Below are 239147 nucleotides of genomic sequence, written 5' to 3'. Positions count from 1 at the left end.
AAATGTGCGGGCGTGTCAATACGAATGTAAATATATTTACATACACAGCCCTGATTGGCGTATAGGATCTTCTAGACTCCAGAGCCTACCCCGCTTACCCCTTCAAAGTAGGAAGCATAGAGATCCTATTAAATGACTAATCCCTCAATGTTCCAGAAAGGCATGAAATGGCAGCCATTTTGGTCAGGGAGAAATCCAAACCAGTCTAATTGGAATTAATGGCAGTAAAGGCATAGGTGATGTATTTTCTGCTTTTCCTTATGCAGGAAAATAAAAGTAAGGCATGTGATATCATAAAAGTTGTTTAATAGAAATACTGCCATATACAGTACATCCAGTTGAAGTCGGAAGTTTACATACACTGAGGTTGGAGTCATTAAAAACTAGTTTTTCAACCACTCCACAAATTCCTTGTTAACAAACTATAGTTTATGCAAGTCGGTTAGGACATCTACTTTGTGCATGACACAAGTCATTTTTCCAACAATTGTTTACAGACAGATTATTTCACTTATAACTCGCTGTATCACAATTCCAGTGGGTCAGAAGTTTACATACACTAAATTGACTGTGGATGTATTTCAAGGCCTACCTTCAAACTCAGTGCCTCTTTGCTTGACATCATGGGAAAATCAAAAGAAATCAGCCAAGACCTCAGATTTTCTTTTTTGTAGACCTCCACAAATCTGGTTCATCCTTGGGAGCAATTTCTGAAGGTACCGCATTTATCTGTACAAACAGTAGTATGCAAGCATAAACACCATGGGATCACGCAGCCATCATACCGCTCAGGAAGGAGACGCGTTCGTTCTGTCTCCTAGAGATGAACGTACTTTGGTGCGAAAAGTGCAAATCAATCCCAGAACAACAAGCAAAGGTGCTGGAGGAAACGGTTACAAACGTATCTATATCCACAGTAAAACGAGTCATATATCGACATAACCTATAAGGCCGCTCAGCAAGGAAGAAGCCACTGCTCCAAAACCAGCATAAAAAAACAGACAACGGTTTGCAACTGCACATGGGGACAGAGATCATACTTTTTGGAGAAATGTCCTCTGGTCTGATGAAACAAAAATAGAACTGTTTGGCCATAATGACCATCGTTATGTTTGGAGGAAAGTGGGGAGGCTTGCAAGCCGAAGAACACCATCCCAACCGTGAAGCACGGGGGTGGCAGCATCATGTTGTGGGGGTGTTTTGCTACAGGAGGGACTGGTGCACTTCACAAAATAGATGGCATCATGACGGCGGAAAATTATGTGGATATATAGAAGCAACATCTCAAGACATCAGTCAGGAAGTTAAGGCTTGGTCGCAAATGAGTCTTCCAAATGGACAATGACCCCAAGCATACTTCCAAAGTTGTGGCAAAAGGGCTTAAGGACAACAAAGTCAAGGTATTGGAGTGGCCATCAAAAAGCCCTGACCTCAATCCTATCGAAAATATGTGGGCAGAACTGAAAAAACGTGTGCAAGCAAGGAGTTCTACAAACCTGACTCAGTTACACCAGCTCTGTCAGGAGGAATGGGCCAAAATTCACCCAACTTATTGTGGGAAGCTTGTAAAAGGCTACCCGAAATATTTGACCCAAGTTAAACAATTTAAAGGCAATGCTACCAAATACAAATTGAGTGTATGTAAACTTCTGACCCACTGGGAATTTGATGAAAGAAAGAAAAGCTGAAATAATTCACTCTCTACTATTATTCTGACATTTCACATTCTTAAAATAAAGTGGTGATCCTAACTGACCTAAGAACAGTGACTTTTTACTAGGGTTAAATGTCAGGAATTGTGAAAAACTGAGTTTAAATGTATTTGGCTAAGGTGTATGTAAACTTCCGACTTCAACTGTATACAGTGCCTTCGGAAAGTATTCAGACCCCTTGACTTTATCCACATTTTGTTAGGTTACAGCCTTGTTCTAAAATTGATTAAATTGTTTTTTTTTCATCATCAATCTACACACAATACCCCATAATGACAAAGCAAAAACTGGTTTGTAGACAATTTAGCTAATTTATTAAAAAATAAACTAAAATATCACCATTTCCATAAGTATTCAGACCCTTCACTCAGTACTTTGTTGAAGCACCTTTGGCAGCGATTACAGCCTCAAGTCTTCTTGGGTATTATGCTACAAGCTTAGCACACCTGTATTTGGGGAGTTTCTCCCATTTTTTTCTGCAGATCTTCTCAAGCTCTGCCAGGTTGGATGGGGAGCGTTGCTGCACAGCTATTTTCAGGTCTCTCCAGAGATGTTTGATCGGGTTCAAGTCTGGCCTCTGGCTGGGCCACTCAAGGTCATTCAAAGACTTGTCCCAAAGCCACACCTGCATTGTCTTGGCTGTGTGCTTAGGGTCATTGTCCTGTTGGAAGGTGAACCTTCGCCCCAGTCGGAGGTCCTGAGCGCTCTGGAGCAGGTTTTTATCAAGGATCTCTGTACTTTGCGCCGTTCATTTTGCCTCGACCTTGACATGTCCTTCCAGTCCCTGCCGCTGAAAAACATCCCCATGCTTCACCGTAGGGATGGTGCCAGGTTTCCTCAAAAAGTTCAATCTTGGTTTCATCAGGCCAAAGAATCTTGTTTCTTATGGTCTGACAGCCCCCAAGTGCTGCCCCCGTGCTGCAGAAATGGTTGTCCTTCTGGAAGGTTTTCCCATCTCCACAGAGGAACTCTGGAGCTCTGTCAGAGGGATCATCGGGTTCTTGGTCACCTCCCTGACCCAACCCATTTTAAAATATGGCTGTAACATATCAAAATGTGAAAAAATTCAAGGGGTCTGAAGGCACTGTATATTATATATATATATATATATATATATATATATATATATATGAGTGGAACCAACGTACCATATATATATAAATACAGTTTATACAGGTTTTATACCAATTTTCTGTATAAATAGCCTCTAAAATAGACCATCGAAATGTTTGTTTACTTGGAAAGCTGTGAGTGCTATTATATGATACAATATCAGTACTTGTTGAATTTACAACATAACTGATTTCAGCCAGTGTATGGCTGTGGATTGACTGCATTGTTTGAATGGCAAACTGACAGTTCATTTTTAAATTAATGTAATCATTCCTCTAAATCTGGCTGGCTAGCTAGCTAACAAACACACAGTGCATATACATTCTTCAAATTCCTTTTTTAATACCAAATCTTATCACAGCACTGGCAAACCATGGTTGACTGTGATGTCACGATATGGGCCAAAAACTAAAATATTTTTTTCCAAACAGTTTTTACAGTAAAAGGGCATTATGATAATCTTCACAATTTCAGTGTTATTTCGACCTCATTCAGTTTTTTTTTAATGACATTTTTAACTGCACTGCCCCTTTAAGTTAGTTGATCTTAATGTATGATCAGTCTCAAATAAGTCTCCAACTCTGTATTCATCGACATGCTCATTTTTTCCTCTCTCTTTTCACCATGGCATATGAGGCAGCCGTCAGGGGAAATAAGAAGTGCATATATCCTAATTAAGCAGGCAGAGAAAAGTCATCAGGAGTGGTTTATTATCCATCTGTAAGCCAAATTACCTGGCCCTAGGCCGCCTCCAAAGACAGCAGCACTAACAACACATCTTCTACAAAAACCCATCCAATCCCACTCTCCTTTTGGCTATGAAGCTGTCTGCTTCATCCAGACAGCCGAGGATCTGGGGGGAGAGGCATAAACACTGTAATGAAGGAGCAAGTGTCATCTACAGGCTGATATGTGACAACTTTGCCGTGTGCCAAAGTGTGACTGTGAGCGATGCAGGGAGAGGGGGAATAGAGAAAGAGGAATGGAGGTGGCACAACTCATAAAACACCACTGGGGTCGTAAAGCAGCTGTGTGTGCCTTCATATCTTGTCGTGTGCCCATCACAACGCCTCGGGCATCGGAAGTGATGTATGGCTGTTACGCAGGGCTCAGTTCTAACAGAACCTGGGGCTCCACCAGTGTAAAATCTCTTCTTCTTTCAGTAAATGTGACAGGCCGCATGATGTTGATTTGATTGCTGTCTTTTGTTTTCATCTACATAGGTGGGCCTGGTGAAGAATAGCATGAGTAGAATAGGGGCAGCCAGCCAATCATACAGTATCATGTGATCCATTTTATTTGAACACCACCACCACCACCTTTTTAGTGAGCGGTCTGAAGACCCCCCTCATATATTTGTCAGTGTCCATGAATAGCCTAACACCTTGAAGGTAGTATTGTTGTTGAACCACATCTCAACCAAAGGACGTCACTGTTAAAAGAGAGATGCGTCAAACCCCTTAGTTGACGTCATTCTATGGAGCCGTTCTCAAACAACTTTCCCTGTTCATTCCTTCTCTGCTTGTCCGTGTCTAAATGCAACAACTTTTGTAGCAAGCATACTTGAGATTTATACTGTTATTAGATATTCCAGACCCCATGTGTTTTGTCATAGGTGAGCTTTTTTTTTTTTTTTGCACTTGCTGTAACGTGATAAACTGAACATGTCATTGTGCCAATATGTTATAGTGCCATTTTGCTCTTTATTTGATGCTTTCATAGGTATTACCTTCTTACCACAATCCGTTGTGCTCTTACGGATAATGCCTTGTTACATCCAATGCATCTACACCCTAAACTTGGCTGTTGCGTTTGTGTGTGATTAAAGGCATCCGGTTAGGAGGATCACTGCACTGCATCACTGATCTGATCTTTATATTTTATGGATATGTAGATCAACCAACCTTAATGATATCAATATGCAGTATCTGCTTTAAGCTGATGCTTGTGACCAAGCAGGATGCCTTCTCCTAGTATGTGTCAGCGGTGTACTACTTGAACATGGGGTACTGTAATGCAGTACTGTATGAGGCAAGCTACTGTAGCTCATTAGCCAGATAAACTTATTTTCAATAAGAATCGAAGCAAGCAAACCAGCACATTACTTTCTCAGTATCCTTCTAATACAAAGAAACTCGATAGCAGTGGAATCCACACATGGTTTGACCAACATACAACTATCAACAGTTATCCAAGTTGTTTTCATCCATCTCTAGACCATTATAATACCAGTATATGGAGGTTTTGAATGCAGAATATGGTACAATATTATGGATAATTGAGGCAGTTTGGTTTAAGGTCATGTGTGCTGCTGTGGTAGTTTTCACTGGCTGTTATCTTGGATTGATAAAATGGTGCCAAGCTTCGGCAGTTAAGTTTCCAAATCCAGACCAGAGGTTGTACCAATACAGCTTTACAAAAAAATAATTGTAAAAAATTAACAAAGAGGCTATTTTTCTCTGGGTCACCAAGAAACAAATGAAAACTAAATTTAATGTAAATATGGATAGTTTATATTAAAGTCCTCATTAATTATTTCATGATGTATTGTACTTTTTAAATGTTCTGAACTGAACCATTTTCTATTGTATATATTTTGGTTTTATTTTGTACTGTTCATTGTATTTGCTTTAATTTAGGAACAATACGAATAAAGAACAATACTGTGGAAATGTCTCATCATCCCACCGCTATTTTTATTATACGAGCCACCTTGTACATACACTACAGTATCAAAAGTATGTGGACACCTGGTCGTCGAACATCTCATTCCAAAATCATGGGCATTAATATGAAGTTGGCCCCCCCTTTGCTGTAATAGCAGCCTCCACTCTTCTGGGAAGGCTTTCCACTAGATGTTGGAACATTGCTGCGGGGACTTGCTTCCATTTAGCCACGAGCATTAGTGAGGTTGGGGACTGATTTTAGGTGATTAGGCCTGGCTCGCAGTCAGCTTTCCAATTCATCCCAAAGGTGGGGTTGTGGCCTGGGCCCTGTGGAGGCCGGTCAAGATCTTCCACACTTATCTCGACAAACCATTTCTATATGGACCTCACTTTGTGCAAGGGGGCATTGTCATGCTGAAACAGGAAAGGGCCTTCCCCAAACTGTTGCCACAAAGTTGGAAGCACAGAATCGTCTAGAATTTCATTGTATGCTGTAGCGTTAAAATTTCCCTTCAGTGGAACTAAGGGACCTAGCCCGATCCATGTAAAACAGCCCCAGACCAATATTCCTCCTCCACAAAACTTTACAGTTGGCACTATGCATTGGGGCAGGTAGCGTTCTCCTGGCATCCACCAAACCCAGATTTGTCCGTCGAACTACCAGATGGTGAAGCATGATTCATCACTCCAGAGAAACATTTCCACTGCTCCAGAGTCCAAAAAGCTTTACACCACTCCAGCCGATGTTTGGCATTGTCGACGTTAGGCTTGTGTGTGGCTGCTCAGCCATGGAAACCCATTTCATGAAGCTTCCAACTAACAGTTATTGTGCGGACGTTGCTTCCAGAGGCCGTTTGGAACTCAGTAGTGAGTGTTGGAACTGAGGACAAAGCGCTTCAGCGGTCCCACTGTGAGCTTGTGTGGCCTACCACTTCGTGGCTGAGCCATTGTTGCTCCTAAACGTGTCCACTTCACAATAACAGCACTTACAGTTGACCAGGGCAGCTCTAGCAGGGCAGAAATTTGACAAGCTAACTTGTTGGAAAGGTGACATCATTTGACAGTGCCACATTGAATGTCACTGAGCTTTTCAGTAAGGCCCTTCTACTGCCAATGTTTGTCTACGGAGATTGCGTGGCTGTGTGCTTGATTTTATACACCTGTCAGCAACGGTTGTGTGGCTGAAATAGCCAAATCCACTAATTTGAAGGGGTGTCCACATACACTATATATACAAAAGTATCATCAAGTGGCACTACACATTGTGGGTACATGGGGTGAGTTAACCAAGCACCAGATGCTAAATAAATACTGTTTAAAGATTTAATTTGGAAGTTTATTTGCACGTTACACTGTAAAACTAGACATACCGTAAAGACAAAACACTACTGCAATAATGTTGAGGTAGCCTGACATTCTTTCATCCCAGTTATATTCTCTATTGTCAAATTAAAGGCTTTACAAGGTAGTTTTCTGAAGAAAAAAAGTTTACTTGGTCCTCTGTCTCTTAGCTGGCCTGTCATTGGTCTCCGGGTCTGACTTATTGTGAAGGCTGTTCTCTAGATTCACATCCTTCAGCAGGGGGAGCTGCAGCTGATTGGCTACCGCCCATGCCCACAAACACAGCTCCACCCTATGGGGGGTCCAGTCCCGCTCGCTGTCCACTGAGGAAGATGGAGGCGGGTCAACAAACAACGTCAGCATAGATTACGGCATGGGGTTTCCACATCCCGGGTATAGTTTCCCCCCCTTCTGTCTCTTACACACACACCAGGAGGAAGCCTAATGCACATGGAGCAAAACTACAATGTTGCAGATAGATAATATTTGGACCCACTAAATATGTATCCACAAATGTGCATTACACACACACACACACACACACACACACACACACACACACACACACACACACACACACACTTGCTATCTCACCTTTGTTAAGTGTTTGTGTGTGTGTAGCCATCTTGTTCAAGTAGAGAGCATAGTGCCTGGGTGTGTACTGGATGGGCCCCAGTCCAGGGATACTTTCAACGGCCTCGTCGGCCATGAACGCAACCTGCTCGGGAGCTCCTGCTGCCAATACAGCTGGAACACAAAGGCCAGTCAAAGATAGTCCAAGTTAAACTGTGCCCCTTACCAGATCGCTGTAGTTTCCTGAATATTAAGTATGCTTTAACAGAGTGTTGGGAACCTCCGTCCTGCATTGTGAGCTTTGTTCATGAGATTGATAGGCCTAAAATCAATTTATCCCATTAAGAAGGTGACTGAACCAACATTGTCTAGGTTACTTTTTTTCTACTCTTGAAAGGAAGAAAACATGTCAGCCTTCTCGGTCTTGTCAGTCTTAAAAATTGCCTAAAAAGTGTTTTCTCATCCTGCGAACCAGACTGACGGCCCCTGGGTGCTGCTGACCTGAGGCGGTGGCTGGGCCCAGGGCTTTGAGAGAGCTGAGTTCTGTGATGGCTGCCTGGACGTCAGGGAGGAGACTGAAGGCCTTTCTCGAGCACTTCTCCACCATCTCATCACTGTTTGAGGCCACGAGCTGCTGCAGCCGCGGACGGAACTTCCCCCTCTGCAGGTGATACAGTTAAGACATTTCACAACCAGAGCAGGGAGTTTAAAGAGATTTCTTTGGTCATGGACAGTAAGGAAAGTATAGTTACTAGAATTTTTATTTTAATTTCAAATTATTACCTGGAATATCAGAAACATTCACTTACTACTTAGTCAATAAAGCTATGCATCTATCTGCACTACTTACAGTGAGCTTCCACTCCATCAGTTTCACCAGCTCTGGTTGGGTGACGTATTTATAAGCACGCCCAGCGATGGCTACAGGCAGCTCCTCTTGAAACCTGGCCAGAGACGAGGCTCAGACTAAATATCCCGTGTTTACTTACATCAATCAAAAGGCATGCATAAATGTCATTGAAGGATTCCCCGTCCTGATAAATTGAAAGCTCAAATCTATGTGCGTTTATGTGAATTAATGTGACAGATTGACTGTAGTTGTGATGATAGTCTGCTCTTCATTGATACCTGGTAATGGGATCATATATGTGCCACACTTACCATTTATCCAAGGGAAGCAGTTTTCCAGACTTCTTGCCCTTCCCAAGGGACTTGGCCTCCACTACCTCCCAGTATTTCCCATATAACTTTCTCCAGACAGCTGGGTCTTCGCAGGTGAATAGTGCTCCACTCATTGCTTTATAAAGGGTTAATGGGCCAAAACCACCTCAGACCTGAGTGGACATTACAGAGGGGAATGTTGTTATTCCTCAAAACTCCTGAGGGAGGAGGGCCTTTTCCCCTGACACACTGCAGATGGCAGCTGCTATCTAAACCTTTATATACATTGGAGAACAGAAACCATAGTTGACAAGCCTCATTCTCAGTTCTCAGTTCAATAGGCCTACTCTCTGTTTTGATATTCATTCTGGCCCAAAATAGCCTATTCAATAGATATAGGTGCATGAACTGAAACTGTATGGGAAGAACAAGAAACATGCATTCAGCTGCGACTTCAAAGTCATGATGTCAGAATAATAAAATGTAGAAAAACACTTACCATCCACATGTGTAGAACAGTAATAAAATGTTACAAAACAAAGTATGAACGATGAATGAATTCCTTTCAGAACATGTACTTCCGTTTTGTTATGCTTGTTTTCGTTAGATTCATGGTAATAACAGTTACAACTTCCGGTTCTCCAGTGCAGTGAACAACATTTTTTTTTTCAAAAGCAAGGTCAGTCCTCCAAAATTAGCGCCAATTGTTGTGCACTGAAAACATTTATATTGGGAAATAACGGTACCTTTCTCGTCAACTAATATTTTGAACCTGCTAGTAAAATAATTAGCATCATGTCATAGACTGCTATGTTGCAACTAACGTTAAGTACTTTAGCAAGTTAACGTTAGCTAGCAAGCTTTATAGTCAGCTCCCAGGTGATTTCTGCTTGCAAATTAGAAGACAAATGTTCCTTATTGAAATGCATTCATTGGCTGTGTGTCTCAGTCTTGGTGTGAGGTCATATCGAGAACGTGAACGACACAATTAGTATAGCTAGGTACGTTAGCTACCCTAGCCAGATCCTAGCTAATATTTATAAATATTTCAAATGGCAGGTCGTAAACTTCCCTAAACATTGCAAAGTTCAGTGGTTACATTGTTTTAAGCAATGACTGGTCATCTTAGTTTTATGCGCCCCTCTGTTCTAATCATGCAGGAATCTGGAGAGCTGGGAGCATTAAGCAGTCCGCCATGCACTTCGGGCAAAGTGGAGTGAATATTCTCTTGAGCCATGTTATAGAAGACTATTGGGTTGTAGGTAAGTACTGTTTGTTGTAACTTGTGAATGTTTAATCTGGTTGCAGTAATTGTCTCAGCCTCAGTGACGTATCAGTGAAGCTACTCTTTAAAGATCATTTGATTTTGAAGAGTTGCAATGACAGTCAGGGTTTTTGCTCCAGCTTGGACCTCAGCACCTGAACAGGAAGGGACTTTGTCTAAGTAGATACTGGTTAGGCCTAGGTACTATCAGGTCGTGGCTGGCTGGTTGGAGCAAAAACCTACAGACCCACTACTGAATGGGTTCCCTTTCTCAGCTCTACAAGATTAACATATACGTGTGGATGATTGTTGAAGTGGAGGATAATGACACTTTTCTCTGGTGACCTCTGACAGGACTGTATGAGGAGGCCTCTGTGTTTCTCTAGAGGCAGAGAGGATCGCTGCTGCTGTTTGGAGTAAGTCCATTGAAATGAATTAGAGATTACAGGGTCTTATAAATATGTGACAGACCACTGCCAGCAGCACAGCTCAAGTACCAAACTGAGCTCTCTTCATAGTAGCAGTGCCATCTTCTGGCGAAACTATGGGCATTCTTTTGGAATTTCCCAATATAATTTCCCCAACCACCCTTCTTTGTCCCCCACCAGGCCATGGAGAAGATGTCGCGGGTAACCACAGCCCTGGGCGGCAGTGCCATCAGCGGACGCACCATGTTCTGCCACCTGGACGCGCCCGCCAACGCCATCAGTGTGTGCCGCGATGCCACACAGGTGGTGGTGGCCGGCCGCAATATCTTCAAGATCTACGGCCTGGAGGAGGAGCAGTTTGTGGAGAAGCTCAACCTGCGCGTGGGCCGCAAGCCCTCGCTCAACTTAAGCTGTGCCGATGTCATGTGGCACCAGATGGAGGAGAACCTGCTGGCCACGGCTGCCACCAACGGGGCGGTAGTCACCTGGAACCTGGGGAAGCCATCGCGCAACAAGCAGGACCAGCTGTTCACCGAGCACAAGCGCACGGTCAACAAGGTGTGCTTCCACCCCACCGAAGTCTACATGCTGCTCAGTGGCTCCCAGGATGGCTACATGAAGTGCTTCGACCTGCGCAAGAAGGAGTCAGTTAGCACCTTCTCAGGTATGTGTGTCTGTGGATAGTTCTTGCACTTTTGAGGTTGAACCCAGGAGTAACACCTTGGGTGGAGTGTAGAAATACCTACCTGGGCCTTGTTTCCCGATAGCGATTCATTTTAGGCTTACAAGTGTTTTAACGATGCATCATTCTTACAACGGCCGAAGATGTAACATGCGCTTCCCAAAACAGCACGCAGAAAGAACGTTCGCTGAGTGCGTTGTTGGAGCATGTATCAATACTGATAGGAAGAAAGGCAGCACTGCTCTTTGATCAGCTTTCTCCATTCAAATCTTGCCTTAACATAATAATTATTCCACAATACTGACGACAGATCAGCTCCTAGAGTTATCACCTTACGGCTGCAAAATATTGAGGTGGCTTATTCTAATGCTTACCCTATAATGCACTAAATTTCCGATTTAATTTGGCACATCATTGCGCACATGTTGTTACACATTAAATATATTGAGGCAAAATTACAGACAGTGTAGCATCGAATATAACTCAATTGACTGAACATGAAATTGATTCCCATATGATTTAAATGTATATGCCTATGTAGGATGCAGTTCTCAGTTTTCATTTAGAACATATTTTTCTCCGTCACTTGCAAAGACATTGGCAACTTTGTATTTATAGTCAACTTCTTTCCGAAGTTATCGGCGGTCACAGAGAGACAGATAAACAACTTCATTCTATGTTGAGCAGAGATCTTCTGTGTATAAAGTGACGCAGAAGGACAAAAAAAGCATCTAACGATGCACTTAGCTGTTCTATGAGTGGTCTGTGGCAGTTGGTAAATAACAATAGTTTTTGAAGTGCGACTTTACTAACGATGGTTTGGGAAACAGCTGGGTGATTTAACGATGCTCCTACGAAGGTTCTAATCATGAACTTAACCTTGAGATGCTTTTGGGAAACCAGGCCCTGCTCATGTCCAGGAATGCCTCTGGGATACAAAACAAACAGCATCTTATTATTTACTAAATAAACATAGTCGCACGACATGGTAATGTACCTGGCCTGAGAACATTCCTGTTTATCAATGTTGTTTTTTTCAGGTCAGTCGGAGAGTGTAAGAGATGTTCAGTTCAGCATGAAGGATTACTTTACTTTTGCTGCTTCCTTTGAGAACGGTAATGTCCAGCTGTGGGACATCCGGAGGCCTGACCGGTATGAGAGGATGTTCACAGCCCACACCGGCCCTGTGTTCTGCTGTGACTGGCACCCCGATGACAGGTAGGGAGAGGCTTTAAAGAAAGACATGTTGAAAAAACATTGATGTTTGCATTGGTTGACCATTCATCTAAAGTGAATTTTCTTTAGATACAATAATCATTCTTGCTTACAGTGTGGCTGTTGAATAAACCTGAATCAACAGTAGATTGATCAGCCAATTTTTATTTTATTTATTTATAATAATGACAATTACAACAATACTGAATGAACACTTATTTGAACTTAATATAATATATCAAAAAATCAATTTAGCCTCAGATAAATAATGAAACATGTTCAATTTGGTTTAAATAATGCAAAAACAAAGTGTTGGAGAAGAAAGTAAAAGTGCAATATGTGCCATGTAAAAAAGTTAACGTTTAAGTTCCTTGCTCAGAACATGAGAACATGGTGGTTCTTTTTAACACGAGTCTTCAATATTCCCAGGTAAGAAGTTTTAGGTTGTAGTTATTATAGGACTATTTCTTTATACCATTTGTATTTCATATACCTTTGACTATTGGATGTTCTTATAGGCACTTTAGTATTGCCAGTGTAACAGTATTGCTTCCGTCCCTCTCCTCGCCCCTACCTGGGCTCGAACCAGGAACACATCGACAACAGCCACCCTTGAAGCATCGTTACCCATCACTCCACAAAAGCCGCGGCCCTTGCAGAGCAAGGGGAACAACTACTCAAAGTCTCAGAGCGAGTTACTTTTGAAACGCTATTTGCGCTTTCCCCGTTAACTAGCTAGCCATTTCACATCGGTTACACCAGCCTAATATCGGGAGTTGATAGGCTTGAAGTCATAAATAGCTCAATGCTTGAAGCACAGCGAAGAGCTGCTGGCAAACACACAAAAGTGCTGTTTGAATGAGTGCTTATGAGCCTGCTGCTGCCTACCATCACTCAGTCAGACAGCTCTATCAAATATCAAATCATGGACTTAATTATAACATAATAACACACAGAAATACGAGCCTTTGGTCATTAATATGGTCGAATCCAGAAACTATCATTTCGAAAACAAAGTTTATTCTTTCAGTGAAATACGGAACCGTTCCGTATTTTATCTAACTGGTGGCATCCCTAAGTCTAAATAAGTCTAAATATTGCTGTTACATTGTACAACCTTCAATGTTATGTCACAATTATGTACAATTCTGGCAAATTAATTACGGTCTTTGTTAGGAATAAATGGACTTCACACAGTTCGCAACGAGCCAGGCGGCCCAACCTGCTGCATATACCCTACTCTGACTGCTTGCACGGAACGCAAGAGAAGTGACACAATTTCCCTAGTTGTAAAGAATTCATGTTAGCAGGCAATATTAACTAAATATACAGGTTTAAAAATATATACTTGTATTGATTTTAAAGAAAGGCGTTTATGGTTAGGTACACATTGGTGCAATGACAGTGCTCTTTTCGCGAATGCGCTTGTTAAATCATCACCCGTTTGGCGAAGTAGGCTGTGATTCTATGAGAAATTAACAGGCACCGCATTGATTATATGCAACGCAGGACACGCTAGATAAACTAGTAATATCATCAACCATGTGTAGTTAGCTAGTGATTATGTTAAGATTGATTGTATTTTATAAGATAAGTTTAATGCTAGCTAGCAACCTACCTTGGCTTCTTGCTGCCCTCGCGTAACAGGTAGTCAGCCTGCCATGCAGGCTCGTCTTGGAGTGCAATGTAAGGCAGGTTGGTTAGAGCGTTGGACTAGTAACGGAAATTTGCAAAAACGAATCCCCGAGCTGACAAGGTAAAAATCTGTCGTTCTGCCCCTGAACAAGACAGTTAACCCACCGTTCCTAGGCCGTCATTGAAAATAAGAATGTGTTCTTAACTGACTTGCCTAGTTAAATAAAGGTGTAAAAAACGGCCAAAAATACCAATTGTTATGAAAACTTGAAATCGGCCATTCCGATTAATCGATTGACCTCTAATCAACAGCCACTTTGCTAATGTATTGACCTCTGTCTGCAGGGGTTGGCTGGCCACTGGTGGCCGGGATAAGATGGTGAAGGTGTGGGACATGACCACCAACCGGGCCAAAGAGATCTACTGCGTCCAAACCATTGCCTCGGTGGCACGGGTCAAGTGGCGTCCTGAGAGGAAGTGGCACCTGGCCACCTGCTCCATGATGGTGGACCACAACATCTACGTGTGGGACGTCCGACGGCCCTTCATCCCCTTTGCCACCTTCGAGGAGCACAAGGACGTGACCACGGGCATCGTGTGGCGCCACCAGCATGACCCCTACTTCCTGCTGTCAGGCTCCAAGGACAGCACACTCTACCAGCACATGTTCAAGGACGCCAGCCGGCCCGTGGACCGGGCCAACCCCGAGGGGCTGTGCTTCGGCCTGTTTGGCGACCTTGCCTTCGCCGCCAAGGAGAGCCTCATCAGTGGCGACTCCAACAGGAAACCCTACCTGGGTGGCGACCGACGCTACCCAATCTTCTTCTTCAAGAAGCCCGATCTGACGGAGCAGTTTGCCCACGTGTCTAGCGCCCTCAGCGTGTTCGAGTCATCTCTGGAGAGCAAGCGCATGGACTGGTTTGTCAAGACGGCGCTCCTCTACCTCCTCGGTGGCAAACCCTTCGCCGAGCTGTGCGACCACAATGCCAAGGTGGCCAAGGAGCTCAACAGACCTCAGGTTGGTCAGTCTTCCCCTCAGAGATGAGCTGCATTCATTTACACATATCCAATTAAACATTGTTGTGGAACTAAGTAGAGTTTTAAGGATCACTAACAAACCTATTTCATATTTCCCCATTTGAAGGTTTCTACTACATGGACGATGCTTCGGCTCATGTTCTCAGATCCAGCGAACCTCTCGACACCTGGTCCAAATAACATCAGCAAACTGGGCAACCTTCCTTTAATGAACAGGTACTGACCACAGGCTTTACATAAAACCCATAAGCTGAAAAATAGTGTGGACAAACTAGAATCCTGTTTTTGTGTCTGCCCAAGTTTCAGTATGAAGGAGATGGGGACGGAGAGTAGGCTGGACCGTAGTAAAGGAGAGAGCAGACAGGACAACATTCACCTGGAGCCTGGGAACTCGCTCATCAACAGCAACAACGACGGTGAGAGTAAACTCTAAAAACATTTAAGCTGCTCCCACTTGACTGAAGAAATGAATCAACATATAGGTTGTTTTTGTGAACCACATTTTACTATGATGGATGCAATATATGAGTAAACAATACAGAGATTTGTCCCACTGCAGAGAATGAGGAGACCGAGGGGAGTGAGGGACAGGCGGAGTACATGTTTGGTGACGCTGAGCTGGATGACGATGACCTCTACTCTATGGAGCACGAAATCCAGGCCGGTGAGTCTGACCCCAACACAGGTCGTATACATTCAACACTGATGACTTGGACTCTCTTGATTTAAAAAAAACACATTTCCATTTCACACCTCACACTCGTACAGGTTACCCACTTGTACATGCAGTGAAACGGGATAAATATAAGCACCCCCTATTTGACCTTTGATGTAGCCAATAGCCTCCACTAACCTTATATGTCAAATGCCATTTCAATGAAGGTTACAGCCATGTTTCATAGCTAGTCTATGATCTAGGCCTAGTACTTTCTGAGCATTATTCTTCTCTCTCCGGTGTTTTCAGTGGAAGAACAGGAGTACACGCTCCCCCAGGAGGCCTTCCCGCTGCGCCACGAGATCATGGACAACCCGTCGGTCCCGGAGCACCTGCAGCAGGACAAGGCCGACTCGCCGCACGCCAGCGGCAACGAGGCAGAGGTCATGTGCCTGACGCCCATAGAGTCCCTCTCCCTGATCGCCATCTCGCAGCCGCTGTTCAGCCCCCACCTCCCTTCCCGCTTTTTCTGCCCCGTGGTCAGAGAGATGCTGAGCCACTACGCCGAGCAGGGCGACGTGCAGATGGCGGTCTCGGTGCTCATCGTCCTGGGAGACCGCATCCGCAAGGAGATCGACGACCTCACTCAGGTCAGAGCTAGGGATATAACAGTTGTCATGGTGAATAACTGAAGCTTTCTAATAGGAATAATGTTGAGAATATGTATGGTCGGTTCCTGAACCAGAATACAAATTCAATGATTGTGTTGCATAAAATGAATTTGGATGCTCTTGAGAATTCTGAATTCTGAACGATTTAACATAGCTGATTTGGTTTACAAATAACTGCTTGATTGACTAAATAATGATGGAAGTTAGAGTCTTGGTAATCTGCATGTGTTCCAAGCGGACTAATATTTTGTTTATTTCTGCATGTTCTAATAATAGCGGTGACCCTATTTCAGGAGCACTGGTACATGTCCTACATTGACTTGCTGCAGCGTTTCGAGCTGTGGAACGTGTCCAACGAGGTCATCAAGCTGAGCACTTGCAGCGCCATCACCTGTCTGAACCAGACATCCACCACGCTGCACGTCAACTGCAGCAACTGCAAACGGCCCATGAGCAACAGGGGCTGGATCTGTGACCGGTATAACTTTGACCTACCTAACACAGTAAATGGTTAAGTGAAGCGTTACTAACCTAATGAGAAACAGTGCAACTAAATGGCAAATTACATATTTCTAGATACTCTCAAATCAAATGTATTTATAAAGCTCTTTTTTACATCCGCAGATGTCACAAAGTGCTACACAGAAACCCAACCTAAAACCCCAAACAGCAAGCAATGCAGATGTAGAAGCACAGTGGCTAGGAAACACTCACTAGAAAGGCAGGAACCTAGGAAGAAACTTAGAGAGGAGCCAGGCAAGAGGACATTTGAAAAGTTGTGCAAATATAGCCACTCAACTTATTTTCCCGTTCCGCAGGTGCCACCAGTGTGCCAGTGTTTGTGCCGTGTGCCACCATGTGGTGAAGGGGCTGTTTGTGTGGTGCCAAGGCTGCAGTCATGGCGGGCACCTGGAGCACGTGATGAACTGGTTAAAGAGCAATTCTCACTGCCCGGCTGGCTGCGGACACCTGTGTGAGTACACCTGACCCTCAGCTCCACCCGCTCCCAGCCAGCTCTCTGTGAGAGGGGGAGCACCTCACCTGGCTCACGCTGGCCTGGGTCTCACACTCCACTGGCCTCTCCAAAGACTGGGGTCCACAGGGGGGTGGCCATGGTAGCAGGATGACTGTATTGGAAGATGGGTCGGTAAGACTGGAGTCCAATTCATTAAACCAGTCGGAGAGGAGAACGAGGGATCATGTACCTACCATATGGAGCACTGTTAAAAGTTTGAGATGGGCCCGCTGGCCTATTCAGTGCTCACTTTGACAATGACAGAAACTCAAAGTTAAGTGAACACACATACATTATTGTGTATGTGTGTGTGTGTATATATACAGTTGAAGTTGGAAGTTTACATACACCTTTCCTGACATTTAAACCTAGTACAAATTCCCTGTTTTAAATCAGCTAGGATTACCACTTTATTTTAAGAATGTGACATTTCAGAATAATAGTATAGAGAGATGATTTATTTCATCTGACCCAGTGGGAGAATGATTTATGTCAGCTTATATTTCTTTCATAACATTCCCAGTTGGTCAGAAGTTTACACACACTCAATTAGTGTATGGTAGCATTGCCTTTAAATTTCATAACTTGGGTCAAATGTTTTGGGTAGCCTTCCACAAGCTTCCCACAATAAGTTGGGTGAATTTTGGCCCATTCCTCCTGACAGAGCTGGTGTAACTGAGTCAGGTTTGTAGGCCTCCTTGCTCGCACACGCCTTTTCAGTTCTGCGCACAAATGTTCTATGGGATTGAGGTTAGGGCTTTGTGATGGACACTCCAATACCATGACTTTTTTGTTCTTAAGCCATTTTGCCACAACTTTGGAAGTATGTTTGGGGTCATTGTCCATTTGGAATACCCATTTGCGACCAAGCTTTAATTTCGTGACTGATGTCTTGAGATGTTGCTTCAATATATCCATTTAATTGTCCTTCCTCATGAAGCCATGTATTTTGTGAAGTGCACCAGTCCCTCCTGCAGCAAAGCCCCCACAACCCCCACAACATGATGCTGCTACCCCCGTGCTTCACGGTTGGGATGGTGTTCTTCAGCTTGCAAGAATTCCCCTTTTTCCTCCAAACATAATGATGGTCATTATGGCCAAAAAGTTATATTTTTGTTTCATCCGACCAGAGGACATTTCTCCAAAAAGTATGATCTTTGTCCCCATGTGCGGTTGCAAACCAGTCAGGCTTTTTTATGGCGGTTTTGAATCAGTGGCTTCTTCCTTGCTGACCGGCCTTTCAGGTTATGTCGATTATAGGACTTGTTTTACTGTGGATATAGATACTTTTGTACCTCTTTCCTCCAGCATCTTCAAAAGGTCCTTTGCTGCTGTTCTTTGATGGATTTGCACTTTTCGCACCAAAGTACGTTCATCTCTAGGAGACAGAACGTGGCTCCTTCCTGAGCGGTATGACGGCTGTGTGGTCCCATGGTGTTTATACTTGCGTACTATTGTTTGTACAGATGAACGTGGTACCTTCAGGCTTTTGGAATTTGCTCCCAGGGATGAACCAGACTTGTGGAGGTCTACACATTTTTTTCTGAGGTCTTGGCTGCTTTCTTTTGATTTTCCTGTGATGTCAAGCAAGGAGGCACAGAGTTTGAAAGTAGGCCTTGAAATACATCCACATGTACACCTCCAATTGACTCAAATGATGTCAATTAGCCTATCAGAAGCTTCAAAGCCATGACATCATTTTCTGGAATTTTCCAAGCTGTTTAAAGGCAGTGAACTCAGTGTATGTAAACCTCTGACCCACTGGAATTGTGATACAGTGAAATAATATGTCTGTAAACAATTGTTGGGAAAATGACTTGTCATGCACAAAGTAGATGTCCTAACCGACTTGCCAAAACAATAGTTTGTTATCAAGAAATTGGTGGAGTGGTTGAAAAACGACTGTTAATGACTCCAACCTCAGTGTATGTAAACTTTAGACTTCAACTGTGTGTGTGTATATGTATATGTGTGTGTGTACGTACATACACACTGTACTGTACCAGTCAAAAGTTTGGACACACATACTCATTCAAGGGGTTTTCTTTATTTTTTACTATTTTCTACATTGTAAAATAATAGTGAAGACAGCGAAACTATGAAATAACACATATAGAATCATGTAGTAACAAAAACAAATCAAAATATATTTTATATTCTAAAAAGTAGCCACCCTTTGCACTCTTGGCACACTCAACTAGCTTAACGAGGTAGTCACCTGGAATGCTTTTCCAACCATTTTTAAGGAGTTCCCTCATATGCTGAGCACTTGTTGGCTGCTTTTCCTTCACTCTGCGGTTCAACTCTTCCCAAACCATCTCAATTGGGTTGAGGTCGGGTGGTTGTGGAGGCCAGGTCATCTGATGCAGCACTCCATCACTCTCCTTGGTCAAATAGCCCTTACACAGCCAGGAAGTGTGTTTTGTGTCATTGTCCTGTTTGAAAAACAAATGATAGTACCACTAAGCGCAAACCAGATGGGATGGCATATCGCTGTAGAATGCTGTGGTAGCCATGCAGGTTAAGTGTGCATTGAATTCAAAATAAATCAGACAGTGTCTACAGCAAAGCACCATCACACCACCTCCATGCTTCACTGTGGGAACCACATATGCGGAGGTCATCTGTTGACCTACTCTGCGTCTCACAAAGACACGGCGGTTGGAACCCAAAATCTCACATTTTGACTCATCAGACCAAAGGACAGATTTCCACCGGTCTAATGTTCATTGCTTGTGTGTCTTGGCCCAAGCAAGTCTCTTATTATTGGTGTCCTTAGTGGTTTCTTTGCAGCAAATTGACCATGAAGGCCTGATTCACAGTCTCCTCTGAACAGTTGTTGATATGTGTATGTTACTTGAACTCTGTGAGGTGCTGAGATGCAGTTAATTTCAGACTTCTCTGGGTCTTCCTTTCCCGTGGCAGTCCTGATGAGAGCCAGTTTTACCAAAGCTCTTGGTTTTTACGACTGCACTTGAAAAAACGTCCAACGTTCTTGAAATTGTCCATAAGACCATGTCTTAAAGTAATTATGGACTGTCGTTTCTCTTTGCTTATTTGAGCTGTTCTTGCCCTAATATGGACTTGGTCTGTATCTTCTGCATACCACCCCTAACTTGTCATAACCCAACTGAAGGAAAGGAAAGGAAAGGAAAGAAATTCCACAAATTAACTTAAGGTACACCTGTTAATTGAAATGCATTCCAGGTGACTCCCTCATGAAGCTGGTTGAGAGAATGCCAAGAGTGTGCAAAGCTGTCATCAAGGCTAGCTACTTTGAAAAATCTAAAATATTTGTTTTAACACTTTTTGGGGTTACATGATTCCATGTGTTATTTCATAGTCTTCACTATTATTCTACAAAGTTGACAAGTAAAAATAAAGAAAAACCCTTGAATTTGTGGGCGTGCCCAAACTTTTGACTGGTACTGTATATTTGCGGAAATGTTAAATTATTTTTTATTCAGTGTATTGCTCAGCTGGGTGGAACAGTTTGCTCTTCTAAATGGATAATTTGTGTGTGTAAATAGCGATAAAGATGTCAGTCTTGATGATGTGGCCTTTATTCATCAGAAAGGAATCTCCAGCACTTTTCTATGGCAATAAAATATTTTGAAGCTCAGCTGTATCATAAACCAGTCAGTGATTGTACCTTTTTGAATGGGACATATTGCCATAATGCTTACGGAACTAGAATTTGAAAAGGAATAGATTACACAGACTAAATTGTGCTTACACCTTAATTAAACATGTAATTAATAATGAAAGTAAGACTGGTATACTACAATGTTGAAATTACCATTAAGATAAAATTGCCTGGAAAGTTAACCTAATAATGCACAGGTTTTAGACTGCCACGACAACATTTATTGCGCTTTTGATTACACACTACATTCACTGAAGTCATACTTAACATATGAACATGAACAAAATGGAAAGTTTGAAAAAAAATCCCACAAAACACAGGTAAACATTATAGAAGACAGTAACACAGGCGTGGTGAAAGATTAACAAGGGAGGTTACATTCAGCAGGATGACACTAACATGCAACAAAACATTTTTTTAAAAATCTAAAATGATCAATTCATGTACATTTATTCTCTTCATGTCAAAGATCAAGTTAGTTAGAAACATGAGTGATCTTTATTTTGTTTGGCTGCATCATTGATCACAGCATGCATGTGTCTCATACATATAGTATAGGATCTACAGCCAGACAGCTTTGCTGGTTTATCAGCTTTCCCCCGACTGCACCTCCTAATTCAACTGAGGCAGTCCACCATCACCAGCACAGGCATGTGAGGGACAGCTGCCCTTGCCCGTTTGTCATATCCCTGCAGTAGCTGCCAATGGCCTCTTCCATCTTTGGCCAGGCTAGAGGCCACAACCCCTGTCCCATTCGGGAGCGCCTGGGAACACTGGTCCTCATCCCACTGTATCCAGTCAGGCCAGCTGGTCTGGCCCACTCCCAGTCCATTGAGTGTGTTCAGGGTGGCATGTTCACCCTCCGTCAGCATTGTCAGGAAGCCTTTTGAAGACAGAATTGAGACCCAGAACTTCTTACTCATGTTGATTGGGTCCTAGCTACCTAAAGAATGGTTAGCCATTCATGTTGATGGTTTGCTTTAGCACCTAACGTCTATACCCACCAGTACTGCCTAAGGCTGTTCCCAGCTGTCTGTGACCTTCTCTGGGACACTCAGTCTTCTCAGGTTCTGCAGGACAGCCTGGAGGGTCTCCCCTGGCAGGATCAAACAACCAGACACACTCAGACAACAGTAGCTCTCATAACAATGGTTAGCATCCGAGCACTGGATAGATTTGAAAACCTGCGATAGTGTGTCCTACCTAGCTCCTCTTCATACGAATCCAGTGTTGTCATTAACTCAGAGATACTGGTGGACTTCAAGCCTTCTCCACCTGAGGGAAAGAACGAGAAGAGAAATAATAAGTTGCTTTCCAAAGGAGTGGCAGAAGGATATTTGGTTTTGTGCCCATGCAAATGACCCGTCATCCAACAATGCAGCTCACGGCCACCCACCTTTTCCACCAGTATCGCCTTTCAGTTTTCCGTCGCCGCGGTAAGGACTACCATTGCCGTCGGCACTGAGGCGAGACAGGAGCTCGCAGCGGCAGGCGCGGGCCTTTTCTAGCACGGCATTCATGTCCTGGGCCAGCCTGTGGTTGTCTACCAGCTCTGTGTGCACCTTCCTCCAGGCCATCTTGTACTCCATCAGGCATCCCTCCATCACTGTGCGCAATTCTTTCTCCTGAGACATCTGGCCCTGCAGGCCCTCCACCTCCTCACACCGCTACACCAGAGAGGAGAAAGAGGGGTTGGGCGAGGAGAGGATCGATGAAGTGGTTTAGAAATAAGGTTTTGGTTCGTTTTTGCTTCTTTATCATGTAAACACCTTATGTAGCTGAATGGCCATCTCCTGCATCTCAGCCTCCAGCTGGTCAGCGTAGGCCTGCTCCAGAGCATCACTAGGTGGCCGGGCACTACTGTGCCAACGTGCAATCGCTGAGGTCATCTTGCGCTTGGGTCCAAAAAGCCTGCAGTGGAGAAAACTAAGTAAATCAGAATGGAGAGATGTGCGATATTCTATAGTGCCTAGAGTAGGTCTGAGATGGACAGAAAGTCAGTAGACGATAGAATGTGGATATGTCACAGACACTACGAGTGAGGGCTTCGGAGCCAAAGCTAGGTACGTTAGAGACCACGGCGACTTACGTGATTCCCACTTCCTTAAGGTCATTCTCTGTGAGGGTGAGGAATATCCTTAGGTCAATGTCCTGTTCCTCCAACAGGGGGAGGTACTTGGAAAAGCCAATCTGCTCCAGGAACTCAGCCAGATCCTACAAGAGGGCAGGGGTCAAAGGTCAGGTATAGATCAGACACTGCTCGAGGGAAAAACACAAACTCACTGAACAGCATGAAATATTCATGAATGTGTAGTGATCCAACAACACTGACACGTGCCTTGGGACCTGCATAGTTGGGACGACCACCTACAGGCGAGCGCATCCCACAGTTCCCTGGGACACCGGGCTGCACCGTTTCACTGCTGCTACCATGGCGACCCTTGCCTTTACCGTGATGACCCTTGTTTGCGCGGCGGGAGCAGCTCTTTTTAGCCTGATCCGAGTCCTAAAAAGGACAAAGGTACATTGTGAATGGAGGACAAAAGGGCTCAATGGAATCACCATTGTGGTATGTGAATGCGTCAATGTGCAGTCACCGTGCCGTGTGTGGTTACCTCGTTACTCTCCAGCGAGCCCTCCCGGCTAAGTCCGATCACGCGGGGAAGTCCCTCGCTGCTGCTACTGCTGCTCCTCATGGTGGGCATGTCGTTATCAAAGAAGGGGCTCTCATCTATAGCGGAATCACAGCAGCTGGATTAGCAACATGGCGGAATGGGTAGAAGTGTAGACTGGTATTTCTGTGTAGAGGAAACGTGTAAAGTTGCTGCTGTTCTAGGACGATCTAGTGACAAATAAGTGAACGGTTAAGAGTGCTTAACTATGTAGCCATACCTCTGCTGCTGTTGCTCTGACCGTCCAGCTCGTTGATAGGTGAGGTGACGTCACGGAAACACATGCCCTCACTCTGCTCCCCGACATCACGGAATGCAATGTATCCCGGGGGTGCAACCGCTGGCTCTATAGGAATGTGAATAATAGCTATATCAAACAAGGTCCAACAGGACAGTATCTAGCAGCAGAGCAGTAATTGGATTCAGCACAACCATTTCAACTTCTTCTGTGGAATAGATACAGCTGTAATAGAGAAGTAACCTAAAGAACGCTACCTGAGTGTTTGCTGGGGCCTCCCACTCTGAATTTGGCGATGGCTTGAGGCCCATCGTGGATGCTGGGGCCCTTGGCTCGGCTGCGACTCAAGCGACTCAGTCTGGGGGGAGCACTGCTGTCAGAGTCCTCCGACGAGCTCAGGTCCTCAAAGTGTCCTGTGGGGGACAAATGTAGGTGCAATGAGAACCTAAACTGTTCCACCACAATTGTTCCAAAACTTGAGGTACAAAAAGGTATCAGATTTAAAGAGTAATCTTCTTAGTATGAAAGTCCTCCCCTGCACCTGCTTTGACTTTAGGAGAGCGCATGTCAATGAGGCTGGCGATCTTTGTGTGGCCGTACATCATAGCGAGGGCACGGGCGGTCTCTCCTTTGGCATTCCGCTCATCTACTTTGACACCCTGAGACCAGATTTATCATATACAAACTAGGTTTAGTACCCCTTCAACAGATTTGCATCAGGTACGTATTTGAGACTAACATACGAAAATGACAGTACTGTAAATACTAGCAAATGGAAACCTACTCACATGGTCAAGGAGGCATTGTACAATGATTTCATGTCCAGAAGCAGCAGCCTCCATCAGCGGAGTGAAGCCAGACCCTGGCTCTCTGCAGGTGAGAAACATGTCATTACACACCTCATGATTGAATAGTGGGACATAGATGGTTGTGGTTGTATTAATTTGACTGACGATACTCACCTCACATTGACATTGGCATTGCTATCCAACAGGAACTTGACCATCTGCTGGTGGCCAGTGCTGGTGCAGTGGTACAGGGCTGTCCAGCCTCGAGAGTCCTTCAGCTCCAATTCAGCACCTTGCTTTTGGGAGATAAAACAATTAGGAAATTGTTTCATAGTGTACAATAAAACCACCACCACCCATTACACTAAAATTAAACCTAAACTAAAGTTTATTTATGGTGAAAATTTGAACAATTGTTGATTCAGAAAAGTAAATCTGACCTGCATAAGGAAGTATGCAATGCTTTCATTCCCACAGCTCGCTGCCAGCATAAGGGGTGTCAGACCTTTGCCAGTGGTGGCATTAACGTTCACTCCAGCCTCCAGCAAAAGATTAGCAATGTTGTCATGCCCAATATATGAGGAATACATCAGAGGAGTCCAGCCACCAATGTTCTTGCTGTCCAAATTCACCTCCCCTCTAAAAAAGACATAGCAGGAAATTACTATCAATGAGTGTTGAGAAGCATCCAGTCTCTCTCTCACAAACACAATTGATGAGGTACTCACTTTTTAATACACTCTGATACCACATCATACTGGCCAATAGAGCAGGCGGTGTGGAGGTCGAGGGGAACATCCAATTCTTCAGGTCGTACTAAAGTGTTAATGTCCCCTAGCCACAGGGAGAGACTGACACCAAACTGCTCCGATTCACTCGCCTCGTCGCTCAACTCCGACATTCTCAACCCAGACCAGGCAAGCTCCCCCTGCACGGCTGTAATCTGCACACAAGATACCCAATTTAGAAAGGATGCCATGGAGGAATGTTTTCTAGCGAGCAATCTTTGGCCTGGTCTCATACTATATGTGTTGTAGCCAACTCTTCTGTCATTGTCATGTAGCTAGCTAAGCTAATTTGTAGCCCCTTTTTGGATGGTGCTAACAGCTAACTAGCTACGTTAACGTTAGCTAGCTTATCTAGCCATTTTAATATAGAATCACACGAATAAAGTCAAAAACTAACAAAGCTGTTGGACAGAAGGAACAACAGTTATATTAAGCAATAGTTTAAGCATTTAAACTTACCGTAAAAACGAGTTGAGTTTTTCTTCAGTTGCCTAGTCTTCAAGACTTCTCGTTTGCTTGTGTTACAATTACATTTGCTCGGGTGACTGCCCAAAGTTGTGCAGTCAATATTCCTGGTAGTTGTAGTCATTTTTCATTGAGAACTTAATGCCTAAAGTAAACATTTGGATGGGTAACTTCATTTCCCATGATTCCTAGCTCCAGAAACAGTCAGGGTTTTGTGGAAACCCTCCCCAGTCAAGACTTTTTGAACCTCATCATGTACATTATATTTACCCCAGTCCTACAGTATTTGATTGATAGAGATACACAAAATAAGTAGCAAGAGAAACTATGGCATGAAATAGTACACACTGAAGCTGCCCCATGGGCACATTTGTAACGTTGTTCTCCCTCCTGAACTCAAGACCATTGTTGCTGGATAATGCTAACCTTTCAGTTTCAATAAATGAAGAGATGGTCGTAGATTGATGTAACTTCAATGAATTCATGCGTGATGCAGATATTTACCCAAATAATACATTTTATTAATCAAAAGGTTTACAATACTTAATCAAACCACAACCAATAGCATTATAATCAACCGAAACCATTATTCAGATGGAGAGCATTCAAGCAAAGAACTTTAAAAATGGCTTCATTTGTATTCCTCTATAGAGTAAGACTGATTTCTTGAGCAAATACTTCCCCAGAGCGAATCAGAGGAAGTTAAAGCAGAACTCTTCATTAGCAGGAGTGAAGACAAAAGTTGAGTTTTCCTGGTTCAGCACACTTGTGTTTGGAGTCTGTGCCTGTAAATTCGCTTGTTGACTCTTTGCATTTAATTTTAAGGGTAGAGTCTCTGTTTTACCTTCCACTTTCCTGTGGAAAATAGACTTCTTAGCAGGGTCTGCCACTACTTTGACCTGAGCCGATGTCATTGCTGCAATATAAAAAGATAAATACTTAGTTACCACATATTTCTATCTATCATCATTTGCAGTATTTCTGGTCTGACTTTAGTGTAAGCTGCATGTTTATTTTTTTCACTTCAAGCCTGTTTAAATTTGAACTTCTATGTGTCTTGCTGTATCGTTAGATATTACTGCACTGTTGGTGCTAGGAACACAAGGATTTCAATACACCTGCAATAACATCTGCGAAATATGTGTATGTGACCAATAAAATGTGATTTGTACTAATATCTGACTTTCTCTCTCGCTCCACTCACCAGCATGAATCAATTTGAACTGCTTGTGCTTCTCCTCCTCCATCTTCTTCCTGTAGTCCCCAGACATGGCCCTCATCACCTGCCTCTTCTTTGCCAGGGGGGCTTTGGAGCTGCGCAGCGTCTTAAGGGCACGAGAGGCCTCCTCCTCTACAGACAGCAAAGACTCAAGATATAATCCCACACCAAATGTTTTATGCATCTCATAACAATCTACTGCTTCACTGTTTTTATGAACATCTCACATTTGAATATACTGTTTATCGTACACTTCAGAGATCAACTGGATTATAGAGTCTAAACTACACCCACTCTGTTTTTGCGTAGCCTTCAGAGTAGCCATGCCCAACTCCAGCTGCTCAATGCACCAGTCCAGCTCTCTTTTCAGCTGCTGTTCTGTAGTCTGAAAAATACAACCAAAAGTTGAACTGATAGACACCAGCCACACTGAATCAAATGTAAATATTAAATTCAAACAACACCATCACCCACCAGCATTGTGCCATCCTCCCCATGAGTCCCTTCTGTGTCTGTCAAGTTTGTCATCTGTTTTTGCTGTCCTTCGCTGGCAATTTTCTTATGACCAGATTTCTTATTTTTCTTGGCTTTAGAAGATGTGGTTGGCTCAGGTGCTTTAATTACTTGTTGAGCGTTCTGGCCCTGAGGCTTTTCCTCTTTGGGCTCTTTCAGGGCTACAGCCCCTGAGGGTACTGGTGTGCCAATTTCTTTCTCCATCTCCCCTGGTATACTAACAGGGATTTGGAAGTTGAATGCAAAACCAGAACCCTGTTCTGTAGAAGCGGTGGATGTTTTTGTCTGTAATCCTGCAAACTGGTGTTTCACATCTGAAAGGGCAGTTTCTGCCCCCTGTGCTGCTGGTGCACCATCAGGGAAGAAGTTGAAAGTGAAAGAGTTTTCACTGCGTACCCAGTGTTGTTTCTCTGTTCTGCTTTGTTGGTTCTGTTCGCCTTGGGCAGCGTCATTCACCCGGGGCTCAAAGTCTGCTCCAAAACAGTGACACAAATACAAGCACATGCAGAGACATATTATTAAAACATCCTACAATGCATAAGAATGTAAAGGAATTTATTGTAATGACTTGTGTCCTACCTATGACCAGTGTCTTATGCTCTGTCATGATTCACTCAGCACCAGCTATTTCCAGATGACAACTCTGAAGACACTCATATAACTTCTGTTTCTCTCAAATGATATGTAGATTGCTGCAGAAATATTATGCCAAAGTTGAACATGGCATCATGACATAGTTGAACATGACATAAAGTGTAACTAGCGGATGATCAAAGTATTGTTTTTGCACCCCTAAGGCCCTTTCTCACCAAGTCTGTTGCGTTTTTTGTACGAATTGTTGTTTATTACGATATAGGCTAATGATATAACACCAAGCTTAGCCTATAGCTCTAGGTCTATCTAGGTCTACCTCGCTACGGCTGCTGAGTGTAGGCAATGCTCGCTGGGAAGCAGTTTCCTGCGCTTACCTCAATGTGCTTGCGTTGCCATGTCTAGACACAATTGTATACCTAGAATCAGTTTGTCAAATGATGATGGGGTTTAAAAAAAATAAAACAAGCAAAACTTTACATGCTGTTTATCATATACTTCCCTGTGCTGAGACACGAACACGATCAGTCTGTCAGACAAGTTTACCTTTGTGATAAAGATCACGTGTCCCTGATAACAATCCCTATTGGTCAACATCTTTTTTTGGAAAGCGAAAATACGCAAAAATCAAACCTGTTTCGAATAAATAATGGCCGGATTGCAGCAGGACGATATTTCACAATTGGTGTGAATGGCGTCGTATTGATTTTTTTAACGGACCTGGTGAGAAAAGGCCTTTATGCTCACCTTTGAAAAGATTCACAACGCTATTTCAAGCAACCAAATAAAAATGTTTGGCAGACTTTCTTCGAAACGACAGGCATGCATCACTGAGCTGTATCAAATACATGTGTGACTAATCCTAACTGTGGCTATGTATGAACCGGGCATGTATCAAGCATTGTGTACACGTCCATCGTTATTCCGAACCGGCAAAGTTTCCAAATACTTTTGGTTCCGCTTTTCATATTTTTGTTGTTGCCAGATGCCACTTTCTAGATTGAAAATTAACTGAAGTGTTACGTTTAATTTGTTTACCGGTATGTTGTTTATCGTTAAACTAGTCTCACATTTCGCTTGGATAAACTTGTTAGAAATGTGATTCAATTTGTAAAGGAGACTGCGTCATTGTGGTTTGACCAATACAAAGCGTTTTGCTGATGTTTGTGGGCAGGTCTACAAATCAGACAAAAAAAGTATAAATAGAATGTGCCGTTTCCGCTTAACGAACAGTCACGGAAGCGGTTCAACAGTTAAACGTCTGTTTTGGTCACAGAGGTAGCTAGTGAAGATTTTATCTAAATTAATACGGTGTGTGGTTCATGTCAATGTTCGTTTTTATGTCAATGTTCGTTTTGATATTATGTAGGTAGCCAAAACTATCAAGCGAGGTTTTGTTGTTAGCTGGCCAACGTTGGCTAACGTTACTGTAAAACAGAGCTAGTTTGTCTCGACAGTTAACTATAGTACCTACCTAGCATAACGTGTTTAATGTTTACGATTTGCGACATACAAGCGACTCGTTTTGATTGTGCTGTGTGTTCTACGATTTTCGCTGAGTACGGTAATTTACCTCAACTAGGCCTTGAAGGCCATTGTGTGGCAATGGGAATATGATTCCTCGTTGTAGGCGCCATGTTACAAAATGGGCAGCTGCCTGGCATCTTTGAAGATAAACGAAACGTGTAGGTTACAAGCCGCGTAATGGTGGCTTGAATAGCAGATAAACAGTTGTTGGTGCGCACATTTCTGAACAAGCGTTCAGTTTGGTTAGCCCTTAACAATCTAGTAATGAGAAGTTAATTACTGATTTTGATGGTAGTTTTAGTACCACGCCGTGGGTAGTTAGCTATTCCAACTAGACATTTTACATAGCTAACGTTAGTTTCAATTGACCCGCCACTGGTTCAGATAGTTGGCGCCCTGCTTCCAGTGTGTTCAACCATGTCCTGTTCCTGGCTAGCCGACTTGCCAGTTATCAAGTGGATATCTAGTTATCGCATATTCCACACGATTACAATTCTATTTTCCACAGAACGTTATTATGAAACTACACAATGCCGATCTCAATTTGTCATTTTGGTGCTTTATTTTCTTCTATCATGGCTGTCGTTTCCTACTAGCTGCGGTAGCTAGCTTGGCGGCGTTAGTATAAGGCCCGTGTGAAGCTAATATTAGCCTATTGTCGGTATTGACTGTAGGTGCATGCCAATTGATACCTTTTTACTGCAATAATCTAGTGCACCCACACTAGCCAGTTCTCAACGGGTCAATTTGCTGGCCTTCAGTAACCTTGACTAAGGATCATAGTGCGCTTACTTTAATACTATTGCCACTCTGTTCCTTACACATTTGAATTTTATGTATTTTTCAGAAGTCAAGTGAGCCATGGCACGTACTAAGCAGACCGCCCGTAAATCCACTGGCGGAAAAGCGCCCAGGAAACAGCTGGCCACCAAGGCTGCAAGGAAAAGCGCACCATCTACTGGCGGTGTGAAGAAGCCTCACAGATACAGGTAACACTTCACCTGGACCTTCTTGATTTTCTGCAGTGTTGGACTTCTGGGCAAATGTTGACTGGCCTGCAGATACTTATTTTAAATGTGTTGTGTAGGCCGGGTACAGTGGCTCTGAGAGAAATCCGTAGGTACCAGAAATCCACTGAGCTTCTGATCAGGAAGCTGCCCTTCCAGCGTCTGGTCCGTGAAATTGCCCAGGACTTCAAGACTGACCTCCGCTTCCAGAGTGCAGCCATTGGCGCTCTGCAGGCAAGTAACTTTATGATTTGGATTGGGAACAGATTGAGTTTGTTAGGTTTAGTCACATGGGTGCTAATTTTAGAATTACCCATGTTAAATGTTGGACCAACCAAAGTGTTGAGCCAGAGGACTTGCTTGTTATGGTTTGCTGCTGCACTAAAAGGGATACTTCGGGAGTATGCTAGTAGGTACCATAGACTTCCAGTCATAGCACTAAGGCTAGTTAGCGTTAGCTCGCAAAACTTCCTTCATACTGGAAAAACAAATAGTCTACACAAATTAATCTGACTCGGGAATTAGAGAGCACATAACAATCCAAGTATCCCTTTAAATTAAGATGTAATTGTTACACTTCTGAGAAATGCTTGTTTTCTCCAAATACAGGAAGCCAGTGAAGCATACCTTGTTGGCCTGTTTGAGGACACCAACCTGTGTGCCATCCATGCCAAGAGGGTCACCATCATGCCCAAAGACATTCAGCTGGCCAGGCGAATCCGAGGCGAGCGTGCATAATATGAACACTTTTGAACTCCCTCTTTGGAGGGTAACTAGGTGGGCGGGCATGGTTGGGGCTGTGTTTTCTCTGAACTATGAATTAGTATGTACTAGTTTCAATTAATTTTCTAATGTCTCATTGGTAGGATAAAGGCTTGTGATTTATAGTACAGAAGTAGCAAGTGTCTTGCCAAACATTCCTAACCTCTCAGGTTTTGAAAGTGTATTTTAGAAATGGTTGATACTTTCAGGTCATCTTGTAATGTGCATGAGTCATGTGGAGTAGAACTGTTTTAATCTCATTTTGGCCATTTATTGTAAATAAACTTTCCACTACCTCATGTTTGGTTTATTACCCCCTCTATGGACATTCTGGGCTGATAATGTATACTTTCTTGGTATACCTTGAGTGAGGGATAGTAGTCATTGACCAGGCGTTGTAACGTTCATGTGCAACTTTACAGAATTAACAATTTCTTTGACATGGTGTGTTTTTTGTCTATAACATATAATCCCTCAGCAATTGCCTGGTTGCTGAAATTCACAATTTCTGTTTTGAAAAGTGTAGAGAATCATTTATTTTCTAAACCGCTGTGATATTTTCCATAACCAAAAATACTCTCATCTGGTATACTAAGCCGAAAGTAAAACATGCTAATACGGAACTTGCCGTGAAGACAATCTTGAACAGAACGGGTTAATTTGCTCTCAATTCATTCGGTTGGGCCAAAGACTTGCGACAAATGCGTTGAGTTAAACCACGTTGCTGTAAACCCCATGCGATATGCTACGTAAGTTACTACGTCGAATAGCATTGAGGTTAAAGGCAAAGGACTAAGTGCTCTACACGTGTGAAAATGAATGCCATGTTACATTATGCCTATAGCAAATGCATGCTTTTTGTTGGCGACATATTAAAAAAATATGCAGCTGTATAAAGGGCAGATACAAAATGGACGCCCCGTCTCTTCGGTAGAAAACGGATAGCCCTAGAAATGTAACCAGGCTCAGATTAAACAAAGCTACATTGTTTTAACCACGTTGAGGCTATACCGGACTTGTTTACATTTCAATGTTGATAAACAAGCTTAAGTTCTCATGGAGTCCCAACTAAGCTCGAGGCATAAAGAAGCAATAATTTAAGTACCAAATGTGTCCATTTGGCCTACGGAATTTATCTGCATGAATTTGAGCAATAAAAGCCTCATTCAATATGCTGGGATCCGCACTGTTCGGCTGTTGCAAGAGCGCTTTTGTCACTGGTATGAGGCAGTTCAGTGATCGAATTCAAACATGGGGTTTAAAGCCATATTTGAACCGCCAACCACAATCCGCAAATAGCTAAAGCAGAGTGCGGTCGTGTGCTAAGTAGATCAAGTGATATCGGTATCGCTTTAGGCTACACTTGTCATCCTTACCGCCAAACGTTTATTCAAATTGGATAATCTTTGGATGCCCGCAGCAGTCGCACCATCGGAAGATATACCTTGGGCTGTGTGTTAACATTTAGACTACGTTACCCAGCAGGCTATGCGGGATGCAGATGGTTAAGGATGGCTAAACATGGAGTTTTCTAGCTGAAGTATATGTTAAACGTAAAACCCACGCCCCGGTTTGTCATAAGGAACAAACAGCCTACAAATGCATATTCCTGCTCTTTTCCCGCGAACCAAACATTTAGTGTCAGACTCGCTCAGGTGCAACAAATTAAAATGTGCTTTTTCGATGCTGATTTAAATTTAATTGAGAAGTATTTTTGCAAACATCTTTTGAATTGGAAAGTAGTTCTCGAATCTAGTTTTTCAACAGTAATCTGAATACAATATTTTTGCTGGTAATGTAACGGATTAGTTGCGGGTTTTTGTAATCCCAACCCTGTCCATAGCCAACACTTTCCATTATTGTTGAAAATTGAAAAATGTGATGGAACCCCTAAACTTTTTGGTATGTGGAAGCTTGAACGCCAAAATGCTTTGTGCGCCACACCACACAGCATTTTACTCAAATCATTTTGGAAACCCCTCTGGTGGGGAAAATGGAGATTATAGAATAGTTGCACAAAACTGTCGCCAATTGGATGGAAATGTATACCTAAACTGGTAATTAGGACTAAATTGAGGCCATTTTAATTCAAGCAAAATTACTTATACAAAGCAAACATGCTCAGTTAAAGAACATTTAAAAACCAGAGGTTAAAACAAGTGGCTCTACTAAAGGCATTGCTTCAAATACATGAACTACAATTACATTTCAGCAAAACATAATTCAATATAACTGGGTAATTTCACTCAGATTTGCTTAGTGTACATGTCATTCTGCAGAGGCTTGGTAATGGCGCCTGCCATTGTATGTCAAGTATTAACTGCATCAATGTTACCTTCACACCATTCTGACAACTAAATGTTCATCATAGATAGTCTAATCTTGATGAACAATGTAATGACAATTGGATTTTGGACCATAACTATTGAGCCTCTGCACTTATGGACACAGGTGGACAATAGCCAGAACATTACAATACATCTTATGAACATTGCTCATCGGCCTGAAAGCATACACCAATTGTGCATGCCATAGACATGGCCTAATCTAGCTCAAATTAATAGCCTTAAATTATACATTTTTTTCATTGCACAATATTATCTAGATTTGCTTTGTTCTTCATCTGAGAGTAAGCCAGGTAACTGTTCATAGAGATTCTTCTCAAGCTGTTCATCAATAACCGTCTCGCCCCTCAGTGCGCACCACAGCAAGAAGCTCACCCCTAAGAGACTGATGGGGAGGACTTTCCACCACGGCCGCTGATACTTGCTTCCCAGGGACTGGTCTACATTCCAAGTCTTGTGACTGGCTTTACTGCTCGAGAACTTGATGGGTTGACTAAACTCCTCGTCATCCTCATCTGCTGGTTTCTTTGACTTAGCCAGGCAATGGGAGGTCAAGCAGAGGGTCCGTATATGGTTCAATCTCAAAAGAAAAAGGAAAGCAACCTTTTTAGAATCTACAAAAACACTTAAAAAGCCAAAGTGACAACTGTTACAAAATATCAAGAAATTGAATTCAATACAATAGTGCCACCTGTTGATGTATTTTGGAAGCTGGCCTGGGCTGTGAATTCTATCATCTTTTGGCTACAACACACAAGCTATTTAGCAATCATGTAATCTTTTCCCTTTTCATTTTTTAAAAAGCTTCAGATATGCAGCTACTCATGATCACAGATCTGACGCAGAAAATGTAGCTAACTAGCAATCCCTGTTAACTAATGCGTAAATCACTCCTAACTGATCAAATATGAGGTGCCGGAAGCTCCAATAGAACTCCCAAGTCAAATCGGAAGGTCAAATAACCAATGACAGTACATTGGGAACACTCATGCGAGTGATGATTTTAAAACCTGAACCAAATGTGTACTACTTTGCTAGCATGCCTCTGTCAGGTTTGACTCATTGTCATTGAACCACTCACTGTCCATTAAAGTGAACATAAATAGCTATCTGGCTATATTTCTCATATTGTACATACCTCAGCTTTGTCTTGGTACCATCAATCACAATCCTACGACACAGGGAATATTGTGACAAACTAGATAAAACACGTCCTATTCTCGACATTTTGTAGAATGGTCATGTCATGGCAAAATCCTCAATTCGAAGCAGGTCATGTAACATTTCGTTCCACATATAACAATGAGCCAGATATTTCACCGGATGTATAAATGTGAAGCATCCGGCTGACGTTTCCACACACGACCAAATATGGTGATGACAGGAAATCCCAGTAACCGGCAGTGGGCGAAGATGGAGCGAGAGTGAACTGCGTTTTGTAGACTTTACCCTTTGCAAAATAAAAAATAAAATAAAAGCCGTTGTCTAGGAGAGAAAGAGCAAAGAGGCCTTGAATTGTATACTATAATCCTAAATGCTAAAGATCACAAATGCAATATACTGTGCTTGCATAAAATGTTGGACAATATTGTCATCTACCGTCATCTATTGAAATTGCAAGAACATTCACCTTGAGACTACAAGTCCCAGCACACTTAGGAACATAACTAATCTCAAATCACCAATCACCGAACTGAAATGACTATTTGACCAATCACAACAAGCTAAGCGACAACACTTCCTGATTCACAAAACGCATGTTGGTGTTCATGCTGCTGAGGTCAACGCGAGTACAATTATTCTGTTACAGTAAGTTTATTCTTATTAGTAAGTTATTAACATCTTTTGAATGTAACCTGCTGTCATTTTTTCTAACATGAAGCAATAAAGCATGTCAAATATGCTGAAACTAAATGGCAAGCTTATAACGTTAGTGTGGTGTAATTAGCACTGTTGATAGCTAACGTTACAATAGCTAGCTAACTAGTCAGTGCAAGTGTCATAGTTAGTAATAATGAGCTAGTTTTCAAAGTAAAATTGTAGCTAAACGTCATATGAGAGTCATGACTTTTACCTTGACAGATATGTCAGTATGCCCATTGTCTGACACTGTACTGTGACGCTAACTAACTGTGCAATTATGTTTCAGGAACAAGTTGGCTATCATGGCAAAGAGTAAATTATGTGAATCAGATCCCAAAAGAAGTGGGTGCAAAAGGATGAAGTTGAATTCAAATGAGAGAGATGTCTGCATTGATGAAAGCAAAGTGAAAAAGAAAAGGAAAAATACTGACATTGAGGCAAGTATGGTAACAGTAATATGGGGATTTTACAATTTAAAAAAGATTGCATAGAGGCATATGTCATTTCTTGTAAGCTGAGCTCATCATGATGAGATATTAAAATAAGGTCTTGCACATTCCAAGGAGGCTCCTATACCAGTCCCCACATTGTCAAAGAACACTTCAGAGGACGTGGTGACAAATTCAAGGAAACACAAACAACAAGCAGATGATGCACAGAAGGAAAAGAAGCGGAAGAAGAAAAACAAAACTACTGGGGTAAACTGCTATATATTCCTGCTTTATTAATTTAATTTACAGAAACATTTTTGTATGGTGACACCACTAGATGGGGCCACACACACACACAGACAAAGCTTTCTACACATTTTTTCCCATGTAAGTGATCAGAATTATATATTTTTATAATTATGAGATTATCTGAACACTCTGTTTCTCATTTTGCTTATGTTGTAGGTTAGACCCTATTTTACATCATCTGAGGTATTTTTGTTGTGCTCGCCATCAGTTGAGACACAGCATGCCCTTCAATACAGGGTGGTGGGTGTCATGTTTTTGCTGATAAATGTTCTAAAATGGGAATACAAGTGAAACATTTTTACTTTCAAATGGTAGCACAAAGATGGTTGGAGGTCTACACATCAGAGAATGTTTATTTGAATGGGAATATCAGTTTTAAATTACACCTTCAATCTTCTCTAGGAAACCTGTTGGAATCATAGAAATAAAGATAATAGAATATACATTTCCATTTAAGTAGACATTTGACGATGGGTGGACAGGCACCCATTTTTGTGGTAGTAATTGGAAGTTCTAAATGTCAATTTATATTTAATTTCAATGATGTACTAGCTCAATTGTAGTGGTCTGAAGGGATATATATATCCATTCTATTTCTATGATTGAAATGACACCCACCCTTATATTCAAGAGTATGCTGTCTCAACCGATGGTGGAGATGATCTAAAATGGGTCTAAACTATAAAATATGCGACAATGAGGAAAATCAGAGTTTAAGCTTTTTTTTAGACGTTAAAGTTTAAAATGACAATAAATATATTTTTTTAAAGAAAATAGTTTGACAACCCTGTTTGTAAGCTTCCATTCAGCCACGAGCAGTAGTGAGTTCGGGCACTGAACTCAGGCCTGGTAAGCAGTTGGCATTCCAATTCATTCCAAAGGTGTTCGATTGGCTTGAGGTCAGGGCTCTGTGCAGGCCAGTCAAGTTCTTCCACACCGATCTCAACAAACCATTTCCGTATGGACCTTACTTTGACAATGCAGGGCGGCATTGTCATGCTGAAACAGGAAAGGTCCTTCCAGAAACAGTTGCCACAATGTTGGAAGCACAGAATCGTGCTGCTGCTCGGCCATGGAAACACACTTCATGCAGCTTCCGACGAACATTCCTTGTGCTGACTTTGTTTCCAGAGGCAGTTTGGAACTCGGTCGTGAGTGTTGCAACCGAGGACAGACGATTTTTACACGCTACGCACTGGTCCCATTCTGTGAGCTGTGAGCGGCTGAGCCGTTGTTGCTCCTAGACGTTTCCACTTCACAATAACAGCACGTACAGTTGACCGGGGCAGCTCTAGCAGGACAAACATTTGACCAACTGACTTGTTGGAAAGGTGGCATCCTATGACTGTGCCACATTGAAAGTCACTGAGCTCTTCAGTAAAGCTATTCTACTGCCAATGTTTGTCTGTGGAGATTGCGTGGCGGTGTGCCTGACTTTATAGACCTGTCAGCAACAGTGTGGCTGAAATAGCCGAATCCACTCATTTGAAGGGGTGTCCACATACATTATATATACACAAAACTATCTATGGAAAGATTTAAGTCAAAAGGAGTGAGGTCAGAAAGTGATTGAAATCAGACACACCACTTAGCTGTCCAGGGCACACGTATGTTGGTGAGTTTTGATTTGAAGGATGGATGGCTGGTTTGTAGAGGCAGCAGGAGCGTTGGAGAGGTTGTGTGGTGGGACTTGTACTTTTAAGTATGGGATGGGGGCAGGAGCTTGCAGTGGGTAGGCTAGAGGGGCTAGCTACTCCAGCAGCAGCTGTCTAACTTGGCCCAGCTGATGTTTTCCTTGATGAAGCTCCTTAGCTTGTCCTGGAAGGTCTCCCCCAGGAAGCTGTAGACCAGGGGGTTGAGACAGCTGTTGGAGAAGGCAGCCAGGTTGACCATGTGGGCCGTCAGAGGGTAGTCATGCCACAGCGTTCCATCCACATCGCCTCTAAGCAGGTGCACGCTGACAAACATGTTCTGCGGTAACCAGCAGGCAAAGAACACCAACACGGCCGCAGAAATCATCCTCAAAGCCTTCCGCTTCTGTGGCCGCCGCTGCAGCCCACTGTGCTCCCTTTGAGCGCTCACCAGAACCAGGGCAATCCTCCAGTAGCAGAGGCCCAGCACGCAGAAGGGCAGCAGGAAGCCCAGCGTAACCTCCAACCACTGGATCTGGGATACGTTCGCGAAGCAGAAGTGGAGCTCCCCAGCGTGCTGCACCTGGGCCACGGTGAAGGGCAGCAGGGTGAGCAGGGCGGAGGTCACCCAGATCAGGCAGCAGGTCAGACGGGCCCGGGGCATGCTTCTGCCCAGACTCATTGAGCCCGCCAGCACCACAAACCGGTCAAAGCTCATCCAGGTCAGGAAGAAGACGCTGCTGTACATGTTGACCTGCAGGAACAGGGCCATGAAGGTGCACAGGGCAGCTATGTCATAGTAGTGCTCGCTAAGGTTGAACACCTCGATCAGGGAGTCAGCCACCAGGACCAGGTCGGCAGCCGCCAGGTTGACAAAGTAAAGGTCGGGGGCGGTCATGCGGCCCCTGTGGCTCAGGTTGACGGCCAGGATGAGGACGTTCCCGATGAAGCCCACGGGGAAAAGGAAGATTGTGTAGAGGCAGGAGAGGAAGACGCTGATGGTGTAATGCTGGTAGGGGTCAGGTTCCTCTCCTGCCAGCCCAGAGGAAGTGGCTGAGGAGCCATTCAACTGCTCTGTGACGTTGCTATTAATCGCAACGGGATAGTCCATGTACGCGCGCACCTCCATGTCATTGTCTGTCTGTGTCAAAAGTTACAAGCTGTCATTTTGAGCCTGCAGTTGAACTCTAGCCCCAAGTTGTCATTTACGATGGGTTATCAAGGAGTTGTTGCCAGGTAAAAATCGCACATCAATAATAACCACTGCTAAGAGACTCTTTGTTTCTCACTCGAAGGTGTATTGGCGTTTGGACACATAGTCAAAAAGTGCTTTTTAGAAACGCACTCTCTTGGTTCAGGTTGAAGGGTTGATGGCTCACTCACGGTGCTAGGAAGGGGATAAATAATGAAATGTGTCAACTCAAATAAATCCAATTTTATTGGTCACATACACATATATTTATCAGATGTTATTGCGGGTGTAGCGAAATGCTTGTGCTCCTAGCTCCAAAAGTGCAGTAGTATCAGTGCCCTTCAGTTGGTTGAAGTAACAACAACAACAAATAATTACTTATTATTTATCTGAGAAGATTTGTCCTTCGTTCTTGCGGATGTGTGAACAACCATAAATGAACGCATGAAAATGATGCAGTAGTAAACATTTTGGAACAAAGGTAACTGGAACCGCACACTACCTGTACAGTGGCTGATGAGGACATTTCTATGGCAATATCTTTACCATATAAGAGAGAGCCAGTCTGAAGCACTTGCCCTTTAGAGGGCGAGGTAAGAGGAAAAGCAAACTTACATTGTTGACTTCCTGTGTTGTTTTCATTACCAGAATGCTCATGTCGAGATCTTTCTCACTCAGTGTAGAGGTTTAACAACAATCACCAATCAATTCTCATTAGCTTCCAACGACTGAGGCTGTGTAGACTTTCTTTACTTGCTCATCCCCCAAGTCATTTGACGTCACCCGCTCCTCAGCGTAAGATAGAGATGTATGCAAACAGTCCTCTCTCTCTCTCGTGTTGTCCTCAGCTATAGCCGGTCTTCTTTACTGTTTTCTGTTACTTGAGACGGATTTTTCACGGTTTTACTGTTTTCTGTTACTTGAGACTGATTCTTCATGATTTTTCACACAGTTTTACTGTTTTTTGCTCTATGGAAGGAATTTTTATTCAAGTATAATCATCCATGCACGAAGGGTGGATCATTATGTAGAATGTTCAAATATATAAATAAGGGAGTCACTGGGTATGGGTAACTTATGGGGAAACTCTGGAAACTGCCTCATATTTACACAAAACAAGATGGATGGCAGAACTGGTATGCTGTGGTGGAAAGTAGGGTATGTTGAGCCATTTTTTACATTCAACGTCAAGGGAAACAGTTATTTCTAACATATCTACATATATTTCAGGATGTTGTGTATCCCTGGAAATAATAAGATTTAATGTAAACATAACAGTTTTGATAACAGCTTGTCCAATAAGGGGTCTCTGTGTATGGGGTAAGGGCATAGGGACAGGGTAAGTTGAGCCACCTCGGGGTAAGTGGATGGCGGTTGTCTGTGATGGTAGTGGTAGGTCAAAGTTTAATTCATGGAATGGGGGTGTGGTATATTTTAGATCTATACCTGAATGTAGGCATACATTTATGTTCAATATCACTTACCCTTCCATTTCTTCACCAGTTGTCTGGGACATGGATTTTATTTCGATGTGCCAATTCATGGCCAAGTTCTCTGCATTTGACACAAATAAACCCATAAAACTGGTCAGTGAGATCAGATAAGACCCTGCTACTCTATCATATCCTCTTTCACGCAGGTGCATGTTCATTTTATTTTGTCAATGTTCCTCTTCAGTGTCATTCAGTTAGAAGTTGTATCCCTTTGCTGCTACTCGAATGTACTTTCTCCCCTTCTCTCACTTCCTGTCGCTGCTTTCTCAAGAACCACAAGGGGGGCTAGACTTTTGCTTGTTTTACGTTTTTATACCTAGTGCATGATGACGTCTGCTCTGTAACAATAAAAATGCAACATTTTTTTGTTGTTCATATTCATGACACATTGCAATAATAGTGTGCATAAAACGGACAAAATTGTGCATAAAACGGACAAAATTGTATCATTAGTACGGTGACCAACTTACCCCAAGACAAACATTTTTACTATATTAGTCCACACAGCTACACTTTCATGCTAGACTTAACCTCAATTTTTAAACATTTAACTAGGCAAGTCAGTTAAGAATTTCTTATTTACAATGACGGCCTAGGAACAGTGGGTTAACTGCCTTGTTCAGGGGCAGAACGACAGATTTTTACCTTGTCAGTTCGAGGATTTGATCTAGCAACCTTTCAATTACTGGCCCAATGCTCTAACCACTAGGCTACCTTGTAGCTTATAGAGACCCCAACTGATGTTATAAAACAATACAAGCATCATGAAACTCATAACACCAATTAATTTGAAAATTCATTTTGGACTAAACTTGCTTACCTCTCCATGTGGTTTCTTCCTTCAGACTCCATTTTGTTTATGGCTTCCTAGAAACAAGGCATGGCTCAATTAACTCTTTGGCTCAACTTAACCCACTCTCCCCTATATAAAGTTATGCCATCACCTACTCAACACAACTTAAGGACATGTTTTCACTGTTGGAAATGTTCTTGTGAGCTCTGTATTTAAATGTATCTGAGTTTGTCAATCCATTTTCAGGTGAGTCTCTGCCATCTATGAATAGGAAGCCCCTGGCTGCTAAGATTTGACATTTTCTTCATCACACTACTGATTACTACCTAAGGATGCATGAACTATATCCAGTCCAAAATAAACTTACACCAATGTTTTGGCAAGCTTCTCTTTAATATATTCCTTTAGTAAATACACTGCATTTGGAAAGTATTCAGACCCCTTGAGTTTTTCCACATTTTGTTATGTTACAGCCTTATTCTAAAATGTATTAAATTGTTTTTTCCCCTCATCAATCTACACACATTGCTCCATAATGACAAAGCAAAAACAGATTTGTATAATATTTTGCACATTTTATAAAAATTGAGAAATCACATTTACATAAGGTTTTCATCAAGGACCGCTCTGTACTTTGCTCTGTTCATCTTTCCCTTGATCCTGACTAGTCTCCCAGTCCCTGCCGCTGAAGAACATCCCCAAAGCATGATGCTGCCATCACCATACTTCACCGTAGGGATAGTGCCAGGTTTCCTCCAGATGTGACGCTTGGCATTCAGGCCAAAGAGTTCAATCTTGGTTTCATCAGACCAGAGAATCTAGTTTCTAATGGCCTGAGTCTTTTTTTGGTGCCTTTTGAGAAACTCCAAGCAGGCTGTCATGTACCTTTTACTGAGGAGTGGGCTCCGTCTGGCCACTCTACCATAAGGGCCTGATTTGTGGAGTTCTGCAGAGATGGTTGTCCTTCTGGAAGGTTCTCCCATATCCACAGAGGAACTCTGGAGCTCTGTCAGAGTGATCATCGGGTTCTTGGTCACTTCCCTGACCAAAGCCCTTCTCCCCCGATTGCTCAGTTTGGCCGGGTGGCCAGCTCTAGGAAGAGTCGTGGTTTAAGAATGATGGAGGCCACTGTGTTCTTGGGGACCTTCAATGTTGCAGAAATGTTTTGGTACCCTTCCCCAGATCTGTGCCTCGACACAATCCTGTCTCTGAGCTCTATGGACAATTCCTTTGACCTCATGGCTTGGTTTTCGCTTTGACATGCACTGTCAACTGTGGGACCTTCTATAGACAGGTGTGTGCCTTTGCAAATCATCATTTAATCTAATCGATTTAATTTACCACAGGTGGACTCCAAGTTGTAGAAACATCTCAAGGATGATCAATGGAAACAGGATGATGCAACTGAGCTCATTTTCGAGGCTTATACCAAAGGCTCAGAATACTTATGTAAATCAGCTATTTCAGTTTTTTTTATTTGTAATACATTTTCAAAATTGTCTAAAACCGTTTTTTGCTTTGTCATTATGGGGTTTTGTGTGTAGATTGATGACAAAAAATATATAATTGAATCAATTTTAGAATAAGTCTGTAACGTAACAAAATGTGGTAAAAGGGAAGGTCTGAATACTTTCCAAATGCACTGTATTTCCTATGTAAGGTGTTTTCCCACTATTCAGTCATCATATTGTGACATTGAGTTTGAATGGGTTTTTGTGTAAAACATGTTTATGCAAACACCGCCACTGTCTGTTTCTTGGAAGTGTTGTGTGTCAAATAGCAAGTCTTAAGTGCAGAAACAGTAGCACATGTATGTCAGTTGAATTAGTAGAAATAGTCTTTCCAATTATTGTTCATGGTTTATTTGTCATTGCACAACTTTGTTTTACTCTTCTTCGTTTGCAATTTCACTATCATCATATTGCAAAAGTCACCAATGAATTGTACAGACATCGTTCGATTTGCCGGGAAAAAAAGTTTTCATAAACAAAAGTCAGTTGGTTGGTGAAGTAACAGTACGCTGATCATACATGAAATAAGATTAGAATCATTACATTGAAAAGGTTACAAAAAGTACATTGGAAAACAAAACTGTCTGAGTAACACTATTTACAGTCTTCAAATTCAAGCCAAAATTAAATGTAAACGATCAGCAACTAAACTTTCAGATTGTATCCTTGCTTTTAAGTTTTCTGCTGTCAGCTTCTAATATATATGAATCAACGTTTATAAGGATAGATTTGACGGTCTTAAAAAAGGCATAATATTCCTGAATCCAGAATGTCTGAGATGGTTATTGACCTAAGGGTTATAGTCCTGAGTGTCAGCGATCTCAATATGGGGGGCCATGATGTGTCTGTGGGTCTGTCGGCCCCCCAGGCCCCGGCAGCAGTCGCGGAGTTGCCTGGTCACCTCCAGAAGGCTTTCCCTGCACGGCCTATGCAGCAGGAGCACTAACACTAGACACACACAACTCCCAGAGAACATCACAAACTCGGACACGTGCATGAATGCTCTCTCGCGATAGCTGAAATCACCAGCCTGCTGCATCCCTGCCCCCCTTACCAGCACAATGCCATGGAATAGCTGACATACAAATATCACCACAGCCACTGCCAGGAACACCGGACCTTCCTCTGATCCGGAGAGGAACCGGCTGCTGGATTTCCATTGGCGGACGCAGCCGCCTGTCAGGAGCCCCAGAAGGAGGAGGTAGGGAATTAGGCACCCCAGACAAAGCTTCGCCATGGCATAAGACCTTCCTGCCTCAGTTGGGTCTATAATACATATGCCCTCCAAATGCAGTTCCTTGGAGGGGCCTCTGAGTCTGGCCAGCACCAAGGAGCACAGGATAGAAACCAGAAGCACCAGAGCCACACAGACCCCAGGCCTCTTCAGCAGGGTGTGAGTTGGGGTGTCGAAGGTCAGTGCGTATCCCATGAACACGAGGAGCAACAGCCCGCAGAGGGATGCCATGTTGACGGTGAAGGCGAGCGCAGCACAGCCAATGTGTGTGGTCACCAGGTAGCTGGGCCGGTGTGCTACGGAAGAGAGGGAGAGGAGCAAGAGAAGGAGCTGGGAGCTGGAAAAGGCCCAGAGCAGGGAGTCCAGCCAGGCCAGGTACCTCTGGGCTCTGTAGGACCGAATTAAGGCGTAGAGTAGAATGCACGCCGAGGCCAAGCCCAGCACAGCACAGAGCGCATAGACGTAGTTGGCCCTGGATGTCAGGTCGTTGGCTGCGATTTTGGCAATGAAGTCTGAGGTGTTGAAGGGGCTGGATGTTGAGGTGGTGTTGAAGGGTTGCATGTCGGTGCTCATCTCAGTCTGGGGCAGAAAGTCTGTTTGATTTGCCTTGTGTCCAATGAGGGGGGAAAAAAGAACACATGGCAATTTAGAACAATAAGTGAGTACGCAATCCAATTTTCATTGATGAGATTACACAACACTGTTCCAGTTATAACATCACCATCTAATGTTCAGTCACTGAGCAAGTTACTTTGTTTCTGCAGTTACACACCAAAGACGACATTATAAACAATGCCAATACAGGCACACCAAATGAAGAGTTGCTGAAATTTATAGATATGAAGAAATATCAAAACCGGTGTCAGAAGCCATGTGTGCTTTCACAGGGTGTTACTGAATGCGTTTGGACTGGTATCCAGAGGAGTTATGAACTCAGCAAAAAAATAAATGTCCTCTCACTGTCAACTGTGTTTATTTTCAGCAAACTTAACGTGTAAATGATGAACATTGTATGAACATAAGATTCAGAAACTGAGAGACAAACTGAACAAGTTCCACAGACGTGACTAACAGAAATGGAATAATGTGTGCCTGAACAAAGGGGGGGGGGGGTCAAAATCAAAAGTAACAGTAACAGTCAGTGTCTGGTGTGGCCACCAGCTGCATTAAGTACCGCAGTGCATCTCCTCCTCCTGGACTGCACCAGATTTGCCAGTTTTTGCTGTGAGATGTTACCCCACTCTTCCACCAAGGCACCTGCAAGTTTCCGGGGGGAATGGCCGTAGCCCTCACCTTCCGATCCAACAGGTCCCAGACGTGCTCAATGGGATTGAGATCCAGGCTCTTCGCTGGCCATGACAGAACACTGACGTTCCTGTCTTGCAGGAAATCACGCACAGAGTGAGCAGTATGGCTGGTGGCATTGTCATGCTGGAGGGTCAGGATGAGCCTGCAGGAAGGGTACCACATGAGGGAGGAGGATGTCTTCCCTGTAACACACAGCGTTGAGATTGCCTGCAATGACAACAAGCTCAGTCCGATGATGCTGTGACACCGCCCCAGACCATGACGGACCCTCCACCTCCAAATCCTTCTCGCTTCAGAGTACAGGCCTCAGTGTAACGCTCATTCCTTCGGCGATAAACGCGAATCCGACCATCATCCCTGGTGAGACAAAACCGTGACTCGCCAGTGAAGAGCACATTTTTGCCAGTCTTGTCTGGTCCAGCGACGGTGGGTTTGTGCCCATAGGCGACGTTGTTGCCAGGACCTGCCTTACAACAGGCCTACCATCCCTCAGTCCAGCCTCTCTCAGCCTATTGCGGACAGTCTGAGCACTGATGGAGGGATTGTGCGTTCCTGGTGTAACTCGGCCAGTTGTTGCCATCCTGTACCTGTCCCGCAGGTGTGATGTTCGGATGTACCGATCCTGTGTGGGTGTTGTTACACGTGGTCTGCCACTGCAAGGACGATCAGCTGTCCGCCCTGTTTCCCGGTAGCGCTGTCTTAAGCGTCTCACAGAACGGACGTTGCAATTTATTGCCCTGGCCACATCTGCAGTCCTCATGCCTCCTTGCAGCATGCAGATGAGCAGGGACCCTGGGCATCTTTCTTTTGGTGTTTTTCAGAGTCAGTAGAAAGGCGTCTTTAGTGTCCTAAGTTTTTATAACTGTGACCTTAATTGCCTACCGTCTGTAAGCTGTTAGTGTCTTAACGGGTGTATTTTTGGGTGTATTTTCATTAATTGTTTCTGGTTCGTTGAAAAAGCATGGGAAACAGTGTTTAAACCCTTTACAATGAAGATCTGTGAAGTTATTAGGATTTTTTTTAACGAATTATCTTTGAAAGACAGTTTATTAAGTCGGTTCAATGCTTTAACCAGCTACAGTGCCTTCAGAAATTATTCATACCCCTGGACTTATTCAACATTTTGTTGTTACAGCCTATATATTCTATATAATTTTAGATTACTTAAGATTTGAGCAGCTTTTTTTTTTTTTTTTAATACCTCACAAATGATTGGAATGATCGAACAGCCTACTTTGACACTGACAAACTGAGAATCCGAGCTCAAGAAAAACAACCTTGTCTTGAATACATCAATAGCCTAGACCTAGGTGTGTAAAAACGATTTCCAGTTTCACCGACTCACCCAACGATGCGCATCTCACTCACCGTCGATGGCTGAAGCCTCTCTCGTTTTACTTTGTAAAACAATGCCGTTGAAATATTGCAAAAGGCCTGTTTTGTTTGAATGCTGCTCACTGACCGATTTGCCGCACGTTCCCAACTGTAGGCATGCCTTTTGATTGGGCTACGCACAATCCACAGCTAGGCAATAGATGATTATTATATATGATTATATAAATGATAGACTTACTCCTGGTGTAGTCTTCTGAAATATTTCATTTATTTCTGAACAAACCGCAGTAATTCTATATAACTTTGGCTAATGTATTTCAATTTATATGGGGTGTTATGTCACCTCTAGCATCGTTGCTATGGTTCTATAAGGAAATTATGAAATGCAACGCTGGAGAGAGCAGAGTTGCAGCCTCATGTCTTATCAGAGAGTGGGAGAGAGATCATATAAAGTTAATGTCGTTCTATTTCTGAGAGATACAGAGGCGCTTCTCTCTCACCACAGCAATGGCCACGCGTTGGTCTATAGGCTGCGATGTTGCATAAACCGAGGCCGGTCCAAGTTCATTCTGAAAATATCAGGCACGATTTCACATTTACGTTATTTAGGTAGTAGGAGATCTACAGAGGAGGTAACTTGAATTACCTCTGATTGCTTTAATTATAACTTTGACATTGCAAACTGTGAAAATGAATTTTTCATGGGAAGAAAGGTGCCGGATCCTTGCAAATGGGTTCCCGGAACAAAACAGTCCAAAACTGAGTGGTGCAGGATCGGCTCAAATTTAAACGCAGGTTGTGTTGAATTTTCCCCAAACATAACGCTTTGTATTCAGGACATAAAGTTAATTTCTTTGCCAGATTTTTGGCAGTTTTACTTTAGTGCCTTATTGTAAACAGGATGCATGTTTTGAAATATTTGTATTCTGTACAGGCTTCCTTGTTTTCACACAGTCATTTAGGTTAGTATTGTGGAGTAACTACAATGTTGTTGATCCACCATCAGCTTTCTCCTATCGCAGTCATTAAACTCTGTAACTGTTTTAAAGTCACCATTGGCCTTATGGTGAAATCCCTAAGTGGTTTCCTTCCTCTCCGGAAACTGAGTTAGGAAGGACACTTATATCTTTGTAGTGACTTGTTGTATTGATATACCAATAGGTGCCCTTCTTTGCAAGGCATTAGAAAACCTCCCTGGTCTTTGCTGTTAATTCTGTGTTTGGAATTCACTGCTCGACTGAGGGACCTTACAGATAATTGTATTTGTGGGGTACAAAGATGAGGTAGTCATTCAAAAATCATGTTAAACACAATTTTTGCACAGAGTCCATGTAACTTACATGACTTGTTGTGCACATTTTTACTCCTGAACTTATTTAATCTTGACATAACAAAGGGGTTGAATATTTATTAACTCAAGACATTTCAGCTTTTTATTTGTAATTCATTTATAAAAAGGACTAAAAACATAATTCCACTTTTACATTTATGGGCTATTGTGTGTTACTGGCCTACACACATCTCAATTTAATCCATTTTACTGCACCTGCAATTTTGTCCCCGAAAGAGCATCACACTAAGATGTTGCCATTTTCATTCAGTTTTGCAGAAATTGCTAATTTTACCAACATATAAAAACGACACACTGCCAGCTCTGTGTTGGCTCTCTCGGCAGTGTAGAGAACCTCCCAGTCCCTTATTTCTCATAGACAGTATCTAAGAAGACATTGGTTTGTGGACTATCACCACATAGACCTCCCCATACCCTGCTTTGAGTACTTCAAGTTGGGAGGAACTCACTGCACACAAAGCAACAAATGTTTCCGCTTACCATTTTCACTTTCGGCTGGCGTCTTCTGTTTATTTTCAGTAACTCAGTCTGCCAAGGCGATCTAAAGTCTCATTCTCTGAGATTGATGCATGTTGCGTGGATATAGGCGAACAGAGCAAGTCATTTAGGTTTCAGTGGAGAGGTTGTTGTATTTTTATTGGCTACACCCAGCCAGCATATTCTGAGAATGACGTGGTGGCCACGTGATCTAAAATCTTTTCCTCCCACACTTGTTTCTTGTGGGTTTCTATAGTCATAAAAAAGTATGGCCCTTGTTTGAGTTTGTCTGAGAAGGTGTCTGTGTGTTTCATATGAAAATACTCTTTTTGTTGTTGGAAGTAATAGGGTTTACTTTTCCAAGAAACTAAATCCATAATGCTACATCTTTTCAATTCATCAATCTTCTCTTGTACAAAGATACATGTACCCTTGTGTCGAGAGGCAAAGTTCCTCTTTTTCCTAAAGTGTTTCAGTGAAACGCAATGGTTTTGTTTTTAAATGAAGTCTGTGGAGAAGGTCAATTTACTTATTTTCACAGTGGAAAATGCTCTGAGCATCAATGGAACAATTTTCACTGGACTTATTTCAAACTGTGTACGTCAGATTCACCCCTGAAAATACACAGAAATGGAAAATGCCTGAAGGGTGTCTGTGGTCTCACTGTAGCTTGAATCGACACCCTGCTCTCTTACCTTCTCTTCTGCTCTCTCCCTATTTGCTCCTTTTAGTTCTAACAGCTTGAAATGTTCTTACTCCTTAGTCTTTTAAAGTGGCTGAATATACTTTCACACGGACTATGATCTTCATTTCAGTAATGAGACAGCTGAAGTTGCACGGACTCTTTAATTGAAAAGTAATGTGTTGGCAAACGATTGGTAAACGATTGGCATGTGATGGAAGGCTGTTTATTTTCACTTTGCTAGAGACAGGATGCGAGAAGGAGCTCTTCCGATTTAACCTGAGGTGCGGTTGACCATATTGAACTACAGAATGTGTCTCTCGCTGGCCTCACTTTGCTGTAGATACAGGAAATGGCCCTTGAACAGCCAAGGGACAGGAAGTAGCCTCAGCCCAGCTGGAGGCGAGGTTGAGAGGCAAGACACCACTCACTTATGTTTTACCTCCATCCCTTAGCAGAATGAGATATGTAATTAATCTGATATGTAGTTAAGTCCAATAAAAGTATTAAAAAAAAAATCTTATCCAGTACATTGTGGAGATAATAAATATGACCGTGTGGTTTAAAAAAAATCCCATTATGAAATAATTTTTATGAATAAAAAAAGACATCTCTGGTTTTGTTGAGCAGAGTCCCAAGCCAATCATAGTCCCAGCTGCAGCAGAAGATGAGGAGGAAGATAAAGTGATGGAGGGAGAGGAGGACTTGAGTCCAGAGGAGAGACGAGTCCTCGAGAGGAAAATGAAGAAGATTCTGAAAAAGGAGCAAAAGGATCAACTTAAAGCTGAAGGGAAGACAGAAGACAAAAATGAGGCCTCCAAACCCATTGCTCCCCAACAGGCGCTAGACTACCTTACCTGGTAAGTGAGGAGAGTGCACCATATGAATCACACCCACACACTGCAACTTCAAGTAAAACGGATATCTTCTGTTTATTGCACTCTTCACTGCTGATGTTGCTGTATGTTGGACATAAATGTCCCCAAACACATTCCAAATCGAGTACTACTGTGCAATCAAATTTGCTACAGTACTGGATGATCACAGTAAAATGTAGCTTATTTGCAACCTTAAATACAGCATGGTCTTTCTTGAAGGTGAGCTCTGGCTTATCTATTTTGTCTTTCTCCATCTTTGCAGTTGGGCTGAGAACCGTAAGGAGTGGAAGTTCCAGAAGACCAGGCAGACGTGGTTACTACAGCACATGTTTGACTCAGAGAAGGTAAACTGTCCTAAGACCTGAGTGGAAACCCTTTTCATCCATCTAATCAGATATTGATTGTGCTTTTTACAAACACTTTTCTTGCGTGTAATCAAACCTAAACCCCCAAAGAGCAATCTTAGGGCTCCCCCTGTTGGGAGAGGTTGCTTATCTGTGTTGAGTGTCTCCTTTCAACTGCCAATTAACAGACATGGCTTTCTGTGCAAATACCCTCCCTCCCTGTTATGACACCCTTACCTGTATTTCACCTGAAAAAGAACATATGGCCTTTATAATATACTAATTAGGTAGTTATTTATTAAAATAAAATCCTAAGAAGTCAATGAGGCCGTAACTTTTCTTACATAAGGACAAAATCACATTCTCTGTCTCCACAGATCCCAGATGAGAACTTCTCTGTGCTTCTGTCTTACCTGGACGGGCTGCGTGGGGGGGCCAGGGACACCACCGTGCAGAAGGCTGAGACATTGGTGCGGGAGGGGGAACAGGACACAGATGCCCAGCAGAGGATACAAAGAGCCAGGGAAATCATCCAGCTGCTTTCCTGACCAACCACTACCATTATTCTAGATGATCAATCAAATACCACCACAGCACCACCACCACCACCACACTCAAAGGGAATAGTCAGTTCACTAGATTCTTATCTGCTGGTTCCTCAATTAATGCAGTGTGGTATATTCACTGTGTATACAAAATTAAATGGCAACCAGCCATGGTTGCTGGAATGTTGATACCAATGAATTCCATATTATGTTCACACTTCTGTTAAGTATTGTGATGCTGTATGTTTTGTTATGACATGATGTAATATGAATATATCCATAGTTTCATGTAATCAAACTTGTCATTTGCCAGTAGATGAGCCATTTAAAGCTGCAATATGTAACTTTTTGGGCAACGCTACCAAATTCACATAGAAATGTGAGTTATAGATCTGTCATTCGTCTAAGAAGCAGTAGATCTGTTATGTGCTTGTGCTTAAGTTTTGGTTTTGTACAACAGCTGAAAATACAATATTTTTGGTTATTTCACAGCGGTTTAGATTGTACAATGATTCTCTACACTATACTTGCTTGTTTGGTCACATAAACTGAAATTAGGCTAATTTTAGTAACCAGGAACTTATGCATAGTGACTCTAACCATTCACAGTACTCCAGTCTAAAGCCGATTGTTAATCTTGCTGGGGATGATGAGCCTGTTTGTGCTGCATCTGTATCCTCTATGTTTGTTTGACCTGTCAGTGATGGAGCTGATGTTGCCTTTTTAACAGTTTGCCTGGCTATATACAGAATATATGTTGGAATCCCCCCCCCCCCCCAAATGCATATGAAGTAAAACAATTTTTCTGTTACAAGAGTAACACATTTTATTCAGTCTTGCACACTAGACTGCTATCAAGCCACTGTTTAACTGTTGCAGTACAACCAATACAACTTTTGGGACTACTTCAAGACTACTTCTTGAGTATGCAGTTTGCCCCTGCCTGTGTTTTGGCCAATGGCTAATAAATTCAGTTGTGACTGCGATCAATGCCGAGAGGAGACAAGGGCCCGGTCCAGCATCAATTGTACCAGTATAATAAGAAGCATAACAGTTCCACCTTTCCCTTTTAGAAGGTGGGTAGCATAAACGTTACCATAGATTTGCATCCATTTTGCATACCCCACCCTGCCATAGGACATCCATGTCTACATCACTGGAAAATATAAATGGTTGAGTTTGATATCACTTAAAAGCTTACAAACAGGGTTGTCAAACTATTTCCTAAAAAGTTGTTTAATGATATAAAAGCGTAAACTCAAATTTGTTTCATTGTCGCATATGTTGTAGCTTAGATCCTTCTGTGTATAAAGTTCACGTGGGAAGGCAAAAATGATCTAATGATGCACTTAGTTATTTAGAAAACTGCCTGAGACCAGCTATCATTTTCAAATGCAACTTTACTAACGAGTGCTCTGAGGCAGGCATTAGATTACAATGTTTGACCATCACTCCATGCCATCAGGTGAGTATGAATTAATTATCAGCAATTGTCTATATGGTGTAGATGGCTATAGCTGATCCTTCCCTCCACCAAATAATGGCAGAGATAGGAATTAGCCCTTGGCAGTCCCCATAATTGGAAACATTCCCTTTCATTGATTTTTTTTTATACCATTCCTCTTCCTTGCCGAAAGGGTTGTCCTGTGTCTGAACTAGTTTCATTTGGCTTGTTGTATAATAACATTTTTCCATCTTCATTCTCCACTCCATAGAGACGCTGGATGCATAGTTACAGTCCCTTACAATCCCTCACATGTTCAGTAGAGAAACACATCAGCCCATGGCCCAGTTCCCCAAAAGCATTTTAAGGCTAAGTTAATCGTCAGAACCTTCGTAGGAGCATCGTTAAAACTCAAATCAAAATTCGAATACAATTTTATTGGTCGCATACACGTGTTTAGCAGATGTTATTGAGGGTGTAGCGAAATGCTTGTGTTCCTAGCTCCAACAGTGCAGTAATATCTAAAAAAAATACACAAATCTAAAAGTAAATCATGGAATTAAGAAATACAGAAATATTAGGATGCGCAATGTCGGGGTCCAAAGTGTGTATATAGATGGTACACCAACTCATTCAAGAGTTTCTCTTTATTTTTACTATTTTCTACAATGTAGAATAATAGTGAAACAACGGGCAGCGCACAATTGGCCCAGCTTCATCCAGTTTAGGGGAGGGTTTGGTTGGGGAAGGCAGTCATTGTAAATAACACATGGAATCATGTAGTAACCAACATCTTTAAACAAATCAAAATATATTTAATATTTTAGATTCTTCAAAGTAGCCACCCTTTGCCTTGTTGACAGCTTTGCACATTCTTGGCATTCACCTGGAATGCTTTTCCAACAGTCTTGAAGGAGTTCCCACATATGCTGAGCACTTGTTGGCTGCTTTTCCTTCACTCTGCGGTCCAACTCATCCCAAACCATCTAAATTGGGTTGAGGTCAGGTGATTGTGGAGGCCAGGTCATCTGATGCAGCACTCCATCACTGTCCTTGGTCAAATAGCCCTTACACAGCCTGGAGGTGTGTTGGGTCATTGTCCTGTTGAAAAACGAATTATTGTCCCACTAAGCGCAAACCAGATGGGATGGCGTATCGCCAGTTAAACAATAAGAAAATATGTAAACTGCCTACAAGAAGAAGCCTGTTTAAGCACCTTTTTAATGTCATATGACAAAATAATTGGCATTTGGGGTCCCGAGTGGCACAGTAGTCTAAGGCACTGCATCTCAGTGCAAGAGGCATCACTACAGACCCTGGTTCGATCCCGGGCTGTATCACAACTGGCTGTGATCGGGAGTCCCATAGGGCTGCGCACAATTGGCCCAGCGTCATCCGGGTTAGGGGAGGGTTTGGCCGGGGAAGGCAGTCATTGTAAATAACAATTTGTTCTTACCTGACTTGCCTAGTTAAATAAAGGGTAAAGAAACAAAAAAAAATTGCTCAAGGCTGTTACTTTTCATTTTCTTAAAATGTATTTTCTGGATCAAACAATTTACATCTTCAGTGTACTTCCTTTGATAGCAGAGGTATGATTTCTGTCCAGACAGACAATGGAGTTGAAAAATAAATATTCTAAGAATCTAGCTATGCCATTGGGGAGTACAGGTACGCCTCACAGTCAAGAAAACATGGTTGTTTATCTAAAATTGTATTTAGAATTTTTACTTGAATTCTCTAATGTGGAACTGCCATGTTTATTGTGTGACATCTGCCTTCTCTGCTGTTCAGTTAGTGGTCTGCAATATTTTGTGTAAATGTCTGGAATCCTCAGAGTAGGTCTGCGATGAGGCCGTTGTCCCCTCTCAGGTGCCGATTTTGCACAGTCACACTCACTGGAATCTTCGCCTTAGCTGTCCGTAGAGGGAGGGAAGGGTGCAAACATGTTAACATTGTATGGGCCAATGCAATCATAACATGTTACTTACAAAGCGATTCATTTCCTACATCTATTCATGGAGAAGTATGGACTTGTACATGAATAATAATGCTCCGACTCACCTGCCTTTGACTCATGGGGAATGTTGTGTTGAGTGAGGAGAGCTTGCAATCTCTCAATCTCTTCCCTCTGTTTACGGACATCCTGTATAAAACAAGCATCCGTAGAAATGTAAACTAATACAACTTCTCAATGACATTTCATGTATATGGATAGCTAAACTAGAGCATTAGCTGAACGCTCTAAATGTCAGGGCTTCCATTACTACTCATGGTCGCGAATGGTTTTGGATTCTCTCCAGTGAACTTACCTCATTGCATTTCTGCAAGGAATCATGTGTCTTTGAGGTAGTTGTGATATCCGGCTTCTCCTTTACCTTTTGGCTCTTTAGGAAACCAGCATCCTCAAAAATATCCCTCAGTAGATTATTGTAGCCCTGTAATACACACATACACGTTAGAGGACTTCTTAAGCGCTTTCAAGACAAGAAGTGAAACTCCAGAGTGGATATCGCCCAAATAGACCTGATTCCTATTTTCTCCACTAAATTGGCTTTCAAGCATCCGCCGACCCCTCCGTCTGGATTGAATTCCGCCTCATTGAAACTGATTAGGCCATCCCGCCTGCCGCTTTGTCTGCGAACACCTTTAAACTCCTGTGTAGTCCTACACTCATATAAGTGCTATGAAAGGGCAAGGTCAATGCCTATGTTACTAAGTAAAGTCGTACCTGCTCAGTAATGAGGTTCTCATAGCGGGCCTGTTCGATTTCATCCCATTCCATCTGCAGCTTGTCACTCAGAGTTGGGTACACTTGATGAGAGGACACATGTTTGACTTAGAACGTAAACAAGCACCATCTTAAAACTTTAATATTAAAATATCTATATATTTTTTTAAAGAGTCCCTGCTTTTGCTCGTCTTACCTAAGAGAGAATGTGGGTGGCATACAAGTGGGGTCTCAAAGCTTAGAGAATACACACAGGTAGTGGGCTCTGACACTTGAGCCAACTTGCTACTTCCACCGCAGGTCAGAATGACCTAGTGAAACGAGAGAAAAAATTTTTTTTCACAAAGAACAGTAACCGCAACATTCAACTCTGCGATGTCTTTAAAGGCCTTTCACAATGCTCGCTGACCGGGTTTGCACGTTTTACTCACAAACGCTCGCCAATCCTGCTTTGTCAATTGGCCTCTGGGAGGAATGAGCACAAGCAATTTATTACCTTTGTTTGCCTATTTTTATTCCCACAGGCATCTCCCTCTCTCATCCACATGGCCAAAAAGGTGTTGTTCACAATCTCCCACTCCTGCCAGATTCTGTTGGAAAGACAAAGGGGGTGTAAACTGATGAATGGAAATAATGTATTCACAGGATAACATGCTTCAATGAATCTTATTCACTTGATAGGATGAGTGCAGTTTGAAATTGTGTTGTGGAGAATCCACTCACCCCAGTATGCCACTGTAAGCGTTCCACCTGAATGACTGCTCATGCTGGGTGATGTTGTGGAATGGACAGAATTCATATTTATACCTAAACAAAATAACAACACAATGATTTATTTTCTACACATGTCATCTTGCAGCCTTGACTAGCGGTGAATCAAACAATTGGAAAACTGGTACAGAAATCAAAGATGGGTCCTAAACAGTTTGATCGAAACTTTGCCATAATGTTCACTGCAGCAATTAGGTGTTGATTTTGTAGGCGCTCAGTTTCCCAGTACTTACGTGGACTCTATGTAACTGAAGCACTTTCCTGCTAGTCGGCGGAGATGTGCTGGTCCTATAAAGAAAGGATTAGAAATGTTATGAAAAGAGCACAAGTAAAAAACAGGGCTGTATGTATACTGTATACAGTGCTAGGTATGGTCATACTGAATGCATGCTAGGAATGGTCAGTTTAGACAGACAAGTAACTGCCAAAATAAAAGGAAACATTTGAGTAAATGAGGGATCTGAAGTATATTGAAAGAAGATGCTGCCACACAGATGTGGTTCCGGAGTTCATTGTTTAATTAACATCCCATCATGCTTAGGGTCATGTATAAATATGCACAGTTTCCCATTATTTTGGCTCCCATGGCTAGAAGAATAGATCTCAGTGACTTTGAAAGAGGGGTCACAAAGGAGCATAGGGGGTTTAAAGTGTGTGTGTGTGTGTGTGTGTGTGGTGCGTGTGTGTGTGTGTGTGTGTGTGTGTGTGTGTGTGTGTGTGTGTGTGTGTGTGTGTGTGTGTGTGTGTGTGTGTGTGTGTGTGTGTGTGTGTGTGTGTGTGAGAGAGTCATCAGATCTCAACCCAATTGAACACTTATGGGAGATTCTGGAATGGCGACAGACAGCGTTTTCCACCACCATCAACAAAACACAAAATTATGGAATTTCTTGTGGAATAATGGTGCGCATCCCCTCCAATAGAGTTCCCGACACTTGTAGAATCTATGCCAAGGTGCATTGAAACTGTTTTGGTGGCTCAACGCCCTATTAAGACACTATGTTGGCGTTTCTTTTATTTTGTCAGTTACCTGTATATTCTTGATTAATCACATGATCTACCAGTGTTGACAGAATTAGATCATTACTTTGCAAGCACCGTCTCCTTTGCTTTCACAAATGTAAACGAGTTGGTGACGTATTGTGATTTAATTTGACCTCTGTATTAGGCGATTCTTTTTCCACTTGTCCTTTGATTACTGAGGAACAATGAAAAGGGACCAGACTACTGCGGTACCACTGCTGGTGAAAGTATCAATCTGTACTGCAATACCTATATAATATCTTATTGCAGTCTGCAGACCATAAAGTACTTCACCCAGTAAGTAATACGTATTCTTATTACCTGACACTGGGCCTGGAGTCACCTTGGGCTGGAGTCTACTTCCTTGGGCCAAAAAGGGATTGTTGAGCCTAGAGAAATAGGAGAGAACCACATTACACTGACTAAATTAGTATGTTTTATACCTTCATACATTTAACTTTTGAAACATATCTAAATGCAATTATAGAATAACATATGACTTACCCAAATGTATTTGGTTCCTCAACAATCTTCATTTTACCAGCAAATGAATAGGGGCCTAAAATAGGAATTTTAACAAGAATAAACCATCTGCATCCACACTAAAATTAGAAACATTTGAATAAGACCGAAGAGAACTTAGAAGCTATTGTGCAATCCTTTAAAGCACACTTTTTGGGATGGTCCTCCCTCTTTAACATTCAGAGCAAGAATTGAAATAATAAAAAATGAGTTGCTCCTACAATCAATTACAAACTGAGCATGTTGCCTCAATCTACCGCAAGGATTTTAAAAAAGATCAATGAACTGATCACTAAATGTATATGGAATTCAAAGCAACCTAGCATTGCCCTTGAGAAACTAATGATGTCAAAATATAAAGGAGGCATGGCACTTCCAAATATTAAAAGATATTACATGTAACAAGATAAACCGTATACTGGCTCTACCCACCAAAAGAACCCCCTGTTGGTTAGCAATTGAAGAAATATCCCACCCCATGCCACTTGGATATTTGGGAAGCATTCCCTATGCAAAAAAGGCCATCCAAAAATATCTGCTTCTTGGAATGTTCTTAAAATTGTTGGAAATAAATACGCAGTTTCCATATGTACCTCTCTCCAAGCAACCATCTGGAGCAATCCACACATATTAATCACATATCAGTATTGTGGAGAGGTTAGCTACAGATGGGAGTTTGGATAGTGACAGATTTGTATAAAGATGGTAAAACTATGGATCTGAATGAACGGAAGGAAAAGGCCGGCTCTATCAACCATTTTAGAATCATTCAGATTGTTCAGGCAGTCAAGTCGGAATAAATAACCATTTAAATATAAACATGAGTTTAAAGTATTGGAAAGTTTCATAAAGGATGTCCATTCCAAAAACCACCTGGCATCAAGTGTATAAATTCTTAAACGAAAAACAAGGGCACTACACACTTCCCTTAAGAGAGAAATGGGGTAAAAATGTGAATATTCATATACAAGTAATTGAATGGGAAAGGGTATGGAAAAACTGTTTTAAACCGTGCAGAATCTAAAACACAAATGGTTCAGTATAATATAATTAATAGAACCTACTGGACTCAAACATACACATGGCAAAAATGACAACCGACAGCAAATGTTGAAGATGTATATCAGATGATGCTGGGCTTGCGCATATGTTGGTCAAGTGTCCTAAACTGGAAACATATTGGAAAATAATATTCTCTATTTCTAGGAGCAATAAAAAACAGACTACACACAAATGCAGCCCTTATCTTGCTGGGAAAATACCTTAAATGCTTCCATGCTTAGGCCACTAACTCTCAAAGTTAAAAGGGTCATTTTAAGGCATTGGAAAAAAGACGAGCCGCCCTCATTTGCAGAATGGCTCCAGCTGTCAATGAATAGCCAACTGTAACATTTTTGAAAACTATTGCAAATGGACATGGAAAGTCATATGAATATGAACAAATACGGGCTAAGTTTGAAGCTACTGTCTTGAAGTGATTGAAAAACTGTATGTCATTTATAATTAATACTAGTGTGTATTGATACCAATTGCTAATATGTAATTGGACACAAATCATGCTCATAATGTGAAATTGCTCAAATGCTAATAGTTTGCCTAATTTCAGTTTGTGTACAATTGTATTATCTAAACCGCTGTGAAATATATTTTCAATAACCAAAAATATTGTGTTTTCAGCAGTTTGAAGCTGGTGTACAAAACCAAAAGTAAAAGAAGCAAAAACTAAACTTCAGCACAGGAAGTACAGAAATGGCGCATTTAGAACATAACTACCGCTTCATATCTATTCTCAATGAGATTGACAGATCTATAACTCACATTGCTATGTTCATTTCACCAGGTCACCCAAAAAGTAGACATATTGCAGCTTTAATTAAAAAAGTTAAACATTTGGGCGACAATTTGTCAGCAGGGTTAATCATGAATATACAAGCATATACATGTACAATAAAATCTAGAGCCACATAATGTGAAAATATATACAGTACCAGTCAAAAGTTTGGACACACCTATTCATTCCTGGGTTTTTCTTTATTTGTACTATTTTCTACATTGTAGAATAATAGTGAAGACATCAAAACTATCAAATAACACATGTAGTAACCATGTAGTAAACAAAAAAAGTGTTAAACAAATAAAAATCTATTTGAGAGTCTTCAAAGTAGGCACCCTTTGCCTTGATGACAGCTTTGCAGTCTTGGCATTTTCTCAACCAGTTTCATGAGGAATGTTTTTCCCCAAAAGTCTTGAAGGAGTTCCCACATATGCTGAGAACTTGTTGGCTTCTTTTCCTTCACTCTGCGGTCCAACTCATCCCAAACCATCTCAATTGGGTTGAGGTCTGGTGATTGTGGAGGCCAGGTCATCAGATGCAACACTTCATCACTCATGATTACATGTGTTATTTCATAGTCTAACCTATTATTCTACAATGTAGAAAATAGTAAAAATAAAGAAAAACCCTTGAATGAGTAGGTGTGAGCAAACCTTTGACTGGTACTGTATATATTTAACTGCTCTATATTTTGGTTACAATGTTTGAGTTCGCAATACGCTCCTCTAAAACCTAACCCGGAATAAACGTTGAAACGACAGATGCTGTTTTGTTTGAGTACATGAATTAAGTGAAAAATACTTACTCAGCAGGGTAAGACAGAGCAGATACATCCATAGTAAATGTAGTATTCTAGTCGATGTATAATACATGATTAGTGGACTTTCATGTACTTCTTTACTAGCTATATAATCCGTGGCTATTTTTTGTTTGTTTTTCAGGTAGTGGCCACGTGACCATTAGGGAAACATGGGAAGAAGTCAGCTGACCATAATACACGGTCTGCGCGTGCGTGTTAGTGCTTCCTCGGTACAGCGTGAGCACATGAAAAGTGAACGAAGTTGTTGTTTATACTTTTATTTAGTCAACTAAAGCGATACAATATAATCTCAAAACAAGAGGAGCGGAGTACACATGTTTTCTATGTCATCTTGGTAGCTTGCTTGGATGTTTATTTCTGTAGGACCAGTTGATTCAAGTGCTACAAAGTCAGGTTAACGTTACATTTCTTTCTCAGACAATAAACAGTAGGTAGAGAGAGTCTGACAGTTCTGACATGGGGCGAAAGAAGCAGGGTAAATTTGAGCGCCCAGTGAACAAGGGGAAAGATAAACGACACAAGATGAAGGGGAAATCTCTTGAGTGTTTCACAGAAGAGATGCATGATGCATTGCAAGGTACAGTATGCCTCTTCCCGAAACAGTATGTGTCACAGCTAACCAGTCATGTTGTGTGTATGTGTGATCATATAACTTCAACCTGGTCTCAGAGCATGTCATATTATTCTGTATGTAAATCCGAGACTCCATTTAGAATGATATGTTACGTTTAGTATGGTATGTATTAATTTGTATGATCTGTTTTGTATGACATGTTACGAATTACAATTCGTATTATCTGTTACTAGGAGTTAGTGGTTAGGGTTAAATTTCGGAGATAGGGGAAGGGTTAGCTAAAAGGGTTAAGGTTAGGGGAAGGATTAGCTAACATGCTAAGTAGTTGCAAAATACTTAGTAGTAAGTAGTTGAAAAGAAGATACAATTTTAAAGTTGTCCGTGATAAGATTTGTTATATGCGTAGCCATCCACCGTGAGCAACCACCCTCCTTTCGTTTGTTGCCTTAAGTAACCATCTGTCTTATGTAACCACACCAAACGTTAGGTATCATACTAAATGAAGTCCCTCGGATTTACGTATAGAATAATACGAAATGCTCTGAGACCAGGTTGGTAACTTGGTTGGTTTTTCTCGGTTTCAGCCAGCCTGCATCCTGATGATGCAGGGGAGGCTGCCCAGGTGAAGTTGCCCTGCCCCCTGGCCATGTGGGAGCTGGGCCACTGCGACCCAAAGCGCTGCACAGGAAGAAAGCTGGTCCGCAAAGGCTTTGTTCACAACCTACGCCTCAACCAGAGGTTCCATGGACTCATTCTGAGCCCCATGGGCACCAAATACGTCTCACCAGCAGACAGGTGAGTGATGCTTTTGACATGGCCAAAACCCTAAGCACATCATTACCACTAATAGATCAAAGGGCTGGATATAATTTGACCATACCTTTACCCTTTCACTGTCTGTGAGATCAGAACATGTTTAACCGACCACAACCATCAATTTCTAATCAAGATTATTGGGGCATATCGCAATAGTATATGCAAGTATTTGTGCTGTTGAAGTCAGAGTCCTGTGTTTTCCTTATTTTTTTTTAGGGACATTGTGGCTCAGAATGGACTTGCTGTCATTGACTGCTCTTGGGCTAAACTTGAGGAGACGCCCTTCAATAAGATGATAGGTAGTCATCCTCGGTTGCTACCATACTTGGTCGCTGCCAACCCAGTGAACTATGGGAAGCCCTGCAAGCTGTCTTGTGTGGAGGCTTTTGCTGCCACCTTCTGCATTGTGGGTAAGACATGAGCTATTCTGCAGTTAATTCATAACCTGTGGTGTCGTATCGCATTAACCTGAATAGAAGATTTAACACAAATGCCCAGTGGTCAGATGACGCAGATGCTAAGCTACAGGACTGTTTTGCACAGACTGGAATATGTTCCGGGATTCTTCCAATGGCATTGAGGAGTACACCACATCAGTCACTGGCTTCATCATTAAGTGCATTGGTGACGTCGTCCCCACAGTGACCATACGTACATACCCCAACCAGAAGCTATGAATTACAGGCAACATCCGCACTGAGCTAAAGGGTAGAGCTGACGCTTTCAAGGAGCGGGAGTCTAAGATATCCCGCTATGCCCTCAGACGAACCATCAAACAGGCAAAGCATCAATACAGTACTAAGACTGAATCGTACTACACCGGCTCCGACACTCGTCGGATGTGGCAGGGCTTACAAACTATTACAGACTACAAAGTGGGGCACAGCCGCGAACTGCCCAATGACACGAGCCTAACAGACAAGCTAAATTACTTCTAGGATCGCTTCGAGGCAAGCAACACTGAAGCATGCATGCTAGCTGTGCCACTAGAGATTCTGGGGTCAAGTCCAGGCTATGTCGCAGGTGGCCGCAACCGGGAGACCCATGGGACGGCACACAATTGGCCCAGCGTCCCGGCAGGGATGTCCTTGTTCCATCGGGCACTAGCGACTCCTGTGGCAGGTCAGGCGCAGTGCACACTGACACGGCCGCCGGGTGTACGGTGTTTCCTCCGACATATTGGTGTGGCTGGGTTCAGTGGGCATGGTGTCAAGAAGCAGTGCGATTGTGTTTCGGAGGATGCACGGCTCTCGACCTTCATCTCTCCCGAGTCCGTACGGGAGTTGCAGCGATGGGACAAGACTGTTTTTGTGGGAAAAAAATTAATTTTTGGGGGAAAAAAATTAAATGCATGAGAGCATCAGCTGTTCCGGATGACTGTGTGATCATGCTCTCCACAGCCACTGTGAGTAAGACTTTTACACAGGTCAACATTCACAAGGCCGCAGAGACAGACGGATTACCAGGACGTGTACTCCGAGCATGCGCTGACCAACTGGCAAGTGTCTTTTCACTGACATTTTCAAACTGTGACTGACCGAGTCTGTAATACCAAAATGTTTCAAGCAGACCACCATAGTCCCTAAGGTAACCTGCCTAAATGACTACCGACCCGTAGCACTCACGTCTGTAGCCATGAAGTGCTTTGAAAGGCTGGTCATGGCTCACATCAACACCATTTTCCCAGAAACACTAGACCCACTCCAATTTGCATACCGCCTCAACAGATCCACAGATGATGGAATCTCTATTACACTCCACACTGCCCTTTCCCACCTGGACAAAAGGAACACCTACATGAGAATGCTATTCATTGACTACAGCTCAGCGTTCAACACCATAGGGCCCTCAACTCATCACTAATCTAAAGAATCTGGGATTAAACACTTCCCTCTGCAACTGGATCCTGGACTTCCTGACAGCCGCCCCCAGGTGGTAAGGCTAGGTAACAACACATCTGCCACGATGATCCTCAACACAGGGGCCCTCAGGGGAGTGTGCTCAGTCCCCTCCTGTTAATTTTTTAAATTTTTATTTAACCAGGTAGACTAGTTGAGAACAAGTTCTCATTTACAACTGCGACCTGGCCAAGATAAAGCATAGTAGTGTGAACAGACAACAACACTGAGTTACACATGGAGTCAACAATAAACAAGTCAATAACACAGTAGAAAAAATAAAAAAAAGAGTCTATATACATTGTGTGCAAAAGGCATGAGGAGGTAGGCGAATAATTACAATTTAGCAGATTAACACTGGAATGATAAATGATCAGATGGTCATGTACAGGTAGAGATATTGGTGTGCAAAAGAGCAGAAAAGTAAGTAGATAAATAAAAACAGTATGGGGATGAGGTAGGTAAATTGGGTGGGCTATTTACCGATGGACTATGTACAGCTGCAGCGATCGGTTAGCTGCTCAGATAGCAGATGTTTAAAGTTGGTGAGGGAGATAAGTCTCCAACTTCAACGATTTTTGCAATTCGTTCCAGTCACAGGCAGCAGAGAACTGGCAGGAAATGTTTTTTGCAAACTATTACTCCCTGTTCCATGACTGCATGCCCAGGCACGACTCCAACACCATCATCAAGTTTGCAGACGACACAACGGTGGTAGACCTGATCACCGACAACGATGAGACAGCCTATAAGCAGGAGGTCAGAATCCTGGCCGTGTGGTGCCAGGATAACAACCTCTTCCCTCAACGTGATCAAGACAAAAGAGATGATTGTGGGCTACAGGAAAAGGAGGGCCGAGCACGCCCCCATTCTCATCGACGGGGCTGTAGAGGAGCAGGTTGAGAGCTTCAAGTTCCTTGGTGTCCACATCCCCAACGAACTGTCATGGTCCAAACACACCAAGACAGTCGTGAAGAGGGCATGACAACACCTATTCCCCCTCAGGAGACTGAAAATATTTGGCATCGGTCCTCAGATCCTCAAAAGGTTCTACAGCTGCACCATTGAGAGTATCCTGACTGATTGCATCACTCTCTAGAATGGCAATTGCTCGGCCTCCGACCGCAAGGCACTACAGAGGGTAGTGTGTACGGTCCAGTACATCACTGTGGCTAAGCTTCCTGCCATCCAGGACCTCTATACCAGGCGGTGTCAGAGGATTGCCCTAAAAATGGTCAACGACTCCAGCCACCCTAGTCACAGACTGTTTACTCTGCTGCCGCACGACAAGCGGTACAGGGGTGCCAAGTCTAGGTCCAAAAGGCTTTTTAGCTTCTACCCCCAACAACTAATTAAAATTGCTACCCAGACTATTTGCATTGTCCCCCTCACCCCCTATTTTACGCTGCTGCTACTCTCTGGTTATTATCTATGCATAGTCACTTTAACTCTTACCTACATGTACATATTACCTCAATTACCTCAACTAACCTGTGCCCCTGCACATTGACTCTGTACCGGTACCCCCTGTATATAGCCTTGCTAGTTATTTATTTTTTTAACTTATTTTTCTTAACTGCATTGTTGGTTAAGGGCTTGTAAGTAAGCATTTCACTGTAAGGTGTTGTAACCTGTTGTATTTTGCGTATGTGACAAATAACATTTGATTTAATCTATACAAATGAATTGGTTTTACCATCAGATTACTTTAGTAGTGTTAAGTGTTGGCAGTGTCATGATCAATCATTAATTAACATGTCTTAAATGCAGGTTTTCAGGACCTGGCTGTGATTCTGCTAAGGAAGTTTAAGTGGGGGACTGTGTTTCTGGATCTGAACAAGACTCTGCTGGATCGCTATGCAGCTTGTCAGTCAGAGGAGGAGCTGCTGGCTGTGGAGAAAGAGTACCTTAACACCCCTCCTGAGAAAGAGGAGTTTGGTAAGGTACTTTTGGAGAAGTTTGGGATCAAATCCCAGGAAATATTTGGAGTTGAGTGAGGGGTGAATGTTTAGCCATACAAGAAGGTGTTAAGACCGGTATGCCTTCGGAGAGAGCACTATTGATGTCATACATAGAAAGCTTAGTCTTTAACATATTTTACTTTGAGTGTTTGTGTATTTCTTCAGAGACTGTCTTGAACCAAAAATGTCTAATCCATTGTCTTTGCAGATCCATTCGATGTTGACTCAGGGAGAGAATGCATGAATCTCAACAGACCCCCTCGGTAATAAAGACCCATTGCTTTGTATTGAATTGAAAATTCACATTTGTTATGCAAACTTTGTTGGTAAATGGTATTGCATTTCATCTTTGTTTAGTGTTGCTGAGGAAGAGGATGATACAGAGAGTGATGGTGAGGAAGCTGGAAGTTCTGGAACATCAGAAGATGACAACGGTGATGTCAAAGAGGAAGAGGACAATGGGGGAAAGGATAGAGAAACTGGAGATGAGGAGGAAGAGCCAGGAAAGTCATCAAAAGTGCAATGAAAAATGTGGATATACTGGGGACTTTGAGGAGAATGGCAAGACGTATTCACTACGTGAAATTGAGTCCCTTTGTTTACTAAACATTGTGTGGGTTTACGTGGACACTAATTCGACATTAAACGGATTATGGCAATTGGCCAAGTATGGCAATAGTCATGTAAACAGTTTACTCTGTTTATCTTAATCGTCATATGGTTACAATCGAAGTAAGCATATGTCGATTAAAACACCTGGTTTTCTGATCAATATTTTGAATTATTAGGACATATAAACTGCGTTATCCTCGTTCTAGTAGTGTATTTGATTTGCCAGCACCAGTAGGTCAAGCCTCACTCTTGAGGGAGTGAAGTGAGTTTGGAAAAACTGAAAGTAGGCTATACATTTGGAAATACTTTTCAAGTACAAACTATATGTCCGAACTCAGAATCAAGTAGGTTTCGCAAAAATAACATGTTCTACCACAGCGACCGTTTATTTTGATTGGTGATTTTTATGCATTTATTTCTCATCAGATAGCCTGATTCCAGATGTGTCCATGTAAACAGGATTATTAGGGAAATCGTTCATTTTGCAAAGCATGTTAACGTTTTAAACGAACTATTAAATTAATCTGACTTTCAACAATAATCGTATTATTGTGTGCATGTATCCTTAGACAGTGTCGATACATTCTTAATTCAGTCAAATTGAATTGACGAGTATTACATTGAATTGAATGTAACGCAATTACGCCTCTTAATACATGTTTATGTGTCAATTATGTGAGTTTAAAAAATAGGATATTGTAGCGAATTTAACCCAACACTTAGTGACCTCGTCAAGGTGTAACGGTTAAAGTCTTGGTTTTGACGGTCGCTGAACCTGGGATCGAGTCCCGGTCAGGGCTACACCCTGAATTCGCTACACTGGCGTCAGAAGTGTGGCAATCGGTGGTGTGTCTGTTATAGAGAATCGTGGGGACACGTTCTCACAAAGAAGGGGGTAATGTAGCCACCTCGACAAGAGATGCATAACAGTTAAGGTGTCAGGGCTATCCACCGAATTCCCTACAATATGAACAAGAAAAGTAGCAGAGATGGGTATTCAATGACATAGGCATCAACAGCAAAGAGAATATATTGAGTATGAAAAGTGTGTGGATGGTTGAAAATATATCTGAACATGGGTTGTACTTGGACATACTAAGTTTCAAACATTTGAAAGAAGACCATGACATGAAGCATCTGCAGTGTGAATACTATATACAGTAAAGGCCTATTATTATATAGCCGTAACGTATTTTGTATGCTGCTGGTTATTAGTTATGCAATACAAAGGCGATTTGAAATAGGCTTAAACTAGACGTTTTAGAATTTTTCCTGAAACGACTATCGCCGTCTTCATATTGACGAGGTTCAGTCGAAACGATGCGAAGGGGGCGGATACAGGGAAGTAGGCCTATCATCTTCTGTCTTTGCGGTAACATTGTTGTGGAACGACGTCACAGCTGGAAAAATGAAGGTGCAGAGGCAGCCATTAATGGAGGTTCTGTAATCATTTTTTCCCAAATAAATACTAACGGAAAACTTCCATGGCAAGAGCTACAAGTCAAATAGTGAGTATTGGCTCTTTCATCCGAATTTCAATTCGAAGCCGTTGCTCAAGATGTATTGTTTGGCGGCAGTTTGACAACCTTTTCGATGTGTTAGGCCCTCATTTAAAACAGCGCAGCAGTACGAGGACCTCTGACTAGCTAACCAAAACATTTCGACCAGTTACAAGGAATAGTCGAAACGACCATATGCCAATATATTTGCACCTTGGTGAACTTCTAGTGAAATGGTTTGAAAACGTGCTCCAATGTATGGATGGAAATGGTCGCTTTAACTGCTTTTTTCGTCCTTATTCTATCTACTTTAGCCAATCCATTTTCACGGATTCCAGTGCCAATGGGCTGCATTGGCTAACCTAGCATGAGGACGAAAATTGCCGTTTTAATGAAATACTGCTAACGTTAGCTAGCTTGATTAAATCTTCTCGATTTGACAAATTGTAGTGGGACAAATAGTAACTAACGGTACAATACGCGGTCCATCCCTTTGGGGTACCCAGCTAACGTTTCCAAACCTTTTTTTCCACTTCAAGTTCACGGAGCTTGTTTGACTAACAGTTAGCTTGATTACTATTACTATGTTGGTTTTGTTAGCAAATATAAACATTAACTTAACGTTATAGCTAGGTAATTTTACATTGTTTGAAATGTGGTAACGTTAACGACTACGTAGATACTTTCGGCTATTTTGGCTAAATTAGCTAGTTTGTCAATGAAGTTATCCTGCCAGCATGCTAGCTCGCTTTACTTTTAGCTAACGTAAGTGAGTTGAATTCCAGGTTGTTAGCCAGCCAGCCAACTTGGCGGTTGACTATCCAACACAGTAACTTTGCTAACCGTTGTTACCAAGCAAAGCAAAGGGATTGCGAACTAGTTCATGTTTTCAATATTTAGATTTTAAAATGGCTAACGTTAGCTATACCGCTAGTGGGCAAGGGCTAACGTTAGCTATTTGGAAAGTAACTTGATATCTAGATAGCTGTGTCAACTTACTACCACTAGTTAATTAGGTAGGACGCTAACTTGTTGATACTTGAAGCGTCAGCTCTAGAATTAGCCGATGCTAACAAACTAGTTGGGTTACGTTAGCAGACTGAGACCCATGTAATGTCGTATCCTAGCTGCATAACCGAATCAATACGATGTAACGTTAGGTAGTTCGCGGATGGATAAGGAACCAATCTGGCCACACCTTGTTGTGTGTCGCGGTCGACGAGCTACAGTAGCTGCTCGCTCGCGATTTCATTTGTCCGTGTTAGACTAATAATAATAATAATGTCTCCCCTTTGATAAACTGCCTAACTAGCTGAAAAAGCTAGCTAGCTTCTAATTTCCCAGCCTATACTGGGTAGCAAGCTAACGTTCGCATGTTAACTCGGGTTACAATTTTGTATTGGATATTTATAAAATCTAAAGCTTTTCATTTGGCCGGTGATAGGTCTTTAGATAGTGCGTGTATGTTTGCCATTTTAAAGATCCTGAACATTCGTGATGCTTGCTTACTAAAAGAAACAACCGTTGGGCGTCCTCGCTCACATTCGCAAACTGTTATCCAATGCTAATTTGTTTAAGATTAGCTAGCTAGTTAATGACAGGAGGATAGGCGGGATGCTAGTTAGCTATTTGCTTAGGAAAATGCACCACATGATAATTTGTTTTTTGAGCACCAGTCAATAAAAAAAATATATATTGTCATGAATTTAATCGTATAAGCATTTGGTGTCGACCATTTGACGTCTCTCACTGGAGGACGTAAGTGGGATTTTTCTTCCAGGGAAAGGGTTGGGTCAGGAGTGTATCTACTTCACATTGTCTTGTCAACTAGATAAATCTCCACCCCATGTGATTAAATTGCCCCATAGTGAGCATAAGGTATGAGGTCACTTACTGATCATGATAACCTAAATAGATAGATGATTCAAGAATGTCTACGTTATATTAATGTCATTTTTTGTTGCCTTGAAGTTTTGCCTCATCCTCAACTAAGCATGTCTTGAGTGGAACGAGCCCAAGGTTGTAAATAGAACCTGTGCTCAGACTTGGGCTTGGAGCCCTGCCAGGCTTGGAGCCCTGCCAGCTATCCTTATTTTCAAACACCTAGCCAACCTGTCTCCCAGACATGACAAAATGTATAGAAACAACACATGACTCAAAAGTGCAAAGGAAATACTGTCCCCTGACAGTGGGGATTATTATATATTTTTTTAACCTTTATTTAACTAGGAAAGTCAGTTAAGAACAAATTCTTATTTTCAATGAACAGTGGGTTAACTGCCTGTTCAGGGGCAGAACGGCAGGTTTGTACCTTGTTAGCTCGGGGATTTGAACTTGCAACCTTCCGGTTACTAGTCCAATGCTCTAACCACTAAGCTACCCTGCCGCCCCAAATTAACATGTCTTTATTAGATTCCCTCATGCACATGTCGACAGTTTAGTACAGTGTGCTTTCCTGCACATGTCTAGGTTGAGTTAGCCTGCCTCCTTATGGGGCCCTCAGACCCTCCAGAGAACAGAGATTGAGCTGTTTTTTCACACCTACACTCTTAAAGAACTGTAACTGAACATTGCATAGCGTAGCCCTTTACACTCCTACCCATATACAGTTTGAAAATGGCTGTGTGCCTAAATTGGCTGTACAGTAAGATATGCTATACAGGACTTCAGAGCTCAGGGTCTGCGCTTCACAGCGCTGTATGGGTTTTGACTGACAGCCGTTCTGAACTTGAGTGCTGCACACCGCAAGAAGTTGCCTCCATCCCCCCTGCTTATTGGAAACGGTTGTAATAGTTTTTTGTCTGAGAGAGGGAAATGCTGTTAATTAAGAGGAGTTTATGTATTTGGAATGATGAGAGGTTGAGGATAATAAGTACATTTGTCATACAAGCAAGCCAAACACCCTTGAGTCCAAATGTGCATTTCACATTTCTATATCATAAAACTCATGTAATATACAGTGTCAACGTTTATGATCACTACGTTTGATGTACTGTTAAAAGATGACATGGCTTTATACCTTGGGTCATTCTGAACAGAATGAGTCTGTTTGACCACGCATTTGAATGACCGAAAATTTGACCACGCATCTGAATGACCTCATGACTCCATTCTATGCGCACCACAATTACAATCTGCCTCTATGAATTGCCTTGTGACAGCCTAACAATGTAAGATCCTATTTTCTTAATGTTGGCGGTATTACTAGCTTTCAAATGATGCTCACCTTACCCAGATTGCGATTTCTACTGGACTGTTTTTGGATTGTGTTAACAACATTAATTGTGTGATGTAGGGGATACAGGGCTATGTTCCAAACAAAACAAGTGTGCATGCTCTAGTTCCTCAATGGCACAGCTATGATCGCATTATTCTTATCATGTTACTGAATGTATCCAGTAGAGGTTGACCGATTTAATCGGAATGGCCGATTTAATTAGGGCTGACTTCAAGTTTTCATAACAATCGGAAATTGGTATTTTTGGACACCGAATAGTCCGTTTTTAAATGTATTTAATTTAATTTAAATGTAAATTTTTTACACCTTTATTTCATCTTTATTTAACTAAGCAAGTCAGTTAAGAACACATTCTTATTTTCAATGATGGCCTAGGAATGGTGGGTTATCTACCTCGTTCAGGGGCAGAACGACAGATTTTTACCTTTTTACCTTGCAACCTTAGTTAACTAGTCCAACGCTCTAACCACCTGCCTCTCATTGCACTCCACGAGGAGACTGCCTGTTACGCGAATGCAGTAAGCCAAGGTAAGTTGCTAGCTAGCATTAAACTTATCTTATAAAAAACAATCATAATCACTAGTTAACTTCATCTTGTTTTCGAGAGGATAGTTTTCGGATTTGACCATATTAATGACCTAAGGCTCGTATTTCTGTGTGTTATTATGTGATAATTAAGTCTATAGAGCAGTCTGACTGAGCGATGGTAGGCACCAGCAGGCACGAAAGCATTCATTCAAACAGCACTTTTGTGCGTTTGCCAGCAGCTGTTTATGACTTCAAGCCTATCAACTCCCAAGATTAGGCTCGTGTAACCGATGTGAAATGGCTAGCAGCTGTTTATGACTTCAAGCCTATCAACTCCCAAGATTAGGCTCGTGTAACCGATGTGAAATGGCTAGCTAGTTAGTGGGGTGCGCGCTAATATCGTTTCAAACATCGCTCACTCTGAGACTTGGAGATGTTGTTCCACCTGCTTTTGTGGAGCGATGGGTAATGCTGCTTTGAGGGTGGCTGTTGTGTCGTTGTGTTCCTGGTTCGAGCCCAGGTAGGAGCGAGGTACTGAAGCTATACTGTTACACTGGCAATACTAAAGTGCCTATACGAACATCCATTAGTCAAATGTTAATGAAATACAAATGGTATAGAGAGAAATTGTCCTATAATAATTACAACCTAAAACTTCTTACCTGGGAATATTGAAGACTCATGTTAAAAAGAACCACCAGCTTTATATGTTCTCATGTTCTGAGCAAGGAACTTAAACATTAGCTTTTTTTACATGGCACATATTGCACTTTGTTTTTGCATTATTTAAACCAAATTGAACATGTTTCATTATTTATTTGAGGCAAAATTTATTTGATTGATATATTATATTAAAATAAGTGATAATTCAGTATTGTTGTAATTGTCATTATTACAAATACATTTTTAAAAATCGGCCGATTTGAATCGGTATCGGCTTTTTTGGTCCTCCAATAATCGGTATCGGCGTTGAAAAATCATAATCGGTCGACCTCTAGTATCCAGTGTATTTTCAGATTTCGTTATCAACAAATGTGGCAAAAAGTACAGTCATGTAAAATGCACATAAAATCAATTGTAATGTTTGGATTGAGTCTTATCAGGTGAACGGTTGTGTACTCATCACTATTAGTCACATTTTTTCCATAATCTCTAAACTGTTCCCATTTAATTGCTACCATGGTTATGCATCTGCTTTCAATATTTCTTCTGTTAGAAACATTTCAATTTAGCCCTATCCACATAACCCTTTACACTACACACATCGCACCAAATGTGGATTTCCCATTCATCTACCGATTGTTCACTGCACTGTTGACATCTGACTTCTGACATTTTCATGCGTTTATACATATAAAATCAGTTTGCACTGTCTTCACAAGTACTCTCGGCAGGAAAACGCTACTGGTGTGTTTGAGACGACATTAAACATCAAATTTGATTGGTCACGTACGTGTTTAGCAGATGTTATTGCTGGTATAGCGAAATGCTTGTTTCTAGCTCCCAACAGTGCAGTAATATCTAACAATTTCACAATACACACATCTAAGTAAAGGAATGGAATTAAGAATATATAAATATTTGGATGAGCAATGTCAGATCGGCATAGACTAAGATACAGTATATACATATGAGATGAGTAATGCAAAATATGTAAACATTACAGTGACCGGTGTTCCATTATTGAAGTGGCCAGTGATTTCAAGTGTATTTATATAGGGCAACAGCCTCTAATGTGTTGGTGATGGCTATTTAACAGTCGGATGGCCTTGCGATAGAAGCTGTTTTTCAGTCTCTCGGTCACAGTTTTGATGCACCTGTACTGACCTCACCTTCTGGATGATAGCGGGGTGAACAGGCAGTGGCTCGGTTGGTTGTTGTCCTCAATCATTCACATAACTGAGAATGATTGAGCAAAAAACTTGATGATTTATATGGCCCCAAGTCTAGACAGACAATCATGCCTATGCTGTGGGTAAGTCACCTAATGTCGCCCTATTCTCCTCTACCTTACAGTATGATGTTGTGCCCATTCAATCCAGCGTTGTCATCTGTTCCTGCCCACATCCATCAATGGTAAGAAATCAGCCCGACTCCTGCTCGCCACTTGGTATCCCAGGCGCAAGTAGCAGCCACTGTCCTAGCATGGATGGCCCCACCTCTGAGTCCCGGGCTCCGGGCAAGCCTACCAGCCAGGGCTCCGAGCTCCGGCAGGCCCCCCAGCCGCGCAAAAAGAGGCCAGAGGACTTCAAATTCGGCAAGATACTAGGAGAGGGCTCGTTCTCAACCGTATGTAGCCTGCATTCCATTTTTACTTACGAATTAGTCTCAGATAGATGGTGTTACACGCAAGCATTTTTGTAGTCATATACTCCAGTGACTCAACTTGAATTAATGTTTATTGTAAAGGAATGGCTGAGTAGTTTCAATGGATTTTAAATTAGTCTGGCACCTCATTTACTATGGTGATGAAGTGGTCTACTGCTTTAGTTGTAGAAATATATTTTCTTCAAACATTGTATATTTTTTTCTCTAGGTTGTCCTTGCAAGAGAACAGGCAACGGCAAAAGAATATGCAAGTAAGTTGAAATGTAGGCATTCACGTCGAACTCTGCTTCCATGTGCAATGCCTGTTTCTCTTCAAAAGGTAATTTCTCAGGTTAAGGAATGTCAGACGTGCAAAGTTTCTGTTTATCGTGTTTTCTTTTCTGCTATTTACCCTCAACTTCACTCCTAACTTTTCTCTCTTCCAGTAAAAATTTTGGAGAAGCGGCATATTATGAAGGAGAACAAGGCACAGTACGTGAAAAGAGAAAGGGATGTGATGTCAAACCTAGATCACCCATTCTTTGTCAAACTCTACTTTACATTTCAAGATGATGAAAAGTTGTGTATCCTTTAATAAGATGAGACCACGATGACTCTGGGCCTGGCTGCATCACCCACTTGCTTAGCAACTTATCTTGTCTGTATGATTAAAATGTTTTGTCTCTTGTTTGTGTTCCTTTGACGTGTAACTTTCCTTAACAACTTGCTATCAGATTTTGGCCTTAGCTATGCTAAGAATGGAGAGCTTTTGAAATATATTCGCAAAATCGGTTCTTTTGATGAGACCTGTACTAGATTCTACTCGGCGGAAATTGTTTGCGCACTAGAATATTTGCATGAGAAGGGGATTATTCACAGGTAGGAAATGTCTGAACCGGTAAGCCTGTCATATGTTACAGGATATTCTAGTTCAATTTATATAATACATTTTAACATGACATTTACAATATTTGTATGAATAACTAGACTTGTAAACTTGCTGCCACTTAACACAAATGAGCCCTTCTTGCTATGCCATATTCTGTTATTGAAAATGTAGGTTGACTAGGTTCCCTCACATTTGCTTATTTTGTCTTTCAGAGACCTGAAACCTGAGAATATTTTACTGAGCGAAGACATGCACATCCAAATAACAGACTTTGGAACAGCGAAGCAATTATCTTCCGATAGCAAACAAGGTAGATGTTTATCAACAGGAAGCAATAATTGCAATTTATTCCTCCCTGAACATTCCCTTATTTTATGTTTTTAGTTTAATACCCAAATTTGATCTCTTTACAGTTTTGATCAGTCACATCCTCTTATTGTTTTGCAGCGAGAGCGAACTCCTTTGTAGGAACTGCGCAGTATGTGTCTCCAGAGCTGCTGACAGAGAAATCTGCTTGCAAGAGGTAACTGGGATTCGTGGAGTACCTCTTCATAACTCACTTGGTTTTCTTCTACTCCTTTTCAGTGTTGTGCCAATGCATTGTTTTCCCATGCAGTTAGTGAATGTCTGTCCTTCTCCGATAGGATATCACATTGATATCAACTGGTTGTGTGTTTCAGCTCTGACCTCTGGGCCTTGGGATGCATAGTCTATCAGCTGGTGGCTGGGCTACCACCCTTCAGAGCTGGGTAAGTAGAGCACGATGTCTGCTTGTGGCCTCTCTCACCTTTTTTTTGTTTTAGGCTAGTACTAAACTTGTGATAAACTCACCTGGATATTATGTTTTACTTCTACTTCACAAACTGTCCTTCTGTGCTTACTTCCGACCAGAAACGAGTACCTAATATTCCAGAAGATAATCAAGCTGGAGTATGAATTTCCAGAGAAGTTCTTCCCCAAAGCGAAAGATCTTGTTGAACAGCTTTTGGTAGGTCTTGTTTTCATCAATATATTCAATATATAAAGTATTTCTGTAATATGAGCACTGTAGTACAGGATTCTACAACATGTTATGGTGAATCTCTCCATTATCCACAGACTGGATTAATAAATTGTAGTAAGATTAAAAGGCTATGGATCAGTGTGTTTGTGTATATTAATGCGATTCTGTTTCTCTCAGTCGCTGGACCCCTCCAAGAGAATCGGTTGCGAGGAGATGGGAGGGTACGACCCCCTGAGGGGACACCCGTTCTTCGAGACCATCTCCTGGGGAGACCTCCATGTGCAGACGCCACCCAAGCTCACCCCCTACCTGCCAGCCATGTCTGAGGATGACGAGGACTGCTATGGAAACGTGAGACACTTCCACCCATACTTAGAACTTGGCAACATGAAACTTGGCCACCGTGTCATATTGGCTTGTGGTGATTTTTCAAGAATCCTGTTAATTCATAGGATCTATATCTTTGTGCCATGCAAAAGCCCATGCAATAATCCAACTAACCATCTTCTGCCCTCATCTCCTGTATTTCCCCAGTATGACGACCTCCTGAGCCAGTTCAGCAGCATGCAGGTGGCCCAGTCCAGCTCGTCCCACTCGCTCTCCACGCCTGAGACTATTCCCCCAGCGCCGCAGAGGTCCAGCAGCAACATCGAGCAGTACATCCATGACCTGGACAACAACTCGTTTGAGCTGGACCTGCTGTTCTCCGAGGAGGAGAAGCAGCTGCTGCTGGACAAACAGACGAGTGGAAACCCCTGGTGAGCCCCACTCTGAGGAACTCTCTCATTGCAATTATTATTTTTTTTAAATTCGGTTTGACCATGAACATTTGACGTTGGAATGTACATTGATAGTTTGAAGTGTGTTGTAAGAACTTTTGTTTACAGTGCTTAGCTTTGCTTGGAAGTACTTGCTCATAACCCTTACTATTACTGGCTTACGCAGGCACCAGTTTGTTGAGAATAATTTGATCCTGAAAATGGGCCCAGTGGATAAACGAAAGGTGAGTGGAAGCCAAATTTTTACATCACATCTCCAGAGTTTTCATAGTAAGTAAGTTCATAAGAGTATCACTTTGAACTTACCAAATGTTTAGTTGTTGACAATCAGGAGCAGTGTTTGTGTGTAGTTTCACTTGTTTGAGCTGGAGAAAGCTGATTCTAGGTCAGCAGCGACGGGGAATACCACCTCTGGTGTGTAATGCCACTCTCTTAGAACTAGCCCCCTCTGGTGGTGATCTCATGCCATGTCTCATGATTCCATTGCAGGGCCTGTTTGCTCGACGGAGACAACTGCTCCTCACTGAAGGGCCACACCTGTACTACGTGGACCCTGTCAACAAGGTCCTGAAGGGGGAGATCCCCTGGTCCCCTGAGCTGCGTCCAGAGGCCAAGAACTTTAAGACCTTCTTTGTCCACACGGTAAATGTTAACTGCAATTAACACTTATTGACGACACTGTAATGACTGTAGAAAAAAGTATACTGGCAAAAAGCAACAGTTTGTAGCTTCAAACTGACATGAACACAAACTCTGGTCTCTTCTGACTATATTGACTTTCTCAGCTTTTAATGTTTTTTTTAAATTTGATCTTTGTTGGCATTTATTTACAGCCCAATCGAACATACTATCTGATGGATCCGAGTGGAAATGCAGACAAGTGGTGTAAGAAGATCCAGGAAGTGTGGAGAAAGATCTATCACAAGCACCAAAATCTTGGCCTATAGGAGAGCAGTTCCTCCTGCGCCACTCCTTCCTCCTAGCTCTGAGGCCGATCACGGAGCAGAGTGACACCCTCCTGAGTGCCCTTCACAGCAATGTAAAAAAAAAAAAAAAAAAACTATTTTAGAGACGCTAGCATCTATGGCATCTAGACCTTGTTTATTTTCCTTCTCTGAAATAAGCAGAACCAATAGGGAGAAAAAAAGACCATGGGATTTAAGGTTTGCTTTGCTTGTTCTTTGTGCTCTCTGTGAGGCTTCTAAATGCATTTTTCCATGTGTTGATGTGACTGCTTCCATGCACATCGGCATCTTGTATATTCTGCAAGGGAAAGGGAGAGGACAGGCTTGTCTGTATAATTCCACTGGCATACGGTACCATTCGGACCACCTGAGTGCAAGGACTGGTTTCCTTGTTCAACCACAAAACACAATCCAGCATCACTTGTATACCAGAGCCTATCCCAACACAGTATGACACTCAACCCAGTTCTTAATCCAACATTGTATGTCTCTGTGATCAGACCTGAACTTCACACACACATACTCCATACTTAGAGCAGACTATTGCCTGTTTCAGTATTGCACTGCAACCAGGCACTAACCAAATAAACTATATTTTTAGTCTGACCCCCATTGTCCACAGAGTATAATATTTTAATTGGTTTTCAAGGCTCTTGGTACTTAATGATTGCAGTTCAGTTTGGGTCTGTAGGTTAATGTTTCGGAGTGGATCGCTGGTCCCCAAAGTGAGGCGTAGCTCTGCTTCAGCATTGGTTCTCCGTAGACTGAGACGAGGACAGTCCCTAATAGTAGATCCATTACATTGTCAATACGGGGTAGGTGAACATGCCACTAGCTTGTACTCTGTTATAAGACCTGCTTAGCTTTCCTGCACGGCCAGTTTTGTAGCTCAGCTTTGTCTGCTTCTCTCCCAGGGCACTGGCGACGTAGTTTTATTAAAGTTAAGGTGGGTATTTTGACTGCATTGGCAACCATGGCTAATATTATTGAATTATTTGGCTGTTCTTTACCATTCACTGGCTATTTCTTTGTGGTTTGAATACTTTTAGTTTTTTGGGGGTGGGGATTGTCGGTTCATCTTAAGTATGTCCTGTTTAAAACTAAATCTAATGCTGACCACCATGTTGAACAGCTTTGGTGATAAGGAAAGCATCAACAGAGCATTACATCCATAATACTATACTATCATTTCTTGGAAGCAATCACAGTAAAGCTGTAGTCCCAGGGCAAGTTGGCAGCTTTGCCTTGTTTGGGTTATCAAGGTTCATTGGGAGTGTTCCTATGGTTTTTCTACAACGTGATACCTGGCCCAATTATGGCCCATGTATCAAGCGATTGACTTGCCTTTTGTGACTGGAGCGAGTGAATAGTAGCCGCGGGCCTCTGGTTTGGGCTGAACGTGCTTTGATGTCAGCTAAATGGTATCTGATCCAAATAAGAGATGAAATTGCTGTATCTATCTCTCTAAAGTAAGGAAACACTATAGAAAGTGTTTGCTCTCTTGCTAGACTTTTTTTTTTTTTTAATCAAGTTGGGTGGCAGTCGGTTACATTGTATGTAATACTCTACCTGGTTTGTAACCGACTAGAACTGTGATGTACAGACAATGTATTATTGAACTCTGAAGCAAGAAATGCAATGATATTAGGATACAGTTTTTGTATTTTTATTCTTGTATAAGGTTATTTGATGGCTATTGTTTAGCCTCTAGTTCATTCTGTGTTATTTAAATTCTAATATATGAATCATATTTGGATTGAAGTCATGTTCAGGGGCCATGTTGTGTATGTATTGAGATGTAAAGCCTTTGAATGTGAATAATTATTGTAAACTATAATATTTTACAGCTTTTTTTTTTCTTACTATATCATATACATTTTCTATTTGCTCAGTAATTTAATCATATTTCTGATAATTTAATGAATCTGTTCATTCTCTCTCTGATTATTTGTGCGCTAGGTCAGTAGTTGAATGATGAATTTTCCACGTAATGCTTGGTAGTCCAGTAATTAAAGCATGTAGGGATTTAGGCATACAATAAAACCATGCCTCTTGTCTTCTGTTACAACCAGACATAATACATTTGTAATGTTTCAGCAGTCATGCATCTGTCCATCAGTTTTCTGCATAGTGTTAAATTGATACAATATAAAGGCTTGCAAGAAAGTGTTAAAATTCCAACATAGCTGTAGAAATGTAAGTAGGTCTACTGTATCCTGATTTCAATAATGTTGTGTACATTGATAGGAATGTTATGTATTTCAGAGATACGTTTCACATTTTTCTGCCCTTAGCTCACTGCATATTATGCTATAAGTGGTGTGGTAGGCCTCTAGTAGATGGAGGAAAAGGAGTGGTATCGCCTGGGGTGCATTCAGTTCGATTAAAGGTATGCTGCGTTTCGTAACTGCTTGTACTGAACGACACGGCCCCACGTTCTTGAACCTGTTATTTTTATAGCTGCTCATGTCTTGAACAAACTAAGTGTCAAACTCATTCCACAAAGGCCTGACTGTCTGCAAGTTTTCGCTCCACCTTTGTACTTGATTGAATTAAGGTCACTAATTAGTAAGGAAATCGCCTCACTTGGTAGTCTAGGTCTTGGTTGAAAATAAAAACGCTTCGGCTCGCCGTGGTGAGTTTGATACTCCGGGACTATGAGGTGCGTTTGCGCCATTTGGATGTTGTGTCAAAAAGCAATGAGTGATTTATTTAACGGGCAGCGGTACATTTTGAATCCACAACCCATCCCCTCTTTTTTAACTGGTCGTTCAGAACAGCACCTTTTACGTTTTTTTCGTACTGAACGCAGCCCAGTGAATGGCGTGGAGCCTACTGGAGAGGAAAAGCTTCCTGTCAACAGCCTCACCCAGTCATACCGGAGGGCGTAGAAGAGGGGATGGCAGAAAACAGCTCCGATACTTGTGGTTCCGTTTATCGGAGGTGTTTGACTCATTCTACCGGGGAAAAAACCCAGTCAACCAGTAACGGGGCATCCAAATGGGTTCGATTGAACGTGGGGGGAACGTATTTCTTAACAACACGACAGACGCTGTGCCGAGATCCGAAATCATTTCTGTACCGACTGAGCCAGGCTGACCCCGACCTCGACTCTGATAAGGTAATGTTAGCTGAGTTAGCTAGCCTTCTCCGGGTTTCTTGTGTCAATGGTGAATAATTCAATGTCTGTGGGTTCGCCTAACTAGGTAGTCTGCAAATGTAATGGTATAATGTAGTGAAAGGGATATTTTATGACCGACTGCAAACGACTACTAGCTAGCTAATTTATTAACGTTAACTCCAGATTCCGACAGCCGTCAAACGACGTACACTACATGACCAAACGTATGTGGACACCTGCTCGTCAAACATCTCCTTCCAAAAGCATGCGTGTTAATATGGAGTTATGGTCCATCCCGCTATAACAGCATGTTGGTACATTGCTGTGGGGACTTACTTCCATTCAGCCACAATAGCATTAGTGTGGTTGGTTATGATGTTGGGCGATTATCCCTGGCTCTCAGTCGGTGTTCCAATTCATTCCGAAGGTGTTTGATGGAGTTGAGGGCAGGGCTGTGTGCAAGCTATTCAAGTTCTTCCACTCTGATCTCGACAAACCATTTTTGTATGGACCTTGCTTTGTGCATGGGGCATTATCATGCTGAAACAGGAAAGGGCCTTCCTCAAGCTGTTGTCACTAAGTTGGAATCACGGAATTGTCTAGAGTGTCATTGTATGCTGTAATATTAAGCTTTCCCTTCACTGGAACTAAGGGGCCTAGCCCGAACTGAAAAACAGCCCCAGATAATTATTCCTCCACCACCAAACTTTACAGTTGGCGCTATGCATTGGGGCAGGTAGTGTCCTGGTATCCGCCAAACCCAGATTTGTCCGTCAGACTGTCAGATGGTGAAGCTTGATTCCACCACTCCAGCAGACGCTTGGCATTATGCACAATGATCTTAGGCTTGTGTGCGGCTGCTCGGCCATGAAAAACCATTTCATGAAGCTCCCAACGAACAGTTATTGTGCTGACATTGCTTCTAGATTTTTACACCCTTTTGCATTTGGGGGTCCCATTCTGTGAGTTTATGTGCTCTTACCACTTCACGGCTCAGCCGTTGTTGCTCCTAGATGTTTCCACTTGAAAATAACATTACTTAAGAGTTGGCCTGGGCAGACTTGTTGGGAAGGTGGCATCCTATAACGTGCTACATTGGTAGGCACTGAGCTCTTCAGTAAGGCCATTCTACTGCCAATGTTTGTCAATGGAGATTGCATGCATCTGTGCTCGATTTTATACACCTGTCAGCAAATACCCGAATCCACTAATTCGAAGGGAAGGGGTGTCCACATACACACACAAGTATCTAGTTGGTACTGTTAGCTAGCTAGCAGGAGAGCAGAACTGGTTCTCTAGTTACCAAGGTAGCTACAAACATTGTAAAGAGTTGGTTGATACACCGTAGACTAACTAGAATTAGCTCAAGGACATGATGATGATGATCATGTCATTGTCATCTTAGCTTCCTGAAATGGCCCGCCAGTCGTCCCCTCCAGTGCTGTCTTTACTCTGACTACTTGTTACAATGCTTGCGTATTAGTTTGGCATTGAGTGCCTGCCTACATAAGTCTTAACAATATAGCATATTACCTTATTGAAATTTGTATTTTCAGTGCCATAATTAATTGTATTTGTTTTTTGTATTGGTGACCATGTCCAGTTTAAGGACACTGGTATTTTCCATTGAGACTTAAACATCAATTGCTGCCAGTGTTTTATGTTAATAACAGCTTTAAGTGATGGGTCGAACGGTCTTTTTGGTGAACGTCGGGAAACCGAATCGCATCTGTGAAAGAGCCGTTCAGCTGTGATTTGCATACAGCTACTACTGCTTTTTGAGTTTAAAACTATGTTTTTCTGCAGATAAGTTAAAAATAATGATCTAAATGTGGTGAATCCTCACTGCAGAAACAAATAGTGGGGAGTGTGAAACTTATTTTTTGTTGTTGTTTTTGCAGGCCATTTTAAGAATTTGGCCAGGTAAAAATGTATTTGACCGCACATTTCAGAGGGTGACATAATGGTGGCCTACCTTTTTGTGCTTTAAATTGTAAGTTCAACCTGAGCATGAAAAAACAAAATAGCTTATTTCCTAATTAAACTACATTCATATTTACCTTGAATGTGTGTATTTAAAGACTACATTTGTCAAATTGAATGTTATTGTTACTACAAAGTAGGACACAGTCTCAAAATACGTTTTTTCAGTCAACCAGATTTCATAGCTTTTGGCAATGGCTCACATAATTTGTTTTGGTAATCATTTGTCCCCCTGTGTTTCTGACCAAGTCGGAAGGTTAATGAAACAATATTTTTTTAATGTGTCTGAGTGCTAGTATAGAAAGAACGCTGATTTGGACAGGCAGTGTTACAATCGTAACGTTTTTGAGGAAAGGTTGTTATTGTGGACGCGTTTCAATTATGATTGTATACAAACTTTCTGTGCAAAGCTAACTTTAATCAAGTGCTTAGGTGATGTATCACTGGTTTCCTTTCTCTGTCAGTAATTTACTCGTTCTAAGCGTAACGGACATGATCAATGACTCACTAGTCTGCAACACTGTATCACGCGATCATGATCAAAAGTTCATGCCCATTCTATTGCTTCCGAAGTGTGCTTGTTTGCAAACAAGCTAGCTGGCCATTTTTATCGTGTGTGTGTGTGATCTATTTTGGGTCTACTCGCGTTATCATATGAACTGCAATCATGTTGTTCTGCTAACTGGAGCATTGCATAATTAAGTTCTTAAAAATCCATACAATTTCACCGGTCATGCTGAGTTTGTTTACTTCCTTGAGGGTACCCTGTCATTGACAATATCTGTCTAGTCTGTCCTGCACGTGGTGCTTGTGAACTGCAGCTGTCAAGCCTGAGGTGATTTACGATCTGACAAGAAATGTCTATGAAATTGCAAACCCTGCACCAGGGGTAGTTTATATTTTAATTAAACCTTTCTACTATTTCATGTAACGAAAATTAAGATGAACCCTAAATAGGAAAGACATCAGCCAAATGACATATGTCAAGATACAGTAGAGAGAAGGAATGAGTCCAGCTAGCTCAAACAAGGGAATGAAATCAGTGTATCAATCACTGAGTCTAGGGTTAGAGGTATTCACTGAGTCTACAAAACATTAAGATCACTTGCTCTTTCCATGACACACTGACCAGGTGACTCTCTATGAAAGCCATTATCCCTTATTGATGTAATTTGTTAAATCACCTTTAAAATCTGTATAGATGAATGGGAGGAAACAGGTTAAAGGATATTTTAAGCCTTGAGACAACTGAGACATGAATTGTGTATGTGTGCCATTGAGGGTGAATGGGCAAGACAAATGTGTCTCTGAATGGGGTATGGTAGTAGGTGCCAGGCGCACTGGTTTGTGTTAAGAACTGCAACGCTGCTGGGTGCGCACCGGTTTCCCGTCTGTATCAAGAATAACATGGGCCAGCATCCCTGTGGAACGTTTTCAACGCCTTTTCTAGAGGGGGAGTGCAACTTAATTAGGAAAGTGTTCCTAATGTTTGGTGTGTGTGTGTACATGCAGTTTGTGGGACTAGTAACAGATAGACTGACTCAGATGCTGTTGAAATGCAGTTCTTGAGGAGGAACGATTTGTGTACATCTTGCCAGCCAAGGACGACCAGACTTGGGTGGCTGCAGGTCAAGTTGTTCAGTCCCTGTGTCAATTTGTGGACAATATAGGGACGGGGTACTGTTTCATAGAGCCTGTGCTGGCAGATTAAAGGGTGTTAGATCCAAACAAAGCCTCATCTTAAAAATACACTTTTTTAAGTGTTTTCTGTTACTCAGTAGGTGATAACATCTGTCACATGGAGTGCAGTGTCATTTGGTACATTTGAAATGGAGTGCAGTGTCATTTGCTAACTGTCTTTTGGGACCCTGTCACATCCATAACATTTTCCTCTAGTGTTATTATGAAAGTGCAAATATTTCTATGATTGAGGTATGCCGCACTCTGATTCGCAATGAAAATCAGAGATTTTCAAATAAAGAATTGTAAATGCTTTTTTTTTTTTTACCACATTTGGGCTTTCATGGGACTCACAAGTACACTTTAATAGCCTATGCAATAACTATACAATGTACTGGTTATTTCTTGGTTCTTTGAGGTATAGTGCATTTTCAGATGAAGACAAAAGTATTATGATGACGTTTGGTGAATATCTTTATATAAACACACATTTTGCACAGTCACACAATTGTACAATTGTGGCCAAAAGTTTTGAAAGACACAAATATTAATTTTCAAAGTCTGCTGCCTCAGTTTGTATGATGGAAATTTGCATATACTCCAGAATGTTATGAAGAGTGATCAGATGAATTGCAATTAATTGTTAATGTGTCATTCTCCCAAGAATGCCTGTCCATATGTCACATCCATAACACAAGTTGTTGTTTAATTCAATGATACTACTTACATTTTTGTAATTTTGTCTACTCTTCCCCTATAGGGTTCTACAAATATACACATTAACATTTTCATTTATGCTTGATAAGTCAATTCTGTGAGACATTTTGTTTCTCATTTTGTGTGCAAATGTCACATCCATAATGCTGGAATTGCCCTTTAAGCATTTTGAACGAAGAGCCAAATAAGCATACTTGTTTACTGGATGGAGTGAAATGAGCCGGCTCACCGAAAAGACTCGAATGCCCGTCACTACTAGTGTTTTTATGTTTCCTTCAGGCTTGTGACACTAAATACTTGTGGCGAGCAGAATCAACAACCTCTGCATCATTCAAGACTGTTGTTTTAAGGCTTGAACACAACAATGGCGTTTGCTTGCTGAGAGTACTTGTGAACTGAGTGCAAACCAATTTTACATGTAGAGTCATGTGAAAATGTTGGTAGTCATGGCCTAGATCCGTGTAACAAGTACATTTGGATCACCAAGCTTGTTTCACCCTCGTTGGCGCTAGATATCAGCAGACAATCCAGTAGGGGCTGGAAACTATAGCGAGCTTCGATTGGTCAATAGCAGAATATTTACATAATGTTCAGCTTTCTCCAACTTTGGTCCCTCCCTAAGGCTCCCTTAGCCATGCTATTATCACCCAACAGTCCTCTTCCCACTTAGCTTCCCTTCATTGAAAATGAATGGGGCTCTTTTGTTTCGCCCCCAATGTGCTACGTGGATTTCCGGTGTCAGATGTCAACAGTGCGCTGAACAAACAGGAGTTCCACATTCTGTGGGACGTGTGCGACCCAGTCCAGTTGGCTATTATGTCAATGCAAGCTGAAAAGTACCCAGGGCCTTGAGTTGGCTCCAAGTCAGAGCTGGTCCGTCAGCCGTGGCCCAGTGAGAGACGGGTGCCGGCCTGTGTAGATGCAAACAGAAGTCTGAGCGTTTTGGCTAAAACACTGGGGTAAATCCTCAATGGAAATGCGGCATAAGGGATTCAGACTACTGTATGGCGAGGAATGAACCAGTGCCCAACTGCGTTGGCTAACTGGTTTGAATGCTTGCATGAATGACATTCCAGCCACGTGTGATGAATTTCCTATTCATCCGCTGGGCATAGAGGAAGAAGCAGTTGTGTATGGGCAGCACCAGTTGGTGTGATGCTGCTCACACACAATGATAATGATGAAATGCATGCACTTGTTTTTTCAAGGTTAACGTGAGTTAATGTAGACCAATATTGTTCTGCTGTGACATTTTTAAAATGAGAAGAATGCTAGAAGAGGTAGGCCTAGCTACAGATAAGATTGTCATGCAATTTAGATTTTCTTGTCACAGTGCAAGGGAAAGTTGACTGACAGCTGAAATAAAAGCCAGATAGAAAATGGCAAAATAAAGAAATATTATTTTGCTGTCTTTGTTACTGTTTCTAATAGGCCGAGTAACCTGCCCTGAAAATGCCGTAATATCCAACATATCTCTCTCTTTTCTGTCAGTCTTGCTATCCTTTCTCCCACTTTAGCTCTGTTTTTAAACACACACTGACTACCATCCTTAGTCCCCTTCACCCTCTGGCTGTGTGTCTGGTCTGTATAAGGAGCAGCTTGTGTGGATGTCTCTTTCACTGGCTTAATTCATGTTCTAGCCTTTTTCCAAGTGGGGTGGGGAGCCAAGGGATAATGTCACTCCCCTCCCTGAATGGGCTATATGCTTGTATTGGGTGAGAATCAGGGGCCTCTGTTCTAGGGTTGGGCATTTTGAAATGATTACACTATTATATCGTTCATTTTGTTTGCATATCCGGATAGTCGGAATGCGTGTTTTAAAAAACACATTTTTCTTCAATGGGGACTTGCTCGCATGCCCCTATCCACATTGACGGGACCGCAGTGGAGAAGGTGAAAAGCTTCAAGTTCCTCAGCGTACACATCACTGATAATTTGTTATGGTGTGTGGTAAAGAAGGCGCAATAGCGCCTCTTCGACCTCAGGAGGCTGAAGAAATTTGGCTTGGCCCCAATAACCCTCAACTTTTACAGATGCACAATTGAGAGCATCCTGTTGGGCTGTATCACCGCCTGGTACGGCAACCAAGAGGGTGGTGCGGTCTGCCCAAGAGTTTGCCCTCTGTGATTATCTGCCCTCCAGGACACCGACAGCACCCGATGTCACAGGAAGGCCAAAAAGATCATGAAGGACAACAACCACCTGAGCCACGGCCTGTTTACCCCTCTATCATCCAGAAGGCGAGGTCAGTACAGGTGCATCAAAGCTGGGACAGAGAGACTGAAAAACAGTTTCGATGTCAAGGCCATCAGACTGCTAAATAGCCATCACTAGCTGGCTGCCACCTGGTTACTCCACCTTGCACCTTAGAGGCTGCTGCCCTATATACATAGACATGGAATCATTGGTCCCTTTTTAAAGTGACTAGTGTTACACTATTAAATGTTTACATACGGCTTTATTCATGCGTATCTACAGTATTTCATTCAATGCCACTCTTGACATTTCTCAGCCTAAGTTATATATTCCATTATTTTACTTTAGATTTGTGTGTATTGTTACATACTACTGCACTGTTGGAGATAAGAACACAAACATTTTGCCCCACCCTCAATAAAATCTGCTAAAAAGGTATGTGACCATTAAAAGAGAGGCGGTGCACTCTGTTTCAGCATGGACTGGTATTGAGGTGCGCAAGAGGAGCATGGGCCAGTGTTGAAGGGTGGAACTGCAGTCCGAAATTCAGAGTTCCTGTATGTGGCCATTCCTACATCCTCTTTTTTTTTTTACATTTTTAAGCTATGACTTTGGTAGTGTAACGACCCTGGGTTTATAAGCGCGGAAATCGACCCTGCCGTATGAGCATGCTTTTGCGGCACAGTCGATAGCGCACCGGACCTCGGGCTCAAAGGTCGAGGGTTCGAGACCTGCTCCCTGCTGTTTCATTACAGTACATAGGCAGTGGCGCTCCATACAGTAGATGGTGGTATTTCACCATAACGTTGGATGCCAACCGCTGATAAACCCCACAAGAAGAGGCAGGGTCGACAACGGTAGCAAGCTATAGCTAGTACACACCGGTAGTGTCCTTTGCCCCTGGGTGTCGGGCATTGTTTTCCTGCAATTCTGTTAATGTTGAGGGCAGGTGTTCGGCATGCAGAAGCAAAGATGACTCCGGTATAAAGGAGGTGTAGGCGACAGTGTGCTAACTAGCGAGCTAGCACACTGTGTCCCTCCACCTTCTGTGCTAGCTGGAAACGGGGGCGACCGGTAGACTGTCCCCGCCTGTCGGGCACGGTTTTATCTGGAACAAGGTTTAGTTGATGCAGGAAGGCCCCAAATTGCAGGCTGCAGTTGTACACTTGGGCGTGTCTGACACAGAAAGTAGCCAAACCAACTCGCAAGTTGGACAAACTTGTTGCTGTGAGTGTTTGTCTTGACTGCATTAAATATATATATTTTTTTTTAAGCAAGCTAGCTACACTAGCCAGTTAAGTTAGTTAGCCAGCAATCAAGGCTAATTGAGGCTTTTGCTGCGCTCCTCGCGTCCTTGTCTACAACTCATATTAAACAGCCTACCGGTTGGTTAATCATTGTAGCCTACTCATTTAGCCAACTTAATTGTGTAATTGTAATTCAATTTTGCATACATGGAGCCTCTTGACAGTAGTGCTGCTTTGATTGATCAACAATAACAAGCTTCACACGGGAAAGTGTGTAGGCTACCGGTACTTATTGTTTATGGGGCACACTAACTTGTTTTACTAACATTTTGTAATGTCATGGTCTATCCTTGTATGTAGCAATGTCACAGAGAGAATTTAATTTTAGACAGCCTTTTCATTGAAATGGGCCTAAAAATCTTTGTCAAAAATAAATGAATATTGTAGTATTCGAATAACCGTGCCCAATGCCCATCCCTACTCTGTTCGTCCATCTGTCAGCAGCAGTTTGCATTTCACTTCTCCCCTCCGCCTAGGGGGGAACTACTCCAGAATATTATTTTGCTTGACTCCCAAAACACGCTGAAACGGCTGTGTGCGCATACACGTTCAAACCACTTCATTATTGCAGTCCTACTTGGAAGACGCATGTTGCTTTCTAGAGCGGACTGGCATGAGCATGATGCTGCCCATTTTGCTTATTAACTTATAAAGGCCTATTTTGTTTGAAAATAGGTGAGGTGTAGGAACTAGAATATTCCTGCTGGGCGCAGCCTTGACAGATCCCATTGGATGATGCAGCGCGCTCTATGCAGATAAGCCTGTTATTTGCCGTGTTTATAGGCTATAGCCTATTCGGATGGAATTAGTACAACTGCGGCCGCTGAATACCCGGTACGCGAGATTGTGGTTGTCAACAAAGCGGCATGACAGAAATGTAATGCTAGTTTTCAAACTACCGGTAGTTAATTTTGAAGAAATATAAAGTGATCTGTGCATTTGAACAACATAAATACACCTATTACATTTTTGGTATGTCAAAAACCGAATGAACACTGCTGCACATGCTGCCACTGTTTTGAACAGGATAGATTATACTACTTAGAATGAGCAGACGGCTCCCGAACGAACGAGAGCATTAGGGAGAACGCCACAAGCACGCAAATGCAAGTGAAAACTTTATCTAACTTAACTGGTTAATGGCTGCGATCCCCGTACAGGGACCAACATCAGGGGAAATTTCAGAGTGACAACTAAAAATACAACTTCGTAACATTAAACATTCTTGAAAATGCAAGCGTCTTACACCCTTCAAGAGATTAGAATCTTGGTAATCAAACTACGTTTTCCAATTTAAAATAGCTATTACAGAGAACAAATACCATGCTTTTGTTTGAGAGGAGCAATCAACAACAAACATTTTCCGCCATGACAGTTTTTACACATTCACATCTGAAGGTAAAATTATGACTTACATTCTGATATCTTGCTCTTATTTCTCTTCCTGAGGGTCCCAGTGATCAAATGAAGTGCCGTTTTCTTTGATAAAATTAATTTTTATAGCCTAAATCGAAACATTTTGTAACCCGTTTGTGCCGTGAATTCCATCTCTATCAATTTTTTACGGAGCATTCGACGTGATTCCCCCCTGTAAACAATCGTTTATCTAGTCATGGTGGGTTTCAGTGCATTCCTCTGGATGTTTGCAACACAGCCAAACTTCCTTGTTTTTTTTGCAGGTAGTATTGACCGAAGTGAGCTGATTTGAAGACGACGATAAATGACTACCTTACGCACCAATAATTTTAGCGAAGCTTCATTGATTGACTATATTTCTGCCAAATGACCACTGATCTTCTTGAAATCTAGCTGTGTAGATAGCCAATGAGCTGAGGTAAACGCCAGTATGTAATGGTTTTGGGTTGGACCACAATTGCTTGTTTGTAATCGCATGCGCAGGGAACTCCATTCTCGCCTTGACGATCAGAGGAGTTGCTGTAAGGCTTTTTACGCGCAGCTGTATTTTGTAAAGTTGTAGTTCCAACGATTTCATTGAAGATATCATGGCGAATTAATCAGGTAAAGCAAAGTCAAACTCTAAAGTGAGACAGATTTTTTTGTTAGAGGAATCTTGGAGTGTTATGATTCAAACGAACTGAAGAGCTGTTTCTGCAAGGACAGGACGTACTTCTGGACGGGTAAGTGCTAATGCCGTTTTATGAAATGTAAAATATATATATATATATATATAACAAAAGTTTGCAATGAAATGTTTGGGTGTATATATATATGTACGTACGTATGTATGTATATATACACACACACACACACATATATATATATATATATATATATATATATATATATATATATATATATATATATATATATATATATATATATATATATATATATATATATATATATATATATATATATATACATATATACATATATACATATATACATATATACATACATACATACATACATACACATATATATATGTGTGTGTGTGTATGTATATATACATACATACACACACATATATATATATATATATACACACATACACATACACATACACACATACACATATACACACATACACATACACACATACACATATATATATATATACACACACAACAATGGCCGGAGTTGAATGGAACAGCACTTCACCTTAGTGACTGTTCCCTCTGCTCTATACAATACATATCTGTTTATTTTATGTGATGATAAAAGGCTCATAACATAAAAAAAATATTTGTATTGTTTCTTTCACAGTGATAGCGACTCCGACTGGGAGCCCCCGGTGCAATGCTGTCCGCTCTACCTGTGCCCCCAGTGGTGTTCATATGCCACAGTTCATCACTGCAGGCATGACTGTGCCTCAGGGCCAAAAGGGCACAGCATGGAGGCGTCGTTGTCTTCTGTGTCGCATGACCTGCACCACTTGTTCAGTTTGTCTCTGCTTTACATCAGAAAGAGACTGCTATGGGACATGGCACAGGCAGAAAAATATTATGACGAGGACTTCCAAGGGGTGTACTTTTTTTTAAAAATATATTTATTTTCTAATATTTTGTAAAACTTTTTTTTGTGTGTGTTAGAATTGCTTTTTGATATGTTGTATATAGTTATTTGCACTGTTGTATATAGTTATAGGTCATTTCACCAATTCGGCCACTTGGGTACATTTGGACAACTTGTGTGGGACACCTGGGTGACTTCATGCTAAATGTAATGTAGCTCACCCATTCCTGAAGTTATCAGTCTGAAACTTTGCACACCTACAGTTGCCCTCTTGTGTTATCCATCAAAATGATCTCCAGCATCCTATCTGACTGTGTGGCTATTCTAGTACATGTGAAAGATGATACTACAACAATAAAAAAACAGAAAACGTATGCTCTTTCTTTCTCTTTTCTTCCACCAGATCTACTGTTATATTCTCCTATATTCAATTAACATTTCCACAAACTTCAGAATGTTTCCATTCAAATGATACCAAGAATATGCACATCCTTGCCTCTGGGGCTGAGCTACAGGCAGTTAGATTTGGGTATGTCTTCAGGCGGAAATTGAGGACAAAGGGATGCAGCCATAACAGGTTTAAATAAACTATAGGCACAATACTTTTTATTGCACATTTAGGCCTAATTAAACTGACATTGGCACAATGTACACAGAACAAAATATAAACGCAAAATGTGAAGTGTTGATCCCATGTTTCATGAGCTGAAATAAAATATCCCAGAAATGTTCCATGAGCACAAAAAGCGTATTTCTCTAATTCTCTTTAGTCCCTGTTAGTGACCATTTTTCCTTTGCCAAGATATTCAATTCACCTGACAGTTGTGGCACATCAAGAATCTGAGTAAATTGCATGATCATTACACAGATGGACCTTGTGCTGGGGGCAATAAAAGGCCACTCTAAATTGTGTATTGTTGTCACTTGACACAATTCCACAGATGTATCAAGTTTTGAGGGAGAGGGCGAAATGCTGACTGCAGGAATGTCCACCACAGCTGTTGCCAGAGAATCTAATGTTAATTTCTCACAAACGTTGTTTAAGAGAATTTGGCAGTACATTCAATCAACCTCAAAACTGCAGATCACATGTAACCATGCCAGCCCAGGACCTCCACATACGGCTTCTTAACCTGCAGGATTGTCTGAGACCAGCCAGCCGGAAAGCTGATGAAACTGGGTTTGCACAACGGAATAATTTCTGCACAAACTGTCAGAAACCATCTCAGGGAAGCTTATTGCATGCTCCTCATCCTCACCAGGGCCTTGACCTGACTACAGTTCAGTGTCGTAACAGACTTCAGTGGGCAAATGCTCACCTTTGACAACTGGCACACTGGAGAAGTGTGCTCTTCACGGAAAAATCCCAGTTTCAACTGTACTGTGCAGACCACGTGTGGGTGAGCGATTTGCTGATGTCGACATTGTGAACAGAGTGCCCCGTGGTGGGGTTATGTTTGGGTAGGCATAAACTATGGACAACAAACACTTATTTCATTGATGGGAATTTGAATGCACAGATACCGTGACAAGATCCTGAGGCCCGTTGTCGTGCCATTCATCCACTGTTATCACCTCATGTTTCAGCATAATGCACAGCCCTGTGTCTCAAGGATCTGTACACAATTCCTGGAAGCTGAAAATGTCTCACTACTTCCATGGCCTGCATACTCACCAGACATGTCACCCATTGAGCATATTTGGGATACTCTGGACCGACGTGTACAACAGCATGTTTCCGCCAATATCCAGTGACTTCGCACAGCCATTGAGGAGTGGGACCACAATCAACAGCCTGAGCAACTCTATGCGAAGGAGATGTCGTGCTGCATGAGGCAAATGCTGGTCACACCAGATACGGACATTTATTTTTATATCCACGCCTCTACTTTATTTATCTGTGGCCAACCGATGCATATCTGTATTCCCAGTCATGTGAAATCGATAGATTAGGGCCTAATGAATTTTTAGTTAAATTGACTGATTTACCTTGTAACTCAGTAAAATCTTTGAAATTGTATGTTGCCGTTTTATATTTTTGTTCAGTGTAGAATAGTTTTGCCATACTCATTGATAGTCTAATCCTATACTTTTGGTGAATTTACGAGGCATTGTGAGAGTATATAGCCTGTCTGCCTGCCCCCTTCTCTCTCGCTGTCGCCTGCTCTTTCGCTTCGCTATGAAAGATGAGTGCATGTTCAGTCTTCGGTCTGTTGCGTGTGGAGTAGTTTACGCTAGCCTACTCATTGATTAGCCCCTACGTAATGATCTTGCGAAACTATTGTAAGCCAAGAAATTGCGAAATACAGCTTTTGATTACCAATGCTCAGCTCTGATGGTCTGCCTGGTGGCCTACTTGTCTAGTTATGCCCTTCCCCTAAGTTTATTTGCTGTGACGGATGCAAGAGTTTGAGTAGTTGCCGTTGGCTACTTCCGAGAACACTCCTCCGTTGCAAAAATCTTGATTCCTAGGAGCCGAGAAGTCTTCCTAGCGGAATCTATTCTTGACACCCAGAAATGGGAGTCGACACCGGGAATCGACGGGCAAGGAGTCGAAGAATCAATTATTTTGGAGTCGACTCTCCACCACTACCTCCATCTCAGCACTGTTTTGTCAGTTTTAAAAAAAAACGTCCGTGTGCGTTTCGTTTCTCGTAATGCTCCATCATATTCCATTGCGCTCATCTACTAGCACCGTTAATCTCCATTACCACACATTCTCTTGGATTTACTGTTCTCAGTTCCTTTCATATTTTCATTTGCTCATGCAAATCTCCTAATCTCTCAATAGCCTAAATCAGTGTGTTTTTGGGTGGTTTGCCCAAACGTGAACAGCTGATCATAAATGGAGCAGCCCAGCCCAATCCCCTGCCTAAATGCAGATTGGGCTCTCAGGCTAATGCACTACATATCCCTGTCTGCCAGCAGCTTTGACTAATGGCTACCTTCAATATAAAAAGAGCTATTCCCATCAACCATAGTCAGCCCTATAGCCAACACCTTTCAAAAATGTTTATACATTAATTAATTTTGCACATGGTGGGGTGCAAGGCCATTTATTTATTTTTTTTGGTCACTTCACATCCCTTCACTTGAACAGGAAGCACCAAAGACTGATGGCTAATTCAAGAGCTCTATTTTTGGCGATGCAGTATTGTGTTTACCACCTCAGGAAATGAGTGCCTTGGTCTTCAGTCACCTAGGCTGATGTGCTTCAGAAGGAGCTTTGCATTATTCATGTTGACTGGAGCCTGTTTTGCACATTGGGGTAAGCCAGGGAGAGAGTGTGTAGGGGGGGTGTAGTACACTCGCATGCACGGTCACCACAACTAAGATTCTCCCAAATTCTTGTTTCCAGAGGGAACTGCATCTATATTTTAAGACACTTCTTCCTGCTTTTCTTTTTTTGGAATAGTATTAGATAATCAATCACCTGACTTATGGGTCCTTTCTGCCACATATCTTAGTTGATTTTTGACAGATTTTTTTGTGCACAGTTCTTGGCTAATTTAAAGTGCCGGTAGAACAAGTATTTTATCAGCCAAGTATACTGGGTCAGACGTCAGGTAAGTTGTGGATGGTCCGCTATCTAATGACTTCAGGACCATAAGCTTACAGAACCTCATCACTTTTTCCTTTGTTAATGTGAGATCAGACTACTCATCTGAACCAAATGCAGGGCCACTCAAGTGACATTCCAGCTCCGGTTTTGAGCGCAACATCAATATTTCAAGTATTCCATTGCATAAAATTCTTGTTCCTTTCGCATCTAATTATTTTCATATTCCTCTCTATTTTCCTGCTTAGAAGGCTTTCTCAACGTGCGTGAGATGTGTGGCCCGCATTTAGCGCTGGGTTCCCGCCTGAGGGAGGGAGGCAGTGATAATATTTAACACTACCAGCTCCCTGCTCCTCCACTGCTGCCTTCACACTGCCACACTCTAAACACCATGCCACAAATCACCAGAACCAGTGACACGTCGGCACCACCTTGCAAAAATAGGCTAGCTATGGATGACTGTACATGCTATGGATGACTGTACATGCCTTGGTGGCCCGGCTGCATGGCGATGGAACATTCCAGAAGTTAGCCAGCTCAGTCGGTCGCGTAATCGAGAAGCAGTAAGCTGTGTCTCGGTCTCCCTGTCGACTGATGGTTTCCGAGGCAGAGTAAATATTTTACGTTGCGCCTGTTTTCTCCTCCTCTACAAGAATATTCCCCACCCAGAGAGTGCTTTGGACAGGAGTGGGTTTTTTTTTCTCCCCTTTGCCAGCCCAGCCATGATGGAACTCCTTTAACGGCCTCTTATGAAGGGAAAGCTTTCAGGGGCTTCTAAAAGGAGTTGTTCATTTTAGAACTTGAGACATTAATCCATCATAAATTGTTCAGCTAAATGCACCGGCTGTGAGCCTGGTGAATGTGTGCCTTGAAAATGGTGGAAGAAGAAGCGGGGCGGGCGGGTGGGGAAACTGTTAAAAGGTCAGACTTCTTCGAAAATATATACACGCACAGTACCAGTCAAGTTTGGACACACCAACTCATTCAAGGGTTTTTCTTTTATTAAAAAAACAACTATTTTCTACATTGTAGAATAATAGTGCCTTGATGACAGCTTTGCACACTCTTGACATGTGCGTAACACTAGGATAGGCCACTTGTTCAGCTCAGAGCTGACGCATCAACCAGACTGAAACGATGTACAGATATGGCAACACAGAGGCCTGCTTCTAAATCTAGGTGGCCTGTTCTTAAAACTGTCTATGAGCCTCCATTGCTGCACACAAAGTACAAACATGGCACAGTAATGTTTTCACTATGTACTTGCATATGTTTAATTTAGCAGGACTTAAGTTTGTAAGTGTTTTTTTTTTGTGGGGGGTGCCGCTACACCAGAAAATGAGTCTTATTAACTGACCTATTTCTGTTCTCCTGTACTTTCCACCTGTAACTATGGTTAAATGAATGTGTGCAGAAGAATATTAAGGAACTGATATGCAGAGCATTTGGACTAGTTCATAACCCATGGGGGTCCAGTGGGGTATTTTTGCTGTGGAAAGGAGGTCAGTCAGCCACGAATCTTCAGGTTCAGCACCTTAGAGAATGCGCTGAGACAGTTTCTCATTATTGGAAAGACCTAATGGGTTTAACAACGTTTGATGGCAGTCTATCAATGGCAAAGGAAGAGGTGTGTGTTTGCCTAGCTTTGTTTGACCAAGGCCTGGAAAGTATGAAAATTAAGTGTGTGTTGTGTAAATTATGTTGGGACAGCTGCCAGCCCAATGCCTCAGCTAATTTGTCTAGATCGCTGAGGCCAAGTACTAAAAAGTATGCAAACTCACACATCCTGTTGCATTAACGAGATTTGCGTTACATTTGTTTTGGGTTTCACCCCCCCCTTTCTCATTTTTGGTGAATGACATTCACTCACCATTTCCATTTAATTGTAACTTGAACCATCTATTTTTTCCCTGTTCTCGGTGGACTAGTGTTAACTGCAGATTGCTGACAAACTATCTCAATGACTTCTGTATTTTTCAATGTAATGAAGAGGGTGGTTGTGTAATTTGTTCGGTCTTGTTTTGCATTGAAGATGGTGTAGTCGTGTTTTCCCTCTTGGTCCCTTCTGTGAATTCAGTCTCCTGTTCCAAATTTCATTCTGTTCTGCTCTAATTGTTTCAACAACCCATTCCCCCAGGAGACAAAGATTTTTTTTATATATATATATATATATATATATATTTATTTATTTTAATCGCAGTACTTATCACTAGTGGGCATTCCTATTAGTACTGTGATTTAGAACATCCTGCCTTTATGTACATATCTACCTCAAATACATTGTACCCCTGCACAGTGTTATGATACTGGTACTCCCTGGATATAGCTCTATTCTGGTATTTTATTCCTAGTGTAACCATTATTTTTAAACTGCATCATTGAGATGGGCTCATAAGTAAGCATTTCACAGTAGTCTACACCCATTATATTCGGTGCATGTGACAAATAAAATGTTAAATACCACTGGTTACAACATTTTATTTGTCACATGCACCGAATATAATGGGTGTAGACTACTGTGAAATGCTTACTTATGAGCCCATCTCAATGATGCAGTTTAAAAATAATGGTTACACTAGGAATAAAATACCAGAATAGAGCTATATCCAGGGAGTACCAGTATCATAACACTGTGCAGGGGTACAATGTATTTGAGGTAGCTATGTACATAAAGGCAGGATGTTCTATTCACAGTACTTACTGGAATATGGGAATGCCCACTGGTTATGAGCTCAAGAGGATCAAACTCTGAGTGCTTCTGGGAATAAAGGCTAAAAGTGATAGTTGACGGCTGTGCGTGTGTGACTCCTCAACACTTGCAGGGATTATGAGCCCAGTAGCTTCCTCCATCAGTCATATGGGCTTATGTTGGGGTTTCTGTTTCCTGATATATGCAGTGTGGTTTTGTGTGTTCTAACTTCTGTCCAGTGGTTTTCCTCTCTTCACTCAACTCGGTGGTCTTCGTCTGACAATGGTGAACTGTAAGTCTTGACTTGAATTATTTTCTATCTGTTCCATTTACAGGATGACACTGGTGCCTATCTCATAGACAGAGACCCCACATACTTTGGGCCGGTACTGAACTACTTGAGGCATGGCAAGCTGGTGCTCAACAGGGAGCTGGCAGAGGAAGGTAAGACTAGACATATGAGATGAATGTTGCTACTAATGTGCACAGTGAAGCTGTTGGTTTCCAACGTCAGCTCTTAAGTATCCTCTGTTGCAGTCTGTTTTTATTATGTTGCTCATTCCTGCCAGAATGGATTCTTAATGTGTGTTTTTGAAGGTGTCCTGGAGGAAGCCGAATTCTACAATATCACATCATTAATAAAGCTCCTCAAGGACAAGATCAGGGAACGAGACTGCAAAACATCACAGGTAGGTGAACTTCCCAATCGCACGCTATTGATTTTTGTATTTCTTCAAAACTCTTATCCCTTCTGTAAGGATACGTATCTTTTGACCAATGGTTAAAATAAACTCAGCAAAAAACATAAATGTCCTCACTGCCAACTGCGTTTTATTTTCAGCAAACTTAACATGTGTCAATATTTATGAACATAAGATTCAACAACGAGATGTAAACTGAACAAGTTCCACAGACATGTGACTAACATAAATTGAATAATGTGTCCCTGAACAAAGGGGGGGGGGGTCAAAAGTAAGTCAGTATCTGGTGTGGCCACCAGCTGCATTAAGTACTGCAGTGCATCTCCTCCTCAGAGACCCTGCACCAGATTTGCCAGTTCTTGCTGTGAGATATCCCACTCTTCCACCAAAGCACCTGCAAATTTTCAGACATTTCTGGGGGGAATGGCCCTAGCCCTCACCCTCCGATCCAACAGGTCCCAGACGTGCTCAATGGGATTGAGATCCGGGCTCTTCGCTGGCCATGACAGAACACTGACATTCCTGTTTTGCAGGAAATCACGCACAGAATGAGCAGGAAGGCTGGTGGCATTGTCATGCTGGAGGGTCATGTCAGGATGAGCCTGCAGGAAGGGTACCACATGAGGGAGGAGGATGTCTTCCCTGTAACGCACAGCGTTGAGATTGCCTGCAATGACAACAAGCTCAGTCCGATGATGCTGTGACACACCGCCCCAGACCATGACGGACCCGCCACCTCCAAATCCATCCCGCTCCAGAGTACAGGCCTCGGTGTAATGCTCATTGACGATAAATGAGAATCCGACCATCACCCCTGGTGAGAGAGAACTGCGACTCGTCAGAGAAGAGCACTTTTTGCCAGTCCTGTCTGGTCCAGCGATTTTGGGGGGGGGGTTGTGCCCATAGGCAACGTTATTGCCGGTGATGTCTGGTGAGGACCTGCCTTACAACATGCCTACAAGCCCTCAGTCCAGCCTCCCTCAGCCTATTGCGGACAGTCTGAGCATTGATGGAGGGATTGTGGGTTCCTGGTGTAACTCGGGCAGTTGTTGTTGCCATCATGTACCTGTCCCGCAGGTGTGATGTTCGGATGTACTGATCCTGTGCAGGTGTTGTTACACGTGGTCTGCCACTGCGAGGACGATCAGCTATCCGCCCTGTTTCCCTGTAGCGCTGTCTTAAGCGTCTCACAGAATGGACGTTGCAATTTATTGCCCTGGCCACATCTGTAGTCCTCATGCCTCCTTGCAGCATGCCTAAGGCATGTTCACGCAGATGAGCAGGGACACTGGGCATCTTTATTTTGGTGTTTTTCAGAGTCAGTAGAAAGGCGTCTTTAGTGTCCTAAGTTTTCATAACTGTGACCTTAATTGCCTACCGTCTGTAAGCTGTTAGTGTCTTAACGACTGTTCCACGGGTGCATGTTCATTAATTGTTTCTGGTTCATTGAACAAGCATGGGAAACAGTGTGTAAACCCTTTACAATGCTACTACAACAATTGGATACCATGAAATTGGGGAGAAAAAGGGGTAAAATTTTAAAATAAAAAAAACAATCGGAAATCGATATCGAGTTCCGATTATTATTTTTTTTACATTTTTTTTATTTTATACATTTTTATTTAACTAGGCAATTCAGTTAAGAACACATTCTTATTTTCAATGACGGCCTAGGAACGGTGGGTTAACTGCCTCGTTCAGGGGAATAACGACAGATTTTCACCTTGTCAGGTCAGTGGTTTCAATCTTGCAACCGCACATTTAACTAGTCCACGCTCTAACCATTGCACTCCACGAGTAATCTGCCTGTTACGCGAATGCAGTAGAAGCCAAGGTAAATTGCTAGCTAGCATTAAACTTATCTTATAAAAAAACAATCAATGATAATCACTAGTTATAACTACTAATCCAGTTTAGCAGGCAATATTAACCAGGTGAAATTGTGTCATTTCTCCTGCGTTCAATGCATGCAGAGTCAGGTTATATGCAAGTTTGGGCTGCCTGGCTCATTGCGAACTAATTTGCTGGAATTGTACGTAATTATGACATGCATTGAAGGTTGTGCAATGTAACAAGAATATTTAGACTTGGGGATGCCACCTGTTAGATAAAATACGGAACGGTTCCGTATTTCACTGAAATAATAAACGTTTTGTTTTCGAAATGATAGTTTCCGGATTCGATTATGTTAATGACCAAAGGCTCGTATTTCTGTGTGTTGTTATGTTATAATTAAGTCTGATTCGATAGAGCAGTCTGACTGAGCAGCAGCAGGCCCGTAATCATTCATTCAAACAGCACTTTTGTGCGTTTTGCCAGCAGCTCTTTGCAAGCACAGCACTGTTTATGACTTCAAGCCTACCAGCTTATTGGCTGGTGTATCCAATGTGAAATGGCTAGCTAGTTAGCTGGGTGTGCGCTAATATTGTTTCAAACGTCACTCGCTTTTAGATTTGGAGTAGTTATTCCCCTTGCTCTGCATGGGTAACGCTGCTTCGAGTGTGGCTGTTGTTGATGTGTTCCTGGTTCGAGCCCAGGTAGAGGCGAGGAGAGGGACGGAAGCTATGCTGTTACACTGGCGATACTATAGTGCCTATAAGAACATCCAATAGTCAAAGGTATATGAAATACAAATGGTATAGAGAGAAATAGTCCTACAACCTAAAACGTCTTACCTGGGAATATTGAAGACTCATGTTAAAAGGAACCACCAACTTTCATATGTTCTGAGCAAGGAACTCAAACGTTAGCTTTTTTACACGGCACATATTGCACTTTTACTTCTGACACTTTGTTTTTGCATTATTTATACCAAATTGAACATGTTTCATTATTTATTTGAGGCTAAATAGATTTTTATTGTATTATATTAAGTTCAAATAAGTGTTCATTCAGTATTGTTATTGTCATTATTACAAATAAATAAAAATCGGTATCGGCTTTTTTTGGTCGTCGGCGTTGAAAAATCCTCCCCCTTACACCCTACCCGTTGGGGATTGCTGGCCTTTGGCTGTGAGTGCACTGTTAATCAATGCACCTGCTCCATCGTGTGTGTAGAAAGAATTCACTCAACTCGAATACCCTCTCGTCTCCCTGCTCTCTCCCCAGGCTCCAGTGAAACATGTGTACCGGGTGCTGCAGTGCCAGGAGGAGGAGCTCACCCAGATGGTGTCCACCATGTCTGACGGCTGGAAGTTTGAGCAGGTAACGCTGCCTCTCACCACGAGGAGCCAAATGTCCTCCTTTTATTTGTACTTCCCTCGACCCATAATCCTCAACGCCCAAACAATCCAATTCATGAATTGGAAATTAACATTAAAAAAACTGTTACATTTTCTGTGTCTTATACGTGATCCGGGCATCCCTCTGTGCTCTGATTTGGTTGTTGCAGCTTGTCAGTATAGGTTACGGGCGGGCCCAGCAGTCAGAGTTTCTGCTGATTGTGTCAAGGGAGGTGAAGGGGGAGGAGTCTACTTTCCCAAGCCACAGCGGAGAGGTGTGTCCCACAATGTTCCGTCCACGGGCTGGTCACTGCATGTCCCCTATGTACCCATTCACAACCCTTTTGGCCTCTGTCCCAACTCTATGAACAGTAGGCAGCCATTTTGAGTTGATTTCAATTTTAAGATGTGTACTGTTCAACAAAGGACCCAAGTGAACACAGCACCCTTTCTATGTCTGTTTGATTATCCCCTCCCCCTTTACATTTTTGTTTTCAGTTTGTTGGTGATATACAGGTTGTTCCACAAAGGTCTATAAAAATAGCAATAGATATTGTGTGGCAATATGGTATTTTAAAAGCCTGTTACATTATATGAAGTGCCCTTTTTAATATAGACCACACCGAGAATTTATTAAATCAGTTTTTTTTATATGAAAAAAGGCTTGCTAAAGTGCAAAAATTCAACCCTGTGTCACTTCTAGGACGATTTTTATCCCACTTAATCCCCAAAATAAAGCCCTCGTTATTTTGTTGCTTTGACAGTCATTTCTGAAGATTATTTATTTCATGTGATTAGTGATTCATTTACGTCTGTCCCTCATTTTAAGGTCAACCCTGTTACGTGAACTGAACTCTCATTTTTAAAATGGTGAAACTATTCCTTTAAAAAAAAGATCTAACATTTGAACATCTAATAGTCAAATCCTACTGTAAAAGCAGGTGAGCTGGTTCTACTCTTTGGACATTTTCCAGTGTTTTGTGGTGGAAAACTGAGCAGGTTGAGAGAAACGCATCAACCCTGTGACTCATAAATAGGCAGGCTAGAAATGTTTCAATTGCCTGTTGCACACAACAAGCTAACATTCCCCCTGGGAATCCCACAAAGGTATGTATGGCTGATTTTTAAGAAGAAATCGTCAACCCTGTTTATTATTTTAACCCATGCTAGTTGATGAGCGAAGAAGAGATTGAAGCCTGATTAGGCTATTCACCTTGTGTAGCCAGGGAGAAGCAGTCGCTAAATATAAATCACACTTTTCCAAATTATTCAACAAACTGCATAGAATCTGAAAGATTGATTTATTAACATGAGGAAAATTATATATTTTTTACATTTCAATTAAACACTGACATTTGTGCAGTTAGCATTCCCATAGACTCAACATGGATGGTTAGCTAGATAGCGTATTTAAACTATATAATGGTCCTTATCCTCACAGGCTATTTCCCTTTTCACTCAAAGAGCAATACTTGATAGGATGACTATGTTAGACACAAATACCATTGACAAAAGACAGACACAATATATTGACAAAAACAAACTCTTACCCAATGTAAACGTCGCACATGAGTTCCCCTTGGGGATAGATCCAGAATCTCCTCATTGCCGCCCATCAAAATTTGCCTACATTTAGGTTGTTTATGCATTTCACTAGTATAATGCTTGTGTGAATGTCAACCCCAAAACTTGTTCATGTCATCGTCATCATCAACTGCATTACACTCAAACTTATTCAACTACCACCACCGATTTTTCTATATCGCTAGCTTTGCTACCAGCTTATAAAAAACGGGAGTTAGTATTTAGCAGAGATTTATTTTTATTTTTAATAAACCTGAAAAGGACGACTTCTAAATATTATCTAGGGAAAACAGCCAAATGTATCCTAATCGGATTTTACTAACCACACTGTGGGCCTGTTAGAACACAAAAATCGTGATGGATTTGACTGTTTTTGATTGGGCACCAATGACGGCGTCCTTCTAGCCACGACGGTCTGCTTTCCATTGAGTTCTTTACTGCATGTGTGCCGAGAGGGTTTTCTGCAGATAACATTAGGTCGTTTTCGATCTCTTGTGCCACACAACTAACTTTTTATTTCAAGAAAGATAATTAACTTTCAGATTCAGTGCACTTCATTAAACAATTTTGACCAATGTATTTTATATTTAGCTCCTCCCTGGATTTGCTGTGTCAATGGGTCTCAAGTTGGAAGAAAATGGCAACAAACTGACTGCGCCTTTGTTGCCAGGCTAAATAATGTGGATGGAAAGTCAATTTTGACCCCAAAGTGTCAAAATAATCAATTTTGTGACATTTTTTAGCCTTCTAAAATGTTTGGACTTTGTCAAGCAATTAGTAACTGACAAAAAAACACAACTTACCATGATTTCCAGGAGGAAGGAAAAGTCATATTTTGTATACTAAACAGAAAATGTTGACTCAATAGGGCACTTTGATACAAGCACCATATTTGGCACAGAGGTAGATGTACTACATGTACCCTGAAGAGATGGAGCCATCCAGATTTGGCCTTTTAGGGGGTTTGGCAGCCACTAAAACAAATATAACATATTTAGCTTCTGTTCACTCAACTTGGTATAGAAAACATTGATCTTTCGAATGCAAAATTGGCACTAAATGTCTGATGTCTCCAGAGTGGCCATCTTTGTTTTCACATATAGTCCTCTATTCACACCAGGGGTTGGAACCGGTTCAAGGAACAGAACTGAAAACCTGGGAACGAAAGTGATCTATATTGTTCCGGAACAATAACCAGTTCCAATGCTTTTAAAATAACAGTTCTAACTTTCAGGCTTTTTTTTTCACCCCCACAAACACAACAAAGTGCCTAGTCAAAGCCCTCACTCTGTCACTCAAATTTATTCCAGCGTCTGCCTGCCAGCTAAAAATGTGTAGGCTACCTGCCCCTCCCCTCAAGTATAGCCTACTGTAGCCTACTGATGTTACAAATGTGTTTCAGAAATTATTAGAGAAGAATGGATGAACCTTTTCAATGCTAGGTAAGGATAGTATAGTTATTTCAGTGGATGTATTAACTACAGAAAGGTAAGATGTTTTTATTTTAATTCTGGTGCTGCGCTGCACACACATGCATGTTAGCTCGCTAGCCAGCTCTGGTCCAGTCTCTGAAGTCTCTGGTCCAGACATTCAAAGTTTCTCAATAGAAGCCGCTCCTCCGTAGGTATAATTCTGTTGGCCTAATTCAGATTATGCATGTCATAACAACAAGATGCCCAGTGCTTCAAGCCTCCTCCACCCTCTCCCTACCCGCATAATTGTCACGTCTCGCGCCCTACACTTGTCGGTCCAATGCATGAAAATAGCTTGCAAGCTGCTCTATCTGCGCTGATTGGCGACGTCATTTAGTGTTGAGCTAAATGTAAATTTGAGGTTTTAAAAAGGAACAAAGGAACCATAATGGGTATTTTTCTGGGTTTTTTTTCAAACCGTTTCAGAACTTTATTTTGCTAGTCAGAACAGTGGAATGGAACTAATTGAGTAATGGTTCTGTTTAGAACGAAACGATTCACACTGCCCTTGCCTTTTTGAATGAGAACTCTGCTCTCTTGCCAGTTCACTTCAACAATTGTGGTCAGAGTACTCTTACATTCACATTGCTGTGTTTAGAAATGAACCAAGCTCATCTTCCAATATCTACTCAATCCACTATGGGTAAATGTTTAGGACAAGCCATACCATCAGAACCGGTTGGAAGATAATAGATTTTAGTTCATCAAAGACCATTCTAATCAAAAGATTATTATATTTAATGTAAATATGACTGGTAACAGGGTAAATGGCTGAATATTAACTGCAGATTGAATGCTGTATTTGAAAATTGTATATACAATGTAGGATACTGCCCCTTTAAGAGCTTGCGTTGATTTTGTAATCTAGTTGTGTGGTTTTCATCAGATGTTACTTTATTCAAGCCCCACAATCAAATAAACAAACTTTTAAAAAATGTTTAGAGCTGACGCTCTAAATTTAAACATTGTTTAACTCCATACATATTTTTGGAATCCTTAAATTGCTGCTTAATGTCCAAGAACGGGATGCATGTTTTCCTCCACCAACCTGCACATCTTCTCTCGTTTGTGGAACCAACGTGAGGGGTTATAGCAGGGTTTAAACGGTGTTGCAGTAGCCTACTACATGGTGTGGTAACAATGACAAGCGAACCTGGAGAGCTTTGGGTTCACATTGCACTAAAAAAGAGAACCGGACCGTGGTCTTCAAGCCACCTCTCGAGATGGATTCAGTTTGGCTCGCTCCAGGGGCTCTTTTGAGGGATCTGAATTATTTTGGAGCGTTCGCATTGCACCAAACTTTAACCCAAACCGAGTTCACCAACCATTTCTGAAAGGGACCAAGTGTAAAATAAAACATAGGTCATACCACCATGTCCAATGTAGCTCAATCTCCTATTTCTCAGCCTCTGAGTATCTTTGAATGAATAACAAGAAATGTTAATGAAAATTTGCTGTGAATGAAATTGAGCAGAAAAATAACTGTTCAAAACACAAACATAAAACATCAAATTTGACTAAATGTGTAATGTTCAAATGTATGCTTGTTTTGGGGAATTAACACCAGTTACTGCTTGACAGTCTGTTTTGACTCCGAGTTGGTAATTGCAATGACCCAATTCAGCGCTTTTAGGGTTTTGGTTTTAGGGGGTTTGTGTGCAGGCTGTAAGTGTGCGTGGATAAGCTCTGAATCTTCCCTGGCCCCACTATCCCTTTGGGGGGGGGGGGTTAGAACGAACACTGGATCTCCCTCGGAGCAGGAATCTCTCTAATCTTCTTATAGGGTTCCCGATGGGAAGCCCCTTAAAACACTTCGACCTTTAGCTTAAGGCTCAGCAGCAGTGAGTCCTGCGATCTGGGCATACGCACTCCGCTAACCTATTGCCCTACTTTCAGAGCCACCCAGTCCTGGTTTGTGTTCATTGGGGAACGTTTTGCAACAACAACAACAAATATAATTATTATTCAGATTGAAACTTGGAGGTGTGGAACAGTACCTGCTAACTTTAACGTTTAGCATTGATTATAGAGTAGCCTAATACTTTTGCCTCCTGTGTGAGACGTCTCTTGGCAACAACAGGGCTCCTGCAGAAGTGGCTAATGAGTCTGTATGTTGAGACATACACACCTACAGAGTACACTGTTAAGTTCTCATACACTACATGACAAAAAGTATATGGACACCTGCTCGTCAAACATCTCATTCCAAAATCATGGGCATCAATAGTTGGTCCCCCCCTTTAATGCTACAAGAGCCTCCCACTCTTCTGCGAAGGTGTTCCACTAGATTTTGGAACATTGCTGCAGGAACTTGCTTCCATTCAGCCACAAGCATTAGTGAGGTCGGGCACTGATGTTGGCCATTTAGGCCTGGCTCGTGGTCGGCTTTCCAATTAATCCCAAAGGTGTTTGAGGTCAGGGCTCTGTGCAGGTTAGTGAAGTTCTAACACACCGATCTTGACAAACCATTTCTGTATGGACCTCACTTTATGCAAGGGGGTATTGTCATGCTGAACCAGGAAAGGGCCTTCCCCAAACTGTTGCCACTAAGTTGGAAGCACAGAATCGTCTAGAATGTCATTGTATTCTGTTGCTTTAAGATTATCCTCCACTGGAACTAAGGGGCCTAGCCCGAATCATGAATAACAGCCCCAGACCATTAGTCCTCCTCCACCAGATTTTACAGTTGGCACTATGCATTCAGGCAGTTAGCGTTCTTCTGGCATCAGCCAAACCCAGATGGTCACTCCAGAGAACGTGTTTCCACTGCTCCAGAGTCCAATTGCGGCAAGCTTTACACCACTCCAGCCAATGCTTGGCATTGCACGTGGTGATCTTAGGCTTGTGTGACGCTGCTTGGCTATGGAAACCCATTTCCCGAAGCCCCCGACGAACAGTTCTTGTGCTGACGTTGCAACTCGGTAGTGAGTGTTGCAACTGAAGACAGATTATTTTTACGCGCTTCAGGACTCGGCGGTCCCATTCTGTGAGCCTGTGGGGCCTTCCACTTGTTGCTTCTCAACAATAACAGCACTTACAGTTGACTGGGGTAGACTTGTTGGAAAGGTGGCATCCAATGACGGTGCTACTTTGAAAGTCACAGCTCTTCAGTACGGCCATTCTACAGCCAATGCTGATCTATGGAGATTGCATGGCTGTGTGCTCGATTTAATACACCTGCCAGCAACCGGTGTGGCTAAAACGGCTGAATCCACAATTTTTTTTGAAGGGGTGTCCACATACTTTTGTGTGTGTATATAGTGTATGTGCGCACACTGACTGGTTGAACACTAAAGTTAAAAGCATTCGACTGAGTGGAGGAACATTTTTGTGTTTGTCTGACCTTGTCAAATATGTATTTGCATGACATCGTATCACCTCACCGTCTGCATGTTTGTTTAATGTCCTGTTATCCCTGTCTGTTTTGTGTCCTTTTAAAAAGGAACTAACATCTTAAGGAAGCAAATATGACCCCTCACCCCCACCCACCCACACACACACACACACACACACACACATTAATTACTTTCTACATATTTGGAGTCTGTAGCCAACTCATCTTTTGTATTCTGATCTGTTTCCGGCTCTGTCTCATGTATGTTCTACGTATTCTCTAATGCTTTTAATTTCTGTTCAAACTCTTCACATCTGCTCTAAGTACACTGTAATCCTCTTTTCTCTCTCTCTCTGAAGCTAACTCTTTCTCTCCCCCCCCCCCCCCCCCCCCCCCCTCCAGCTGGTCAGCATTGGATCCTCTTATAACTACGGAAACGAGGACCAATCTGAGTTCCTGTGTGTCGTCTCCAAGGAGCTGCACAACCAATCATATGGCCCAAACAGTGAGCCCAGTGAGAAAGCCAAGGTGAGCCCCATCCTATGATGTGTGTACACTGAAAGTAAGCCCAATGACAAGCTTGTCTGAATGGTGGATTGTTCTAATGTCTAAATGCAACACATTTACTAACTATCCCCAGTTTACTAATGTCTACCTTCATAGAAGAGTCCATTTTGAAGCAGATAGGCTTGGACTGCTGCACAGAGTAATTAGTTGATGAATTTGGTATTTTCTGAAAAGTATATATTTTTTTTAAATAGTAATTGACTTTGGTTAGTGTTAATTTACTGAGAATTACCCTTCAATGAATCTATACAAATAAATTTCATAGCATTACAAATGAACTGTCAACCATTTTGTATCTAAAATCAAAAGGACAGTACGGTCATTTAGTGTACAGTTATTAGTCAGACCACACGCAGGCCTAAATCCATTAATCCAGCTTTACAAGATTGAAGTTGTTAGATTTGACCTTACACTGGAAAAACTGAAACATTTTAATCCACATTAGAAGGTTAAGAGCATAGCCTTGAGGATTATTGGGACTATTAGTGGAGAATGTCATTCTTTCTGAGGGCTTTGGGAGCAGAGCAGCAGACCTAGCAGTGGGAATTACTAGTCCCATCTGCTGGTTCCCATGTGGGCCCAGTCCTCCGGGGCCTGCTTCACACTCTAGCTAGTCCCAGACTTGGTAATTCTATTGAATTATTGCTAATAGGCTGACATTAAGTCTTGTATTCTGTCAGTGGTTTTAGAAGTCACATGGATGTAGTCTAGTTACAACCAGTTTTAGATGTATTTTCCTATTGATAGGAATTTCAGTACATTTCCACCACAGAGGCTTTTCGCTTGAGTTCTAAACAGACTTGGATACACCTATTACAGTACGTCTGTATACTAAATGGACTAAGGTGCAAAGCAATCACAAATGGACATCTTGGGGGGGGGGGGGGGGTTCGGATCGATTGCAAGTGAGTCTTAGTAGATATGAAAGGTAGTCTATCCTCTGACCCTTCAATGTACCTCTGTTGTGATCGTGTCTTGAACCTGAAATGTGAGTGAACCCCTTTTGAGAATCAAGTCCCAATAAGTTGTAGTAATAGTTGGTGATACATCCCCTGTTTGAGTCTTCATTTGACTGATGTTGGTTTGAAGGTAAATGTTTTGTAACATTTACGCAACCTTGTTGTTTTATATCCCACTTTACCCCTGACATTTTCTCCTTTCATTTTCATTCTTGTAAGACTTGCCTGTCTTGTCTTTTTCCTGTCCCATTTGCATGCTGCATGTTGCTCAGAGCGAGGACGAAGAGACGGATTATGAAATGAATGACTCTGATTAGGGTTGAGCACTTATGACTCAACGGTGAGCGCTCAGCTGCCCTCCATTCCTTCGACTCCCTCCATCTTACCTTTCCACAACTCCCCCATGTGTCTTTTCCCTGGTGCTTGCAACCCTGATCAATAAGCTGATTATGTCTGGGCTTTTGGTCCTGTAAGGCTTTCAACCACTTCATAAGTCTTTCAAACGCTGTCTCTCTAGAACTAAGGTTGGCTGCAATTGTCATTATTTACTTTTTTAGCAATGAGCAAATCTTTGCTTTGTATTGCTGGCATGGAAACCAAGTGCATGCATTCTTAGAAAGCCCCTCATCCTATCCTCCCCCTTGTGTGTGTGTGTGTGTGTGGCACCTACATGTACTCGTTTGCTTGGATCATTGTGTGTGGGAAGGAAAGAGGTCAAATCATGTCGACTTTTGTTTTAGATTCTCAATGAAAATTAAACTAAGATGCATCTCAAAAAAATAGTACAATAAATTGATATTCAGATTTAGTAGGTCTGTCCCATTCACAGATACCAGACTCAAAGATTGAGCTTGCTGCTGTGTATTTTCAGGGATATTTTACTATGTTTTAACATTAACTGATTAATCCCTTTGCAGATTCTTCAGGAGAGGGGATCCAGGATGTGAATTATCAGTATTACAAGCACCAGGTATAGAGTACAATCGTGTGAGTCATAATACCCATAAAACCTAGCAGTCAAACAGGGAAATGGTTACAATTGTTTTTCCACCGTTCATTTTTCCCATAGGGGAAATTTTAGAAACACTTAAAATAAGGGCTGTGTTTTGTGTAGGCTTACCCTGGGGGTGATGTTTTGATAACCGTGTAAGTCTCTCTAGGACAAGATGACTTTTATCAATATATTTACCCACTAAAATATTAATCGAATTAACTACTAATGTCGCTATCATAAAGAACAAATACGATGGTGATCTGGATGAGACTGCTGAATCGAGGCAAAGGTAAGAGTCTCTGGATGAACTATCTAATGATGGCTAAATGTAGTAATAAATTGGCAAAATGACTTAAACTTGACTACTCTGTGAACTGTCTTGTGCAAGTTTTTGAAATTGACACAATACCTGTTTAGCAAAGGTTTTCAGCTAGAGATGCCGTGCAGGAGCTTGTAGGGATTTGTAGTCTTGCATGTCGTCTACTCTGATGCTAGTTAGCATTTTTGAATATGAGAGGAAATAGAACCGACTACATTGATAAGTCACCTTGTCCGAGAGGGATTTACATGGTCATCAAAACATCACATCAAGCCTAAACAAAACACGGCCCTTTATTTTAAGTGTTTCTAAAATCACCTATGGGGGAAAATGGTGTGATTGGTGTGAAAGCGATTTGAAACCATTTCCCTGTTTAACGGGTATTACGACACCTCCACTGTGGGGCTCTATAACGATGCAAACATATCCTTGACCAGGAAGAACCTGTCACACAACGGAGAAGACAGTTAAGAGGGACGTTTGTTTGTTTGTTTTTCCTCCCATTTTATTTGATAATGTAAATACGTCTAGAGTCTTTGTGCCTGTACAGTTACACTGGACCATTTTTGAATTAGTGGCAAATTTCTTCTAACTAAAAGTGATGAATTATAATGTTTTATGCTATAAAACATGGCCATGGTCATACACGGCCAATGATTCACTCAGGGGCTACTTTTGAGTTTCTGTTACCTTCTCACTCCAGGATCTGAAGGGTTTATGATGAGCAATCTATTATCAAGCATAAACTGCTAAAAACCTGTACTGTCAATAGTAGTAGTAGAAGGTAATTAAGCATACTTATTGAGAAATTGGTCGCAAAAGAGACAGGGATTCTTGATTTTGTTTTCAAACGAGTTTAATGCTTCCTTTTCTGGTGTGTCCTCTGTATTTTAGATGGGACTTTCTCTGTAAAGCATTTATTTGTGGGTTTAAGATATTTTTGAGAAGGTTGGGGTTTGCTAATGTTTTGGAAGGTAACGGTGAAGGAATATATGTTAATATCCTTAGGTTTGTTGATGTGCATAATCAAATTCATATTTAACTGTTAAACTGCACGTTTTGTACACTGTATAGTTAAACACAACTTAAAATGTAAGTTGTTGTACTGGATCATAGCTAGAAAGTCTTGACAATTTAAATTGATAACTTGAGTTTTGCAATGTTTGTACATAGGTCTCTGCATATTAAGACTTGTAAATCGAGGTTCAAATGGTTGATGCGCTGTTTTACTTAGAAAACACCTGAAATCTCTTGATATCCAATAATACGGGCAATATACCTGGGCTCAGACATTGACTGTTATGTTGTAAAAATATGTATTGGTCTTGAAAGGCTACACATTCTTTGAGACATTTTTGTATTGTGTAGACCACAGCATTCCAAGCTCTAGTTGGAGGATGTGTACATTGCTTTCCTTACACTGCAACACCGTTTTAAGGGTAAATGCTGCATTTCAGGAGACTTTTTATACCAAAAAAATAGTTTCTGACCGGAGATGCGGTACTGCTCAACTTTTGATAGTGTTTCCTTTTCCCAGTGATGACCAAATCCAATGTCTTATGTGCTGCTTATACATGAACTTTGGAACTCTGGTGGCAGGCACACGCACCCTGTATGTGCAGCAGGAAACGCATATTGACCCACAACTAATTTTACACACACTCTTTCCATGTAACGAACAGTTTTATATCATTAAAGGTGATTGGATGGATGCATGTTTTTGATATACATACATACACTCGCACACAAGGGCTTTTAAAGTGGAAACTATGAAATCTGCAAAGAGGTTCAATTTAAATAAGTGTGTTTTGACAGAGCTAGGCTATGTTTACATTTGCTATAGTATTCTGAAGCCTTCCAGCAATCTTGCACTCCCCACTTACCTAAACATTGACTTGTTTGACTGGAGAAAAGGGAACAAGCACGCCCACTCTAGATAGACTTTAAATGCATGTAAATAGTTAACTTAATTTATGTTAACATATACATTTCCAAGTGGTTTGCTACCGACTACGTAAACATACAGTTGAAGTCAGAATATTACATACACCTTAGCCAAAAACATTTAAATTAAATTGTTTGCAATTACTGACATTTAATCCTAGTAAAAATTCCCAGTCTTAGGTCAGTTAGGATTACCACTTTATTTTAAGAATGTGAAATATCAATAATAGAGTAATTTATCTATTTCATCACATTCCCAGTGGGTCAGAGGTTTACATACACCCAATTAGTATTTGGTAGCATTGCCTTTTAAATTGCATAACTTGGGTCAAATGTTTTGGGTAGCCGTCCACAAGCTTCCCACAATAAGTTGGGTGAATTTTGGACTATTCCTCCTGACAGAGCTGGTGTAACTGAGTCAGGATTGCTCGCACACGCTTTTTCAGTTCTGCCCACACTTGTTCGATAGGATTGCGGTCAGGGCTTTGTGATGGCCACTCCAATACCTTGACTTTGTTGTCCTTAAGCCGTTTTGCCTCATGTTTGGAAGTATGTTTGGGGTCATTGTCCATTTGGAAGACCCGTTTGCAACCAAGCTTTAACTTCCTGACTAATGTCTTGATGTTGCTTTAATATATCCACATAATTTTTCTTTCTCATGGTGCCATCTATTTTGTGAAGTGCACCAGTCCCTCCTGCAGCAAAGCACCCCCACAACATGATGCTGCCGCCCATGTGCTTCACAGTTGGGATGGTGTTCTTCAGCTTGCAAGCCTCCCCCTTTTTCCACCAAACATAACGATGGTCATTATGGTCAAACAGTTCTATTTTTGTTTCATCAGACCAGAGGACATTTCTCCAAAAAGTACGATCTTTGTGCATTTGCAAACCGTAGTCTGGCTTTTTTATGGCGGTTTTGGAGCAGTGGCTACTTCCCTGCTGAGCGGCCTTTCAGGTTATGTCGATATAGGACTTGTTTTACTGTGGATATAGATACTTGGGTACCTGTTTCCTCCAGCATCTTCACAATGTCCTTTGCTGTTGTTCTGGGATTGATTTGCACTTTTCGCACCAAAGTACATTAATCTCTCGGAGACAGAAAGGGTCTCCTTCCTGAGCGGGTATGATGGCTGCGTGGTCCCATGGTGTTTATACTTGCGTACTATTGTTTGTACAGATGAACGTGGTGCCTTCAGGTGCTTGGAAATTGCTCCCAAGGATGAACCAGACTTGTGGAGGTCTACAATTGTTTTTCTGAGGTCTTTGCTGATCTTTTGATTTTCCCATGATGTCAAGCAAAGAGGCACTGAATTTGAAAGTAGGCATTGAAATACATCCACAGGTACACCTCCAATTGACTCAAATTATGTCAATTATGTCAATTAGCCTATCAGTCTTCTAAAGCCATGACAACATTTTCAGGAATGTTCCAAGCTGTTTCAAGGCACAGTCAACTTAGTGCATGTAAACTTCTGACCCACTGGAATTGTGATGCAGTGAAATAATCTCTCTGTATACAATTGTTTGAAAAATTACTTGTCATGCACAAAGTAGATGCCCTAACCAACTTGCCAAAACTATAGTGTGTTAACAAGAAATTTGTGGAGTGGCTGAAAAATGAGTTTTAATGACTCCAACCTAAGTGTATGTAAACTTCCGACTTCAACTGTTAATGGTACTGACCAATTTACATAAGAATTTAGTTCTGGGTTAACTGAGAAAGTGCTGGAGACAATCTTGTTTTTTCCCCCTGTGAAAGTGATCCTGTGAAAATGGTGACTAGCTCAGTCAGCTTGAGGAGACTAGTGTTGGTCTCATGAGTATTGTTGCTGTGAGATTTGTACTTTTTTTTTGTTTAGTTAGCTTGGTTCCATCTTAATCTTAGCAATCTGTGTACTTTGGTCTTGACCTGTATCACAGTGGCTGGCTGCACTACCTCCTCAGCAGCACCATTTTACACACTGCTCGACTACAGTCCATGGTCATTTAACTTTAACTTTTTGTGCACCAATGTCTCCAGTCTACTGTAAGATGTGCAAGTTCCCAGTATATTGGGAAGAGTCAGCTGGTTACTTCGTCACAGTCCACTGTAAACGCATGATTGAAGACAGTCACACACAGGCCTATTATTCCAGAGTAGATGGAATCAGAATTATAATGCTCTTGATATCGAAGATAATTATCAGAATGATGTCATATCACTACACCTGTCACTTCTGACTATTACCATGATTTTATGCAATGTAAAAATGTTACTGGGATAGATGTATGGTCTTGCATAGGTTAACTTCAATAAAATGGTTTGCATTTCACATGTGTATCTCTGTTCTTTTTATACAGTTTGTAGCAACGCCCTCAGATTTTTTTGTAAGATTTTGTACATAAATACTTCAATAAAATGCTCAAGACGAGGCAACAAAGAGTCCAAAAACGTATCTAACACTGTCACTAGTGGCAAAAGCAGTGCTTAATTTGTACATTTGGAGGCGCTGGAACAAAAAATTATCCGGAGAGCGAGGTGACCCGGGGTGCTCTGAGGTTCCAGTGCGCATGAGAAGAAAAGAAAAATCTCCTTTTATAATAAAGCATTGAATGCTTTTCTCATGTTTTTGCGTACTGGCGTAGATCAGTGGAGTAGAGGCGCTTGTGGAAGTTGCACACATGGGTAAAAATGTGTAGCCTAGTGTTCGGGGAAAATGTGGCCTTTTTATAAACGCATTTCGTACAATTCTACATTATAAATAACTGGAGACTTTAGCAGAATATTTATTTTATACCTAACAAAATATCGAAATGACAGGCTACTTTAACACTGACAAACAGAATCTGAGATAAATAAAATCGACCTTCAATCCATCAATAGCATGGACCTAGGCGTGTGTGGAGACACACACATTGTACAGTACGAGGAAATTAGTTTTATAAAGCTTTCCAGTTTCACTGACTCACCCAATGAAGCTCAGCTCATTCACTGGCGATGGCCGATGCGCTCGTGCCAAAAGCTTATCTCTCTTGTTTTACTTGGTAAAACAATGCTATTCGCTCAATAGGCCTATTTGGAAGTTGATAAACAGACAAACATTGGCAGTAGAATGGCCTTACTGACAGATTAGTCTTCTCTTTTCAGCAGGATCAATTTGGTTTTCCCGCGACTGTATTTGAAATATTGCGAAAGGCCTGTTGGCTGCATGATGTTCACTAACATATTTGTCACGAGTTCCCGACTAGACATTACTCGTGATTGGGCTACACAATCCACAGCACAGGGAATTTAAAAAAAAGCTTGACCATCTGTGGCTAAATTATAGGCCTACTCCTGGTGTAGTAGTCCGAATTATTGCATTTCTTTCTGAACAAACAGGAGCAATTGTGTAACTTTGGCAAATGTATTACACTTTATCAGGGGTTCTGCGGCTCACATCTATCAGAGTACAGCGAGATCATATAAAGTTAATTTCATTATAGTTCTGTGCGAGGTACAGGCGCGCTTCTACGTAACGTTTTTTAGGGGGCTGCCAGGAGAATTACGGAGGGGTCCACTTGAATTAGCCTCACTCTGATTTATACATTGCCAAAAGTGATAGTTATTTTTCATGCCACAAGAGGTACCGGATCCTAGAAAAATGGGTTCCGGAAGGACATTGTCCAAAACAGAGTTGCCGGATGCTGTTCGGGCAGGATCTGACTCAAATTAGGCACCGTGCAAAAGCACAATGTCTGTCTTACCTGGAGAGGGAAAAATAATGATCATCCAAACTTCATAGCACCTTATGTTGCAATCATATTCAAATAAGCCAATAGTTTCAAAAGAGCAATTATCAAACTTCATGTAATGACGGCCTCTTCACATTTATTAACAGACAACGACAGACTTGCTGGTCACACTTACCAAATTGAACTGATACAGTAAACGTAAACAAATAGCGCTCTCTAGTGTTATTCATTTGAAAATGCTGGTACTGTGTCGTCACTAGTTCCCACAGCCACAAAGTCATGTAACCCGTCTATTTCTACACAATCTGATTTTTTTTTTAAACAAATTTTACCAACCATGCTGCTAACCTCATGCCTAACCCTAATCTTAAATTTAGAGCAAAAAGCTAATTGTTGTTTTCATGAATTTGCACAATTTAGACGTTCATCCACGTTCTCCAAAAGGGTTGCACCACTTCACCACTAAATTTAAATCTGGATCTGTACGGTTTTAAACTATGATTAGTGACATGTTATATCAATATATGAGGTATTTCGTGAGTTGGAACGAAGTAGCTACCCTACTTGACAAATGAGGCCACAAAGTTGCTGTTCCTTGATAAAATACTAACAATGTAACGTTAGAAGTACTGCAACTCCATCGTGAAAGGTTCTCATGGGTTGGCTGATTTGAAATAAAATCCGTTATTTGCCAGTACTAGACAGAAAACGAATTCGTTAGCTCCTGTAGCTAGGTAGTTTATAAACTAAGCTAGCTAGCATACAATCTATATTATTGTCATTACCAAACGTTATTTAGCCATGTTATTTAGCCACCTGATCGGGGCACGTCAAAGAAGTTCAGATTTCTCCGTTTTATGAAGAAAAAAAACAGTTGTCTGAGCTGATGGAGGAATTTTGTAACGTACTGGAGGATAAAATGACAGACAACACGACTGTCAAAAAGAAGGAAGACACTTGAGCCATTTTATTCGACAAATGTAATGGCTCAACACGGATTAAAGAGAAGACCCAAATCGGATGAAAGCGTGATGGAATTTTTTTTTTAAAACAAAAGTGAGAAAGGATACGGCAGAGGTGAGGCGGGGGCTATTTCAGACCGGACCCGGAGGGGGGCATCCGTCCAAAGAAATGAATCCTGTCGCCCAGAAAATATGCGAGATGATTCCCCAGCAGTTGCCCCTCTCCATATCCCCTATGATGACGACGGACAATTTGACCCACCAATATTTAGTAAGCATAAATAACTGGTAAATATAAATTCATATAATGCACGTTAAAACTAACGTTCATGCTAACGTTACTTCACTACAACGTTTTTATTATCAGGCCCGTTACATGTTGCATAACATCATCATTCGTACCAAGGCTGGGCATATCATTAACCCCAATTCAATTGTTGTGCAAAATGGTCACGTAAATAGCCTACTAATAATGAGATAATTATCATAAAACTCAACAGGATTCAACCTGTCACTAATTATTCTCTGAGGAACTCGTTTTGGTCTCTCCACAGTAGACATGCTGCCATTTTATCAGTTAAACCACCTAAAGTGGCAGTTTAGAATTAATCTCCAATCTAAATTTATATTTTTTTTTTAATTAATTGAGAAACAGATTTAAAATTAATATAGGTTTAAAGTGAAAACTAAACTTAGATTAGAGGAAGGATTTTATTTAAGTAGGATTCATTTAAAACTAGGTTTAACATTTGGTGCAACAAGATTAAAAGATACACCTTGATTTAATCCAGTTTAAGAGTTAATCCATGTTGGTGCAACCCTATTTCTAAATTAATTAGTTACATTTGCACCCTCATTCCGAATGGTTAATGTTTGGGATAGTGTGAAAAATAAAAAAACAGTTCCGACTGGGATTGAACATGCAACCTTCTGATCCAGAGTCTTTGGAGTTCACTAATCTGCCACCTAGCAAAACCCAATCCTACTTGATGGTAATAGTGCTCCGAAAGGTTGCTGGTTCGAATCCCAGAGGCAACTAGGTGAAAAATCTGTTGCTGTGACCTTGAGCAAGGTACTTAAACCTAAATTGCACCTGTAAATCACTCTGGATAAGAGCGTCTGCTAAAAAATGTTTTTTAAATTATAATAATTTTAAAAAGGGGTCCTCAGGACATAGACATCCAATTTCGATGTCGGATCTTCAACGATCTCTCTCAAATGTTTAGGATATAGCCAATTTTGACTTTGTGGCTGTGGTAACAGGTAGAAAAAAAATGTGCTGCTCCTTTAAATTTTTAGTCGTCTATAAAATTGCCTGTTTGCACTTATTTGTTATATTACATTGAATATGACTATGTCTAAAATTATTATCCAATTCCTGTGCACATATTGAATAACTTACATGATGGAACATAGTGATAAATGCATGTTTATCAACTGTCGTTTAAGAATGCAAATTGTGCCTAAATCAATGCAGACCACATTGTAGCCATTTAATTGTCAGTTATTTCAATTAACACAAACTAGTAACGTGATGATGGAACATCAATCTCTCCATAACCCCCAATTAATTATAAATATTTTCAGGCGGTTGGGAGGTTGCCTATGTCACTGGTCCTGTTATTTAGCCCGGACAGGAACGGGTGCTTTTTCAGGAGGGAAACTTCACCAGGGTTTTTCTTGATTAAAAGACGATTCATTCATACAGTTAAATAATACGAGTCATTATAGCCATACAGCAAGGTAAGCGAATGTCGCCCAACAATTTTGTATTTAGGCAATACAAGGTTAGCTTTACTATCTGCCTGAGTTTGCGCCATTTTCGCTAGTTGGTTGATGCGTAAATGTGCGCCAGTTTGGGAAGCCCTAGGTTCTTTGTCCTGCTCAGTCATGGGTGGTATTGCGAATTCGTGTGAGGTTCCGCTTTAAGCCAAAGCAAGCGGACCAACATGGCAACTAATATGTATGGCTTCAGATGAGAAGAACGAGTCTCGTTGCCACAACGACGTGTAAAATCAACGACAAGTGCGCAAGTCTATGGTTTTTCAGTTTGCCAGCCGCGCGCCACAAATAGCCAGGGTACTTGCGCATGTTGTTGGCCAGTTTCTGTCTTGGAACTTGCTCTGAGTTATTTATTTCTTACGTGACTATAGTCGCTGACATAACTAGCTACCTTCTAACGTGTTTTAGCCACAAGCGGACCAGAGAGATTTTGCTCAAACATGCTGGACTTGTTGCTGGTACAGATGAACAGCCGGATGTTATGCTAATAGCTAGTAGCTATGATGTAATTTAGTGATGTTCGCTAACTATTCGTTTTTACGACTTTTTTTTTTTTTTACTGATGTGTCATGATGTTTGAGTGACTCGATCCTTTTGGATTTCGTTTACCTGCTGGCCGTTATGACTAATATAATGTTTAATACGCGCTCCTCCGGCTCAGCGGCTCCGGAGACATGCTCCGACCAAACAACTGTAAAATATTTTTTTATTTCACCTTTATTTAACCAGGTAGGCAAGTTGAGAACAAGTTCTCATTTACAATTGCGACCTGGCCAAGATAAAGCAAAGCAGTTCGACACATACAACGACACAGAGTTACACATGGAGTAAAACAACAATACAGTAGAAACAAGTCTATTTACGAAATCATGCTGCAGCAATAACATAACAAAAATACATGGTTATAACTGTTAATTTATCTCATGTGTAAGAATAAATGCAATTCATTAATTATTCAATGTTTTGTAGAACTGAAACATGCATACAATGAGTTTCTGCAACAAGAAAATAAATCCGAAATGAATCGTTTTGGTGTGTTGCAGATTGCAAATGATATTGTGTTTATCACCCTCACCGCAATCAAGCAATGCATTCCGCCACGAGTCGTTAACAATCTAGTCCGATTGCTGCCACAAATAAACCTTGTTTAAAATGTATCAAGAAATCGTATTATTTGTATATAGTAATCAACAAATGTAAATAGTTTTAAAGCACACTTTTACAATTCTGTCACAAATGACAGCTCAATAAGCCCCTTATGGTGAACGAGAAGCTTGTAGAATCATTCTTTGCATTTTCAGTTTTATAATTTGCAGGTCTAGGCTCCTGCATGCTTTGGGCATAGATGGTAACATGCAGACTACTGTGCTCCACACTCATGCTCCAAGGACTTTCTCTTGAGTATGTTCTTGTGAGGACAAGCGTGTTCTTGTGAGGATGAGCGTGTGGAGAACGCATTAAAACATTACAATTGAGAAGCACTTGCCCTACTGTATTACCTCAAACTGCACTTCCCCATTCACTGAACCTTCTTCCAGCCAGGACACTGGTAACAATAGAGACTAAACCAGATCTACACAAAGCAAATGTTTTACTTGATAATGATCAGCTAGATATGTGAATCGTATTAATCTAGCAAATGACTTATGCACGGTAGATGTACATTTTCTGTAGTTAGTTAGCTACCAATTCTTCGTGACTACCTAGCTAGACTGACTTGACTATGGACTTACACATTCACTGAACCTTCTTCCAGCCAGGAAAATTGCAAAAATGGAGACGACACAAACAAATGTTCTACTTCAAAATGATAAACTATCTATGCTACATGGCCAAAAGTAGGTGGACACCTGCTCGTCGAACATCTCATTCCAAAATCATGGGCAGTAATATGGATTTGGTCCCCCCCACCCTTTTGTTCCTATAACAGTCTTCTGGGAAGGCTTTCTACTAGATGTTGAAACATTGTTATGGGAACTTACTTCCATTCAGCCACAAAAGCATTGGTGAGGTTGGGCACTGATGTTGGGTGATTAGGCCTGACTCAGTCAGCGTCACAATTAATCCCAAAGTTATTCGATGGGGTTGAGGTCAGAGCTCTGTTTAGGCCAGTCAAGTGCTTCTAACTCAATCTCGACAAACCATTTCTGTATGGACCTCGCTTTGTGCACGGGGGCATTATCATGCTGAAACAGGAAAGGGCCTTCCACAAAGTTGGAAGCACAGAATTGTCTACAACATTAAGATTTCACCTTCACTGGAACTAAGGGGCCTAGCCCGAACCATGACAACAGCCGCAGACCATTATTCCACTTCCACCTAACTTTACAGTTGGCATCTGCCAAACTTAGATTAATCTCTCTGACTGCCAGATGGTGAAGTGTGATTCATCACTCCAGAGAACGTTTCCACTGCTCCAGAGTCCAATGGTGGCGAGCTTTACACCACTTACACCACTTTACACCACAGCCGACACCTTGGCATTGCACATGGTGATCTTAGGCATGTGTGCGGCTGCTCGGCCATGGAAACCAATTTCATGAAGCTCCCAACGAACAGTTCTTGTGCTGACGATGCTTCCAGAGGCAGTTTGGAACTCTGTAGAGTTGATCCTCTGAAACCCAACCAAGCCGCACTGCTTCTTAACACAGCGCGCATCCAACCCGGAAGCCAGCCACACCAATGTGTCTGAGGAAGCACCATGCACCTAGCGACCTGGTCAGCGTGCACTGCGCCCGGCCCGCCACAGGAGTCGCTAGTACGCGGTGAGACAAGGACATCCCTACCGGCCTAACCCGGACGACGCTCCCGGTCACGGCCGGCTGCAACACAGCCTGGGCTTGAACCCAGAGTCTCTGGTGGCACAGCTAGCACTGCACTGCAGTGCCTTAGACCGCTGCGCCACCCGGGAGGCCTTCGAAGTATTAGGACATTTAATCGATGTTCCAGCGGTTTATTAGATCTGCGCATGTACTGGGACCGGGTAGCGCAAGCTCTTATGCTCCCTCTTATGCGCGAGTAAAGTGAGTTTGAGAAAAACTGTCTTATACATTTAGACTGTGAAATTATTTATATGTCCGAACTCGGAATCAAAAAGTATTCGCAAAAATGACATGGTCAGTGCAGTAGAAAGTTTATTTTGATTGGAAGTTTTCTGCATTTATCAGAAGTCCCATCAGTAGCCAGGATTATTAAGGAAATTGTTCTTCTTGCAAAGCATGTAAACAGTTTAAACTATTATATTAACCTATCCAATGACATTCCATTGACCAGATTGCCGTACATTCAACAAATCTGATCTAACAAAGTGGATATTGGTCAAACCTGTCATGATTTACGGCTCATGATTTTGGGCTAACCAGCCCAATGTGGTTACTTACAGTGCATTCAGAAAGTATTCATACCCCTTGACTTTGTCCACGTTATGTTTTAGCCTTATTCTTAAATGTGTTTTTTTAAAATAGGTTTAGAATGTGTTTTTATTTTTTTTCAAAAAGGGGGGGGGGGGGGGGGATCACAAGTATTCAGACCCTTTACTCAGTACTTTGTTGAAACATCTTTGGCAGCAATTACAGCCTCAAGTCTTCTTGGATATGACACACCTGTATTTGGGGAGTTTCTCCCGTTCTTATCTCATCTCTCCAGAGATGTTTGTTCGAGTTGAAGTCCGTGCTCTGGCTGGGCCACTCAAAGGCATTCGGAGACTTGTCCCGAAGCCACTCCTGCATTGTCTTGACTGTGTGCTTAGGGTCGTTGTCCTTTTGGAAGGTGAACCTTCGCCCCCAGTCGGAGGTCCTGAGTGCTCTGGAGCAGGTTTTCATCAAGGATCTCTTTGTACTTTGCTCCGTTCATCATTCTCTCGATCCTGACTAGTCTTCCTCTCCCTGCTGCTGAAAAACATCCCCACAGCATGATGCTGCCACAAACCATGCATCACCGTAGGGATGGTGCCAGGTTTCCTCCAGACGTGATGCTTAGCATTCAGGCCAATAGTTCAATCTTGGTTTCATCATATCAGAGAATCTTGTTTTTAATGGTCAGAGTCCTTTAGGTGCCTTTTGGCAAACTCCAAGCGAGTCGTCATGTGCCTTTTACTGAGAAGTGGCTATTCCACAATAAAGGCCTGATTGGTGGAGTGCTGCAGAGATGGTTGTTCTTCTGTAAGGTTCTCCCATCTACACAGAGAAACTCTGTCAGTGACCATCGGGTTCTTGGTCACCTCCCTGACCAAGGCCCTTCTCCCCCGATTGCTCAGTTTGGCCGGGCGGACAGGTCTAGGAAGAGTCTTGGTGGTTCCAAACTTTTTCCATTTAAGAATGATGGAGACCATGCTTTTCTTGTGGACCTTCAATGCTGCAGACATTTTTTCGTACCATTCCCCAGATCTGTGCCTCGACACAATTCTGTCTCAGAGCTCTACGGACAATTCCTTCGACGATAAATTTAAACAGGATGCACCTGAGCTCAATTTTGAGTCTCATAGCAAAGGGTCTGAATACTTATGTTACTTTTTAAAACTTTTTAATTTTTTTATACATTTGCTAGCATTTCTACTAACCTGTTTTGACTTCATCAGTATGGGCTATTGTGTGTAGATTGCTGAGGATTTTATTTTTTATCCATTTTAGAATAAGGCTGTAATGTAACAAAGTGGAAAAAGTCAAGGGGCCTGAATACTTTCCAAATACACTGTAAGTCCAATTTGGATATATTTGGTTGTTCTCGCTGCATAACATGTAGAAGTCCCTTTTTCAGGTTTAGAAGAAGTGACTCCTAAATTCTTACTCCCGTTCGTATAAGCTGGTTAGTATAGCAAGCATACAGAACACCTTCCTAATATTGAGTTTCACCCCCTTTTCCCCTCAGAACAGCCTCAATTTTTCAGGGCATGGACTCTACAAGGTGTCAAGTGTTCCACAGGGATTATGGCCTATTTTGACTCCAATACTTCCAACAGTTGGCTGGATGTCCTTTGTATGGTGGGCCGTTCCTGATACACATGGGAAACTGTTGTGCGTGGAAAAACCCAGCAGCGTTGCAGTTCTTGACACACTCAAAGTGGAGCACCTGGCACCTACCATGTCCCGTTCAAAAGCACAAATCTTTTGCCTTGCCCATTTGCCCTCTGAATGGCACACATAGACAATCCATGTCTCAAGGCATCTTTAACCTGCCTCCCCTTCATCTACACTGATTGGCATGGATTTAACAAGTGACGTCGGTATAAGATCATAGCTTTCACCTTGTCTGTCCGTCATGGAATGAGCAGGTGTTCCTAATGTGTTGTACACTTGGTGTATGCCATAGTGACACAATCCTAAGAAATGTATGTACACGTCTTTGAAAGCACACGTTTGTCACCTCTGCTGTTTCAGAAAGCCCACCAGTCATGTCAGGTATTGCATTGAGCCGGCTTGCTCAGGAGCGCAAAGCGTGGCGGAAAGACCACCCTTTTGTGAGTAGCAGTGTGTAGTTCTAGACTTTTTATTTATATTTCTAATAGTACTTTTTTTCTTTTTTTAAACTATGATGGGGATTGGGGGAAGTGTTTTATCCATTATTCAAGAGCTTTGAAATGAAGGTTTATTTTTGCTTAATCTCACTGTTTTACTGTTTGATGCACCTCCATCTAAGGGCTTTGTGGCTGTGCCCACGAAAAATCCAGATGGAACAATGAACTTGATGAACTGGGAATGTGCCATTCCTGGGAAGAAAGGGGTAAGTACAGCCATTTATCTACACATGCAATACAGTTTCAAAGTGGAGGTGCCGAGTGACTTTGTTTATAGCATTTCGCCTGTGCATAGTTAGTAGTAGATCATGTCTAGAAATGTTTTTGCACCAATACTATGAAGTGGACATCTTGTATGAAACCAAAGAATGCTAGGATGGGTCATAGTTCATCCTTGATCTTCATAGTCTGCAAGTGTTTGTGATCAATTATAAACACTTACGACTCCTCCCCAGACCCCATGGGAAGGAGGCTTGTTCAAACTGCGGATGCTGTTCAAGGATGACTATCCTTCCTCGCCCCCAAAGTGTGAGTTTCCTTTTAACCAGTCTTCTGTTTTTTATTTTATTTTTTATTATTAGAATCCCCATTAGCTCTTCCTCATGCAGCAGCTACTCTTCCTGAGGGCAACATAAAACATGGCACAATACAGAACGTTGGGAACAGCTCAGTATTCGGGCCCAATAGTTGAAAAATGCATCCTTCGCTCTTCCTTGACGTAGTCACTGATCTGACACTAATTTGATTGGTGCAAGGTTTTTTTTCACCAATTCAGTCAGATCAGGTGGTCGCAAAAGTAGGAAGAATGTATTGAAACAGACCTTAGGTCGTGAGAGTAGTTCTAGTTTAACTTTACTGATTTTTATTTCATAGGTAAATTTGAGCCTCCGCTCTTCCATCCTAACGTGTATCCGTCAGGCACAGTATGCCTATCCATTCTAGAAGAGGACAAGGACTGGAGACCCGCCATCACCATCAAGCAGGTTAGGATATGCTGGGGATCGACTTACAAGCTATAGCCACCAAATGGCTATGCCCAACTGTGATTTTTATGTTTTGTCATTTCTTACAGATCCTATTAGGAATACAGGAACTCTTAAATGAGCCAAATATCCAGGATCCAGCCCAAGCAGAGGCATACACAATTTACTGGTGCGTTCTGCTAGTATCTAAGGGATGCCTTCCTGTTTGCCGTGTTGTTTTTCGGATAGGGATATGGTGAAATTAACACTAGATTCTGATCTTTCTGTTGTTTTACTAAACCCCTCTTTCTTTTCAGCCAAAACAGAGTAGAATATGAAAAAAGAGTTCGAGCACAGGCCAAAAAATTCTCCCCTTCGTAAGGGTGAAGGCTTGGCTTCGACAGAAGGAATGGGTCAAACGCGGATCACCTCACCTCTGTTTCTCTATGAATGTGCCCCTTTCACATCGGGACTTGCTTATAAGGACTTCTATTTAAAACTGATACATTCTGTGCCATCCTCTTTTCCTTTTTTTTGTTCTTTACCTCTGGGTTGGAGTGTGGCAGGCGCTGGGATGAAATGGGAGCCGTAGCACCCTGGCCGCTTCCTTTTTTTAGCCGTATTACTTGTCTTGTGGTGCGAGGGACAGAGCACAGTACCGGTTTTGCCATCGACTCAAAATAAGCCTCTTTTGAGGAAGAGAACGTCTTGGTTGTCTTTGTCTTTTGTTTAATTTCTCTCACAGGGTCTGTTCCTTTAAAAAAAAAAAAAAACACCCCTCTTGTATTTTCCTTGATTTTTAATTCTGTAAAATTAGCTATTTACTTAAATGTCAGTATTTCAACTGCTGTATAATTAGTGGCACTTTTTATACTGTATTATCTCACTAGTTTCTCTAGAATGCTCGGTCTGATTCTCTTATGCAGGTTTTCTATTCAGCATGCTGTAATATAAAATAATCTGCTGTCTTTTTTTCTTTTGTTATTTGTAGTGTTTGCAAATTTTTTTATGGCCTCGTCTCAATGCAGGTAGGCTTACTTCTGTATTAAACTCTATTTATAGGGTGCTTTGTTCATGTACGTGTTAGACTAAATAAACCCTTTCTATAAAGCCATTGTTATACTTTCTGTCTCGCAGTAAAACTAGTGTTTTAACAAATGCTGGCATAGAATTGTTATAAAAGCTATAGCTGGACCCCCCCCCCCCCCCCCCCCCCCCCCCCCCCCCCCCACAAGAGACACTGTTTATATACCATATTTTGTACAGATGTTTGTTTGATCATCATGACACAGTAAAACATCACACTTTATCAAGAAATTCGATTTTTGTCTTGAGTGGATGTATTTTGTTTACATGATAATGATCAAAATACAATATATTTGCACTTTTTTATTAACTCACAACATTTTAAAACAAAAATTAAGGTTCTTATCCCTTGAGTAAGAATGAGCACAATGTCTGTAGATGAAGAGGAAATGCGGCTTATGTACAATATATTTTCTAGCCTCTTCAATCCTAACGCGTATCTGTCAGGCACAATATACCTGAAGACGAGGACTGGCGACCAGCAATCACCATCAAGCAGGTTAGAATATACTGGTGGTTAACAAATGCTGAAGTGGAAATGTTTTAATGGCTGTAACTGACAACCCCCACCCCAAAAACTATTAAAGACACTTTCAATATATCATATTTTATTGAGATAGTATATTAAGCCATGTTTGAACATTGGGATTCAGAGTAAGACATCACACTTGATTTCCAGATTATTGAGGTAAAATTAAAAGAACATGATTATAATATAAGATATTTGCACCAGAGGTTGGTGGGAGGAGCTACAGGAGGACAGGCTCATTGTAGTGAGCTGTTACAATGAACCTGGCCTCAAAGCTCCAGCCATCTCTGATTTGCGCTTTATAATTTACAAAAACATTTAAAAACAAGAATTGAGGATCTTATTATCCCAGTAAGAATAAACACGTTTTCTGTAGATGAGCAAATGCAGTGTATTTACAATGACTTTTCTAGCCTGTATTGTATTCAATTATTTATATATAGACTAGATTACTGATAGGGGGTGCTGTGTTAAACTACCCTGCCTCAATCTTGCCACTCCCCTACCATTGTAAAACATATTTTGGAAGCTATAGAAATGCATTTATTAATGTCTACATTTGTTTTTTCCATGTGTATTCTTTACAGACACTATAATGCATGCTATTATGTTATCTAAACAATATATACAGTAGCACTGTATACAGTATACAGTAGCAGTCAAAAGTTTGGACACCTACTCATTCCAGGGTTTTCCTTTATTTTTACTATTTTCTACATTGAAGAATAATAGTGAAGACATCAGAACTATGAAATAACATATATGGAATCACAAGGTAACCAGAAAAGTGTTAAACAAATCAAAATGCACTACCGTTCAAAAGTTTGGAGACACTTCGAAATGTCCTTGTTTTTTAAAGGAAATTTTAAAAATTCTAGGCAGAGTTGCAAAGTAAAAGCCATATCTCAGACTGGCCAATAAAAATAAAAGATTACGATGGCCAAAAGAACACAGACACTGGATAGAGGAACTCTGCCTAGAAGGCCAACATCCCGGAGTCGCCTCTTCACTGTTGACGTTGAGACTGGTGTTTTGCGAGTAACATTTAGTGAAGCTGCCCGTTGTGGATTTGTGAGAGGCGTCTATTTCTCAAGGTAGACACACTAAGGAGTGGCTTTGTAAGAAACATTTCAAGGTCCTGGAGTGGCCTAGCCAGTCTCCAGATCTCAACCCCATAGAAAATCTTTGGAGGGACTTGAAAGTCCGTGTTGCCCAGCAACAGCCCCAAAACATCACTGCTCTAGAGGAGATCCGCATGGAGGAATGGGCCAAAATACCAGCAACAGTGTGTGAAAACCTTGTGAAGACTTACAGAAAACGTTTGACCTCTGTCATTGCCAACAAAGGGTATATAACAAAGTATTGAGATAAACACTTGTTATTGACCAAATACTTATTTTCCACCATAATTTGCAAATAAATTCATTAAAAATCCTACAATGTGATTTTCTGGATTTTTCTTTTTCATTTTGTCTGTCATAGTTGAAGTGTACCTATGATGAAAATTACAGGCCTCTCTCATCTTTTTAAGTGGGAGAACTTGCACTATTGGTGGCTGACTAAATACTTTTTCCATTAAAAATCTGCCATTTCCAGCTACAATAGTCAACAACATACAACATTAACTACACTGTATTTCTGATCAATTTGATGATATTTTAATGGACAAAAAAATAGCTTTTCTTTCAAGAACAAGGACATTTCTAAGTGACTCCAAACCTTTGAACGGTAGTGTATATTTTATATTTGAGATTCTTCAAAATAGCTACCCTTTGCCTTAATGACAGCTTTGCACACTCTTGGCATTCTCTCAACCAGCGTCATAAGGTAGTCTGGAATGCATTTCAATGAACAGGTGTACCTTGTTAAAAGTTAATTTGTGGAATTTCTTTCCTTCTTAATGTGTTTGAGCCAATCAGTTATCATGTGACAAGGTAAGGGTGGTATAGAGAAGACATCCCTTTCTGGTAAATGGCCAAGTCCATATTATGGCAAGAGCAGCAGTCAATGCGGAACATCTCAAGAACTTTGGACATTTCTTCAAGTGCAGTCGCAAAAACCATCAAGCGCTATGATGAAACTGGCTCTCATGAGGACCGCCACAGGAAAGGAAGACTCAAGAGTTACCTCTGCTGCAGAGGATAAATTCATTATAGCCTCAGAAATTGCAGCCCAAATAAACACTTCGCAGAGTTTAAGTAACAGAGACATGTCAACTTCAACTGTTCAGAGGAGACTGTGTGAATCAGGCCTTCATGGTCTTATTGCTGCAAAGAAACCACTACTAAAGGACATCAAAAAGAAGAAGAGACTTGCTTGGGGCAAGACACACGAGCAATGGACATTAGACCCGTGGAAATCTGATCTGATGATTCCAAATTTGAGATTTTTGGTTCCAACCGCCGTGTCTTGATTAGACGCAGAGTAGGTGAACGGATGATCCCTGCATCAGATCAAATTTTATTTTTCACATACACGTGTTTAGCAGGTGTTATTGCGGGTGTAAGTGAAATGCTTGTGTTTCTAGTTCCAACAGTGCTGTAATATCTAACAAGTAATATCTAACAATACACACAAACTAAAGTATAGGAATGGAACTAAGAATATATCAATATCTGGACGAGCAATGTCAGAGCGGCATAGACTAAGATACAGTAGAATAGAATAGAATACAGTATATACAGTTGAAGTCGGAAGTTTACATACACCATAGCCAAATACATTTAAACTCAGTTTTTCACAATTCCTGACATTTAATCCTAGTAAAGATTCCCTGTTTTAGGTCAGTTAGGATCACCACTTTATTTTAAGAATGTGAAATGGCAGAATAATATTAGAGAGAATTATTTATTTCAGCACATTCCCAGTGCGTCAGAAGTTTACATACACTCAATTAGTAATTGGTAGCATTGCCTTTAAATTGTTTAACTTGGGTCAAACGTTTCGGGTAGCCTTCCACAAGCTTCCTACAATAAATTGGTGTGAATTATGGCTCATTCCTCCTGTCAGAGCTGGTGTAACTGAGTCAGGTTTGTAGGCCTCCTTGCTCACACGTGCTTTTTCAGTTCTGCCCACACATTTTCGATAGGCTTGAGGTCAGGGCTTTGTGATGGCCACTCCAATACCTTGACTTTGTCGTCCTTAAGCCATTTTGCAACAACTTTGGAAGTATGCTTGAGGTCATTGTCCATTTGGAAGACTCATTTGTGACCAGGCTTCAACTTCCTGACTGATGTCTTGAGGTGTTGCTTCAATATATTCACATAATTCTCCTTCCTCATGGTGCCATCTATTTTGTGAAGTGCTCCAGTCCCTTCTGCAGCAAAACACCTCCACAACACGATGCTGCCACCCCTGTGCTTCATGGTTGGGGTGGTGTTCTTCGGCTTGCAAGCCTCCCCCTTTTTCCTCCAAACATAACGATGGTCATTATGGCAAACAGTTCTATTTTTGTTTCATCAGACCACAAAACATTTCTCCAAAAAGTACGATCTTTGTCCCCATGTGCAGTTGCAAACCATAGTCTGGCTTTTTAATGGTGGTTTTGAAGCAGTGGCTTCTTCCTTGCTAAGAGGCCTTTCAGGTTATGTCAATATAGGACTTGTTTTACTGTGGATATAGATACTTTTGTACCTGCTTCCTCCAGCATCTTCCTCCAGCATCTTCACAATCTTCCTCCAGCATACTTTTGCTGTTGTTCTGGGATTGATTTGCATATTTTCGCACCAAAGTACGTTTATCTCTAGGAGACAGAATGCGTCTCCTTCCTGAGAGGTATGATGGTTGTGTGGTCCCATGGTGTTTATACTTGCGTACTATTGTTTGTACAGATGAACGTGGTACCTTCAGGCATTTGGAAATTGCTCCCAAGGATGAACCAGACTTGTGGAGGTCCACAATTATTTTTCTTAGGTATAGTTTCTTTGGATTTTCTCTTGATGTTAAGCAAAGAAGCACTGAGTTTGAATGTAGTCCTTGAAATACATCCACATGTACACCTCCAATTGACTAAAATTATGTCAATTAGCCTATCAGAAGCTTCTAAAGCCACATAATTTTCTGGAATTTTCCAAGCTGTTTAAAGGCACAGTCAATTTAGTGTATGTAAACTTTTGACCCACTGGAATTGTGTTGCAGTGAATTATAAGTGAATTAATCTGTCTGTAAACATTTGTTGGAAAAATATCTTCAGTCATGCACAAAGTAGATATCTTAAATGACTTGCCAAAACTATAGTTTGTTAACAAGAAATTTGGGGAGTGGTTGAAAAACGAGTTCTAATAACTCCAACCTAAGTGTATGTAAACTTTCGACTTCAACTGTACATATGAGATGAGAAATGCAAAATATGTAAACATTATTAAAGTGGCCAGAGAGGGACACAGTTCAGAGGATTCATGACAGGAACCTGAAAATACTAAGGTAACACTTTACCTAGAACCTACAGGTAGACTGTATGTCTTAATGCATTGAGACTTTTCACAGGAATGTAGTATATGAACCAGGATATAGAATGAGACTGGTAGCTGCAAGAAGCCTAGGGGTTAGAGCATTGGGCCAGTCACTGAAAGGTTGCTGGATTGAATCCCTGAGCTGACAAGGTAAATATTTGTCGTTCTGAACAAATCAAATAAAATAACGTTCACATACACATGGTTAGCAGATATTAATGCGAGAGTAGCAAAATGCTTGTGCATCTAGTTCTGACAGTGCAGTAATATCTAACAAGTAATCTAACAAATTCAGAACGACTACCTTATACACACAATGTAAGGGGATGGAATAAGAATAGGTACTGTATATATAAATATATGGATGCGCGATGGAGGTGCGGCATAGGCAAGATGCAATAGATGGTTTAAAATACAGTATATAGATATGAGATGAGTCATGTAGGATATGTAAACATTATTAAAGTGGCATTATTTAAAGTGAGTAGTGGTACCTTTATTAAATCAATTTCTTAAAGTGGCCAGTGATTTGAGTATGTATGTTGGCAGTCTGATGGCCTTGAGATAGAAGCTGTTTTTCAGTCTCTCGGTCCCAGCTTTGATGCACCTGTACTGACCTCGCCTTCTGGATGATGATAGCGGGGTGAACAGGCAGTGGCTCGGGTGGTTGTTGTCCTTGATGATCTTTTGGCCTTCCTGTGACATCGGGTGGTGTAGGTGTCCTGGAGGGCAGGTAGTTTGCCCCCGGTCATGCGTTGTACAGACCGCACCACCCTTTGGAGAGCCCTGCGGTTGTGGGCAGAGAAGTTGCCGAACCTGGCAGTGTTACAGCCCGAAAGGATGCTCTCGATTGTGCATCTGTAAAAGTTTGTGAGGGTTTTAGGAGACAAGCCAAATATCTTCAGCCTCCTGAGGTTGATGTATCTTCTTCACCACCATGTCTGTGTGGGTGGACCATTTCAGTTTGCCTGTGATGTGTACGCCGAGAAACTTAAAACTTTCCACTTTCTCCACTACTGTCCTGTCGATGTGGATAGTGGGGTGCTCCCTCTGCTGTTTCCTGAAGTCCACAATCATCTCCTTTGTTTTGTTTTGTTGACATTGAGTGAGAGGTTATTTCCCTGACACCACACTCCGAGGGCCCTCACCTCCTTCCTGTAGGTTGTCTCGTCATTGTTGGTAATCAAGCCTACAACTGTAATGTCTTTTGCAAACTTAATGATTGAGTTGGAGGCGTGCATGGCCACGCAGTCATGGGGGAACAGGGAGTACAGGAGAGAGAGAACGCACCCTTGTGGTGCCCCAGTGTTGAGGATCAGCGGGGTGGAGATGTTGTTTCCTACCTACCTTCACCACCTGCGGGGTGGCCCATTAGAAAGTTCAGGCTTAATGATGAGTTTAGAGGGTACTATGGTGTTGAATGCTGAGCTGTAGTCAATGAACAGCATTCTTACATAGGTATTCCTCTTCTCCAGATGGGATAGGGCAGTGTGCAGTGTGATGGTGATTGCATCATCTGTGGACCTATTGGGGGTAAGCAAATTGGAGTGGGTCTAGGGTATCAGGTAGGGTGGAGGTGATATGACCCTTGACTAGTCTCTCAAAGCACTTCATGATGACAGAAGTGAGTGCTACAGGGTAATAGTCATTTAGTTCAGTTACCTTAGCTTTCTTGGGAACAGGAACAATGGTAGCCATTTTGAAGCATGTGGGGACAGCAGACAGGGATAGGGATTGATTGAATATGTCCATAAACACACCAGCCAGCTGGTCTGCGCATGACCTCAGGATGCGGCTAGGGATGTCGTCTGGGCCGGCAGCCTTGCGAGGTTTAACAAGTTTAAATGTTTTACTCACGTCGGCCACAGAGAAGGAGAGCCCACAGTCTTTGGTAGCGCGCAAAGAAGTTGTTTCATTTGTCTGGGAGCAAGACACTGGTGTACTGGTGTTTTTCTTTTTGTAATCTGTGATTGTCTGTAGACCCTGCCACATTCGTCTCGTGTTTGAGCCATTGAATTGCGACTCTACTTTGTCTCTGTACTGACGCTTTGCTTGTTTGATTGCCTTGCCGAGGCGCCAGTGTGGTTCCCACCGTGAAACATGGATGAGGAGGTGGGATGGTGTGGGGGTGCTTTGCTGGTGACACTGTCTGTGATTTATTTAGAATTCAAGGCACACTTAACCAACATGGCTACCACAGCATTCTGCAGCGATACGCCATCCCATCTGGTTTGCGCTTAGTGGGACTATCATTTGTTTTTTAACAGGACAATGACCCAACACACCTCCAGGCTGTGTAAGGGCTATTTGACCAAGAAGGAGAGTGATAGAGTGCTGCATCAGATGACCTGGCCTCCACAATCCCCCGACCTCAACCCAATTGAGATGGTTTGGGATGAGTTGGACCGCAGAGTGAAGGAAAAGCGGCCAACAAGTGCTCAGCATATGTGAGAACTCCTTCAAGACTGTTGGAAAAGCATTCCAGGTGAAGCTGGTTGAGATAATGGCAAGAGTGTGCAAAGCTGTCATCAAGGCAAAGGGTGGCTACTTTGAGGAATCTCCAATAAAAAATATATTTTGATTTTTTAAACATTTTTTGGTTGCTACATGATTCTATATGTGTTATTACATAGTTTTGATGTCTTCGCTATTATTCTACAATGTAGAAAATAGTCAAAATAAAGAAAAACCCTCGAATGAGTAAGTGTATCAAAACGTTTGATTGGTAATATATATGTATATATACACACTGCTCAAAAAAATAAAGGGAAAACTTAAACAACACAATGTAACTCCAAGTCAATCACACTTCTGTGAAATCAAACTGTCCACTTAGGAAGCAACACTGATTGACAATAAATTTCACATGCTGTTGTGCAAATGGAATAGACAACAGGTGGAAATTATAGGCAATTAGCAAGACACCCCCAATAAAGGAGTGGTTCTGCAGGTGGTGACCACAGACCACTTCTCAGTTCCTATTCTTCCTGGCTGATGTTTTGGTCACTTTTGAATGCTGGCGGTGCTTTCACTCTAGTGGTAGCATGAGACGGAGTCTACAACCCACACAAGTGGCTCAGGTAATGCAGCTCATCCAGAATGGAACATCAATGCGAGCTGTGGCAAGACGGTTTGCTGTGTCTGTCAGCGTAGTGTCCAGAGCATGGAGGCGCTACCAGGAGACAGGCCAGTACATCAGGAGACGTGGAGGAGGCGTAGGAAGGCAACAACCCAGCAGCAGGACCGCTACCTCCGCCTTTGTGCAAGGAGGAGCAGGAGGAGCACTGCCAGAGCCCTGCAAAATGACCTCCAGCAGGCCACAAATGTGCATGTGTCTGCTCAAACGGTCAGAAATAGACTCCATGAGGCTGGTATGAGGGCCCGACATCCACAGGTGGGGGTTGTGCTTACAGCCCAACACCGTGCAGGACGTTTGGCATTTGCCAGAGAACACCAAGATTGGCAAATTCGCCACTGGTGCCCTGTGCTCTTCACAGATGAAAGCAGGTTCACACTGAGCACATGTGACAGACGTGACAGAGAACGTGGAGAACGTTCTGCTGCCTGCAACATCCTCCAGCATGACCGGTTTGGTGGTGGGTCAGTCATGGTGTGGGGTGGCATTTCTTTGGGGGGCCGCACAGCCCTCCATGTGCTCGCCAGAGGTAGCCTGACTGCCATTAGGTACCGAGATGAGATCCTCAGACCCCTTGTGAGACCATATGCTGGTGCTGTTGGCCCTGGGTTCCTCCTAATGCAAGACAATGCTAGACCTCATGTGGCTGGAGTGTGTCAGCAGTTCCTGCAAGAGGAAGGCATTGATGCTATGGACTGGCCCGCCCGTTCCCCAGACCTGAATCCAATTGAGCACATCTGGGACATCATGTCTCGCTCCATCCACCAACGTCACGTTGCACCACAGACTGTCCAGGAGTTGGCGGATGCTTTAGTCCAGGTCTGGGAGGAGATCCCTCAGGAGACCATCCGCAACCTCATCAGGAGCATGCCCAGGCGTTGTAGGGAGGTCATACAGGCACGTGGAGGCCACACACACTACTGAGCCTCATTTTGACTTGTTTTAAGGACATTACATCAAAGTTGGATCAGCCTGTAGTGTGGTTTTCCACTTTAATTTTGAGTGTGACTCCAAATCCAGACCTCCATGGGTTGATACATTTGATTTCCATTGATCATTTTTGTGTGATTTTGTTGTCAGCACATTCAACTATGTAAAGAAAAAAGTATTTAATAAGAATATTTCATTCATTCAGATCTAGGATGTGTTATTTTAGTGTTCCCTTTATTTTTTTGAGCAGTGTATATATACATATATATTTAGATGTTACTGTCCCCACTACAACAAAAGATAACATTTATCCTTGAAACATTAAATTGAAATACTGTAGAATTCCATTAATTCCTATGGAGGACTGCTCTTATTAGGGAGTGGCAATATGGCCACCAATGGTGGCTTCAAAGCCTCTCAATGACCAATACGTGGCATCAGCAATCCAGGGTTTATATACATCATTGATTGAATTAGAGAAGTGTCTTGACCAGGGGTTTCCCAAACTCGGTCCCATCATGAAGCTTTGATTATTTGAATCAGCTGCGTAGTGCTGGGGCACAAAAAGTGCTGTGAGGGTGGGATCATTTGGCCATTTGATTTAGAATTTTAGGACCCCTTTAGGGTCCTATCTTTTTTTATGTATTTGTTAAAATATTGAATTTGGTCTTTACTACGACAGCCCATAGAAACTCATCAAATAACACATTCATAAATGGATAAAAAGACAGTCAAAAAATATATCATAAGGAATAGGGTTTTGAAGTGTCTGTCCTATATCTAGGAGATATAAGAAAGCTTAGGAAATATATATATATATATACTGAACAAAAATATAAACACAACATGCAACAATTTCAATGATTTTACTGAGTAAGGAAATGAGTCTTTTGAAATATATTCATTAGGCCCTAATCTATTGATTTCACATGACTGGGCAGGGGCACAGCCATGGGTGGGCCTGGGAAGGCATAAGCCCACCAGCTAGGGAGCCAGGCCCACCCACTGGGGAGCCAGGCCCAGCTAATCAGAATGAGTTTTTCCTAACAAGATAGAAATTCTCCTCTTCATCAACTGTCTGGGTGGCTGGTCACAGACAATCCCACAGGTCAAGAAGCCAGATGTGGAGGTCCTGAGCTGGCGTGGTTACACGTGGTCTGCGCTTGTAACGCCGGTTGGACATGCTGCCAAATTCTCTAAAATGACATTGGAGGCAGCTTATGGTAGAGAAATGAACATTAAATTCTCTAGCAACAGCTCTGGTGGACATTCCTACAGCCAGCATGCCAATAGCATGCTCCCTCAAAACTTGAGGCATCTGTGGCAAAACAATTGTGTTGTGTGACAAAACAGCACATGTTAGAGTGGCCTTTTATTGTCCCAAGCATGATCATGATGATCCCAAGCATGATCATGCTGTTTAATCAGCTTCTTGATATGCCACACCTGTCAGGTAGGTGGATTATCTTGGCAAATGAGAAATGCTCACTAGCAGGGATGTAAACAAATTTGTGCACAAATTTTGAGATAAATAAGCTTTTTGTGTGTATGGAAAATTTCTGGGATCCTTTATTTCAGCTCATGAAACATCGGATCAACACTTTATATGTTGCATTTATATTTTTGTTCATTATATATAATATATGTTGTTTTTTTTTACACATATTTAACCCCTTAATTTTGTTGGCACAAAACTACCTCCATATTTTCATTCATTTGTATGGGTTACCTTTAGACAATGTTTTCGTCACCGATTTTCGGGATGTCTCCTGGTCTGACTAACAGCGCTGTAGCTCTGCCAATTTCCACCGCAGATGTGGAAGGGAGACATGGGCGGATCTGGTGGATTGAGACGCAGCCCATACAAAAAACATATCTCTAGCTTAAACTGACTGGATGGGGATTTTGTATTATGTTGCTTAGATTGACGCACCGGTGCGTCAATAGACTCTAGGGGTAACTTCCTGACAATTCCCAGTGTCTGATAGGGTGCAGTAGTCACTGCTGCTGTTCACGTTGCTGTACCAGGCACTCTCCCGCTCCAGAGATGTGGTGCTGTGCAGCCAACACCCCGAGTCTGCTTCGATGGTGCTCTCTGGCTCACTCAGAGACACACTCTTCAGTGGGCCTCTGGGTGCCGGGAGTGGTGACCTCAGAGATACAGCATAAGCAATGCCCAGGAAAAGCGCATCAGACGCTGGGTTAGACAGGTTGTCGCTGGGGCCCTCCTGGATCATGTGATGGGGCACCAGTGAGGAGTGGTCATCATCCCGGACCGGTATGGTCTCAGTCAGGGTGTCGATTTGCAAGGTTTCCTCTGTCTTGAATAAGTCTGCCCCAGAGCCTGGGGTCACAACCCAGCTCTACAACCACAATCACCACAGAGTGTGTTAGTGTAATGTTCACGTCTCGTTGAGAAGTATTAAATGCATCAAGGGTGACATAAGTCTTTCTTACCCTGAAGTCCCCCTCGCAGTCAGCGTAAAGGGACTGGAAGTATGGTGCTGGAGTTGGGATGAAGGTGGATTTATTCAACCTGCAATATATGAGACGTATCCACACCCCATGAATTACATGATAAAAGACATGCATCTGTTCTTCCACCCACTGTAGATGTCACCAAAGGTAAGGTAATCCAAACATACCTTACAATTGGAATATAGCACAGAATTAGCAGTACTGGAACCAGCACACATAAGATGGCAGTAAATGTGTTTGTTGGAAATTCTCCGACTAAGGGGACAAAGAACATTGTAACAGCATTAGCCTGTAGAAACACAGCACAGGCAAGGAGTGGGCTCAAATTGTTCTAGTAAAGTGCCTAATGTCTTGACGGAACCATACCTTTTTGTGTGGGATCAGTCCTCCAACGAACCTCCGTTGCCCATTCACTCCACTGGCCTTGATACTGTTGTTGGTTGGGGATGGACCTCACGTTTACAATGTACTCTGTGTCTGGCTCAAAATTTTCATTGTTCACTGAGATGTTAGTTGAGTGGCAAACTTCGACAACCTGTGGGGGAAAATACGAGGAAATAGATCAATTTATTCTCCGGCTTTATTTTAGAAACATCTTTAGCCGTATTTGAGTGTCTTACTTTGTCTTGGTGGCCACTTCTGTAGAAGCAGAGTTGATACTTCAGGTTGTCAGACAGAAGATTGCCAAATTGTAGATATTTCTCATAGCCACTCATCCAGGTAACACGGTGTTGACTTGACATCCGGTTGACGGTGAGATTGAATGGTGCATTGGGTTTGACTGGGGAGAGAAAGACACTTATGTCAAAGATTTGGGATGGAATTAAAGTGTCCACAAAAAGAAAAGCTTCCCACAGCCGGTCTGCTCAATGGGCAGCATTAAGCGGTCGTCTACGGCAGCAGGTTGACGAGGGCGGCATTTTCGGAGCTAAACTGACACAAGACTCACCTCCAACAACAACATTTAAAATCTCACAAAATTCTGCCCAAAAACAATGACAATTTCTCTCAACCAGTGGCATATGTGTTTTTTAGGTGAGCGCTGATGCCGCCCTGTGACAAGCAGTGTCCATTCCCAGCGCGCCTATCCAGGGTGCTGTTGGAGAGAAGCATCGCTGCGCCGCTCCACCAACGTTACGCAAAAAAATAATCTCACATAAATTATGTAGCAGATATAGGATATGGTTGAAAGAGTATGTAGACTTTTCTTTAGCTCACAGGCTGGAGATAAAATGTATGACAATGTAATAAGATGGACACTTTTTTACATCGTGCAGGTTTCTCTGATCAAATAGCCTAACCTAAATGACGATAAATCAAATAAAAAATGTGCTGTCATGTTAACAAACAACATCTCCTAAAAACAGGACAGGTCAAAGTAAAATGGACAATATGTCATGGACAATCACAACTGTTGTCCAGGAGTTTCACCCCATTGTCATGATCGGTGGTTTCAAGTTTGTATCCGTATCCAACTTTTATTCAGAACCACAAAATTAACCTGATGTCAACGCCCTGGAAAATATGTAATTGAAACATATGAAAAATACCTTTTCACTTTTCATTCAAGACCTAAATTGACCCTAACTTCAACGTCTGGAAAATACGTCTTTATGACATCTTTTCAACTTAATTTTGCCTACTGGGACTATTCTAGTTTTGGGGGGCAGCATTTTTTGGTCTAGCCTAGGGTGGCAGAATTGCAAGGACTGGCCGGTTATGCTTTACTTCACAGTGCCCTTATTACTGTGTACTGATTCCTGTAATTACAGTGTACCAAGTATTGTCATTATTCATTATTACGCTGTAGTTACAATACTTGTTATACTGTAATTACTTGAGTTAGTTGCACAGTAATAATGACACTGTCAAGTAAAGTGTTACCTAGCTTCCCGAACCAACAACTTCAACAAGTAGCTATGCTTGTCAATTGAAGTTTGCATATGGGTAGGCATATCACAAAGTCATGTTTTGTATTGTAATTCCGTAATAAGCACTTACTATGCTTTACTGGCATGTATTCCTTATCCAGCAAGGTGGCGCTTACATGTCCATTGCTTCTGTTGTGATAGAGAGTGATCTTAAATCTTGAAGTGTCAAAAAAAAAATCGGACTCCTCATCAGGATCTGGATCAACGTCAGGATCTGGATGGGAAGTGTCCAATGAACAGGAGTAATAGCCATCGGTTGTCTTCAGCTTCCCACTGTGTAATGAGTGGAAGTGAACAGGAAACAAATAAAGCGGGAAACAATATGAAGTCATAACATATCATTTACACACAGTGTGTGTAAATGATGGCACACAGTGTGTGCCTCAGTGTGTACTGTGTATACTATACAGTGGTTCTTAACCTGGGGTACATGGCCTATCCACAGGGGGTACTTGGGAAGAATAATAAGAACATAGCCCACTGCTAAAATGCACATGAGGGGTTACTTAGTCGGTACTCCAGGCAGAGCAAATGTGGTAGGGGGGTAGACTAGGGGTACATTAACCAAAAAAGGTTGAGAACCACTATACTAATACATTTAAATGAATGTACTCAAGTTTTAGCAATACGAAATAGTGGGGGTCTCACCCATCAAATACCGTCCCGAAAGAGAGGTCCTCAATGCGCAGCCAGTAAGAGGACTGGTCTGTATGAGCAACCTCTGGCAGGATGCTCAGGGAACAGTTAATGGTGAACAGGTAATCACTTACACAGTCAAGGCTATATTCATGACCTGGAAGAGTCCACATGAAATACAACTGTATAAGCACTGAAATCACACAATGGTGCTTTACACCAGGGTTTCCCAAACTCGGTCATGGGGCCCCCCCTGGGTGCACGTTTAGTTTTGAAAGCTTAATGATGAGTTGGTTATTTGAATAAGATGTGTAGTGCTAGGGCAAAAAAAAAAAAAACGTGCACCAAGGGGGGGGGGGGCCTCAGGACTGAGTTTGGAAAACCCTGCTACACTAACCACAATATCCTTATCTCGCACACCACAGAGAAATACACATTTCACATACAAATTCAAAAACAATATGTAAAATATATAAATGACATGTTTTGATGCACTGTAGGATTAAACAGAGGTGTGACCAAATTAATACGCTTCCTTACCAAGAAATACAAAATGTATTTAGCAAAGAATGAATTACATGTGTGTTACATCACATTTATTTCACACAGAATCTGTAATGGCTTGCAAACCATTACAGACTACACACAGACACCCTCAACTTACAATAGTCATCAGTCAATATTACATTTATTTGATAATATGGTAATATTTTGTTTCTCATATTTAAAGTTGATAATTTATTCTCCAAATTGTTTAACTGTAAACCCATGCCATTTGTTGTTATATATATATTTTTTAAAAGATTTACTCTTGTTCTTGATCAGTGGAACTAAACCTGACACATGTGATGGTGATAAGTGAGTTAATTAACACAAAGCTTACAAAAAAGAGGCGAGTTCAGCAGGACACATTTTGGAATGTTCAGATAGAAATAGGTTACGTAGAACAAACATGCATCTCTGACATGTAGAACAAAGGAATCATGTCTGCTCTATTCATGGCATTTCTGTCTGCAACATTCGACAACGTTTAGCAACTGAACGTGGCCCAGGTGTGTGCCAGGTTTTTCAAAAGGGTATGTCTTGTAGGCTTCTGCTAATGTGGTGTTATACAAGCAGTAGAACTGTTTATCAAGTTAGATAAATGTTCATTGTAAATGAGGTGTTTACCTGTTGTGGTATGATTCCCATTCAGGCAGACGATACTGTAAGACAGGACAATGGTGAGGAGCAGCCACATACTTCTGTATTCCCTGGGACACGGCTGTTGTTAACATCGATCAGGTATGGCATTACGTTGCTCTACTTTGACCTGACCTGGTCTTGTACAAAAAGGAGCTTGACTGAGGTCTCTATGACAAAACAACTTGATGCCTGAAACTGAAAGTGGGAGGAGGATCCAGATTGTGACTTTATTCGGATAGCTATCACCCGCCGCTGTCGTATGAGGTGGAGGATGTGTTTTTTTTTTTTTATAAGAGCAGTTTGTGGGGGACTTGAAGAGTTGATTAAGTGGGTGGTGTGCTTTGTAACCGTCATTCAACTTTAAATAGATTCAACACTAACATACAGTGTAAAATGTGTAGAGCAAAGAGCTATTGAGTTGTCAGATGATTGACAGTTGCCTGCTTTAATTAAGAGTTTATCATCCACTTTGTTTAAATAATATCTATATTTAATTGAATAAAACAAATTCTGTTGACCTTTGACATTTAGTTTGGTTATAATGGTAATTAACTGTGTGATCTTTTTTGTAGGCAAGCCTGACATTCCTCTATTCTTGGTGGGAATTACATAAACAATAATAACATTGATCATACTGTCTGTACAGTATACACTTACATTCAGTCTCTTACCAATAAACAAACTTCTGTAACTATCCATAGTAATTGCAGTGAGGGGAGTGTTCCTGTTCGAATGACTGTGATCTGTATCTTTAATCTATTCTTGTCACCACAGTATCTTCAGTCTCTTCTTGCCATCTCAGCCATCATGCCATGCCAAGTCTGCTTGTTTGTGAAGATACAAAGACGATATTGGATGAAAAAAAAGCACTCATAATTGTGTATTTATATATTTTCATATGTATATGGCACTGGATAAGAGGAACGAGCACATATTGTAGTAGAAAAAAAGATATAGAATAAGAAGGAGATGTTTGCGCTCTGTAGAGAGCGGGGATGTGTGAGTGAAATAGCGTGAGTAAATGTGTTTTTGTGGTGGTGCATGATTCTACACTGAACAAAAATATGAACCTTTACATGTTGGTCCCATGTTTCCTGAGCTGAAATAATTGTATTTTATTTCATTTCACCAGGTAGGCCAGTTGAGAACAAGTTCTCATTTACAACTGCGACCTGGCCAAGATAAAGCAAAGCAGTGTGACACAAACAACAACACAGACTTACACATGGAATAAACAAACATACAATCAATAACACAATGTAAAAAAAAGATCTCCCTCGCCCTCCATTTGGCAAATCTGACCATAATTCTATCCTCCTGATTCCTGCTTACAAGCACAAATTAAAGCAGGAAGCACCAATGACTAGATCAATAAAAAAATTGGTCAGATGAAGCAGATGCTAAGCTACAGGACTGTTTTGCTAGCACAGACTGGAATATGTTCCGGGATTCCTCCGATGGCATTGAGGAGTAAACCACATCAGTCATTGGCTTCATCAATAAGTGCATCGATGACGTTGTCCCCCACAGTGACCGTACGTACATACAGTGCCTTGCGAAAGTATTCGGCCCCCTTGAACTTTGCGACCTTTTGTCACATTTCAGGCTTCAAACATAAAGATATAAAACTGTATTTTTTTGTGAAGAATTAACAACAAGTGGGACACAATCATGAAGTGGAACGACATTTATTGGATATTTCAAACTTTTTTAACAATTCAAAAACTGAAAAATTGGGCGTGCAAAATTATTCAGCCCCTTTACTTTCAGTGCAGCAAACTCTCTCCAGAAGTTCAGTGAGGATCTCTGGATGATCCAATGTTGACCTAAATGACTAATGATGATAAATACAATCCACCTGTGTGTAATCAAGTCTCCGTATAAATGCACCTGCACTGTGATAGTCTCAGAGGTCCGTTAAAAGCGCAGAGAGCATCATGAAGAACAAGGAACACACCAGGCAGGTCCGAGATACTGTTGTGAAGAAGTTTAAAGCCGGATTTGGATACAAAAAAAATTCCCAAGCTTTAAACATCCCAAGGAGCACTGTGCAAGCGATAATATTGAAATGGAAGGAGTATCAGACCACTGCAAATCTACCAAGACCTGGCCGTCCCTCTAAACTTTCAGCTCATACAAGGAGAAGACTGATCAGAGATGCAGCCAAGAGGCCCATGATCACTCTGGATGAACTGCAGAGATCTACAGCTGAGGTGGGAGACTCTGTCCATAGGACAACAATCAGTCATATATTGCACAAATCTGGCCTTTATGGAAGAGTGGCAAGAAGAAAGCCATTTCTTAAAGATATCCATAAAAAGTGTTGTTTAAAGTTTGCCACAAGCCACCTGGGAGACACACCAAACATGTGGAAGAAGGTGCTCTGGTCAGATGAAACCAAAATTGAACTTTTTGGCAACAATGCAAAACGTTATGTTTGGCGTAAAAGCAACACACCATCCCCACTGTCAAACATGGTGGTGGCAGCATCATGGTTTGGGCCTGCTTTTCTTCAGCAGGGACAGGGAAGATGGTTAAAATTGATGGGAAGATGGATGGAGCCAAATACAGGACCATTCTGGAAGAAAACCTGATGGAGTCTGCAAAAGACCTGAGACTGGGACGGAGATTTGTCTTCCAACAAGACAATGATCATAAACATAAAGCAATATCTACAATGGAATGGTTCAAAAATAAACATATCCAGGTGTTAGAATGGCCAAGTCAAAGTCCAGACCTGAATCCAATCGAGAATCTGTGGAAAGAACTGAAAACTGCTGTTCACAAATGCTCTCCATCCAACCTCACTGAGCTCGAGCTGTTTTGCAAGGAGGAATGGGAAAAAATGTCAGTCTCTCGATGTGCAAAACTGATAGAGACATACCCCAAGCGACTTACAGCTGTAATCGCAGCAAAAGGTGGCGCTACAAAGTATTAACTTAAGGGGGCTGAATAATTTTGCACGCCCAATTTTTCCGTTTTTGATTTGTTAAAAAAGTTTGAAATATCCAATAAATGTCGTTCCACTTCATGATTGTGTCCCACTTGTTGTTGATTCTTCACAAAAAAATACAGTTTTATATCTTTATGTTTGAAGCCTGAAATGTGGCAAAAGGTTGCAAAGTTCAAGGGGGCCGAATACTTTCGCAAGGCACTGTACCCCAACCAGAAGCCATGGATTACAGGCAACATCCGCACTGAGCTAAAGGCTAGAGCTGCTGCTTTCAAGGAGCGGGACTCTAACCCTGAAGCTTCTAAGAAATCCCGCTATGCCCTCCGATGAACCATCAAACAGGCAAAGCATCAATACAGGACTAAGATTGAATCGTACTACACTGGCTCTGACAGGGCTTGCAAACCTTCACAGACTACAAAGGGAAGCCCAGACGAGAGCTGCCCAGTGACACAAGCCTACCTGACAAGCTAAACAACTCCTATGCTCACTTCGAGGCAAATAACACTGAAACATGCATGAGAGCACCAGCTGTTCTGGAAGACTGTGTGATCACGCTCTCCGCAGCCAATGTGAGTAAGACCTTTAAACAGGTCAACATTCACAAGGTTGCAGGGCCAGACGGATTACCAGGATGTGTACTGCCAGCATGCGCTGACCAAATGGCAAGTGTCTTCACTGACATTCTCAACCTCTCCCTGTCTGAGTCTGTAATACCAACATGTTTTAAGCAGACCACCATAGTGCCTGTGCCAAAGAACACTAAAGTAACCTGCCTAAATGACTACCAACCCTAAACGACTACCAACTGCTTTGAAAGGCTGGTCACGGCTCACATCAACACCATTATCCCAGAAACCCGAGACCCACTCCAATTTGCATGCCGCCCCAACAGATCCACAGATGATGCAATCTCTATTGCACTCCACACTGCCCTTTCCCACCTGGACAAAAGGAACACCTATGTGAGAATGCTATTCATTGACTACAGCTCAGCATTCAACACCATAGGGCCCTCAAAGTTCATCAGTAAGCTAAGGACCCTGGGACTAAACACCTGATAATGGAATTTACATGTTTAAATGACTGATTTAGAATATTCCACCCTGAAACCATATAATTGTACGAAATTGATTATAGTCAGTAAAGTTTTAATTAATGATGTGTGTAGTTTTAGTCAGAATTAGGGTAAAACAATATAATAAATAAATAAATAAATAATATAATCTGTACAATATATTGTTTATAGTATCTTAAACACAGACTGTCTGAGCAAAATTCGGTGCCGACCTTGGCTAGGGGCCACTGAGAGATTTGGGAGAGGGCAGGGAGTACTTCTCACGGCCTCCCTAATCTTGGAGGAGGACAGGGAGTGCTTCTCACGGTCTCCATAATCTTTGTCGGCTGGGTAGTGATACAGTATGTGTGTAGGATACATACTGTTCGTGTGTATGTATGTGTGTATGATATCTACTGTTTGTGTGGAAGTATGTGTGCCACTATAAAATGGATGTCTTTGTATTGTGGACTTCAGAACGTTCTCGTGAATAAACTGTACTGACCTTTCGCATAAGCTGAGTCTTTGACTAATTATTATTAAACCCATGGTCTTACAAACCCCGGGGATTGGTCAAAGCTATTGATTGATTGTTATTATCATTGGGATTGAAAATTCTCCTGATGTAACCGCATTCAGAGGTGGAAGAAGGATCGGACCAAAGCGCCGCGTGGTAAGTGTTCATGATGATTTTTCAAAACAAACTGAACACTGAAATACAAAACAATAAACGATGTGAACAAAACGAAAACCGAAACAGTACCGTGTGGCCCAAACACTCACACGGAAACAAACACCCACAAACCAAAAGTGAAACCCAGGCTACCTAAGTATGATTCTCAATCAGGGACAACGATTGACAGCTGCCTCTGATTGAGAACCATACTAGGCAGAACTCAAAACCCCAACATAGAAAAACACACATAGACTGCCCACCCAACTCACGCCCTGACCATACTAAAACAAAGACTAAACAAAGGAACTAAGGTCAGAATGTGACACCTGACAGCTTGGTCCTTCGAGACAGATTTCAATACCTGTTTTCTGTCGTCCCATGGGAGTGCCGAAAACCGTGCACGGACAGATCAGAGATCTTTAAGTTAAAGACCTGACCTCTGGAAATTGAGGTTCCATTTCAGGCCGGTTGCAAACTGGTACACGACAGAAAACAGTGACGAAATCCAACCAACATTGAATTCTCAGCTGCAAGATACGGTCAGTGATCTTTATTCAGTAGTTTGGGGTTAAATTCTAAACTTACAAAAAATATAAGCATTGATCAAGATAAATGTGAGGGAGGATTTTAACTGTCCATATAATCTAATGTAGAGAAAGTTTATGACAAAAGTATCTATGTTAGTGTTGGCGGCACTGGGTCACAGATCTAATTAAGGAATTTCGAAGTACAATATCGAACAGTAAGACCTAAAAGTAAAACGGGTTGAAGTACAGTAGCCGGAAAACGTAATGTAGAAGGCGAAATATAATAATAAAAATCATAAGGGACATAATTTGTATGAATATAGATCCCCTGTCGAAATACGTTTTGGAGAGGATAGTCGAGATCTACCGGAGGCGCGCAAAATAGGTCTGATTATTCCAAACAGGAGGAAGGAGGTTATACCCATAGAAAGTGAGAATACATATTACAAAAGAAATGTAATAATTGAGTAAGTACACACATCGATTGTGAGAATAAGCATAACAGTAATTGAATAAACATGGGTGGTAAATCCTCAAAGGAGGTCCCGGAATTAACCAGGGACGAGAGGTATATGCAGTCTGAGGATAAGAGGAATGGGTATTATGGTCCGAAATGGAGACAGAAATACGGGTTCATGGGGCGTCTAGATGTGGACAAGCTGGAGGTTATAATAGAACAGATGCATGAAACCTGTGGTAATAACATCCAGAGACAACAATCAGAAGGTTTGGATACAGACAGGCTGTGGCTGTCAGAGGCCCGGAAAAGAGTAGAAGGTAATAATAGAAGGGTTTAGGAGAGATATGGAGGGACTGACCAAGAGTTTTAAACTAAATACAGGAGAATTGGAAATGGCTGTCCAACCGATAGTGGGGAAAGACTGGGCAGCAGTGAGGGGAGCCTGGGTTCCAGGGCAAGGAGGAGAACCGGTTTTTACCATGGGCAGGAGATGGGGATTATGCAGACAAATTGACACAGCTCTGTAATAATCTTAGGGACTATTACCGTAGACATGCAGACTTTTCAAAGATACATGAGTGTAAACAAGGGGATGGGGAAACTGTTAGCCAGTATTTATAGAGAATGAGAGACGTGTTCAATGCTAATAGTGGACTGGTAGATCCTAGACAGGGAGAGGACGGACCTTACCACCAACAGTTAAAAATAGCCTTCTTGAGTGGTATGAAGCCTGACATTTGCCAAATCATAAAAGAGACTCTGATAGGGTGGGGAACAGCCACATTAGCCAAAGTAAAGAGGTATGCTATACACCATGAGCATAATGGCAAGGAAAAGAAAAGTAAGAAAGAACAGACAGGAGCAGAACATTTGATCGCCACTCTTGGGGAAATTGCAGGAAAGAGCAGGAAGGCTTTTAAAGCGAAAGGGGGAAACAGGGAGAGTAGAAAGTGGATAGAACCCGAGGACAGAAAGTGCTACAACTGCAATAAAACAGGCCACATATCAGAGGATTGTAAGGCCCCACCAAGGAACAGTAGACAGAGACAGTTTAGGGAGAGACGGAAGAGGGAACGTAGGCGAATGAGAAAGTGAGAGGAGTAGTAGGAGCAAAAAGGCAAGTGTAGAGAATCGGTGAGAGAAAGTTACAAGAAGGATATCAGCAGGGAAAAAATGATGTGCGTGTGAGACCTAATAACTTATCAAAAGTCATACTAGTAATTATTCCTAAATTCTGAGTAGGAGATAGAGAGAGTGACAAGAGTCAAGAGAGGAAAGGAAAAGAGAAGATAAGGGGACATACAGAGAGAAAGAGAGAGGCAGAGACAACGAGAGAGAGAGTAAGGAGAATCCTCGCTGGGGAAATGCTTGGACCTTTAAATTAGGGCTATTTTCTGGGAATTGTCTCGGTAGTAATGCCTGATTTTATGACTACAGACAATTATAAAAAATAGTTATTAGCGTGGAGTCTCTATCATTACAAAAAGTGCTGGTGGTCCAACGGTAGATTTCTTGCCTACAATGCGTGAGACTCAGGTTCATATCTCAGCCTAAGCAAACTAGTCAAGTAGTAGGGAAATTTCATAGATTTAAAGTACAGTATTGTGTCCAAGGGTAGCACATGTTCAATTGAGTACATATAACCATTGAGGAAATGTAAAACTAATGATTGGAGAGAGTACAATGGAATTATTATTAGGTTTTGTTTGTAGTCAACGTTTGGGTTTCTGAATCGGGATAGTATAATGAATGCTGACCAAGTGTTTTTTTCTGGGAAAAGGAGTGATTCATTGTCTCTCTTTGGAAATGTTTTCTGAGGGCTGTAATCTTGAAGGGAGTGAGTGAGATAGAGGCATATTTCTACTACATTGAAAAGGTCTGGAAATGTTTTGTTTGTTTTTAACCTAGGGGTTTGAGGAGATTTCCATTTTTCCTAGAGAGACGATATCTTAAAGGGGTACACACACATATGGAATTTTAAAAGTTTTATTTTCTGAATTTCAATTAAACACGGGAATTATTTTTGATAAAGGAATGTTTTGGGAACCTGGGATACAACATGTAGAAAATGTTTGATGGTTTTTCTTTAATTTGTCAAATATAGTAAGAAACATTACTGTGAAAGGGTGGTATGACTTTTGACCTCTATCATGGCTTTCCTTTGTGGTCTGATCAGCCTCATGGGAGGGCCATTTGGAAAATGAATTTAAGGTAATTTGTAATACTGATTTTAAGGTGGCTTAAGTAATGTTTAGAAATCTAGCAAAGTTTTATTTTCCTTTAGGTAGTCAGCTGTTGTTGTATGCAGTGTAAGACATTTGACACTTAGAGATTACTACCATAGACGTGATTTTTCGCAAATCCATGAGTTCAGACAGGGATACAGTGAGACATTTAGTCTATATTTGGAAACAACCTATATTTGATACTGACGGTTGTGGGAAGGAGCGACAGACAGATAGTAGAAAAGGCAGACGGAGAAGGGCTCCCCCGCCCTATGCGGAGGCCTAAGGTGACCTTGATGGTTTGGGAGTATGAGGAGAAGGAGGGAGGGTGGCCAGCAAATGAGCAAGATAGAGAGAAAGCTGAAGGAATTTGAGGAGAATGAAAGGGAGAGACTGGGAGTGAGGAGCAGGAGACCTGGAGCATTACGAAGGTTAGAATCTCATAATAAGCCAGGATTGAGAGAAGACAGAAGTGACACAGAATAATTAGAAGACGATGAGCAGATACCCCAATTCCCCAATTCCCACACACACACCAGACACGATAGAAGTCTATAGGGCATGGACACAGAGGGATGTAGCAAGTGCATTAGAAGGAGTCGCACATCCTAAGACAGGAATAGGGGGATTCAGAAGAGTTTTGGTACAAGGATAAGTTGCCCATACTACCTGTCATTGTTTAGGTATGCAGCCATATTGATACATGGGCAGAGCCACGTATCAACAGGAGGGATGGTACAGGTAATTAGACAACATTTTGTAGAATAAAGATGGTGGAGCAGGTTAAGAAAGACGTTGTGGCCTATGTGATAACGAACTACTTACATTTTTTTTTATAATAGATAAATATAGCAAATGGGTAGAAGCGTTCCAAACTTACTTGGCGGACACGATTATGGTTAGTAAAATATTAGGTCAAGATATTATCCCTAGAGTTGGTTTACTAAGATATATGTCTTTAAATAATGGATGACATTCTAGCTAATCAGGTAGAAAAAAATAGAATGCCAGAGTTAGGGACCAGAACAGGTAGACCTAGAAGTTGAAGATATACAGTGGGGCAAAAAACGTATTTAGTCAGCCACCAATTGTGCAAGTTCTCCCACTTAAAAAGATGAGAGAGGCCTGTAATTCTCATCATAGGTACACTTCAACTATGACAGACAAAATAAGAAAAAAAATCCAGAAAATCACATTGTAGGATTTTTTATGAATTTATTTGCAAATTATGGTGGAAAATAAGTATTTGGTGACCTACAAACAAGCAAGATTTCTGGCTCTCACAGACCTGTAACTTCTTCTTTAAGAGGCTCCTCTGTCCTCCACTCGTTACCTATATTAATGGCACCTGTTTGAACTTGTTATCAGTATAAAAGACACCTGTCCACAACCTCAAACAGTCACACTCCAAACTCCACTATGGTCTGATGGTTACTGATGGTTCTTGTCATTAAAAATCCTACAATGTGATTTTCTGGATTTTGTTTCCGCATTTTGTCTGTCAGAGTTGAAGTGTACCTATGATGAAAATTACAGGCCTCTCTCATCTTTTTAAGTGGGAGAACTTGCACAATTGGTGGCTGACTAAATACTTTTTTGCCCCACTGTACACATACAAGCACTGCTGCTCACACACACAGAGTTAGGAGAAGAACCGAGTACCAACAGGGTCCGGGTATTACCTCCTTAACGAAGATTCCCTATCCCGACAGTTCATCACTGTGTGTGCCCCTAGAGGTGTGAGTATGGGGTGGTACCTAGCAGATCGACTAAGGGCAAGAGAGGGTTGGCGGTTTTTGGGAAGAGTAGGGACTCTGAGCTGCATCATAGTCTTGGTAATCTTTCTGATACATCCAGATCCACCACCTGCCGGTACTAATTATATGACGCTATTGTCATTGATAAAAAGTAAAAGATAAACTATATAATACACTGATGAGTGTCTTACAGAATAAGGAGTCAAAGAATGGCTGAAAGGTAATCGTTGATGTGACTGACTTAGGTTTGGAAGTACAGGAGAAAATTGTTAACCTAACAGCACCTATAACTGATGTAGGGTGGGCTCATACCAGCAAAGGATGCATATGACAGAAACTACCAGAAAGGGTTGTTAGGAACTAGTGCCCCGGTGTTATTGGTCCAACCAGTTCGAGTTAGTCATCAGAGGCCAGTTATAAGTGGCTAAAGTAGGCACAGGAGGAGTTTTGACCAGGATGGGAGTAGCTTTGTCTAGATGGATGCTATTGGCATCCTCAGGGAAGTTACAAATTAATACAAAGCTATGAATCAAATAGGTGAAGACTTTACCACTACGTTCTTTTGGTGGTTGACAATAAATAAAAATGTGGATTGGATTAATGACATCTATTATAATCAACAGAGATTCGTGAATGATACTGTGGATACAGTAAAGGGGTTCTCTAACCAATTATCCGCCACCTCCCTCATGACCTGGTAAAATAGACTGACTCTCGATATGTTAATTGGCAGAAAAAGGCGGGGTATGTAGAATGATTGGGGTTCATTGCTGTACGTTTTTTTTTTAATAACACAGCTCCAGACGGATCAGTGACCAAGGCCCTGGCTCGTGACAACACCTCCCTCTGCAACTGGATCCTGGACTTCCTGACAGGCGGCCCCCAGGTGGTAAGGGTAGGGAACAACACATCCACCACGCTGATCCTCAACACAGGGCCCCCTTAGGGGTACATGCTCAGTCCCCTCCTGTACTCCCTGTTCACTCATCACTGCACGGCCAGGCACAACTCCAACACCATCATTAAGTTTTCCGATGACACAACAGTGTAGACCTGATCAATGACAATAACGAGACAGTCTACAGGGAGGAGGTCAGAGACCTGGCTGTGTGGTGCCAGGACAACAACCTCTTCCTCAACGTGATCAAGACAAAGGAGATGATTGTGGACTACAAGAAAAAGAGGACCTAGCATGCCCTTATTCTCATCAACGGGGCTGCAGTGGAGCAGGTTGAGAGCTTCAAGTTCCTTGGTGTCCACATCACCAACAAACTAACATGGTCCAAGCACACCAAGACAGTCATGAAGAGGGCACGACAAAACCTATTCCCCCTCAGGAGACTGAAAAGATTTGGCATCGGTTCTCAGATCTTCAAAAGGTTCTACAGCTGCACCATTGAGAGCATCCTGACTAGTTGTCTCACTGCCTGGTATGGCAACTGCTCGGCCTCCGACCGCAAGGCACTACAGAGGGTAGTGCGTATGGCCCAGTACATCACTGGGGCCAAGCTTCCTGCCATCCAGGACCTCTATACCAGGCAGTGTCAGAGGAAGGCCCTAAAATGTGTCAAAGACTCCAGCCACCCTAGTTATAGACTGTTCTCTCTGCTACAGCACAGAAATGGTACCGGAGCGCCAAGTCTAGGTCCAGGAGGCTCCTAAACAGCTTCTACCCTCAAGCCATAAGACTCCTGAACACCTAATCAAATGGCTACCCAGACTATTTTAATTACTTGTTACTTTTATTTCTTATTCTTATCTGTATTAAAAAAAAACTGCATTACTGGTTAGGGGCTCGTAAGTAAGCATTTCACTGTAAGGTGTTGTATTCGGCGCATGTGACTAATAACATTTGATTTGATTATATCTGGCACTCTCTTAGGTTCTTTCCCCAGTCAGTATTGTTCCTGTGTTTATGCGTAGACTCTACTGTTATATTGTCTTCTTCCATGTTTGTTGTTTTATTAAATGTTTCACCTGCACCTGCTTCTCGACTCTCAGCGTCTCCGTTACTCTCTGGATTAGAGCGTCTGCTAAATGATTCAAATGTAAAAAATTTAAAATGATCCAGTTCTCCCATGAGCTGCATACTCACCAGACATGTCACCAATTGAGCATGTTTCGGATGCTCTGGATCAACATGTAAGTTCCTGTTCCCGCCAATATCCAGCAACTTCGCACAGCCATTGAGGAGGAGTGGGACAACATTCCACAGGCCACAATCAACTCTATGCAAAGGAGATGTGTCGTGCTGCATGAGGAAAATGCTAGTCATACCAGATACTGACTGGTTTTCTGATTCATGCCCCTACTTTCTTTTTTAACAGTATTGGTGACCAACAGATGCATATCTGTATTCCCAGTCATGTGAAATCAATAGATTAGGGCCTAATTAATTTATTTCCTTATATGAACTCAGTAAAATCTTTGAAATAGTTGCATGTTGCATAATCTATTTAATTCAGTGTATATAGAAGATAAGTGCAGATACAGAACTCCTGGTCATGTGTCAAAGTTGGTCATATCTGACTATCATCGAGTTTGTATATACACATTGGCACACATAGTGAACACATAATGACAGTGTTGTGTTAGTTCACCTGTTACATCACTGAGCTATCTAAAGAGTCATACTGTGTATATATAGAGAGAGTTGGGCCAATGTGGTTTCAGTCTGATAGTTGCGAGCGAGCCACTTTCACCTACATAGACATTGCTAAGTGATAATTGATGCTTCTGCTTTGTGCTGTTTATTTCTGATAGTTTTCAAAACCTATGAAGATGTCCAGTAAAGATAGATTTGTTGACACCACAACACAGTACAGACTTAGATACACATTATCCTGAATGCTAATCAATAACAACGTCTGCTAAATTCACTGCTCGGTTTTGCTTGTTCACAGCAGGTCATTTCATATTGAATTATCAGACACGCTCTCGTATTGTTACGTCACCAACATTTCGAGAATAAAGAAGTTTACATGGCAGCCATTCTAAAACCTGACCGAACTCCCTCTTTATACAGCTCTGATCTAAACTTGTGAATTGACTACTTATTTTTAAGGATAAGAGTTTTTCCTGACCATGTGACCTCACCAGGAAATACTCCTGTCCTAAAGTGTGAGAGATTAGTAATTGGCAATAATAGGTAATACACCTTTTTTTAAATATTTTTTTTACAGGGAGGCAAGAAAAATAAACGAATATCCTCACCATACAGCAAGCAAACTGGGATAACTAATATAACTTGGGCCTAAAGTAACCTAAGTTTGTGAGCAACTTTCACTAATCAAGTGACAAGTTTGTGGCAGAGGAACAGTAGAGGTTATTAGGAAACACTTTTATCTCACAGGAAGATGCTTATAAATGTCTTCAGTCATCATTGCCAATATTATTGTCAGTTCAAACGAAACATCATTAACACAGGAAGTGTGTTTCTTTATTGAGAGGAAAGGCATCTTTTTACTCCGCAGACAACGTCTAAAGTTAGTGTTGGTATAAGGTTTCACTCAGAAACAGAATAGATAGGCTACATCAGAAAACATGTTTTGTGGTCAAATTAACTTACCACAGGGCTTAACTGTGGCCTATTCTTATATCTGTGAAACTCAATTGCTCTCTGCGTTCAGCAATACAGTAAGTGCTGAAAGATTGACTGTTATCGGTATCGAAATGACTTTTGTAACTGTTGTGCAAGAGGAGAAATCATGAGTCATTGGTTTTATCTACATCTGAATCTGTTGGATGTAGTGTTTCCAGATCAGCAGTGAAGATTGGTATATTCATTAAGTTCTTTTACTAAAAGTATTTCCGTCCTTGACTGCGATAAAGAGACCAAAAGGAGATAGTGGGGAGAGAAGATACTAACTTCCTGTACAAAAAAAAACATCAACACAGAGTAATGGGTTTACAAGATGTTTTATGCCATGGCTATAATTTAACACATTTAACACATTTGTCCCTAGAAATGTGTTCATTTACAGGTAGAAATGCATTCAACATCCACTGAAGTAGCTAGCAAGTTTACTAGATAGCTACAGTAGTTGCCTTGGTAACCAAACAAACAGACTTGCTTGTTTAGATCATTGGTTCTCAAAGGCGCCCTGACTTTTTTTTTACGGAATTCAGTCTGGCTTTAAATTTTCTCTTGAAAGTTATAATAGTAGAATGCACAAGGTGTAATTTTGAAATTGGGTAATGCATCATCAGTTTTCCTCTTGTCAAACCAGTCTTTGCATACCTTAGAGAGCTATAATGTGTCAGAAATGTCCAGATCAACTAGCCCATGTCAGCTAGGTTTTTTAGACCATACATTCTGTTGTAATGTTTGAGTCAGTCAAATATCACATGAATGCACATTAGACATGGCAAAATGTATAGAATTGCATGAAAAGTAGCTTTAAAACTGCTAAATGTTCTCTGCATCCCATGAGAACATTTGTATAATTTCAGGAAATAGACTTCAAACTTGCAAAATGTTCTCTCCACCAACAATAGGGGTGTGAATAGTTTGTGTCATGAACAGTGCTTATGCCCATAGAAATAGACGTGGCTGAAAATCGAATTCATCAATGCCAATAATGTTTTCAATTCGACTTTTGCCTTCAAAAGCAGCTCAAACATGTTGAGGATGAACTATAGCCATTGAACGCTACCGTGCTGATATACCATGCATTACAGGAAAATCATGCACGCTCTAAATTGTCCTTCAAGCCAATCAGAAACAAGTATTTAACAATGCCGTAGTATAAAAATGATTAATCAACATGACAGTTTTAAACATCAGTAAACATTTTATCAATAACAATTTATGGCAAATTCCACATCATTATCTTAAATAGAGTCTCTTTGCAGCTTCAGGAATCCAGACTAATTTCCTGGTGGCACCGGTGCTACTTACATTTTCAGCTGGTGGCACCAGCCCATAATTTGGTCGTACCAAACTTGTTGCAGCATCACGCAATAGGAAAAAATGACCAGCCATTTTAAAAAGACGTTCACAGTGCTACTGAGATGATATGATTCAGAAAATAAGTTATTTCAACTAACATTTAAAAAAAAAAAGCCTTTTGTGAACTAACGCTCGCACTTGACTCTTGTCCCTCATACTAGCTCTGACTTTGCTGATAGCTACTTTATTGAGGGAAAAATGTATTTACCTACTATGACTGTGATACAGTATGTGGTTGTCCCACCGAGCTGTCTTAAGATGAATGCACAATCTGTAAATCGCTCTGGATAAGAACGTCTGCTAAATGACTAAAATGGAAAATGGAACATGGAACATGTCCAAGCAGGAATGCATGATCAATATATTTTGACATGCACCCTAAACCAATGATTGTCATGAATGGGTTGACAATTAGTCTATTGTTGCTATATTTTACTCTCAAAATAGGGCTCCAGAACTGCACATTTCTTCTGTTAAATAGATATACATTTGCTTACATCTATTGTGTGTACAAACATCACATAGGCTAATTCATTTGTAAACTCAAAATGCATTAGTTAGATAGCTAAATATAATATGCCGGTAGTTAGTTGTGTAATTGATTAATCTAACAGTAATTGTAATTTCCTAAAAACTTTGCAGCATACCCAATCATTTATATATAGGCCTATGCAATCACCGCAAATGGCAGATGTGTGCTTCCCGCACTCCACTCCGTATATCTCAAAGATATAGCCTACCAGATAGTTTGGTTAAAAACTGTGCTTAAACAGCCAATATTGAGACTTGAGAAATAAATGTAATACCTTTCAGAAACCTTAGACCCTCCTCTCTCCAATAGCCCCAACAGCTTCTACACTTTTATTTTCACGCAATTGAATTTTGAAATGTGACAATCAGAATGCATTTTGCTCTCCAACTAACCTACTTGGGAGCAGCAAGGGAGAAACAAGCACAGGGCAGACCTGACTATTTCATTCAGGGATCAGAAAAATGGTGCACTTTAGATTTGACCAAATCGTGGTTTTTGCCGCCCCCCAAACAGAACGTTTTGAGAGAAGTGAAGTGACCAGCTAGAAATGGCAGCTCGCACCGATGCAACCAATTAAAATGGAATTCGCAAAGCCAAGTCAAAGCCCAGATAACAAATGTTGTTTCTGGGAACGTTTTTGGGAAGGTTATTTTTTTAAGAACCAAAGGAGAACCTTTAGGGAACGTTATGGAAACGTTCGCTGGGAAGATCTCAAAATGCGACTAAATGGTTGCAGTCTAGAGCCCTGCGGCTGTCATGTTACACTGAGTATGCAAAACATTAAGGACACCTGCTCTTTTCATGACATAGACTAACCATTTGAATCCAGGTGAAAGCTATGATTCCTTATTAATGTCACTTGTTAAATCCACTTCAATCAGTGCAGACGATTCCTGTGTGTATCAAGAATGGTCCACCGTCCAAAGGACATTCAGCCAACTTGACACAACTGTGGGAAGCATTGGAGTCAACATGGGCCAGCATCCCTGTTGAATGCTTTCGACACCTTGTAGAGCCCATGCCCTGACGAATTGAGGGCGTTCTGAGGGCAACAGGGGGGGTGTTCCTAATATTTGGTATACTCAGTGTATATTGCACATATGAGATTATGTGGAATGTAGAAAAAAATGGAAAACATGAATACGTTACACTTTGATAATGTGGAGCGGAGCCTTAAGACTGCAATCAATATTAAATAAATGAATTGGACATATTTCTTATACATATTTCTTATAAAAATGTTTCAGTTCAAATATGATCAAACAGCCTGCACAAAACAGGTATGCTGTGCAACATTGTCATTCTAGTGGTTACATCTACCAGACATCTAAGCACAATATATAATTCAGAGGACCCAGTTGCTGTTTTTCAGATAACATTTAGTAATATGTGTTCCTTATTGAGACTGAATCATAACCTATACTCAATGACGTTGATTAGTTGTTACGTATTTTTCGTAAAATCTAAAAAATACTTTTTGTAATCTCAGGTGTTGAAAAATATCAAACACTTATCCAATACTACCTGGAATGCACATTGACAATGAATACTGTGATAGAACTGTAATGGTAAGCCATTAAGGCTCTGCTTCTGCTTGATTGAGTTGCCCACACTTGGTATCACTCACAAGCCAGTTTGCCATCGAAGGAGGAGAGCGTGATGGCGAAGGCCTGCAGGGGACACATAGGGAAGCTATAGTCCATGGAGAATACGTCCTCTGCCACCCGACCAAACTGCATCACAATGTAGTCCTCTGGAAGGGAGTGTAATTGTCCCATAGTCAGCAGGGTGGTGGGGAGTTGGATAGCAGTACATCATAAAAGGGTTAGTTGGCATTGGGGGCGGGTGAATGAAGTGAATTAAGGCATTTTTAAGCCACTACATGCAGAAATATAGAAAGGGTATTCTAAGACAGTTTATAGCCAATCAGGCGGCCTAAAGCACCTCTATTTCTCAGCAAACAATGGCTCTATCTTACCGTTGTCAGGGTGAACGATTTGGAAGTTTTTGACGGAGGCCTGTGTGACTCGGCCGTGGAAATTGAGCACGTAGGACTGTGTCTGTTCATTCCAGCTGGGGGACTTGTTTATGAGGCACACTAGGTTGTCAGTGTTACCATTCTCATAGCGGGAGAGCAGAGACTCTATATCCTGAGAGATAACAGTAGATGAAGGAGAGAGTGGTAAACAGACTGTCCGTACCATATCTTTATTTATATAGGTACTCATTCTATTCTCTTATTCTATTCTGCATCATATGTATTGGTTTAGTGGCCTGATGAATTTAACCTTAGGTCTCAATCTCGTGAGTCTTAGGTGTCGATAAACATACACTTTTTGGACGAATGCACACTCTCTCATCATTCTCCATCATGCCAGGAATAACCACCGTCATTTTCCTGGGGCCTTTGAAACCTAGAACATTCTTCTCCTGAAAGACAAAAATACAGAAGAGAAGGTTAGTTATTGGTCAGATTTATTTTTTATCAGGAGGCAAACGCCTACAGTAAATTAAGGAAGTCATTGTAAAGATGTAAAATTAGGTTTGACTCACATAACAGATTGCGGCAAGCTCTTGCCGAACTGAGTCACACTCTTTGACGAAAGGCTTCTTATCTGGGTTATCCCCGTCGTCAAACACTGTGAATTTGGTGCCTAGCACATTTGATCTGAAAGAGATTGATCATACGATTTACATAGTACTGTGAAGTTAAACAGAAGAACGGGACAGATGGACACAATAAATAAACAGACAGACAGAATGGAAAAAAATACTAAACTAAATGAAAAGTTGGTCACACATTTTTTTTTTAAATGTTTAATGTATGGTTGAACATAGATCGGTTGGGGGTTAGTTACCTTAGTTTGCCTATATAACTGTCTGTGTCTCTGGAAAGTTCTGTTGGATCAATGGAAATGAGATAATTGGAGGTTTTGCACTTCTTCCTCTTCCTGCCTGCCATTAAAAACACCTGAGAGAGGTAGAGAGAAAGAGGGGTATTAAGGGAGGACGGACGGAGGAATCATAAACGGACAATGAGAAAACAGCAGTTACATGAGTGCAATTATTCTGATGATCAAACTGACATAAAGGCTGGCCAATCATATACAGCACAAGGAAAGACTTGCAACAAGAGCATTCACATTGGCCAGCTATATATTCCATTGAACATTTTCTTTAGCACCCTTACCCTCTTCCCATCCTCCTTCTCCATATGGAGATAGTAAGTGGGGTACATTCCTTTCTCCACGCCCCGCCTGTCCCGAGTGATTCTGCACTGGATTGTTGTATCTCTAGGGGCTGGATGGAGGGCAAACTTTTCAAGATCTTCAACTGAGACAGGAGTTGTCACCTGAGAGACAGAGACAGGAAGGAAACGGGAAGGGTAGGGAGAGGGAAGGAGAGAGAAGAAAGAGGAAGAGATGGGAGGAAAGATGTTGATCAATTATTTTTTTTCAGACATAAATTGTCTGAATGAAAGAGATATTTATAAGTTAATGGCTACCATATCCAGGTTAAAGGGAAAATGGTTCATTTCTAAAATGGACAAACACTGTTCTTTTAGAGTGATGTTTTTATCTTACTCTTCCAATGTTGTCGTCGCTGTCTGAGGTGTCCTGCTGCCTGTAGTTGGAGTTAAGCAGTGCGAGATTGGCTTTCTCAGCTTTTTTTGTCTTTTTTTGAGTTTTCTCTTTTTTCTCTCTTTCAAGAATTTCATCTTCCTCCCTCTCATTGTCACTTATTTGGCACCTTGCTGTAGCAGTGGAAACAACATATTCAAAGTTATTTAATGTAAACAAAAGGGAAACTCTTTGCAGTATACCGGAAGGTCAGTTTAGTTTATACCGGTAATTGTACACTGAACAAAAATATAAACACAACATTTGCCTCATGCAGTGCGACATATCTCCTTTGCATAGAGTTGATTAGGCTGTTGATTGTGGCCTGTGGAATGTTGTCCCACTCCTCTTCAATGGCTGTGTGAAAATGCTGGATATTGGCGGGAACTGGAACACACTGTCGTACACTTCAATCCAGAGCATCCCAAACATGCTCAGTGGTTAACATGTCTAGTGAGTATGCAGGCCATGGAAGAACTGGGAAATATTCAGTTTACAGGAATCGTGTACAGATTCTTGAGACACGGGGCCTTGCATTATCAAGCTGAAACATGAGGTGATGGCAGTGGATGAATGGCACGACAATGGGCCTCAGAATCTCGTCACGATATCTCTGCGCATTCAAACTGCCATCAATGAAATGCAATTGTGTTCATTGTATGTAGCTTACTGCTGCTCATACCATAACCCCACCGCCACCATGGGGCACTCTGTTCACAAAGTTGACATCAGCAAACTGCTCGCCCACACAATGCCTTGCACACTGACTGCCATCTGCCCGGTACAGTTGAAACTAAGATTTATCCATGAAGAGCACATTTCTCCAGCATGCCAGTGGCCATCGAAGGTGAGCGTTTGCCCACTGAAGTAGGTTACGACCAAGACCCTGGTGAGGACGACGAGCACGCAGATGAGCTTCCCTGAGACAGTTGCTGACAGTTTGTGCAGAAATTATTTGGTTGCACAAACCCACAGTTTCATCAGCTGTCCGGGTGGCTAGTCTCAGCCGATCCGGCAAGTGAAGAAGCTGGATGTGGAGGTCCTGGTCTGGCCTGGTTACATGTAGTCTGCGGTTGTGAGGCCGGTTGGACGTACTGCCAAATTCTCTAAAATGACGTTGGAGGCGGCTTATGGTAGAGAAATTAACATTCAATTCTCTGGCAACAGCTATGGTGGACATTCCTGCAGTCAGCATGCCAATTGTACTCTTTCTCAAAATGTAAGACATCTGTGGCATTGTGTTGTGTGAAAAAACTGAACATTTTAGAGTGGTCTTTTATTGTCCACAACACAAGGTGCAACTGTGTAATGATCATGCTGTTTAATCAGCTTCTTGATATGCCACACCTGTCAGGTGGATGGATTATCTTGGCAAAGGAGAAATGCTCACTAACAGGGATGTAAAACCAAATTTGAGAGAAATAAGCTTTTTGTGCATATGGAACATTTCTGGGATATTTTATTTCAGCTCATGAAATACGGGACCAAACCTTTACATGTTGCGTTTATATTTTTGTTCAGTATACCTTGCAAAAGTATGACTCACATGTGTTGAGGTGTTGTTTTTTCTTGGGTGTTCCTGGGATGGGGCTTTTTGACCAATCCTTTCTCTCACCATCACTGTCCCATTCTGGCGTCTCAAACTCTACTACGGAATCTATCTGAATAGCTGGAGACTTAGTGATAGTGTTTGCTGGAAATTGAGAGAAATATAAAAATATGGTAATGCTGAAAGGTAGTAATGAAATGTGTTATAAAATATTTTGTGATGCTCTGCATATTGTGTAAAGTATGTAGCTACAGCATCCAAATAACTTTGCAGTCACATCAACTTTGTTCTGAATATGTTGTGTTTTTCTGGAAAACATATCTACTAGTTAGTCACAGGAAACAGATTAAAGCAGCCAGATCTCTTATGTCTTTACAGAACATGAAGAGAATGAGTTATACAGTACATGACTTCAGGTACTTCGGGTACTAAGGTTAGTCCAAGTGCATTGCTGATAGTTCTAGAGTACATCAGTTTGATAGGACGACAACCTTGCTTGATCAATGGGTTATAGACATACACCTTGCCCTCCTGAAGAGGATCAGAATACCTGGGTCTATCTGGCTCGGTTCCGTACCTGATGCCCACTGAACAGGGCAGTCAGGCTATCGTGAGCCATTTACTGTTTGCCCTTTCATAGCACAACAGTGGCTTTGGAGCCAAAGTTACGTCTCAAGGGGCAAGGCCTACAGATGCCTTTAGCTGTAACTTACATTCTTCTATAAAACACAAACCAATGACAAAGCCTTCAAAACCAAGCCTTCTGAGCAAGCATTTGTAACCATGTCTGTGCACATCTCACATACGGTGGCAGAGGTTATCATCACACATTCAGCATTGTGTATGACGTTTGTATCTCTTACCCTCTTGTTCATCAGTCTTGTTTTTTTTCTCTTTACTTGGGGTGTGTCCTTTCAATTTGTCCTTTTTTGTTTTTTTCTCTCGCTTTTCCTTCTCTTTCTCTTTCTCCTCTTCCTTATCCTCATTATGTTCTAACTCTAAAACATAAGACAGAATAGTATTTTTTACTACATTTTGAGGAGGACCATCTTTCTATTCCTCCTTGAGGAAGCCTCAAACAATCACAGATACGCACACACACACAGCAAACACACAGCAAAAATACACAACAAACGCACACATGACACACACAGGATATTGTGTGTGTGTGTTGTGTATTTTTGCTGTGTGTTTGCTGCTGTTTTTGCTGTGTGTGTGTGTGTGTGTGTGTGTGTGTGTGTCATATCTCATAGGATAAAATGATCTCACGTTTTGCTTGCGCCTTCTCCTTTTTCACACCTTTCTCTTTCTTCTCCTTCTCTTTCTTTTTCACTTCTGCTGGGCCTTCATTTTCTGTACTAAGTTTAGGCTTTGGCTGGCTGTCAATTTCCACGTCCATAGTTTTGGCGATGATGGGTTTCTCGGGGGGCATCTCATCTGTAGCATCAGTGGTTTTTAGGCTGAGCTCTCCCAGAGTAATTTCCTCCAGTGGGTTATCATGGGCTTCTTCAGCTGAAGAGTATAACATGACCATTACAAGTCAGGCATACAGTACTAGATGGTTATTGGTAAATGAGGTACAACTAATAGTTCTCGCCTACATCTTGACAGAGGTTGTAACCATTCAACAATATTTTATTCTTGATAAGAATGGTGTCAATATGGGGATATGTATTTGTAAGGCTGATAATGCAGCCAACACAGTTGTATGACTGTTCTGTGGTTCAGTATACTGTATTGTGAGAGTACTATACATTGAGTGTTCATATCACCAACCATTTAAGGAGTTGTTGCTCTGGGATTGAGTAATCAACAAGTCTGTGTCATCTGCTCCAGTCTTCTGCTTGCTTTTCTTGGGTCGAGCGTCCCTATTGGCTGTGACCATTTGGGTATCGGCCCTCCTTCTCTGCTGCTTCTTCATCAAAAGTGAACGCTGAGGGAGATTCTGGGCTTAATCTTAATTCCAAGATTGCATCAATGTTCTGCCTCTCCATCGGGTTCAAAAACACAACAACCACTTGCATCACTTTCAAAAGCAGTTTACCTATTTCTTTGAATAGCCTATATGAAAAGGGTAACTAAGAGTTAATTCTTATTGTAAGATTGTCATGTTTCATCTATACCACTAAATGTAAAATGTTACATTGTTTCAATATTCACAATTTAAACCACACATTATTTTCTTTCGAATAGGTTAATAAATAGAGGTTTATATAGACTAGTATCTAGAGAGACTGGTTGCTTTTATTTGGCTTATACACTGGATCTGTAGACCACATATTTGGTGACATTTGCCTTTATTACACAATATTGTCATGAATGTCAGTTTAGAGGAAGTCATCTGAATTATAGTATCATTTTGATTTCCTTACCTGATTGTCCAGCTTTAGTTGACGCAATTCTGGGTCCTCCATGGCTAAAGTAATTGTACTGTAAATAACACTCCAATAGGACCGCTAATGACCGTCTGCTGAGGAGAAGATACCACACTATCTAAATAGATTTACCAGGACAAATGTTCAGCCTGCAGACCAATAATACAACTAATACACACAGACAGATTCTCAACGTAAAAACATGAAACGTGTTTCATTCTATCTCTCTCTCCCTGTCTGACATAAGCATATGCACCTGCATGCAACAGAAGGTAAAGTGGATTAAGAGGGATAATGTTCTTAAACTCCATGGCATAGCACATGCAGTATGAACTGGTGAGTGGTGACAGAGCTGACCAGTGATAAATAACATTGAGTCATTGAAAGAGTCATGTTTAATGTGTAAGAAGAAACATAAATGCATTAAAAAAAAACTTGCATAATGTGTCATGCATTTGATATATAACTTATTTCACAAACATCTATACGAAAAGTAGGCATATTAATTGATTGTAGCCTATTATTAATTTGCTATAATGAAGCGAAGACATCCCTATAGGCTATTGGTCTTCTATTTCTATGAGACTTCAAACGAATTACATTGCTACAGCGAAAAGTATGTACTTCAAGCTTTTGTGCTTGAATGTATTGTAAGGGGGCTTGAGTTTATTATACTGTGCGCGCAATGCATTGGGAAATCTTTACTGCTGGTGCGCCACCGGAAAAAAAAAAAAAACGGTGTTGCTAGGACACGTTAGAGTAAACAAAAAAAGTGTCATCTAGCATTTTTTTGCTGATGCAAATTAGTTTCAAATCTATTAATTTATATTTAACCAGAGAAATGAATTTGGCTGGGAAAATAAAGGTAAGAGAGGGTCTGACCAACAAATGTTAGCTTTGCTAGCTAGCTAGCTGTCAACTGAAAGAGCTTGGACATTTAGCTTTCTAGGTACAGTAGCAAGCTAGCTAACTGTCAATGTAGCTGTATGCCCCGAATTCATTGCTACTCAATTGGGGGCATTTTTCTCCCATTGCTATATTGTAGATACATCTTAATTTAGTACTTTTTTTTTATAGGAACCTGACCCCCTGAACCCAAAAGTCTTGTTATGGTAGGGGGGCACGTACAGCCGTATTCAAGATTTTTCTGCAAACTAACGTTATAGGCTTACAATTCGATTGAAATCCTCTATTTGTGTGTGTTCACAGGGCAGATGTAAGCTACAGTGACATGGAGGAAATTGAAAAAACCAAGGCCATACCAGAGCTAGAGAGGTCTCTATCCTTGTTTGTGGCCACACACACACAAAATCCCTGACATTGTGGTTAACTGGTTACTTTTTACTCAGAACTCTATGCTGTGTGCTGGGAGTAAACATTCCTGAGCCGAGGAGGGGAGTCCTGCTGGAGCTCTATGTCCACACAGTGCTGTTCTGTAGAGAGAGCAACTTCAACAGGGAGCAGACATCTGTCCTCCTCTCCATCGTCAAGAGCATGCATCAGGCTAACACTGGTAATGGGCTACTGCTCATAGTTTGGTCTTGTGCTGTTTTAGCAAGAGGAAGACAGTTTTATGTCAGCAGCATTGACTCTGCAATGTTAATAACTTTGCATTTCTTTGTTCAGAAACTCCACTCAACAATATGGGCCATTGCTATGCATACTGCAGTGAACTTCTGCTCTGTCACTCTGTCGGGGTGAGTTTGTGTATCCGAAGAGGCAATACTGTTTATTCCCACATGTTCTATTTACTTTACAATCTCCCCAATGTATGAATTGTAATTCAGTCTTGTGTTTTGGACATTTTCATGGACAAACTCTTACATTTCACCATTATTCTATTGTTTTCTACCTGCCACAGAGGCCTCCCTTCAGTATCAGCCTGTTCAGCTCTGAGGACGTGACCCAGATCTTGAAGTATCTCCTTAACACCTATTTTAGACATTACAATCTGTACAAGTACATATTCACCCCTCAGGTAATCTCCACACATTAGATATCTGGGAGCCATATATTTTTCTAAATAACACACACACACACACACGTTGTTTTTTTGGGGCTAAACTGTAACTTGAAGTTAGTGTTTTGCTCCTTGTCTCTTAGGTTAGATTGGATATGTCTTTTTCCTACTCTGGCATGCCAGACGAAGACCCTGTCACTGAGACTGACGCGGTATCATCAGGTCGGTGTTATTGCGCAAGCTCTGAAATATCCACCATACCCATGTGATCAGGGGAACAGTATGAATTCATGTTTTATCTGCGTGCACCAGATGGGTACGGCAAGAAGGAAAACGAGCCAGAGACGGCAGAAGGGGAGCAGCCCATTGAAGCAATGAACACAGGTCCAGAGGTGGCTAATACAGGTATTACATGGTTGCTCATGCAAGGCACCTGTATAGACTAGAGAAATTGTGTTGTAACACGCCTGGTTCTAAATATCGACACTTCAGTTGCAACTTGTGAAATTTCCTGTTTGTAAAAGTGTCTCTTTTCTCTATTAGATCCATCGCCCAAGTCAGAGTTGAGGACGATAATACAACAGGAAATGAGAGAGGAGATGATACATATGTCAAGGCAACTAGAGCAACGATTGAAGGAAAGTGCAGATCGGCTAAATAGCGCACTGACTTCACTGGAGACCAATCTCCAAGGCAAAAAGTAAACATCAAAGCCTGATTTTTATCTATGCATTTCATTCTGTTCTTTGCACTAAAAACACGTTAGTCAAATTTGAGATATAGGTTATTTGTGGGTGTCTGTCAGTAAAGAGGTTGATTGCGTAATCATGCTTTTGTTAACTCCTTTAAACACAAAATCAACACACAAATATTACAAAGTAAATAGGTTACTTTCATTATCAATAAAACATTGGTCTTTCACAGTTGTACAATTATTGTAGGAATGGAATGCCATTTTAATTCAGGCAAAGGAACACTTAGTTGAGTAAATCTCAAACTGGACTGAAAAGGAATGCTATTGGTTACAATAATTGCCGTATTGCACTAAACACCAAACACAGAAAGGAAACTAATCTGACTGGGGTAACAGTTATTTCGTCATTTCCTATACCCTTAACTCAAACTATTAGTGGAAATTGGAAAACTATATTTGGAATGTTTAATGTTTCTTCTGCAATCACTAACTTTCCGCTATGTTATTTTAGATTCAGTAAGAATATATGATTGCTAAAATACAGGTTTAGGTAGCAAATAGAAGTAAACAATGAAAAAAAGAATGTTATGTCAACTCAATAGAGAATGTCATAGCAATAAAAAAAAAAAAATGTTTCAAGCATTAACTGCACCATCGGTATGGATATATGTTCACCTTTTTTGCCCTATGTGTACAATATAGTGCATTGAAGTGGCTTTGTCACTTTTGCTTCCTAAAACCATTGCCAGCTGATTTGAGTAGTCTCAAAAAGCACTCTCTTGGACCCTAAAATTAACACAAAATTCTCATCTCTGGATCCACAACGATCTCAAATTCCACTTAACCATAAATAATAATGAGCCATTATTCGCATTAAGGAGAACATGGTCACCGGATCATGAATTCCTCATCCTATGTAACGAGACCTAGCATTCACAAAGAAAAAATATGCACACCAAAATGTCAAACCTGTTAAAGCTAATGCAGTTACTAGAACAAGTATGATCTTTTAAGTTTCAAAGTCCTCTAAACCAAGAAGCATTATTTTAGCCGTATTCTGGAAGAGGGCAGCCCTGTTTTGCTGCTCCCCTTTCTTAACCCAGTGTCCATAGATCCTGAAGGCGCAGCCGTCGATTAGTTTGCGCACTCCCTTCAAGGAGTAGGGGTCTCTGGCCAGGACCTCCCGCGTCAGTGGCCTGGCTCTGCGGTAGCGACAGTACATGCGGATACAGGCTAGCACACTCAGGATCAGTACCTACAGGAACATGGAAAGGGACGTGAATTAAAACAGACACATTCATACTTCACAACATCCCAGAAGATCCCCATCTTCCAGTCAAAGCACGAATCCAATTGGATGCAATGGAAATCTAATTCTGGCTCAGCGGTTTATTTTACGGTCACTGGAGCCAAATAACACAAAATACATCGAAACTTACCCTGAATGTCTTCCGGGGACTGAAGTGACGCACCTCGTCCCTTTGGTACTGCCTAAAGAAGGAATGAGCCAAGGCTTGTTCAGCGTTGAGACGGACAATTGGGTCCACCACCAGCAACCTGGTAATCTAACAGTTGTGAAAGAGAGAACAAGAGAGAAGTCCTAAAACAATGCCAGTCGGAGAAAGTGTATCAATGTTCATATTCAACATATTCTTTGATGACATATGGTATTAAAATCCACCTTGAAATATACAAAATCAGCCCATGAATCATAGATCGGAACTAGAGACAGGATGAGGTCTCACCAGATCTTTGACGGTGTCAGACCGGTCATCCCACTCTGGGGAGCTGAACTGGTAACGGCCCTCCATGATCATTCTGAGCATCAGCAGCTGTTTGCGGTGCCAGAAGGGTGGAGAGCCAGCCAGCAAGGTGAACAGAATCACCCCACACGCCCAGCTAACACACAGAAAACCAGATACAGTGTCAGGAACAGAATCTTCACGGATTCATAAAATAGTTTGGTGCTCTTATATTATAAATAACAAAATGTTCTTAGGACTATCTGATTACTGAAAGTGAAAATTTTAAGACTTACAGGTCAACTTCCTTCCCATATCCCTGATGCGTCTCATCCATGGAGCATTTCAGGATTTCAGGTGCCAAATAACCTGGTGTCCCACAAAGCTCTAGCCGTTTGGAGAGAACAAAGAAAGCAATTACACATTTGAGCTATGTGGGCAATTAATGGATTTTGTCTTCAACTTTTTATTTTGTTGATGAGAGTGTAAATCCAAAATGCAACGAGTTCATTTCATTCTTCCCTCTCACCTCTCAGATTCTTGCCTGGCTGAAGCTGGACAGAGAAGCCAAAGTCAGAGAGTTTGATGTGTCCCTGGTCATCCAGCAGAATGTTTTCAGGTTTCAGGTCCCGGTGAACTATGTTGAGGGAATGGAGGTACTGGACAGCTTCCAGGAGACATCGCATCATACACCTGAGAGAGAGGGGGAGAGAGGGAGAGAGATAATTGAGAAGATCTGGAGTGTATTTCTGGCTTGGGTTATAACGGACCAAAATCTAGACACTCACCTAGTTTCCTTCTCACTGAGAGTGACCTTCTCTGTCAGGTAGTCGAAAAGCTCTCCACTCCTCATGCTGCAAAAGGAACAATAACGATAGAAAACTCTTGAGTAGGTCGAAGACTACGAAAAGACAGGATAGTTCAAACGCATCACAAAACACAGCTACACATGTAATAATATATTAGGCTATATAAATGCATACTTACAGGTCAAATACCAAAAATATGAAGGTTGTTGACTCATAGGAATCAATGAGAGTGACTTGGAGAAAGAGAAATAAAAGTCTATCATTAGCATATTGCATTTCAAGAGACAAGTAAGCTATTTTAATGCCCTTCGGTACATTGGTGAAGGTAGTACAAACTCACTGATAGAGGAGTGTCCTTTGACCATGTTGAGAACCTGGATCTCCTTCAGTGTGGAGCTCTTCACCTCTTCCAGCTGCTGTGCGGTCATCTTCTCAGCTGTGATCTCTATAATCTTCACTGCCAACTCCTGCCCTGTGTGCTTGTGCACACATCTGCGCACCACACTACTCACACCTCTGCAAGGACAAAGAAATAGATATCGTAAAGTGTCAATTCAAATTGGCTGAGTAGTCAGGCCAGATGAGCCTGATCTGTGTTTGCCACATGGGGCAATTAATATCATAATTTCTTCCTGAAAACAACCAAATTGCACAATAAATGCAGTATTTTTAAGTAAAAGACAGACAAGTTATGGCATTGCTGTTTGTAAACAGCTACATTTTCTGGGCGAGTGATCATAATCTTCGGGCAACTGAAAAGTACTCCTGACTAAGGGAGAAAAAAAAAGGCTTTTGTGATAGAGGCACCAAATTTCACACACAGCTAGGGCATGTCTAAATAAGTATTTTTGGCTACAGTCCCAAAACAGATTTGGTCCATTCCCCCCCAGCTCCATAGACGGGTTGATTGTTTAGCAACAGAACCGACGCATGCACAACTATGGGGCAAAACAGACAGGGTGGGCTTAGAATGTTGACAACATGTAAACAATATTTAGTCTCCAATGTTTATTGAAAACATAAATACATTTGCACAATGAGCATTTGTGGTCCATCAAATACATCTTAACAGGTTAGCTAGTTAGTGCATTTTAGTCACATTAGCATTGACATTAAAATCAGTCAACTCCTAAAAACAAGGCATGGTATCATGAACAAGATTAAACTACAGTGCCTTCAGAAAGTATTCATACCCCCTGACTTACTCCACATTTTGTTGTGTTAAAGCCTGAAATCAAAATGTATTAAATAGATTTTTTTCCTCTCACCCATCTACACACAATACCCCGTAATGACAAAGTGAAAAAATGTTTTTAGAAATTGTTGCTAATTTATTGAAAATGAAATACAGAAATATCTAATATACATACATATTCACACACCCGAGTCAATACTTTGTAGAAGCACCTTTGGCATCGATTACAGCTGTGAGTCTTTCTGGGTAAGTCTAAGAGCTTTCCACACCTGGATTGTGCAACATTTGACCATTATTCTTTTCAAGATTCTTCAAGCTCTGTCAAATTGGTTGCAAGATAACCATTTTCAGGTCTTGCCATAGATTTTCAAGTAGATTTATGTGTAACTCGGCTACTCAGGAACAATAACCGTCTTCTTGATAAGCAACCCCAGTGTAGATTTGGTGTTGTGTTTTAGGTTATTGTCCTGATGAAAGGGGAATTCGTCTCCTAGTGTCTGGTGGAAAGCAGACTGAACCAGGTTTTTTCTAGGATTTTGACTGTGCTTAGCCATTAGTTGTTTTTTTATCCTGAAAAACTCCAGTCCCCTTTTTATTTATTTAACTAGGCAAGTCAGTTAAGAACTAATTATTATTTACAATGACGGCCTACCCCGGCCAAACACGGACAATGCCGGGCCAATTGTGCGCCACCCTATGGGACTCTGAATCACGGCCGGATGTTAAACAGCCTGGATTCGAACCAGGAATTGTAGTTACGCCTCTTGCACTGAGATGCAGTGCCTTAGGGCTCCCGAGAATACCCATAACATGATGCAGCCAACACTATGCTTGGAAATATGGAGAGTGGTACTCAGTAATGTGTTGTATTGGATTTTCCTCAAACATAACACTTTGTATTCAGGACAAAAAGTGAATTGCTTTGTTACATTCTTTGCGGTATTACTTTAGTGCCTTGTTGCAAACAGGATGCATGTTTTTTTATTCTGTACAAGCTTCCTTCTTTTCACTCTGTCAATTACAGTGGCAAGAAAAAGTATGTGAACCCTTTGGAAATACCTGGATTTCTGCATAAAATTGGTCATAGATGAAGATCAAATCCAATTATAAGTCCCGACAATAGACAAACAGTCTGTTTAAACTAATAACACTCAAACAATACGTTTTCGTGTCTTTATTGAACACACCATGTAAACATTCACAGTGCAGGGTGGAAAAAGTATGTGAACCCTTGGATTTAATAACTGGTTGACCCTCCTTTGGCAGCAATAACCTCCAACCAAAAGTTTTCTGTAGTTGCAGATCAGATCTGCACAACGGTCAGGAAGAATTTTGGACCATTCCTCTTTTCAAAACTGTTTCAGTTCAGCAATATTCATGGGATGTCTGGTGTGAACTGCTCCCTTGAGGTCATGCCACAGCATCTCAATTGGGTTGAAGTCAGGACTGACTGGGCCACTCCAGAAGGCGTATTTTCTTCTGTTGAAGCCATTCTGTTGTCAATTTATTTCTGTGTTTTGGGTTGTTGTCCTGTTGCATCACCCAACTTCTATTGAGCTTCAATTGGCAGACAGCCTTACATTCTCTTGCAAAATGTCTTGATAGACTTGGGAATTCGTTTTTCCGTCGATGATAGCAAGCTGTCCAGGTCCTGAGGCAGCAAAGCAGCCCAAACCATGATGCTCCCTCCACCATACTTTACAGTTGGGATGAGGTTTTGCTGTTGGTGTGCTCCTGCCTTTTTTTCTCCACACATAGTGTTGTGTGTTCCTTGCAAAGAACTCTTGGACCAGGTCTCTCTTAAAAAATTAGATTTTATCTCAATGAGAAAAACATATATGAATAAGGTTGAATGAAAATATAATAGCTTCATGCCACATTGGCTTCAGAAAACGCCAGAAGCTTCTGTTTACCACAGAAAGCATTTGATTATATCCGTTTTCCTCTACCTTTCCTGGCTGGCAAAGTATCAGGATGTTGAAAACTGAATCTGAATGCATCTGAGAAGTTGAATATGTTTAACTTTGAACATTTCTCTGACAAGAAATTTACGAAAGTGCGAACCCTGTGCCATTGGTAGGTTATAAAACTTATTTTTTTTACCCTTTCACATAATACATTTTTTTTTAACACTTCATACAAAAGACATCAACATAATGAGATATGTCAAGATATAGTAGAGATGAGTGAGGAATAAGTGCAGATAGCTCAAATAAACATGGAAATGAAAGTATCAATTGCCGAATTTAGGGTTAGGAGTTTATCACAGAAACATGTGTTTGATGTATTTAATACCATTCCACTTATTCCACTCCTGTGGAGTATATACAGTGGGGCAAAAAAAGTATTTAGTCAGCCACCAATTGTGCAAGTTCTCCCACTTAAAAAGATGAGAGGCCTATAATTTTCATCATAGGTACACTTCAACTATGACAGACAAAATGATAAATTGTAGGATTTTTAATGAATTTATTAGCAAATTATGGTGGAAAATAAGTATTTGGTCAATAACAAAAGTTTCTCAATACTTTGTTATATACCCTTTGTTGGCAATGACAGAGGTCAAACGTTTTCTGTAAGTCTTCACAAGGTTTTCACACACTGTTGCTGGTATTTTGGCCCATTCCTCCATGCAGATCTCCTCTAGAGCAGTGATGTTTTGGGGCTGTTGCTGGGCAACAGGACTTTCAAGTCCCTCCAAAGATTTTCTATGGGGTTGAGATCTGGAGACTGGCTAGGCCACTCAAGGACCTTGAAATGCTTCTTACGAAGCCACTCCTTCGTTGCCCGGGTGGTGTGTTTGGGATCATTGTCATGCTGAAAGACCCAGCCACGTTTCAACTTCAATGCCCTTGCTGATGGAAGGAGGTTTTCACATGTATCTCACGATACATGGCCCCATTCATTCTTTCCTTTACACGGATCAGTCATCCTAGTCCCTTTGCAGAAAAACAGCCCCAAAGCATGATGTTTCCACCCCCATGCTTCACAGTAGGTATGGTGTTCTTTGGATGCAACTCAGCATTCTTTGTCCTCCAAACACGACGAGTTGAGTTTTTACCAAAAAGTTATATTTTGGTTTCATCTGACCAAATGACATTCTCGCAATCTTCTTCTGGATCATCCAAATGCTCTCTAGCAAACTTCAGACGGGCCTGGACATGTACTGGCTTAAGCAGGGGGACATGTCTGGCACTGCAGGATTTGAGTCCCTGGCGGCGTAGTGTGTTACTGATGGTAGGCTTTGTTACTTTGGTCCCAGCTCTCTGCAGGTCATTCACTAGGTCCCCCCGTGTGGTTCTGGGATTTTTGCTCACTGTTCTTGTGATCATTTGGACCCCACAGGTGAGATCTTGCGTGGAGCCCCAGATCGAGGGAGATTATCAGTGGCCTTGTATGTCTTCCATTTCCTAATAATTGCTCCCACAGTTGATTTCTTCAAACCAAGCTGCTTACCTATTGCAGATTCAGTCTTCCCAGCCTGGTGCAGGCCTACAATTTTGTTTCTGGTGTCCTTTGACAGCTCTTTGATCTTGGCCATAGCGGAGTTTGGAGTGTGACTGTTTGAGGCTGTGGACCGGTGTCTTTAATACTGATAACAAGTTCAAACAGGTGCCATAAATACAGGCAACGAGTGGAGGACAGAGGAGCCTCTTAAAGAAGAAGTTACAGGTCTGTGAGAGCCAGAAATCTTGCTTGTTTGTAGGTGACCAAATACTTATTTTCCACCATAATTTGAAAATAAATTCATTAAAAATCCTACAATGTGATTTTATGCATTTTTTTCCCTTCATTATTATAAATGTAAAATCAGTCAGGTTTGAGACCAGGTCACAGCACAGTCTCTGCTGTATCCCTGGTCATACGTTATGTGGTTAATTGTATGGATAAACGGCAACATTGTGTTGCCTTCTTCATTGACCTGTCGAAGGCCATCGATACTATTGATCACTCACTGCAAATTTAGAGGCTTTCATCAATTGGCCTAGACCAGGCTCCGTGTAACTTGGCTGTGTATAACAAATACAACTCAGTGTATATCCACTGATGGTGTTAAATCGGACATAACAAAAAAAAAGTGTCCCACAGGGGTCAATTCTTGGTCCAGTACTGTTCACTAATAACATTAACAACATGAGTTTGTCTGTTAAAAAAAAAAAAATCCCTGCGCTTGTATGCTGATGATCCTGTTGTGTATGCTATTGCCCCCACGGTTAAGCAGGCTCTTTCTGAACTGCAGCCTGTCTTAATGCTTTACAACAAACCTTTATTGAACTGAAATTAGTATGGAATGCAGGTAAAACCAGGTTGTTTTCCAGAACACATAAAAATGTCTCTGTTGATTTAAAATCGGTTTTCAAGTCCGGGCCACTCAAGGACATTCAGAGACCTTTCCCAAAGCCAGTCCTGTGTTGTCTTGGCTGTGTGTTTGGGTTTTTGTCCTGTTGGAAGGTGAACCGTCACCCCAGTCGGAGGTCCTGAGTGCCCTGGAGCAGGTTTTCACCAAGGATCTCTCTGTACTTTGCTCCGTTCATCTTTCCTTCGATCCTGACTAGCCTCCCAGTCCCTGCCACTGAAAAACATCCCCACAGCATGACGCTACGACCGCCATGCTTCCCCGTAGGGTTGGTGCCAGGTTTCCTCCAGACGTGACACTTGGCATTCAGGCCAGAGTTCAATCTTATTTTCATCAGACCAGAGAATCTTGTTCCTCATGGTCAGAGTCATTTAGGTGCCTTTTGACAAACTTCAAGCAGGCTGTCATGTGCCTTTTACTGAGGAGTGGCTTCCATCTGGCCACTCCACCATAAAGACCTGATCCGCCGATTGCTCAGTTTGGCCGGTCGGCCAGCTCTAGGAAGAGTCTTGGTGGTTCCAAACTTCTTCCATTTAACATTTAAGAATGATGGAGGCCACTGTGCTCTTGGGGACTTTCAATGCTGCAGAAATGTTTTGGTACCCTTCCAAAGATCTCTGCCTCAACACAATCCTGTCTCTGAGCTCTATGGACAATTCCTTCGACCTAATGGCTTGGTTTTTGCTCTGACATGCACTGTCAACTGTGGGACTTTATATAGACAGGTGTGTGCCTTTCCAAATCATGTCCAATTAATTGAATTTACCCCAGGTGGACTCCAATCAAGTTGTAGAAACATCTCAAGGATGATCAATGGAATGGATGCACCTGAGCTCAATTTCATGTCTTATAGCAAAGGGTGAATACTTATGTAAGGTTCTAAAAACCTGTTTTCGCTTTGTTATTATGGGGTATTTAGTGTAGATTAATGAGGAAAAAATATATATTGAATACATTTTTAAATATGGCTGTAATGTAGCAAAATGTGGAAAAAGTCAAGGGGGTCTGAATACTTTACAAATGCACTGTATATAGATAGACCTGTGGTGCTTACACCCACAAAGCGCTGATTGGCATGTTACGTGTAATTGAATAAGGCTTCAGCGAATGAAAAGCACGATGTGAGATGTCAAAACAGAGTCGACAGAAAGAGAAACCATTTGAACTAAATGCCTTTGTGAGACCATTCAACCTTTACAAACAGCAAGTAAAGGTCTAAATAATGACGTTATAGCTATAGTGCCAATGCAGATGTAACTTATTTTACTCTAGGGCACCAGTTTTGCAAAATGGCTGCTAACCAGCTCCAATGGACAGGATTCACATGGCCATATGTCATAAATAATTGGTACATAAAGGCCAATGATGGCTTAAAATGCTTGAGGTAGTGTGGAGAACACAAGAAAATGGCCCAAGTATGCCAGATATGTATCCTTTAAAATGCCGTCATAGCCCCCCCCTTGAACATTGTAAGCCAGCATTTGGGGCTGTGCATTACAAAATGGCAATTTGAGGGCACCTTTTGACCACTATTCTGCATACATTTTAAAGGATACATATCTGGCATACTTGGGCCATTTTATTGTGTTCTCCACACTACCTCAAGCATTTTAATCTCAAATTCAGTTTCCATCACTTTGTCTCGATTTCACATTCACTTTAGATGTCCACACTCATCAAGAATTTGGTAGTTGATTTCAGCAGAAATGGTGGCTTTTAGCATCGTTTTTTCATCTTTACAAACCGGATAAAAATGTATAACCAGAGCATCGCCATACCCTAGCTCAACACCAACAATTTTTTAAAAAGGCTACAAAAATCATTCCAATCCTAATTAAAGGGCAAATGCAGTTTAGCTGACTTTAGGACCATGCGGACGCCTGGGAGCAGAGGGGAAGGCTGTTTGTATGGCTGGCTGGCTTTATGGGAGCTCATCGACACAACTGTAGGGATCAGCGCAAGTTTTTCTCAAAACAGTGCATATATGGCTGCAGTAGACGGCTTTGGCTAGGTAACTGCTGTTTGACTTGACATTAAACTAAACTAGAGTGTTAATCCCAGTGCTGAGCTAGTGCATGGCAGCTAATTCTTGTATGACGTGTTTGGAGAATGAGGTGAAATAAGCTACAGCAAGGTGATAATGGCTGCAGTCAATTCTGCTTGTTTTTGCAGTACAGTAAATAAGCTTAATTTATACACTTTGCCGTACCCTAGGCTTATCTGAAATGACGTCACTGAGCCAGAGCCCTTTGCTCCACGGATTAAGGTAGAAACACAATTACACTACTGCTATTGGGTTTATTGGATATATTTACTTAATATTTTCTAAAATGTATGTATTACAATTGTTATGATGGTTATTTTATTCAGTCTTCATCCATAATCATTGGTTACACAACACCTGCTCTTTCCATGACATAGACTGACCAGGTGAATCCAAGTGAAAGCTATGATCCCTTATTGACTTGTTAAATCCACTTCAACTAGTGTAGATGAAGGGGAGGTAACAGGTTAAAGAAGGATTTTTAAGCATTCAGACAATTAAAACATGAATTGTATGTGTGCCATTCAGAGGGTGTATGGGCAAGACTAAATATATAAATGCCTTTAAAATGGTGAATGATAGTAGGTGCCAGGCGCATCAGTCTGCGTGCTTCAAGAACCACAGTGCTTTTATTGTGTTCTCAACACCATCTCAAACATTGTAAGCCATCACTGAGCTGTGTCTACCTATTACTTATGGAGATATGGCCATGTGACAAAATCTGTGATGGCACTATAGCCAAGAACACGTCTTAGGCCGTGTCCCCCTAAAATGTGACACTTAGCCGCTGGACTATAATGTGCTTAGGATCTATTCTTGTGTGAAGTGTGACTTAGTAACTCACCTGCCAATCACCTCTTTCGGGTCATATTTCTGGTAGAACTCCTTGGCTCCCACCCAGTCAGGTAGTTCATCTCCAATCACTATATCTCGAGTCATGGTGACAGCTTAATCTATAACATGATCAGAACATTACCGTGTTATTGTTACTTGGACAGGATGCTCTGAGAGCTTTGACAAGATAATCAAATTGATCAAGGGTGACAGGCTACATTTAGCTTGAATTTATCTAATGCACAACAAATTGGTATATTATATGCAGCCTGGGACATTTGTGCAAACTCGTGTAAATGTTCCTTACAAACCAGAATGTTGAATAAAATTAAATTTAGTGTGCTCTACCGGTTGTCTGTGCTGTTTGGCCTTCTGCTACTTAAAATTTGAGACAAAATATCCACAGGAAAGTATGGTTTACACAACTTTTTAGAGAGCAGATATGGTTCTTTTGGCACCCAGGTAAAGTTAGTTTTATATGGGATATTCGGTTCTCTCATCAATAGCTATTGAACCAAGCATGCCATGACAGTGAACATTGTATATTCTGAATCCGTTGAGGATGGAGAACAATCCTCACATTTGAAGATTTAAATCTGAATATCCAATATAAAACACATTTTACCTAGCTGCCTAACACATACCTACTGGCGCTATAAAAAGTTGGGTAAACCATACTTTCCTGTGGATATTTTGTCTCAAATTTCAAGCAGCAGAAGGACAAACTGCACAGACAACCGGTCATTTATATGACTTTGCACACAAAACATATCAGGCTATATATAATACCAGTCAAAAGTTTGGACACACCTAATCATTCCTGGGTTTTTCTTTAATGTTGCTATTTTCTACATTGCAGAATAATGGTGAAGACATAAAAACTATGAAATAACATGTGGAATCATCTAGTAACCAAAAAGTGTTATAAACAAATCAAAATATATTTTATATTTCAGATTCTTCAAAGTAGCCACCCTTTGCCTTGATGACAGCTTTGCACAATCGTGGCATTCTCTCAACCAGCTTCAAGAGGTAGTCAATGGGAATGCAATTCAATTAACAGGTGTGTCTTGTTAAAAAGTTCATTTGTGGAATGTCTTTCCTTCTTAATGCATTTGAGCCAATCAGTTGTCTTGTGACAAGGTAGGGGTGGTATACAGAAGATAGCCCTATTTAGTAAAAGACCAAGTCCATATTATGGCAAGAACAGCTCAAATAAGAAAAGAAAAATGACAGTCCATCATTATTTTAAGACATGATGGTCAGTCAATGCGGAAAATTTCAAGAACTTTGTTTCTTCATGTGCAGTCACAAAAACCATCAAATGCTATGATGAAACTGGCTCTCATGAGGACCGCCACAGGAAAGGAAGACCCAGAGTTACATCTGCAAAAACACTACTAAAGGACACCAATAACAAGAATAGACTTGCTTGGGCCAAGAAACACAAGCAATGGACATGAGACCGATGGAAATCTGTCCTTTGGTATGATCAGTACAAATTTGTGATTTTTGGTTCTAACCGCCGTGTCTTTGTGAGACGCAGAGTAGGTGAACGCATGATCTCCGCGTGTGTGGTTCCCACCGTAAAGCATGGAGGAGGTGTGATTATATGGGGTGCTTTGACAGTCAGTGATTTATTTAGATTTCAAGGCATACTTAACCAGCATGCCTACCACAGCATTCTGCAGCAATACACCATCCCATCTGGTTTGCGCTTAGTGAGACTATAATTAGTTTTTCAACAAGACAATGACCCAACACACCTCCAGGCTGTGTAAGGGCAATTTGACCAAGAAGGAGAGTAATGAGTGCTACATCAGATGACCTGGCCTCCACAATCACCCGACCTCAACCAAATTGAGATGGTTTGGGATGAGTTGGACCGAACAGTGAAGGAAAAGCAGCCAACAAGTGCTCGGCATATGTGGGAACTCCAAGACTGTTGGAAAAGCATTTCAGGTGAAGCTGGTTGAGAGAATGCCAAGAGTGTCCAAAGCTGTCAAGGCAAAGGGTGGCTACTTTGAAGAATCTAAAATGTTTTTTATTTGTTTAACACTTTTTGGGTTACTACATGATTCCATGTGTTATTTCATAGTTTTGATGTCTTTACTACTATTATACAATTTAGAAAATAGTAAAAATAAAGAAAAAACCTTGAAGAGTAGGTGTGTCCAAACTTTTGACTGGTACTGTATATATACACACACCAATTAAATTGTCTATTACAGCCTGATTAATCAGACTAAGTTGCCACTAGCTGAGTTTCTCAAATTCACGATATGTTCAAGTACAGAAACGATGGAATTCAGCACCCATAACCGGTTTAACTCAACTATTTATGATGGAGTTGAGCAGCAACTAGTTTGGACGGACTGGATCTCCGATGTCACATAAAATTACGTTTTTATTAAAAACTACAGGTTTTAATACCCCCCAAAATAGCCCACACTTAATACGACATTGTTCTACGTAATTGCGGTCTATTCTTTAAGGTGCTGAAATCAATAGCTTTTTATTTAAAACATAATTTCATGTGATGCCGGAGATCCAGTCCGTCCACACTACTAGTCGCAGTTCAATTCCATCACAAATCGTGGAGTTGTGTTTAGTCGGCTACAACAACCAAATAAAAGCTTGCATTTACAAAGGACAAACATAGGTACAAGGAAAGCATTAAATAATTGAATTTTTTACAAGTATCGACTGACAGCGACTCGATGTAGTCGGACTCCAGCCAGCCCACACAACTCTATCGTATGTAGAGTTCGGTAAACTCGGCTAGGTTGCCACTTGCCAGTTACCTCTAGCCGGATGATGTAGCTAGCCGGCGAGTGCTGTAACTTGGCAAAACATGTATGGCAATACACCCCCAGCAATTGACATAGATACTTACTGTAGCTAGCTACACATAAGAAGACAACATATTTTAATTTTGACCGATTTGATCACAGCAAGGTTAACTAGCTGCTAACGTTAGCTTAACTAGACATGTCTAACTAGCTGCACACGTTTAAATTGGTTCACGCGGTAACGTTACTTACCAAATGCGATCAAACCACAAGATTGATAGAAGATAAATAGTGTCGAGCATCCGACTGACAATACTACCAAACTGAAGGGCAACTATGTCATTGCAAATATTTCCAGGGTTTCTAACGTTAAGCTACCATCTTGATTGTTTACATTCTTACCTCCTTTACCTACCTTACACATGAACAAAAATGGTTCTTCTTCAATGGGATTTAACTGCTGTTGGCATCCAATGTTAATGGAGCATTACCGCCACCAGTTGGACGGAGTATTGAATGAGAAAATACAAAAACATTGCGGGAAAACGACATCAAACAAAATACCAAATTAGGCACACCAACTAACAAAAATCGTCCAGCTGCATTCACAATGATTTCAACGTTTCTTAAACTTCTTCTCCGCGAACAAGTATTTACATACAACAATGCATATGAAGGGGCTGTAGACTGTAGTGCCATCATGAGGACAAAGTGAGGCGTGGCATGGACTAAACATTATTTCACATAATTAATCGTATAACATTGGGATAGTTATTGAATAATGACTAAATGTGTATCGCATGCATTCTATTCGGCATTTAGGTAAATACACAGTAAAAAAAACAGCGAGAAACGGACTACAGGACCTTTGATTTTAATAAAACTACTTTCTCATCGGTACACTTACCGTGCCGTACAGGAAACTGCTTAAATAATTGCTGTCGTCATCTCCGGTTAGTGACTATGTTTTACAAATTAATTTTTTTGCTGGTGAAGATTTGTGATAGTTGGTAGTGATCTTTAAATAAAAACATGTGATTGCATGTAGTAAACATTTCAAAGTGATTCGAGTGCATAGGCCGTATAACTCGAATCTGCTTGCCGGGTAACGTTAGCATTCATTACAATTAGCATTAGCCTGTTAGCTAGCTAGATTCTTTCAAACGTTAGTTATACTAGCTAGTAAAATATACACTGTATAAAAATGAATGTGGACACCGCTTCAAATTAGTGGGTTCGGCTATTTCAGCCACACCCGTTGCTAATTCGGCTATTTCAGCCACACCGGTGTATAAAATCGAGAACATAGCCATGTATTCTTCATAGACAAACATTGGCAGTAGAATGGCCTTACTGAAGAGCTCAGTGACTTTCAATGTGGCACGGTCATAGGATCCCACCTTTCCTTCAAGTCTGTTAGTCAATTTTTTTGCACTGCTAGAACTACCCTGGTCAACTGTAAGTGTTGTTATTGTGAAGTGAAAATGACTTAAGGGCAACAATGGTTCAACTCCATATCATAATGCACATAATGTTGGAATGAGATGTTCGACGAGTATGTGTCCACATACTTTTGGTCATGTAGTGTACGTTAAGCATGCAACTACTGCTATTTAGGTAGCTAACATGGATAGCTACTCTGCCAAGTTTTGGATGCCCACTTGCAGGTTTACATATTCCACACTTCAGAAATGGGATAACTAGCAAGTTAGCTAGCGGGACATTCTGGCCTTCATTGAATTGGCATATACAAATCTGAATTAATTTGCCAACTTGGGCAATTGTAAGCAATCCACATCAATTATTTGTAGTTGTATACCAAATAGTAGATAGTTTCAGTATCATTTTCTAAATTAAACTTCAAAAGTTGGTGACACAATGACAAAACCCTGGTGTTGACACGGGGAAGTGATTAGTCTTGTCATCATAAATATCTCTTCGTAGAGGCCATAGGCAGCTGACAAATGAAGTTGTTCAAATGAAATGCCCCCTTTTCATCGGCTTTGTGTCCTAAAACGGCTGTCACGCTTTTGTTGCAGAAGCAGCAACCATGTCTGGCACCGGGGGAGGGAAGCGAGCCTCAGGTGGGGACAGCTCCCCTGGTCCACCTGAGAAGAAGTGTAAAAAAGAGGAAAAGACCACCACCACTCTCATTGAGCCCATACGCATTGGGGGAGTGTCCTCTACGGTTAGTCGTCATCTTTTTGTACCCCACAACTGGGTCTTGTCTGTGCTTAACCATACAGGAGGGATGATTTAATTGATCTTCTTTATTATCACGTGACGTCTGCAGGAGGAGATGGACATGAAGGTGATCCAGTTTAAGAACAAAAAGCTGAGTGAGCGTCTGGAGCAGAGGCAGACCATGGAGGATGAGCTGCGGGAGAAGATCGAGAAGCTGGAAAAGCGACAAGCTACTGACGATACCACACTGCTCATTGTGAATCGCTACTGGTCCCAGGTACGTACGTTCTACAATCATTTGCTGCCGTGAAGGAACATAGACATATTCTCAACTTAAAGTGTAACCCCCACTACACACATAGTCTATTACCCTCTTTCTCTAACTTCCAGTTGGAAGAAAATGTTCACGTCCTGCGCCAACGCATTGACCCCACGGTGGTCGCGGCATCCCCCGCTACTCCTGTTTCTACCCCTACCCCGATGGACGCGGATGGCATGATGATCCCACCACCCCCTCCCTCAGCCCCACTCCCAGTGCCAGAACACGAGGAGAAACAGCCTCCACCACCCGACGGTATGGAGATAGCTCGTGAACCACAGCAGGACTCGACAACCGGTAAAGAGGATTCCTGCTCTCTCTCTCAACCTTTTTCATCTACGCATATCTAGCCTCTGATCAGAAGTAATGATACCTCTGAGTCCATTGCGTTGCCGCCGGTAATAACTGGTGTGAGGAATGGCAACATCAAGCACTAAACCTTTCTGTCACTTATCACTTACTTGTAGGCCGTCTTTGTAAATACGAATTTGACTTGCCTAGTTAAATAAAAAAACACATCCTAAGTCTTCTCATCCTGACTGTTTAGCCCCGCCGCCCACTACTACCCTCAGTGAGAGTACCAAAGCCTTCCTCTCCACTTTGGACAACAGCAGTGAGGAGGAGCTCAGCCTGCAGCTGCGTGACAGGATGCAGTTCAGCAAGGAGGCCGCTGCCTGCATGGTCTGCGTCTTCGACAGGCTGCACAGCCGCATCGACGGCCTATGCACCCAGATCCTGTCCTCAGGTAACTAACTATTCAGACTCGCTTATCATGAATCTGGAGTTTTTCACTGTCTGTTTATAGCATCATGTGGGTTCTACATTTAGCATAATTATGTAGAGGGGTTCCCAACTATGACATTCACTCTGGTCCCTAGTGTGACATTCACTCTGGTCCCTAGTGTGACATTCACTCTGGTCCCTAGTGTGACATTCACTCTGGTCCCTAGTGTGACATTCACTCTGTTCCCTACTATGACATTCACTCTGGTGCCTAGTGTGACATTCACTCTGGTGCCTAGTGTGACATTCACCCTGGTGCCTAGTGTGACATTCACCCTGGTGCCTAGTGTGACATTCACCCTGGTGCCTAGTGTGACATTCACCCTGGTGCCTAGTGTGACATTCACCCTGGTGCCTAGTGTGACATTCACCCTGGTGCCTAGTGTGACATTCACCCTGGTGCCTAGTGTGACATTCACCCTGGTGCCTAGTGTGACATTCACCCTGGTGCCTAGTGTGACATTCACCCTGGTGCCTAGTGTGACATTCACCCTGGTGCCTAGTGTGACATTCACCCTGGTGCCTAGTGTGACATTCACCCTGGTGCCTAGTGTGACACTTACCCTGGTGCCTAGTGTGACATTCACCCTGGTGCCTAGTGTGACATTCACCCTGGTGCCTAGTGTGACATTCACCCTGGTGCCTAGTGTGACATTCACCCTGGTGCCTAGTGTGACATTCACCCTGGTGCCTAGTGTGACATTTACCCTGGTGCCTAGTGTGGCATTCACCCTGGTGCCTAGTGTGGCATTCACCCTGGTGCCTAGTGTGGCATTCACCCTGGTGCCTAGTGTGACATTCACCCTGGTGCCTAGTGTGACATTCACCCTGGTGCCTAGTGTGACACTTACCCTGGTGCCTAGTGTGACATTCACCCTGGTGCCTAGTGCGACATTCACCCTGGTGCCTAGTGTGACATTCACCCTGGTGCCTAGTGTGACATTCACCCTGGTGCCATGTGTGACATTTACCCTGGTGCCTAGTGTGACACTTACCCTGGTGCCTAGTGTGACATTCACTCTGGTGCCTAGTGTGACATTTACTCTGGTGCCTAGTGTGACATTTACTCTGGTGCCTAGTGTGACATTCACTCTGGTGCCTAGTGTGACATTCACTCTGGTGCCTAGTGTGACATTCACTCTGGTGCCTAGTGTGACATTCACTCTGGTGCCTAGTGTGACATTCACTTTGATCTCGTGTTAAATTCCTGTAAGTCGCTTTGGATAGAAGCATCTGCTACGTGGCAAATGTAATCACTAGTTGAGTAACCATAGTGACTGTGTTGTCTTTGTCAGCGTGTGAGGATGACAGCCAGGAAGAGATGCTCCGTCTGAATCGTACTCTGCTAGAGGAGAATGGCAGACTGCAAGACCTGGCCTCTTCCCTGCAGGGCAGACACCACAAGATGTCTATGGAGGTATGTTACCTCACCCCGTCATGTATAGTGTGTGTGTTTGGTATGCCCACATCTCCATAGTGTCGTCTTTCAAGCTTTTGTATCCTCCTCAATGTGAATGTCTGCTAGTTCTCATCGGTGGTAATACATGGCGATTTGTGTGGACTCATCCAACCAATTTCATAATCACATTTTTGCTCTCATCTCTGCTCCTCTTTAACAGTACAACGAGCTTGTGGATAAGGTGACAAGCTCGGAGACCAAGGTGTCTGAGATGGAGACTGCTGTGGAGGATCTACAGTGGGACATCGAGAAGCTCCGTAAGAGGGAACAGAAGCTCAACAAGCATCTGGCTGAGGCATTGGAGCAGGTGTGTGTAATTTGTGTGCGTCGGTGGGTGTGTACTTAATTTACTTTGTGTGTGTAATGGAGCAGGTGTGCGTGTAGTTCTAGTGTCTTGTCATCGCTGATGTCACTCCGTTATGCATCGATGGCCAGCGACAAGGCTGAAGCAGCAGAGCATGCCGTCCATTGAATACCAGTTGTGTTTGTGTGTGGGGGGGGGAGGTTATTGATGTCCTTCTGTATGTACATGGGTAAAATAATGTCTTGATGTTTTATTGCGGAAATGAGGACTGTAACCACGTCAATATAGCTATTGTAATATGTCTGGGCTTGTGTACTAATGTATGGGCCAAGTTCACTAAACCATCTCTGATTGTTCTGTCCAGTTGACCTCGGGCTACTACACCACTGGCAGCTCAGGGGGGCTACCCGGTGGCCAGATCACCCTCAATATACAGAAGGTGAGTGCAGACTATTGTCCAACCATCCTATTGTCCATTCATCTTTGAGCTTCCCTTCCATCTTGTTTTGATACATTGTTGTTTCCAACCCTGTCATATTTATTTTAATTTTATTTAACTAGGCAAGTCAGTTAAGAACAAATTCTTATTTACAATGACGGCCTAGTGCCCAAAGTGATTCAAATTAACTCCAATATTGTAATTATTATATCTGTTAGTTTGAGAGCCTGAATGCAGAGTTGGAGCAGAACCAGGAGCTGGCCAACAACCGCATGGCAGACCTGGAGAAACTACAGCAGGAGCTCCAGGAGGCTGTCAGGGAGAGCGAGAAACTCAAGGTACAACAGCATCCCCCTCTGAGGGAATACAAGACAATACGCTGTGCATTCTGTTATGTCAGCTTAACAAAGGAGATGCTCAATATTCAGACAGTCATCAGTCAGATGTCATGTCAAGGATGATTATAATTGTAGAATAGACACAGTGGCTTCAGAAAATATTCATTATCCTTGACTTATTCCAAATGATGTTGTTCCAGCCTAAATTCAACATTGATTAAAACATAAACATCACCCATTTATCTACACACAATATCCCATAATGACAAAGTGAAAACATGTTTTCAAATGTATTCAAAATTCAATGACACTCCAAATTCAGCTCCGGTGCATCCAATTTCCTTTGATCATCCTTGAGATGTCACTACAACTTGATTGGAGTGCACCTGTGGCCAATTATTTTTTTTGGCCAAAGCATGTCAGAGCAGAAGCTATACCATGAAGTACAAGGAACCATGAAGTACAAGGAACTGTCCATAGATCTCTGAGATAGAATTGTGATGAGGCATATATCTGGGGAAGGGTATAAAACAATTTAGACAGTGTTGAAAGTTTCCAAAAGCGCGGTGGTCTCCATCATTGGGAATATATGGCCGTCCGATTAAACTGCGCAACCGCAAAGAAGGACCTTGGTCATGGAGGTGACCAAGAACCCAGTGACCACTCTGACAGAACTACAGAGTTCCTTGGCTTAGATGGGAGAACCTGCCAGAAGGACAACAGACTCTACAGCGCTTCACCAATCTGGGCTTTGATAAAAAAGGCACATGACAGCACACCTGGAGTTTGCAAAAAGGCTTGTGAAAGACTCTGAGAACATAAGGCAAAATATTATTTGGTCTGATGAGACAAAAATGTAACTCTTTGGCCTGAATGCAAAGCTCTATGTCTGGAGAAAACCAGGTACAGCTCATCACCCGTCTAACACCATCTCTACCGTGAAGCATGGTGGTGGCAGCATCATAAGGATGGTAAGGATAGAGGGAACAATGAATTGAGCCAAATACTGGCAAATCCTTGATGAGAACCTGCTTCAGAGTGCAAACGACCTTAGACTGGGGCGAAGATTTATGTTCCAACAGGACAATGACCCCAAGCATAAAGCCAAAGCAATGCTGGAATTGCTTCAGAACAAAAATGTGGAAATTGTTGGGTGTGTTAGGTTCTAAACAATGTTCCAAGTTTAACCCAGAATCTAACAGGTGGAACAGCTTAATCCCAGACTTGAATCCCATTGAACATTTGTGGAAAGACTTGAAGATTGCTGTTCACCGCCGCTTCCCATCCAACTTAACAGATGTTGTGAAAATCTGCAAGGAACAATGGGAGGAAATCCCGAAATCCAGATGTGCAAAGCTGATACAGACATGCACAAGAATATTCAAAGCTGTAATCGCTGCCAAGGTTCTTCTACAAATCATTGACTCCGATGTCAATTACAGATTTCTTTATTTCCTTCTCAAGAAATTTCGAAAAACGTGTTTTTACTTTGTCATTATGGGGTATTGTGTGTAGATCGGTGAGAAAAAATATACATTTAATCAATTTTGAATTTGGGCTGTAACACAACAATGGGGAATAAGTCATGGGGTATGAATACTTTCATAAGGCACTGTAAACACTTAAAACAAATGTTAGTGTTTATAATTGTTTTATGTTATGATCACTGAATGTATACTCTGTATGTCATTTCTTGGCCAATGTTCCCTTGTTTGTTTGCTCTATCCCAAATGAATTGCAGTCATTTAGTTTTTCACCATGTCCCAAGGTGTCTTACAGTGTATGGGGGGGGGGGGTTAATTCACTCACTTAACTACCTTTTCAGTTGGACCTGAAAAATATTCCAGAGGATGTGGTGAAAGAGACCGCGGACTACAAGTGCCTGCAGTCCCAATTCTCCCTGCTCTACAACGAGTCTTTGGGGGTGAAGACCCAGCTGGATGAGGCCCGGGCTCTGCTCCTCACCGCCAAGAACGCCCACCTCCGACAGATAGAGCACATGGAGGTCAGGAGCACTGATTTTGCAGAGAGCGGCTATTTAGAAGAAGGTTTTTACTTGCAATGATTATGATCATGGTTAATTTACCTCCCTTAGTTGAATGGACTGATTGTCGCTCTGCATAAAATAATCTGACAAATTACTGAAGTGTAGGAGGGAGCCACTGATTTTAAAGTAACAAACATTTCAGCGTATCAGATCTGGGTTCAAATAGTATCCCCCCACCCCTGCTTGGGGTACCAGGTGGATGGGTTTTGCAATTTTGGGACTATTCCATTGTTTCCATTGTGCCAGGCACACTCAATCAAGCGCAGCTAAAGTATTTGAAAGAAAACAAATACTATTTGAACCCAGGTCTGGCATGTATATCATGAATACACTAGGAATATATGTGGTTAGAAAGGTATTTTGTACAGCCCGGGTTACAGCGGCCCGGGGAGCTGACTAGCTCTGCATTCCACAATGGTGTGTCATTGCCATGGCTACAGTGCCTTGTGTTTGGGCAAAACATGACCAATTTGGTGTAAGCAGAAACAGACAGGCTCTCTTTATATGTTTGGAAAGTGGATTGTGTCACAATCAGTAAAAACTGGCCAAAACTAGTCAGGATGGTTTGGTGTGACGTTGCCGTTGGACTGCCGCCAACAAAAGCTGTGGCGCTTGTCATCTGTTCAGAGTGACGAGCTGTCCCTACAGAAGAAGCTCCGCACAGAGGTCATCCAGCTGGAAGACACGCTGGCCCAGGTGCGCAAGGAGTACGAGATGCTGCGCATCGAGTTTGAGCAGAACCTGGCGGCCAACGAGCAAGCAGGTAACGTCTCATCTCCACAACACCTCTCACTCCCGAGGCTCGTTTCTATCATTAACAGTTTCCCATAGAAAGCAAAAGTTTCTCAGTGAGAATCTTGAATGGATGATTGTCAGTCTTATTCCTTTTTTTCCCCCCACCCTCTAACCAAGGATGTTGACTGTGTTTGGGATGAATGTCCTATCCTGTTATCACTATCCATATTGCTCACTAGTTTGGCGATACTTCACAAGTTTAGCACACGCAGACTACAGTCAGACAAAACAGAGGGTCTGACTGAAACGCACGGTCGTTGTTTCCTTATCAACCCTTCTGTCCCCCTTTGATCTTTCCCTCAGGCCCAATCAACAGAGAGATGCGCCACCTCATCAGCAGCCTCCAGAACCACAACCACCAGCTGAAAGGTGACGTGCAGCGTTACAAGCGGAAGCTCCGAGAAACACAGATGGAGATCAACAAGGTAGGGCGGCGGATCCTCTACATGAGACCAATAGACTTTCTTCTGAATTTTGATGCTGAGCCACTTGCGTGTGCTCGGCGGCGCAGTACAGTCATATCTGACTAAGATAATAACATGGTGTCAGAAGTACTTCATCCTCGTCAAATATAAGACGGGAGAGATTATTTCACAAAAACTAATGGTCCTTGAGTTGTGTCTGAGTTTAGAGTGACCGAAAGTAGCAAACCGCTAACTGCTTTCTCTTGTCTCTTCGTTGAGCAGAGCAACCCAAGCGGATCCGTTGCTATGGATACTCCGACTCAGAGCTGCAATGAGCAGAGTGAGCTGAGTGCAGGGAGCAGCTAATGGATTTAGTATTGGAGGAAGTTATTTCTGGTTTCGGGCAGGGCCTTGAATTTGCCAGAATCAATCGGCCTGGGTAGGGTAGTGCTCGCTTAAAATGAATCCCCTTGCAAGGCTCTACTCTGGACCCTTATTATAGGCTAACTAGAACCTTGAGTTTGCCCTGGTGAGGTGGTTCGGTCATGTGGTTCAACAAAACTTGAGTTGCACAATATTTGGTTAGTAGATGAGGTTCAACGTGACTTATTTGAATCATGATATTTGCTATGAAAATCAGTGATCCACACGATTGATGTCCCAAATCCATTTTCTATCCCTGCCTCTATGTCAGTTGCGGTGTCAGAGTGGTGACACCGGGCTTCTGTCGTTGGAGGAGCCGGTGAGCGACAGCCTGGAGGTGAAGAAAGAGGAGGATGAAGACCAAGAGGAGGAGGAGGAGAGGAGGAGGGAGCTGGAGAGACAGCGGGCCCGGGAGAGAGAGAGAGAGACTGAGAGGGAACGAGAGAGGGAGCGAGAAAGAGAGCGACAGCGCAGCGAGGAGTTGAAGAGGAAAGATTCGGACACCCTGAAGATGCTGAGGGCGGAACTTAAGTATGTTTTGTTTTTGATTATAGAACCCACAACTCCCATTTGTCATATTATGCTGAATAAAGTAGGGGTGTGCAGATCTGTTCATACTCGTATTCGTAATTCGATCCGTTTTATCACACTTGATACTCGTTATCAGATTTACTTGTGATCGGAAAACCTGGAAGTGACCTTTAAATGCAGGTAAGGCGTATACCACAAGTGCACATTACTGTACTATCACTCAGAGTGCATCTCAGAGCACATCGTTATGTTCCTTCACACATTGTTCAAAGTTAAGAAATGATCCTGACAGCTGAAAATGCATATGATTGACTGACTTAGTCCTATTCAATTATCAACAAAATAGACTAATATATAATGCGTGGATGGCTACTGCTGCCTGCATTTATTCCAGACCCAGATTTAGTTGGTCATTTGCTTGCCCCGTATTTGTTATATATTTTTTGCTTTCAAAAGGAGCAAAAATGTTCTCTCCCTACACTTATGCCACAACATTTGTACCATGAAAATGAACTATCTGCATTTGTCATTTTCAAATGTGAAAATGCCTGGGCGAGGAACAAATTATAATAGCAAGCAAGCATGGGCCTAGCTCGCGACATAAAGACAGAGGGAGCGGCGACTTGTCCAGTTATGGCAGCAGGCTCAACCCACACCCCGCCCGTTTCTTAACAGACAGCCAAACTAGCCAATTGAGTAGTACAATTTATAGTACACAACGCTTCATCCACACTGTTTGAGAGATGCGTGCTGGCAGCTGAGAATGACTCTGTCCCCCCCCAATCACTGATAATTACAAAAAATACTCATCATAATCCTATTCAGAAAATTCACCATATCTGTTAAGGTACTCGTTTTGTCCGATTACTCGGCACACCCCTAAAATAAAATATACTCTCATATAGTAGAAGACCTTAACACATTGTCTCATTCTAAAGTTAGGTAGTGCTAACTCTTCTACTGTTCATTCTCCTTTTCACTCAGGAAAGCCCAGGAGTCTCAGAAGGAGATGAAACTACTTTTGGACATGTACAAATCAGCTCCCAAAGAGCAGAGGGACAAAGTGCAGCTTATGGCAGCAGAGCGCAAGTCTAAAGCCGAGGTTATATTTTTAAAAATCAAGAATCTCACATGTAAAGTTAAATGGTATTTGTTGGGTCCTGCTACTTTGTATGTCTTGTATTCTGTATAAAAAAAAATGGAATTGTCTATAAAATCTTGGTCATAAAAAATAAATAAATTATGAGGTGGTAGAGTGCCTATGTGTTTGTCCATGTGTTACATCTAAATCCCCTCCCCCGCGTCCCAGGTAGATGAGTTGCGGGTGCGTGTTCGAGAGCTGGAGGAGAGGGAGAGGAAGGAGAGCAAGAAGCTGGCTGATGAGGACGCTCTCAGGAAGATCCGTGTGGCAGAGGAGACAATCGACCACCTACAGAAGAAGCTCACGGCCACCAAACAAGTACTGTATATCCACTACACAATCAAAGCTGTTGCAGAGTTGTTGAATATGTTAAATGTCACAATTGCAGTGGGTTTGCCTTGGCTTTGCCATTGCTTTTTATTTTTTTTACCAGGGATTTCAATGGAATTTCATTTCTTAAGCAATCTCAATGCCGATAAGTGAGGTGTTACGATGCTATTCAGTGGTATTTGAATTAGATTAGATGAGGTGTCATTGTGAAGTCAGTTGATACATGTTAGTTATAATTACATTGTGTGATCCGTTCGGGATACATTGCAAGGTAACACTGTGTGACCTAATGTGTTTTCGTCCGCCGTATTGTACCAGGTCTCTCTCTCTCAAAGAGATTTGACCTCAATTAAATTAAACTACATAACTGACAGTAAAATGGAAAAAAACTAAACAAATGCCAACTCTATTCCAACCCCCCCCCCCGTGCCGCTCCATTCTGTCCAGGAGGAGGAGGCCCTACTGAGTGAGATGGACGTGACGGGCCAGGCCTTTGAGGACATGCAGGAGCAGAACAGCCGGCTGATGCAGCAGCTGAGGGAGAAGGACGACGCCAACTTCAAGCTGATGTCGGAACGCATCAAGTCCAACCAGATCTACAAGCTGCTGAGGGAGGAGAAGGAGGAGCTGGCTGACCAGGTGCTCACCTTCAAGACCCAGGTGAGAGCGACTGTGGAGGATGAACTGTCAGCATCGCGTGTGTTTATTTTCAGGGCAACTTACAAAGCGGTGGATGTAAAACAGGTGCGTAACTCATTCATTCGGCAAGGCAGACTGTTTTATTTATTAAGAGACCCGTGGGTCAAAAAATAGCATATCTTGGGCTGCATGTTGTTCATTCCTGATGACTATTGAAATAAAAAAATAAAAAACATTTGATTGTAGTCCTGATAATGCTTGTGTTTCTGAGCTAATGAGGAAAAAGGTCTGATTGATTGGTTCCCCTTGCTGTCTGTCACAGGTGGAAGCCCAGTTATTGGTTGTACAGAAGCTGGAGGAGAAAGAGGGCATCCTCCAGAGCTCACTGACCAATCTGGAGAAAGAGTTAGGAGTTCGCATACAAGCACTAGAACTCAACAAGAGGAAGGTAGCAAAACAATATCACTTACAATTTTAAACTCCCCTTCTTCCACAGTTACCTTACCAATACTACTACTCATAGTACTACTACTTTTACTATTGGTATTGTAATAATATCACAAAAAGGAATAACAATACCACTGTTATTAAGGACAATAGTATCTGAGTGTCTCTTGCTGCCCCTCCATCTCAGGCGGTGGAGGCAGCCCAGCTGGCTGAGGACCTTAAGGTGCAGCTGGATCACACCCAGTCCAAGCTGAGGAAGATCCAGGTATCTGTGTCTGAGAACCGCAACGCCAGAGAGAGGGAGTTGGGCAACCTCAAAAGAGCGCAGGTACACACAACTACTGACAAGTCTGTCCTTTCCACATATGTATCCTTTATTTAACCAGGTGAGTCTCATTTTGTAAACGTGAATGCTCCCCCCGAGGGAGCCCTGATGTTAATTTGTCAAACCCCTAAAAGCCTTCTGTGGGAAAGGGTCATTTTGAGTGTGAATGTTAACTGTCGTTTTAGTCTCCTAAAGTATTCGACTGTGTCTGGCTGACTTATAGGAGGACCTGTCCAGGCTACGACGAAAGCTGGAGAAGCAGAAGAAAGTGGAGGTGTACACTGATGCTGATGAGATCCTGCAGGAGGAGATCAACCAGTACAAGGTAATTCAACAAATACACACATCCTGATGGCCCGGCCTTGCTTTTGTTCGATCAGTTACATGTGAGAAGGTTCACATGTTGCGGTACATGGGTGCCACTTTATTTTACAGCGTTAACTGTACATTTTCTGTACTCCACACCTGGCAGGCGAAGCTGCGTTGTCCGTGCTGCAACACCCGCGACAAGGAGACGGTGCTCACCAAGTGTTTCCACGTTTTCTGCTACGAGTGTCTGAAGACGCGCTACGACACCCGACAAAGGAAGTGCCCCAAGTGCAACTGTGCCTTCGGGGCCAACGACTTCCACCGCATCTACATCACTTAACTGCCGAGGAAAAGAAGAGAACAGGGATAAGGGAGGGGAGGAAGAAAAGAAAATGGATGGAAGTGAGTGTGGTTGGAGAGCTTAGTTTTGTCTTTGCTTTCTCGAAGGACTTTCTTATATTGCCTCATTGCCGGTTGGTGCTAGTGACCAAACAGATAGTTGTGACTGAGTGAGAGTCTAAAAACCGAAGTGCACATACCAAGGTATTCATACTTCTGGATACTCTGTTTTTGTTTTTCTGTCACATCTTTGTTTTTGATCAGGTCTTGCCCATGTGGTAATTAACTTTTAACTAGGTCGTTGTCGTGGCCCTGTATGATTTGTTTACACTACCGTTAAAAGTTGGGGGTCACTTAGAAATGTCCTTGAAAGGCAAGCATATTTTTTTGTCCATTTTTAAAATAACATCAAATTGATCAGAAATAGTGTACATATTGTTAATGTTGTAAATTACTATTGTAGCTGGAAACAGCTGATTTTAAAAAGAATAAAAAATGATTATGTAATATCTACATAGGCGTACAGAGGCCCATTACCAGCAACCATCACTCCTGTGTTCCAATGGCACGTTGTGTTAGTTAATCCAAGTGTATCATTTTTAAACGCTAATTGGTCATTAGAAAACCCTTTTGCAATTATGTTAGCACAGCTGAAAACTGTTGTTTTGCTTAAAGAAGCAATAAAACTGGCCTTTAGACTAGTTGAGTATCTGGAGCATCAGCATTTGTGGGTTCGATTACAGGCTCAAACTGGCCAGAAACAATATCCTTTCTTCTGAAACTCGTCAGTCTATTCTTGTTCTGAGAAATGAAGGCTATTCCATGCGAGAAATTGCCAAGAAACTGAAGATCTCGTACAGCGCTGTGTACTACTCCCATCACAGAACATTGCAAACTGGCTCTAACCAGAATAGAAATGGGAGTGTGAGTCCCCGGTGCACAACTGAGCAAGAGGACAAGTACATTAGAGTGTCTAGTTTGAGATACAGATGCCTCACAAGTCCTCAACTGGCAGCTTCATTAAATAGTACCCGCAAAACACCAGTCTCTATGTCAACAGTGACGAGGCGACTCCGGAATGCTGGCCTTCTAGGCAGAGTTGCAAAGAAAAAGCCATATCTCAGACTGGCCAATAAAAATAAAATATTAAGATGGCAAAAGAACACAGACACTGGACAGAGAAACTGCCTAGAAGGTCAGCATCCCAGAGTCGCCTCTTCACTGTTGCTGTTGAGACTGGTGTTTTGCTGGTACTATTTAAAGAAGCTGCCAGTTGAGGACTTGTGAGGCGTCTGTTTCTCAAACTAGACACTAATGCGTCCAGCTACAATAGTCATTTACAACATTAACAATGTCTGTACTGTATTTCTGAGCAATTTGATGTTATTTGAATGGACAAAAAATGTGATTTTCCTTTAAAAAAAACAAGTACATTTCAAAGTGACCCCAAACTTTTGAACGGTAGTGTACATTGATTTCCCCAGAATCGTCCTTGACAAACACCTGTATATGTGCTTGTTTCCAGTATTCTAAGAAAAGACCACTCTGAAGAATTGAGATTCAGTCTCTGGATGCAAGTCTAGTTGAGTTGTATACAAATGCGACTCAATTCAGTAAAAATGGACTTTCTTTCATTATCGTAACGATCACGTTATGTTCCTGTGCAGAGATTTCACCAGATAATACTGCAGGGCTTTGACATAAAAAAAAAAAATTGCCACTTGTCCTTCAGACAAGTAGGACAGATTTGTTTTTTTTTTTGGTCAGAAAGCTCAAGTCACCAAAGAGTGATACTTAAAATTGTCGTATGATTCAAGGAACCACTTTACAATATAAAAATGACCATTGTTGCTACCGTATAGAGAATCAGACAAATGTAGGCTACCCTCTGCATTATGGGCTTCTTTGCATATTCAAGCCTGTCTCAAAATAGAACACTGCCCCTTTTAGATGCACCTGGAGGATGATTGGCAACCCTTAAATAGCCCCCCAAAATATTGCACAGTTACAATTCCAACCGAATACTTTTTGTCTTTAATAAATAATTGACTAATTTAATGAATCGGGAATCAAATGGCTACAGTAGGTTTCTTAAAAGAACGGTAACTAACGAAGACATGTTTATAACATTGTAAGGCTGAAATATTCAGGTTTCAGTGGAGGTTTATTGACCGCACTGTTCAACCAATCCAATAAATGTGGAGGAAGAGGTGGTGTTCCAATGGTGTTAGATTTATTCCTCAACTTCCAATAATAAATACATTTCAGATATGCTATCCCCAAAAGAATCATCTGGTTGTGTTTATGAAGGTCTTTGCTAACATTAGACTGAGTTTTTTATTTTATTTTTTAAGAACACTGTAGCATTTTCATTCATTTATTTTACTGTAGGCTCTGTAAAAATGAGGGGGAAAAACCACAAAGCACCACAATTGAAGTGTTGTCATCACACAGAAATCCATTATAAGTATGTTTTGGAAGGTCTTATACAGCGCGGTGCAGTCCAAATTGTGTTTTTCCTGTGTTTTGTATCATTGTACAACAGTTGATGAAACAAACACTGTAAAAGTGTGAACAAAATTGCTAAGTTTTATTTTCTGATAGTTCCTGCTTGAAAATACAATATACACAGGACCTTCAAATCAGTCTGTTTGCAAGAGTGGGAGTTTCTGCTTGCCTGGTGACATCACCAGGTGGGAAATTGGTTAATAAATCAATAACAAAGAGTTCCAAACCTCTGCTAATAATAGCAGTTCCTGCCCCACTTAGACCACTCCCACATTGTTCCCTCCCCACTTAGACCACTCCCACGTTGTTCCCTCCCCACTTAGACCACTCCCACGTTGTTCCCTCCCCACTTAGACCACTCCCAGACAGTCTTAATTAACAAAAAATCTTGCTTGACAAAGTTTTTTGCGAAAAAATATTGTTGTTCATTTTAATGGAAAACTGTTACAGTAAGGTACTTGTTATCCAGAAATGATTTGATGTTGATATAAACATGGCTGAATTGGAACTTTTTAAGAAAAAAAAGTGACAAAGAAAATGTATTTCAAAAGAACAGAGTAAAATATTTTCAGTTTTATTTTATTACTTAGAAGTTGTTGCTTAGTAGCCTCGGCTATGCTACCTCCAGTACTCTGTGTGGAGTGCATGGAACAGCGTTTTTGGTTGGGAAAAGTTATATTTTGAAATAGAGCTCATCTCAGTTATTTGGCAAATAAAGGTCTTTCTGATAGATAAAAATGACCTGCAAGAACCTGTAGGATGATTAGAAAATGCTGCTTTTTTGGTTAAGCTTAGTTAATTACAAACGCTTCAATGTTTCTTTGTCTCTCCTCGGGCCCAAGCACATTGGCACACATGCAGGTGATTGATGTGCACAACATTACATTTCCAGGATTATCATGACCTGTGTGCTGACCAACAATTATATAACTGGGCAAATAACTCCCTAACCAGCAAGGAATATCAACACATTTGCACATGTGGCTACAGATAGATCTGCTCAAAAGCACATTCTTATTCAAATGATTTTTGTTGATCTTGTGATTTATTATTTTTACATGTCTTTTTTTAACGCAACATCTTCTTCTTGTCTGACACATTTATTTACTTGCCCCGGACAATCTGAAAGTCAAGCCTCACTATTGTCAATAGGAATCATTCGACACAAAGTAGGCCGTTTTTAGTTTGTCTCAGAATCAGCACAGAAAGGAGTGTTAAGGATCACCTTGGGCTAGATCTTCGTGTGTTAAGCCAGTTATGACCAATCCTGTTGCTACCACCTAGTGACTCAGTCACACACAACATCTGCAGGTTTTAGTGCCTCATTCCTGATGACATCATTTCAGTGGAATAGTCAGCTCATGAGTGTCATACTAAGTGGGCTGTCCCATCCAAGTCCTCCAAGACTACTTTGTTAAAGTTTACTTGTACATTAGTCACAAAACATCTGTTACAACCATATAATAAGCCTTTAATGGAACCTCTGAACACCATTTCCTCTGTTCTGATGATGTTAACAGTATAATGAGAGCTTGGTAATGCGTTTGAAGTTAGCTCCTGTGAGAACTAAAATCATAACTGGCCTCAAAAAACCACAGTGAGACTCTGGTGATCTAAAGTCAATGGCAAAAAACATGTTATGTATTGGTTCAAAATAAGACCTCTATAATATTTTGATGTAATGTTGTGTCTGGGTATTGGGATTGGTATAAATGAGTAGAGTGTGTGGGCTCTGATTGTGTGATATGAACATACATGTCATTCGGAACATACTAGTGATCATTTTGTATTTCACAGTGTAGAAGTTGTTTTTCTAGTAAAAACTTGAACTTGTGCATCATGAGTTGAATGTTGAATACATTTCCTCATCTTAGGGTTTTCTGACCTCTTCTCAACATTTTGGGGAGGTCAATAATGGGAAAGCATTTGATCTTGCTAAAAAAAGCAGAAGTATCAAATGTACACGAGTCTGTGAGTGTTGCAGTTCCCACTTGTGCGCCTAACATTTGGTTGCCCAATACTGTATATAGGAGGAGGGGTTTTGCGTTGTGTTTTTACAGATGTTGCTCCTTTCTGAGGATGATAAAAAAAAAAAAGCTCCTTTGACAGTCAAGTGTTACATTTGCATACAACCATACAAAATAATATATACCATACATGTATACAACAAATATGAGATGGTGAGATAAAAAATAAAAATAAATTAAGTAAAAAAAAAAAAAAAACACTGAAACAGTTCCAGAACCTACTAATGTGAACCAAGATGAGAATCCCCCTCTGTAATTGTATTAATTTCCCTGTAGTGTTTCTCAGAAAAATACCACTTTGCATCACAAAAGTTCCTCTTCTGTGAAGTTTTAAACAACCCTGAACGTATTCAACCCCAGTGTAAAGTGCTTTTCTTCACTGCTTATGGGATCCATATGCAACTGCCAGATACTTGTATTTTTTGGCAGTGCTCAGTGAATGACGTGACAGGCGTGGTAATAACAATGAGAACACAATTAATTCCAGATCTTTACAGACTTTGCACTCCGAAGTTGGCTAAGGGAAAATCAAAAAGGGTGCGGTCATGGTATTTTAGTTCTGCTGGTTCAAATATACATATTGTGAATGATCATTGACATTTTTCGCTTTACTACAATAAACGAAAGTAAAATGTTTTATCATTCTAAAGTTTCCTGCCTGTCCGGACGGCAGTACTCAGAATGTGAGTACAGTACATAGGAAATGACTCATAGGAGTTGAACTGTTAGCGTGGGTGTGTACTCTATTAAAACAAGGCTCAGACTACTCCGGGTGACTCATTGTGAGGCTAGCTTTTCCATGGTGAAAAACAAAACGGGCTTTTCATCAGATGAACTTTCGGGAATTTCGTTTATACAAGAAACATGGCTTCAAACATTATCTGTGCGCTTTGTGGACTTGTCATTGCGACTGTAGCGAACCTAAACGGCGCGAACGGGCAACAAAGTAAGTAAAATATGTTTAATTGAACTTGTATGGATATAGATAAACTTGAATCATATTAAGTATTATCTTTTGATCTATGTAACGCAAAGACAAATGCTTATATACTTTTCGATCTCAATACTATATTTTAAATGCGAAGAGACGTTATTTCATCAAACTTTTAATCGCATGGGAATTCGTGTTTCATTGACCATCATGGAATCATCGCATGGCTACTCAAATGGAGTCTGATAAAAGAAAGGGTTGCTTATGGAGTTGCTTCCTCTACCAGCTGCCTTCTCACCGGTTCCGCATTCCAATCGCCTTATTTCACTCCGTCCATGCCCATGGGTGAAAAGGACAGACCTGATTGATGGGGACACTTATAGTTGGCAAATCATTATAATTTCTTTCCTTCCTTGAGGGGTAAAAGTAAAGTAAAATTGTGGACTCTTGACAATATAATTCTTCCCATTCCCAGCACAAAAATAATTCCTTTATTGAGGTTATTTTCTAGGGTGGCTCTTATTGCTGAGTGGACATCAGACAAAACTGTGTTATGTCTTAAATGCATGTGAGACTGTTTCGTTATTGACCAGGGCAACAATATAGCTAATGCTGAAATGGGGTTTCATCCAGGCCCCACGGGTGAATTTAGGATTTTGCAGGTGGTGATGCTGTCACCCAAAATGTGTTGATTGCTTATGTTCACACATCAATTTTATCATTACCAGTCCTGGAAGTCAGACACAGATGAGAAATCCACAGCAATTCCCGATAACATGCACAATCTGCTTCTTCATGAATAGTATTTTACCATGGAAACTCCAACTGATTGTTTGATACTGTAGATTTAAGGCAAGTGTTGACTTGTCTCCAATTTCCTGCACACCTTTTTGTCTTACATCATTGTGCCACTCAGTTCTGACCTTTATGCTATTGTTTCATTTAGTTTCAAAGCAGCTGATGGGCAATTCCACGGAACACCACTCCGACGCTGATTTTTTCACTTTCAAATGTATGCCAAGCAAAAGCCGTTGATGCACAAGGACAACATTGTACATTGAACCATTTACATACAACATTTCACAACAACACATTTACTGGAAGAACTGTGCAGATGCAAAGTTTGGTAACAGAATTGCGGCAAAATTTCCCTCCGTTTTTTTATGCGACCAAATTTTCCAGAAACTGTTAAATATCTGCCCTGAATTAAGATTCAAAGATATCTGCAGAGCGAATGGGGTATCAGCTATTACATGACACCTTGAGTTAGAAAAAAACTATTTTGGTTATTAAACTTTAGTAAGTGAAGTGGATTTACACCCGTTAACAGAATTATGGTAATGGATTTATATCATGGCTCTGTACTACACAGAAATGCAGAATTATGCATTCTCTTCATGTTGATGTATCCTGAAAAAGGTACACAAAGGTAGAAATACGCAATATCATCCGTGGCATATATGGGTAATATTCTACACACTAGCTATTATTCTAAAAAGATCCGCCCCCAAACAAGACCCAATTTGGTTGGTCCGGACCAGACCAAATCTGAACCAATCATAGACGTCCATGTTTCACAAGTTTGGACATCACAGTACAGCACAGTAAAGTACAGTACAATACAGTACAGTAAAGTATAGTTCAGTACAGTACATTATAGTGTCCTCTACTCTGTGCTCTACTGTACTGTACTATACTTCTCTTTACTCTATTGTACTGTACTCTACTGTAAAACATAAACGTCTATGATTGGTTCAGATTTGGTCCGGTAACAAACCATTTTCTCAAAGTACATTGTCCATGTGGTTTATATGCTGAACGACAAAGTCACAAATCACTGGCTAGACCTCTAACCACTTGTGTGGCCTTCGAGCTCAAGGAAGAGGAAACTGTAGGCTTTATCGCATTGATACTCTACATCACTTCAATGAGTGAAGCTATTGACGTGGAGATGTCAAACCTGACAAGCAGTGTCAGAGTAACCCTAACTCTGTAAAGTAACAGGTTTTTCATCACATGAACTATGTTAAGTGCTGTGATCACTACATTGAATTTACCATCAGGCTTTATTCTTTACCGGGTGGAATTAACATTGCAGACCCTTTATTTCGTACTTAATCACCTTAGATATAAATTGACACATGCCCCTTCGAAATAAGTCTGGTACTGCTGTCTGTGGGTTCTCTAAAAGGATATGAGGTTTCCGGTGTAGTGTCTCTCAGGGGACACACTGTAGACATTTTCTATCCAGTCTGTGTCTTGTATGTCTGTCAGTTCACTGCTGTTATGGTAATGTTTACTCCCAGTCTCACCACACCTTCTCTAGAAGTCAAATACACCAAAACAATGTGTCAGAACCTCATCTTGATAACACACATCCTGCCATTCACACACAGCGTCTCACCATGCTTGTGCACGCAAAGCCAATGAGTAATGTTGATTTGCATATTAAGTGCATCAGTACGAGAAAATCAAAGGAATTCCCCAACTCATTTCATAAGAAGAGGAAGCACACAGTTTCTCGGATCTTCTCTATTTCTTTGGACTTGATGTCATACGATTTCTTTATCATTGGGCAAAAACAATTCCTTTCTCAGACCGCGGACTAAGTGCATACCTTTTTATTGTCAGGTTGTAAAAACATTTACAATAAGATAAATCATATTTAGGTTGCTGTCTAAAGACTATTCAGGCAGATCCGTTGTTCTCTCTCTTCCAATAGTTCATTTGTTTTGGTGAGGTAGAGGAACATTTCCCAATGAGCAAATTGAGTCACAAATTGTTGTCATTCAAACGGGTAAAAGCTGTAAGAGAATTAAGCATTGTCTCTCCATTTGATGTTTTTCCTCACAGACCTATGCAGTAGTTCAGAGTTCTGGAGTTCGGACATAGACCAATGCGTATCCTGCTCATCGTGCAAGCAGTATCCAAAGACCCCTTCGTGTAACACTTGTAAGTCAAATCCTTAGCTAAGGAACATTCAACCTTTATATCCTACAACTAAATCATGCCCATGCTTAATTGTATGCCTTCGACCAATATGTCCCCTTTCAGGCACATTTACCAAGGAAAGATCTGATGTCTGGAGACTGGCAGCCATTTCCAGCTTCTCTGTGCTGGCAGTTATTCTGGTCGCTGCAGTATTGATCATTGGAGTCATGGTGCATCGACGCAAGGCACAGAAGAGGCCCCTCCGTGGTAGGGCTCACGGCTACCATCTCATGATAAACTAACATTGTCAGTCATGAAACGTATTGTAGCACGATGATAGAGGCACACATATGTCTGTAGCATTAAGACACATTGACCTCTTTGGGTTCTGGTGAAAATACATAAAAGAACATCAGCATCGTCTTCTTGTTCTGCAGAACCCATTGAAGAGACAACGGGACCTCTTTACCAAGCGTAAACATTTCAGTAAGTGCGCGTTCCTCAAATTTGTTGATGTGATAACGGCTGTCAATTATTATGCATAATTACATATGGAAGTAGCCTACATAAGTGTATGTCAATATTTCTGTACGAGGTGTAATTATGTTTTGAAATAATGGGGATGTTCAGAGGGAATTAACTAACAAATCTCTCATTACTTCCTCAGCCTCATCTTCCTTCTGACATTGATGTGACAGAACCAAGGGAACATCTTTGGATGACCAACCGAAACAGAATCATTTTTTGTACTATGGATAATACTCTGACCACAGGGTATTATTTGAGTGGAGTTTGACCATTTAATTTATTATACTGTTAGTAAAGATGTGTTCACATACACTCAGTGTGTTACGGAACGGAGCTCTCACAAAGAACTGTGTTAACAAGCGCTGTCAATCCCCTACCTTGTCTGCAGTCAGACTGTACTCTGAGTAAGACAATGTAGTTAGTAAAGAGTATCTCTCACAGCTCTTTTTGAAATGAAATGATGGCCTTTGAGTAGTGATGCAAGGTTGAGCTTGTCTAGATATTCCAATAATCTATCTATCGATAAGTAAGTTGTTCAATCCATAAGTAGTTTAAAAAACAGTAGTGAACATGAGACACATCTTGAATGATGTGGATTTCCAACCGTTTCTGTCAATGCTTGAACACCTGTTGTTTTATTGTAGCTTATTAGGACGAATACCAACTACCGAACTGCCTCGACTTGCCATCAGCAGGATAAAAGTGAATACAGCACAATCGTGCTTCCTGGGCCAGGTTTCACATACTCTACTTCTATAAGAGTAACGTTTCCATTTAACATCCTCGTGATAATGAAAAGTAAAAGGGAAATGTTAGATTATAAATTCATGTTGGGCACATTTTGGCAATTTGAATGTACTTTTAGGGCAATTTATCCAGTCTGTGTTTCCATGTAGGAACTATATGCACTTAGAGCTAGTTGTTTTTTAACTCATCATTTTTAAAGGAGTAGAATTATTTTAACAGTATCGTGCACTGTACTCTCTAGGATCTTCCAATCAAAAGAGGCAAAGGGGAAAATAAGTGAACTGATTATGAAACTGCGTATTGGACATTCTTACACAGGTCATTTAACCATTATACTGTAGTATGTGTGTTTACAGGATAAGTAGTATAACACAGGGGCTTGCAAACTGTCGTGATGGAAAAGTTCAAGGTGGTCCAGAATCCTGTGGGAATGTGTTTGTATAGTTCAGGGATGGGCAACTTTGATGGGGGTGGGGGCCACAAAAAAAATCTGAACACATCATGAGGGGCCACTGTTGTGCCGCCACCCAATTCTACACATCTCGCAATATGGTGGAGAGAAATGTTTGCAGTTTTAATTATATCTAACTGAGACTGACTAACAAAATCAATGCCCCCCGGGTGGTAATTTGACCACGATTACTACAAGTTTAGATGGCTGAGCACTAGACTAATTTACCAATCTAAAAAATGTTAGCTGACATGGACTAATTGAGGAACAAGAAAAACTGCTGATGCACAACCAAATTTCTAAATGGCACCTTGTGTATTCTCCTATTCTAACTCTCAACAGTAAGTTGAGACCCTGACTAAGCCCTTCCACCTGTTGCCAATCCCTGGTATAGTTTATACTGTTTTTTTCTTCTTTTTGCAATTAAATCCATTCCCGATGGACAAATAGGGAAACCTTAGCGTTGTGCTCTCCACAGTTGAAACAATGGAGATGAGTCAATGCTTGTGTGACATTTTTTTTTTAACACTATTAGACACTGACTGCCAACCCAGGAAGGAACATTGCAATTTAGGGAAAAACAAACTGAACCCTATTGAAATGTATAACCATGGTATAACTGTGTACTCATCTTCAAACTAACTCAGAGCACAATTTTAGGGCTTGTGTGTCAGGATAATGTGGGTGGCTGAATATGACTTAATTCATATTACTGACAATATTACTTTCTTATCAATATTAAGTGGATATGTATACCAGCAGCAAGAAAAGGGTCATTGGACAATTTTTATACAGATATTGTTTTCATATATATTTATTTAGAATTATATATTTTCTAATGTTTATGTGGTAACAGCTAAATGTATGAATAAATACTGACGAAGGGACACCTGTAAAGTTGTTTGTAAAACCTCTGACACCAGCTGACCAATTAGATTTGTTAATGAGCAATCATTTAGGGCTCCATTCAATCTATCGTTGAGAGTGGTAAAGGTCAATAGCAGTGTAAAGGTCATTTCAGATTGAGCCGTCATATGCAGCATTTACCATGAATGCAGTCTCCGCTGACGCGGAAACATAGCCTTTAAATTTCAACGCTAAACTTCCATATTTGGATTGAATATTGCCCTAGTGAATGTACTTTTCGTCTGTTTGGGTTATGTACATGAGTTAGTGTAGTAATAAGCATTGTTACAAATGAACTGACTTTTGTGTTATATAGAATAAAATTATGAATCCCATAGATTTGTTGGTGTATAAACTTTATGGCATTAGATTCAATCCGTAGCGCAGAAGAGCCACGCTATAGCACGATTGAAATTTAAAGGCAATAATCCCGCAGTCACCTTCACCGTAAACGTTGCATATGTCAACTCAATCTGAAATGACCTTTACATTTAAATTGTGCTATAACACGAACACTCTGCTCTACGGATTGAATCTCGCAAAGTTGTTCAACAACTGTCCAAATGCACACATTTTGCACTACAACCATGTACTGTGTTGCATGGATAGAGGCTTTGGTTTGGAACCAGGTACTATTGTGTATGAGACAGGCCTTGGTTTGGAACCAGGTACTATTGTGTGTAGGAAGCAGTACGTTTTGGAACCAGGTACTATTGTGTGTAAGAGACAGGTGTTGGTTTGGAACCAGGTTCTTCATAAAAATAAAAATAAACTTGTTTAAAACCAAGTTTGAAAAGGACATGAACTCAAAAAAATGACCAACACAACATATTTTAAGTCATTTAATTTTAATAAGTGATTTGTTAAGTTTCTAATTAGCTAAGTTCATAGTACTAACAAGGAAGTAAAAATCTACATTTCAAAGTGACAAAATATATACAAGGTTATAAATAAAATATTTCAGACTTGAGTTTTCAAACACTAAATTCAAATCAAATGTGGCATATGCTTTTTAATTATACTATAGCCAATTTAACAGTAACTTCATGTAAAGGACATTCTTGCTATGAATGTACAGAGAACCCAGCTAATGTTTTATTTAAAATATTGACAAAACTGTGGGAGATGCACATGACACATGTAGTCATGTCACAAAATGAGGCGTACATTAACAAGTGCCAGAAGAGATCATAGTAAATCTGACACCTTTCCGCTTGCAAGGTTTAAACGGAGATCAACTGGCAACATTCTCTACATGCAGACCATTTCAAATGTTCACGGCTTAAAAATACATGTTGCAATTTCATGTAATTAGGGTATGAGAGCCGAATTACAGAAATGAACCATAATGTATTTATTGCCAATTCAAATAACACAAAAAAAAAAAAGACGGTCTCTGTTTAGATGTTGGTAAGTCTGCCATTACCATGCAAGCTATTCTAAGTGTACAGTAGTTCTGACTTCTGCAGTAACCTTTTGTGTGAGTTGTAGAATCTCTGTGTCAGGATGGCCATGTGGTTTGTCTTCTGAATCAAGTAATATAATTTGACCCAGTGGACAAGCATGTCTGATACACAACAATGAGAAAAAAAAAATGTTAACCACAAGATGTGAACTTACTAAAATAACATGTATTGGCAAAATGAGCACTAAACATTTCTAAAATGGCAACCTATTGCTTACAATATTGGTAGAATGGGGAGAACAACTTGCATGCATCTCGACTGCTCACGTGCAATTAGAATGAGGTGTTGGGAGCTGACGCCTTATTAACAATGTGCTCATGATACAGGCCTAGAGAACTATAAAAGTTGTAATTATTACAGTGTATTGTAGCTATATGCTATAATTACTCTTAAATAAACTGTGATAGCTTTAAATATCAGTTTCAGGAATTGGCAAGGCTCTTTGATGAGGTATTTTATACACCTTACCGGTCCCAAAAATATTTACAATTCATAATATATGAAATACAAGGCATAAAGAAAGCAGAAGAAAAACACCTTGTGGTGTACTGATACAACACCCTCAAACAAAGGCCCTCCGTTGTTTTAAACCTAAAAAAGGGCCTCTGCTTCCTACTTGTGTTTTCCAAAACATTTGACATTACAGTGTGAGTGAAAAATAACTGTTTTGTGTATGATAGGCACCTTATTGTTTTCTAAACTTTTTCTGGTAGGAATAGTAAACCAAAGATAATTGCACGTTTATGTAAAGGTTAAGTTATGACCAGAAATTGCTGATTCCAAAGACACCAAAACCATTTTGCAAAATAGTGGTCATCAACACCTGCTTCTTGATAAACGTTGAGGTCAACATGGTTGAAGTTAGCAACCAACGATATTGACTTTGCTAACACTTAAAGCTTGTGATAGGTGAGTGGTTAGAACAAGATTCCGTAGATTCATCTCCACCTTTTCAAAGTAAAAAAAAAAAAAATCCATAATACCATTTCAACATAAATAAAATAACCATTAAAATGAGAGAAATAGGAGACTAGGATTTCACGCCACGATAATGCTACACTTTTGACTTATATTCTAAGAACTAGCACTCAAACGTGTTTTTAAAAGTTTGAGAAGTCAAAAGCATGCGTATGGTATTGCAACATTCATGCAATTTTTAAAAAGGGGGGGGGGGGGGGGGATTATGGACAAAAGGCTACAATTCTTATTTTAACAAGACATGGGTGAGAAATGGCGCATGTAAAAAAAGAAACAAGTCATGCCCAACCCAGACACCGATGATCTACAATGCTTTGCACGTCAGATATTTTCCTTTTAAAGATGAAAAACCTGAGTGCTAGCAGGACCATTATCCTGGGTTTATGCATTCCTACCTGTATTGGAGTTGCACCAATTGAGAATAATGGAATTATAGATTGAGGAATTTCCATAGTCGCTACATAGTTTTTTTTTTTTTTTTTTTAAGAGTCAAGGTTCTCTTTACATGTTAACATTCATTGAAAACTGTGATCTATCAAAGTATACACAGAAAAATAAATCAAAAGAACAGGAATAAATTATTAAATACGTCCATTTAGCATACAATGCCTCATACATGAACCCAAATATTATCATTATTAAAACCATATTTGATTTCATGATTTCAGTAAATACCTTTGATATCATCCTCTGGGTAGGACTAGAGGTCATCTCCTTTAAAGCGACAGGGTTGTCCTTATTGAAACCACATCACAAAAGGTCAATTGACCACATCTCTCTAACCTATGGCAACACTGAACAGGATTCAAGGGCAAATATACAGCCCACACTTTTGATGAGCACAGCAGAGAAATTAACCTACGGAGGCACAAAACACAGTAATAGATAGCAAGAGGAAATAAATCATGTCCTATAGTCCTCACTCCTGTAGCGCTAAACGATTCAATGGCTTTGTGCAAACATTCAATCCAATCTGGGACTTTTTAGTGTCACAATCCCTACTAGAGGTAAGATCGGAATTCCTTCCACGAGTCCAAAAGTGTATGACCAAAACAAAAAAAATGAAACGTTTGTGAGGCAGCTTTGAAGAGCTCAGCATCAAGACTAAACGCTGTCTCTACTGGGGCTTTGAGGAACACCCGTCACTTTACAATTACTGATAGGGGCCCAGGGGAGACTAATATAAGAAGTATTCCACTCTACAATGGTCTGAGGGGTTGAAGAAAACCCTCACCTTTTGAATCCCGACTCGACTCAGAGAAAAGAACCCATGTCCAAGTCCATGAAACTGTTAGCATCCATGCTGAAGGAGGACTCATAAACCTGGGCACCGCTCTGGTGCATCTTTTGGTGGTGGCGCAGATTTGACTTGCTGGAGAAGCTCTTGTCGCACAGCAGGCAGGAGAAAGGCTTCTCTTTGGTGTGCATCCTCCGGTGGCAGATGAGCTGGGTGGACACGCGGAAGGCCTTGCCGCACTCCAGGCACTGGTAGCGCTTGGGCTCTGTGTGGATGCGCCTGTGGTTCTTCAGGGCCATCAGGTTAGTGAACTCCTTCTGGCACACGGAGCAGAAGAAGGAGCCCGTTTTGTGGCTGTTCTTGTGGTTGAGGAGGGAGCCGGCGTGGCGGTAGGTGCGGCCGCAGTGCTCGCACACGTGGCTCTTCACCCCTGTGCAGTGAGCCTCGTTGCTCTCCTGCTGGTCCTGAGGGTCGGGCATGCCCCCGTGCATGTGGGCAAACGCTGGTACCAGCTTGGGCAAGCCCTGGATCCCCACGGGTTGGTCCAGTTCCGAGCCCCAGCCTAGGTTGTCCTTCAATTGCATGCTGTGTTGTTGGTAATGCCCCTGGGCCCGGTGGTGCAGGTCCTGGTGTTGCTGGTAGCTGGCCGGGTTGGGGAAGCTCTGATGGCAGGGACTGCAGACCAGGGTGCGTTCCTTGGAGTGCACCTCCATGTGACTCTGCAGGTGGGAGACGAGACAGAAGGTCTTGCCACAGTCTGGGCAGCAGTGGCGCTTCATCTGGGAGTGGACATGGAGGGCGATGGGGTCGGGGAAAGTCTGGAGGCACAAGGTACAGTGGTGGAGGTTTTCGGAGTGCGTCTTTTTATGGTTGAGCAGGGAGCCAGAGTGGCGGTATGAGCGTCCACACAGGTCACACCTGCAGTAGAGAGACATATTAAAATCCCTGTTCATGAAAATAATTTACCTTGGGCATTAATTGGCAAAGAAAACCTTGCTTTTACTAATCGAATATAAACAGAGGAAATAATTACAGATTTACCCTAAAACTAAACAAAAAAAATAGCCATTAAAACCATGAAAACAGAAGGGAGAAGACAAAAAAAAGGGTGATCATTCTAATAACAACCATGAAGAAGTAGGACTTACATAACGAGTAGATTATGAGACAGTAACTCACATGAAGCACTTGTCTCCACCACCATCTCTGTGATAGCTGTCACCAGCTTTAGCCGAATCATCCTGACCCCTGCTCTGGCAGCGGTGCCTCTTCAGCCCAGACTTGCCCTGGAAGCTCTTGCCACATTCTGGGCAGCTGAAGTGGCTGGCCACCCTGGTGTGGACTTTCTGGTGGTTATGGAGAATACTGGCCAGCCGAAACGCCTTCCCGCAGGTCAGGCAGACATGCTTCTTCTTCTGTGTGTGAATTCGTGTGTGGTTGCGTAACGCCATGGGGTTAGAGAAGGGCTTAGAGCAGAACGTGCAGCTGAAGTGGCCGGACTTATGGGTGTTTTTATGATTCAGGAGACTGCCTGCGTGGCGGTAGCTGCGATTGCAGATGTTGCAGGTGAATGGTCGCTCCTCTTTTTTCAAGGACATGCTCGTTTGTCCATCACTGCCCTCTGATGAGTTTGCCAGTGACCCACAGGTATGGGCTGTGAGCTGGTCTGCAGATACAAATATCAGTCTGCACTGCTTACATTTAATGTTTCTAGCGCGCCTGCGACCACTTCCCCTGACCCCTCCAGGCATATCCTTTCGGAGGTGTGCACAAATATGGTTAGACAACTGCTTCTTTCCCCGAAAGGCCTTACCACAGTGTTGGCAACTGTGTTTTTTAACTGAGAAGTGGATGCGCAGGTGGTTCTTCATAGCCAGTTGGTTGGAGTAGGTGTTGTTACAAACAGAACAGTAGTATTCACCCGTCTTGTGAGAGTTCTTGTGGTTGACCAGACTTCCTGCGTGCCGATACGTTCGCCCACATTGGTCACAGGAGTAGGGGCGAGGGTCGCCTGCCCCCTCTGATTTGACCTCAGTCTGAGACGCTGTAAGAGCCCCTTCCCCCACACTGGGTTTCTTTAGGTTGACGGTTGGCCTACGCTTTCTGCGGGTGGTGGTGGCGGCTTGATTGGCAGGTGCATTTAACGAGTGCATTCCTCCCTCTGACCCGCTCCCATTCATCTGCATGAGGGCTTGAATCTGATTGTTGAGCTCCTGTATTTTGGCCTTGTTCTCCTTGTGAATTCTTAGGTGGTTCAATAGCTGCTTCTGTATCTTGAATGCCTTCCCACATTCATTGCAAGTATGCCTAGACGAGGGGACAAAGAGTGAGGATAATCCTGTTTACAAAGCACAGAACATTTGAGCATGAATGAAGTTATGACAAGACACAAAATACATCTATGGCAATAGCAATTTTATAGGCAATATATCCTTGGATTCTTCTACAAGTACGTAAGCACTTGTAAAAGAAAATGCTTGCTGTTAGGGCAGGGTCCAATCACCATTTGTTGGCATTTAGGCAAATTCAACTATAACAGTGTAATAACCTAAACCTTGGTATGTAGTAGTACAAATTAATTGGGTCTACCACATGTGTACAATGTAGCTTCTCTGGTTATATACATGATATGTCAAATTACATGGACACTTATCAGTCGAAGACAACTTTTTTCTGTGTTAGCAATTACGTTGAGCAATTACCTCTTAACATCAAAGTGGGTCCTTTGATGGTTCTTAAGGGCCAGTAGATTGTAGAAGCGCTTCTGGCAAACCATGCAGCGGAATACTCCCGTTTTGTGGGACTTTTTATGGTTGAGAAGGGAGCCAGCATGTCTGTATGCTCTTCCACACTGATCACACTTGTACTGGCGATCACCATCGTCTAAATCCTCTTTCATGGGTCCTAATTCTTTACGGTTGACAGAGTTGCCCATTTCAGTTCTCTCATTACTAGATTCACTTTGCCCATTTGCTGTACATTGATGTGTCTCAAGATGATGGTAACTGGTGCAAAATGTACCACAATTTCCACAGATGATGCTGTCAACTTCCTCTTTGTGCCTAGCTTCATTACTATTGTCCATATGTACGTGTTTAGCGTCATCTGCCTGTGCTTTATGGTGCGAGAGCTGATGGGCAAGCATGTCCTGCTTCTTGGCAAAACTCTCTCCGCAAGTACTGCAGATCATCAGACCCCCATCCATCTGCTGTCTCTCTCCAGGGTCCTCCTCTTTTTCAGCCTCAAGGGAGGACATGGAGGAGGGGCCAGAGCTTGTAGGAGTGTCATGGGATTGAGTGTGGCCACGAAGATGACTCCTCAGAGCCCTCATGCTTGTGTAGCGGTTCCCACACACTGAGCACTGATAGAGCTCTCCGTCATCATCTTCATCATCCTCCTCGCCATCACCACCATTTAACTGCTCCCCATTCATGACTTCCTGGAAGTTGTGTTCACCAAAGTACCTATGCCCAGGGCCGCCATTCAGTCCCTGGAATTTTATATGATCCCCTGGATTTCCCATGGAGCATTGGCCATTTGTGTCCTGGAAGGTTAGGTTACTGTCGCAATCATTTGACATGGCCTCCTGCTGCTGTTGTAGCTGGGGGCATATGTGCGACTTGATCCCTGCGATGTCTGCAAATGTTTCGCCACAGTCGGCGCACATGTGCCTCTCCATCAGGTGTTCGTCGTGAGGTAGGTGCACCGTTCTTTCCTGGGGAAAGGTGGAGTCATACTGCTCGTGGAATGATCCTCCATTGTCGTGTTCACCCTTGTTCTCCTGAGCGAGCGCCATCATACTGCTAGCATCACCATCCTGAGAGGAAAAGCAGGCCTGCTGGTTTTCCAGTGTCAGGGGCTCGGTAGACAGCCAGTCTCCTTCAGAGCTGAGGTTGAAGGAGGACGGATGGGCCCTGTGGATGCGGATGTGGCTGCGGAGGGCAGCCATGTGTGGGTAAGTCTTGCGGCAGATGGAACACTGATAAATGCCCGTCTGATGAGACCGCTTGTGGTTGATGAGGCTCCCTGCGTGCCGGTAGCTTTTGCCACAGACCTGGCACTTGAAGCGGCGCTCAACATTTTCTGTAACTGAGGACTGTTCTGCCTTCCCTAGATCGTCAGCAGAAATCTCAGAATCCAAGATTGAGGGCTCTTGCTGAGTGTTCAAGATGGATTCGTTACTGGAGTGGTCAGAGTATATTTGAACATTGTTGATCTGCTCCCCCTGATTATCCATCGATGGAGTATTGTTTAGAGGGGGGGAATGAAAGTTTGAGTCAGGAGAATGAGTGACACTATGGTCATAAGTGCCATGATAACCCTCAGATGAACTTTGAATGTGCCCAAATGACATAGAGGAAGAATTATGCATTTGGATGTGTTCCTGGAACTCATCATCATTAGGAAACATCACTTGACACAGGTGGCAGAAATGTACAGCAGCCTCCCTGTTTGAGGGGGAAAACTGCTCTTGTGCTGTGCCTGTGTAAGTGACTTCCGTGGAACGGGTATCTGGCCCACTTCTGGACTTATGGGTTCTCTGGTGACTATGGAGGGCAGCAAGATTATTGAACTGTTTGAAACAGATAGGGCACTCAAACATCCCTACTTGGTGAGACTTTTTATGATTTATCAGGCTTCCATGGTGTCTATATGACTTTTCACACTGATCACATTTGAAAGGTCGATCCCCTGCCTCATCAGAGCCTAGGTTTTCACTGTAATTTGCTGAGATGGGGATAATCTCTGCCCCCTCCCGACGAAGGCCATTATCAGATATAATATCCATCCTTGTGTCTTGCTGGTCAGCCACAAAGACCAACTGCTCATGAAGGTCTTCATTATCCTCAATTTCATCTCTATTCTCAATTGGAGAATATTCTGCAGCTGCCCTCCTACCGGCTCTCCTCTTCGACTGCCTGGATAGATGGACCTTTTGATGGGTGGCCAACTGAGTAGCTAACCTAAAGGCCTTCCCGCAATCCATGCAGGAGTACTTCTTCTGAGATGTGTGGATGCGCAGATGGCTCTTCAGGGCCAGAGGGTTTGAGAGCTTCCTAGCACATACTGGACATTGAAAAGAACCCAACTCATGTGTTTTCTTATGGTTAGCGAGGCTACCTGCATGCCTGTAACCCCGCCCACATTCATCGCACTTGAACTTGCGATCTTCCTCTTGCTGGGAGTGACTATCCATGTGTTCCAGAAGGCTTGGCATGTTGGAACACACTGTGCCACAGTGTTTGCAAGGGAAGCCTTTGGTCCTGCCAGGCTCCTGCATAGCCATTACAGGATAGTACTGCACATATTTGAGCAAGACAATTGTGGGGAAAATACATCAGATTCCCAGCTCCTCCGTATAACAAGAGCTTATCTATTGTACGGTCCAAATAGGAAGGCAACACAATAATGTGATTGGATCATTTAGTACCACTCCATTGAATATGAATTTAATTTATGGGGTAGAAAGGCTGCAGGTACACCATGAGGGCTGTGGGAAAAAATGTAAAACAGAACTGATCATTTGGCATAATATGCACAGTCAATGTATTATTTATTTATCAATGGGATAATCACGGCCTACTAATGCAATTGGCACAAACTTTTATTCAAAATGTAGTTTACGGATGCCATTATTAATCAACATGTTAAAGGGGTCAGTGGGTAGCCTAGCGGTTAAGAGCGGTACGAAACCTCGTGCCGATTAGGTGAAACATCTGTCGATGTGCCCTTTGAGCAAGGAACTTAACTCTAATTGCTCCTGTAAGTCGCTCTGGACAAGAGCATCTGCTAAATGATAAAATGTTAAAGGCTTGGTGTGAGACTTAATATTGAAACCAGGGTTGTGTCTCATCTGGAAGTACACAATTCAAGCAGGCAATGATACATTAGAGATGAAGTAGACCAGATTACTGTAAACTGGACAGTTGTGGTTTGAAAAAAACCGCTTCAAATTATTACGGATTTTGAAGAACCATAGGGTAGTTTATCACAGATTGGAATGTGGCTAATAAACAAGGCCTAATATATTTAACTCCGCTCAAATATCGTGTTAATCGGTTCAGTAACGCAACATGACAAACTCTCCAGATGCAGCTACATACAGTGTACAGCAGCAATACTTTTCCTGTTTGGCCTAGCGACATAAAATGTCGTTAACGTTACCGTGAACTGAATTACCAATTGTCTTACTTATTTACATGCAATTTAAATGTATACATATCCGATTTGACAAAATTTAGCAATTTAACTAGTTTGTTACTTGCTTGCTAGCTCGGCCTCAAACTATCCCAAAAATATTTTGTCCGATATAAGTTGAAAGTGGCTAGCTAGCTAGCACACACAGCAATAACCTAACTAGCGCGACAGCCAGCCGCATAGCTATGTCAATAATGTGGAAAAACAATACCTTGGTCAAAACAACTTAAAATGTCAAATGGTTGAATTCCAGTAGCTACATTTCATGCGTTAGGTCAAAACACGCACCACTATGGAAAAGCTGTTGTTTTGCGAGCAATCCAATGCTGGATACAATAACTGCTAGGTAACGTTAGCAAGTAGCATCATCATGCTTAGCTAGCTAAACAAACATTGCAGCAAAAAGCGATACTCTGTTTTACCATCCATTTGATTCGTGCGTCCTGTCAAATATATTCTGTAGTTTCTGATGTAACCTATGGCATTTAAATCCAGGTCAATGTTTTTCCTCACCACAAAGCTAAAATGTTATTGATAATGGACAAGTCTTCCTCAATTGTCTTTTTTTCCTCCTTCATTCCATTCCATTACACATTCTTCCTGCTCTTGTTGCTAGGAAACAGGATATGTGTACCACTAAAATAAGTCCCCCTTCGTCGTTCTGTCATACGCACATAACTGTGCGTTCTCTACAAAACTATTTGTGGATTTGTCATGTAAAATTATAAGATGGACTGGTACGTAAACTGAAATTTAAAACACTTCTTAGGTGGCTAAAACGTTTTCCATCCCAATTAGGCACTAGCTCATTCAAAAATTAACAACCCATCTGCGCGACATCAACCATCCATCCAAACATTTGGCAAAACAGGAGCGTGCTATTTAATTATTTCCCCTCTCAATAGAACACCTCTTACCTGCAGTTCTTCAAAATAAAGCCATTCATGCGGTTCTCCGACAACTTGCTAACTGTAAAATACACTACAGTTGGTCAAATATGAGAAAATCCATAAAGCCAACGTTTAATATTTACATGAAATTGTGACCCACGCAAGTGCTGCACTGTTGCACGCTCGAGAATAGCGCTCTCGTCATGGTCCTAAAGCCGTCCTCCTCCACCAACACCAATCATAGGGCTTCACTGTAAACGCAGTTATTGGGGCTTCATATCTGGACATTTTAACTGATCCCGAATGCCCGAAAGAAGATAAAAAAGGTAAGCAATCGTTTTAATATTATAATACACATTTATTCCAAATACAGATGCGGAGCCATCTCATGCGAGGATGACCCCAGAGGGCGAATGAGCTTGTTCAGCCGGTCCTAAAGCCAGCCATTTTGAGTTTAGCACAAGTACGCTAAAATCGCTTCAATTGCCCATTTTTGTTGAATTATTGTCTCCTGATATATGCGCCCCAGTAATAATTTAACTTGGAAAACGCACGTTATTTTTTCAAAGAAATTAGATTTATTTGAGATCCATGTTTTTCATGCCAACTTCCTTTTATAACAAGCGTTTAGTTTAATTGTCCCTGAGGTCCTAATGCCAGCCATTTTGAGATTTATCCCTCCACATTATTAATGAAACGTTGCTTCACTAGTTTCCCACTGCTACCCAAGTGCCTTTGTCATGTCCTCTCAGCCAGTACAAATTATATTTGAAAACATTATATAAATGATCTTGGATTGAGTTTCAATCTGCTCACTATTTTATGATTGTAAAATTATTACTGCCTACTGAACATTTCCCAAGCTTGTTTAAGAAATGCATGACTGAATGTGTCATCTTCAGATTCACTTATGTCTTTTCCTTATATTCTAATTTCCTTAGCATCACAAGCATATAACTTAAAGGATGGCCTCTCCCCAGCCTGGCAGCCCACCACCTACAGAGCAAGACACCCCCCTTGCTGAACCGAGTGAGGAGAGCATAGAGCTGGAGGTAGAGGAGCCCCCTGTAAAAAAGAGAGGCAAAGGCAGACCTCCAAAGAAATCCAAGCATTCTTTCAAATGCTCTGCCTGCCAGGAGGCTTTCAGTAGCCCCGTGGCTCTCCGGAGCCATAAGCTGTCTGCCCACAGTAAGGAGCAGCAGGAGCAAAAACAGCACACATGCTCTCAGTGCAGCAAAACGTTCCCCAGCAGAGCCCAGCTCTCCAAGCATCAGCGCTCTCACTCTGCTCAGCGCCCCTTTCAGTGCGATCAGTGTCACAAGGCTTACAAGACCCCAACGGAGCTACGCAACCACAGCCGCTCCCATACAGGGGAGAAGCCTTTTGTCTGCACTGAATGTGGCAAGACCTTCATGCAGGCCATATGCCTGCGTATTCACATGACGCAGCACAGCGGCGAGCGGCCATATTCTTGCCCCCATTGCTCCAAGAGCTACCCCACTCTGTCCAAGTTGAAGGTGCACTTGCGCTCTCACACGGGGGAGAAGCCCTATTTTTGTGCCGAGTGCGGGAAGAGCTTTGCCGACCCCTCTGTTTACCGGAAGCACAGGCGCAACCACCAGGGCCACCGGCCCTACTCCTGTGATAAGTGTGGGAAGACGTACACTGAGCTGAAAGACCTGAAGAACCATGAACGGTCTCACACAGGAGAGAAGCCCTACCTGTGTTCAGACTGCGGCAAGGCCTTCTCCCGTTCCTCCTCCCTGGCCTGTCACCTCCGCATTCACTCCCAGAGCAAACCTTACCAGTGTGAGCAGTGTGGCAAAGGCTTCACTCAGCTCTCCTCCTATCAGTCTCACCTGCGCACTCACTCGGGTGAGAAGCCATTCCTCTGCCCGCAGTGTGGGAAGATGTTCTCAGACCCCTCCAGTTTCCGCCGGCACCAGAGGGCCCATTCAGGGTTCAAGCCCTACCCCTGTGATAAGTGTGCCAAGAGATTCCGGCAGCCTGCCGACCTGGCCGTGCATCAGCGGGTGCACTCCGGGCAGCGGCCCTACAAGTGTCAGAGCTGCGACAAGGCGTTTGTGGCGTCCTGGGACCTGCGACGTCACATGCTGGTGCACACAGGGCTGCGGCCCTTCTCCTGCACGGAGTGCGGCAAGTCCTTTGCCGAGCGCTCCAGTCTCAACAAGCACCGAAGGGTGCACTCTGGCGAGCGCCCATTCAAATGTGACCTGTGCTTCAAGTCGTTCGTGGTCTCCTCCAGCCTACGGAAGCACGAGCGCACTCACCTGGCTGAGAGGCCTGCGCTGCTACCGCAGCAGGCGGTACCCGAGACAGTTGCAGCAGTCTTCCTCGCTCACACCTCCCTCCCCCAATTTTCCTGTTCACACTGTGACGTCACCTTTGGGACCTGGGAGGAGGTTCAGGCCCATGAGGCTCTTCACACCGTTTCCCCTCTTTCCACCACCGTGGCCCCCCTGCCCATGGGCCCACACGTGTGCGCCACCTGCCGGGAGGAGTTTGTACTGCTGTCTGACCTGCAAGCCCACGAGAAGATGCACCCCAAACCGCGACCCCACGTCTGCGACAGCTGCGGCAAAGGTTTCCTCAACAAAGCCGGGTTGCGGAAACACCAGCGGATCCACTCGACCAACCGCAACCACGTCTGCCCCCACTGTAGCAAAGCCTTTCTGTTTGCCGCCTATCTCCGCAAGCACTTACGCACCCACCGCGACCCCCTGCCCACCTTCCCCCTCTCTGACACACACATTGCACACACGGAGCCTCTTCCCTCGCCACCTCCACCCATTGAAGTTTCCTCGTCCACTCTTGAACCTGGTGCAATTTGTCTGACTATACCGGTGACGATTCCTGTGACTGTTCCTGTAACCTTTCAGACCACGCCCATGTATATCGATAAGGAAGACCGACTCTGAAAAGACTGTAACTGTTTGTGTGGAATGAATTATGACTCAACAGCCAGATGCCTTGAATATTTTTAACAATAGTATGGTTATAAAACAAGCTTAATTCCCATCCTTAAACAAAGGTTATTGATAGCCTATTGATAACAATTTGAAATAATGAGACTTTTCACTTTAAATTGCCCTCAACTGTCTTGTGTGTAGGATGACATGTATTTGTGATTTAAAATGTGTTATTTATGCTATATAACGTACATTATGTTTTATACTATACGATACCTGACATCTGTCATCAACTTATTTCAAATTTCATTGTCATGATTTGTTCATAAGAATGTATTGTTTTGTGTCATAGGCTATACACTGAGTATACCAAATATTAGGAAGACCTTCCTAAATTGAGTTGCACCCCCCCCCCGTTTGCCCTCAGAACAGTCTCAATTTGTCAGCCATGGACTCTACAAGGTGTCGAAAGCGTTTCACAGGGGATGCTGGCCCATGATGACTCCAATGCTTCCCACAGTTGTGTCAAGTTGGCTGGATGATGGGTGGTGGACCATTCTTGATACAAACGAGAAACTGTTGAGAGTGAAAAACCCAGCAGCGTTGCAGTTCTTGACACAAACCGGTACACCTCACACCTATTACCATACTCTGTTCAAAGGCAACTTAAATATTTTGTCTTGCCCATTCACCCTCTGAATGGCACACGTACACAATCCATGTCTCAAGGCTTAAAAATCATTCTTTAACATGTCTCCTCCCCTCCATCTTCACTGATTTAAAGTGGATTTAACAAGTGACATCAATAAGGGATCATAGGTGTTCTTAATTTTTTGTGAACTCAGTGTATATTGATTAGTGTGTAGGCTAAACTACTAATCTTAATTCCACGGTTAGGTCATTTATGTCTAAACATAGGCTATAACATTGTTTGAGTCATGATATTAAGTCATGTTTTTTTTCCCCCATGGACTGTTGGGTATTTTGATTTCTATTCACTTCTCGTAATTTTTGCGATGGAATATGTAAGTAAACAATTGACTTAATAGCATTGATGGACTGAAGTTGCTTTCCTGTGAAATGGCTCTTTTTATGAAAAACCTGAATGCCTAAATTGACCTGTTGGAGAAGAATCATCATGTTTTATGCCTAATAATATGCAATTACATATGACATACATTGAGGGTATATGATAACATTATATTACAGTTAGACTCAAATACATATAACAGTTGCCTATGGTATCATCAAAAGTATGATGATAACAGAGAATAGAACCATATTTTCAACTAAAACACCTTACACACAGACTTTTATACAAACAATAGTTTAAAAAGGGAGGGTCACTGAGGAAAAAAGAGAAGTACCATTGGGTTGAGTCAGCAGAATAAAAGGTGAGACTGATGCTGATGACAATGCCATTTTACAACCTTATAAAAGGTTTTCAACTGACATACTATGAAGTTCATGGAAATTCCATTTAACGGTAAGTTGGCATCTCCTATTATTGCAGCAGCTTTATGTCAAATACACCAGGGAAAAGTTTTGAAATTAAAGTATAGTTGTAACCATATTTTAATATTTACTGTAATCTTACAACATTTCTTTTAACGTTGAATATTATTGCTGACAAAATAAATGTTTATTGCTCTGCAATGCAAATATGTGAACATCTATCTTGATACATTGCCTGATGTGGTACCTTTCTTCTCTTGCTAGATCACTGCTACAGTAGTTTCATAACAAAGACGAGCGGAAATAATGGCAGCCATCGTAACAGGGCTCATCCCAATCCTCCGCACGGCAGTGGACACCACCACCACCTACAAGTGCCGCTCGCTGTGGTTTGGCTTCCTCTGCATGCGCCTGGTGGTTCTGTTCGTGGCCGAGATGCCCTGGTTCAAGCTGGACTCGGACTTCAGCTGTAACACCACCCAGGACATGTGCACCCGAGGCTGCTTCAATCAACACTTTGACAAGCCTGTCATGGTGGCCTGGAACTTCTTCTTCATCCTCCTCATCATGTCTGTCCTCCTCATGGAGCTCTTTGCCTCCCACCTCCGCTCCGCTGCCCAGAAGAGGAGCTCCCGGCAGAGGAAAACTACCGGGGAGTTGGAGGCCCAGGGGAAGAGTGTCAGTGTGCCTGAATCTGAACCCCCAGGGAAGATGGTGATTGACCTCCACAAAGACAGGGGCACTGTGGGCTTCTATCTGCTCAGCACCGTGCTGCGTATTATGGTGGAGGTCTGGTTTGTCTATGTGCTTCTGTCCTGGAACCTACCTAAAGTAGATGAAGGACCATTCAAGTGTAAATCAGGTATCTGCCCAGAGATACATATTTGCTTGGTGAGGGCGGCACCAGAGAAACGTATGTCTATCTATGCTTTAGCCTCTGTTTCAGGCCTGGTCATTGTAACTTCTGTCTGGTTCTGTTTGTACTCTATTTTCCACTACCTCTGTAAATGTTAAGCCTGCAGGGAACCCATACTGCACTGTTTTAACTATAAATGTGTAGGTGTAACATTGGATTTACTGTTTTCATTTTTTTTTAATCATGTGTCATGTCTGTGCCAGCTTAAAAGGCTAATAATGCTAAATAATCTGTCCAAGTTTCCTACATTTTCATTCTTGGCAGCAGTTTTTACTGTTCAAACTATGTTTATGGGTGTAGAAACACCTATCTGATGGTGTGTCTGAGTCAGGCATTTCTAGTGCTTTCTGGTCAGGGTGAAAATACATGCTAAGCTAGAGAAGGAGTGATACAGTGCCTTCAGAAAGTATTCACACCACTTGACTTTTTCCACATTTTGTTGTGTTACAGCCTGAATTTAAAATGTAGATTTTTTTTGTCACTGGCCTAAACAAAATACCTCATAATATCAAAGTGGAATTATGTTTTTAACATTTGACAAATTAATAAAAAATTAAAAGATGAAATGTCTTGAGTCAATAAGTGTTCAACCCCCTTGTTAGGGCAAGTCTAAATATGTACAGGTGTAAAATTTTGATTGGCAAGTCACATAAGTTGCATGGACTCACTCTGTGTGCAATAATAGTGTTTAACATGATTTTTCAATGACTACCTCATCTCTGTACACCACACATTAAATTATCTGTAATGTCCCTCAGTCGAGCAGTGAATTTCAAACACAAAGACCAGGGATGTTTTCCAATGCCTCACAAAAATGGGCACCTATTGGTAGATGGGTCAAAATAAAAAAAGCAGACATTGAATATCTCTTTGAGCATAAAGTTATTAATTACACTTTGGATGGTGTCAGTACACCCAGTCACTACAAAGATACAGGCATTCTTCCTAACTCAGTTGCCGGAGAAGAAGGAAACCGCTCAGGGTTTTCACCATTGAGGCCAAAGGTGACTTTCAAACAGTTAAAGAGTTGAATGGCTGGGATAGGAGAACACTGAGGATGGATCAACAACATGGTAGTTACTCCACAATACTACCCTAATTGACAGAGGGAAAATAAGGAAGGAGGAAGGAAGCCTGTACAGAGTACAAATTTTCAAAAACATGCATCCTGTTTGCAACAAGGCACTAACGTAATACTGCAAAAGAAATTGGCAAAGCAATTCACTTTTAGTGCATTTGTATTCAGACCCCTTGATTTTCTCTACATTTTGTTACCTTACAACTTTATTCTGAAATTGATTAAATAAAAAATGTTCTCATCAATATACACACAATACCCCATAATGACAAAGCGAAAACAGGCTTTTTGAATATTTAAAACATTTAAAAATGTAAAAACAGAAATACCTTATTTACACAAGTATTTAGACCCACTCAACAATGAACTCAGGTGCATCCTGTTTCCATTAATCATCTTGAGATGTTTCTACAACTTGGAGTCCACCTGTGGTAAATTCAATTGATTGAACATGATTTGGAAAGGCACACACCTGTCTATACAAGGTCTCACAGTTGACAGTGCATGTCAGAGCAAAAAACAAGCCATAAGTTCAAAGGAATTGTCCGTAGAGCTCCCCGAGACAAGATTGTGTCGAGGCACAGATCTGGGGAAGGGTACCAAAACATTTCTCTAGCATTGAAGGTCCCCAAGACCACAGTGGCCATTCTTAAATGGAAGAAGTTTGTGGGAGAAGGGCCTTGGTCAGGAAGGTGATCAAGAACCTGAGAGTCACTCTGACAGAGCTCCAGAGTTCCTTTGTGGAGAGGGGATAACTTTCCAGAAGGACAACCATCTCTGCAGCACTCCACCAATCAGGCCTTTATGGTAGAGTGGCCAGACGGAAACCACTCCTCTGTAAAAGGCAGATGACAGCCCGCTTAGAGTTTGCCAAAAGGCACCTAAATGTCTCTCTGACCATGAGAAACAAGATTCTCTGGTCTGATGAAACCATGATTGAACACTTTCGCCTAAGTGCCAATTGTTACGCCTGGAGGAAACCTGCCACCATCCCTACAGTCAAGAATGGTGGTGGCAGCATCATGCTGTGGGGATGTTTTTCAGGGGCAGGAACTGGAAGACTGGTCAGGCTTGAGGGAAAGATGAACGGAGCAAGGACAGCCGGACAATAACCTGAAACACAACACCAAATTTACACTGGAATTGTTTACCAAGAAGAAAGTGAATGTTCCTGAGTGGCCGAGTGACAGTTGACTTAAATCTACTTGAAAATCTATGACCAGACCTGAAAATGGTTGTCTAGCAATTATCAATAATCAATTTGACAGAGCTTGAAGAATTTTGTAAAGAATAGTGGGCAAATGTTGCGCAATCCAGGTATGGAAAGCTCTTAAGAGACTTACCCAGATTCACAGCTGTAATTGCTGCCAAAGGGGCTTCCACAAAGTATTGACTCAGGGGTGTGAATACTTATGTAAATTAGATATTTATTTATTTCAATTTCAAGACATGTGCAACATTTTCTAAGAACATGTTTTCAGTTTGTCATTATGGGGTATTGTGTGTAGATGAATACATGTTGAGTGCAGCCTGTAACACAACAAATTGTGGAATAAGTCAAGGGGTATGACTACATTTTGAAGGCACTGCAGGTACAAACCCATTTCACTTGCTATGTGCCAGCGCAGTTCTGACATGACGTTCTGATAGTGTGCATAGATAAGAACATTCTATTTACAAATAGAATGAACAAGTACAATATCGACAGTTAATGCTATTTTAAATAATATATTTCCAGATGTAGAATGTTTTGTTAGATACATTAATTAGTCAGATTTGTGTATAAATAGGCCTCCCCAGAAGTCGGTAGGACTTGAATAACTTCCAAGGATATCAGGCATAGTCAGTAGCCACCAATCAGTGTTGGTGCTTTTCCTTCAGTGAAATAGACCTGTTGCTGTTCTTCATGCTGTACAGCAGTGCAGCACCCATGTCTGTTAGAGACTGAAGCGGAGAGAGATATGAAGGAGGGAGATTAGCAGGGTAGACTAGAGGAAGTTAGGGGGTAATATTTGGATAGGAGCATGAGATTGCGAAGGTAAAATAGCATGATTTGTGTATCTGAATTGTACGTTAGATATTACCATAGAGGCAATTGTAGTCTGGGCGAAAATATGTTGTAATGTCAGGGTTCTATTTCGGTTCTATATCGATGGATATGTTATACATTACCTGCAGTGTATCAGAACGTATGGATTGTCTCTAAGATGGGAAAAAAAACAATGACACTTAGTCTTCAATTACTAAACTGAATGAATTGAAGAATGCACCACCATCTTACACAGTTTCTCTTTCACAATCATCTCAATACTGCACACACAGACCTACCCTTGTGTAGTTTTGTAGGCTGTTGTGTATAGGGTTCATGGTTTTAAGCCATTTTGAATAAATCAGTTTGTCTTCTGCACTTCTATCATACTCTCTGAAAAGGTAAAGGACAAGCATGTTGTCACGTATACACGAATACAAGTTGACAAATGCCCATGTACAGCAGAAATGACCAGCTAACACACAAGCACAAACGTGCGCATGCTCATACACATATTCGCACTCTCGCTCTCACCCACACACACAAAAACAGGCCTTGTTCACTCATGTGAATCCGGCTGTCAGTCTCACTCACTAATTAGCGCCCATTCTGAGGCTCTGCCTCCACACACACACACACGCAGGCACGCGCACGCACACGCACGCACACGCAAGCACACACACACACACACACACACACACACACACACACACACACACACACACACACACACACACACACACACACACACACACACACACACACACACACACACACACACACACACACACACACACGTTTTGCTGTCCGTCAACCTTCTCACTAAATCATTCACTCACAGGGCTCTCTCCATCAGTTCCCTCTGTGTCTCCCCCTCACTCTTTGCGTCTTGGAAGCGGCCCCTGACAGCTAGAGCGGCGCTGGCCTGGGATGAGTTGAGCTGAATGATGGCTAGAAACAGAGAGGAGAGGACCACTGAGCTGAGAGGGAGAGGAGAGAGGTATACAGTGTTAGGCTACTCTCATGACTCCTAACATGGTTGTCATCATCATTATTCTCCTATCACATTGTTTTGCAAATGGAGTGGATTGTGATGTGTAAACACATTTCTATAATTCTTTGACTTGAACTAGTCTTTCTGGTAGATAAACTGGCAACAAAAGGCATTTCTGAATTCACATGTCATGAACGCTGGAAAACGCTTGAGTGAGTTCTGGACGTGTCCCATTACCTGTCATCCGTCACCTCTTTATCAGCCGTCAGCACTCTGAGCATACTGTGTCCATCCTTCTGTCTGTATCTCAGCTGCAGCTGAACAGACACACGGCCACCTGCCACTGGGGCTGACACTAAACGTCAGAGAAAGGAAAAAAATGTTACAAATGTATTCCTCTGGGAACTTGGTCCCCAGTCCTTAAATCTTTGACGGGTCCTTCTCCTCATCCCTCTGTTCTCACCCTCTCCCTGTGAGCCGTGTTCCCTCGCTCCAAATTGAAAGGTGATTTCTGTGTCTGATGCCACATTGCCCACCTCTCTGGTCGCCCTGTTCCCAGCCTCCCTCTCTCCTTTCACACACCTGGCGGAAGAGCGAATGAGGCCGAGAGATGAAGGCTTTTTCCAGTCAAATCAGGGATCTCTGTTCAAATGTGTCGCTGGTGTGACAGTGCTAGATTTCCCATTCACAATTTATGATTGTCAATTCACCCCCCCAAAAAATGATTGAGGATGAGCATGCAACTGGGGTTCCTAAGCATTTAAACCACTTAATTTTAAATACAGATGGTGACGTACATACACATTACGAATGCATTATACATATACAAACATCTACCCACACACACACACTATATTTGAAAATACAGATGAATATACAGATGTTTAATTCAACACTTACAGTGTTGTGGGGAGCAGCAAAGTGACACTACAGTGTGTCGCTATCGTCCTGTTCTCAATAATCTCCTCAAATTCAGTGTATAGTTCATGTGGACTTGCTATCACCACCTAGGGGGAAAGGGTGACACGTACAGTACCATATTAAAAGACACATATTGAACAATGGTCTCTGATCACATATGGGCCAAATAGGATTGTAGCTCAATGACATACACAGCACAAAGGAGAGAAATACAAGATGATTTGTTGTATCACATACCTTTCCGCTTGTGCAGTCTGCTAGTCTCCCCAGCTCATCAAGTCTGCAGTCTGTCCCCTCGATAGCCAGCACTGATACCGTCACCCTAGGAGAGAAAGGGTTACATACTGTAAGCGCTTGCTTATAATATTAAATAACTGAAAATCACTTATGACAACACCTAAAAGGCTATCAACATAGTCTGTAAGAAAATGAGCTATTTCAAGGTAAAATAGGTTCTCCACTGTGATGCTCAAATAGAAGTGAAAATGTAGCTAGTGAAGACAGTACAGAGTTGCACCGACCCCTGGCTAGCAGCATACTCCCCCAGGTCGTGGTAGAAGATAGTGGAGGAGAGGCAAGGTCGAGCATCAATGCCCTCCACCTCCAGATTCCCCAGGTCTGTGTTGGCCTTTCCATCTGTGCAGATGATCACCTGGGAAGAGGGCAATACATTATATTGGTACTACATCATAAACAAAACAGATACAGTATGTATTCAGAGCACTGGAACTATGAGACTGACTGACCTTTGACCCTGGTTGCCGAGAAGCCATCGCTATGGCTACAAGAGAAGCAGGACCTAAAGCCGTGGCACCACTCTCAGACAATCTTTTAATGAAAAGAGGAAGTGACAACATACCATTATTTAATACAATTATGACTTCATTGGACCAGTTTGAATGAGTCCATGGCTTATTTGCTCTTGGACCACATGGGCCCTTGAATTAAAATGTAGAGTTTGTTTTTATTGCCCCTTTCAACATCACCCTAGAATCTCTCTCTGCAGACAATCCCTGGTCCTGGAGAGGGGTTGTGGGCTGGGGAAGCTGAACGCTGCTTCCTTAAGGTATTCACTGTCAATCAACTCCGCACCCCGCAAAAAACGTGAGGTGAACTCGTCAAATCCATGCAGAGTCACCTGTCAGGACAAACATCAGTGGATGATCTTAAGACACAGATCAAAACAACTTCAGATTTACACCCAACTATTGGACGAATGCATCCAAATATTGAATCCAAATCAGTGAATATGAAATGTCACACACAAAACATAGATTTGATACCTACCCCCCCCCCAAAAAATTTTTTTTTATGTAAAGAGCATGAAAACACCATTTCATTAGATATCAACATGCATAAATAGTCAATCATGTCAATGTGAAATGGGTGTAATTTTGAACCTGATTGTTGAACGTGATGAGTCCTACTCACATGTGGGGTTGTGTTTCACTCAGCTTCCGAACACTCTGTAACACTGCTTCCTGAACAAACTGGTTTAAAATCCGCATTGGTGTTATCATTACCAGCATGTACACAACCACAGACCATTATCAATTCTAGCAAAGCAAATGATTGTGAATCTGCCACTGCATATTTAATTTACTGGTAGTTACTACGATCATCACAATATCTCCCAAATGTATCCACTTATGCCCCTTTAAATAATCAAAGATGGTTGACCTGAAGACGTGACCTGTAGATTGGCTGTTTTCCTTCCAACACCTGGCACAAGAAAAATAGAGAATTTCAAAGTATATACTGTGGCCAGTAGAAATGGTCAGAAATACAGCTTCAACCAGCACTGAATGTGAAGCTACTTAAAACAGAAAAATATGGTTTTTACAGAACAAAATTGATTATAGAGGTATCCCTAATCACATTTATTCTAATCCAACCGTACAGAGCCTGGGGAAAACACTAACAAATAACACTAATTATCTTGTGTTCAAACCTGGGAGGTGATACTCATGGACGCTGAGATGTCGATACAGAACAGGAGCAGTGTGTCTGTAAGGGCCAGGGCCTTGTCACCAGGGGTCAACAGGAAGACACTGTCCCGGCAACCGAGACAGGTGGCAGATGAGGAGGTAGGTGGTTCCAATGATGACTGGCAAAAGTAACAGACATTCACCTGTAGAGCAACAGAGGGATGATGGAAATGCAGTTGTTTGAGAGAAATTGTACCTTCAGTAGTCATGAATTACAATACGTAGTAGGTGTAACTTCACTGAGATTGACTGTAGGTCTACCATTATTGTTGAATAATTTGGAAGGCATGAAGTTAGAATCATAACAGGGATTACCGCTTGACCACTGTGATTATTGTATCATATTGCGTAGGATTCATGTTCAAGAGAGTGTGAAAGGTCAAGCTACCACATTGTCATAGAAGGAGTCCAGCACAGAGCCACACTGGGAGCAGCAGGTGGGCTCTCCCTCTATGGTGAACACTGTGATTGGACACACGTTGGTCAACACAGACAAGCAAGTTAGACTGTGACATACCGAGAGACAGTATAAAAGTCAGGAGTATCACACAGAGAGACAGTGAAAAGCCAGGTCAAAGGCACTGAGTATCATATACCAAACATTATCTCAGAATGATAGCAGGAATAGTCCACTAACCGTTTTCCTCTGATATCAGCTCCCCCAAACTGACTAGGATCACATTTGGATTCCCCACCAATGGTTCCCTTGATCCTGTGTAGTAAATGGCCATTAGTAGTTGCAATTGTGCTTTGTATCTTTATTCATGAGCGCCTACATTTTTTTCTTTTCAATGAGGAATTATCTAATGAGCTGTGAAGATACTGTATACTAATGGATGTCCATAATGAAACAGGATTTACTGGAGGATGAAGAGGAGGACTTTGAGGAGGAGAAAGAATCAGGCAACAGAACTAGGTATTCTGGACAGGACTTCATAAAGGAAGGTCTTGGTGGCAAGGCTGGAGCTAGAAGTAGAGAGAATCATGTTTTTCAACTCTGGTTGTAGTCATAATCTTCATCACATCTTTATCATCACACGCAAGACTGTTTGTTTTGTTGGCATCCTTAAGATGTGAATTGCATGAATGGTGGTATGGTCTGACAATGCTAGCTTTGAGCCTAAAAATGAATGTCTCTTGACAGGACATTAACCAGTTACCTGACTTCTGTGCAGATCCACTGCTGCCGGTGGTGTTTGGATGCTTCATCTCTTCCCCACTGCCTTCTGGGATATTGTATGAGTAGTCTGGATCCCATGGATGACTCCCAATGTCTGGTTCCTTCTTTGGAAGGTCATAGGGCAGCCTCTGGCTATTGGAAGGGAGAAGGGAAGGTGGGCCTGGGATTGGCTGGACGCAAGCAGGCGATTGAGATCGCATGAATGGGGGGAGCAGAGCTGGGGAAGGTGGAAATGGACACAATGTTAGCCACAATCTCAAGAGTTCACTCATGACTTTTGAGACACTGAAATTTAACTGTATATCCTAAAAATGACATTATACATTGAATTCCCCAGTTCAGTGATGCTAGGAAAACCTGTCCATTGAGCTGTTTGAAATGTGAGCTGTTGGGGCGAGTCTGGAACATTCCCTCCTCTTCTAATATGGAAGGCTGAATTCTCATACAATGGCAAGGGGTTGGGAGCTGTCTTCACCTCACCATTTTTAAAACATTTCTCAGTGATTCTCTGTTCTGGAGAGTGGTGTTGTTGTTTTTGTAGTTCTGGGGAGGGTGCTGGAGGAGGAGGGGGAGGACTGCGGGGACGGATTCTGTTTGGGTGAGGAAGGAGAGCTGGGAGAGATGAGAGACAGAGCATTGTTAATGTTAATGTCTACTACACAGGATTCATTAATGAACTGGCAGGACAGTGTTTGGGCAGCAACGGGCATTCAGACAGGATGGGGATTCACTGAGAGGACATTCAATGACAGGGCATTCTCTGACAGGACATTCACTGAGAGGACATTCACTGACTGGACATTCACTGACAGGACAGTGTTTGGGCAGCAACGGGCATTCGGACAATGTTAGCAAGATTTAATTTGAAGTGTGTCTGAAAAATTATAACTCACCTGAACGTTTAACTGCAATTTGTGGTTTCGTTTGGACTTCCCTCTGATAAGTTGATGGAGGGACATAAACAAACCCACAGGCAAACTCCATTGGTGGTCCTACCACCTAAACAGGGATAATCAACTAGATTCAGCCGCAGGCCAATGGTCAGGACGCAGGAACATAATTACAAATAATTTGTACACTGCAAATTGACCCCAAGAAGAACAAACAGATATGATATTTGACTAAAACATAATAATTTCAAACCTTACTTACATTTGTATATGATCACATAAATCTCTCTATTATGTGTGTGAAAACTTTGGAACTTGGAGCTGATTTGATGGTGTTTTTACAGTCTTTTATGTCCAACAATAATTAAAAAATCCCCTCAGCAGCCTTATATATATATATATATATATATATATATATATATATATCCACACAGTTTCAGTTCAGTTCCAGTTTATATATTGTAGAATAATAGTGAAGACATCAAAACTATACAATTACGCATATGGAATCATGTAGTAACCCAAAAAGTTGAAGTCTAAAACAAATCAAAATATAGCCATCAATAAAAAACAAGCAAAAACACATAAAAACACCTTCACTTCCCTTTTCCCCCTACTATTGCCTTGATGCCAGCTTTGTACACTCTTGGCATTCTCTCAACCAGCATCATGAGGTAGTCACCTGGAATGCATTTCAATTAATAGGTGTGCCTTGTTAAAAGTTAATTTGTTTAATTTATTTCCTTCTTAATGCATTTGAGTTGTGACAAGGTAGGAGTGGTATACAGCACTATTTGTTAAGTCCATATTATAGCAAGAACAGCTCAAATAAGCAAAGAGAAACGACAGTCCGTCATGGGGCGGCAGGGTAGCCTAGTGGTTAGAGCGTTGGACTAGTAACCGGAAGGTTGTGAGTTCAAACCCCCGAGCTGACAAGGTACAAATCTGTCGTTCTGCCCCTGAACAGGCAGTTAACCCACTGTTCCCAGGCCGTCATTGAAAATAAGAATTTGTTCTTAACTGACTTGCCTGGTTAAATAAAGGTAAAAAAAAAAAAAAAAAAAAAAAAAAAAAAAAAAAAAAAAAAAAAAAAAATTACTTCAAAACATGAAGGTCAGTCAGTTTCTTCAAGCGCAGTCGCAAAAACTATCAAGCACTATGATGAAACTGGCTCTCATGAGGACTGCCACAGGAAAGGAAGACCCAGAGTTGCTTCTGCTGCAGAGGATACGTTCATTAGAGTTAACTAGGTGAACGGATGATCTGTGCATGTGTGGTTCCCACCGTGAAGCATGGAGGAGGAGGTGTGATGGTGTGTGGGTGCTTTTCTGGTGATAATGTTGGGATTTATTTAGAATTTCAATGCACACTTAACCAGCATGGCTACCACATCATTCTGTAGCGATACACCATCCCATCTGGTTTGCGATTAGTGGGACTATAACTTGTTTTTCAACAGGACAATGACCCAAAACATACCTGTAGGCTGTGTGGGCTATTTGACCAAGAAGGAGAGTGATGGAGCGCTGCATCAGATGACCTGGCCTGCACAATCACCTGACATCAACAAAATTCAGATGAGTTGGACCACAGAGCGAAGGAAAAGGAGCCAGCAAGTGCTCAGCATATGTGGGAACTCCTTGAAGACTGTTGGAAAAGCATTCCTTATTAAGCTGGTTGAGAGAATGCCAAGAGTGTGCAAAGCTGTCATCAAGGCAAATGGTGTCTATTTTGAAGAATCTCAAATATAAAATACGTTTTGATTTGTTTAACACTTTTTTGGTTGTAACATGATTCCATATGTGTTATTTCATAGTTTTGATGTCTTTGGCAGCAATTACAGCTGTAAGTATTTCTGTGCAAGTCTCTAAGAGCTCTGCACACCTGGATTGCACAATATTTGCACATTATTCTTTTAAAAAATCATGTTCTGTCAAGTTGATTGTCTATCGTTGCTAGACAACCCCTTTCAAGTCTTGCCAAAGATTTTGAGCCGATTTAAGTCAAAACTATAACACAGCCACTCAAGAACATTCAATGTCATCTTGGTATGAAACTCCAGTATATATTTGGCCTGGTGTTTTAGGTTATTGTCTTGCTGAAAGGTGAATTTGTCTCCCAGTGTCTGTTGGAAAGCAGACTGAACCAGGTTTTCCTCTAGGATTTTTCCTGTGCTTAGCTCTATTCCGTTTATTTTTATCCTAAAAAACGACCTAGTCCTTGCCAATGACAAGCATACCCATAAAATGACGCAGCCACGGCCATGCTAGAAAATATGAAGAGTGCTACTCAGTGATGTGTTGTGTTGGATTTGTCCCAAACATAATGCTTTGTATTCAGGACATAAAGTTAATTTCTTTGCCACATTTTTTGTAGTTTTACTTTAGCGCCTAATTGCAAACAGGATGCATATTTTGGAATATTTTTATTCAGTACAGGGTTTCCTTTTTTCACTCTGTTCAGTTAGATTACTATTGTGGAGTAACTACAATGTTGATCCATCCTGAGATTTCTCCTATCAGCCGTGTGTAACTGTTTTAAAGTCACTATTGGCCATTATGGTGAAATCCCTGAGCGGTTTCCTTCCTCTCCGGCAACTTAGTTAGGAAGGACGCCTGTATCTTTATAGCGACTGGTTTTATTGATACACCATCTAAAGTCTAATTAATAACTTTACCATGCCTTGGTTTTTGTTGTTGAATCTGGGTTTGAAATTCAATGCTCGACTGATGAACCTTACAGATAATTGTATGTGTGGGGTACAGGGATGAGGTTGTCATTAAAAAATCATGTTAAACTCTATTATTGCCTCCCGAGTGATGCAGCGGTCTAAGGCACTGCTTTGCAGTGCTTGAGGTGTCACTACAGATCCATGTTTGATCCCAGGCTATGTCACAGCCGGCCATGACCGGGAGACCCATGAAGTGTCGCACAATCTTTTGTTCCATTGCGCTCTAGCAAGTCCTTGTGGCAGGCCGGGCACCTGCAAGCTGAATCCGGTCGCCAGCTGGATGGTGTTTCCTCTGACACATTGGTGCGGCTGGCTTCCAGGTTAACTGAGCAGTGTGTCAAGAAGCAGTGCGGCTTGGCAGGGTCGTGTTTCGGGGGATGCATGGCTCTTGACCTTCGTCTCTCCTGAGTCCATAGGGGAGATGCAGCGATGGAACAAGACTGTAACTATCAATTGGATATTATGAAATTGGGGAGAAAAAGGGGTAAAAAATAAAAAATAATAAACGTTTTTACTCTTACTGCACACAGAATGAGTCCATGCAACCTATTATGTGACTTGTTAATCTATTTTTTGCTCCTGAACTTATTTAGACTTGCCATAACAAAGCGGTTGAATACTGACTCAAGATCTTTCAGCTTTTCATTTTTTATTAATTCGTAAAACTTTTGAAAAACATAATTCCGCTTTAACATTATGGTGTATTGTGTGTAGGCCAGTGACAAAATATCTCAATTTAATCCATTTTAAATTCAGGCTGTAACACAACCAAATGTAGGGAAAGTGAAAAGGTGTTAATTCTTTCTGAAGGTACTATATATACAGAACACTTGGGGTTCCAAATAAAATCATAGCGGGCCAAATTTGGCCACCAGTTGGGGTACCCTAACCTAAGGTAAGGACATGGACATTAAAACACATCAAACCAGTCACCAGGATGTAGACACTTCTATCACATTGTCAAACTCTTATTTCTAAGCCTTTGTATGTCATTGTGATCTTGAATAAATCTTAATTTATTGCATCCGATGCAAGCTAATTACAACTAGATTAAAACACTGATGCAAACACACCCATAGGATTAGTCCCTGACAATGCTATCACTGTCCATGTAGCAGTACCAGTCAAGCTCCAGAAGACATATTGGTAACACAGTAACTCATGTTAACACACCTCTGTGGAAAGAACAGTCAAGTACAGGATAAGATTGCATTCAATGAGAGCTTACTCCGTCATACAAATGAGTCTTACTTACGTATGCAAAGCCTCGTGAACAGTGACGGTTCAAACTTGAGTTACTCCCAGTCTGAAGTGTTAGGAGTGAGTGAGTGATGACATCACTCATTCTCTGTGTTATAATGTAAAAAAAAAAAAAAAACTTGTTTAACAAGTTTGTCCAATGCAGTGTATACATTATCTAACATGGAATGGAAACAAAACACACGCACACAGCACTGTAGTACAGTCAGTGTAGAGATTGCAGTGGACATTGCGTTGTTCCACCTTGTGAATATTCATGTTTGTAAAAGTTTATGTTCAGGGAGGGTATCAGCACAGATCAGACAGGTTTGAACATTGACACTTACCACATACAGCACCAGTCAAAAGTTTGGACACACCTACTCATTCCAGAGTTTTTCTTCATTTTTAGTATTTTCTCCATTGTAGTGCATAGTGAAGACATCAATACTATGAAATAACACATATGGAATCATGTAGTCACCAATACACAAATCAAAATATATGATATATTTGAGATTCTTCAAAGTAGCCACCGTTTGCATTGATTACAGCTTTGCACAATCTTGGCATTCACTCAACCAGCTTCACGAGGTAGTCACCTGGAATGCATTTCAATGAACAGGTGTGCCTTGTTAAAAGTTCATTTGTGGAATTTCTTTCCTTCTTAATGCATTTGAGCCAATCAGTTGTGTTGTGACAAGGTAGGGGTGGTATACAGCACTATTTGTTAAGTCCATATTATAGCAAGAACAGCTCAAATAAGCAAAGAGAAACGACAGTCCGTCATTACTTCAAAACATGAAGGTCAGTCAGTTTCTTCAAGCGCAGTCGCAAAAACTATCAAGCACTATGATGAAACTGGCTCTCATGAGGACTGCCACAGGAAAGGAAGACCCAGAGTTGCTTCTGCTGCAGAGGATACGTTCATTAGAGTTAACTAGGTGAACGGATGATCTGTGCATGTGTGGTTCCCACCGTGAAGCATGGAGGAGGAGGTGTGATGGTGTGTGGGTGCTTTTCTGGTGATAATGTTGGGATTTATTTAGAATTTCAATGCACACTTAACCAGCATGGCTACCACATCATTCTGTAGCGATACGCCATCCCATCTGGTTTGCGATTAGTGGGACTATAACTTGTTTTTCAACAGGACAATGACCCAAAACACACCTGTAGGCTGTGTGGGCTATTTGACCAAGAAGGAGAGTGATGGAGCGCTGCATCAGATGACCTGGCCTGCACAATCACCTGACATCAACAAAATTCAGATGAGTTGGACCACAGAGCGAAGGAAAAGGAGCCAGCAAGTGCTCAGCATATGTGGGAACTCCTTGAAGACTGCTGGAAAAGCATTCCTTATTAAGCTGGTTGAGAGAATGCCAAGAGTGTGCAAACCTGTCATCAAGGCAAATGGTGGCTATTTTGAAGAATCTCAAATATAAAATACATTTTGATTTGTTTAACACTTTTTTGGTTGTAACATGATTCCATATGTGTTATTTCATAGTTTTGATGTCTTTGGCAGCAATTACAGCTGTAAGTATTTCTGTGCAAGTCTCTAAGAGCTCTGCACACCTGGATTGCACAATATTTGCACATTATTCTTTAAAAAAATCATGTTCTGTCAAGTTGATTGTCTATCGTTGCTAGACAACCCCTTTCAAGTCTTGCCAAAGATTTTGAGCCGATTTAAGTCAAAACTATAACACAGCCACTCAAGAACATTCAATGTCATCTTGGTATGAAACTCCAGTATATATTTGGCCTGGTGTTTTAGGTTATTGTCTTGCTGAAAGGTGAATTTGTCTCCCAGTGTCTGTTGGAAAGCAGACTGAACCAGGTTTTCCTCTAGGATTTTTCCTGTGCTTAGCTCTATTCCGTTTATTTTTATCCTAAAAAACGACCTAGTCCTTGCCAATGACAAGCATACCCATAAAATGACGCAGCCACGGCCATGCTAGAAAATATGAAGAGTGCTACTCAGTGATGTGTTGTGTTGGATTTGTCCCAAACATAATGCTTTGTATTCAGGACATAAAGTTAATTTCTTTGCCACATTTTTTGTAGTTTTACTTTAGCGCCTAATTGCAAACAGGATGCATATTTTGGAATATTTTTATTCAGTACAGGGTTTCCTTTTTTCACTCTGTCAGTTAGATTACTATTGTGGAGTAACTACAATGTTGATCCATCCTGAGATTTCTCCTATCAGCCGTGTGTAACTGTTTTAAAGTCACCATTGGCCTCATGGTGAAATCCCTGAGCGGTTTCCTTCCTCTCCGGCAACTTAGTTAGGAAGGACGCCTGTATCTTTATAGCGACTGGTTTTATTGATACACCATCTAAAGTGTAATTAATAACTTTACCATGCCTTGGTTTTTGTTGTTGAATCTGTGTTTGAAATTCAATGCTCGACTGATGAACCTTACAGATAATTGTATGTGTGGGGTACAGGGATGAGGTTGTCATTAAAAAATCATGTTAAACTCTATTATTGCCTCCCGAGTGATGCAGCGGTCTAAGGCACTGCTTTGCAGTGCTTGAGGTGTCACTACAGATCCATGTTTGATCCCAGGCTATGTCACAGCCGGCCATGACCGGGAGACCCATGAAGTGTCGCACAATCTCTCCATTGCGCTCTAGCAAGTCCTTGTGGCAGGCCGGGCACCTGCAAGCTGAATCCGGTCGCCAGCTGGATGGTGTTTCCTCTGACACATTGGTGCGGCTGGCTTCCAGGTTAACTGAGCAGTGTGTCAAGAAGCAGTGCGGCTTGGCAGGGTCGTGTTTCGGAGGATGCATGGCTCTTGACCTTCGTCTCTCCTGAGTCCGTAGGGGGGAGATGCAGCGATGGGACAAGACTGTAACTACCAATTGGATATTATGAAATTGGGGAGAAAAAGGAGTAAAAAATAAAAAATAATAAACGTTTTTACTCTTACTGCACACAGAATGAGTCCATGCAACCTATTATGTGACTTGTTAATCTATTTTTTGCTCCTGAACTTATGTAGACTTGCCATAACAAAGCGGTTGAATACTTATTGACTCATGATCTTTCAGCTTTTCATTTTTTATTAATTCGTAAAACTTTTGAAAAACATAATTCCGCTTTAACATTATGGTGTATTGTGTGTAGGCCAGTGACAAAATATCTCAATTTAATCAATTTTAAATTCAGGCTGTAACACAACCAAATGTAGGGAAAGTAAAAAGGTGTTAATTCTTTCTGAAGGTACTATATATACAGAACACTTGGGGTTCCAAATAAAATCATAGCGGGCCAAATTTGGCCACCAGTTGGGGTACCCTAACCTAAGGTAAGGACATGGACATTAAAACACATCAAACCAGTCACCAGGATGTAGACAATTCTATCACATTGTCAAACTCTTATTTCTAAGCCTTTGTATGTCATTGTGATCTTGAATAAATCTTAATTTATTGCATCCGATGCAAGCTAATTACAACTAGATTAAAACACTGATGCAAACACACCCATAGGATTAGTCCCTGACAATGCTATCACTGTCCATGTAGCAGTACCAGTCAAGCTCCAGAAGACATATTGGTAACACAGTAACTCATGTTAACACACCTCTGTGGAAAGAACAGTCAAGTACAGGATAAGATTGCATTCAATGAGAGCTTACTCCGTCATACAAATGAGTCTTACTTACGTATGCAAAGCCTCGTGAACAGTGACGGTTCAAACTTGAGTTACTCCCAGTCTGAAGTGTTAGGAGTGAGTGAGTGATGACATCACTCATTCTCTGTGTTATAATGTAAAAAAAAAAAAAACCTGTTTAACAAGTTTGTCCAATGCAGTGTATACATTATCTAACATGGAATGGAAACAAAACACACGCACACAGCACTGTAGTACAGTCAGTGTAGAGATTGCAGTGGACATTGCGTTGTTCCACCTCGTGAATATTCATGTTTGTAAAAGTTTATGTTCAGGGAGGGTATCAGCACAGATCAGACAGGTTTGAACATTGACACTTACCACATACAGCACCAGTCAAAAGTTTGGACACACCTACTCATTCCAGAGTTTTTCTTCATTTTTAGTATTTTCTCCATTGTAGTGCATAGTGAAGACATCAATACTATGAAATAACACATATGGAATCATGTAGTAACCAATACACAAATCAAAATATATGATATATTTGAGATTCTTCAAAGTAGCCACCCTTTGCATTGATTACAGCTTTGCACAATCTTGGCATTCACTCAACCAGCTTCACGAGGTAGTCACCTGGAATGCATTTCAATGAACAGGTGTGCCTTGTTAAAAGTTCATTTGTGGAATTTCTTTCCTTCTTAATGTGTTTGAGCCAATCAATTGTGTTGTGACTAGGTAGGGCTGGTATACAGAAGATAGCCCTATTTGGT

At 41.7% G+C, this 239147-nt stretch overlaps 23 protein-coding genes, 1 non-coding gene and 1 pseudogene across 54 annotated transcripts; 12 read left to right on the top strand and 13 right to left on the bottom strand.

Moving 5' to 3' along the window:
- Positions 1 to 6805: 6805 nt before the first annotated feature.
- zgc:112496 (uncharacterized) lies at positions 6806 to 9550 on the bottom strand. Of its 2 annotated transcripts, none has more exons than XM_021565171.3 (6): positions 9066 to 9550; positions 8567 to 8739; positions 8256 to 8349; positions 7907 to 8066; positions 7427 to 7579; positions 6806 to 7155 (listed from the first exon to the last, which is right to left on the bottom strand). In XM_021565171.3, the coding sequence occupies exons 2-6, from the start codon at positions 8698 to 8700 to the stop codon at positions 6980 to 6982; spliced, it is 717 nt and encodes a 238-aa protein (XP_021420846.3). In that variant the 5' UTR covers positions 8701 to 8739; positions 9066 to 9550; the 3' UTR covers positions 6806 to 6979. The 2 variants fall into 2 exon arrangements, with proteins under 2 accessions (XP_021420846.3, XP_090058333.1); XM_090202207.1 differs by having other exon boundaries at positions 6806 to 7273; positions 9066 to 9452.
- Positions 9163 to 20791, top strand: wdr24 (WD repeat domain 24). 2 transcript variants are annotated; one of them, XM_021565169.3, is made up of 12 exons: positions 9163 to 9245; positions 9727 to 9828; positions 10185 to 10246; positions 10439 to 10922; positions 11981 to 12158; positions 14136 to 14808; positions 14935 to 15044; positions 15129 to 15244; positions 15388 to 15492; positions 15793 to 16133; positions 16448 to 16632; positions 16973 to 20791. In XM_021565169.3, exons 4-12 carry the CDS (start codon positions 10442 to 10444, stop codon positions 17139 to 17141), a joined length of 2358 nt encoding a protein of 785 aa, XP_021420844.2. In that variant the 5' UTR covers positions 9163 to 9245; positions 9727 to 9828; positions 10185 to 10246; positions 10439 to 10441; the 3' UTR covers positions 17142 to 20791. The 2 variants fall into 2 exon arrangements, with proteins under 2 accessions (XP_021420844.2, XP_021420845.2); XM_021565170.3 differs by having other exon boundaries at positions 9210 to 9308.
- A 222-nt stretch (positions 20792 to 21013) lies between these two features.
- On the bottom strand, positions 21014 to 25888 carry anks3 (ankyrin repeat and sterile alpha motif domain containing 3). 6 transcript variants are annotated; one of them, XR_016487168.1, is made up of 16 exons: positions 25761 to 25888; positions 25242 to 25456; positions 24954 to 25152; positions 24688 to 24809; positions 24514 to 24595; positions 24267 to 24384; positions 23983 to 24138; positions 23708 to 23833; positions 23431 to 23613; positions 23154 to 23321; positions 22905 to 23029; positions 22585 to 22726; positions 22212 to 22482; positions 22019 to 22090; positions 21820 to 21911; positions 21014 to 21698 (listed from the first exon to the last, which is right to left on the bottom strand). XR_016487168.1 is itself a non-coding variant. In XM_021565159.3 (16 exons), exons 2-15 carry the CDS (start codon positions 25412 to 25414, stop codon positions 21829 to 21831), a joined length of 1953 nt encoding a protein of 650 aa, XP_021420834.2. In that variant the 5' UTR covers positions 25415 to 25456; positions 25761 to 25888; the 3' UTR covers positions 21014 to 21698; positions 21820 to 21828. The 6 variants fall into 6 exon arrangements, 5 of the variants coding, with proteins under 5 accessions (XP_021420834.2, XP_021420835.2, XP_090058330.1 ...); XM_021565159.3 differs by having other exon boundaries at positions 23431 to 23546; XM_021565160.3 differs by having other exon boundaries at positions 23187 to 23321; positions 23431 to 23546.
- Positions 25889 to 26265: 377 nt separating this feature from the next.
- c16h8orf33 (chromosome 16 C8orf33 homolog) lies at positions 26266 to 29205 on the bottom strand. Of its 5 annotated transcripts, none has more exons than XM_021565163.3 (6): positions 28837 to 29205; positions 28078 to 28190; positions 27460 to 27968; positions 27280 to 27370; positions 26971 to 27117; positions 26266 to 26682 (listed from the first exon to the last, which is right to left on the bottom strand). In XM_021565163.3, the coding sequence occupies exons 2-6, from the start codon at positions 28103 to 28105 to the stop codon at positions 26459 to 26461; spliced, it is 999 nt and encodes a 332-aa protein (XP_021420838.2). In that variant the 5' UTR covers positions 28106 to 28190; positions 28837 to 29205; the 3' UTR covers positions 26266 to 26458. The 5 variants fall into 5 exon arrangements, with proteins under 5 accessions (XP_021420838.2, XP_021420840.2, XP_090058322.1 ...); XM_021565165.3 differs by having other exon boundaries at positions 27895 to 27968; positions 28837 to 28985; XM_090202196.1 differs by having other exon boundaries at positions 28723 to 28969.
- A 115-nt stretch (positions 29206 to 29320) lies between these two features.
- Positions 29321 to 31684, top strand: h3f3d (H3 histone, family 3D). 4 transcript variants are annotated; one of them, XM_021565167.3, is made up of 4 exons: positions 29321 to 29367; positions 30464 to 30605; positions 30704 to 30857; positions 31233 to 31684. In XM_021565167.3, exons 2-4 carry the CDS (start codon positions 30478 to 30480, stop codon positions 31359 to 31361), a joined length of 411 nt encoding a protein of 136 aa, XP_021420842.1. In that variant the 5' UTR covers positions 29321 to 29367; positions 30464 to 30477; the 3' UTR covers positions 31362 to 31684. The 4 variants fall into 4 exon arrangements, with proteins under 4 accessions (XP_021420842.1, XP_090058327.1, XP_021420843.1 ...); XM_090202201.1 differs by having other exon boundaries at positions 30704 to 30861; positions 31237 to 31684; XM_021565168.3 differs by having other exon boundaries at positions 29321 to 29400.
- A 1762-nt stretch (positions 31685 to 33446) lies between these two features.
- Positions 33447 to 35059, bottom strand: uqcc4 (ubiquinol-cytochrome c reductase complex assembly factor 4). The gene is made up of 2 exons (XM_036946476.2): positions 34869 to 35059; positions 33447 to 34310 (listed from the first exon to the last, which is right to left on the bottom strand). The coding sequence occupies exons 1-2, from the start codon at positions 34955 to 34957 to the stop codon at positions 33983 to 33985; spliced, it is 417 nt and encodes a 138-aa protein (XP_036802371.2). The 5' UTR covers positions 34958 to 35059; the 3' UTR covers positions 33447 to 33982.
- Positions 35060 to 35117: 58 nt separating this feature from the next.
- On the top strand, positions 35118 to 51918 carry chlsn (cholesin). Its single transcript, XM_021565166.3, has 6 exons — positions 35118 to 35539; positions 35880 to 36030; positions 36157 to 36291; positions 49971 to 50200; positions 50481 to 50562; positions 50940 to 51918. The coding sequence occupies exons 2-6, from the start codon at positions 35896 to 35898 to the stop codon at positions 51108 to 51110; spliced, it is 753 nt and encodes a 250-aa protein (XP_021420841.2). The 5' UTR covers positions 35118 to 35539; positions 35880 to 35895; the 3' UTR covers positions 51111 to 51918.
- Positions 36293 to 40206, bottom strand: LOC110491597 (G protein-coupled estrogen receptor 1 pseudogene; annotated as a pseudogene). The gene is made up of 2 exons (XR_016487166.1): positions 39772 to 40206; positions 36293 to 39351 (listed from the first exon to the last, which is right to left on the bottom strand). The product of XR_016487166.1 is annotated as a G protein-coupled estrogen receptor 1 pseudogene (transcript).
- LOC110491596 (uncharacterized) lies at positions 43289 to 48871 on the bottom strand. The gene is made up of 2 exons (XM_021565161.3): positions 48662 to 48871; positions 43289 to 44793 (listed from the first exon to the last, which is right to left on the bottom strand). The coding sequence occupies exons 1-2, from the start codon at positions 48662 to 48664 to the stop codon at positions 43744 to 43746; spliced, it is 1053 nt and encodes a 350-aa protein (XP_021420836.2). The 5' UTR covers positions 48665 to 48871; the 3' UTR covers positions 43289 to 43743.
- A 2162-nt stretch (positions 51919 to 54080) lies between the features above and the next one.
- Positions 54081 to 60287, bottom strand: gnptg (N-acetylglucosamine-1-phosphate transferase subunit gamma). Its single transcript, NM_001165061.2, is given in 11 exon segments — positions 54081 to 54464; positions 54613 to 54694; positions 54861 to 54986; positions 55280 to 55362; positions 55476 to 55590; positions 55776 to 55869; positions 56003 to 56086; positions 56284 to 56338; positions 57392 to 57459; positions 57575 to 57629; positions 60232 to 60287. Coding segments are annotated over 11 exon segments (873 nt in total). The 5' UTR covers positions 60260 to 60287; the 3' UTR covers positions 54081 to 54381.
- A 106-nt stretch (positions 60288 to 60393) lies between these two features.
- On the top strand, positions 60394 to 66645 carry tsr3 (TSR3 ribosome maturation factor). 2 transcript variants are annotated; one of them, XM_021565158.3, is made up of 6 exons: positions 60394 to 60823; positions 61405 to 61615; positions 61853 to 62046; positions 65305 to 65472; positions 65704 to 65758; positions 65853 to 66645. In XM_021565158.3, the coding sequence occupies exons 1-6, from the start codon at positions 60703 to 60705 to the stop codon at positions 66019 to 66021; spliced, it is 918 nt and encodes a 305-aa protein (XP_021420833.2). In that variant the 5' UTR covers positions 60394 to 60702; the 3' UTR covers positions 66022 to 66645. The 2 variants fall into 2 exon arrangements, 1 of the variants encoding a protein (XP_021420833.2); XR_016487167.1 differs by having other exon boundaries at positions 60424 to 60823; positions 65305 to 65570.
- A 280-nt stretch (positions 66646 to 66925) lies between these two features.
- Positions 66926 to 79358, top strand: pdpk1b (3-phosphoinositide dependent protein kinase 1b). The gene is made up of 14 exons (XM_021565152.3): positions 66926 to 67615; positions 73389 to 73661; positions 73909 to 73951; positions 74126 to 74263; positions 74414 to 74558; positions 74781 to 74878; positions 75016 to 75091; positions 75249 to 75317; positions 75460 to 75556; positions 75749 to 75922; positions 76106 to 76329; positions 76517 to 76574; positions 76840 to 76992; positions 77184 to 79358. The coding sequence occupies exons 1-14, from the start codon at positions 67592 to 67594 to the stop codon at positions 77295 to 77297; spliced, it is 1686 nt and encodes a 561-aa protein (XP_021420827.1). The 5' UTR covers positions 66926 to 67591; the 3' UTR covers positions 77298 to 79358.
- Positions 79359 to 80114: 756 nt separating this feature from the next.
- Positions 80115 to 114950, top strand: kctd5b (potassium channel tetramerization domain containing 5b). Of its 4 annotated transcripts, XM_090202197.1 has the most exons (8): positions 80123 to 80436; positions 97879 to 97987; positions 98141 to 98232; positions 101353 to 101448; positions 101636 to 101740; positions 108258 to 108383; positions 109654 to 109721; positions 110299 to 112405. In XM_090202197.1, the coding sequence occupies exons 1-7, from the start codon at positions 80215 to 80217 to the stop codon at positions 109696 to 109698; spliced, it is 795 nt and encodes a 264-aa protein (XP_090058323.1). In that variant the 5' UTR covers positions 80123 to 80214; the 3' UTR covers positions 109699 to 109721; positions 110299 to 112405. The 4 variants fall into 4 exon arrangements, with proteins under 4 accessions (XP_021420829.1, XP_090058323.1, XP_090058324.1 ...); XM_021565154.3 differs by lacking the exon at positions 109654 to 109721 and having other exon boundaries at positions 80115 to 80436; positions 110299 to 114950; XM_090202198.1 differs by lacking the exon at positions 101636 to 101740 and having other exon boundaries at positions 80131 to 80436.
- A 2420-nt stretch (positions 114951 to 117370) lies between these two features.
- ube2ib (ubiquitin-conjugating enzyme E2Ib) lies at positions 117371 to 126680 on the top strand. 3 transcript variants are annotated; one of them, XM_021565151.3, is made up of 7 exons: positions 117371 to 117585; positions 124472 to 124551; positions 124731 to 124814; positions 125064 to 125136; positions 125482 to 125591; positions 125681 to 125760; positions 125888 to 126680. In XM_021565151.3, exons 1-7 carry the CDS (start codon positions 117507 to 117509, stop codon positions 125949 to 125951), a joined length of 570 nt encoding a protein of 189 aa, XP_021420826.2. In that variant the 5' UTR covers positions 117371 to 117506; the 3' UTR covers positions 125952 to 126680. The 3 variants fall into 3 exon arrangements, with proteins under 3 accessions (XP_021420826.2, XP_090058326.1, XP_090058325.1); XM_090202200.1 differs by having other exon boundaries at positions 117371 to 117602; XM_090202199.1 differs by lacking the exon at positions 117371 to 117585 and adding an exon at positions 118900 to 119057.
- Positions 126681 to 136553: 9873 nt separating this feature from the next.
- LOC110492884 (interleukin-21 receptor) lies at positions 136554 to 142098 on the bottom strand. Its single transcript, XM_021567356.3, has 8 exons — positions 141918 to 142098; positions 140760 to 140904; positions 140182 to 140384; positions 138801 to 138961; positions 138547 to 138715; positions 138348 to 138435; positions 138160 to 138238; positions 136554 to 138065 (listed from the first exon to the last, which is right to left on the bottom strand). Exons 1-8 carry the CDS (start codon positions 141985 to 141987, stop codon positions 137643 to 137645), a joined length of 1338 nt encoding a protein of 445 aa, XP_021423031.2. The 5' UTR covers positions 141988 to 142098; the 3' UTR covers positions 136554 to 137642.
- A 13390-nt stretch (positions 142099 to 155488) lies between these two features.
- Positions 155489 to 164893, bottom strand: si:dkey-220f10.4 (protein king tubby 1). 2 transcript variants are annotated; one of them, XM_090202193.1, is made up of 12 exons: positions 164612 to 164893; positions 164016 to 164172; positions 163509 to 163751; positions 163103 to 163237; positions 162237 to 162383; positions 160655 to 160824; positions 160261 to 160422; positions 159929 to 160041; positions 159624 to 159738; positions 159402 to 159500; positions 159049 to 159220; positions 155489 to 158823 (listed from the first exon to the last, which is right to left on the bottom strand). In XM_090202193.1, exons 1-12 carry the CDS (start codon positions 164651 to 164653, stop codon positions 158690 to 158692), a joined length of 1689 nt encoding a protein of 562 aa, XP_090058319.1. In that variant the 5' UTR covers positions 164654 to 164893; the 3' UTR covers positions 155489 to 158689. The 2 variants fall into 2 exon arrangements, with proteins under 2 accessions (XP_090058319.1, XP_090058320.1); XM_090202194.1 differs by having other exon boundaries at positions 164016 to 164221; positions 164612 to 164856.
- On the bottom strand, positions 162795 to 162923 carry LOC118939613 (small nucleolar RNA SNORA17). Its single transcript, XR_005036646.1, has one exon. It is a non-coding gene; the product is annotated as a small nucleolar RNA SNORA17 (small nucleolar RNA).
- A 251-nt stretch (positions 164894 to 165144) lies between the features above and the next one.
- Positions 165145 to 167399, top strand: cfap119 (cilia and flagella associated protein 119). The gene is made up of 9 exons (XM_021565149.3): positions 165145 to 165479; positions 165692 to 165726; positions 165824 to 165889; positions 165964 to 166127; positions 166241 to 166311; positions 166476 to 166592; positions 166718 to 166796; positions 166887 to 166979; positions 167118 to 167399. Exons 1-9 carry the CDS (start codon positions 165411 to 165413, stop codon positions 167276 to 167278), a joined length of 855 nt encoding a protein of 284 aa, XP_021420824.3. The 5' UTR covers positions 165145 to 165410; the 3' UTR covers positions 167279 to 167399.
- A 6-nt stretch (positions 167400 to 167405) lies between these two features.
- phkg2 (phosphorylase kinase, gamma 2 (testis)) lies at positions 167406 to 181958 on the bottom strand. 3 transcript variants are annotated; one of them, XM_021565146.3, is made up of 10 exons: positions 181457 to 181958; positions 178260 to 178368; positions 170160 to 170335; positions 169998 to 170052; positions 169799 to 169864; positions 169540 to 169703; positions 169307 to 169397; positions 169014 to 169167; positions 168708 to 168833; positions 167406 to 168523 (listed from the first exon to the last, which is right to left on the bottom strand). In XM_021565146.3, exons 2-10 carry the CDS (start codon positions 178352 to 178354, stop codon positions 168278 to 168280), a joined length of 1173 nt encoding a protein of 390 aa, XP_021420821.2. In that variant the 5' UTR covers positions 178355 to 178368; positions 181457 to 181958; the 3' UTR covers positions 167406 to 168277. The 3 variants fall into 3 exon arrangements, with proteins under 3 accessions (XP_021420821.2, XP_021420822.2, XP_021420820.2); XM_021565147.3 differs by having other exon boundaries at positions 181444 to 181669; XM_021565145.3 differs by having other exon boundaries at positions 181294 to 181503.
- Positions 181920 to 198940, top strand: rnf40 (ring finger protein 40). Of its 2 annotated transcripts, none has more exons than XM_021565141.3 (20): positions 181920 to 181994; positions 183081 to 183229; positions 183335 to 183502; positions 183616 to 183841; positions 184092 to 184289; positions 185623 to 185744; positions 185947 to 186093; positions 186455 to 186529; positions 186748 to 186867; positions 188693 to 188872; positions 189542 to 189677; positions 190013 to 190134; positions 190808 to 191067; positions 192052 to 192169; positions 192377 to 192526; positions 192986 to 193198; positions 193500 to 193625; positions 193812 to 193952; positions 194173 to 194274; positions 194422 to 198940. In XM_021565141.3, the coding sequence occupies exons 2-20, from the start codon at positions 183092 to 183094 to the stop codon at positions 194596 to 194598; spliced, it is 2919 nt and encodes a 972-aa protein (XP_021420816.3). In that variant the 5' UTR covers positions 181920 to 181994; positions 183081 to 183091; the 3' UTR covers positions 194599 to 198940. The 2 variants fall into 2 exon arrangements, with proteins under 2 accessions (XP_021420816.3, XP_021420817.3); XM_021565142.3 differs by having other exon boundaries at positions 181950 to 182146.
- A 550-nt stretch (positions 198941 to 199490) lies between these two features.
- On the top strand, positions 199491 to 205961 carry LOC110498850 (uncharacterized). The gene is made up of 5 exons (XM_090202195.1): positions 199491 to 200078; positions 202917 to 203015; positions 203118 to 203261; positions 203432 to 203480; positions 203662 to 205961. The coding sequence occupies exons 1-4, from the start codon at positions 199997 to 199999 to the stop codon at positions 203470 to 203472; spliced, it is 366 nt and encodes a 121-aa protein (XP_090058321.1). The 5' UTR covers positions 199491 to 199996; the 3' UTR covers positions 203473 to 203480; positions 203662 to 205961.
- Positions 205962 to 206455: 494 nt separating this feature from the next.
- On the bottom strand, positions 206456 to 216606 carry znf646 (zinc finger protein 646). Of its 6 annotated transcripts, none has more exons than XM_021565138.3 (4): positions 216423 to 216606; positions 212010 to 214798; positions 210487 to 211614; positions 206456 to 210225 (listed from the first exon to the last, which is right to left on the bottom strand). In XM_021565138.3, exons 2-4 carry the CDS (start codon positions 214592 to 214594, stop codon positions 209325 to 209327), a joined length of 4614 nt encoding a protein of 1537 aa, XP_021420813.1. In that variant the 5' UTR covers positions 214595 to 214798; positions 216423 to 216606; the 3' UTR covers positions 206456 to 209324. The 6 variants fall into 6 exon arrangements, with proteins under 6 accessions (XP_021420813.1, XP_021420811.1, XP_021420812.1 ...); XM_021565136.3 differs by lacking the exon at positions 216423 to 216606 and adding an exon at positions 215928 to 216210; XM_021565137.3 differs by lacking the exon at positions 216423 to 216606 and adding an exon at positions 216019 to 216210.
- Positions 216607 to 216612: 6 nt separating this feature from the next.
- On the top strand, positions 216613 to 220376 carry znf668 (zinc finger protein 668). Its single transcript, XM_021565139.3, has 2 exons — positions 216613 to 216721; positions 217337 to 220376. Exon 2 carries the CDS (start codon positions 217361 to 217363, stop codon positions 219332 to 219334), a length of 1974 nt encoding a protein of 657 aa, XP_021420814.1. The 5' UTR covers positions 216613 to 216721; positions 217337 to 217360; the 3' UTR covers positions 219335 to 220376.
- Positions 220377 to 221086: 710 nt separating this feature from the next.
- On the top strand, positions 221087 to 222262 carry gjz1 (gap junction protein zeta 1). Its single transcript, XM_021565140.3, has one exon. The coding sequence runs from the start codon at positions 221087 to 221089 to the stop codon at positions 221792 to 221794; it is 708 nt and encodes a 235-aa protein (XP_021420815.1). The 3' UTR covers positions 221795 to 222262.
- A 299-nt stretch (positions 222263 to 222561) lies between these two features.
- On the bottom strand, positions 222562 to 238641 carry LOC110491581 (circularly permutated Ras protein 1). Its single transcript, XM_090202192.1, is given in 22 exon segments — positions 222562 to 224718; positions 224947 to 224976; positions 225103 to 225196; positions 225643 to 225783; positions 226035 to 226152; positions 226261 to 226379; positions 226698 to 226804; positions 226956 to 227040; positions 227240 to 227370; positions 227465 to 227546; positions 227705 to 227856; positions 228119 to 228208; positions 228399 to 228440; positions 228670 to 228849; positions 229095 to 229168; positions 229344 to 229418; positions 229568 to 229672; positions 229867 to 230103; positions 230367 to 230498; positions 230780 to 230885; positions 234763 to 234855; positions 238427 to 238641. Coding segments are annotated over 22 exon segments (2370 nt in total). The 5' UTR covers positions 238517 to 238641; the 3' UTR covers positions 222562 to 224631.
- Between the last annotated feature and the right edge of the window lie 506 nt (positions 238642 to 239147).

The sequence above is a fragment of the Oncorhynchus mykiss genome, chromosome 16 (genome assembly GCF_057628025.1).
Source record: "Oncorhynchus mykiss isolate SJ-2025 chromosome 16, ASM5762802v1, whole genome shotgun sequence".
Lineage (NCBI taxonomy): Eukaryota > Metazoa > Chordata > Actinopteri > Salmoniformes > Salmonidae > Oncorhynchus > Oncorhynchus mykiss.
Note: the sequence above shows the minus strand (reverse complement) of the source record. Positions and strands in the feature narration are given on the sequence as shown.

Excerpts from the sequence above, each read along its gene's own strand:
- zgc:112496 (XM_021565171.3), bottom strand. The coding sequence starts at position 8,700 with ATGAGTGGAGCACTATTCACCTGCGAAGACCCAGCTGTCTGGAGAAAG. Across the intron at positions 8,350-8,566 it reads CTGCTTCCCTTGGATAAATG|GTTTCAAGAGGAGCTGCCTG; the intron begins GTAAGTGTGGCA and ends GTCTCTGGCCAG. Across the intron at positions 7,156-7,426 it reads CACACAAACACTTAACAAAG|TGGACAGCGAGCGGGACTGG; the intron begins GTGAGATAGCAA and ends CATCTTCCTCAG.
- wdr24 (XM_021565169.3), top strand. The coding sequence starts at position 10,442 with ATGGAGAAGATGTCGCGGGTAACCACAGCCCTGGGCGGCAGTGCCATC. Across the intron at positions 10,923-11,980 it reads GTCAGTTAGCACCTTCTCAG|GTCAGTCGGAGAGTGTAAGA; the intron begins GTATGTGTGTCT and ends TGTTTTTTTCAG. Across the intron at positions 15,493-15,792 it reads GGAGCACGAAATCCAGGCCG|TGGAAGAACAGGAGTACACG; the intron begins GTGAGTCTGACC and ends CGGTGTTTTCAG.
- anks3 (XM_021565159.3), bottom strand. The coding sequence starts at position 25,414 with ATGTCGGAGTTGAGCGACGAGGCGAGTGAATCGGAGCAGTTTGGTGTC. Across the intron at positions 24,596-24,687 it reads AATGCCAATGTCAATGTGAG|AGAGCCAGGGTCTGGCTTCA; the intron begins GTGAGTATCGTC and ends TCTCACCTGCAG. Across the intron at positions 23,322-23,430 it reads GCTCGCTGGAGAGTAACGAG|GACTCGGATCAGGCTAAAAA; the intron begins GTAACCACACAC and ends TGTCCTTTTTAG.
- c16h8orf33 (XM_021565163.3), bottom strand. The coding sequence starts at position 28,105 with ATGACAGAGCATAAGACACTGGTCATAG. Across the intron at positions 27,118-27,279 it reads GAAGGCTACGCAAAAACAGA|AGGAGGAGGCCTCTCGTGCC; the intron begins GTGGGTGTAGTT and ends TGCTGTCTGTAG. Across the intron at positions 26,683-26,970 it reads GTTCAAATTGATTCATGCTG|CAATGACATCGGCTCAGGTC; the intron begins GTGAGTGGAGCG and ends TTTATATTGCAG.
- h3f3d (XM_021565167.3), top strand. The coding sequence starts at position 30,478 with ATGGCACGTACTAAGCAGACCGCCCGTAAATCCACTGGCGGAAAAGCG. Across the intron at positions 30,606-30,703 it reads AAGAAGCCTCACAGATACAG|GCCGGGTACAGTGGCTCTGA; the intron begins GTAACACTTCAC and ends TGTGTTGTGTAG. Across the intron at positions 30,858-31,232 it reads CAGCCATTGGCGCTCTGCAG|GAAGCCAGTGAAGCATACCT; the intron begins GCAAGTAACTTT and ends CTCCAAATACAG.
- uqcc4 (XM_036946476.2), bottom strand. The coding sequence starts at position 34,957 with ATGTCGAGAATAGGACGTGTTTTATCTAGTTTGTCACAATATTCCCTG. Across the intron at positions 34,311-34,868 it reads GGTACCAAGACAAAGCTGAG|ATTGAACCATATACGGACCC; the intron begins GTATGTACAATA and ends TTTTCTTTTGAG.
- chlsn (XM_021565166.3), top strand. The coding sequence starts at position 35,896 with ATGGCAAAGAGTAAATTATGTGAATCAGATCCCAAAAGAAGTGGGTGC. Across the intron at positions 36,292-49,970 it reads AGAAAAACAAAACTACTGGG|AGTCCCAAGCCAATCATAGT; the intron begins GTAAACTGCTAT and ends TTTGTTGAGCAG. Across the intron at positions 50,201-50,480 it reads GCGCTAGACTACCTTACCTG|TTGGGCTGAGAACCGTAAGG; the intron begins GTAAGTGAGGAG and ends CCATCTTTGCAG.
- tsr3 (XM_021565158.3), top strand. The coding sequence starts at position 60,703 with ATGGGGCGAAAGAAGCAGGGTAAATTTGAGCGCCCAGTGAACAAGGGG. Across the intron at positions 62,047-65,304 it reads TGCCACCTTCTGCATTGTGG|GTTTTCAGGACCTGGCTGTG; the intron begins GTAAGACATGAG and ends TCTTAAATGCAG. Across the intron at positions 65,759-65,852 it reads AATCTCAACAGACCCCCTCG|TGTTGCTGAGGAAGAGGATG; the intron begins GTAATAAAGACC and ends ATCTTTGTTTAG.
- pdpk1b (XM_021565152.3), top strand. The coding sequence starts at position 67,592 with ATGGCAAGAGCTACAAGTCAAATA. Across the intron at positions 67,616-73,388 it reads CAAGAGCTACAAGTCAAATA|TATGATGTTGTGCCCATTCA; the intron begins GTGAGTATTGGC and ends TCTACCTTACAG. Across the intron at positions 73,952-74,125 it reads AACGGCAAAAGAATATGCAA|TAAAAATTTTGGAGAAGCGG; the intron begins GTAAGTTGAAAT and ends TCTCTCTTCCAG.
- kctd5b (XM_090202197.1), top strand. The coding sequence starts at position 80,215 with ATGGCAGAAAACAGCTCCGATACTTGTGGTTCCGTTTATCGGAGGTGT. Across the intron at positions 80,437-97,878 it reads CCGACCTCGACTCTGATAAG|GATGACACTGGTGCCTATCT; the intron begins GTAATGTTAGCT and ends TTCCATTTACAG. Across the intron at positions 98,233-101,352 it reads GAGACTGCAAAACATCACAG|GCTCCAGTGAAACATGTGTA; the intron begins GTAGGTGAACTT and ends CTCTCTCCCCAG.
- ube2ib (XM_021565151.3), top strand. The coding sequence starts at position 117,507 with ATGCGAGATGATTCCCCAGCAGTTGCCCCTCTCCATATCCCCTATGAT. Across the intron at positions 117,586-124,471 it reads ATTTGACCCACCAATATTTA|AAAGCCCACCAGTCATGTCA; the intron begins GTAAGCATAAAT and ends CTGCTGTTTCAG. Across the intron at positions 125,137-125,481 it reads TCCTTCCTCGCCCCCAAAGT|GTAAATTTGAGCCTCCGCTC; the intron begins GTGAGTTTCCTT and ends TTTATTTCATAG.
- LOC110492884 (XM_021567356.3), bottom strand. The coding sequence starts at position 141,987 with ATGTGGCTGCTCCTCACCATTGTCCTGTCTTACAGTATCGTCTGCCTG. Across the intron at positions 138,436-138,546 it reads GACTGATCCCACACAAAAAG|TCGGAGAATTTCCAACAAAC; the intron begins GTATGGTTCCGT and ends TTGTCCCCTTAG. Across the intron at positions 138,239-138,347 it reads TGCTATATTCCAATTGTAAG|GTTGAATAAATCCACCTTCA; the intron begins GTATGTTTGGAT and ends CATATATTGCAG.
- si:dkey-220f10.4 (XM_090202193.1), bottom strand. The coding sequence starts at position 164,653 with ATGGAGGACCCAGAATTGCGTCAACTAAAGCTGGACAATCAG. Across the intron at positions 163,238-163,508 it reads GGAGAAGGCGCAAGCAAAAC|AGTTAGAACATAATGAGGAT; the intron begins GTGAGATCATTT and ends CTTATGTTTTAG. Across the intron at positions 158,824-159,048 it reads AATCGTTCACCCTGACAACG|AGGACTACATTGTGATGCAG; the intron begins GTAAGATAGAGC and ends ACTCCCTTCCAG.
- cfap119 (XM_021565149.3), top strand. The coding sequence starts at position 165,411 with ATGCAAATTAGTTTCAAATCTATTAATTTATATTTAACCAGAGAAATG. Across the intron at positions 166,593-166,717 it reads AGTACATATTCACCCCTCAG|GTTAGATTGGATATGTCTTT; the intron begins GTAATCTCCACA and ends CTTGTCTCTTAG. Across the intron at positions 166,980-167,117 it reads TCCAGAGGTGGCTAATACAG|ATCCATCGCCCAAGTCAGAG; the intron begins GTATTACATGGT and ends TTTCTCTATTAG.
- phkg2 (XM_021565146.3), bottom strand. The coding sequence starts at position 178,354 with ATGACTCGAGATATAGTGATTGGAGATGAACTACCTGACTGGGTGGGA. Across the intron at positions 170,336-178,259 it reads CCGAAAGAGGTGATTGGCAG|AGGTGTGAGTAGTGTGGTGC; the intron begins GTGAGTTACTAA and ends TTGTCCTTGCAG. Across the intron at positions 169,168-169,306 it reads TATGGGAAGGAAGTTGACCT|CTGGGCGTGTGGGGTGATTC; the intron begins GTAAGTCTTAAA and ends TCTGTGTGTTAG.
- rnf40 (XM_021565141.3), top strand. The coding sequence starts at position 183,092 with ATGTCTGGCACCGGGGGAGGGAAGCGAGCCTCAGGTGGGGACAGCTCC. Across the intron at positions 183,503-183,615 it reads TGAATCGCTACTGGTCCCAG|TTGGAAGAAAATGTTCACGT; the intron begins GTACGTACGTTC and ends TCTAACTTCCAG. Across the intron at positions 190,135-190,807 it reads CACAGATGGAGATCAACAAG|TTGCGGTGTCAGAGTGGTGA; the intron begins GTAGGGCGGCGG and ends CCTCTATGTCAG.
- LOC110498850 (XM_090202195.1), top strand. The coding sequence starts at position 199,997 with ATGGCTTCAAACATTATCTGTGCGCTTTGTGGACTTGTCATTGCGACT. Across the intron at positions 203,016-203,117 it reads GACCCCTTCGTGTAACACTT|GCACATTTACCAAGGAAAGA; the intron begins GTAAGTCAAATC and ends GTCCCCTTTCAG. Across the intron at positions 203,262-203,431 it reads ACAGAAGAGGCCCCTCCGTG|AACCCATTGAAGAGACAACG; the intron begins GTAGGGCTCACG and ends CTTGTTCTGCAG.
- znf646 (XM_021565138.3), bottom strand. The coding sequence starts at position 214,594 with ATGGCTATGCAGGAGCCTGGCAGGACCAAAGGCTTCCCTTGCAAACAC. Across the intron at positions 211,615-212,009 it reads ACCCACTTTGATGTTAAGAG|GCATACTTGCAATGAATGTG; the intron begins GTAATTGCTCAA and ends CCCCTCGTCTAG. Across the intron at positions 210,226-210,486 it reads GGTGGAGACAAGTGCTTCAT|GTGTGACCTGTGTGGACGCT; the intron begins GTGAGTTACTGT and ends TCTCTACTGCAG.
- znf668 (XM_021565139.3), top strand. The coding sequence starts at position 217,361 with ATGGCCTCTCCCCAGCCTGGCAGCCCACCACCTACAGAGCAAGACACC.
- gjz1 (XM_021565140.3), top strand. The coding sequence starts at position 221,087 with ATGGCAGCCATCGTAACAGGGCTCATCCCAATCCTCCGCACGGCAGTG.